The following is a 264,504-nucleotide window of genomic DNA, read 5'->3' as shown; positions in this document are numbered from 1 at the left end:
TGTAGTAATGATCCCACTCAATGAATACATGAGGAAATTAAGGCCCAGAGAAGTAATTCATCCAAGGCCAAATACGGAGATAGCAATATACCTCACATAGCTACCTTATAGAGTTGTGTGGGGAATAAGTGAATTGCTGTATATATAAAGTGCTTAGAAGAGTGCCCGACATGGAGGGAGTAATAAATAAGGGTTTGACTTATGGATGGTATTACTCTGCCACACTGCCATGCCCTGCAGAGGGTGGGGGACTAGCCTGAACTTTGTAAAAATAAATAAATAAATCATTTGATTATTTGCATTGCAAAATAATTCACTCTAGGGTTCCTCTGCAAGCCAGGTCACTTGGTGTTACAAACTGATTTGAGTATAAAGTCAGAGGCACCTAAGCAAAGCAACTCACATCCTCAAAAACCTTCAACGTCGAGTTTCCCTGGACACTCAAGGCAGGCCTCTCACTGCTCATTGCCCTGAGCAGAGATGCTCATCTTCGCAGAGGACAGAGGGCGTACTCAGCCTGATCTCTCAGAGCAGCACAGGGGACAGGCTCAGGTTAGTGTGGACCAGGGCAGGAGCCAGCGTGCCTTCCAGAATCGTAGGCAATTTTGCTGACCTCAGTGTATGCATCAGCATCTTGAGAACTGGCTACTCAACATCTCACACCCAGCTTCCCCAAGCACAGTCCGGTAAAGGTTTATAGAGGTGAAAACCTTTTCACCCTCCTTGCACTGATATTCATCATTCTCTTCGCATCACGGTGGCAGCAGGCATCGCATAAAGAGCAACAGGGCATCACGAGGAATGATTGGAGGAGTGATGGGGAACAAGCTCTTTTGCCTCTGTTTGAGATGTCGGGCCCGGGATGGGGGTAAGTCCTGTTGTGGACTCCTGGCATTTTGTAACATAGGGTGCGCACCCATAGGCATTGGAAAGTTCCAAGGAGTGTCCCTGCCATCTTGCAACCAAGGGTGTTTTCTAAGTCTGCATGTGCCCCCTCCAATATCGAGAACACAGAGAGTTGCCAGATCGAATTACTAAGGCCTGCACTGAACAGAGCCAGTGTAGCGTGAGTCAGCCAGAGGGTCTGATCCAGTCTTTGGCAACCCATCCCCACCACCGTGGCACCGCCACACACCTCCACCAACCCAGAAACTCCAGGTCCTCTGATTTCTGAGCCTGGGTCAGGAGAAGCTGCCCTGCCCCGGCATCAACGGAACGCATGCCTCCATGAAACTTGAAGACAGACTGCAGAGAAACATCATGAATTTTTCACAAGATTCATCTCATCGTGGCTGAGCGCAGCTGAGAAAGCCACATTCCGAGGACCCGTGCCAACAGCTCACAAAGAGTTAACCCATTAGGCCATCGCCTGGTGAGCTCATCCATCCCTGCTGGAGCCTGCTCAGTTGCTGGGATTCACAGCACACCGACTTCTGGATGTGGTCAGGGTGGCTTTCTCTGGCTGGTATGGACTTGAGCAGAAACTCATTGCCGGCTTCCTCCTTGCACGAGCACCAAGTGATTCCCAGGTCCCCCATCCTCCCCTGGGACATCGAGGACAGTAAGTAAGGAGGGAACGTTTCCCTCTGCCCTTCCTTCCACCTCGCTGGAGGAAAGAGCTGGTTTTAACTTTGTTTTGGAGCGTGCTGTCTTTGAACTGGGGTTGGAAGGCAAGTAGGAACAACAAGCAGAGGAGAGGGGGCAATGCCCCGGGAGGGGGTGAAGCCAGCCTGGAGGCACTGCCTGCTGAGGGTCTTGGCAGACAGGGGTGGCCGGAGGAAGGGGGCCGCCCCTTGCTGGGTACTGGGAAGAAGGGAATTTGTGGACAGAGGGCTGCTTCAGTCCTGCGTGTATAGCATCCAGCCTTCACCGTTAGCAGCCATTATGGGAAGGGCTGGGCAGGGACTATCCTATCAAATCTAGGTGGGAGAAGGAGCAAAAAAAGCCAGACCATAAAATGCAAGGCCACCCCCAGACCCCAGAGGACATGGGCGGAATCTCCGTCCCAGGCCATCCTCCTGGGCATCCCGTATCAGACCTCAGCAGCTGCCAATGTCTTCCTCCTACAGCTGTGGCAGGTGCCTGGGGCAGGTGCCAGAAAAACAAGGTAGGGTGCGCTGGCTGCCTCGGGAGTTTTATCTCAGAAAGGGGGAACAAGGCAGGCACATGCAAACACAGACAAAGACGTGGCTCAGTCAGGCAACTGTGTGCCGTGGGGACCCTATATCAGGGTAAAGCCAGACGTGATCACACACATGATCGCCCAAGTTATTTTTCTACCCTGTCACTGGCCAGGGTCTGGGCACCAGCTGGGTGGCCTGACAAGGGAGGTGAGTGGCACCCTCCAGGTTGACTGTGACCTTTGGGAAACTTCCCTTCCTAGAAGCGCTATGAGCAGCTGACAGATGGGTGGCCATGGCCATGGTGACAGCAGCAGCTTACTCAGAAACTCTCTAGCTTCTACTTTATCAGCCCAGACACTTGGCTCCCACTCACCTTCTCAGAGGGGTGGACAGTCACCAACAGAATGTCCTGGTGAGGGGAAGACAGCACTGCCAGAGAAGACAAGGGACTCTGAGGATGACCACTGGCAAGCTGGAGATGGGTGGGGCATTAATGGGGACTCCGTGAGGGAAACAGAAGGACCCTCCACTTCTCACCACTCTGGGTCTTCCACAGGAATAATACATGGTGTTACTCCCACCACTTCCATCCTGCCTTCCCCACTTCTCCCCCAGACTCCCCTCACTGGGCCCAGCCTCCCAGCAGTGAGGTAATGTGTGCCTCTCTCCTCTGCTTTCAGCTCTTGCAACTCCCAGAATAGCCCAGGTGCTATCGGAGCTCTCTAGATGGAGGGGCCTGAGGGGCAGAAACTCGGGAAGGGCCAGATAACTCCAGGTCCAAGCACAGCAGCACAGCGGAACCTCTTACAATATTAAGGTCACCAGATGTACTGCCAGGTGCCCAATTCAATTTGAATTTGATGATGAATAAATTTTTTGCATACATTGCTCCCATGCAATATTGAAACATTCTTATACGAAAAAGGTATCCATTGTTGATCTGAGGCTGAAATGTAACTGGACACCTTGTAGTTTTATTCTCTAAATCTGACAACCCTATTAATGCCAATCGTATTTCAGCACGTTCAAAGGAGGACAGCACCAGGGAAAGGCTGGGGAGTGAGTTCGGAGGTGGAGATGTACAGGTACGGGGTAGTGGAATGCAAGTGAAGAAAACAAGAAGAATAAAAAAGCAGGGCCCTTTCCTTGAGAAAGCATAAATAAAAGAGCAGGGCTGGTCGGGCACAGTAGCTCACGCCGGTAATCCTAACAGTTTGGGAGGCTGAGGGAGGTGGATCACCTGAGGTCAGGAGTTCAAGGCCAGCCTGGCCAACATGGCAAAACCCCGTCTCTACTAAAAATACAAAAATTAGCCAGGCATGGTGGCAGCACCTGTAATCTCAGCTACTTGAGAGGCTGAGGCAGGAGAATCGCTTGAACCTGGGAGGTGGAGGTTGCAGTGAGCTAAGATCATACCAGTTCACTCTAGCCTGGGCAAAAGAGCAAAACATCATAAAATAAAATAAAATAAAATAAAATAAAATAAAATAAAATAAAATAAAATAAAATAATAAAATAAAAGCAGGATTTGGAGGCCGGCAGCTCTGAGCCTGTGTTCCTAGCTGCAAAATGGGAATGCTAATAGTATTACCCTCTTAGAGCGAAGGATTAAAAGAGACTCCCCAGGCAAAGAAAGTGGCACACGCCAGGCATCTTATGCTGGATTTGTGGCATGGTGACAGGGGTGACTTTGAGGCCGCTGTGCCACAGGCCCCTTACTGGCCTCTTGCTGCTTGCTGGCCCCAGCTCGGGGACCCTGGCATCCTTGGCAGCTCCACCCCACAGTCCTGGGCCTATCTCCTCAGCCAAGGCTGCAGTTCCGTTTACTATGTTCCACCTCGGGTGTCCTCCCCACTTGCTTTTCCCATAATTTTGAAAAGAAACATTAAAACTGCCCCAAAGAGGGGCAGGATAGACTTGAACACAGAGTCTGGAGCCAGGCAGGCTGCAAAACTCACATTCCAATCCAGATGCTCTCCTCACCTGTGAGTCATCTTGAGCCAGTCACTTATACCTCTCTGATCCTCAGTTTCCTCACCGGCAAAGTGGGGCAAGAATATAGCTTCCCCAGCCGGGCGCGGTGGCTCAAGCCTGTAATCCCAGCACTTTGGGAGGCCGAGACGGGCAGATCACGAGGTCAGGAGATGGAGACCATCCTGGCTAACATGGTGAAACCCCGTTTCTACTAAAAAATACAAAAAAAAACTAGCCAGGCGAGGTGGCGGGTGCCTGTAGTCCCAGCTACTTGGGAGGCTGAGGCAGGAGAATGTTGTGAACCCGGGAGGCGGAGCTTGCAGTGAGCCAAGATCCGGCCACTGCACTCCAGCCTGGACGACAGAGTGAGACTCTGTCTCAAAAAAAAAAAAAAGAATATAGCTTCCCCAGAGGAGTGACTAGGTGGGAGGATGAAATGAGGCAATGCAGACAAAGCATTTAGCGTGGTTCCCGCCACACACTAAGCATTTGATAAATGGTCGTTATTATTATTGTAGAAAAAGCACCTGCCTTCCCCAGCCACATGGCTTCTTTGGCCTTGTGGAAGCAGCTGAGGTACATTGGAGATTTTTTTAGGAACTTCGGCCAGCAGAAGGAAGCCTGCCTTGGCGAGGTGAGCGGTCACTCAGGCCAAGGAAGGGAGGCAGGGAGGATTTGGTCAGTGTGTCCTGCCTTTGCCCCTTCACAGCTGCCTCCATGCCGCCTTGTGAGCTGCTTCCTTCCTAACACCTAGCTGTAAGATCAAAGGGAGTTTTTTACAACCACTGGGTGGGAAGGAACAGGACCAGTGACTTGGTAAAGCAGTACGAGTAAGGTTCTAACCTTCTGTAGTTAAAAAAAAAAAAAAAAAAAAAAAGGCCGGGCACGGTGGCTCACTCCCGTAATCTCAATACTTTGGGAGGCCAAGGCAGGCGGATCATGAGGTTAGGAGATCGAGACCATCCTGGCTAACCCGGTGAAACCTCGTCTCTACTAAAAATACAAAAAATTAGCCAGGCATGGTGGCGGGCACCTGTAGTCCCAGCTACTCGGGAGGCTGAGGCAGGTGAATGGCGTGAACCTGGGAGGTGGAGGTTGCAGTGAGCTGAGATCGTGCCACTGCACTGCAGCCTGGACAAGAGCGAAACGCCATCTCAAAAAAAAAAAAAGAAAAACCAGAATCAGAACATCGCCAGCACCTCAAAAGTCCCCATTCCAGTCACTACCACCACCAAAGGCAGCCACTATCCTAACCTCTCATAGCATAGACTGTTTTACATGTATTTGAAATTTACGGAAATGAGATCACATCGCATGCATTCTTTCTCCGTCTGGCTTCTCGTTGCTATATAGTCCCAGACCAGCACTGTTTCTTGGTGCCAGCCTGCAGCCTTCTCAGCCTGGTTGTGTACTATAATTAAGTCCCCACCCAGTTGAACACTTCCTGTTCCTGAGCTCCCTCACTCCCAGATGGCAGCTCCCAGGAGCAAGCCCTTCCCTGCCCAGCCCCAGCTATCTTCTCTGACACCACTGAGAATCCCTGCATTTTAATTCCTTCATCACAACCTTTCCAACCTCAGGAAACAGCAATCATATCTCCCCATGTCTTCACTGAAAAGGACTGGAAATGACTACTGAGAAAAAGAAATTCTGCTTAAGATGATCAAACACCCTCATATGAGACCAATTGCAATAACCAGCTGAAGGTCTCCTAACAGCTTTATGAACCCATCCCTGCCCCTCAGCCCACAGAGAAAAAAAAAAAAAAATTCACTTTTTAAATAGCTGCTTCGCTTATGCAAATATACCACAGGCTTCAAAGGGAAGTACACACTGAGTGTCTACGGTTACAAAAGCACCTTGTAATATTTTCGAGTCGTAGGAAGCAGAGATCCAAACTGTAACATCACCAAGGCCAAATTCTGAAGGCCTTGGTTACAACTCCTCTGTCTCCCTGTTAAAGGGGAGGGATCTGTAACTGCTTGTTCTAGAGAATGGAATCATTATTCTTGGGGTCGGGGGTGACACTAGTTCAGAAAAGTTCAGGCCTGAGCAGTGAGGGATGGAATGAGCAGGTTGGAGAGATTCAGCTGAAACTGACACCGTCAGAAGGACTGAAGGAGAACGCATTCAGTAAAGGACCCCTCTCTGTGTAGAAGTGCCTTGGTCAAGCGGAAGGGGCAGGTTGCAGATAAATGTAACAAGTATCAGGACTTGGGAGCCACCAGCTCCAGACACCAACTCCTTTATCCCAAGCTGTCTTTAAGTCCTGGCTAGTAATATGGTTTCCCAAAGTGCACCCCACCACAGATCTGAGTCTAATTCCAGCCTCCCTCGCAGGCATCCTATTTGAGCTGGGGAAGGTGGTTTCATTGTGACCGGGATGAACAGTCCACCTTCCCCGATACAATTTTCTGCTATGGAAAGAAATCTCTTGCATCCCACTCACAAACAGGGATATTTGTAAATGCTGATGTGAGTAGGCTGTGAGTAGCCAAACAGGAAACAGAAGAAGAAGACAGAGGAGGAAGCGCAGGATTCTTGGCCAGGAAAGAGGGTAGAAGCCAAGGTCCAGAGGCTTCGATCTGAAGAGGGAAAAAGAGCAGAAGCCTAGGAGAACTGCTTAAGGAAAGTCATCCCAAGCAGGCAGGGGACCCTCAGAGAACAGCCAGAGAGCTTGAGGACTCGGGGTACAGGAGGAGAGAGCCTGCGGACTCTGTCCCAGACAGCAGCAAATGCCTGAGCTTACTGCAGGGAAGGATCCAGGCTCCTGCTAGAAGACAAATAAGTGTGTAAGTGGTTTCTATGTAAGTGGAGAAGGTCCTGCGTTTGTCCTTAGCAACCAGTGGAAGGGAGAGGAGGGGAAACAAGGGAGACAGAGTTGTTCATTTACTTACTCATTCAGTTAAAGATAAGCTAAATCTCTGGGGTACAGAGCACTGTACAGACACCTGGGCTCTCTCAAACAGAACCTATCCTCAGGAAGTATCTAATGTCAATCGTTTACATCTTATGACCTTGTTGTAAATACATAGACCTTTGCCTTGAAGCCACATTTCTGATTATGAAATGTAAGGCTTTAATCGAGGCTGGGCGCGGTGGCTCACACCTATAATCCCAGCACTTTGGGAGGCTAAGGAGAGTGGATCACCTGAGGTCAGGAGTTCGAGACCAGCCTGACCAACATGGTGAAACCCTGTCTCTACTGAAAACACAAAAATTAGCTGGGTGTGGTGGCGAGTGCCTGTAATCTCAGCTACTCAGGAGGCTGAGGCAGGAGAATCGCTGGAACCCGGGAGGCGGAGGTTGCAGTGAGCCAAGATTGCACCTTTGCACTCCAGCCTGGGCGACAAGAGCAAAACTACACATAAAAAAAAGAAAAGAAAAGAAAAGAAAAGAAAAGAAAAGAAAAGAAATCCTTTAATCTGACATTAAAAGAATTTGAGAAAGCATTGGTATGGTGAAGTATTTGGTGGGCAAGCAGTACTTCTCTACAGCCCAGCCCTGAAATTGCTCTACATGGATGACCATCTACCTTTCCTGAGTTGGGGTCAGAGATGAGGGAGTCCCAGTGGCTGAGAGCCATGCAGATGGGCTCTCGATGAGACACTGGAGTAGGCAGTTGAGTGAGACTCCATACCTTTCCAGGCCTAAGAATAGGAAGCTGGAAATTGGCCTCAATGTAATTAACATGGAGGGTGGGGAAGGGTAGCATTTAGATCTTAGAAGGTTGCACTGTGGGGGCTGGGCACGGTGACTCATGCCTGTAATCCCAGCACTTTGGGAGGCCGAGGTGGGCGGATCACCTGAGGTCGGGAATTTGAGACCAGCCTGACCAACATGGAGAAACCCTGCCTCTACTAAAAATACAAAATTAGCTGGGTATGGTGGTGTATGCCTGTAATCCCCACTACTCAGGAGGCTGAGACAGGAGGATTGCTTGAACCTGGGAGGCAGAGGTTGCGGTGAGCTGAGATCACTCCATTGCACTCCAGCCTGGGCAACAAGAGTGAAACTCCATCTCAAAAACAGGAAAAAAGGTTGCACTGTGAACCTGAGATCTCACTGTCCTCTGCTGACAGAGCACATGAAAGCCCAGGCTGCACGAAACGGTGTTCTCCAACCTGTGCATAGCCCGGTAGGAGTAACGGGTTCACATCTGAGCTTGGGCAGTTCCTTATCGTGTGATCTTCAAGACGTTGCTTCACCTCTCTGAAGCTTCACTATCTCATCTGTAAAACAGAACTAATGCCTAATTCACAGGTTTATTGTGAGTTTCAGTTTAATAAAGGAAGTGTTTGATGCAGTGTCTGGCACAGGACACGCATGCAGAATTTATCTATAAAGCATCACTCTTCTAATAGACAAACGATATCATTTATGGAGTACTTGCCATATGCTAGGCATTATTTCAGTGCATTACACCACTTAACTCACATGACCTTTGTGAAAATTCTATGAAAGAAGTAATGTTATCCTCATCTTATAGGTAAGAAAACTGAGACAAAGAGAGGTTGAGTAGTTCCATCAAGATCAGACAGCTAGAAAGTGGTTGGGTCTGAAAATAAAATGCCATTCAATAAACTATAGCTGACCGGGCGCAGTGGCTCATGTCTGTAATCCCAGCACTTTGGGAGACCGAGGCGGGCGGATAACTTGAGGTCAGGAGTTCAAGACCAGCCTGGTCAACATGGTGAAAACCTGTCTCTACTAAAAATACAAAAATCAGCCAGGCTTCATGGTGGGAGCCTGTAATCCCAGCTACTCAGGAGGCTGAGGCAGAAGAATCACTTGAACCTGGGAGGTGGAGGTTGCAGTGAGTTGAGGTTACGCCACTACACTCCAGCCTGGGTGACAGAGGGAGACTCTGTCTCAAAAAATAAAGAAAAAAAAAAAACTATAGCTTTTGTTTGTTTCTAAAATGGCATCACTTGTTTTAAATATTAAAAGCTATTGAATAAATATTTAAATAGTGATCCTTGTTTTAAATAGTAAAAGCTATTGAATAAAATGTTATAATATTTATCTCTCACAAGAAAAAAAATTATACCAGCTTGGGTGGTTTCTTATTTATGTGAATTTCATTTCACTTTCTTTTTTGGCTTCAGCTCAAAGACCTTGTTCACCCTCCACTGAGAGCGGGGCTAGAGATGGATGCTGAGTACAGGAAGGGTGTGTGAGGATTCCTTTGGCTCCACTCTTGTTTCCAACTTTTGCCGGTCCTAGGTGCCCAGTCCTGAGCAATCATGACGATGGAGACTCTCCCCAAGGTTCTAGAGGTCGATGAGAAGTCTCCGGAAGCCAAGGACCTGCTGCCCAGCCAGACCGCCAGCTCCCTGTGCATCAGCTCCAGGAGCGAGTCTGTCTGGACCACCACCCCCAGGAGTAACTGGGAAATCTACCGCAAGCCCATCGTCATCATGTCGGTGGGCGGTGCCATCCTGCTTTTTGGCGTGGTCATCACCTGCTTGGCCTACACCTTGAAGCTGAGTAAGAATAATCTCTCCATCCTCAAAATGGTAGGGCCCGGCTTCCTGTCCCTGGGACTCATGATGCTGGTGTGCGGGCTGGTGTGGGTGCCCATCATCAAAAAGAAACAGAAGCACAGACAGAAGTCGAATTTCTTACGCAGCCTCAAGTCCTTCTTCCTGACTCGCTGATGGTGGTTTCCACATCTCCCTGCCACCTTGACTGGGAGAAGATCTGACGACCATATCCGACATCCCCTTCTCCTCTGTGGGGTGCCATAAAACTGATCCAGGAAAATGCTCTTCCTGACCCAGTGGGGAAGACAGAGCTCAGGGCTCCATCCTCCATGCAGCCGGGAATGTTGCCAGATATATCCACTTTATCTCTGTTCTGACTGATGCTTCCTTGGATCTTGGCTGTGGCCTTCCCTTTCGTCACTCTAACCCTCTGCCTCTACGTCCAGACATCATTCATCCAACGCTCTCTACCAAGTGCAATGCATGCTGGGAAATTCTTCGGGGGTGGGCTATGCCCCAGGGAGAACTTCTTGTTCACATACCTGAGTGCCAGAGCTGGATTCTTCATTTGCATCCTTCTGGAACCAAAACTGACCCACGGAGGTCCTTTACAGAGGAGGGAGGGACGGCTGAGTTCTGACCCATTGGGTTTGACAGCCCCAGCTCCCTCAGCAGACTTTCAAGATCACAAGTATCAAACATTCCAAAGACTGAACAATGAAGGGAGGCCTGGGAAAAACACTCTCCAAGATGACACGTGCCCCTGGACATGGCAACATGACTCTGGGGGTTTGTCAGCTGAAGAAGTTTAACTCCTAATTATATAATATTTACATCAGAGGGGTAGGCCAGGGGATGTCACGGTTTCTGCTTGACCTTCTAAGTTCTTCTCATTGACCACTTTCTTTGAACTTGGTCGTTAGCCGAGGACGAATGCACGTTGCCCTAATTTCTTTCCTACCCCTGCCTCTACCTCTGCGCCTAGAACAGCAAAATGGAAAGATACGGAGGGATCCTGTAAGATTGTTTTCCCCTTCACGTCTATCAAGATCAAAATGGAGAGGATCAAGTTCCATATCCGAATGATCTGTAGGTTTCTAGAGATGGAATTCACGCTAGAAAATTCCAACTTCTGTTATCCCTGCCCCCGCCCAACAAAAAAGTCAATACTTATTCAGTGTCCCGCTCTGGGATAAGCCCTGGCTGGGAGCAAGACACGATCCCTGCTGTCTTCTTGCTTCCCAAGGTGAGAGAGGCAGCCAAGCCAACCAGCAAAATGCAGGTGGTTGTGGGAACACAGGAGGCGTCTACCCTAAACTTGAGAGAGGACGGAGAAATTCCTGGAGGCCATGTCCTCCAACCCAAAAACGAAAGGAAGGATAAGAGTTGCCAAAGAGAGGAAAGAACAGCATTGGGAGCAGCAGGCGCTGCCATGTGTGTGCAGGAGCAGCTTGGGGAAGGAGAAGCACGATGGAATTAGGAAACTGCACGGCCCCTTGTCTGACTCCCAGGTGTTTTCACTTCATCCCTCTCTTGCCCGACTTCCCACCTCTTCCCCAAGTGCCTAGTGTAGCTTCTCCTGGAGGCACATTGAGAGCCTCCTGGGGTCTATGGTAGAGACAGGAAGTGGGTTTCCAGAGGGCCTGCCAAGCAGAGAGTCCCTGAGAGGTAAGTGCTTCTGTAACTCCCTGTGGCAATCAAGAGGCCCATAGGTGAAGGAACAGAAGTGGTACCTGTGAGGGGGCCAGTCACACTGCCCTAGGCCAAGCCAAAGACTCCTGGAGAGCATTTGGTAATGAGGTGTGAGAGGAGAGCATCCTGCACCAGAATCACCCTTGTCTTGAGGTAATTCTCTTCACTCCTCAGCCTTGTGGCCTCCCCAGTCACCATGGCCCTCCAGATATCCCCATCCTCCATGGCAGTTCCATATGCAGAGCCAGAATCCATCCTTATTCCCTCTGCACTGTGGGAAAATCCATGGATGCAAGCACTTTTGTCATGGGGACCACCCCTTATCTGACCCACCCACGGAGTCAGAGTTTGGGGAACTCATGACCGTTGAGGTTCACCCAGGATGGCCATAGCCTTCATGCAGACCCATGCCAGTGTGGCCAGGTCTCTAGCTCACCTCTAGCCCTGCACACAGGCGGTCAGGACCAATCTTGGGAGCATTGCAAGTGCTGTGTCATTAATCGTAGTTTTAGTGCCTCAGTGACAAACATTGCAGATCATTTTTCTTCTTCTGACATGAATGCAGATTTGAGATTGGCCCTATAATATCACCCTTGCATTTCTCGATGCGTTCTTAAATGGGAGCAAATGGGATGGGCCCCAACTCACTCACTGGAAACCCATACTCCGGGTGCCTCATTTCCTCTGCCCAGGAGCTTGTAGCCTGGGCACAGCTATATGAGGAGGGCCCATTTGGATGCCGCTATCACGGATGTCTTAGTGGAAGGAAGTTTGAGGACAACCACAACTCTAGAAGTCCAGGTTCTCGATTCACTTTGCAGACTCTAGCAGTACCTGCCTCCATTCCCTGCCCACTCAAGCTAGTTTCTCAGCAGAGAAAACATGAGGAAATATCCCCAAACATTGTCATCCCCACTGGGATCCTCCACATGAGTGTGGGCTGGAAATGTTCCAGGGTCACACTGAGGCAGGACATTGAGGTATTTGCCAATGCCTGTTGCCCCATGGAAGACTGAAGTATGGATGCACCTGATCTGGGAATGCAGCCCAGGTCAGACTCCACATTTCTGCAACAAAGCATCACCTGCAATGACTCTTTTCATGTCAATGGGTCAAAGGACAGAACCAGCTTCCATGTTTTCAGCTCACTAGATTGTATCATGCTCCCCATGGCTATTATGTTTGGGAGAGTTTGATCTAACCTGAAGCCTAAAGGAATCAATGTAATGTTGAATTGTATTCAATGTAACAGTGTCTGCTGTGTTTTCATTCCTCTCTTCAGGAATTTCAAGACTATGTCCACCAATTAATTCCTCTAAAATGCACCCCACCCTCCATTGCCACACATCCTTCTCCCCAGATTGCTACCTGGGAGAAAATGGACAGGATGGGTTTTGTGCATGGTTCCTCAGGCATCTTGTAGGAACTGATGACCCTACTCTGAGATGCTGACAGGGCAGAGACCAGCAGCTTCCAACTCTTTCCATCCCCAAAAGTCAAGTACTGAGACCAAAAAAAGAGAAACCGAGAAAGAACTGTCCAGAATGCATCAGTGTTCCAGGGCAAGGCAGGCAGCTGCTCCAAGATCAGCCTATCAATGTCCCCAGTAACTGACAAGTGCAGGCACAAGGAGCAGGTGCAGTTCAGCTCCCCGGTCTCCTTTCTTCTAAGCCCCTTCTCCCCATCTTCTGGGCCGACCTCCTCTGCCCCTTCAGCTTTTTAATCCTGACTCTCTTCCACTTGGCTTCCCACCAAACTCACTGTGGCCTTGACTTTCTGCTTACGCTAGCTGGCTCAATCCATAAAGGAAGAAAGAAAGCAACTGGTGGTGTGTCTGGGTAGAACAAAGAATATTTTATTCCTCCTTCAATTCCTGCAACATTTCCAGAGTCATGACCTGCCTCCCAACCCTTCTTGACCCTCATACCCATCTCCTCACTGTTTCCTGCCCTCAGAGATCAGAGGATACTGCAAAACAAAAACCCAGAGCTCCAAACATGTCTGATATTAAACACGTGCAAGGAAACTGCCCAGCGGGTGTACCTGGGGATGCTGCTGGGTGGCACCAACCCTGTGCCATGGGGGGTTTGGAGGGTGAAGTTGGGGAGGGGAGGACAGAAGAAGGAAGGGTGATCAGAGGTGGTTGGCAAGGAAGCATTCTGGGGTGGTGTCTGAAGAGCAGAAGAATGAAATGATGATTGTTTATTGGGTGCTCACTAAGTGCCTGAAGAAAAATCTAAGCCCTTTATTCACTGACTCATTCAATCCTTTCCAAAATCCTGTCCTGAAATACTGTTACCATCATCCTCACTTTACAGGTGAGATAAGTAAGGCAGAGGGACATCAAGCTAGGACAGTATGATTGAAACCCAGCTGGTGTAGCTGCAGAGGCCACGCCCACACCCTCCACCTCCACAGACTCTCTAAAGGCCTCTGAGGAGCAGCAGAAGGCACCAGCATCATCAAGATGGGGAAAGCGGAAAGGGAGCTGAGGTCACCAGACAGGCTGGGAGGGCACACCAGGCAAGGGCCCAGGACGGGGGTAAAATTCCTGGCCAGGAGCCCAGAAGGGAAGACAAAAGGAGCCACCAGCCAGGAAGAAACCCGCATTCTGAGTACCTCCTCTGTGCCAGACCCTGTGCTGGGGGCTTTCACACAGTTTAGTTTGTTCTTTTTCTTCCCTGTATTGAAACCTTTGTAACACCTTTTCCAGATAAGTAAATGAGGCTTAGAAAAGTCAGTTAGAAGTCCCGGGTCTCAGCCTGTAAGCACCAGATCAGAGGCGTAAGCCCACGGCTGCCTCCAGAGCTCATGTGCTCTCATACCCGGAGCTTCTGGCCATAGGCATGAGGTTCCGTGCTACGGGCATGGTCAGGGGCAGGAATGAGGCCTCCAATCACCACGCTGTCAAAGGAAGGTGGCCTTGGTACATCCAGCCTTTGTTCCAGGGGCCAGGCTCACTTACTGAGCAGCAGGAGGATTCAGGACCTTCTGACACAGGTTATGTGTCCACATTGCATCACATTATAGGCCAAGTTCATAACCCCTCAGAAGGCTAAAACCACCTCCCACAGGGAGTGCCTAGAAGAAAAGGGGCAATCAAGATCCAATACCATGCTGGGCGTGGGGGCTCACACCTGTAATCCCAGCACTGTGGGAGGCCGAGGCGGGCAGATCCCTTGAGGTCAGGCGTTCAAGACCAGCCTGGCTAACATGGTGTAACCCTGTCTCTACCAAAAATACAAAAATTAGCAGGGCGTGGTAGCAAGCACCTGTAATCCCAGCTACTTGGGAGGCTGAGGCAGGAGAATCGCTTGACCCCTGGAGGCAGAGTCTGCCGTGAGCCAAGATCATGCCAGTGCACTCCAGCCTGGGAAACAGATGGAGACTCCATCTCAAAAAAAAAACGTTTAAAAGACCCAATACCACTTCTTCAGAGAAGAGCTGCTGAGCATCAGGTCTTCCCACAGGCAGAGGTGCTTTAGGGGCCACTTACCCTGTTCCTTCATTCTCAGAAGACCCTCCCTCTATCTCTCACGACTAGAGAGGAGTCACTGAAGGACCTTGGGCTTGGTCACTGAAGGGCCTTGACTCTACTACACTAGGTCCTAGAAAGAAGCCCCCAGCAGAAACCAGGACAGACAATTGCCCTCCCAGGTCCTACCTCCATCCCCATCCCTGGAGCCCTGAGCCTGTGCTCCTGGCACCTGCAAGGAGGGCCAGTTCCTGTGGGCCATTTCCTCCTATCCAGACCTGCACAGAGCTCCAGGCACTTCACCAGCCCAGCTGTGGCCTGTGTGGTCAGCTTCCCCTGGTCTCCATAGGGAGGGTCCTCTATGGCTAAGGGACAGTGCTCACTTCTGTGGACTACAGGTGCAGGAAAGAGAGATTTCAGGCCTTCTCCAAGTCCAGGTCTCCTATTCCAAAAAGAAAGAAGTTTAGGTAAAGGTCACCTCCAAAATAAGACCATCTCCCACTGCACAGCAGGGCTCTCTGGCAAAACCACCAAAGTAACTGCAAAGAGGAGGGGGAGTGATGGCCAATGGCCCCTCTGACAATCATGTAGACTATATTGAGCTCTTTTTCAATCAATGTGGGGTTGCATGGGAGGAAGACCTGAAAGAGAAGGGAAGCAGATTCTATTGTGGCAGCCTTTGCCCAACTCATTCCCTGGGGGGCCTGGGGCCCTTCCCTTCCTCTGATGCCTTTCTCAGACATGGTCTCTGATCCCTCCCTCAGGAGTAGCTATTAGCCTGGCATTTCAAGGCCCCGAGTACCTGCCATGCACCAGACATCAAAACTGGGGATGCTGTGAGGAAGACAAGCTATCATCTCAGAAAGCAATCAGGAGAGTCCACAGAGGAGAGAAGCAAGGAGATCATCAGTTATGACACAGTAGGATGGAGACAGGGAGGACGGGATGCAGAGGGTGTGTGCCCATGTCAGTCTGACCCCAGGCTGCCTTTCCAGCTCTCTAGAATGGAGCTATGACAGGTGTTCACATCAGAGGTAGGATGCAAGAGGAAAGGAATGGGGAGATGGAGGGAGAGGGGGCCTGGGAGCTGCCTATGGGTTAGTAGGAGGACCCCAGCCTATAAAAAGCAATGCCATTTTGATTCTATTCACACCTCTATTTCACGGTCTTGCTTTTTGCTGTTTCCTTGGAAGCCTGTACATCATAGCCTTCAATTGTGTTGTACAGCTGTCATGTCTAAGGAAGGCACTTTGGGGGATCAATGTCCCCCCACGTGTCCCCATCTGGCTATACTTCTGTCCTGAGATCCAGCCATCAAAGAAACAGCAGTGCAGTTTTTTCCCTTTCCTGGAATGTTGGTCTCCTGGAAGATTCTTCCCTAGATTCCATCTCTTCCTCATTCTAAATACTTCTCTGAATGATTTTGTCCATGACAGTGGCTTCAGTTATTCTCTGTGTGTCGGTGACTTTGCAAAACATACATCTAAATGCCTACTGAATATGCAGTATTAGCTTCCTATTGTGGTTGTAAAATAAAAAGGAACACCATAACTTTAGTAGCTTAAACCAACACAAATTCATTAGCTCACAGTTCAGGAGGTCAGAAGTCCAACATGGATCTCACAGGATTAAAGCCCAGGTGCAGGCAGGGTTGCATCCTTCTGGATTCTCTAGGGGAGAATCTGTTCCTTGCTTTTCCCAGCTTCTGAAGGCCGCCTGCAGTCCCCAGCTTGAGGCCCCTTCCATCTTCATAGCCAACGTCCGCAGAAGACGGATGGTGTTCTTATGTCATCACAGCTCTTCTCTGACCCTCCTGCCTCCCTCTTTCATTTATAAGGACCCCTATGTGGTGCTGTATGTTGGGCACTTATATTAAGACCTTACATTGGGCCTCCCTGGATAGCCCAGGATAATCCCCCAATCTTAAAATCCTTTTATGAGTCTGCTTAGGCTGCCATAACAAAATGCCACAACTGGATGGCTTGAACACAAGAAATTTGTTTTCCCACAGTTCTTGGGGCCAGAAGTCTAACAGCAAGGTGTCAGCAGGTTTGGTTCTTCTGAGGGCTCTCTGTTTGGCTTGCAGATGGCCATAGTCTCCCTGTGTGTCCACGTGGTCCTTTCTCTTTGCGTGTCTGTTCCCTAATCTCATCTTCTTATAGGGACCCCCAGACACATTTCATCAGGGCCTCTTTAAACGCTCTGCCTCTAAATACAGTCCAATTCTGAGGTGCTGGGGATTCAAATCTTAATATATGAATGTGGAGACAATGCAGTTCAGCCCATAACACCCCTTAATCACAACTCAAAGTCCCTTTTGCCATGTATGGTAACCTACTCATAAATTCCAGGGACCTGGATGTGGACATCTTTAGGGGGCCATTGTTCTGCCTATGACAAAAACCTTCACCTTAATGCCTCCAGCAGTGTATACTCAACCTGCCTCAGACTGAATTCCTCCTCTTCTTTCTTCTCTGTCGCCTGCCTCAGGAAATGACACCACCACTCAGTTTAGCCAATTGCCCAAGCCAGAAATCTGGTTTTCTGGAAGAAATGTGAGAGACGACTACTTGCTTATTCAATATCCTTTTTCCCCATCTTCTTTGGTAATAAAACCTCTAGTTTTCTGAAGGCAGCAATATGCCCGGCTAAAGTATGATCCTTCTAGATCCCCAGCCTCCCTCATGACAACGGTTGACCAATGAGATGTGTCTGGAAATACTTAGGTGGAGGCCAAAAAATCTATCTGTAGGCCCGAAGCTCTTCACCTGCCGGATGCTGTTGTCCCTTCACTCTTGCTTCTTTGGATGCAGACCCAATGGCTGGAGCTGCAGCTGCCATCTTGGGACCACTGACTGACCTTGAGAATAAAAGCCATTGTCAAGGAGGGTAGAGCAGAAAGTTCTAAGATGCCTGTGACCTTCGTGAAATCCGGGGAGCAACTGGACTGCCCAACCCCAGGCTTCTCTTACAGAAGATAAACATAAAACTTTATCTTAATCTGTTACTTGCAGCCAGTTGCAATTCCTACTTAGGTAACATGACTGGGAGAAGTTATTTTCTTCTTCTGAGTTTTGAATATGATTTGATTAGGTCCTGAACTGATATACTTAGAGCAAAGACTCTCATAAGTAAGTTCTGAATCAATGAAATTTTATATTTGGCAGTCATTTCAAAACATTCTTCAAGTCTCTAAGGAAAGAGGAAATAGAGAAAAAAGTCAAAGCATCATGGCTTTGATGGTTCGAGTCCTCTTGCCCTCCCATCTCTGAAGCTGCAGGAACTGTCTCACACTAGACATCCAGGTGGTGGACAGGGAAGAGTGGGGTTCACACAGGGCACCCAGCTTTATCAATGGCCTGTCCGGTTCACTCACTCCTGCTAAGAGCTGAGGCAGGGATGGGTGAAATAGGGTGGTGGGGAGGAACTGTATTGGAGGAGACACTGCTCTCTCTCTCTCTCTCTCTCTCTGTCTCTCTCTCTCTTCCAGGTCTCAATCTCTGCAGTTGTCAAAATTAAGATTACCTAACCTTACCGAATATACAGCATCACGTATGTTCAAGAGTTGACTCTGGGCCAGGCACAGTGGCTCACGCCTGTAATCCCAGCACTTTGGGAGGCCAATGAAGATGGATCACAAGGTCAGGAGATTGAGACCATCCTGGCCAACATGGTGAAACCCTGTCTCTACTAAAAATACAAAAATTAGCTGGTTGTGGTGGTGTGCGCCTGTGATCCCAGCTACCTGGGAGGCTGAGGCAGGAAAATCTCGCCCGAACCACAGGGCGGGGTTGGTGAGCTGAGATGGCACCGCTTGCATCCAGCACAGGCAACAGAGACTTTGTCTCAAAAAGGTGACTCTTGGGGCGTACAGGTGCCACCAGCTCTGACTGCAGCTCTTTGACCAGTGGCTGCCTAACCTGGAAGGGCCCTCCACCGAAACCCCAGCCGGCTGGCTGCCTGATTTTGAACTTCCAGCCTCCAAGTGCTAAGGAAAATAAATGACTGGCCTATGACCTCAGTCCGCCGCACTTGTAAGCAGCCGGGCTGGCTCCAATAGTAGGTATTCAGTAAAATGCAGATATTGTTATTATCTTTGTCACAAGAAGAGGGAATTTCAGGCTACAACCATAATGCAAGAATTCCCAAATCATCAGTAAAAATAGCTTTACGTTTGAACATGTAAAACCATATATAGACTCTTTCGGGTAGGACATAGATATCTGATTTCAAACAAAGGGTATAACATTTTGGCAACAAAGTGCAGGGTCTTACCGGTAACATGACTGTAATTATTAGAGATCCTCTTAAGACCCAGACTCATTTGCACCTGCCCATTTTTACTTAGAATTTTGCTCAGAATCCGAGTAAGAACCTCACAAAAGTCAGGTAAGAACTTCCAGTAAATAATTCTGGGAGCAATTGCCAAACTCCCCTGGTGTCTAGGCGCCATCAAGAAGGAAGAAGAGGCCAGTGGAATGTGCCTGCAGGAATCGCCATTCCCCGGGAGAGAGGGCGTGGCTGCCTTTCTGGGACAGGCAGGGAAACCAGAATAGCAACTGGCACCAGGCCTGACCCATGGTCAAGGCCAGAGCAGCTGCTTTCAGGCTCACCCCAACAAACAGATGAAATGGAGTGGGGCTGGCCCCTGGGAGAGCCTTGTGTGTGTGAGAAGAGACAGGCCAAGGTGGGCGTGGGTGGAGGCCACGCAGGCTTCCGGAGAATGAGGAATGCCTGCTCAGTGTGCAGGAGAAGGGGGTGGCCAGGGCTTGAGGCCGACGCCGATGTGGGAAAGGCATGGGATGGCTTACAAAGCCTTCTCCTATAAGGCCTCTGAAAGACAACACTGTTCCATTCATCCACTCAGTGAGTATCTACGGAGCGCCGGAGCACACGGCCTCAGTGCTGAGCTGGGCCCTGGGGAGAAGAAGGGTGTGAACAAAATGGACAAAGGTTCCTGCATTCTAGAACTTCCCCCTGCCAAGAGCAGACAGGCCACAAACAAGGACAGCATCAAATGAGGAAGATGTCAGAGAGAGATGAGGGCTGTGCAGCCGAGAAACCGGGTGAAGGAGAGAGACAAGGGGGGGCTACTTAGGATTCTGGCTGCAGGAGGCCTCTCTAGAGAGGGAACGTTTGTGCTCAGACCTGAATGAAGAGGAGGCAGCCACGTGAAGATCTTGGATAGAACATTCCAGAAGAGGGAAGGGGGAAACAAGGGCAGAGGGGCTCCCTGCAGAGAGAAGGCAAGCAGTGTGAGTTGGAGACCACGTCTCACCTCTTTCTACCTCCCATCTCTCCTCTCCACGCTGCCCGATGAGCCTTGTCGGTCCACCATGTTGGTCTCACTCACAGCCCTGTTGGGTAACACCTCTCATTTGGCTGTTCTTCCCGATCTCTTTGGTTCACATGGCTGAAGGGTGTTCTGTTGTGTTTTTTTCTAATTTCTTATGATGTCTAGTAGCTTTTAAATCAAGTTTGTAAATCAAAATACAGTGAAGTTGTAGTTCTACAAAACCAATACATTCTAGAAATATGCTGTACAGCATGGTGTATTGTGCGCTTAAAACTGTTAAGAGGGTAGATCTGATGTTAAGTGTCTCGGGAGGTACCATTAGCATCCAGCTTTGCAAAACAGAAAGCTGGTAGTCCACAATGACCCCTTCCCTTTCCCTCATCCCACATTGCATCCACCACTGTGTTCTGTTGACTTCACTCCCCTGGCAGGCTCTCAAATTGATCCACCTCTGTGGAAAGAGAGGTGTCTTCACTGTCCTCACCTTCCTCCTACCGGCTCAGCTGCAACTGTGCTTGCTGCTTGCCACACTCCGCTCTGATCTCAGCCCCTTCCAATCTGTTCTCTGTACAGCAGCCTCCTTAGAAAAATATGGAATGTTTGCGTGGGTTCCAAGTCTTTGCAATTATAAATAGTGCTGCAATAAACATACGTGTGCATGCGTCTTTAGAGTAGAATGATTTATAATCCTTTAGGGATATACCCAGTAATGGGATTTCTGGGTCAAATGTATCCCGGAACTTAAAGTAAAATTTTTAAAAAAAAATTTTTTTTTTTTTTTGAGACGGAGTCTCGCTCTGTCACCCAGGCTGGAGTGCAGTGGTGCAATCTCAGCTCACCACAACCTCTGCCTCCCGGGTTCAAGCGGTTCTCCTGCCTCGGCCACCCAAGTAGCTGGGATTACAGGCATGCGCCTCGTTAGTTTTTTGTATTTTTAGTAGAGATGGGGTTTCACCATGTTGTTGTATTTTTAATAGAGACGGGGTTTCACCATGTTGGTCAGGCTGGTCTTGATCTTCTGACCTTGTGATCTGCCCGCCTCAGCCTCCCAAAGTGCTGGGATTACAGACATGAGCCCCTGCGCCTGGCCAAATAAAAAAAAATTTTTTTTTAATTTAAAAAATAAAAAATAAAATGTGGATCACATCCCCTACTGATTAAAACTGTCCAACAGCTTCCCAGCACTCCTAGGAGAAAGATGTTAGCATGACTCTTTGTCCCTTTCTCCTCTCTGTCCCAGCCACATGGCAAGGCCATCTACCACCATCAGTGCTTTCATACACTCCTGCCTTACCTGGGAGCTTCTTCACACCCCTTTCCCTGGCCTCGCTTGCTCATCCTTTGAATGTCAGTTCCAACCGCAGAGCCTCAGGGAAGCCTTGGTCAGCGCCCTCTTTATCACATTCTCATAGATCATGGTCCTTCACCTCGGACTGCTGATCTCTGATCTCTGTCATATTTACGTGTTAATTTACATGATTAGTTCATGTCTGCTTTTCCACTGTCTTTTCTCTTCCTCCCTCTCCCCACTTTAAGCTCCCTGAAGGCAGGCACCATATTCCTCTTGCTCACTTATACCTGGCTTTGCACGTCTTTAAAGACATCTCGGCAGCTCAGGAGTGCTAGACCCCAGCTCCAGGAGGAGGTCATGGCCAGAGAGGCAGTTAGGCCTGAAGCTCTGGCTCTGAAGCTGTGGGTGGAGCTGCCTGGGCAGGGCCTCTGGAACTTGGCGCTGGGCCTGGCTGCAGGAGGATGGGGGTGACTGCCAAGACCTCTGGCAGCTGAACCCTGGAACTTTGCAAGCAGGCTTTGCACCTCATTGCTCCTGGGGCAATCCAGTGATGCCAGAAAATGGTGACAGAAAGATCGACTTTAGCACCTAACCCAGCTGCTCTCGTGGTGGTGATGCCTCAGGATTTCCATCTCAACACCTTGTACAACGTGCCCAGCAATGAAACTTGGAGCTGAGTGTCAGCAGAAACAGGCAGCAAAAATACACAGGTGTGGAAGGGATCCACAATCGCAGTAGATCCCTGAAGCACTGGATTTCCCTGCGTGATAGGACTTCAAGGTATTATCGTGGAAGCAATTTGCTTTGATAGGGGGTAGCTGGGAGACTCCTTCCCCAGACGTGGGGGGAAGGAAGAGAAGAACAACACAGAGGGACTTTGGGTAGAGCTGAGTAGAGTTGGGGAAGATTTGGTGAAGCAACCTCAGCGTTTCCAATAAACTGGGAATATCCCAGGAATTATAAAGAATGAATCTACTCGATGAACATCAGGTGCTGGATGTCCAGCCTCATGACGGAGGCAGAGAACTAAACAAACTACTTGAATCAATGTAACGGGGACTATTATAAAAGTAAATAGGAATCCAGTTTTCACTTTAGGGTAAGATAACTATTATCAAGAAAACCGAAAACAACCAATTTGGGTGAGGATGTAAAGAGACTAGAACTCTCCTAGACCACTGATGGGATTGTAAGATCCTGCAGCCACTGTGGAAAACGAATGGGATCCTCGAATGAGAATGGGTTCCTCCAAAAATTAAACGTAGGCCGGGCGTGATGGCTCATGCCTGGAATCCCAGCACTTTGGGAGGCCGAGGCAGGCAGATCACCTGAGGTCAGGAGTTCAAGACCAGCCTGGCCAACATGTGAATCCCTGTCTCTACTAAAAATACAAAAATTAGCTAGGCGTGGGGGCACGCACCTGTGATCCCACCTACTCAGGAGGCTGAGGCAGGAGAATCACTTAAACCCAGGTGGCAGAAGTTGCGGTGAGCCGAGATAGCGCCAGTGCACTCCAGCCCGGGCAACAGAACAAGAGTCCGTCTCAAAAAAAAAAAAAAAACTTAAACATAGAATTACCATATGATCCAGTAATTCTACTTCTGGGTATATACACTTGTACCCAAAGGAATCAAAAGTAGGGACTCAAATGGATATTTATAGACCCATGGTTATAGCAGCATCATTCACAATAGCCAAGAGATAGAAGCAACCCTAGTGTCCATCCACAGGTGAATGGATACATAAAATGTGGTAAATACACGCAATGGAGCGTTGTTTAGCCTTAAAAAGAAGAAAATTCTGACACATGCTACAACGTAGATGAACCTTGAGGACTATACTCAGCGAAAGAAGCAAATTACCAAAGGACAAGTATAGTATGATTTCATTTACATGTGGTAGGTAGAGTAGTCTAACTCATAAAGACAGAAAGCAGAATGGTGGTTGCAGGGGCTTATGGGAAGGGAGTCTGGGGGGTTGGTATGTAATGGGCACAGAGCTTCATTTCAGGACAATAAAAATGTTCTGGAGGTGGTTGGTGGCGATAGTGGCACAATGTGAATGCACTTAATGCCACTGAACTGTACACTTAAAAATGGTTAAGGCAGCAAATTGTTATGTCACATACATTTTCTACAATTAAAATAAATAATTTTAATTTAAAAATTAATTAAAGGCCAGGCACAGCGGCTCATGCCTGTAATCTCAGCACTTTAGGAGGCCAAGGCAGGCTGATCAACTGAAGTTGGGTGTTTGAGACCAGCCCGACCAACATGGTGAAATCCCGTCTCTACTAAAAATACAAAAATTAGCCAGGTGTGGTGGTATGTGCCTGTAATGCCAGCTACTCGGGAGGCTGAGGCAGAAGAATCTCTTGAACCCAAGAGGCAGAGGTTGCAGTGAGCCAAGATCATGCCACTGCACTCCAGCCTGGCCTGGGCAATAGAGTGAGACTCCATCTCAAAAAGAACCAAAATTCATTAAATGGGAATAAGAAAGAAAATAACTTGATTCTCTGAGGATTTGGGAGACAATTGGCACAAGGGTGGGGAACAGGAAAGGGAGAGGAGTGGTATTCGTAATTAATGCCCATTAGACAACAGGACCAGGTTCTAATTGCAGCTCTGTTGCCTACTTGCTGGTGAATCTAGGCAACTGTCTTAACAGCTTTCAACTCTGGAAGAGGAACAGGGCTGCAGGGAGGCAAGGAGATGCTGGATGTAGATTGATGTCCATTGTACATAAAGTGCAACACAAATGCATGGAAATATTATTGTCTGCTGAAAGGGGTAAGGTTACCAACCTGGAGAAAAGGAAGGTGATGAGCAACAAGGAGGTGGTAATGGGAGGATGCTTTTGAGATCTGGGCGGGAGTCATGAAGGTTTAGGTCAGCCCAGTGGGGAATAAGACAGGAAAACCAGAGAAGAGGGCTAGAGTTTCCTGAGCTGGAGGGAGGGTCCTCGAGCATGGATAACAGAGGTCCAGGCAGCACAATTGGGGGAATTCTTATAAGACCCTCTGGTAGCCTAACAGAGGAGGAATGAAGAGCTCTGAAAATTGTCAGGGGTCACTAAGTTAAGAAAGAATACATTTCCGAAAATACTGACCCTAAGTCCCACCCTGAGAAAAAGGAGGAGTAAATGAAGATTGATTGGAGAGCGTTGATCAGGGTCAACATTTTTCCAAATTCTGGCACTACATCCCTGGCAGTATGGGAAGTGATTTCAGCTGGCACACAGGCTCACATTAAAAGGCATAGCCATTTCAATTTTCATTCAGTCTTTCCTATGACTTCCAAGGCAAAGCCGCTGGTTGGTGATATTATCTACCTCTCTAAACTCTGTGAGTCTTCAGCCTTTATTTGAGAAAGAGAGCAATTTCAGTAGGCAACAATGTCTAATCTGGAAATCAGCGAATCTGGCCTACTGCCTGGTTTTGTTAGTAAAGGTGTTTTGTTTTGTTTTGTTGGAGTTGGAGTCTCACTCTGTCATCCAGGCTGGAGTGCAGTGGTGCGATCTCGGCTCACTGCAACCTCCACCTCCCTAGTTCAAGCGATTATCCTGCCTCAGCCTCTTGAGTAGCTGGGACTACAGGCATGGGCAAACACATCCAGTTATTTTTTGTATTTTTAGTAGACAAGTTTTCACCATTTGGACAGGCTGCTTTCAAACTCCTAACCCTCAGGTGATCTGCCCATCTCAGCCTCCCAAAGTGCTGGGATTACAGTAAAGTTTTATTGGAACGCAGCCACAGTTATTCATTTACATCTCATCTCTGGTTCTTTCACCATGCAGTAGTCTGTTTTCATACTGCTATAAAGACATACCCAAGCCTGGGTAGTTTATAAAGGAAAGAGGTTTAATTGACTCACAGCTCAGCAAGGCTGGGGAGACCTCAGGGAACTTACAATCATGGTGGAAGGGGAAGGGGGAGCAAGGCACCTTCTTCACAAGGAGGCAGGAAGGAGAAGTGCCCAGCAAAGGGGGACGAGCCCCTTAGATCTTGTGAGAACTCACTATCACAACAACAGCATGGAGGAAACCACCCCAATGATCCAATTACCTCTACCTGGTCTCTTCCTTGACAGGTGGGGATAATGAGAATTATGTGGAATATAATTTGAGATGAGATTTGGGTGGGGACACAAAGTCAAACCATATCACACTATAATGACAGTGTTGAATGGTTGTAACAGAGACCAACAGGATTGCCTGCAAAACCCAAAACGTTTACTATCTGGCCCAATACAGAAAAAGTTTGAGTACCCCTGGTCTGATTTAATTACAATTGTTTTGTGTTCAGTGTATTTATTCCCGGGTACTTTCTGTCTAAGTCACACCAGTGTTTCACTGATGGTGACAATAACTGATTGCAGTTTTAACAAATCCATTTTTTTTTTTTTGAGATGGAGCCTTGCTCTGTCACCCAGGCTGGAGTGCGGTGGCACAGTCTCAGCTCACTGCAAGCTCTGCCTCCGAGTTCACGCCATTCTCCTGCCTCAGCCTCCCGAGTAGCTGGGACTACAGGCACCAGCCACCATGCCCGGCTAATTTGTTTGTATTTTTTTAGTAGAGACAACAAATCCATTTCTAAAAATTAACAAAATAATATAGTATTAACAAACGAATATAATATTCTATAATAAGTAAGAGACGTAGATTGCAGGGATGGTACACTTAGACAACAAGTGAGGCTTGATAAACACTGGATTACGAGAGTAGGGAGCGTTGAGGGATTTGAGGATGGTGAAGATAAAGAGCCACTTTGGTAGAGGTAAGGGATCTGAAGGATAAAATGGGTCTGGGAAAGGGATTTCATGAAAATAAAGGATTTGTACCTAAGAATGGTGAGATGGCACTGCATGTCCTAATAGATTTAGTGAGGGTAGTATGGGGAGGCCAAGGGATGGGCAGCTGCAACCAAGTGAAGCCGAGGTTGGTAAAGGGGAGAAAAGGATGGTGCCAGAGAGTCACGGATGGATGCCTTCCAACCTGGGGTTCTCCTTATGGAAGCATCATGGCAGAAATGTAAAGATCCCAGTGGCAACCACAACAATAACACTTGTCCCTGTTTACAGAGGGCGGGTTCTGAGCACTTCACACCCATGAACTCACTTAAGCCTCACAGTAACCCTGTGAGGAAATTGAGGCACAGAGAGGGTAAGTGACTGGCCTGGCTCAAGGTCACACAGCAGGTGAGTGGTACAGCCAGGCACTCTACTAAGCTCTGTAGGCCTTATGAAAAGGCAGGCAGGCCTAATGAACGGACTAGTACGGCTAGACCCGCCCACCTTCTATGCCTGCCACCCAGGAGGGGATAGGGCTTTTGTCATTCATACAGTCAGGTCTGGGATCTGTGACGCTGGGTCAGCTGAGCACCTGGCTAGTTCATCCTGGTCTCAGTCACCTGCCCTTTAGGATCCAGGTCATGGAGAGGCTGTCATCTGGTGACATCACAGATGACAAATCATGATGACTTTGCCATGGGAGTGACAAAGTCTCAATTGCCGAGAAGAGGCAGAGCTGTGAGGCAGCAGCAGAAAGACAGACCTCTTAGAGGCACAGGGGTGGCTGCAGTCCCAAAAGCCCAGCAAAAATCTCAGAAGGAAAGAGGCAGAGGGGCCCTCGGTGACCAAACTGGAAGTTATAGGCCAGGGGCTAGGCGTCCGCCTGTGTCTTCCACGCTGTGTTATGGTTCAGAAAGCAAACGTCCAGAGGAATGCAACAGATGTCTACTGTCTTATACTTCCCTGTTTTTGCAATTTTTTCTGAAATTATTAAATTGCAATATAATCTGAAATTATATCATTCATGTGTTAATTATCGCCTCCACTCTTAGTGTGTTATCTCGGTGATGTTAGGCCAAGATCAAGATCATACTCGATCTTGATCCCACTGCCTGACCCATAGTAGGTGCTAATAATATTGGTTTAATTTAAATCCCACTTCAGCTCAAACTTCAAAATGTGTAGGGGTCACTTAGGGTTATCCACTCTTGGAGAATGAGCACTTTGGCCTGGTGAACAGAAGGAACTGCAGCCAGAACCCAAGCAGGGCAAGAAGACCCCCCACCTTCTCAGCCTCTCACCCACGGACGCAGAGATAGCCAACAGCATCTCCGTGTCCCCAGGGGAGACGGGAAGGGGTTGAAGCCTCTGTCTTCGTGCCTGGTGGCATGGTGGGGCACCATCAATGGGGTGCTGACTTTGCAATTATGTTTTTTTCCGAAAACTTGGTTTGAGAGTCTAAATATTCTATCTATACGGGCTAGAAATCAAAGGATGTCCAAATAAACAAACAAAACTTTTAACTATTGCTATGAGCTGTGGCTTGAATTCTGTCCTCCCAATTCATATGCTGAAATCCTAATCCCCTGTAACTCAGAGTGGGATTTTATTTGGAAGTGGGATCTTTGCAGATCTAATTAGTTAGGATGAGTTCATACTGGAGCAGGATGATGCTTCTTATAACGGGGGGAAAGGTGGACACAGACATACGCACAGGGAGAACGCCATGTGAAGATAAAGGTGGAGATCAAAGTGGTGCATCTACAAGGCCAGGAATGTCACAGATGGCCAGCAAACCACCCAGAGCTAGGGCCGAGGCCTGGACCCCATTCTGCCTCACAGCCCTCAAGGGAACCAACCCTGGAGACATGCTGGTCTCAGGACTTCCAGGCTCCAGAACTGGGAGATGATACATTTCTGTTGTTCGAGCCACCTTGGCTGTGGTGCTTTGCTACGGTGGCCCTGGCAAACCATGCAGCTATTTCCAGCTGTGGATCTAGCCTTGGGAAGTGAGCAAGTCATGAAGGATCTCCGTGGGAAGAAGAGGGTGGTGGTGTTCTTTTTGCTAACGGGGCTGGAGCAAACTGCTCTCTGATCACCTGCCCCTCATCCACACCTGCCTCCACCCAGGCAGTTTCTGGTTCCCACACTTGGAGTCACCCTCCCTACTCACTTTCATCTCCCTTGTTTTCTTTCTAGCCTGCCCCCCTCCAGGGCTCCAGACTCACCTGGCTTTGCATCAAACATCCCAGTGGGTCTCTCTCAGCTGTGCAAATACCGAGGCTGCCTCAACACACAGGAGTGGTAACTTTGGGAAACGAGAGTAAGAAAGATACACAGGGGCAGAGGTGGAGGGGGCACCTCACAGCCTGGCCAGTCACCTGGAGCGGGGCCATGGTTAGCGATTTTCTATAATGGCCAGGTATTATGAGAGGGAACGCAGACTATGGAACTTAGAGTATGATGCGGCCCATTTCTGTAAAGAAGAAGGATGTTTACGGTTCTGCAGGATGCATCCCAAGGAGTTTGTGCTAATTAGCTCTGGATACTGAAATAGCAAGTGGTTTCAATTTGCTTCCTTTTGCTCGTAAATATGGCATAGTATTTTAGCAGGAAACATGTATGTGAGTGTGCTTGTGTGTGTAAAAATAGTAATACAGTCAGCCCTCTGTATCTGGGGGTTCCATGTCTGCAGATTCAACCAACCATGAACCTACAATATTCAGAAAAACCGCAAATATAAATAATGATACAACAATCAAAAACATGAATAGAAAATATAGTAGAACAACTATTTGCGTAGCATTTACTTTGTATTAGGTATTATAAGTTATCTAGAGATGATTTAAAGCCTAGGGGAGGATGTACATAGGTAGTTTTTTGGTTTTTGTTTGGGATTTTTTTTTTTTTTTTTTTTTTTTTTGAGACAGGATCTCACTCACTACGTCTCCCAGGCTGGAGTGCAGTGGAATAATCACGGCTTACTGCTACAGCCTTGACCTCCTGTGGTCAAGCAATCCTCTTGCCTCAGCCTCCTGAGTAGCTAGGACTACAGGCATACACCACCACACCTGGCCAATTTTTGTGTTTTTTTGTGGAGACGGGATATCCCTATGTTGCCCAGGCTGGTATCAAACTCCTGAGCTCAAGCAATCCACCCGCCTCGGCCTCTCAAAGCCCTGGGATTACAGGCTTGAGTCACTGCACCCAGCTGCGCAAAGGTTCTATATAAGGAATTTGAGCATCTGTGGATTCTGGGGTCCCCAGGGGTCCTGGAGCCCATCCCCCCACAGACAACAAGGGACAACTGTACTGAGAATCTTGAGTAGATCCAGAACCTGAGGAATCGGCATTTCCCTGGATGCTCAATGTCTGTGTCGAGTGAGGTTGACCTGAAGTGGGGTGGATGGAGAAGATGTCTTTTCCATCTCTGCCCCTTTCCTGCCCTTATCCTTACTGTCTATGATCCCAGGGAGCTCAGATCCTTCTGTCTGCAGAGCGAGGCCTCTACAAGAAGGCAAACTTTCTCTTGCTAATATGGACCAATTCTTACAGCAACACTTCAAAATCGATCGATGTTACAAACTCTTGTCTGTGTCCTCTACATAAAACCTTTCCCCGCAAGGGAGAGAGTAGGGCAGAGAGGTGAAGAGGAATGGAAACTCCGCCACACCACCCCCCTGTACTAGAAACAGCAGCTGTGTCTCAGAAACAGTGCACTCAGGCTCTCTGGCTCCCAGGTTAGAGAACAAGGCACAGAACGGCCCCTCCCCCAGAATCACGGGACCACCGACTTGGCAGATGCATCCAAGGGCACCCTGACTCCTCTGCCACGTGGATTGTTGACCTCAGCAATGACCAGCCCAATTAACAAGGATGTCAGGCTGTTTGGGTCCAGATCATTCCTGAGCCATGAAACAGTTAAGAAATATCCTGCCCCACTGGCTGCCGTGCTCATAAAGGTAAGACCCACGTGTACTTCCTTGTGGCTCCAAGACGCGCCGGCTGGCTCATTTGCTCACACCCAGCAGGCAGAGAAGGCAGCAGCAGGCAGGACCGCCACCCTCCCATGCAAATCACCCCCGGGAGTGCAGCTGGGCTCCTCCAGCTCCTCCTGGGCAATGCTCCTGGGGAGTCTGTGGCGAAGATGCCATCCAGGGCGCTGTGTGCTCTTCCTAGTCCTCGCCCTCCTGCTGGATGTGGTCGGCCTGGTCTTTTTGCTGCTGGGGATCTTGGCCTCCCTGAGTTACTGGGACTTCTTCGTCTACACAGGTGCCCTGATCCTGGCTTTCAGCCTACTGTTCTGGGTCATCTGGTATTCCCTCAACATCGAGGTGTCTCCTGAGAAACTGGACCTGTAGTTTGGTCATGGGAAGAGGAGGTGAGACGCAGGTGCCGTACGCAGACATGTCTGTGGACCTGGGGCTCTTGGGCAGCAACATGTTGCCGCTTCCACCTAGCAAGCCCCGCCGGGATGAGGTGAGTGCACGTAAGACCTACCTGGCAGGGTGGCCAGAGAGGCTTGGACAAGCAGGGGCAAGACCAGGCCTGCTGAGGCTGCATGAGCAAGTAGCCGGACACTGCGTCCCGACTGGGGATCCTGTGATCCCGGCCTCAGGTCCCGCTGGGGTGGCCAGCCAAGAGGACGTGGGGCAGGTGTTTTCTCCTCTGGGCCGTTTTCCTCACGGAGGCTGGGAAGAGAGTCTCAACAGCCCCTTCCACCCCTGATAGGCCACGAATGATCCTGCCTACCAGGCAGAATGGGAAATTATCCCTTTAGCTTGGAACCTGGGGAGACAAAGACCCCATCTGGGTTCTCTGTTGGGAAGAATCTCTGCTGGGGAGAAAAGTCTTTAGCACGGGAGAGGATGGAAAGTTCCCCAATGACTCTTGTGCCCTTGCATGCATGAAGGGGTGTGAACCGGGCTATGGTAAAAGCAAACAGAGCAGAACCACCCAGAACGGCCCCTCGTATTCACTTCCTCTTCCACCTGCCCAGATGGGATACATGAGGGGGGGTAGGGACTACTTTGCCTCCATGCTCACTCAGTGCACACAACTCCTGTCTCTGCAGTGTTCCCACCCCACCCTCACTCACACACACACGCAGCCAATACATGTGCCCAGCCAGTCTCCAAGACCCAGAAGTCAGGGGACTTTGGCTTCGTGGATTTCATCAGCCGAGTTGCGCGTCACACCTCAGTCTATTGCGTGCAACCAAAGAGGCAGATAGTTGTAAGATTTTTTCACATCAAGACAGAGTCCCAGGGATAGAGTGATCTGGTCCTGACAATGCTGAATTAGAGATGGACAGCTCTCTCCAGGGGACTGAAGTCAGAGCCCTAGTTCTTTGGGCAGCCGTACCCTCCTCCCCAGGTGGGCCCAACCTGCACGCAGGTGTTTCCAGGCACTCCCATTTCTTACTCCGTGACCAGAAGTAAGAGCAAAGGCCGTTGCTGAGTTGAAAGAAGGAAACAATGATTGTGTGTTTTGTGGGGGATTACACCTGACTCTCAGAACTCAGAGAAAAGAGCAGCAAACTTAGGAGATCTCAGTAGCGTAAGGTAAGCCCATACCTAGTAAATGAGGTAGAAGGAGATGAGCAGTCAGTCCCACTCTGATCTTCAACACTTGTTAGCTGGGTGATGTTGGCCAGGTTGCACTCTCTGAGCCATGGGATTGTCATCTATAAGATGAAGAGAATAGTTTCAGCCCTTATTGCTGCAAGGATCAAAAAGAGATAAGGCAAGGAAAGGCTGTACAATTGATGTGGTTCTTACACCAGATGTCAAGCATACAAAATGCATAATCTGGGATGAGTTAACTGACCCAGAGTCCGAATGTGAAGTACCTTGGTGTCTCTCAAATTGGTAGTGGTGGGGGTCAACTCACACTTTGCATCATGAAACTTCAGAGCAAAAAGGGGCCCTGATTTGTGTGCTGGTACACTGGAATGTGTCAGGCACTGTGCAAGACACTGGGGATAAGAAATCAGACGCATGGACCAGGCACAGTGGCTCACGCCTGTAATCCCAGCACTTCAGGAGGACGAGGTGGGTAGATTACTTGAAGTCAGGAGTTCAAGACCGGCCTGGGCAACATGGTGAAACCCCATCTCCACCAAAAATACAAAAAAATTAGCCATGCATGGTGATGCACACCTGTAAACCTGGCTATTCAGGAGGTTGAGGCAGAAGGATTGCTGGAGCCCGGGAGGTACAGGCTGCTGGGAGCAGAGATTGCACCACTGCACTCCAGCCTGGGTGGCAGAGTGAGACCTGTCTCAATTAAAAAAAAAAAAAAAAAAAAAAAGACACGACACGGGGGCTTTACCATCTGGTGAGAAAGACAGACACTCACCAAAGATTCACACTTACAGAAGTATAATAACAAAGTCAGGTCTGCACTAGGAAGGAGAGGAGCATCCTCCCACAAGAATATTCAATAGAGAAACTGACCCAGAAGATGGAGTCAGGGAAGGCTTCCTGGAGGAGGTGATGTTAGGCTGAATGCCAAAGGAAGGGTGGGAGGTGAATGGAAAGTCTTTCAGGGAGAGGCAATGGCTTGGGCAAAGGCCCTGGGATAACAGGAAATAAAAGACGACAGGGAGATTGAAGGGCAGAGAGCAAATGTCGGAGAGAGTTGGAGCTCTGTGGTAGACAAAGGCCAGGTCTCGCAGGGCCTCGAGGGCCTTCTGAAGGATTTTGGTCATTACTTGAAGAACAATAAGAATCCATTGAAGAGATATAAGCAGAGGTAGGGGCTTAACGTAATTGCACCTATGTTTCCAAAAGACCACCCCAGCCACAGTATAGATTATTATGGTTACGATTATTACCAGCTGAAACCCATTTTGGGAGCCAAGACAAGTGCCCAAACAACACAGAGCCCCCAGTGTGAGTCTCCGGGCCCTGAACAGCCTTCCCTCATTGAACAGAAGTTCAGTAGCCCAGCGTTGAAGAGCATGGGCCATACCTAGACTGCCTGGCTTGAATCCAGTCTTATTCCTTTCTAGCAACGTGACTTGGGGCAAGTTACTTCACCTCTCCACACCCCATTACTCCAAATATGTAAAATGGAGATGGTGCTAATAATAGCCACTACATCATAAGGATGTTGCACAGATTAGGCGGATTAATATTTGTTCAGCACCATGCAAGTGATGACTAAATAAAGCGTCAGTCACGACGCAGGTAGCCAGCACATTACGGAGGGTGAGGCCCTGAAGCATTATGATCAATTCTAATGGCAATGTACCTTAGGATTTTTCAGTAGATATGAGAATGGATGCTGCCACAGAATGCCAGGGTTTTGTCCTGGTTCAAAGAAACTTTGGAAGTTTTAATAAGTTCTTTATTGTATGCTTTACCGAACCGCCATCCCCTGACACATTTCAGGGATGGCCCAGAGGGACAGATTCGTGTGTGCTGAGACCTGCTGTTCAGGACGTTGCCCACTTACGGGGCTGCCCAACCCTCCTCCACCCCATGGCCTTGGGCGAGTCATTTTACTTCCCTTTAGAGTTAAAGATGTGGTTTCTGGCCGGGCATGGTGGCTCATGCCTGTAATCCCAGCACTTTGGGAGGCTGAGGCGGGCGGATCACGAGGTCAGGAGATCGAGACCATCCTGACTAACATGGTGAAACCCCGTCTCTACTAAAAATACAAAAAATTAGCCAGGCGTAGTGGCAGGCACCTGTAGTCCCAGCTACTCCGGAGGCTGAGGCAGGAGAATGGCGTGGACCTGGGAGGCGGAGTTTGCAGTGAGCCGAGATCGTGCCACTGCACTCCAGCCTGGGCGACAGAGCAAGACTCCATCTCAAAAAAAAAAAAAAAAAGATGTAGTTTCTAAGGGAGGTTTCAAACTGTGCTCTGCCAATGTCCCTGGAAGGGAATTGGTCCTGGGGTAAGGGGGAGAGTGAGGGGACAGGAATCCAGCAGCCCTACCCACCCCACAACACACATTTCACCCAGAACAGTGGAGCTCTCAGCAGCTTTGCACATTAAACTGTCACATAAGACTTTACATGAACACAAGCTTCTGATGCCAAAAAATATTTGAAAAGCAGCTCATCTCAGTTCCCCTACAGCCTACAACCTTTGGTCTGCATGTCAACGCCAGACATATTCATGATTTACGGGCAGATTGTAACTGGCTTTGCTAGTTCTCTCATTCTCAGAACGGGGTAAAAGGGAAGAATGTGGGCTCCCTGCATTCAGAGCTGACGCCCACATTCCTAGCTCAGCCTTCAGAGGCTCTGTCGGATGAGGCTGAGGCCGGGCACAATGGCTCATGACTATAATCCCAGCACTTTTGGAGGCCAAGGCCAGAGGATCACTTAAGGCCAGAAGTTGGAGACCAGCCTGGCCAACATAGTGAAACCGGGTCTTTACTGAAAATACAAAAAATAGCCAGGCATTGTGGCGTGTGCCTGTAATCCCAGCCACTTGGGAGGCTGAGGCAGGAGAATAGCTTGAACCCGGGAAGCAGAGATTGCAGTGAGCCAAGATCGTGGCACTGCACTCCAGCCTGGGCGGCAGAGCAAGACTCCATCCCAAAGAAAACAAAAAAAACAATGAGGTTGATAGGACCTGCCCCCACCCTGCCCCAGAGATGAGGAGGTCCCATGACAGGTCAGGACAAGGCAGGGGCCTGGCTGCCCCGCAAGCCCTCCACCCACAGCCTCTGCGGTTCTCCAGAGACAAGGGGGCAGGGTGCCCGCTAAACTTCAGAGGCTCCTCCCAGGAAGTTTCAGGGCTGAAACCCACTTTTATAGTGGCTCACCTTGTTTTTTTTTTTGAGACGGAGTCTCGCTCTGGCGCCCAGGCTGGAGTGCAGTGGCCGGATCTCAGCTCACTGCAAGCCCCGCCTCCCAGGTTTACGCCATTCTCCTGCCTCAGCCTCCCGAGTAGCTGGGACTACAGGAACCCGCCACCTCGCCCAGCTAGTTTTTTTGTACTTTTTAGTAGAGACGGGGTTTCACCATGTTCGCCAGGATGGTCTCGATCTCCTGACCTCGTGATCCGCCTGTATCGGCCTCCCAAAGTGCTGGGATTACGGGCTTGAGCCACCGCGCCCGGCCGTGGCTCACTTTTATAGACCAACTGTGCTCTGAGAGAGACAGAATGCCATTTCATTTTATCACTTGGTTGCTATATTTTCAGATTTTTTCTTTCTCCATTTTCCACTTCTTGGTCATTTCCTGCAGATAAAGGGAAGTCCCCAGGCTAAGTCAGATGAAGACTCTTGTCCTTTTTTAATAGGGTGTCCAAGATGACACACCCGAAGGATACACACACACACCAACACCCCACACACATACACACACACATACACACACCCTCTTCTACTACACATATGTTCATGCACACACAAACACGTTCCCCACACACTCACACCTCCTACACACACACCCAGAAACACACACAGAAACAAACACACCTGCTCCCACACCAACCAAAGCCAAAAGGCATGAAAGGCTCACAGCCTTGAGCCTTGGAAATTGAAACTTGTTCCTCCACTTAGACTTTTTCCAACAGGCAGCCTCTCCCCTCTGCCCACAGAGGAGGCCAGTGGAGCTGCCAAGTCAGCTCAAAGGTGAGCCTGGTAAAAAGCCCTCCTCTCCTGAACGAGTCATGCCCCATGTAGACACGGTGCCAGGGCTGTGTGGAGGAGCAAATGTTTCTCTAATCTCTCCAGGGATTTTTAATTTAAGGCAAGAGATAAAGCATGTGCATGATACTTCACCAAGTTTCCATGGGAAAATGCATTGTGGGAGATAAGCACAGTCTTGCCAGGGCTCTGGACGCTGAGAGGAGGCACAGAAACCTCCTGGCTGGGGGAAGCGTGCTGTGTGTGGTTCTGGCCAGGCTCCTGAGGAACAGGTAAGAACGTGACAAGCAGAGATGGCACAGGGACAAGCAGTGGTGAGTGGTGGGGAGAGGGGCAGTCCAGGCAAAAGGAAGGACTGCAGAAACGAAACAATTAGGGTGTCCAGGAAAAGCTGAGCAGGCACATTTGACTGGGGGTCGGGGTCTTCAGCGCTGGCTGTGCAGGACTTTGATCACCAGATGAGGATTCTGACACTAGGCAAGGAGGGAGGAGCCTTCAATGGCGTTACATACCAGAGAGCAGCATGATCAAACTTTGTAGAAGAGTGACTCAGCATCATGTGCAGAATGGATGAGAGAGAAGCAGCTGAAAGACATCGAGGTCATTCAGCAAGCTCAGATGGCAGGTAATAAAAGGGCTCAAGCTGAAATGATGGCCATGGAGGGGAGAGGAGAAGAGCAGAGACTGCATGAGTGGAGAACAGCCTGTCCTGTTCCACAGTGGGTCAGGGGTGGCATTGTCAAAGACTTCAGAAAGTGCCCCCGGGGCATGGAATGAGGGGGGTCAGAAGAAGGCATGAGTTTGTTTACGATGATTCATATTCTTTTGAACATGCAGAGTTTGATATGCAAATGGTGTATGAGCAGAACTACCTAACTGGCATTGAATGTGCAGATTTTAAACTCAGAAGAAAGATCAGATGTGGAGGGAGAGGTTAGGGGTGAGAAACATGTGGATGAGATTACAGAGGGTGAGGAGGTAGAGAGAAAAGGGATTGGGAGAGTTAGGAAGGAAGGAAGGAAGGAAGGAAGGAAGGAAGGAAGGAAGGAAGGAAGGAAGGAAAGGAGGGAAGGAGGGAGGGAGGGAGGGAAGGGAGGGAGCGGGGGAAGGAAGGGAGGGAGATTCACTGAACCAGGCCCTAGGGTTGCACATTATCCCATTTCACCCTGTCAACAAGGCCATGAGGAAAGTATTATTATCATCATCATTATTATTATTCCCCTCTCTTACAGGTAAGGATAATAAGGTGTATGGAGGTTAAGTAACTTGCCCGACATAATGGAACTAGGCAGTGATGGAGCCAGACTGTAAAACCAGCTATATCTGATTGTAAAACCAGGTTTATGCTCTTTCCATAAGACCAGGGGTAGGCAACTACAAGCTATGGGCCAAGTCTGACCCACCTCCTCTTCTTGTAGATAGTGTTTTATTGGAACACAGCCTGACTCATTCACTTGCATATTATCTATGGCTGTTTCATGCTAGAGTGGCAGGTAACACAGACCATGTGGCCTGCAGAGCCTATGACATTCACTACCTGGCTCTTTACAGAAAACATTTGACATAGCCCCTGGCCTAGCCATGCATGTTTCCTATAGGAGCCTGGTCAGAACCTTGAGCCATGCCTGCATGTGGGGAACGGGAAAATGAAGGCAGATGGAAGAGCCCAAATGGAAGTTCCCAGTAACAATAAGGAAGAGACGTTATGCCAGTGGCAAAGAGGACAAAGGACATCTTATCAAGAGTGAGGGGAACTGACCATCAAACGCTTCCAAGCCACCAAAAAAAAGGCTGAAGCCTAAGGAAAGGCAGCTAGGCAGACCTGGCAATGTGCCTTTCTCAGTAAATGATGGGGACAGAAATCAGATGATGCTACTTATCGGGTGGCTGAAGATGGGTGAGGAGCGAGTGCAGATTCATCTTCAAAGTATTTGGTGAAGAGATTAAGAGGGTAGAGCAGTCACCTGCTGGCATAACAGTGCTAAGGTGGGAATTTTTAGGGAAAGGATATAGAACATTGAGCAAGACAGTAAGTGGAGAAGAGGAAGGCAGCAGAGAGGAAAAGAAGATGCTGAAGTGATAGATGAAGATGAACCTGTGATCACATCCAAGGCAGAGGTTGAGGCAGAAGCCAGAGAACAGAGAGAGGTAGGCATCAGCTTTGCCTGCAAGGAAGGGCAAGGAGAGGAAACTAAGATTTGATGAGAATTTTGATATTTATTAAGCCAATCACTTATTTTCATGATCTCATTCATTGCTTACAACTCTATGAGGGAGGGATTCACATTTCCATTTTGCAAGCAAAGGAAGCTGAGTCTCGTGTGGTTTCAGGGTACCAGTGCCATGGAGAGGCTTCTCTAGGATTCAAACCTACGTCTGGCAACTCTAACGACTGTGCTGGTTTCACACACACACACAGGCTTGAAATTGATGGATTTGGGTTGGGGGCTGATCCATTTTATCTTCCTTTGTTCAACACAGGTCCCATCTGATGGAGGAGAATCAATTCAAGGAGATGCCCTCCCTTTACAGTACACCCTTTAACAGCATCCAGGAGGAACGAGAGGCTGCAATGCTGAGGCTTTCAAAGTATTTACCAGGATGCCCAAGAACGGCCGTGATGCCAGGCTTCTGGCAGGTTCCAGGCTCCATCACAAGCCCAGCATCTCTGCACCAGATCTGACATGGCTGCTGCTGTCCCAGCTCTTTATGAAGGGCCTGAGTAGCTATCAAGTTTTTATGGCAGGAGCCCTGCCGGGGGCTTAGACACCAAAAGAGAAGTCTCATCCTTTGCAGTTCTTCTTGTGAAGAAGAACTTTCTTCCTTTTAGAAAAACAATGAGAACCAAGCACAAGCACCAAAGTCCAAATGGGATCTCCTGCAAGCACATGTCAAGCAGGATTGTTGCTATTTCTCCTCATTGGCTCTTTGGACAGACTGTGTGAGCTCCTGGAGGGTTCCACTGTATCTCCCCTTTGATACTGACCAGTTGGCACATGCTGACATATTCCAACGTGTTGATTGCAAACGTGAACGTGCAGTCAGTGCTGTGGGCAGGAGGATTCTCTCCTCCTCAGTGGGGCCACACTTTGCACTATTAGTGCAGCTCCACTTGTTTGCACAGCCTGGCCATGCAATGGCTCATATTGAGCTTTTAGCCAACTGAAACCCCCTGCGTGTTTTTCTGACAAGCCAGCTAGGCCTCTGCTATGCTGTCCTTGTGTCTTTCATTTGAGACCTGAAGGGCAGGACTGTTCTTATCTTAAGTTACAGCTGGTGGAGTCCAGCCCAAGGACAGCAACTCTGAGAGTCAGGCCTCATAGGCTAACCACATAGACGTGCTCTGCTTCGTGACCCACCAGAGCCCGACCTGCCCCACTAATTTATATTTCCCCTGGTCTAATTTTGTACTTTTTATTTATATTTCGCCCTTAAAGTGTATGTGTCTCTTACAAGCTGCCTCCGATCTTTCATGGTACGAGGTGGTTACCTAAATAAAGAAGCAGATTTGGCCTTTGTTTTCATGTAGCAGGACATATTTGCGAGTCTTCGTGATCTCATAACTGTTCTCCTAGTTTTAGGATATCCTCTTCCCATTTGTTTACTGCCTTGGTGCAAGTCTTGTAATCCTGCACTCAGTACAGTGCCTCCAGGGAAGGAACACGTAGAACACAGTATGATGAAGACAGAGCAAGGCCGGGCGCGGTGGCTCACGCTTGTAATCCCAGCACTTTGGGAGGTCGAGGTGGGTGGATCACGAGGTCAAGAGATGGAGATGGTCCTGACCGACATGATGAAACCCCGTCTCTACTAAAAATACAAAAATTAGCTGGGCATGGTGGTGCACGCCTGTAGTCCCAGCTACTTGGGAGGCTGAGGCAGGAGAATCGCTTGAACCCAGGAGGCAGAGGTTGCAGTGAGCCGAGATCGTGCCACTGCACTCCAGCCTGGTGACAGAGTGAGACTCTGCCTCAAAAAAAAAAAAAAAGACAAAGCACGGGTTATCCTGACACCATGAAATCTTCTGGCATCTCTGTGCTCTGCCACCAGCCTAGTATCTCTGAATTGAGCTGGACTCAGAAACCCAAAGAGCTATCACAAAAGAACATTTGGAATTAAGAAGAAAAATTTCCTTCCTACTCAGAATCTCCCCCAACCACCTTCACTTGTAATCCTCTCCATCTTCCCAGTTCGAAGTTTCTTGCTGTGTCTGAGCTGACTGTACACCGTGAGGGGCCAGAGCCTCTTACTTGGGGTTCTGAAGTTCACAGGGAAGGAAAAGTCACATATAATCAAAATCACTCTGAAAAATTCCTTGGGAAGACATTCTGTTAGAGGCCACATGACTTCTCTTAATGAGACCAGCATAGTTGTTTTGTTTTGTTTTAATTCTAGAAGTGGAACCGTTTTCTGTTTTCTTTGGGTACCAAATGCAATCATTGGCTTTCACTGAGTAGAAGCCACATTGTTCAAAATACGCAAATCTTAAAAAACCAGGATCACACTTAGGCCACAGCGCATGTTTACATCTAAGAGAGACTGAAGGAGCTGAGAGTGGCTGAGCAGCAGATTCCTTACATGTCACACTCACTCTAGGGAATTTCCCGCACTGTTTACGTCATCCTCTCTCCACACTTGGGCTGTCAGTCTGCAAGTTAAATGCATATATGATGGTTCTCCATATAGAGCCTTTGTTCGACCCAATTAGAGGCCATTCTGTTTGGCAGGATGACAATAGAATACATCTGTGATCATAGGAGTAAGAGGTGAATTAAACGCAGTCCCCACGGATTACTTACTACTCATTAGATTAGCCTGCAGGAAGAAAAGGGAGGCCCACAGAGGAGGATTTCCTGGAATTTATCGTTGACCACCCAGCAACCACATTTAAGAAGTGAAACTGACAGGGCCACCTAGACAGTGCATGTGGAAACTGCAGGGCAATCCCTCCAGGGCAAGGCTTGCTCCGTACCTAAGCATCTATGAGGACACCACTCAGAGACTCCTTACAGTATAGAATTAGAGGACATGAGCCCTGAAACCATCTTGTTTTTGTTTTTGTGTTTTTGAGAAGGAGTTTCATTCTTTCACCCAGGCTGGAGGCCAGTGGCACAATCCTGGCTCTCTGCAACCTCCGCCTTCTGGTTTCAAATGATTATCCTGCCTCGGTTTCCTGAGTAGCTGGGATTACAGGCGCCCGCCACCACGCCCAGCTTATTTTTGTATTTTTAGTAGAGACAGGGTTTCACCATGTTGGCCAGACTGGTCTCGAACTCCTGACCTCGTGATCCGCCCGCCTCGGCCTCCCAAAGTGCTGGGATTACATCTTAAAAACCACAGAGCCATGCTCCTCCAACTGTATGCAAATCACTTGAGGATCTTGATAAATGCACATTCACTGTGGCTCAAGCTTGTCATCCCAGCCAGCACTTTGGGAGGCCAGTGTGGGTGGATCACTTGAGTCCAGGAGTTTGAAACCAGCATGGGCAACATGATGAAACTCAGTCTCTACAAAAAATACAAGAGTTAACTGGGTATGGTGGCACATGCCTGTAATCCCAGCTACTTGGGAGGCTGAGGCAGAAGGATCACCGGAGCCTGGGGTAGTTGAGGCTGCGGTGAGCCATGATTGCACCACTGCACTCCACCCAGGTGACAGAGTGAGATCCTGTCTCAAAAAAAAAAAAAAAATTACAGATTCAGATTCAGTAGGTCTGGGGAAGGGCCTGAGACTCCACATTTCTAATAAGCTCCCAGGCCATGCTGCTGCTACTGGTTCCCGAGACACTTTGAAGAGAAAGGCTCTCAAGCAACCCCATAATTTCAGGGGTAGGAAAACTGAAACCACAGGTAAAGCAGCTTCACCAAGTTCAAGCAACTGAAAAGTGACAGATCCAGGTCTGGAGCCCAGGTCTCCAGGCTGCCAGTCAAGGCCTCTTTCCTCTCCATAAATGGCTGACCCGCTTCTCCCAAGCACTGCTGAGCCTCAGGCAGAACAAGCAAGTGAGCAGGTCAGTAGCTATGGAACTGAGGCACACTCATACTGCAGGTGAGCCATGCACCTTCCCCCGTCGGGCCTCACCCCGACTGTGCCGAATGAGCAGGCCTCCACGCTGCTCTGTGTCACTTCAGATGCCACAGCACTGAGCCCATGGGTGCCCCTCACGCAGGGCAGGGAGGGAGGAGGAAATAGGTGGGTGCACAATGCCACCAGGCAGGGCCACATTGAGCCGGACTATGTCTGATCTGGACTCATCCTCCCAGAAAGCTCTCCACCAAAGGGCTGGGCATGGGGAGCCTCCTACTGTTCCCCAGGCCCACCTCATGTTCATTCCCTCTGGAGGCAATTGGGCCTTTTCAGTGACCTGAACTCTGTCCATCCTGCCACTTACAGGCTGAGTGACTATAGGTAGCCCTCTCCTATTAGGAGGTAATAATAATGACATTACAATCACAAGTGATCCAGCGCTGGTCTTCAGGACTTCTGCAGTCTCCTGAATTGGCAAATACCTTAGAAGGTATCATGCCTCACACCTGCAATCCCAGCACCTTGAGAGGCCTAGGCAGGTGGATCACCTGAGGTCAGGAGTTCGAGACCAGCCTGACCAACATGGCGAAACCCCTTCTCTACTAAAAATACAAAATTAGCCAGGTATAGTGGCTCATGCCTGTAATCCCAGCTACTCAGGAGGTTGAGGCATGAGAATCGCTTGAACCCAGGAGGTGGAGGTTGCGGTGAGCCGAGATCGTGCCATTGCACTCCAACAGCAAAACTCCATCTCAAAAAAAAAAGAGAGAAAAGAAATCAAAATGTAGAGCTGTACATCTTAGGCCATCTCCTCCTGATTCTAGGGCTATAAACCTGTTATTTTCAAAGCTATCTAAAGTAAGTTCTGCCATAATGATCAAGTCCACATTTCTCACAACCTCATCTCCATGGCTTATTGCAGGACCACAGGGCCCACGAAACCAGGGGAAGGCGGTCACAATAGGTGGAAGGGCAGCCCACCCCCAATCAGTAGCCTCGAAGTCCCTCAGACTGAAATTACTCATCTCTCAGTGAAATTACAGTACGGTGGAGGAAGGGGAGCTTATCCTGGCTGGATCACAAGCTGACCATCACCGTTGAGGCAGGCTCAGAAATGTATTTGCATAAAGGATCGAAGAGCCTCCTGGGTAAAAACAAACCCTAAGGGTACAGGGAGTCTGGCCTAGTAGCAGAAACCTCACACAGGTATGTTCAGCTTCCTTTACCTTCCAGCTATGTTTGTTCTCAGGGAAAAAGGGCTGCAAGAAGGAATAGACTGAACTGGGGTGGGCGAAACATACTCTATACGATACTGGGATATCATCTCAGCACTTGAAGGCATCCAACATACACTTGTGTTTGTTCCTGGTAGACACAGTAATAATCTGGCAGAAAAATAAAATAGGCACCAACTAATAGCTGACTGAACTTGCTTAAGAGCTGAATCAGTTCTTCCGAGACTCCCAGAAGTTACTTGGTAGGGCAGGCACACAAGGGGAATAGGTGCCAGCCAGGAAAACAAGGATGACGAAAAAACCCATCCCTTGTCAGGGGTATTGGGAAGAAAGGCTCAGAATACCAGAAGCTGAATATGAACCTGGGAATGCCCAAAGCTTTGCTGTGTGAGCCAGTGCTGTGCACAGATCCAAGGACTAAACAAAGGGAATGGCCAGGAGCAGGTGCCTCTGACTTTACAGCAGCCACATGGTCGCAGGCTTCCACGCATTCCTTTATTCAACAAATGGTCACCTCAGACCTCATTCCAGCCTGGGTCCCAAAGACTGACTCAACCGGAACGTGGAAGGTTCCTTAGCATTTGACAATGGTAACTTTTAGAAAAGGAAGAGAGAAGTAAGGTACAGATTCCCACCGGGGCCACCCTGCCATCAGACATCTCTGCCATACCCCTTACTGCACTGGTCTGTGTGTACCCAAATCCCCCAAGCCATTATTTGCATGCCATTTCTACACACTATTTGATAAGTTAACACCTTAAATGCCAAATTTGGCCCAGCTCTGCTTTCCAAGTTTAGGCACCCAGTTTACTATTATCTCTTTCTTTCCTTTCCGTTCTTGTTTCTCTTTCTTCAAACTGGCTGCTCCTGTACCAGCCCCAGCCCTCGAGAACAACTCCTACCAATTTCACCTACTTCACTTCCGGCCAAAGCCACAGGCTTATCCCACGGTGAAAAGGACAGAGACCCTCCACCAAAGCTTTTTTTGTGTGTTGGGCATATACCCAACATGCACAGCCTCAGGTTGGATGTCCTCTCACCCCTGACTCCATCTTTCTGACTAATCCCCTCCACCCTGCATCAATCTGGGACTCTGTGGCCCTCCTTTCCCAAGTTCACATCTACCTCCCTAGCTACAGCTATTCAGAATCTGAACTCTGACCCCTGCCCAGAACCTCTCACTCTAAAGAAGAGTCCAAGGCTACAACCTAATGCTAGGCCTCTGTAGCTCCCTGCGAACAACAGAGCTGTGATTCTCAAAGTGCTGTCCCTGGACCAGCAGCCTCAGCCTCCCTTAGGAGCTTGTTAGAAATGCAAAGACTTTAGCACTCCGTAGGGTAACCAACTCATCCCAGTCTCCCCAGGGCTTTCTTGGTATCAGTACTGAAAATTCCACATCCTGAGAACCCTGATCAGTCCTGGGCAAACCAGGCTGGCGGGTCATCCTAACTTTATCCTGGACCTGCTAAAGGAGCAGCTCCGGGGGTGGGGGTCAGCCATGGGTATTCAACAAGCCCTCCAGGGAATTCTGATGTCTGCTCAAGTCTTAGAACTTCACCTTACAGGGTTTTTGATGCTGAACTTGTGCCTGCCTGAGGGCTGCCCTCTGGGTAAACCCCTCTTGTCCATCTTCCTTTTGGGCACAGGAAAACAAACCTTGTCACTTGGAGTCCTCCCAGACTGCACTAGCCCCAAGCAGCTCTATCAGCTGTGAAGAATCTCAAGTCCTGTCCAGCTCATACCGTCTTAAGTCACCTGCCACGGGTGTCCTCACCAGCTGGGGGGGGGCGGGTGAACTCATTTCTCCTCCCATCTCTTTCACATTTCAATTTTCAAGAAAATCAAGTTTCCCTTTGTTTGGGGAAAAAGTCACGTGGGATGGGGGAGCTTACTGGGCCTGGTGTACAAAAAAGGAGGGAAGAGGAAGGAGAGGGGTCTGGGTCGGGTGGGGGAAGTGTGAAAGGTATTGAGGGAATGACATTGATGAAGGGAGGATTGAAAGAAGGCTGGGATGGAGAACAGTGGTGGCAAAGCCATGGAAGAGAGAAAGTGAGATGGGAGTAAATGGGAAAAGGTGTGTTTCCAGTGGACCAGCCACGGCAGCAGCCCCTGGGACCTTGTGAGACATACACACTTTCAGTCTCACCTCAGACCTACTTAATCACAAACTCTGGGATGGGTCCCTGTGTCTGCATTTTAAAAAGTCTTCCCGGCCAGGCGTGGTGGTTCATGCCTGTAATCCCAGCACTTTGGGAGGCTGACATGGGCGGATCACGAGGTCAGGAGATTGAGACCATCCTGGCTAACATGGTTAAACCCCACCTCTACTAAAAATACAAAAAATTAGCTGGGAGTGGTGGTGCATGCCTGTAATCCCAGTTACTCGGGAGGCTGAGGCAGGAGAATCGCTTGAACCCGGGAGACAGAGGTTGCAGTGAGCCGAGATCGCACCACTGCACTCCAGCCTGGCGACAGAGTGAGACACCTTCTCAAAAAAAAAAAAAAAAAAAAAAAGGCCGGGCGCGGTGGCTCAAGCCTGTAATCCCAGCACTTTGGGAGGCCGAGACGGGCGGATCACGAGGTCAGAAGATCAAGACCATCCTAGCTAACACGGTGAAACTCCGTCTCTACTAACAAATACAAAAAACTAGCCGGGCGAGGTGGCGGGCGCCTGTAGTCCCAGCTACTCAGGAGGCTGAGGCGGGAGAATGGCGTGAACCCGGGAGGCGGAGCTTGCAATGAGCTGAGATCGCGCCACTGCACTCCAGCCTGAGCGACAGAGCAAGACTCCGTCTCAAAAAAAAAGAAAAAAAAAAAGGCTTCCCAGTGATTCTGATGCCAGCTACAGTTTGAGGACCACTGGGCAGAACAACTGTGTTTCTTTAAGCAAGCATCCTGCTCCCCCGGAGGCTACGTTTTCTCCTTGTTTTCAAATTTCTGCCTGGTCATAGTGGCTCAGGAGAGAGAGACGGATTCTCGTAATGTGGGCTCTCTCAAATAACACCTCTTGTCACTGGCCTAAAGACTTCCTGAGTCACACATGGGGACAAATGGCTGTGACATCTGCTTTTCCCTCCATGGCTCTCGCTGTGCCATTGGTCCCACCAGCCTAGGGCAGCTCTAGATTGGGGTGGCTCTGGTGCTGTGTCATTTCCAAATCTAGTCAATATCAAAACCCTCCTTTATAGTTTTATCTCCTGTCTCCCTTGTCTTGACATAAGTTGTCTGCCAACTGTAATCATTAAGGAATAATTAATTCATTTCCCCATGATTTATTAATCAAACATATCCATAACCCCATACCTGGGTATACAAAAAGCATCAAACTGATGTATTATGATTTCCATTAGCGTTTTTGAAACATTTAAAACTATCCATTGCAATTTCCATAAACCCTGGGGATCTGGGAAGAACCAACGAAACCAGAGATCTAGATCTCAAAGGCCTGTGTGAACAGAGGTAGCAAAAGAGGCAATCACTTAAACGCTGATTGGCTCTTGTCACTCTCCCCAACCCTCAGCTACTCAGGACTTTGTCCCCTTTCATAAACCCCACCCCTTCCCTTCTCTGGGAATCTCCAAATGGCATCTCATGTGGGCTCACAAACACAGCCAGTACTAACTCAGTGCGGTCTGTGGGCTGGCTGCTGCTTTGCCTGTTCCCGGCTGCTCAGTCTTTCTCAACCTGGCAGCCCCTACTAGACCCCACCTCCACCTCCTGCAAAACAGGGCTTCACTCTTCACCATTACATCCACCAGAAAATGCCAGACTGCATGGCAGTGTGGCAGAGTAGGGAGGCACCTTACCTTTTACCTTTTACTCCATTATACGCTTGTGCTTGCTCACTGTGTTTTAAATGTCCTCAGATCTTCAAGTATAATGGCATCGTTCTACCTGTGCCCAAGTGGTCCCCTCTGTCACAGCAATCTCAGAGTCATGCTGCTTGGGCCGCAGTATAATGCAAGTGCTAAAAAATTATATTTCCCATGTCCACCCCCAGGGCCCAGCTCACACAGGAATTCATGGCAGAGTGGAGCTGGGAGGCAGATGGAGCGATGGAGACCACACGCTCAGGATGGAGCGATGGAGACCACATGCTCAGGATCCCTCTTCCCCTCCCATGACGAAGGCTTTGCCCCTGCTTCCAGCGGGAGGGGCCTGCCTTCTCCTTGCTTGGGATACTTGTCAACCAACATATGTTAACGACAGAGGAGAGAAGAATCAAGACCTAGGGATGGAGCTGGGAGAGGCCGGCCTCGAACAAGGAATATCTTGAAAGCTTATTTTTATCATTAAAGTGTGTATGAATGTCACCTTTTACTCCATTATACACTTGTGCTTGTTCACTGTGTTTTAAACATCCTCAGATCTTCAAGTATAATGACATCGTTCTACCTGTGGGTTTAACTTTCCTCCAGCCCAAAGACGTGGACCCCCAGACAACCACACAGCATAGCTAAGAAGGAATTCTCATGGCTGGCAGCAATTCTGTGTCATAGGCTGGGAGGCTCTTGATGAATAAGTTTCAAATTAATCAGGGCTCCAGATCAAGAGGCACTACTCTTTATTTTGTTTTGTTTTGTTTTGTTTTTGAGACGGAGTCTCGCTCTGTCACCCAGGCTGGAGTGCAGTGGCGTGATCTCGGCTCACCGTAACCTCCACCTCCCGGATTCAAGCAATTCTCCTGCCTCAGCCTCTCGACTAGCTGGGATTACAGGCACCTGCCACCACGCCCAGCTAATTTTTGTAATTTTGGTAGAGGAGGGGTTTCATCATGCTGGTCAGGCTGGTCTTGAACTCCTGACCTCAGGTGATCCACCCACTTCGGCCTCCCAAAGTGCTGGGATTACAAGCGTGAGCCACAGCGCCGAGCCAAGGCACCACTCTTATGCAAGCTTCATGTGAGAAAGCTGAGATGTACAATGACTCTGGGGTGTAAAATGACTCACCCGAGGCCACAGGGCCTGGACCGGAACCCACACTTTCTGGCTCCTGACCTACTGCTCTTTCTGCCATTCCATTCTGTCTCTCTGAGCGAAAGCAAAAGTTTGGTGGTGAAACAAGGACCCCCTCTACCACTAAGCCAGAGCACCTGGTCAGCACAAGAGGGGAATGAGGCTGTGTGCCTGGGCAGCCTCTGTGTACCTCTTCTATGGAATGGGAACATTGATGCCAGAACTATAGACTCCAGAGGATGGCTGTGAGATGTCTGCTGGGTAGTAACAGTCATACAAAGCTTTGGAAACATATAAGTATGGAACAACATGGGTTGTGGCTCTTGATTGCCCTGCTGAGAAGGCTTGGGTGAAGCTTTGCTCATTTCAGACTTCTCCTTCCTCTTGCCCTGTTTACTGCATTTCAGCAAACACACAGGGTGGAGCATGGGGAGCTCAGGGAAACCAACTCTGTAACAAGGAGGGCAAACACCTGGTCCATGAACCAGAGCCACCTCCACACACTCCAATGCCAACGTAAGGCGTCAACATAGGATCTTATAACTGTACTTCTGGGCACCGGCATGGTCTCCATCCATGACTGCAGAAGCCACCACCAGGCCATTGAAATTGGCTCCCGAGGCCAGGCGTGGTGGCTTACGCCTGTAATCCCAGCACTGGGAGGCCGAGGCAGGTGGATCACCTGAGGTCAGGAGTTCGAGACCAGCTGGACCAACATGGAGAAACTCCGTCTCTACTAAAAATACAAACTTAGCCAGGTGTGGTGGCCCATGTCTGTAATCCCAGCTACTCAGGAAAGCTGAGGCAGGAGAATCGCTTGAACCCAGGAGGCGAAGGTTGCCGTGAGCTGGTCATCATTTATTGTGCTCCAGCCCGAGACAGCAAAGGCAAAACTCTGTTTCCAAAAGAAGAAATTGGCTCCAGGAATGCGTCATTTGTCATGCTGGCTGCTGAGCAGTCTCGTGCTCCTGCCCCCTTCCAGTAGCTGGGACTGGCGCCCGCCACCTCGCCCGACTGGATTTTTGTATTTTTAGTAGAGGCGGGGTTTCAGTAATGTTAACCAGGATGGTCTCGATCTCCTGAACCGCAAATGATCGCCAGTCACCATTTACTCCCAAAGATCTTCGGGATTACCGAGCAAAGAACCAGCGCCGATATCGCTATTTCTTAGAGTTCATAAAAGCCAATTCTCAGGGGTCAATTATGCAGGTGAACTTAGACCAGCTGCCATAGCGAGGGAACACGTACCTACAAATCACTCCTTCCACGTCCTGTATTGCAAGTGATTCAAACTGGAAAGAGCCCTGATTAGTTCGAAACTTATTAATTAATGTAGTCCTACATTCCAGGCATAAGGCTGGTATTTGTACTGTCCTTCATTCCAACTTCTTGATCTACCTTACATGGTGAAAGTCTTTATGCTTTTTATGCATAACTTTTGAAATGGGCTTGGTAGACCCTGTATTAAAGGAAAAAAAAAAAAACAAACCATTTTCCCCATAAGCCAAAGAGGCTTAAAAAGAGAACTCAACTCAGAGAAGGTCTAGAGATGGAATTAAAGGGTAAAAGCACGAAAGGGTAATTAAAGAGGTGGATTGTTTGAAATGGGAAGTTAAATGCTTCAAACCTGAACCAAACAGGTAAGTTGAGTGGCTCCGGGTTGTGTGACTGTAACTTACCTTATCTATAAATAGATCCTACTCTGTATTATAAATAGCTTTACACTTGAAGAGCTTCTGAATGTGCCGTACTAGAGCAGATAGGACTGGGGGTCAAACGGAGGGACGTGGCAAAGGAACCAGATCATAAATCCAGAGTCCTACCCTCCCTCCATACATAGACATACTTCCAATTTCCTAAATGTTGAAGGCAGAATAAGAGGCATGCAAGAGGCATCAGTGGGACTCCAGCAACAGGGGATTTAATTTGGAGTGTAGTGAGGACTTAGCATAACATAAAACCCCATAGTTTGGAGGAGATCTCCACAAAGTTAAAAGATAATAACTGATTTGTCCCTCTTGCAAAGTGTAATGCAGTTTCCCCCCATTAATGCAAACACACACACATACATACACACACACACACCCCCCTGTGGTTCCTCTCCCCTTGCTGGTAACCCTCCACCTTGATATCAGAGTCAACTGAGGAAAGAGAATGCTTTGTTCTAGAAGTCAGACCCGGGTTTCTGTTTCAGTTCTGTAACCTGCTGGCCAAATGAGCTTGTCACTATACCTTCCTCCAAGACTCCAATTTCATCTGTAAAATGGGCTCTTATAACTATCAAGTGATATAATACATATGATAATAACTAACCTCTACTGAGGGCTTACCATGTGCCAACGTAATTTCTTCTTTATCGTAACCTTACTTGTCACCAACTGTAATCTCAGATAAATTTCTTAACTTCTCTGGGTTATCTTTTTATGATAGATGAGAGATTACAGTAGTGACAAGTAGAGATGGAACTGGAACCACTCAATCCGACTCCAGAGCACTTTGAAATCTATAAAGAAGACTACAGTTGGAGGTCAAAGATGGAAGGATGTCTGAAGTCAGCACTTCTGAAATTGTGGTCAGAGTACCTCACTGAAATGCAGATTATTTTCTCCCTCTCCAGATACCATATTTCTGTGTGGGAGCATCTGCATTTTAATAAGCTTCATCAAATGATTCTTATATAGAGCAACTCCAGAACTTCTGAATTATCATCAGACCCTAAAGATCCACTTCTGGCTAAGATGGAATAACAAGGACTGGATTTATGCTCCTGTCTGAAATAACAAAAAGTAAATTAACAAACAAGACATATAAAATGATAGTTTACAAGAGTGTGGAGGCCGGGCGCAGTGGCTCAAGCCTGTAATCCCAGCACTTTGGGAGGCCAAGGCAGGTAGATCACCTGAGGTTGGGAGTTTAAGACCAGCCTGACCAACATGGAGAAACCCCATCTCTACTAAAAATACAAAATTAGCTGGGTATGGTGGCACATGCCTGTTATTCCAGCTACTCGGGAGGCTGAGGCAGGAGAATCACTTGAACCTAGGAGGTGGAGGTTGCAGTGAGCCGAGATCACGCCATTGCACTCCAGCCTGGGCAACAAGAGTGAAACTCTGTCTCAAAAAAAAAAAAAAAAAAGGAAAAAAATGTGGACATCAGGCAATGAAATAGAATGATAAATGAAAGATGGGGAAAAAAGAGATAGCCCAACCATTGCCCCAGCTTACAGCATTAGAGAATTTCCAGACTATGGTACAAGGAAGGGGAACATAAATGGAGGCTGGAAGACTCCTCGAGTGAAGAAGGAAGTGATAGTCCAGAGAGAAAAAGTCAGCTATGGTCTGAAGGGCAAAGTATCAGATAGGAGGAGACAGCTGCACAGACAGAAATCTGCAGAGAATCCCAAAAGACTATTCAGCAGAGTCATGATTGGCATGTGTGTGTGAGGAAACTATCCAAGGCTGGGAAAAGAACCATGGAAATGATTGGAGGGCAGAGTGGAAGGTGTTCAGCAGGAGTAGGAAGGATGCCTGGTCCAACAAAACACTATAAAAACCTGTGTGATTCCTACATTAAGTGAAGTACTCAGTACTTAGTAGTGCAGAATAATTACCCCTACACTAAATGCTACTCTAGTCTTGCATAACAAGTCTAAAAACAACTCCCCACCCAAAGGATTAAACTATTTCCAAGTAATTTAACTGTGTCCCAGGACAAAGCTCCAAGATGTTTATAGAAACACAAAAATACCTAGCATGACCAAACAAGGTAAATTCACAATGTCTGGCACCCAAAAAAAGATTACCAGGCATGCAAAGAAGCAAGAACATGTGACCCATAATGAGAAGGAAAATCAACCACAAGAACTTGAAGCAAACTATACTAAGGTACATCATAATGAAATTGTCCAAAACAAATAAAGGGAGAAACTTGAAAGCATCCGAGAAAGAGAGAAAGACATGCTACAGAGGAACACAGATAAGAATGGCAATGTATTTCTCATCAAAAACAATGTAAACAAGAAGACAATGTAGCAGTATCTTTAAAGTACTGGGGAAAAAATGACAACCAAAATTTCTTTACCCAGCAAAAATATTTTCCAAAACCAAAGGCAAAATAAAGATTTCTCAGATATTCAGAAACTAGAACAATTCATCACCAGCGGCCCCACACTACAGAAAATAATAAAGGAATTTCCTCTGGCAGAAGTAAAATTACAGATAGAGATACAGATGAACACAAAGGAATGAAGAATAGCCAAAGGGTAACTTCTTGGGTAAATATATAAGATTTTTCCTTATTATTTAAATCCTTTTAAAAGATAAGTAGATGTTTAAACAAAAATAAGAATAGTATATTGTGGTACTTATAATATATGCATAAACCCTTCTATATCTAAGTGAAAACTAAATAACACACTTTTATGAATTCATGAGTCAAAGAAGAAATAAATAAGAAATTAGAGAAATTGGAAAGTATTTTGAATTAAATAAAAATGATACATAGCTTATCAAAAGTTGTGGGATGCAGCTAAAGCAATACTTAGAGGGAATTTATAGTTTGAAATGCATATTTAGAAAACAATTTCTTGAAGCAACAACCTAGAATTCCATCTTTTAAAAAATCAGCAAAATTAGTGCAAAAGAAACTCAAATGAAACAGAAGCATGGAAATCGGATCAGAGTAAAGACCAATAAAACAGTCAATTAAGAAAAAAAGAAGAAATCAATGAAACCCAAAGCTGATTCTTTGATAAGTAAAATTTGTAAACCACTAGCCAAACTGATTAGAAAGAAAAGGAGACACAAATTACCAATATTAAAAATGAGAAAGGTGACATACTGAAGATTCTGCAAATAGTAAAGGATACTAAATGAATATTACGAATAATTTCATGCCAATACATTAGACAAATTAAATGAAATAGACAAATTATCTGGAAAACACAAACTATAAATGCTTATTCAGGAAGAAATAGGTAACTATAGATAGCAACTATCAATAATAGTAACTATTGATAGTTATCTATTGACAATAGTAACTATCGATAATTGATACCAGAATAGCTCTCTATGTATTAAATAAATTGAATTTGCAGTTTAAAGACTTCTGAAAAAGAAAAGTTCTTTACACTGAAAACTATAAAACAGTGCTGAGAGAAGTTAAAGAAAATCTAAATAAATGCAGAGATATAGGATATTCATGTGTCAGAAGATTTAATATTTTTGAGATGTAATTCTCTCCAAATTGATATATAGATTCAAACAATTCCAATAAAAATCTCAGCAGGGTTTTTAAAAGAAATTGACAAGTTCATTCTAAAATTCACATGGAAATACAAAAACTAGTACTACCTGATTTCATGACTCATTATAAAGCTGTATTAAACAGGATCATATGATATTGGCATTAAGAAAGAAAATTAGATTAATTCAACAGAATAAACAGTCCAACAATAGATCTACACATATTTGGAAAACTGATTTTTTACAAAGATGCAAAAGTAATTCAGTCCAAAAAGATAGTCCTTTCAGTAATTGATATTGAAATAAGTAGATATCTACAATTTTTTTTTTTTTTTTGAGACGGAGTCTCACTCTGTTGCCCAGGCTGGAGTGCGGTGGCGCGATCTCAGCTCACTGCAAGCTCCGCCTCCCGGGTTCACTCCATTCTCCTGCCTCAGCCTCCCGAGTAGCTGGGACTACAGGCGCCCGCCACCACACCCGGCTAATTTTTTGTAATTTTAGTAGAGATGGGGTTTCACCGTGTTAGCTAGGATGGTCTTGATCTCCTGACCTCATGATCCACCCGCCTCGGCCTCCCAAAGTGCTGGGATTACAGGCGTAAGCCACCGCGCCCGGCCAATATCTACATTTTTAAAAGCAAACTTTGATTTATACCTAACACCAAATACAAAAATCAACTCAAAATGAATCACACACCTAAATGTAAAACCAAAAATACGAAACTTCTAAAAGAATAGCAGAAAATCTTTGTGAACTGGGGTTAGGCAAAAAGTGGTTGAATATGACATCCAAAGCATAATTCATAAGAGAAAAAAATGATGAATTTGACTTCATCAAAATTAAAATTGCATTTAAAGTGTCTCTGTTAAGAGAATTAAAAAGACAAGGTTCAGAGAGAAAATTGTGCAAATTACATGTCTGATAAAGGACTTGTGTCTAGAATATATACAATATTCTCAAAGTGTAACAAGAAAAAAGTAAGCAACTGAAAATAAGTAAAAGACAGACACTTAACCAAAAAGAAAATATGCAAGAGAAATAAGCACACTGAAAGATGTCCAAGGATGTGGAATGACTAGTGCTTTCATGCATTACTGAGGGGGCTATACCATGGTACAATTACTTTGGAAAGGGGTTCGGCAGTTCCTTAAGTTATACAAGTACGTACCATGTAATCCAGCCATTTCAGTCCTACATGTTAATATTTACCCAAGGGAAAGAAATATACAAGGGAAAAGAAAGTATACATCCATACAAAAACTTGTTCACCATATTTAGAGCAGATTTATTTGTAATAGCTAAAAATTGAAAACAACTCAAATGTCCATCAATCCATCAACAAGTGAATAGATATAAAGATTGTTTTATATCTGTACAATGGAATGCAACGCAGCAATAAAAAGAAATGAAGTATGGCTACAGGCACCAACAAGTAATAACGCTGAGCAAAAGGCATCAGATGCAAAAGAATACATACTGTGTGATTCCCTCTATATAAAACTCTAGCTGGGCACGGTGGCTCACGCCTGTAATCCCAGCAATTTGGGAGGCCAAGGTGGGTGGATCACCTGAGGCCAGGAGTTCGAGACCAGCCTAGCTAACATAGTGAAACATGTCATTATTAAAAATAGAAAAAATTTGCTGGGCATGGTGGTGGGTGCCTGCAAACCCAGCTACTCTGGAGGCTGAGGTAGAAGATTTATTTGAACCTCAGAGGCAGAGGTTGTAGTGAGCCGAGATCGTGCCACTGTACTCCAGTCCAACCTGTGTGACAGAGTGAGACTCCATCTCAAAAAAAAAAAAAGAAAAGAAAAAGAAAAGAAAAGAAAGAGAAGACTGGGCACAGTGGTGGCTCACACCTGTAATTCCAGCACTTTGGGAGGCTGAAGTGGGTAGAATACTGGAGCTCAGGAGTTTCAGCCCAACGTGGGCAACATGGTAAAAACCCATCTCCACAAAAAAATACACAAATTAGCCAGGCCTGGTTGCATGCACCTGTAGTCTCAGCTGCTTGGGTGGCTGAGGTGGGAGAAGGATCACTTGAGCCGAGGAGGCCTAGGCTTCAGTGGATTATAATCACGCCACTGCACTGGAGCTTGGGTGGCAGGGCAACACCCTGTCTCAAAAAAAAACAACAAAAAAGGAATGAAAGAGGAGATATCACTACAGATTCTGCAGACCTGAAAAAGTAGTAAGATAATATGAAATACTGTGAAGAACTCTAGGGACATCAATTTGATAATTTAGAGGAAATGAACTAACTCCTTAAAAGCCAAAAGTGACCACAACTCATCCAAGTTTAAATAGATGACGTGAATCATCTTTTTTTTTTTTTTTTTAACTAAATTTGTGGCTAAAAACTGCTTTAAAAGGAAATCCTGAGTCAGCTGCGGTGGCTCACGCCTGTAATCCCAGCACTTTGGGAGGCCGAGGTGGGAGGATCAGGAAGTCAAGAGATCGAGACTATCCTGGCCAAGATGGTGAAGCCCCGTCCCTACTACAAATAAAAACAATTAGCTGGGCATGGTGGCAGGTGCCTGTAATCCCAGCTACTTGGGAGGCTGAAGCAAGAGAATTGCTTGAACCCAGGAGGTGGAGGTTGCAGTGAGCTGAGATTGTGCCACTGACTACACTCAAGCCTGGGAGACAGAGCAAGACTCAGTCTAAAAAAAAAAGAAAAAAAAAAGAAATCCTTACGCCTAGATTTTTACAGGCAAATTCTATCAAACATTTAAAGAATACTACAAATTTTACACCCCTTCCAGAAAATGACAAAGGAAAAAACATTCCCAAATCTTTTTATGAGACCAACATAAAAAGATACCAATGCCATACCTTATACAAATACCAGACAAAAACAGCATAATAAAAGCCACAGACCAATAACATTCATGAGCACAGACGCAAAAACGATCACTAAAATATTAACAAATTGAATCCAACATACATAAGAATAATCCATATCTGGATAAAAATGCCAGACAAAAACAGCATAAAAAAGTAACAAAACCACAGATCAATAGCATTCATGAACACAGGTGCAAACATCCTCAAGATAAATATTAACTAATTGAATCCAACATTCATAAGAATAATCCACTATGACCAGGTGCAGTTTGTCATAGGAATGGAAAGCTGCGTTAGAACAAAATTCTTAGACATGGCACTGAAAGAATGACCCATTTTTAAAATTTGATAGATTGGGCTTCATCAAAATTAAAAACGTTTTCTTTGCAAGAGATACTGTAAAGAGATGAAAAAACAAGTTATAGACAGGGAGAAGAAGATTTTTAAATCACATATCTCAACAAAAGAATTACATCCAGCATATATAAAGAACTCTCAAGTTTGAGACCAGCCCGGCCAACATGGAGAAATCCCGTCTCTACTAAAAATACAAAAAATTAGCCAGACGTGGTGGTGGACGCCTGTAATCCCAGCTACTCAGGAGGGTGAAGCAGGAGAATTGCTTGAACCCAGGAGGCAAAGTCTGCAGTGAGCTAAGATTGCACCATTGCACTCCAGCCTGGGCAACAAGAGTGAAACTCCGTCTCAAAAAAATAAAAGCAAAAAAATAAAGAAAGAACTCTCAGCATTCATTAATAAGAAAACAATGACGACAACAACAAAACAAGTTTAAAATGGGCAAAAGAGTTGAACAGACCTTTTAACAAAATGCACCATACGGAAGGTGAATATGTTTAACATCATTTGCCATTAGAGAAATGCAAATAAAAGCCACTCTGAGATACCACTCCATGCTTGTTAGAATAACTAAAATAGAAAATACTAGCAAGACGTGTGATCCAGTGTTGAGCAACCAGAATCCTTATTCACTACTGGTGGAAACAGAAAATGGTACAGCCACTCTGGAAACCAGTTTGACAACTTTTTATAAAGTTAAACAGACATATTCCTTACCAGATGATCCAGGACTTCCAGTCCTGCACATACACCCCAGACAAATGAAAAGTTATGTCCACACAAAAACACCAATGTTTATAGCAGTTCTGCTCACAATTGCCGCAAACTGAAAACAATCCAATGTCCTTCAGTTGTGAATCAATAAATACACCGTGGTACATCCATACCATGAAATACTACTCAGCAAGGAAAATCAATGAGTTCTTGATACTTGCAACAACCTGGATGAATCTCAAAGGCGCTAAGATGAGCGAAAGAAGTCAGTTTCATACCGTACGATTACAGAACATGTTTGAAAAGACAGGTCTATGATGATGCAGAACCTCTCCGTGCTTGCTGGGGCTGAGGGTTGGGGTGTGGATATGATCACAAAGGAATAGCAGGGGAGAGGTTTTTGGGGTGATGGAACTTCTCCGCATGCTGATTATAGTGGTGTTTAAACATATCTATGCATGGATTACAAGTCATAGAACTATACATCCTCTGAAAGAATGTCAACTTTATTCGACGTTCATTTTTAAAATAAAATAAATTAAAAATTCAAGTTGTTTAGATTTTGTATTTCCTGAACTCTGCAAAAGGGTCTCTACACGTGGGCCACAGCGAACTGTCTTTGAAATATGCTTTGTCTCCCATCTATTTACACAGTCTGTTTGTAAACCTGTCTCACACTTCATTTTCAAATCCCTCTATCGGGTGCTAAGGGGGATTAGAGGACTAGGAGCCTCCCACAATCTCATCCCTTCATTCATTCTTTAATATTGACAACAGGTATGCCCAATGTCAAATGCAGTTTCCAGTTCCTCACTGTCAACTTTTCCAGCCTCCAGTGCTTTCCATATGGAGATCTGGAGCAGGTTACTGTCCCCAGCCTCCCCTTCTCTCCTGTATCCTCAGTCTGCACACGTTCAAAAAAATTCTTCTGTGAAGCAGGACCTGCAGTGAGTGTGGTGGGACAGTGGGCTAAGTCAGCATCCTCTTCAAACAGCATAAGGATAGCAGGATTTAGAAATCCACCTGAATGTGGAATGCGTGCATCCAAATGAGTTCTTCAAACAGCCAAGCTGAGGCTGGGCGCAGTGGTTCACACCTGTAATCCTAGCACTTTGGAAGGCCAAGCGGGTGGATCACCTGAGATCAGGAGTTCAAGACCAGCCTGGCCAACATGGTGAAACCCTATCTCTACTAAAAATACAAAAATTAGCCAGGCATGGTGGTGGGTGCCTATAATCCCAGCTACTTGGGAGGCTGAGAGAGGAGAATCGCTTGAACCTGGGAGGCGGAGGTTGCAGTGAGCTGAGGTCGCACCACTGCACTCCAGCCTGGATGACAGAGCGAGACTCCGTCTCAAAAAAAAAAAAAAAAAAAAGCTCTCCAGGGTGATTTTACTAGGCAGTCAGATTTAAGCAGCTTCCCTAGGTCAGGGGTCAGCAAAACTTTTCCATAAAAAGCTGCATATTAAACATTTTAAGCTGTGCAGGCCACATACAGTCTCTATCACTACTTCCTTTTTCTCCTTGTCCTCTTCCTCATCCTCTTCTTCTCCTCCTCCACCCCATCTTTCTTCTCCTTGTTCTTTTCTCTTTCTCCTTCTTCCTCTTTCACAATCTTTTTAAAAATGTTAAAATCTATTCTTATCTCATGGGCAGTACAAAAGCAGGCATAGTTTGCCGACCTCACCCTCAGTCAACAATTCTCTGCCATTAGTCTTTGGACCAGAGATGAGCAGACTTGGTGGCGAGCAAGTTAACAGGCTCTCAAAAACGAAAGCCCATGCCGGGCGCGGTGGCTCACGCCTGTAATCCCAGCACTTTGGGAGGCCAAGGTGGGCAGATCACCTGAGGTCAGGAGTTCCAGACGAGCCTGGCCAACATAGTGAAAGCTGTCTCTACTAAAAATACAAAAAAATTCACTGGGCATGGTGGCATGGGCCTGTAGTCCCAGCTACTCGGGAGACTGAGGCAGGAGAATCGCTTGAACCTGGGAGGTGGAGGTTGTGCTGAGCCGAAATCGCACCACTATACTCCAGCCTGGGCAACAATGCCAGACTCCATTTAAAAAAAAAAAAAAAAAAGTCCCTGATTTGTAACATCTGCTGATACCATGGTGTAAATACTCCCACCGTGCTCGATTTCAAACTACCAATGTGTTCTTATTGGACACAGAGTTGGCAGAAAATGCTCAGAAACAGCTCTCACCAGCCAGTGCCAGCCGCCTCCAGCACGTCACTGTTTTGGAGTCACCTGGGAAGCTGATTAACAAGAAACCCCTGGAAATTCTGGTGCTGCCAAGTAGGGGAAATACTGTCCTTGGTGGTATGTGGAAAAAATAAATTGATATAATCATTCAACAAATGTTTGTACAAGGCACTCTGCTAAACTTTGGGGATCCAAAGGCATACATCGCCAACCTCAAGGAGGGCATTGTCTGAAGGAGGAGACTTCACAAACAAACAGGCATCCACAGGATTAAAAGAGATTGTGACAAATAAGCTCAGACGCTGTGGCAGCCAAAAGGAGTGGCACTTACCTTGGGCTTGTGATCAGGGAAAGATTTGTTTAGGGAAATGGTCCACAACTTAGAAATAAGAAAAAAAAAAAAAGATTGTGTGACCAACAATCCATGCTAGAGCATTCTATTTTATTTTTTATTTATTTATTTATTTTGAGACAGAGTTTCGATCTTGTTACTCAAGCTAGAGTGCAATGGTACGATCTCGGCTCACTGCAACCTCCACCTCCCAGGTTCAAGCGACTCTCCTGCCTCAGCCTCCCACGTAGCTGGGATTACAGGCACCCACCACCATGCCAGGCTAATTTTCATATTTTTAGTGGAGACGGAGTTTCACCATGTTGGCCAGGCTGGTCTGGAACTCCTGACCTCAGGTGATCCGCCCGCCTCGGCCTCCCAGAGTGCTGGGATTACAGGCGTGAGCCACTATGCCTGGCGAGCAGTTTCTAAAAATCCCACCTGAGGGTCATCTCACTATCTTTTATGCAATGTACCTTTATGTGATACATTCTTGGTAAGGGCCTAGACAAAAAGTAAAAAGTTAACTTGTATAAAATTGATAAAGGCCTTTTTTTTTTTTTCTGCCCAAGAAAGAATTGTAAAGATAAAAACTGACGCTGAGACTTTCTAATTCCAGTATCATTGCATTCTCCCTTTTTTTTTGAGGCAGAGTCTCGCTCTGTCACCCAGGCTGGAGGGCAGTGGCACGATCTCAGCTCACTGCTATCATTGCATTCTTCATCTACTCCAGCTAGAAAAAAAAATTAAGCAAAAATAACGAGATCTCCCTGCCTGGCTCGGGTCACCTGCATCACAAAACCTTGACTGTTTCCCACAAACCTAGATTCTTTAACAAAATCATCTTTTCCTTGAATTTTGCGATGCTGATATCTGAAGATTTGCTGTGACCTTTGGGATTATGAGGATGATATCAGAAATATGTTTTTCACCATGAAAAGGTTAATGTAAACTTTATACGTTGGTCATTTTGCAGTTTTTTTTTTTTTCTTTAAATGCTCATTGTGTTTTGTGTTTGGCAAGCCAGCCCTTCTGAAAAGCCTGATTCCTTGATGCTCATTAAAGATAAAAGTTTTCTTTCATTTCCTAAATGCCACCATCTCTGAGTCTTTGAGATAACTCCAAAGGTTACTTTTTATTGCCTGGTTAGGTATTAACCAGTTTAACACTGAATTTTGCCATCTTATTTCAGCATTCTTTTTTCCTTTCACTGTATAAATCCCAGTTCCTCATATCTTCAATGAACTAGTTTGTTGTTTTTCTTTTTTTTTTTTTCTGCTGATTCTCTCATGTATCAGTCAGCCGCAGCTGTGTAACAAAGTATTCCAAAACTGAGTGGCTTAAAACAAGAAGCCTCTCTTTATTGATGATTTTGTGTGCTGGGAAGTTCTTCTGGTTGAGGTGGTTAATGTCTGCTGGGCTGTTTACACATCTATACTTAGCTGGCAGGACACTTAGAAACTTGGTGGTCTAAAATGCTCTCGCTCATATAAGGGACAATGAGTCCCTGTGTCTCTCACCATCTGGCAGGCAGGCCTGTGGTTTTCATGTGCTACTTGCTGGGTTCCAAGAACAAGAGCAAGAGTAAGCAACAACATGCAAGTACTTTTTGAGTGTCGGCCCATATTTTATTTGTCATGTCCCATGGGTCAAGGTAAGCCATGTGGGCAAGCAGGGTGGGAAGTTGTAGACACAGGGAGGTGTGGATAAACTGAGGACCATGACTGTAACAGCTCACCACACCTCACTCATGAGTTGAATAAAATTCTGGCATGTGCTAACAAAATACTTTGAGAATTATGCAATTACAGGATGAAGCAATGACCAAAAGGAACCCTATAAAAAGGAAAGAGTGGGGAAAATGAAGGGACAGTGACGGGAAGGGTGCTCCCAGCAGCAGGAATAGCAAGTGCAAAGTCCTAGAAATGGGGTGGGCCACGCCTGCTCCAGAAAGCTGCTCACTATGGCTGGAACAAAAAGAAGAGCAAATACGCCTTGATTTAAAACTTGAGGTTTTTTGTTTGTTTGTTTTTTGTTTTGTTTTGTTTTGGTTTGGTTTGGTTGTTGTTGTTGTTGTTGATACGGAGTTTCACTCTTGTCACCCAGGCTGGAGTGCAGTGGTGCAATCTTGGCTCACTGCAACCTCCACATCTTGGGTTCAAGCGATTCTCCTGACTCAGCCTTCCGAGTAGCTGGGATTACAGGCACCTGCCACCACACCCAGCTAAGTTTTTTGTATTTTTTAGTAGAGACAGGGTTTCACCATGTTGGCCAGGCTGGTCTCGAACTCCTGACCTCAGATGATCCACCTGCCTCGGCCTCCCAAAGTGCTGGGATTACAGGCATGAGCCACCGCACCTGGCCAAAACTTGGGTTTTATTCAGATTTGCTTTTATTTAAACACATAGAAGTAGACTATCAGTGGCCAGACCATTGCAATCTGAAACTTAAACGGTTGTGAGATTAAGACCTGCCTGCCTTAAAGAAGAAAGATCTGGTCTTTGGTGTTTTCAGATCAGGTCTAAGGGGCCACCATAGTCTACAATGAAAGAACAAAGCCAGGCGTGACCATGTGCACCTGTATTCTCAGCTACTTGGGAGGCTGAAGCAGGAGAAGTTCTTGAGCCCAGGAGTTCTAGGTTGCAGTGAACAGTGATTGCACCACTGCATTCCAGCCTGGGTGACAGAGCGAGACCCTGTCTCAAGAAAAAGAAAGAGGCTGGGCGCGGTGGCTTATGCCTGTAATCCCAGCACCTTGGGAGGCCGAGGCTGGTGGATCACGAGGTCAGGAGATCAAGACCATCCTGGCTAACACGGTGAAACTCTGTCTCTACTAAAAACACACACACAAAAAAACTTAGTTGGGCATGATGGTATGTGCCTGTAGTCCCAGCTACTCGGGAGGCTGAGGCAGGAGAATCACTTGAATCCAGGGGGCGGAGGTTGCCATGAGCCGATATTGTGTCACTGCACTCCAGCCTGGGCGACAGAGCAAGACTCCGTCTCAAAAAAAAAAAAAAAAAAAAAAAGAGAGAGCGGTAGAAAGACTTGCCTCTGCAGAAAGGAGGAATTTCTCAGAAATGGAAAAGGAGACTCCAGAAAGAAGGAAAGAGAGAAAGGCAGGCGTTATGAGAATGGATTGACAGGGAGCTGGGTGAAGATCCCGCAGAATTTGCTCAACAAGGGGAAGGGTATGCAGCTGGGAAGAAATGAGGGAAAAGGGAAAGGGCGAAGAGGACCTGACAAAAGACGGCAGTCAAGGGTCTTGTTCTAGAGTCCAGAAGCTTCATGGGTTCCTGTCTACACTGGGTCACTACACAAGCTCTTCCTCCCACTGGGGCCCATGAGGACTTCGCTTTGATAGCATCTGGCATCCAGCAATTTGCCCAGGGGCCTCCTTCCTTGGTTTCTGAACAAGTCACCTGGAAAACCCACTCTCTATATTTCCATAAAGTTACAAGAAACAATAGCTGGGGACCCGGTCTGCTTGCGTGACCACAGGGTGAGCGAAGTCCCCTGCTTCTAATTCTTTTCTCTAAGGCCTGAGGGAGTGAAGATAAGATGGTATTGAGTCAGCTAAGGTGCCCCAAGCTCCCTGCTTTTAGAAGATTTTATAGGAGAACATCAACCGGCTCAAACATCCAGTCTCGTCCCCAGAGGCATTCATTGTTCATCGTTTCATGTGCATTGTTCCAAAAAGTTTGTTTGTATTTATACCAACTGACCCATAACATTGGCAACTGTGTATTTCAGATGTGTTTCCAAACATTTAGAAAAAGAGAAGAAAAAAGCAAACAAACGACCTAGACTCTTAGAATAAAACTGGGTAGCAGTCCCTGGGTTGGTGCTACGAAAATATTGAGTAATTTTATGCAAAATAACTTGTACCCAAGGGTGAGTTTCAAAGGCAGGGGAATGAATGATTTGGCTTAGTTGCCAAAGTCACGCTTCCCTAATTGCACAAAGAAAAAGCGTCAGTCAGCTTTTACAATTACCCTCCTTGACATCTACATCCCGCTTTCCTGATCACAGAGAGGAAAGAAAGCTAAAGTGGCTTGCAAAGAATGGGCCCCTGGGAGCAGAAAATGAGATTCTCTCCTTAAAAGCAAGGGGGAGGGAGGAGCAGAGAAGGCCAGATTGACAGAAAGAGCAGCTCAAGAGCTAATTAAGTCTGCAGAGGAGCCAGATAGGCCTCCTCCCTGGTTCACTGCCAGCAACCAAAGCTTTTTGATGTTGCTCAGAAATCTGTGTGGGCAGGCCCAACTTCATGCCCAAGAAGGATTTTTACTACAAAGGCCAGAAAAATCAAGAGAGAAGGAACATAGGAAGGGACCTTGGGCAGAATGAAAACCACCATCTGGCTGCACAAAGATAGTGTGAGAAGGGCATTTACACTCTCACCTTAATATCGAAATGGTTATTTTAGTAAATTATTTTGCTTTTATTTGTTTAAATACCATGTCTCACTCTGCTGCTCAAGCTGGAATGCAGTGGCATGATCATAGCTCACTGCAGCTTCAAACTCCAGGGCTCAAGAGATCCTCCTTGTATACAGCTGGGGACAAACAAGAGCGAGCCACTGAGCCCCGCCAAACTATTTTAACCAAAGGGAACAGGAAATTGTCGTCAAATGAGATCTTTGCCATCCATGCCGTGAATCGGGCACCACCTAGTGTCAGCTTCTGGAATTACAAGCATAGGCGTTTCCGGCTTCTGCTGGTCTTGGGAAAACTAAATCAGAGTAGCAGGATGTGCCCCTCGGCTTTTCTTTCACTAGGATCTTGCTGTAATTGTACACCCACCTCTGGCCCCATTTTTTGGGTCTCTACAAAGGGCTAACACAAATAATGCTAATAATATTTTATTGCATTCTTGTATCCTTTCAGAATGCACAAAGCCCTTTCACACATTTAACCTCACAGCCATGGCCAGGAGGCAGGCAGAAAGGTGCAATTATCCGCATCTTACCAAAGAAAAAAAAAATTGAGGGACCAGAAAGACAAACTGACCTGTTCAAGGTCAAAGGCAACTTAATGATGGAGCCAGTACCAAAATCTCCAGGCCTCAAGTTTAGTGTGGTTCTCCCTAATCCTCACTCAAGGGTCTCAGAACACACCTTACAGTGGTTACAATTAGAGGCACCTCTCAAGCTTCAGAAACACACCAGCGCCCTGGTCCCACATCCAGTGACTGATTTAACTGGTGTGCTGTGATACCTACACACCAGTATTTTATAAAACTCTCCAGATGGGGCTGATGTGCAGCTAGCGTTGAAAACCACTATTAGAGAAATAAAACAGAAGAACAGAAAGCAATTATGCTGACATCTCAGAAAGCTATATTGCCACTAAAACACCATGCACACCAGAGATCATCTCGAACGCCATGGACAAAGAGCCCAGAACCGCCCCTCAGATCCCCATTTCTTCAACACACAGAGACACGAAGATATGCACACAAAGACACACACACGGACATACATACACACAAACACACAGAGACACACAGAGAAATATACACAGCCATAGATACACACAGCTGACAACTTCATAATACACTAGGGACACAGCCTGCTTTCCTGGACTAGGACTACCCTCCCTCCTATAATCCACACTCAAACCTAAATGGGAGTGCCCCAGGTTCCTACTCTCCCACTCCACGATAAAGGATCTCCTTCGTGTTTGTTGAACACTATTCATCACACTTGTCAGATATCAGAATTCAGGAAAATCTCCCAAACCTCAGTCTATTCCCTGCTACATCTGATCAGAGGAATGAAACACCCAGAATAATTTCAGGTCAACCAGCACATGCTGCCCAGGAAAATGCTCCCCCGAGTTGTCCACATAGAAAACTGGAGCAACTGGATTTACAGACCTCCAAGTTTCACCTGTGCAAGTCACACAATGTTTTCTGTATTTGGCGAAGTCTGGGTTAAATTCAGTCAGACACCTGCCTTCCTCCCTAGACCTGTCTGGCCAGACCCCTGGCCAAGCTGGAGCAGGCTCTGGCTATACCTGCATTGAAGCCAGTGATGCTGGGGTTAAGGAAGGTAGCCGTATGTCCATATTCAGGCTTACCTCCACACTTGGGCCTAGGATGGCATCAGCATCAAGGCTGCAGGTCCCCTGGGCATGAATGTCGGGCATCCATGCATCCATTCAATAAATATTCATCAAGCACTCACTATGTGTCAAGCTCTGGGTGCATAGTAGCAGACCAAACAGACTCAATTATGGGAGTTCCATTCTGGTTGAATGGAAAGACAGAAAATAAGATAAATAACAGTACACACACACACACACACACACACACACACACACCCCAGCTAGTGATTAATGCTAAGAAAAAAAGCAAGAAAAAGCAAGATGAAGAGTTGGAATTCAAGGCCGAGTGGCAGAGGAGGTGTTGTCTAAGTAAAGGTGGTTAGGAGGCGGTATGCCAACATCTGGGCAAAGAATGGGGACAGGAGAGGCAAAGATCCTGCGGTGGCAGCTGGCCTGCAGTGTTCAAGAAACAGTAAGAAGATGAAGTCAGCGAGAAGACGGAGAGGAAGCAGACCAGTCGAGCTTTTTCAGCTTTGCAAGCCCTTTGGCTTTTACTTTGAGTGAGATGGGGCCACTTGGGGGAGACAAGCAGAGACAAAGGGAGAAATGAGAAGGAGAGAAAAACAAAGGGTGGAAAAAAACTCTGCAGAGGTCCATGTCTGAGAGGAAGGCAAAGGGGTGACAGCCAGTGGTGCCCGCTTTTCTCTCCTGCTTCCCACTCTCCCTCCCTCTGTGTCCTCTCTGATCACCCAGAGACTGCAGAAAGCCTGAGCAGGCTCCAGCCATCTCCTTCCTGCGAAGCCCTCAGCACTGCCCAGGAGGGTCCCAGCCACCTCCAGAGCTGGCTGCAGCCCCCGGGCCCCTGATTCCTTTTCTGATGGGTCAGTTCGTCTTGGATGTTGGAAAGCAAGGAAGCGTGTGGGGAGTAGAGGGGCGAGGGGCCTTTGCTGTCCCAGCTGGAGTACCCAAGGTTGGGTTCCACCTGCTGGGAGGTTGAGTCGTAAGGCCAGGGAGGGCTTCACCCCATATCACTCTCTTAGAGGGCCTCACCTATACCCCAGCTCTGAGTGACCAAGGGTTGAAGAAAGAACCCAAGCTCAGAAAATCCCTCCCCATCCATCTTCCTCAACCAGAATGGAAAGATGGATTCAGGGCCTGGTTCTCCTGGCCATGATCCACATTTGCTGAACCCCAACATCCAGACCCAGTGACAATTTTTAAGGTCACCCTGGCCAGAACGTAGAGGAAGGGACCAACTGCTGGCCAGGACCAGCATGACTAACTAGGCCTGGGGAAGAAACAGATGCTTTGAGGTAGATGAACCTCGTAGTGATAGAAACCAGACACAAAAGGTCACGTAGTGTGTGAAATGTCCAGAATAGGCAAATCCATAGAGACAGAACACAGATTCATGGTTGCAGGGATTGGGGGATGGGGAGAATGGAGAGGAATTGCCTAAGGGGTGTAGAGTCTACATTAGAGGTGATGAAATTGTCTTGAAACCAGAGAGAGTTGATGGTTGCTGCCGCTGCTGCAGAGCTGTGGCCTTGTGGGAAAATACAGGTCTAGCTCCGCACTCTTGGACAGAGAGCAGTGGGCAGGGGTGGCCGAGAGCAGCAGTGGTGACTAGTTGGCCTGGCCTCCCAGGCACTGTGTGTTTTGGGCAGCAGGGAGTCTCCAGCCACAGGCCCCAGGAGCAAAGACTATTCCTCTCCTGTTCCAATGCCTGATTAAACTGACCTTTCAGGACAGCTAGGAAAACACCAGCCTGCTGAGTACTGGTTTCTAATGCAGGCCAGATTCTGTCTAGGGACAGGGCCCACTTGGGAGCCAGGCTTTGCCAGAGATCAAAGGAAGTTATTGAAGGTACCGAAGGAGGAAGGGAGGCCAGGATGGTGGCGAGCCTAAGAAGCTTTCTTTCTAAGAGGAAAGGCCAGAAGAACAGCGAGATCTTAGCCAGACAAGGTGAAAGTTCAGGGAGATCATGAGTGACATCTTCGACCATCCAGACACCAGAAAGAAACCAGATTAATTCTTGACCCCCAGACAATAGAATTAGGACAAGTGAATGGAAATTAAAGAGTGGAGGTTTTACTTAACACTAAGAAAAACACTCTGGGTGGGTGCAGTGACTCACACCTGTAATCCCAACACTTTGGGAGGCCGAGGTGGGAGGATCACTTGAGGCCAGGAGTTCAAAACCAGCCTGGGCAACACAGCAAGACCCCATATCTACAAAAAATAAAAAGTAAATTAGCCAGGTGTGGAGGCACATCCCTGTAGTCCCAGCTACTCGAGAGACTGGGGCAGGAGGATCACTTGAAACCAGGAGTGTGAGGTGACAGTGGGCTATGATGGCACCACCACACTCCAGCCTGGGCAACAAAGCAAGATCCTGGCTCTAAAAACAAAAACAGAAACAAAACAAAAACAACAACCACCATGTTCTAGAAACTTAATATCTGTGAGTAGGGAGGCAGGAAGGCAGCTAGCCCATGCCCTGCCCCTGCAGGAAAAAGGAAATGGTGCTCTCTGGGCAAGACCACTTACAAAAAGGCACCCCTTCAGGCTAACACAGCCCTTAGCTCTGGACCAGGTGAGCCCAGAGCCTGTGCTGAGCCACAACCTGGGTAGGCAGCCCTGTGTGAGAGCATAATGGGCTGTCTTGGAAGCAGTGAGTTCAGCATGCTCCAGTTACTATGGCTGCATAACAAACTATGCCAAAACTCAGTGGCTTTAAACAATAACATCATTTATTTTGCTCAGAAATCTGCAGATTGGACAGGGCTCAGCAGGGATAGGCTGTCTGTGCTCACTCAGCATCAGCTGGGACAGCTTGCAGGCTGAGGCCTGAAGTCATCTGAAGGCTCTCTCTCTCACCCATCTGGTGGTTGATACTGGCTGAGGGCTGAGATTCAAGCTGCCGTGCCTGTCAGAGCACTCACAGATGCTTCTCCATGTCACCTGGGCTTCCTTACAACATGGCGGCTGGTGTTCCAAAGGTAAGTGGCTCAAAATAGAAAGAGCCACGTGGAAACTGTGTTGCCTTTTAGGATGTGTCTTGGAAGTCACATGATCTCTTTCTTGCCATAGTCTATCCATTGAGGAAGTCTAAAGGGGAAGGGAAATAAACTCCACCTTTAAACTGAGAGAGTGACTAGGCTCTAGAAGCACATGTGGGACGGGAACTATTGTTGCAGATACTTTCTGGAAAATATAATCTGCCACAAGGAGTGGGCGATGTGATCACCTGTCTGGCAGGGGCCTGGGTGCACACGTGAAGGGGCAGCTACTGCCTCAAACCACCCCACAAATCCAGGTTCCCGAGAGACCAATATTCGGATACTCCATTTTTTCCTATAGGCTATCACTGCGGGGTGCCAGAGTCCCACCAAAGCAATCAGTACTAAGGGGTCTCTCCTTTCCTATGGATAGGAAGGGAGGGCTTTGAGCCTCTAGCTTCCCTGACATATAACAGAAGCATCCTGATACCTCCACAGTTATTCCAAAAGTGTGGGGCTTGGAGATAGCCCAAATTGGGTTCCAATCCCGTTCTGCTGCTGTGTGCCTTTGGGAAAGCTACTTGACTACTCTGAGCCTATTTCCTCAGCCTATAAAATGTGGAAGATACAGAACTGCTGTGAGGATGAAACAATATATTCTGCATGTACAGTGCCTTGCATCAGAGCCCTGATGAGGCCAGGTATGGTATTGAGAAAGGTGCTGTTGTGGGGGACTTCTGCAGAGAGGGAAACTGGTACCAGCTGAGTATACAGCTGTCACACTGGTCCGTCCAGATTCAGTCCTGAAAACTTCTGCTCCATTCCCACCACGCCCTGGCCACACTTGCACCATATCCAAGGAGCAGCTCACCCAGATGCAGCGTCCCTGGACAAGGAGCTTTCTGTTCCAGAAGTTTCCCCTCTGCAGTAACCCCACAGGAGCTGAGGAGACTAACAGGATTAGGTTAATGAGCTCCCGGCCAGGGTGGCCTTCCTGTTTCTTAGGTGCTTGCTTTTTCCAGCTGCTGATTAAGAGGCAGGCCCTGCAGGGTGCAGGTTCATTCCTTCCCACGTAATTGAATCTCCTCCCAACGCCAGCTAAGGCATGGAGAGGTTCAATACATTTCCCAAGATCATGAAGCCAGCCAGGCTGCCGTCTGAGCTCCTTGGGGACAGTTCCCAGATACAGGGAAGTATCAGACCCTTTGAAAGTGTGCTCGATTAGAAAGCTACTTTTGCATACTGGTGGCCCACACAGCAGCTGTTTTCAGCATAAACCACAGATGAAACCTCAGCCCCTTCTCCCCAGCATCCACCCAGTGCTGCCCATAGCAGAGGCCTCAAGCTCAAAGTGCAGGACTTGGTGTCCTCACTGACAGGGGCTATGGGAACAAACTTGGAGGTGGGAGTGGCCTTGCGGGGGAGCCCTTCAGCTGAGCTGCTGGGGAGCAGGGGCAAGAAGCATGGGGAGGCAGCATGACTAGGTGGTAAAGCGCCGGATTCTAGAATCCAAACTCTGCCACGTACTAGCTCAGTGACACTGGGCATGTGGTAACTGCTGTGCCTCAGCTCCCTCACCTGTAAAACGAGGATAATAAAATTACTTATCTCATAGGTTTGTGGTAAACGTTTAAAAAGTAATTGACACAAAGCTCTGGCCAGGTGTTTGCTGCTGGACCCCTCTCTTGGTTCCTGGATTCCCAGAAGCTTTGCCATTGCAATGATCCACAAGAATCCAGGTTGCACTTCATCCCTTTCTCAGAACTGAGCGGACAGCAGCGGCATTAGTTGCTCGTGTCTGGGACTCCACGGAACGTGTGAACCCGGGAGGCGGAGGTTGTGGTGAGCTGAGATCGCGCCATTGTACTCCAGCCTGGGCAACAAGAGCGAAACTCCATCTCCAAAAAATAGGTAAATCCTACACAGTCTGTTAAAGGGATGTGTAGACAGTGTTTTGCAAACTGGCCTTTTCGGAGTCCAGGTGGCTCCCTGAGGTGTTTCAGTGGCTGTGTCTGGTGGGAGGGTGCCAGGGCACAAGAGCACTTGAGACTGGCAGCTTTGCACTCGCATTTCAACCAATCCAGCTCAACTTTTGTCTATTTCACCTATCAGGCTTCTGGAAAAGCTCCCTTGATGCATTCCAGAGCCAAAAAGGGCTTGCAAAACTCTGCTATAGCATAGCGTAATTGCGGGAAGAGCATGAGTTTGGAGTCAAACAGATCCAGCTATCATGCTACTTCTGCCACTAAATTGGCTGTGTGACCCTAAGCAGTATACTCTGTCCGTCTGTGAAATAGGAATAGCAACGGTTCCTATCTTACTGTTACTGTCGTGAGAATTGAGATAATATGCGAAGTGCACAGAGTTTTTGGCATAAAAAGCAACAGTGAAGTTATTTGTGATGATTATTTGCAATACAATGAGATGCAGAAATGTTCACAGAGACACTTAACATGGATTCTACACAGCACAATAATATGTGTGGAAAGGTACACACAGATCACACGTGAGAGAGAATGTATATATAAAAGCTAGCATTCATTTTTGCTGGGAGGTTGACTTGTCGGTGGTTCAGAGATAACTTTTTGCTTCCTCTTGGGGTTTGGGGTTAAAATGGGCATATATTTTAACAAAAACATTTCGCTTCTATAAATTTATCAGAAAAAAATCATGAACATGTTCAAAATGTATCATCAAGACTGCTTAGCACAGCAGGAGGCCACCTGGTGCATTAATAATGCTACATCCATAAAGGTAAATCCTGGCCAGACACGGTTGCTCACACCTGTAATTCCAGCACTTTGGGAGGCTGAGGTGGGCAGATCACCTGAGGTCGGGAGTTCAAGACCAGCCTGACCAACATGGAAAAACCCCGTCTCTACTAAAAATACAAAATTAGCACTTACTTCCATAAAGTGATTTTATAGATTGCTAAGACAGACCCTGCATCTCTGTATCTGCAGGGAAGGTCATCCGATATTAACCCATGTTCCTTTTCGCTATGTCCCCACAGTCCGACAGAGGCAGATTTTATCTCTAGCCTACATGAGAGGTAGGATTTATATCATCTTCAGCATTCATCTTGTCCGCTAATGTTGGACATTGAGGAGATGATATATTCATGTCAATGTGATATATTTGGGATTGCTTAAACCCAACAGAGAATTTCTCATGGGAGCAGATGGAAGGATGCCAGCATTCCCTAAGCCCTAAGGACAAATATCTCCAAAATGGGGTGGGGACGAGATGGCCAAATGTGCCAGTCACTTTTTCTGTCTCCTTCGATAGAAATGCTTTTGCTTATTATGGGATGTCCTTGATATTGTGATAGGAAAGGACAGAATAGGAAAGGAATTTTAGAGTGTGAGAAAGGTCATGGCCCATATAAAACTATCTCAGTCCTGGGCGCTGTGGCTCACGCCTGTAATCTCAGCATTTTGGGAGGCCGAGGCAGGCGGATCACTTGAGGCCAGTAGTTCAAGATCAGCCTGGCTGACAAGGTAAAACCCCATCTCTACTAAAAATACACACACACACACACACACAAAAATAGATGGTGTAGTGGCAGGCGCCTGTAATCCCAGCTACTCAGGAGGCTGAGGCAGGAGAATCGCTTGAACCTGGGAGGCGGAGGTTGTAGTGAGCAGAGATCACACCCCTGCACTCCAGCCTGGACGAATGAGGGAGACTCCGTCCCAAACAAAAACAAAAACAGAAAACGATCTCAGTTTTATATGAGGCTACATTATCTGGCAGCCATCAGGAGGCCAATGAAATGTCTTGAAAATCTTCCAATCAGACTGACCCCTGTCCTTTCCACTCTAAGAACACCACAACTACTGATAGGAGTGTGGGTGAGTGCGTTTTACAGAGAATTCAAGGGTTGACAGGATCCAGGTCAGGTGTCCAGGCCTGGTGCAGAACTGTCCAACTTCTGAACTCTCTGGGAGGGTGGACATGTTCTACGTCTGTGCTATCCCACAGGGCAGCCACTAACCACATGCAGCCAGTGAGTACTTGAATATAGCTCATGGAACTTGGTGAATATTTTGCTGTTTTTCATGTTAATGATATATATTTAAGCACCTGTATGTGTAGCTCGTGACTACCTTATTGGGCAGCTGAACACAGTGATTAAGAACACTGTCTGGATCCAGACTGCCTGGGTCTGAATGGCAGCTATGCTCACACTTACTTTGGGTAACTTATTTAACCTCTCTGTGCCTCACTTTTCCCAATCCTTAAAATGGGAATAATACTAGTCTTCAGGCTTCTTCCCAGAATCACATGAATTTCCATACACACTGTGCTCGTAACAGCTCATAGGAAGCTTTCTCTATGCTGTTGTGTGGATTTTCTCTATTTGCCCCTCCTGATCCACTCTCCACTCCTCTCTGCTCCATGCTCCAGTCGGTTAGCCTTTATGGACCACATCGATGGTGCCCATTCCTTTGGACTTGCAGCTGGCCGGAACCAGCCAGTAAGAAGCACTGACAGGAAACTGAAGGCAGGAGGGAGGAGAAAGAGGTCAGGGTATTTACTCCCCATTCCCTCCTTGCCTGGTTCCAGTGGTGTCCCTCTCCACTCAAGGCCACAGCCCCTGCCAGGCAGCCCTCTCCTCCAACAATCCTTTCCAGATTCCAGTTCCAGCTCCAGCTCCTCGCCCCTGGAGCCTGGAAGTGGTAGGGATTGGCTCCTGGTAACTGTCAGCCCCGGTGCTTCCTCAAAGCCCTTGATTGGCTTCTCTTCATTCTGTCCACACCCTGGTAAAGAGTTCCTTGACTGGACTCTCCACAATGGCTGCACCTGAGGGTGCTTTTTCACCTTCTGCCGGACCTGATATGGAGTTATTGTTCTGCCACTGTTATCATTTCACCACCCCTCAAACAGCGAGGCAGCCAGTGAGTGTGCAGGGGCCTTAGAGGCGTCCCCAGCACTGGTTGGCTTCTCTTTCTGATGCACCTCCAAGTCTTATTCACTGATCTCAGCTGGTTGGCTGGGGACCGTTAGACGTGGGAGATGATCATTAGTGAGAAGAAAATGTGTTTTCTCCACAAGAATCCCTATCCCCAGAGGACAGTTGGATGCACTTAGTTAGCCAGTCAAAGCCACAGAACGTTCTAATTGCTGCATTTCTGAGTTTCACATGGGGATACTGAAAGCTTAAATCCATTTATCCATTTTCTCTGCTCCAGTGGGAGCAGGTCCCTACCCCCTCCACAAACCTGCCTACCTGTCACACCCTTACTCACAGCCATCCTGAGGACAGACAGGATTAACTAGGTCTCTCCTTAAAGAAGATACACAAGCTGTGACTCTGCCATTAGGTGTCATTGGCTGGAATGACAAAGCCAACAGCCAAGGTTAAGAGTTGGGTTGCCAGGTGCTTAGGGTGGGACCAAAGGTGGACTTAAATGAGACTGAGATGAAAGCTGGAATGGCATCGTTGAGCCTTGGGGTGATTTGCTCCTGTATCAGCAAATATTTACCATTTGTAGGTGCTGGTGTGTCTGTGGGGTTTTCATACTTGTAAATGTCAAAGAAAGTCCACTCTGGTAAATTTAAGGAGAAAGATAGTAAATTGAAAGGATATCAAGTGGGTCCCCAAATGGCCACAAACACCGGAGAGCCAGATTCTGAGAATGGGAAGCTGATACGGAGGCTAAGCCAAGCTCATGCCAAAGAACCAGCCACCCTTCCCCGCCATGTGAGTGTTGGGCTTCCCGGCTCACCGCACCACAGTTGCTTCTGGGAACTGGACCCTTACAGATGCCACCACCGAAGCATTCTCCACCCTCTCTGCTGCTTTGGGTCACCAGCTCCTGATTCAAAGTCTCAGGTTGGTGAGACTGCTTGACTGAGACAAGGCCACATGCCCATGTCCCCTGTGCCAGGAAACTGGGCAAGCAGAATTTTGCAGGTTCTATGGAGAAATGGGTTTTGTCTCTCATCAAGATGCTATGGCAGGGTTAGATGCACATCACCATGTGGCACACACATGTGGTCCCAGCTACTCAGAAGGCTGAGGCAGGAGGATCACTTGGGCTCAAGAGTGCAAGGCTGCAGTGAGCTATGACCGTACCACTGCACGGTGGGTGGCACAGTGAGACTCTGTCTCTAAAAAAACATAAATAGGCCTGGTAGGGTGGCTCATGCCTATAATCCCAGCACTTTGGGAGGCCGAGGCAGGTGGATCACCTGAGGTCAGGAGTTTGAGACCAGCCTAGCTAACATGGTGAAATCCCGTCTCTACTAAAACTCCAAAAACTAGCCAGGCATGGTGGTGGGCACCTGTAATCCCAGCTACTCAGGAGGCTGAGGCAGGAGAATTGCTTGAACCCAGGAGGCAGAGGTTGCAGTGAGCTGAGATCTTGCCACTTCACTGCAGCCTGGGTGACAGAGCAAGACTATGTCAAAAAACAAACAAACAAACAAAAAACAATAACAACAACAACAAACACAAATAAGTAATAATTTTAAAATTAAAAAGTGAAAAAAAAAAGATGACATGGCAGGGGATTCCTCTAAAATAGGACGGGGTGAGGTGCTGAAGAGCCATTACAAGAGCATATACGTGGATAAATAGCACAGCCAGTGGCGTGAAGGAACGGACACTCTGGACCGGTAAGTCTCCAATGTTAATGTGCATGTGGATAAGATCACCTGAACTGCCGAGAGAGGTGGCTCACACCTGTAATCCTAGCACTTTGGGAGGCCAAGGCAGGCAGATCACAAGATCAGGAGTTTGAGACCAGCCTGACCAACACGGTGAAACCATGTCTCTACAAAAAATACAAAAATTAGCCGGGTGTCGTGGCAGGCACCTATAATCCCAGCAACTCGGGAGGCTGAGGCAGGAGAATTGCCTGAGCCTGGGAGGCGGAGGCTGCAGTGAGCCTAGACTGTGCCACTGTACTCCAGCCTGGGTGACAGAGCAAGACTCTATCTCAAAAAAAAAAAAGAGATCGCCTGGGCTAGTTCAGTAGATGTCCAGATTCACCACCCACCTCAACAGGCCTATGGCAGGGTCTAGGAATATCAATGACTTTGAGACAGGTGGTTCCCGACTCAGAGTCCTCTGAGAGTACAGAAAAGGTTCTGACCTGTTCCAAGGAGATAAGCCGAGTCTTGAAGAAGAAAGTGGGGAGGGGAGGTGAAGAGGAAGATGGCAATTTGGGCAGATGGAATGGGGTGAGCAAAGGCACCAGCATGAGATCCAGCATAGGGTACGTAAAGGAATTCAAAGAAACAGAAACTTACAAGAAACTAAAATGGCAAGAATGGGTAAAGTCTGGGAGGCGGGTAGGGGCCTGGGTTACCAAGGAACCTTTGATATCATTCCAAACTACTTTGGCTTTATCCTTTAAACCAATATTTTACACAGAGATTGTGACCCTCTGTGGATCATGAAATCAGTGTACTGGGTCCTTGGCCATCAGTTTTTAAAAGTGATACAGAATATACACTCAAACTCAGGTCATTTTTGTGTGTATTTGTTTGTTTTGAGACAGTCTCACTCCGTCACGCAGGCAGAGGGATGTCACCATCACAGCTCACTGTAGCCTCGACCTCCCAAGCCCAAGCGATCCTCCCTCCTCAGCCTCCCCAGTAGCTGGTATTACAGGTACACACCATCACACCCAGTTAATTTTTGTATTTTTTGTAGAGATGGGGTTTCACCATATTGCCCAGGCTGGTCTTGAACTCCTAGGCTCAAGCAATCCTCCCGCCTCAGCCTCCCAAAGTGCTTAGATTACAGGCATGAGCCATCGGACTTGGCCTCAGGTCAGTATTGATTCTTCTAAATTTTACTTCTGTTATATAAATAAGTGTATTGTAAAATCAGTTGCAAAATGTAAAATAAATTTCTTTCAGTGGTCAAGGTCACAAATCTGTGAGCTTCTCCGTGCCCTTCCCATACCTGTCCCTTTTGATTAATTTAGCCAAAGCCATTTTCTTACCACCCAAAAAAAAAAAAAAAAAAAAGACAGAAAGCCATTTGCTTACTGCCCGGACTAGTGAAAAACCCTAATTGATAAGCAACGCCCACTCTGTTGACCTTGTGCCTCTGGGTGATGATTAATGAGCTCAAGTTTCAAAGTGTCCTGCAACTATTTAGTGCTGGACAGATGTAAAGAATTAGAACCAGACAACACTGCCATCTCCCTTAAGTCCTTAGGATGCCATTTATTCATTCGCTCAGTCAGTGAACTTCCAGCGAGGCACCGTGGTGCTAAATTTGGCTATAAAGAGTACAGAGATGAATACTGCATGGTTCTGAGGCCACGCAGATGCACAACTGTGATCCATAGTCAACTATAATCTATGATCCCCCTTCACAGACGAGGGAGCATTTGTGTGGATGTGAAAAAGCCAAGGTGGGATTTGGATTGAGATGGGCCAGGAGACAGGAGGAGGACAGTGACCAGGCAGAGGGGACAGGCATGAGCAATGCCCCACAAGGGGCACCCCTGCTAGACTACTCAGTGGCTGCAAACAGCCTGCCATGCATTCCTCGTGCTCTGGACAAGAGAAACGGGGTGGGGAGGGGCCAGCTGAGGCCTTCTTGATGGGGGCAGAGGGCTTAGCTCAAGGAGGTATGAAAATCAGGGCACAGGCTTGAGCTGATACATAGCTGGAGCACTTAGGAAGGAATCTGGGGGGCTTAAAAGTTGTCCCATTAAAGGGAGGGGAACAGAGTAGACTCGTGGCTCAAAAATAGGTATTGAGTGCCTTGTCTTCAAAGCCCTCTCCAACTGCACCAGCAGAACTGGTTAGTGCCTCCTCTGTGTCATCCCTCTGCTTCCCCAAGGGTAATCATCCCTTCCTTGCTTGTTTCCCCCGAACTCTGAAAATCCAAGAGGACAAGAACAGTATCTTGTTCACTGTGCCTGTTATACGGTGCCTTGGATTCAGCAGATGCTCCATAAACGTCGAATGAATGAACGGACCGGCCCAGCGTCCCTCTTCCCCAGTCTTCCCCTTGACATATCAGACCCAAATGCCATACACACTTCCAGTCTGCCTCAGAATCTACCCCCTTGGTTCCTTCTCCTTGGGGCTGTGTGCAGAGCTCTTGTTTACCCTGTAGATAAGCAGAGCCCAGGTCTGGTCAAAGGGAGGTGACCACATGGCCGTGAACCGGGCAGTGGTGGAAAATCCCAGCCTGGCCCCAGGCTGCCGGGCCCAATGCCACCCGCAAGCGCCTTCCCAACACACATAGGAAACTCCTGGGGATAGAAGACTCCCATTTATTTAGCTTCAGCCTGAAGGACTACCCTTCCTTTGGATGGAAGACAGTGGGTGGGCGTGCCTGCCCGGGTCCTTCTACCACATCACATTCTACCAGACCCCTTCAGGGTCTGAAAAGGGGTCAGCAGACATTTTCTGAAAAGAGCCAGAGAATGAATATCTCAGACTTTGCAGACCAGATGGCCTCTATCGCAACTACTCAGTTCCACCCTTGTAGCAAGAAAGCAGTAGAAAGATGACAATGAATGGGCGGGGCTGTGCGTTCCAGTGAGCCCTTATTTATAAAAACAGGTGGCTGGCCTGATTGGGCTTGAGGACAGTAATTTAGAACTTGGCCCTGCCAAGTCCCCACAGAGTCCACTCCACCCCCGGGACAAAGAGTTCTAGAGCAGCAGTTCTCAATGTCGGAGTGATTTAGCCCCCGGTAGGGGACATCTGGCCAGGTTTGGTGACATTTCTGGTTGTCGCATCTGGAGGAGGGTTACTACTGGCATCTGGTGGGTACAGGCCAGGGATGCTGCCCAGCATCCTACAGTGCACAGGGCACACAATGAGGAATTACCCAGCCCAGCATGTCCATAGTGCCCAGGTTAAAACACCCTGCTCTAAAGCAGTGGCTCTCAGAGTAGGGTCATTATCATCTGGGAAATTAGTAGAATGGCAAATCATCTACCTGTCCCCTGCACTGAATAGGAAACCCTGAGGGTGGGGCCCAGCAATGTGTGTTTTGACAGGGCTTCCAGGTGACTCTGATGCTTGCTAAAACTTGAGAACGCTGCTGAAAGAGACCAAGGGGGCTGAAGGAGAGGGAGGGAAGGAAGGCAGGACGGGCAAACTCAGAACTCCCACCATATGCCAGGCTCTGAGCCAGGTAGGGGCCTCCAGGGCAGTGAGACATTGACAATTAGGAGACACAGAGAGAAGCCTCAAGGTGGCAGCAGGTGGAATGGAGGAGCGGGGAGGGGGCCAACCCCAGACACAGGGTCCAGGCGAGGCTCCCAGGATGAGAGGGCTCAGCTAAGTCTAGAGGAGATGGAGGAGATCCTAGACCAAGGCGGGTGAGGACAGCAGTCTGGGCGGGGAGAACAGGGTGACATAGAAAGGCAGGGAAACCAGAGAGAGAGAGAGAGAGAGAGAGAAAGAAAGGGAAAGAGGGGGAGGAAAGGAAAAAGAGCAGGGAGGGGGACAGAGAAAGGGGGAGAGAGAGAGAAGAGGGGTAGAGAGGAAGAGAGAAAGGGAGAGAGAGAGCGAGGGAGAAAGGGGAGAGGGAGAGAGAGAGGAGGAGGAGGAAGGGTAAGAGACAGGGAGGGAGAAAGGGAAAGAGAGACGGAGGGAGAAAGAAAAAAAGAGAGAGGGAGAGGAGGAGAAAGAGAGAGGGAGGGAGAAAGAGAGGGAGAGGGGAAGGATAGAGAGGAAGAGAGAAAGGGAGAGAGAGAGGGAAAGGAAGGGGGGAAAGAGAGAGCAAGGAAGGGAAAGAGATCCCTCTGGGAAACTGCAAGATGTTTAGCAGCCTCTAAGAGGCAGGGTTTTGGGGTGGGAGTTGGAGTGAAGCCAGACAGAGTGGCAACAGCCAGGACAGAGGGGCCCTGTTGTTGGCCAAGCAGCTCACAGTGGTTCTTAGCCCCTACTCAACCCACGAATCACCTGGGGAGCCTTAAAAAAAAGTAGCCAATGCCCCAGTCTCATTCAAGATCCACTGAGTCAGAAAGCGACTAGAAGACCCGCAGGGCGACATTAAAATGTTCTTAAAACTCCCAGGTAATTCTTCTGGGCCCCCAGGGTGGAGAGCACCTGAGCTGTAGCTAAGGAAAGAGGGAAGACATTCCCTCTATTTCCTTTGATTCTCGAGGCACTCCATTTTAAAAATAAGAAAATCAAGGCTCAGAGAAACTAAACGACTTTTGCAAAGTCACAGAGCAAGTTGGTGACGGGACTGAGATCTCAGAGACACAGGACACAAAGATCCCGGGGCAGGCAGGAAGAGCCCAGCAGAGCTCCTTTGTCCAGCTCTTTGGGGTGGGGTGGGGGGCTTAGTGACACTGCAGTGGTGGACTGCAGAAAGATGATGGAGGAAGGCTCAGAGGATCTTGACTTATATCCAACCACGGAGCGAACAGCCTGGGCTTGCAGAGGCCTGGGTTCCCCAGTCAGTGGCCTTTCGCGACTCCTCTCCCAAGTGGCACAAAATGGGCCCTGCATCCACTCCTTCCCCCAAGCCTCTCTCTACAGGTTGGACCCAGGCATGCTTCACTTTTTGGTGAGGTTGGTTCCGTTTTGCAATGACAAATGCTTCCCTGGGCGACGACAGCTAAGGGGCTGTTGGAAGCTCTTTGCGGTTTGCAAAGCAATTTCACTCAGCGTTAAGAGGCCTCCCGTGTGCTGGCTCTGTGTTCAAATGTGGATTATACAGGTGGTCAGCTTTCCAGTGTAAGAGATGGGAATGTAATGAGATAATAATGCGACCAAGGGTAGCCCCAGGTGTTCCAAAGGGTACAGGCAGATGAGGAGGATGAGCCCCCAGGAGTGCACGCAGACTCAGAAAGCTGCTGGGAGGAGGGACAGCTTGAGAAAGGAACAGCAGGGCCCCCAGGTGGAAGAGGAGGAAGGGGAAGAAAGGCCTTCTGCATAGTCTTATTTACTTCTCACCACAATCCTGAAAGGTAGAGCTATTGTCTCTGCTTTATGGCTGAGAAAACTGAGGCTCAGAGACGTTATATAACTTACCCAAGGTCACACAGCAAGGACCTGGCAAAGCTGAGACTCAGGCTCCTCAGGAAGAATCGCATGCCCTCTGCTGGCAGCATGGAAGTGACTAGAAGTCAGGAGGGGACTTGGAGCACGGCTTTTACATTAAGGGCCTGCAGAAAAGCAGATAGCCATCCAGTTACCGCAGTAGCCAGAATATTTCCAGCATCCCTCCCCATCTTAATTTTTATAATTTCTCCTTCAGGGGAAGATCAGCCAACTGAGGCAATTATTCCAAGTTTCAAATAGACATAACCCTGGGAGGTGAGAATTCTTTTTTTGTTGCTATGTGTTTGTTTTGAGACAGAGTCTCGCTCTCTCGCCCAGGCTGGAGTGCAGTGGCGCGATCTCAGGCTCACTGCAAGCTCCGCCTCCCGGGTTCACACCATTCTCCTGCCTCAGCCTCCCTGTGCTGCCAGAAATGCAGCGACCAGGGCCCCCAACTGCCTGAATGATGCCAGTACAGGACTCCCTAGTTGGGACCCACATTAAACAGAAAGGAGGACATGCCAGGTGCATTAGATGAGCAAATAGTACAAATGTCATTCACTCTCTACACAGAAGGAAATTGCCCAAGGAGCGGATGGTTCCCTTGATGAGTGGCTTTGAGATCACAGGACAGAAAAATGGAAAGAGTGAGCAGCCACTGTCTCCCAGGCAGCCCTTCCCGGCCAGCCCCTTGGGGAAAAAAAGCACAGACTCCTGGAAACAGCGGAAGTGTGGGATCTGCACAGCCTCCTGGAACAAAGAGGGTCAGAAAAGAGGTCAGCAGTCCGTGTCCCAAAGCACATCCTTCCTGGATGATTTTCTTTATCCAAGCTGACTCACACACCCTCACCCAACCCCACCCAACCCCACCCAGGACTCCCAAACCAGCGGGTCCTTTATGTGTTTTCTTAGAGTGCAGGAGGTAGGGAGATAGAGCACCTTGAGCGGCCTGAGTGGTCCAGCCAGCCCCAAGTTCAAGGATGGCCTTCACTTCAGACTTGGTTCTTAAAAGAGCATATTTTCTAGAAAAGTGGAGGAGGAGGAAATGTGAGGCCAGCAACTAGGAGGCAAGTCAGAGAGTGGAGGCAGCCAGGCGGGTCCTAACAGAAAAGGGGGGGCAAATCCTCACATCATCAAGCCCTGTTTGTCTTCAGCACAGGCAATGTATTGGGGCATGTTCTTCACTTCTCAGAGCTCCACATGCCTCGTCTGTGGAATCGGTCAGTTACAGTTCCTCCCAAGCCGTACGGGTGCTAAGGGGCTCCCACACCTGAGCACACAACAAAGGCTGCTCCTCCCTTGCTCCATCCTCCTCCATCACAGGCGCCTGGTAATTTCTCCCGCGTGCTTCTGCTTTGCAGAAAATTCCTATTAGTCCTTAGCTTTCCTGGGAGTGGATGGCTCTCCCAACCCAATGAAAAACTACTGAAGGCCGGGCGCAGTGGCTCACACCTGTAATCCCAGCACTCTGGGAGGCCGAGGTGGGCGGATCACCTGAGGTCAGGAGTTCAAGACCAGCCTAGCCCACATGGTGAAACCCCAGCTCTATAAAAATCTAAAAATTAGCCGGGTTTGCTGGCAGACGCCCGTAATCCCAGCTACTCCGGAGGCTGAGGCAGGAGAATTGCTTGAACCCAGAGGCGGAGGTTGCAATGAGCCGAGATTGTGCCACTGCACTCCAGCCTGGGCAACAGAGCGAGACTCTGTCTCAAAACAAAACAAAATTAAAAAACTACGGGAGGTCAAGGACTGTTTTAAATTCCCCACTGTTGCACAGTGTATTCAACCCATATCTCAACCAACTTAATATTCCCAGAGATATACACATATTAGTGGCTCAATAGATAGATACAGTGGAGATACCAAAGTATACCTATTGAATGAATCAGTGAGTGAATGAATGAATGAATGTAGCCTCCGTGTAGCCTCCTCCCCAGGGTCCTTTCTCTGGGCCTTTGTAGCCCAGAGCTCTGAGTAATGGCTCCAGTGGGGTGGGCCGGGGCCAGGCTGCTGTCCTCCAGAGAGAAGGGGCAACAGCACGTCCAGAAGCTCCCCAGGGTAAACGCTGACACAATGCCCACAACAGCACTGGGAGACTCTTTTGTCTCATCTGCCCTTTGTCCCCGGTTCATGTGCCCTGGGGCTGCTAGGAGCCTGTGCTGTTGCTAGGGAACCACCTCACTGATCATTCAGGAAAGGAGGACCTACAGCCACCAGGGGTCAGAGGCCCAGTTCTGCTCCCTGCTGCTGAGAGGACCCTGCGGCGATTTGTGATGAGACCAAATGAGCCCTCACCTGGGCCATCCCTTGTACTAACTGAGAGCTTTGTCCTGTGCCCAATACAATTTACCCACGGGATGAAATTAGAAGCCCAGGTTCTCCTGGAAAGGAACAATGGCTTCCAGTCCCTCCCCTCCAGGGAGAGAGAGCAGTGGCTGCTCAGTCCTGTCTAATGAAGGAAGTGATGGCCAGGCCGCAGCCTCAGATGGAGTGGTGTTTGTGCCCTGATGTGTAATCCCCAAGGGAAATGGATAAATGAGTTTTCCCACTCCCTTTTCTTCTTTAAATATTTTCTTAAGAGACAGAGTCTTGTTCTGTCACCCAGGCTGGAGTGCAGTGGCGTGATGATCATGATTCGCTGCAGCCTTAACCTCCTGGGTTCAAGCAGTCCTCCCACCTCAGCCTCCCTAGTAGCTGGGACTATAGGCACGAGCCACCACATCCAGCTAATTTTTTAATTTTTTGTAGAGATGGGGTCTCACTGTGTTGCCCAGGTTGGTGGTCTTGAACTCCTGGCCTCAAGTGATCCTCCTGCCTCTGCCTCACAAAACGTTAGGACTATAGAAGTAAGCCACTATGCCTACCCCCTCTCCCTTTTTAAAACCACTAATTCTCCACCAGGGGTGATTCTGACTCCTCGTCCTCCCCAGGGTCATGTGGTCACATCTGGAAACATTTTTGATTGTCACTCAATGCTGGTAAGATTCTCCAAGTCATGACGAAACACAGATATCCTTATAAATGATCCCATCACCAGGAATTTGTTTTCTAAATCCTTACAACAGCCTAAAGTGTGGTCATTATTATCCCCGTGTTACAAATGAGGAAACTGAGGCACAAAAGGGCTTGTTGAAGAGCACGGTTGCAGGTGAGGTTCCCGGAGAAGCAGAACCTGAGACAAAGCTCCGTGTGCAGGACTGCCAGGAAAAGACGGGAAACACTGAGCTGCGACGCCGTCTTAAAGAAGGTCTCAGTTGACCCTGAGGAGTTTTGGAGCTGAGCTGACCCTTTGGAGTTGTCTCAGGTTGGATAGAGGGAACCAGGCCTTTATACCCTGGCTTGGATCAGTCCCCGATCACAGGCTGCCCCCGGAAAGAGGCATGACTTTGGGACAGGCCATTTTTTTTTTTCAGATGAGGCAATCCAAGGCTGACGGCTGAAAGCCACCTCTGGCGGCACTTCCAGGACCTGGGCAAATAAGTCCTTCATTCCTGAAGAGGAGTCTGGTGCATTTCACAGCATCTACCAGTCACTTCACTAATAAGGCCAGAGGTGGAATTGTGTCCAGATCCTCTGCTCACCCCCTTCCCTTTGCCATCAAGTCTCTGTCCTCAGCCTCTGATTTACAAGGGGACCAAGAGGCCCCAGGAAAAGAACTCAAGTAACCTCCATGACTGGAGTTTCTAGCTGGACTAGAATTCAGCTGCAGGAGTGAGGACTGGACAAGAGAAGCCCAATTGTAGGGCTTGGGACAGTGCAGCTGCAAGGCCCAGAAAGGAAGAGAACTTGCTCCTGGTCACAGGATGAACCACCTTTTACACCCTCAGACCCCATAGTCTGACTTGGCCCCCTGCACTCTCTCCCCTTCCAACCCCTACAGACCCTTACAGGATGGTTCCATCTCATTGCTGCAGGACTCAGAACCTAGAATTTACGTAATCATGGGATTTTTCGCACTGGAAGTTAGTAATCTCCAGTGTTTTCTCCTGAGGAGTTGAAACCCAGGTGTGCACCGTGCGTTCCCAACAACACAGGAGTAACTCCTCTGGGGACACAAAGCTGGAGGTGCCACTGGAACCCAGGTCTCCCAACTCCAAGGTCCTGGAACCACGACACGCTGCTGCAGGCAGCAAGACAGACAGACAGTGCTGCTTTACCAGGCACCACCCTGCCCTTTCCTCTCTGTGCCCAGCCTCCCGTACTCCTCAAACAGTGCGGAGGTGAACAGCTCCTCTTCGCCCCTGTGCTCTGCTCATTCCTGCTCATTCTCAGGTCTCCTGTTCCCTACCAGGCTTTTTCAGACCGCCCCCTTCCCGCCCCCACCACCATCACCACCACCCAGGCTAGGTCAGCTTCCACCCCACTCCTCGCTTTATTTTCCCATGACATCCTGTAATGATCCATCATGCATATTACTGTTATGTGGTTAATCAACCACTGTGCAATTGGTTAATATGTTAGTGGTTAATCAACCACTGTGCAATTGCTTAGTCAACGTCTATCTCATTAGAATATAAGCTCCCATGACTGTGAGACCAGAGCTGTGTTATCCACCAGTGTGCCCTCTACCACCAAGAATGACTGAACTAATGAAGAGTTCATGCTGTCTTATATGTTCTCCAATTCTTAGCCACAGTTGTCCTGACTTCTTAGACAAATGTCAAATGCCTCAAAGGCACAGAATGAGATTTCATGAGTGTCCCCACCTCCTGAACACCTAGTCCAATGTCAAGCACAGAGTGGCCAATCGCTGATTGATTGATTGATTACTTGCTGCCTGAACCTCTGGAACACCCCCGTCAGGAAAGGGAGTGAGGGATTCTTGTGCTTCTCCAAAGACGGAAGGGCAGAGGCCTCGGAAATTTCTGGACTGAGCCTCGGCGGAGGGGAGGAGGTAATTAGCTCAAATCACATTAACGTGGTTCTCAGGAAATGGCTGCTGAATTAGACATTCCAGCCACAGCAGCTGCCTCTTTTTAATAGGACATTAATGCTCATTGTGAGCAATTACTGTATTTGCAATGGTTTCTTAATGTTCAGCTTCTGGAGCCCTGAAAGGAAAGGGCTTTGTGTTTCCAGTAACCAGCTCTCCACTTTAAGGCAGAGGAATGAGCTGGGGAGATGCTCCTGGCCAGATCAGGGAGCCAACGCCCCAGTCAGTCTGGAGAAGGAGCCAGGGACTCCAGGCTCCTGTGCCTGGCTTCTCTGACCAGCTGATACCTCCAGGACCTTGTTAAGAGTGGGTCTCCACAGGAATGTCTCCATGCACAAGGGAGCCTCACTGAATCTTCTCTACTGCTCTCTACAGTAAGGCAGCTGCCTAAAGCCAGTCCCTGCTAAGTGCTCCTAACAGCATCCGGTACCTCTCCCAGCACAATGCTTACCATACTTATCACTTTGATTCTAATAGCATTTCCCCTCTTGATTTTAGAGTAATTAAGGTTCACTGCAAAAATAAAGCAAAGTGTAAAATAAGCCAACAGATCACATCTCTGACGTTTTCGTATGCATAGGCACACATAAAGATATGTAAAGTCTGGCTTTAAAAAATGGAGCCGGCCGGGCGCGCTGGCTCACGCCTGTAATCCCAGCACTTTGGGAGGCCGAGGCGGGCGGATCACGAGGTCAGGAGATCGAGACCATCCTGGCTAACACGGTGAAACCCCGTCTCTACTAAAATTACAAAAAAAATTAGCCGGGCATGGTGGCGGGCGCCTGTAGTCCCAGCTACTCAGGAGGCTGAGGCAGGAGAATGGTGTGAACCTGGGAGGTGGAGCTTGCAGTGAGCCAAGATCGCGCCACTGCACTCCAGCCTGGGTGACACAGTGAGACTCTGCCTCAAAAAAAAGAAAAAAGAAAAAAAAATGGAGCCAATCCAACCATCCACCTTGCTATGGGACAATGGGGTGACCACTTTGTTTTAATTGCTTATGTAATTATCTGCCTTTCCCTATGAGATGTAGCCTCAGCTTGGGCAGCACCCAGCCAGGCTTGTTGGCAGAGTACCTAGCACATGGCAGTCACCCCACACATGATAGCTGACTAGATGGCGTGTCAGGTAGGATCCTTTGCGTTGCAAGCAACCCAGTTAAAGCACCCAATTAAAACTGACTAAAGGAATGTAATAGCTAAAAAATCTTGGATGTTCAGAAATAGTTCTAGCTTCAAATGAGACTTGATCCAGTAACTCAAACCATGTCATCCACTACCTAATCAACCTTTCCCTCTGTCTCTGTACCTGTCTCCCACTCCATCCTATCTTGTGTGGCTCCTTGGGTTGGCCCAGAACACCTAGGCAGACAAGACCTTGTTCTTACACCACATGGTCCAGATAAGAACCAGCTGTTCTCTCCTTAGCCTAAATTGGGGCACACGACTTTCTCTGAAGCCATCCCAGTGGCCAATGCAATGGCTAGATCTGGGGTGGGGTCCATCCCACCAAAGTCCCATGAGAAGAACTGGAGAAGCGAAAGGAAAACAGATACTCAGTAGCAACGAAAGATGAAGAGATGAGTGGACACATAAGCAGGTGGATGGAAGAATGAATCAGTGACTGAGGAGAGCAGCAAGAGGAGCTAGTTCAGTGTAATGTTCTCTCTCTTGAGAATCTGGCCATGACTAGCAGTGTGGGAGTGCGGCAGAAGAGGCAGAGAGGCTGCGGGCAGGAGATGGGCAGAAGGGTACAGAAGAGAAGCAGCAGCAGGGGGAGCAAGGAAGCATCCCCTTGTCCTACCTGATACACCATCTAGCCAGCTACCATTTGTGGGGTGACTGCCATGTGCTAGGTGCTCTGCCAACAAGCAGTAGCGAGCCTGGCTGGGTGCTGCCCACGCTGAGACTGCATTTCATAGGGAAAGGCAAACAATTACGTAAGCAATTGAAACAAAGTGGTCACCCCATCATCCCAAAACAGGGGCATGAGAATGAGTGGACAATGGGCTGTTCCAGCAAGAAGCCAACAGCTCCTGCTTCTGAAGACTGAAGGGGACGTGGCTGCTCCACCTGCAGGAGCCACACCGCAGCGGATCCTGCATTCAAGAACCCATTCTCATCCCGTTCTGAGATTTCTGTCTCCTCTTTTTGCCCATTATTATGCTTATAATAATCACTATTATATAAGCATATACTATATGCTTATATATTTATATTATATTATAATTACTATTATATAAGCATATATTATATGCTTATATAATTATATATTATATTATAATAATTACTATTATATAAGCACATATATGCTTATATAATTATATTATAATAATTACTGTTATATAAGCACATGTTATATGCTTATATATATTATAATAATTACTATTATATTATAATAATTACTATTATATTATATTTTAATAATTACTATTATATAAGCAGTTCCCTATCCCACTTAACTTGTTTCTTGCGCTATCCAGAGTGATTTTTTCTTTGTTCCAACCAAAGGGGCGAAACAAGTAAAATGTCTTTACTAATTTGACCAAGCATCAGTATTAAAGAATGAAGTGAATGGAGTGATAGAACTAGTTATTGAAGGGAATTTGACTTCTCCCTTGATTAGTAATTAGCAACAGCTGCTTAATCGAACCTGGGTTTCCCATCCCCGAGTTAAAAGCTAACAAGGCAGTTACTGAGTGCATTTTCTAAGTGCGTCACGTATATCCACTCATGTAACACTCTGAACCCTAGGAGGTACAACTGCTTCCATCTATCCATTTTACAGATAAAGAAATGCAAATCGGATGAGGCATAGCTGGGATTTGAACCCATGGAGTCCAGTTCTAGAATCTGTGTTCTTAGTTACTAGGTTTTCCCAGTCTTTCAGTGTGGACTACCCTTTCTAATGTACCCTACCTTTGTTGTATTTTCAAACCTCTTTTTTCTGTCAATCTATTACAAGATCCTGAATGCAGAAAAAAAATTCTGGCTTTTCAATCTGCCATCTGCAGTGGAACTGCCACCGAAATACAGATTTATTTTTTATAAAAATCTTTATGGGGAAGACCATCATCCTCAAGGCTGAATCCTTGGATATGACAGAAAATGTAAAGGCCAAGACCCAGAATAAGAAAGGAATTCCTCTTAATCAGCAAAGGCGGATCTTTGCTGGAAAGCAACTGGAAGAAGAAGATGGATATACTTTGACTCCTTCCCTCCCTCCCTCCCTCCCTCCTTCCCTCCCTCCCTTCCTTCCTTCCTTCCTTCCTTCCTAGAGAGTCTTGCTGTGTCACCCAGGCTGGAATGCAGTGGCGCAATCTTGGTTCACTGAAACCTCCACCTTCTAGGCTCAAGTGATCCTTCCATCTCAGCCTCCCGAGTAGCTGGGACTACAGGCACACACCACCATGCCTGGCTGATTTTTGTATTTTTACTAGAGACAGGGTTTCACCATGTTGCCCAGGCTCGTCTTGAATTCCTGAGCTCAAGCAATCCCCCATCTCGGCCTCCCAAAGTGCTGAGATTACGGGTGTGAGCCACAGCACCTGGCTAATTTTTTTTTTTACTTTTAGTAGAGACTGGGTTTCACCATCTTGGCCAGGCTGGTCTCAAACTCCTCACCTCGTGATCCACCCGCCTCGACCTCCCAAAGTGCTGGGATTACAGGCATGAGCCACCGCGCCCGGCTGATTACAACTTTCAAAAAGAGTCTACTCTTCATCTTGTGGGAAGACTTCGTGGTGGTGCTGAGAAAAGGAAGAAATCTTACACCACCCCCAAGAAGAATAAGCATGAGAGAAAGAAGGTTAACCGGCTGACTTGAAATACTAGAAAATGGATGAGAATGGCCAAATTAGTTTGCCTTCTTTGGAAACGCCCTTCAGATGATTGTAGCACTGGAGTGTTTATGGCCAGCCACTTGGAGCGAAATTACTGTGGCAAATTGTTGCTTGATGATTGCTTCAACAAACCAGAAGACAAGTAGTGGTGTATGAGTTAATAAAAGACATGAGCTGGCCGGGTGTGGTGGCTCAAGCCTGTAATCCCAGCACTTTGGGAGGCCGAGACGGGCGGATCACGAGGTCAGGAGATCGAGACCATCCTGGCTAACACGGTGAAACTCCGTCTCTACTAAAAAATACAATAAACTAGCCGGGTGAGGTGGTGGGCGCCTGTAGTCCCAGCTACTCGGGAGGCTGAGGCAGGAGAATGGCGTAAACCCAGAAGGCAGAGCTTGCAGTGAGCTGAGATCCGGCCACTGCACTCCAGCCTGGGCGACAGAGCGAGACTCCGTCTCAAAAGAAAAAAAAAAAAAAAAAAAAAGACATGAGCTAACTTTTTTTAAAAAGTCCGAGCGGAGCTGCTCCGATTAAAGATGGGTGCGAGAGTCACAGCTGCCTCGGCACCTCCCTCCTCCCGCGCAGGGAGCGTGGTTTGAAAATCTCCTGTGTATGTGTGGACGGAAGCAGGGGGGCTGAGAGTCTGACCTGTAAGATTCCAGGGGGGATTCCCACTGCACTTGCTCTGGGATCCTGGCAAGTCATGTCACCTCTCAGATTTCAGGGTAACCTCCTACAACTCACAAGGGACCAAACTCACAATGGGCTCCCTGCCCATCCCAGGGTTCTGCTTGCTGGTTGGGCCAGCCTGGTAACAGATTATTTTCTGCCTAGAGAGGCTAGAAGCTAAAAAGAGAAAAATGAAATGAAGGAAATAGCAACTCTTACTCTGCCCCTAGCTCCTAGCTCACCAACTAGGTGCAGAAGTGAAATATAGTAACACCCGTAGCTGTCATCAGCTGGAACACTTTCCATCTCTCTCAAATTTAAAGAGTTGCTTTGTCCCTCTCCCTCTCCCTCCCACCCTTTTCCTCGCCTTCTCCCCCTCTTTCCCTCTCTCCCCTCCTCCCCATCTCTCTCCCTTTCTCTCTTCCCCTCTCCCCACAGTCTATGCCTGTGTGTGTGCGCGTGTGTGCGCGTGTGTGTGCGTGTGTATGAATATCCTCTGTTTTGCTCCTTTCCATCAAGCATTTGAACTTCATCAGTCACCGTACGATCAGCGGAGCAGGCACCGTATATTTGTTCTGTGATTGTAGAACCTACAATCTCCTTTCTGATAAAGGAATCCTACTTGTTTCCATAGAGTATGACGTCCTCAAAATAAACTTACACAGAACATAATTCGATTTTTTAAAGAGCTATAAAGCAGGTCTCCCCACAGAGATCAAAAGCCCACTTCCTGCCCACAGTACATGGGGCTGTATCTATTTGTCTGCAGAGATAAGAAGGTCCAATATCTGAGCAGAACTAATTTCAAAGCCTGCTCAGCAGACTTCTGATAAATGTCTTTTAACTGGCTCTGTTGAAATGTGTAACAGAGCTGTCTTTTTTTTTTTCTTTTTAGACAGGGTCTTGCAGTCACTGGAAAGCTTTATGCTCTGGGGGTGGAATCACTGGGTGGTAGCAGGCTTAGGGTCATTTTAAAGAAATGCACGCCAGCCCCATAGCAAGAACTCGTCTCTACAAAAAATTTAAAAATTAGCTGGGCATGGTGGTGTGTGCCTGTAGTCCCAGCTGCTTGTGAGGCTGAGGCAGGAGGATCATTTGAGCCCAGGAGGTCAAGGCTGCAGTGAGTTATAATAGAAGCACTGCACTCAAACCTGAATGACATTGTGGGACCCCAATTCCAAAAAAGAAAGAGAGAGAGAGAGAGAGAGAGAGAGAGAGAGAGAGAAAGGAAGGAAGGAAGGAAGGAAGGAAGGAAGGAAGGAAGGAAGGAAGGAAGGAAGGAAGGAAGGAAGGAAGGAGAGGGAGGGAGGGAGGGAGGGAGGGAAAGAAAGAGGAAGGAAGGAAGGAAGAAAAAGAAAGAGAGAGGAAGGAAGGAAGGGAGGGAGGGAGGGAAAGAAAGAGGAAGGAAGGAAGGAAGAAAAAGAAAGAAAGAAAGAAAGAGAGAGATGAAGGGAAGGAAGGAAGGAAAGAAGGGAGGGAGGAAGGGAAAGAAGGGAGGGAGGGAAGGAGAAATGAATGCACCCTAGGCAGAAACAGGGAATCTGTACTCAGATGAAGAAGGAATTTAAGCAGGAGAACAGAACTAATGGCCAGGATACTTCGGGGCAGTAATTTCTGGATCATATGACAACCTATCTTCCACGCCAGAAAAGGAACCTCTGATTCCCACTAATGGTGAAACTGCCCAAGGGATTAAGTATTTTTCCATTCAGGATCTAACTTTAAGATCAGAACCAAGTCCTTCCCCTCTAATTTGGCCCATTTTCTCCATAAAGGACGCTTATTATGATACAATAATCATTTTGTGGGTGCATTTTCTAGGCTAGGCACTAAGCGAGCCATTTTTTTTCACTCACTCATCCATCCTACAAACCTTTATTGGCAAACCACCGGGCGCCAGGCTCTGTCCTGCATGTTGGGGATACGGCGATAAGGAATGTATTTGAAGTCCCTTTTGTCATATGGCTCACATTCAAGTAGGAAGACACATAATCTTTTTAATGAGCAATAAATACACCTTGCCAAGCAACAAGGAAAGCTAAAAAGCAAACAAACAAACAAAAAAAGAATGAGGAGATTGAAACAGCATCCGATTTCAGATAGAGGAGTCGAGAGAGACTCTAAGATGAGGTGCAATTTGAGCAGGAATCGAAAAGCAGTGGGAGATTCAGCCTACTAAATATCAAGGGAAGGGCAATCCAGTGGAGGGCACGGCGCAGGGAGAGGCCGTGAGGTGGGGGCGCATTGGTGTGTTGGAGGGGCATCTGGGAAGTGAGCGGTGATGGACAGAATGAGCAGAAGGAGGGCATGAGTCCAGAGGGGTCACAGGCCCTGGAAGCATCCTGGGGACATGGATTTTATTCTGAAGCTGTTAGAGAGCTTTGAGATGAAGGAGAGTCATGATATCTATGTGTTAAGGACAATTCTAGTTACTGTGAGGAAAACAGGGTTTAGACAGGCAAGAGTGGAAGCTGAAAGACTGGTTAGGCAGCAGATGCCACAGTCCAGGTGTGAGGTGTTTGGGTTTGGGTTGGGCTCCTAACTGTGAGGGTGGACAGGAGTCGCCCGATTGCAGTTATGTTTCCAAAGTGGAAGCACCGAGATTTGTTGCTGAATTAAGCATGGAAGAGAAAAAACAGGTCAAAGATGATTCCAAGATTTTGGCTGGAGCAACCAGGAGAATTGACGGTGCCATTTAGAACAAGAAGAAGACTTACAAAGAACGCAGCTGATTGTGGGGAGGGTATCCGGGATTTGGCTTTGGACCTGTTTGAACAGAAATCACATAGGAGCTGGGGCACGGTATAAGGAGAGCCCAAAAGAGGGCTGAGGACTGGGCCCCGGGGTTAGCCCAACTTGTGATTTGGGCGAAGAGGAGGATTCCTCAGAGAAGGATTCAGCAAAGGAGGCTGAGGAAGAGTAGCCTGGGAGGTTAAGAGAGACCTAAGAGAGAGTGATGTCCCCCGGCAGAGAGCACCAGGCGTTTCAAGGCAGAGGGCCTGATCCACTGTGTCACAAGCCACTGACGAAGGGAGCAACAGGGGACTGAGGCTTGACCTCAGATTTGGCAACACACAGCTGACCTTGATAATGTCATCATATGTAATTCTGATACCAGCCCTGCAAGCTAAATATTACTGTCTTCATTTTACAGATAAGGCAACGGAGGCCAGAGGAGGTTCAGTGACGCACCCAGGGCCACATAACCAGTGAATGTTGGGGATCAGATTAGAGTGCCCATGTCTCCAGCCTCCTTCTACCATTGACACCATCACACTGACTATCCGGGCAGGACCCTCCCACCGCGTCTGAGAGCTCAGGCTCGATTTCACTGCCAAGCCGATAATGTCGGCAACAGCACTTACGGTGCTGGCCCATAATTGAAACAAGCTGTGAGAGTTAACTGCCACCCCAGAGGCCTCAGGGAGGAGGTGGCTGCCCTCAAAGGCTCAGTCTTGTATTCTGTAACCTCTCTACCCTGAAGAGGATCCCACCAGCTGCCTCTTCTTCCAGATCCTGCCAAGAATTAGACATCTCCCAACCCCACTCCCAGGCCCCTTCTCCATATCCTCCCTGTCGATCATCCCCTTTAAACTAATAGAAAACAGTGAATAATTTTCTATCATGCATCTTTGGATTGTTTACTGATTACCATAAACAGTAGCTGTATTTTAAATGCATTTTTTCAGCTTACTGTATTTTTATTTTACTATTTTTTGTTTTTGTTTTTGTTTTGAGATGAAGTCTCACTCTGTCACCCAGGCTGGAGTGCAGTGGCTTAATGTTGGCTCACTGCAACCTCTGCCTCCTGGATTCAAGCGATCCTCCTGCCTCAGCCTCCCAAGTAGCTGGGATTATAGGTACCTGCCACCACGCCCAGCTAATTTTTGTATGTTTAGTAGAGATGGGATTTCACCACGTTGGCCAGGCTGGTCATGAGCTTTTTTTGACCTTTTTTAATGAAAATTTTCAAACATACAGCAAAGTTGGAAAGTTTTGAGCAGTGAACACCCATACACCACCCCCCAACTAGACTCTACATGTAACATTTTACTCTCTTTGCTTTACCCCACGTCTGTCCATGCATTCCTCCCCCTGTCCACCAGCAACCATCTTATTTTCTAAGCAAGCTGCAGACGTCAGTACGCTTCACCCCTCGACACTTCAGCAAGCACGTCACGAACTAGAGTTCAATATTGGTTTAAGGGTTTGTTTGGTTTTCTAGATACACTTTGCAAACAGAAAAATTAACATATCTCATGAGTATGGATGCTGAGTTTGGACAAATACATACACAAATAAGTTACTGAAACCTCCATCAAGATACAGAACATTATCATCACCCCAGAAAATTCCCTCATGCTCTTTCCCAGACACTCCCTGTCTCACCCCAGAGGCCGAGGCGGGCTGATTATGAGGTCAGGAGATCGAGACCACCCTGGCTAACACAGTGAAAACTCGTCTCTACTAAAAAATACAAAAAAAAAAATTAGCTGGGCGTGGTGGCGGGTGCCTGTAGTCCCAGCTACTCAGGAGACTGAGGAAGGAGAATGGCGTGAACCTGGGAGGTGGAGCTTGCAGTGAGAAGAGATCATGCCATTGCACTCCAGCCTGGGCGACAGAGCGAGACTCTCAAAAAAACAAAACAAAAAAAAAGAATTCTCTCATCATCATCTAAAGCAAACTGGGCTTGAGTCATGGCTGTTTAGAGCCTGCTCTTGGAAATCAGAAAGCTCTGGATTTCTACTTCAGTCTCCACTGTTACTAACTGGGTGACCTTGGACCAGTTATCTAACCACCCTGCACCTGCACCTTACTTTTACATCTATAAACTGGGCACAAAAGTATCTAAAGGATAGGAGAGGCTTATTAGGATTTAAATAGTTCATTTATTCATTGGCTCTTTCCTGTGGCAATAGTTAATAAGAACGCACTGCGTTCAACCCCGCTAAGCCTGGGAAGGTAGCAGGAACCAAAAGCAGAAAGAGAGACATTGTTCTCATCGGCCTGTCATTCTGTGGGCTACACAGACACTAAACAACTAATTGTACAGTTAATTATTTAATGGCCATTGTGATCAGTGCTGCAAGGGAGGTGTGACAGCTGCTAAGAGTGTGTGACGGGCTTACATAAGGCGGCTAAGAGTGGAAAGAGGACAAAGAAGGCAAAGAGGGACCCTTCCTGACAGAAGGAAATGCAGTGTCTGAAAGCTCTCTGGAGGGAAGGAGCACTGCCCTTTGGAAGGACTGAAGAGGCTGGGTAACCATAGGACAAGGTGTGAGTGTGTGTGTGTGTGTGTGTGTGTGTGTGTGTGTGTGTGTGTGTGTGAAGTGGTGGAGAAGGAAGGCAACCTGGAACAAGTGGAGGCTGATCAGGCTGGGCAGTGCTCTGAGTATGCCGGGCTTTGCAGAACAGGTTCAAATGTTGGTTTTTTAACCCCAGAGCCATAGGCAGTGAGGGGTGCTGGACTGTAAGCTTCACACAAGAACAGCAGGTGGGAGTTGTCTGTTTCGTTCACTGCTGGATCCCTAGTGCTTAGATGAGTGCCTTGGATCCATTTGTGGGAGGAAGGAAGGAAGGAAGGAAGGAAGGAAGGAAGGAAGGAAGGAAGGAAGGAGGGAGGGAGGGAGGGAGGGAGGGAGGGAGGGAGGGGAGGGGAGGGGAGGGGAGAGAAACAGAGGAAAGGAGGAAGGGGGGAGGAAGAGAGGAGAGGAGAGGAAGGGAGGGAGGGAGGAGAGGAAGGAAGGGAGGGAAGAGAGGAAGGGAGGGAGAAGAGGAAGGGAGGGAAAGAGGAAGGGAGGGAGGGAGAGAGGAAGGGAGGAAGAGAGGCAGGGAGGGGAGAGAGGAAAGGAGGGAGGAAGGAAGGGAGGGAGAGAGGGAGGGAAGGGAGGGGGGGAGGGAGAGTAGAAGGGAGAAGAGGAAGGGAGGGAAGGAGGGAAGGAGGGAGTTAGGAGAGGAAGGGAGGGAGGGAGGAGAGGCAGGGAGGAGAGGGAGGGAGGCTCTTAAGCAGAAGTTGGAGATTTGTGTCTCATACAGTCACTGGCTGCAGTGTGGAGACTGGGTGGGAGGGAGCACAGAGTAAGTATTCTTCTGCTCGGGCTGCCAGAGCACTACAGACTAGGATGATACTTAAACATTGATTTCCTCACAGCTCTGCTGGCTGTAAGTCCAAGATCAAGGTTCCACTGGGGTTGGTGTCTGGTGAGGCCTCTTTTCCCAGCTTGTAGATGCCCTCTTCTCACTGTGTCCTCACATGGCCTTTCCTCTGTGTGGGCCAGGAGAGAGCCAGCTGTGGAGCCTCTTCCTCTTCTTGTAAGGATACCAACCCTGTGGGATTAGAGCCCCATCCTTACTACCTCGTTAGCCTGCATTATCTCCTTAAAGGTCCTATCTCCAAATACTCAACATACGAACTGGAGGATGCAGGGGAGCACAATTCAGTCCATAATAGGGTGGATGCCGTCCATGATAGGGTGGGAAGCCAGTTAGGAGGTTAATGTGTTCAAAGGGAGGAAATGCTGATTGCTGGGATCAGGTGTCAGGAATAAAAATGGGGGATTACTGAGCAGAAAAGTTCACCTGAATCAGTGGTGGACTGAGAGAGGAGGAAGGACGAGATGTCAGGAATAACTTCCAGGTTTCTACAATGATCATGGTGGCTCCCACAAAGATATGTCTACATTCTAACTCCTGGGACCTGTGAATGGGACCTTATTTGGCAAAAGGGTCTTTGCAGACATTACATTGAGGATCTCAAGATGAGACATCCTGGATTGTCCAGGTGGGTCCTGAATCTGATGATACCTCATCTTATAAAAGAAGAGCAGGGCTGGGCGCGGCCCTGCCTTTTTCCTGTATCCAGCACCTTGGGAGGCCGAGATCATGACCACAGGTCAGGGAGATCGAGGCCATCCTGGCTAACATGGTGAAACCACGTCTCTACTAAAAATAATAAAAAAAAAAAAAACTAGCTAGCAGGGTGGCGGCGCCTATAGTCCCAGCTACTCTGGAGGCTGAGTAGAGACCATGGAACGTGAGGCTGGAGCTTGCAGTGAGCTGAGACCCGCCACTGCGCCTGCAGCCTGGGCGACAGGAGCCAGACCATCCTAAAAAAAGAAGAGCAGGGACAGACAGGAGAAGGTAATGCAGATTAAGAGCCCAAGTGTGGCCACAAGGAGCCACAGGAAGCTGTCATAGGAAGCTGTCAAAGCAAGAAAGGACTTTACCCCAGAGCCCTCAGCGGGAGTGCAGTCCTGCTGACACTTTGACTTTGGGTGACTGGCCTCCAGAACTGTGAAAGAATAAATTCCCCTACTTTTAAGGCAAGTTGGTGATAATTTGCTAAAGCAGCCCTAGGCAACCGATACAAGGAGCACTTGAATGGGTGATGGTGCCATTCACGGAGAGAGGGAAACTGGAGGGGCTCAAGGCTTGTGGGATAGGAGGGTGAGTATCAGTTTACATGTAGAAATTCAGAAACTGTGGTGACTTTCAGATGTCAGGAGACGAAAGGGCAGTAGCCGGGCTTACCGTAAATACTCATTAATTCATAGTTGTTATCATCATTTACTTTTAGAGTACGCCTACATTAGAAGTGATTGCTCCTCTCAAGCATATCTGAATTTCCTGGCGTACTGGGGTGGCAAACAGTTTCAAGCTCTGCCAGCACCACAGCAAGGCTTAGCTCTTTTCTTGCAACACCCTTGTGTAGGCATAAATATTTCCTGGTACAAAGTTCTATTTGAATCGCTTCTCCGCCTGTTGACTAAGATCAAGTGTAAAGTCCTGTTTGCACTTCTTCACCTCCAACTGATACCAACCTCGGACCCACCCAGACTTCTACATCACAAGCTTCCTGGGAGAGCCAAGGGGAGGCACAGCCCACTCTTCCCTCCTCCTCTCCTAGTTCCCCACCCGCTCGACTCCATTCCCAGCAGAAGTCCGCCATCTTGTGGACACATACAATTCCAACCGCCCAGGCCAAACTCAGAAAGTCAAGATCAGAGAGAAGATGACTTCAAAGTCACTCAACTTCTCTTCCTACCTCCAAATACAGCTTCATCTAATTGGCTCTAAAGGTCAAGGGCATGAGTGGAGAATCTTTCTGGTCTTTAAAATAGCTAAGATGTAAGAAAAATGGCATCAAAGGAGGCCCTCAAAGATCACCCCTTCAGCCTTTAGAGAATTGAGTCCCTTGGTCTACAGATGACCCCTTCCACCGTTTCCAGTTCATGGAAACAGAGCCACTGTTGAGTGAAATGCTCCACTCTCATGGGAGAGAGAGCCCACTTCACTCATTGCCTTCATAAACCTGCAGGAGGCCTCATGCTCTCATGAGCTTGCAGAAGTCTAATTTCTGACTCACTTATTTCTTAACCAGGGTACTTAAAAGCTAGTGTGTGCCCTTGTTTCTCTATCCATAAAATAGGGATGATAGTATTATCTACCTAATTGATCTGTTGTCGGCACAAGATGAGTTAATATATATGAATTGATTAGAATACTGCCTAACTCAGTAAACTCAAGATGCTACCTACTACATCCCCACTACCAAACCCAACATTCCTACATTTCAATGTGTCCCCATTCACCTTGGATATTGTTGATATCCAAGTATGTCAGGTGCTACTGCAGAGAAGAAAAAATTAATAGGTTATAGTCCTTACCTTCTGAAATTTGTGGCATAGTCTAGGAGCATGAACAACACACATACACACAGAACAATTATTGAGAGATTAAAACTTAAGAATTTCCAGCTGGGCGTGGTGGCTCACGCCTGTAATCCCAGCACTTTGGGAGGCCGAGGTAGGTGGATCACCTGAGGTTGGGAATTCAAGACCATCCTGACCAACATGGGGAAACCCCATCTCTACTAAAAATGCAAAAAATTAGCTGGGCGTGATGGCGGGCGTCTGTAATCCCAGCTTCTCGGGAGGCTGAGGCATGAGAATCGCTTGACTCTGGGAGGCGGAGGTTACAGTGAGCCGAGAGCCTACCATTGCACTCCAGCCTGGACAGCAAGAGTGAAATTCCGTCTCAAAAAACAAAACAAAACGAAACAAACAAACAAAAAAACCTAAGAATTTCCACAAAAGAAAAAAAAAGTGAAAGTATAAGGAGAAGAGCATTCACATTCCTACCTAAGGAGATCAGGTGACTCTAATCGAGGCCAGGTAGCTGCTAGCAAAGGCTGACAGTCACCAATTCTGGATGGAGCAAAGGCAATACTGGGAAGGGCTTTGCCATTCCCTTGAAGAGCTCACCTACCTTCTGCAGTCTGTTCTCAGCCATGCAGAATCAAAAACTTGTTTTTTTAAGTTATTTTCTATCAATTATTTTTATTTATTATGTAATCTGCCATGTATGATTTTGAAAATCCTTTTTTTTTTTTTTTTTTTTTTTAACGGGGTCTTGCTCTGTCACCCAGGCTGGAATGCAGTGGTGCAAATCACAGCTCACTGCAGCCTCGAGCTTCTGGGCTCAAGCAATCCTCCTGCCTCAGCCTCCCAAGAAGGTAGGACCACAGGCACATGCCACCACACCCAGCTAATTTTTAAAAAATTGTTTGTAGAGATAGAGTCTTGCTCTGTTGCCCAGGAGGTCTTGAACTCCTGGGCTCAAGTGATCCTCTCACTTTGGCCTCCCAAAGCACTGGGATTACAGGTGTGAGCCACCATGCCCAGCCTCGAAAACTTAATTTTGTCATCAAATGAGGAGTGGAAGTGTTTTTTTGTTCCCTGCATACAGCCCGATTGACTTTATCTCCCCAACATCACTCATTCGTGCTTCTTTCCCTCCACGGCCACTGCTACCCTGTTAGCCCTGGCCAGCATTCTCTTTCTCCCGGCCTGCTGCAAGCACCTCATGGCCAGTCTCTGCTTCTTCTCTGGGCTCTCCCAGTGCATCCTCCTCCACGGGGTAGCCCAAGCACACCTCCCATCATGCACTCCCTGCTCAGTGATCCAGGGGATCTTCAGCACACTTGGGATAAAACCAAACTTTTTTTTTTTTTTGAGATGGAGTTTCACTCTGTTGCCCAGGCTGGAGTGCAATAGTGTGATCTCAGCTCAATGCAACCTCCGCCTCTCGGGCTCAGGCGATTCTCCTGCCTCGGCCTCCTGAGGAGCTGGGACTACAGGCATGCGCCACCATGCCTGGCTAATTTTGTATTTTTAGTAGAGATGGGGTTTCACCATGTTGGTCACGCTGGTCTTGAACTCCTGACCTCACATGATCCACCCGCCTCGGCCTTCCAAAGTGCTGGGATTACAAGCATGAGCCACCACACCCAGCTGGAATAAAATCAAACTCCTTAGCTGCACCGTGCCAGCCTCATCTATGTCTACTTGTACTCTCATTCCCTGCCAACCTCTGAAGACCTTAAGGATTTGGGGTCTTCTCATAAGCACTTCTCTCTTGGCCTTACGCACCGGTCCATAAAGTCTTCACCTGTCCTCACCCATTCATCTTTCAGGGCACACCTGAAAATCACCTCCTCAGGAGGTCTCTGGAACCCCTGGGAAGAGGTCAGATTCTCTGGTTTCACACATTCCCATAGCAGCCTCACTTCTCCTTCGTAGCATCACCACCATTGCTGGCCGGAACCCTTACCTATTCATGTAATTATTGTTTGGTCTGTAAGCTCTACAAGGGCAAACACCATGTCTCTCAAGGTCACAGTCACATCCTCACTTCATTCACATGGAATCAGCAGAGCCTGGAGACAGTATGGCCTGGCCTTTGCTGATCTAGTGTCTGGTGTGCTGGACAGAGGAAGGTAGATGGCACAGGCAGTGGTTTCCGATCCTTGTAATCCTTGCTCCCAGTATGTCACCTTGGGAGCATCACCAGCACACGCACACTCTGGACATCCAGCAAGGCAGGAGCCACTCACTGGTGATGACCCTGTTTCGGACTTTGTCCGGCCTCCACCCCCACCACATTCCAGAGTAGCTGACCACACCTCGAAGGATAGATAATGGAGACTGCTACAAGGAAAACAAGTCTATAAAAGAGAATGGCATGGGCATTCCATCGATACACACTTTGAAATCCACCTGGCTCGAAGAACCACATATTCTCCACTCTGTAGGCCAGCTAGGCAGGAAGCCAAAGTCTCCAAAATTGGCCTTCTGGAATCACAGCAAGGGGAGGGTTGAGCTTGTGAAATTTTCAACCCACATCAGCCCCCAAGAGGTTGGCCCGACCAAGAAATGTGAGTGTCCACATCTGGTGGAGCAAAGCACTCTCTTCAGTCTGCGTGAGGATGGACTTGGTCTCTGCTTGCCTTCCAGGTGACCTAACTTGGAGCCTCTGAGCCCATCAATCCTCCTTTGCTGACATTCTTCTTTTACACACTTTCATGCTTTCATTTTCTCTCTCTCAATCCTGTGACCCTGGGAGGCCATTTGTGTCTTTATATGAGCTTCCTCTCTCTGCTCCATCTCTTAGCATTGGATTAATAACCCTACTCTCAGGGAACAAGCAAGCATCTCTATCTCCAAGTTCTCAGAGGACAGATGTCCAGCCATTCTCGGATTCCAGCAGGGAAGTCAGTCCAGCTCGCCTCACTCCTGTGGCTCCAAATGCTTTTATGATGCTGTCACTGACTGGGCAGCCAGGGAGAGTCCAGCAGGATGAAGGGTCTTTTGTGCTGCCCTTTCTGCAGAGGGAAGCCTGCTTTGACAAGACCCCACTCCCTTTAAAACTTCATCTTCTCTGCAGTGTTATATCACAGCCTTTTGTTAAAAAGGAAAACGAAATTACTCTTCAAGCAGAGCTGTCTGAGGTATTGGACTCATTTAAACGTATTTTTCATTACTTTTCAGACTAAGCCTTCTCTTCCGTGTCTCTGCAAATGCCGGACAAACCTATAGCAGAAGGTTTGAGAGGATTTCACACATTGCCTTAACTATTGGATGGTGACTTTACAAGTCATCATTCTTTGTTGCAAATTACAAAAACCCAGTTCACACGGGCTTATGTAAAGAAGAGACTCTGTTGGTTTTCAGATTGTTCCAGCTTCAGGCATGGCTGGATCCAGGCCTTTATCTCAGGTCCACTTCCTCTACAGTGACTTTACCCGTGGAAAGCCTTTCTCCCTGTGAGGCTTTCTCCCGACAGCTCCAGGCTCACATTCTACCAGCTCTACACATTCATCACAAAGAAAGCTTCTCTTTAATAGTCTGAGTAGGGTTGCCAGATTTAGCAAATATTTGGAACACATCATTGATGATCCAAAATTCAGTTCATCTGAGGTTGTCCTTTACTGACAACCCTAAGTCCCATACAGGTCCTAGTATTGCATCTGGGCAATTTGGACCCTATATCCATTCTAGACCCAATCACAGTGGTCGGCAGAAGGGGATATATCAGCTGGCAGGCCAAAGTCACCTGCCTATCCCCAGAAGGAGGGGAGCATGGTCAGCCCTGTAGTCCACATCCACCCATAGTGCGTGTGGTAACCTACAGTACTAAAGACACTGATCCTAGAAGAAAGGGGACTGAACCCTGCAAAGGCAAAACCAACAGACGCTCACTAAGGTGACTTTGAAAGTCCTGGCCAGGTGCAGTGGCTCACACCTGTAATCCCAGCACTATGGGAGGCCGAGGCACGCACATCATGAGGTCAGGAATTCAAGACCAGCCTGGCCAATACAGTAAAACCCTATCTCTACTAAAAAAATAATAATAATAATACAAAGAGTAGCCCTACATGGTGGTGGGCACCTGTAGTCCCAACTACTCTGGAGGTTGAGGCAGAAGAATCACTTGAACCCAGGAGGCAGAGGTTGCAGTGAGCTGAGATCGTGCCACTGCACTCCAGCCTGGGCAACAGAGCAAGACTTAGTCTCAAAAAAAAAAGAAAAAAGAAAAAGAAAAAGAAAGTCCCAGACAACAGTGAAAACTGTACAACTTCATGGTGGTTGTATGGCATTCAAGAGCTTAAAAGCACTTCCATGCCATTGTTTCCTTGTGGATATTATAATCATTCCCTGTATTAATTTGCTAGGACTGCCCCAAAAAAGTACCATAGACTAGGTGGCTTAAACAACGGAAATTTATTTTCTTACAGTTCTGGAGCTGGAAGTCCAAATTCAGGATGTTGGTAGGGTTGGTTTCTCATGAGGCCTCTCCCCTTGGCTTGCAGCCAGCCATTTTCTCCCTGTGTGCCCATGTGGTCTTCCCTCTGTAACTGTCCCCTCTTCATATCAGGACACTAGTTATACTGGATTAGGGCCCACCCTAATAACCTCATTTTAACTTAATCATCTCTATCAAGTCCCTGTCTCCAAATACAGTCCCATTTTGAGGCATTGGGGGTTAGGGCTTCAGCATACGAATTGGGGGTGCAGGGGGAATGCAGCTTTCATTTTTTTCTTTTATGTAAGGAAAAGGACAGTGAGAGTAGTCTTGGTTTGTTTCCAATCCCAGGGCTGATTTAGTGGTGGTACTCCACCCAGTGCTGGTCCCCGCTGTCCCCACCCCACCTCTGCAAACACGGGTGCCCACTCCCCGCCAGCCACCAGGCTCCCTGCCTGGTCCCAGCACCTGACCTTCATGGTCCCAGCACCAGGCACAGAGCAGACAACATTCCTGAAATAAGTGTTTCGTGAAAAGAATGAAATTCAGAGGGAAAGAAAAAAAAAAAAAACAAAAAACTAGACAGTTTGAGGAGATTTAGCTCAAAGGAAAGGCGGACAGGCACAGAAGCTCCTGATTTGAAGCGATAAAGACTCTTTAAAACAGCAGAAATGAGGCCTATGGATGTGTAAATGAGCCCGGGGAGGAACTAAGCAGAAGGGCGAATTACAAAACAGAAAAAGACAAGACAGACTAGGGGAGAACAGTGAATATTTCAGTGTCTTTGGTTCATAAGAAATTCATGAGCAATTTTGGAAATGTTGTTGGTTTTCGTGGCGGGAGAGAATTGTAAATATGTATAATATGTAAATATCTTTTATAATAAAAGCCCATGAAGATAAATGAGCTTGTCTGCGGAAAAGCTGTGAGCCGTATAAGATGTTAATATAACTGTCGTCACTCTAGAAATTACCATAACGCTTACAGGGATTTGAAAGTTCCTGAGCTTTGGAAGGAAATGCATAAATACTAAACAGAACACACACACACACACACACACACCCCTCTTTTTCTTTCTCTTTCTTATTTTTGTAAAAACCTTTTTTTTTTTTTTTTTTTTGAGGAGTCTCGCTCTGTCGCCCAGGCTAGAGTGCAGTGGCACACAATCTGGGCTAGCTGCAACCTCCGCCTCCCGGGTTCAAGCAATTCTCCCGCCTCAGCCTCCTGAGTAGCTGGAATTACAGGCTCCCGCCACCACGCCCGACTAATTTTTTTGTATTTTTAGTAGAAACGGGGTTTCACCATGTTGGCCAGGCTGGTCTCGAACTCCTGACCTCAGGTGATCCGCCCACCTCGGCCTCCCACAGTGCTGGGATTACAGGTGTGAGCCACTGCGCCCGACCCTTTCTTTCTTTCGCGTGGGTCACTGCGCCCGGCCCTTTCTTTCCTTCTTTCTTTCTTTCTTTCTCTTTCTACCTCTCTCCCCTCCCTCCCGCCTGCCTGCCTTCCTTTTTTCCTCCTTCTTTTTTTTTTTTTTTTTTTTTAAATATGAGGAAGGTAGCTTTAGTGAAAACAGGCTTTGGAGTTGAACCTACTTGGGTTCAAATTCGAGTTCTGTCCACCACCGAGACCTGCGCTCCGGGTGGGACTCGCTTTCCCATCCGCGAAACGGGGACGGCGCCGCCTCCACCCCGCGGCGTTCGGGGCGGGCTGAATGGGACGCCGAGTACTGGCTCCAGCCACGCCCTTCCCTCCCCGCCCCCGGCGCCGAGCGACTGCCAAGGCAGTGTCCCCAGGGGACCGAAACCGGGGCGGGGTCTCGGTCCCTCCACGGAAGGAGGGAGCCGGTCCGTACCAGGCAGGAGTCGCCGCCCCGCGCCGCTGCGCTCCCCGAGCCATGGCGCCTTCCCTGTGGCGGGCCTGCAACGGGCTCATGGCCGCCTTCTTCGCAATGGCGGCCTTCGTGCAGGTCAGGCGGCCGCGGTGGGAGGGGGACCCGCCCGGCTCCCAGCTCCGCCCCCTGGCGTGGCGGGTCGTGTAACTGACTAGCCCGCAGAGTCGCAGGGGCGCACAGTTCATGGGGAGGACGGCACTTGGGGTTTCTGCTAAGGAAGCCCCCACTTTCTCCCCCGTCTAAGAGACGTGGATGTGTTCATGGAAGCGAGTCCTACAGCCGGGCTCACACCCTGGAAGGGGCTGGTTCCGCGCGTGGAACTTCCCAGGGGACTTCAGCAAAAGCGACCCTGGCCCCTGCCTTAACGTCCAGCCCGCGGACGACACTGGACACATCTCAGGGCCTAGGAGATGAAGCAGAACAAAACCCTTTATAGCATCATTAAACTTTCTAGTCGGCTTGGGGACCCCCTTCATAGTAATTTCCCTCATTTCTTGAGACTGGTGGGGGGTGGGGGTGGAGGGCCCTTAAAATACCCATTCTGGGTTTGGTGAGTCCTCTCCAGAGCCCCTGTGAAGGCTTTTCAAAAATGTATGGATGCCTGTGAAAAACATCTGTTGTGTCAGTCACAAATACCTTCACCCATCCTCATCTGCTGGATTATATCCTGTTCAGATTTTGTATCCTCGACGCCTATTGCAGTGTCTGGCACTTAACACATTAATTTTAAAAAGTACTTAACAAATGAATTTAAAAGGAATGGAACAGCACAGGATGTCTGCTAACACTTCCATATTCTGATGTTCCAGGTAAATGATCCAGATGCAGAGCTGTGGGTGGTGAGTATGAGCCGCTTCCAGGATTTCCTCCGTTTGGAAGAGTTAGGGAATGGCACAAAACACACGGTTTTGTCTTTACCCCTCCTCCCTGCTTAATTTTCTTAGAAACTTAAAAATCAAACCCTTGGTAAGCTCTTTTTCCTAAAATATTAGTAGACAGGATCAGAGTTCTAATGTGATCTGTGCGTGAATTTCGAACTTTCTGGAAACAGGTCTTCCTGCAGTATTCCCTTTGGTTAGATGGCCCAACTGAGGACCATCTGAGGACCTAGAGTAGGCCTCTCAAGACCAGTTGAACCATCCCTTTCGGTTTCTAGCCAGACACTCAATGCAAACCTTTGACTGGGAAATAGCAGGCTTAAGTTCTGTGGTTCTGCTAATTCAGTGACTTAACATTTCTAGAAAGTATTAACTCCTGGCTGGGCAAGGTGGCTCACGCTTGTAATCTCAGCACTCTGGGAGGCCGAGGCGGGTGGATCACTTGAGATCAGGAGTTCGAGACCAGCCTGGGCAACATGGTGAAACCCCATCTCCACCAAAAAATACAAAAATTAGCCAGGCGTGGTGGCATGCTCCTGTAGTCCCCAGCTACTTGGGAGGCTGAAGCAGGAGAATCGCTTGAACCCAGGAGGCAGAGGTTGCGGTGTGCTGAGATCGTGCCACTGTACTCCAGCCTGGGCGACAGAGTGAGACTCCATCTCAAAAAAAAAAAAAAAAAAAAAAAGAAAGTATTAAATCCTGTAAAACCTACAGTCTTCATATAAGCAATGCTCTGATTTGAACCATTTGGAGGAGGGGGACATTGTCCCATACATCTTCTAAATGTCTTTTGTTTGTTTGTTTGTTTGTTTTTTGAGATGGAGTTTCGCTCTTGTTGCCCAGGCTGGAGTGCAATGGCGCAATCTCGGCTCACCACAACCTCCACCTCCCGGTTCAAGCGATTCTCCTGCCTCAGCCTCCTGAGTAACTGGGATTACGGGCACCTGCCACCATGCCCGGCTAATTTTGTATTTTTAGTAGAGACGGGGTTTCTCCATGGTGATCAGGCTGGTCTTGAACTCTCAACCTCAGGTGATCCACCTGCCTCAGCTTCCCAAAGTGCTGGGATTACAGGCATGAGCCACTGTGCCCGGTTCTATCTTTTATCTTCTAAAATATCTGAATTTTGCCCAGTTTCTCTCAATATAGATACACAAGACTGTACAGTATCACCAAGGGGATGATTCTTAGACGTTAGAATAATACTGACAGAGGAGCAACAAGGATGATGGTATTTGGAATTATAACACAAAATTCTATCCAGGTTTTGTTTTTTTAGTGCAGTAAAACCACATTCTGATATTTACTATCCAGATCACTATGCCTCTGAATCAAATCAAACTGCCTTTGCTTTGGCACCCTGGTCCATATCTTGAATTCCAAATATTATTTCCCTGAAGACAAGTCTCAGGCATCCAGCTGAATGGTGAATTTCCAAAAGACTGCTGCATGTCACACTGCTCCTCAGATATGCCCAAGGACCTACCTAGCATCTTTCCCTCCAAAATCTACTTCTCCTGACTCACCCATTTCTGTTATCAGCAGAATCATTCTCTGAGTCGTCCTTGTTTAGAATCTCAGTCATCTTTAACATCCCTCTGTTCCTTACCACTGCCTTGGAGAGCCCCTTGAAACACAAAATAAATTTGAGCCGGGCATGGTGGCATGCACCTGTAGTCCCAGTTACTCAGGAGGCTGAGGCAGGAGGATCGCTCGAGCCCAGGACTCGAGGCCAGCCTGTGCAACATAGCGAGACCCTCATCTCTAAAAACTTAATTAGGCCGGGCACGGTGGCTCATGCCTGTAATCCCAGCACTTTGGTAGGCTGAGGTGGATGGATCACCTGAGGTCGGGAGTTCGAGACCAGCCTGAGCAACATGGAGAAACCCCGACTCTACTTAAAAAAATACAAAATTAGGTGGGGGTGGTGGCACATGCCTGTAATCCAGGCCACTCGGGAGGCTAAGGCAGGAGAATTGCTTGAACCCGAGAGGCAGAGGTTGCCATGAGCTGAGATCGCGCCATTGCACTCCAGCCTGGGCAACAAGAGCGAAACTCTGTCTCAAAAAAATAAATAAATAAAATAATTAAACAATCTAGGTCTAATTGCTTATCTACATAGTACCTGCACATTTTACCTTTCACTCATGCTCAGATGATATAATAGGAAGAATAGACCCCACGTTCCCATAGACATCCTCCCTCATTCACAGTTCAGCCCTCCACTGCCTCCCGCATGGACCCCTGGCACCTGCCTTAACGTCTTCTTCTGACATAAGCACAGAAATTGATGTGATTAAATGGCTACATTGCTCAGAAAGTCACCATCCTTCTTAGAAACCCACCCATCCTACTTGCTCCCCGCCAACAACACATGCACACCCAATAGTAAGTTTGGCTAGAGCTTGCTTGCTATGAACGAGGCTTAGCAATAGGGCCTCCTTAGGGCCAGACTTCTCATTTCCAAACAACTTACCAGCAGTTTCCAAAATGAAGACCCTGACCTTATTACTGGGCACAGTTGATTGTGGATGCATTATTAGAAAACTTTCTGTGGTCTCAAAGAGATGCAGCACTGGCCTGGATGGTCCATTGGGTCCAAACCAGCAGGGCCATCTAGCATCGTGGCTGCTCCTGCCCTACTTTTCAAAGAACATTTTCTTTTATGCAAGTGGGGAAAGGCCATTTGGGCATGAAAGTTGCTTGGGAGAGACTGGAAAGTTAGTGTATCTTAAGACCCAAACCCTATGCTCAGTGCTAGAGCTCGAAGGTAAATGAGCTTCTGGAATAGCCTATAGTCTAGGAGTAAGGTAGATAAAATTGCAGGCAGGCATGGTAAGTGCCACAAAAGCAGAGTCTACCACTTTGTCAATCTCCACTGAAACCTAGAGGCAAATCGTGGAGAACAACAGCTACTGATCTCATCTTTCTTTACTTCCTACATATCTCTGAACATCTCATATATTGGGCATACATCTTCACTCACTTAATTTCCTCCCTTTTTTGCTAACAGGTGGTGTACACAATCCCTGCAGTACTGACCCTGCTTGTTGGACTTAACCCTCAAGTCACAGGTATAAACCTTGCATTCTAAATGGAGAGACAGCAAATCAGATTTCCTCATAATAACGAGGGTCTATCTGCCCAACTCCCAGAAGTAAAACGGGGCTCTCTAGACCTTTCTTCTCGTTTCTGATAATAAGAGGGGCTAATTCTAATCATCCTTACCCATCTTCAGGAAAACGTCAGAAGGACATTTTCTACTAAAAATACAAAAAATTAGCTGGGCGTGGTGGCGGGTGCCTGTAGTCCCAGCTACTAGTGAGGCTGAGGCAGGAGAATGGCGTAAACCCGGGAGGCGGAGCTTGCAGTGAGCCGAGATCACACCACTGCACTCCAGCCTGGGCGACAGAGCGAGACTCCGTCTCAGAAAAAAAAAAAAAAATGTAAAAGTATTGACTGATCAAATCTGGATTTTCTTAGTTGCACTGTTTCTTCCAGTGACCTGAGAAAAGTGATATATCTGTGGATTTTTAAAAATATTCATTTCATTTTGGGGGATCCACTTATAAATTAGGGCATAGTCAGGGATCTCATATCTGCCTTTTAAGATAAAATGTATTTTCATACAAGGCTTTAAATTATCTGAAAAAAGTAATGTATGAATCTGCTATAAAACAGCGTCTTCTGTTTTACCGAAGTGACAGGACAGATTCTTCTTCACTTTCTTTAAAATCGTTTCTCCTAGTGGGACTCAAATGTTCTCAGGGGCCTTAGAATAAAGACTAATGAGTCTCACCTTGGTGGGGAAAATTCTAATTCCCTAGATGCCTGGGCTCCCTGTATGGAGATGTACGGAGCTAGAATTCCATCTGCATCTTTAAGGTAGATCAGGTAGGGCCTCTTTAGATACAAGCTAGAAAAAGAACTCAAATGTGCTATGAGCTAAGAAGAAAAGGCATTGGTCCAGTTTACTGAAAAAGGTGAGGGGTGGTGCTGGCTTTAGGCTGGTGGCCTCGGAACTTTTAACTTCTCTCCACCTCTCAGTTCCACCGTCTGTCATGGTAATTTCACTCTTGGGCTCCACACAGTGGCCCTGCAGCCCCTGTTCACATCTTCACGATACCACGTCCAGTGGAATATGGACTGTGTGTCTTCACTCTACCAAAGTCTCAGAATGCAGTTGCTGGCTCTGATTGCTTGTCCGTTTGTGCTGATCCAAATCACTGTGGCTGAGGAGATAACATGCATTGATTGACCTAGCCAAAGTCCAGTTTGCTGGGAAACATGGACTGGGAGTGTGGACATGGTGGATCCCCAAAGAAAATAAGGGTAATCATCTTAGGAAGGGGAGCTGCTGAGCAACCCAAACAAGAAATGGCCACTGAAGTTTATAATTAGTGCTATGACCTCTGTGTTGTCCTAGAAAAAAAAAAGGGCAATGGGGTTGAGGGGGTCTGAATGTCTTTTTTGAAAGCAGACTATGGCAAAACATACAAAAAGATCGTATTTTTTCTGTGGGCTGTGGTTCCACGATTAACAACATCAGGATGTCTATTTTTAGGTAATGTTATTTGGAAAAGTATCTCTGCAATACACATACTCTTTTGTATGGTGTGGGCTGTTGGCTTGGCGTACTACCTCTTGCATCATACACAACAGAACATCTTACATGAGGAAGAAGGCAGGTGAGCGGTGATGTTTGCCCTGTGGAGGGATAGAACTGTGGGCTGGAACTGAGGAATCCTGTTTGTAACACCCCATCTGAGCACAATGGTAACTCAATTGCCCCAATGTACCCTGCAGAGCAGGGAAGATATTATCTTCTTTATAAGCTGATGAAACTGAGGAAATAATGGAGCCAGGATTCAAACCCAGCCCCATCTATCAGACTTCATTATCACTGCTACTGGCAGTCATTACATATTATATTATATTACTGTCAGGCCATTGGACTTTGGCCCCCTTGTAACTAGCAAGGGTATTATACAGTAATACTCAGTCCGATCTAATATGGTGATAACTCTGTCAGCCTCTGATTCAGTTCTGGTTTAAGGCAGAATCTTATCTACAAGTATGATCAGCCATCTCAGAGGTCAGTACTTTTTTTTTCGAAACGGAGACTTGCTCTGTCGCCAAGGCTGGAGTGCAGTGGCATGATCTCTGCTCACTGCAACCTCTGTCTCCCAGGTTCAAGCTATTCTTCTGCCTTAGCCTCCTGAGTAGCTGGGATTACAGGTGTGTGCCACCACGGCCAGCTAATTTTTGTGTTTTTTTTGTTTTTTGGTTTTTTTTGTTTTTTTTTTTTGTTTTTTTTGAGACGGAGTCTCGCTCTGTCTCCTAGGCTGGAATGCAGTGGCTGGATCTCAGCTCACTGCAAGCTCCGCCTCCTGGGTCCACGCCATTCTCCTGCCTCAGCCTCCCGAGTAGTTGGGACTACAGGCGCCCGCCACCTCACCCAGCTAGTTTTTTTTGTATTTTTTAGTAGAGACGGGGTTTCACCGTGTTAGCCAGGATGGTTTCGATCTCCTGACCTCATGATCCACCCGTCTCGGCCTCCCAAAGTACTGGGATTACAGGCTTGAGCCACTGCGCCCGGCCTAATTTTTGTATCTTTAGTAGATACAGGGTTTCATCATGTTGGTCAGGTTGATCTTGAACTTCTGACCTCATGATCCACCCTCCTTGGCCTCCCAAAGTGCTGGGATTACAGGCATGAGCCACCGTGCCCAGCCTAGAGATCAAAACTTTAAGTCAACCTGTTAGGCTTGCCCTGGTATGTCTTGTATCATTTCCTTGTCATGACCACTTGCTCCTGTGTTATCACTTCATCCTTTGCTTCCTCCCACCCTTGTCTCCGAGGACTTATTAATAGAGCCTTTCCTTTCTTTTCTTTTTTTTTTTTTTTATGTTTTTTACATTTTTGCTTGTGAGACGGAGTCTCGCTCTGTCGCCCAGGCTGGAGTGCAGTGGCCGGATCTCAGCTCACTGCAAGCTCCGCCTCCCGGGTTCACGCCATTCTCCTGCCTCAGCCTCCCGAGTAGCTGGGACTACAGGCGCCCGCCACCTCGCCCGGCTAGTTTTTTGTATTTTTTTAGTAGAGACGGGGTTTCACCGTGTTAGCCAGGATGGTCTCGATCTCCCGACCTCGTGATCCGCCCGTCTCGGCCTCCCAAAGTGCTGGGATTACAGGCTTGAGCCACCGCGCCCGGCCACTTTCCTTTCTTTTCTACTCCTGCTGACATCTGCCAACAACAAAATTCATAGACCTGTAAGTTAAACATCACTGAAAAGGTGCTTCTTTGTTATAACCCCCAATCTTCAGAACACTGGAGGGCCAATCTATAGGTTGGGTCTGTAGAGGAGAATGTAGACCAAATGGGTTAAATCACTTCCAGCATGAAGCCCATGGGTTATAGTGAACTCAGGGTGCAGCTTCTAGTGTACTATGGCTGAAGTGATTGTTTTTTATTCTATATAAAAGATATGTGTGTATAATACATATATAGAGAAGCATATACCCACCCCCAAATTATTAGTCTGATTTGTACTACAAATCATTCCTCTCCCCTAAGAAGTGACCCGATCTCTTGTAGTATATACACAGATTACGTATTGGTTTGGGCTCATTCTGCCTCACACTGAAGCCTCTTTAAAAATGTAAAAGTATTGGCCGGGTGCGGTGGCTCACGCCTGTAATCCCAGCACTTTGGGAGGCCGAGGCTGGCGGATCACGAGGTCAGGAGATCCAGACCATCCTGGCTAACACGGTGAAACCCCGTCTCTACTAAAAATACAAAAAATTAGCTGGGCCTGGTGGCAGGGGCCTGGAGTCCCAGCTACTCAGGAGGCTGAGGCAGGAGAATGGCGTGAACCCGCGAGGCGGAGCTTGCAGTGAGCGGAGATTGCGCCACTGCACTCCAGCCTGGGCGTCAGAGCGAGACTCCGGCTCAGAAAAAAAAAAAAAGTAAAAGTATTGACTGATCAAATCTGGATTTTCTTAGTTGCACTGTTTCTTCCAGCGACCTGAAAAAAGTGATATATCTGTGGATTTTTAAAAATATTCATTTCATTTTGGGGGGATCCACTTATAAATCAGGGCACAGTCAGGGATCTCATATCTGCCTTTTAAGATGAAATGTATTGCCGGGCGCGGTGGCTCAAGCCTGTAATCCCAGTACTTTGGGAGGCCGAGACGGGCGGATCACGAGGTCGGGAGATCAAGACCAGCCTGGCTAACATGGTGAAACCCCGTCTCTACTAAAAAATACAAAAAACTAGCCGGGCGAGGTGGCGGGCGCCTGTAGTCCCAACTACTCAGGAGGCTGAGGCAGGAGAATGGCGTAGACCCGGGAGGCGGAGCTTGCAGTGAGCTGAGATCCGGCCACTGCACTCCAGCCTGGGCGACAGAGCGAGACTCCGTCTCAAAAAAAAAAAAAAAAAAAAAGGTGAAATGTATTTTCATACAAGGCTTTAAGTTATCTAAAAAAAGTAATGTATGAATCATGGTCAGACTTGAAAATATTCCATCGATGCCATAGATCTTGAGGGAGAGTCATTTGATCAGAATGCGCTATCAGGTGGTCCTGGAGAGAATGTGATGATATCCATCTCACTTGTAGCCACTTCCAAAATCTGAAATGTACGCCCTTTTATAGGGAGCTGTGTGGTCTGGTGATTATTACAGCATGGATTATCCTGTGCCGCAGTTCCTCAAAGTAAGTATTGAACTCATTAGTTAAAATCACATCTTCACTTTGGGAGGCTGAAGTGGACAAATGATGAGGTCAGGAGATCCAGACCATCCTGACCAACGTGGTGAAACCCCGTCTCTACTAAAATATAAAAAATTAGCCCGGCGTGGTGGCGGGCGCCTATAGTCCCAGCTACTCAGGAGGCTGAGGCAGGAGATTCACTTGAACCCGGGAGACAGAGGTTGCAGTGAGCCTTAATCACGCCACTGTACTCCAGCCTGGGTGACAGAGCAAGACTGTGTCTCAAAGGAAAAAAAAAAAGGAATCATATCTTCAAGGCTGATAAAATCAGGTAGTAAGTGAAAATACTGCCATACAAGTAAAAACAGGAATCTTTTGAAAGAAATCTTCTCTTTTCTTAATAGAAGTTAATAATAGTTGATTTAAAGTGTCATGGTCACTCTTGTCCACAAAAACCGTAGTTTTCTACAAGGCCCAGTGTAGTCATGGGCAGTTGTCAGTCTAGGGTGTTCTTCAGGGTGAAGGAAAATGATCTCAGGAGGAAACTTAGAGATTCAGGAAAGAATGAAGAGCAAAGACAATATAAATGCATGTGTACATATCAATGAATATTAACTAATTAAACATATACAGGATAGAAATACACGACAACAGTGGCATAAAAGCTGGAAAAGAGTAAATGGAGTTTAAGCCTTCTAAGGTCCTTTAATTGTGTGAGATGAGGTAAAAGTATCCATTTATATTAGATTTTGATAAGTCAAGGATTCATGTTGTAATTGTTAGGGTAACCACTGAGCATTAAAATGAGTACAGAAGGCAGGAGAAGGGGAAGGGGAAACAGAAACAATGGGACAAATAGGAAGTGTGTGTTAAGATACAGATTTAAATGCAAAGATATCAGAAATTACATTAAATGTAAAGGTAAAGATTTCAGTTAAGAGTCAAAGAATTTCAAAGTGTATAAAAAGATTAAAAACCCAACTCTAGGCCGGGCAAGGTGGCTCACACCTGTAATCTCAGCACTTTGGGAGGCTGAGGCAGGCAGATCACCTGAGGTCAGGAGTTCGAGACCAGCCTGGCCAACATGGCGAAACCCCGTCTCTACTAAAAATACAAAAAATTAGCCAGGTGTGGTGGCGGTCACCTGTAATCCCAGCTACTCGGGAGGCTGAGGCAAGAGAATCGCTTGAACCCGGGACTCGGAGGTTGCAGTGAGCTGAGATAGCACTATTGCACTCCAGTCTGCGCGATTCCATCTCAAAAAAAAAAAAAAAAAAAAAAGACCCAGCTCTACACTGCTTACAAAAGAAAACCCTTAACTATACTGATATAGAAAGATTTAAAGTCAAAAGATGAAAAAAATTACAAACACCAGCCAAATGAAATACAGTATTGCAATTTTAACAACAAAGTAGAATTTAAGGCAATTATTGGCGAAAAACAACTTTTTGTGAATATTTTTCATTTTTTTCATTTTAACTTTTTACTGGGAATTTTCAAACACATATAAAAGCAGAGAGACTAATATAGTGAATCAGATGCACTCATCACCCATCTTCAATGATTATTGGTATATCCAATCTTGTTTTATCTAAACCTTATCCACGCCACACTGCCAAACTTTTTTTTTTTCTTTTTTTTTGAGACGGTCTCGCTCTGTTGCCCAGACTGGAGTGCAGTGGCGCAATCTCGGCTCACTGCTACCTCTGCCTCCCAGGTTCAAGTGATTCTCCTGCCTGAGCCTCCCAAGTAGTTGGGATTACAGGTACATGCCACCACACCCAGCTGATTTTTGTGTTTTAAGTAGAGACGGGGTTTCACCATGTTGGCCAGGCTGGTCTTGAACTCCTGACCTCAAGTGATCCGCCTGCCTCAGCCTCCCAAAATGCTGGGATTACAGGTGTGAGCCACTGTGCCTGGTTTGCTAAAGTATTTTGAAATAAATCCCAGACATCACATTGTTTCCTTTGTATGTCAGAATGTATCTCTAAAAGATAAGCACTTAAAAACTAACCACTCTACCATGATGATACAAAAAATGAAGAAATAACTTCGGTATTGTGAGTTTTAAATGTCTGTCCTTCTGCACCTTATAAATTGGTGGTTAGATCTAGAGGCTTGACCAGATTCTGGTATTATTGACTACTTCATGTTAAGTATTCACTACTTCATGTTAAGTAATGGCATTATGTACTCCCATCATAATATACCTAACACCTAGCTGCTTATCTGTGATGTTAATAGTCTTTGATGAGTATTGCCTAAATCCATTAGTTCATTTTGGTTGCAAAACTGTGATATTCTAATGATAATATATCACTAGTTGTTTATTAGCTGGAAAACTTCCATAAAGAAAAATGTCCACTTATTTATCTTTTGGCCATGCTAGAGTACAGATCATCAGAAGAAAGTGAAATGAAAAGCAGCTGATTCTCTCCCTTAGTTACCAGTTTTCTTTTTATTTGAGACAAAGTCTCATTCTGTCGCCCAGGCTGGAGTGCAGTGGCAAGATCTTGGCTCACTGCAACTGCAAACTCCGCCTCCCGGGTTCAAGCGATTCTCCTGCCTCAGCCTCCCAAGTAGCTGGGACGACAGGTGTGTGCCGCCATGCCTGGCTAATTTTTGTATTTTTAGCAGAGGCAGGGTTTGGCAATGTTGGCCAGGCTGGTATCGAACTCCTGACCTCAGGTGATCCACCCACCTCAGCCTCCTGAAGTGCTGGGATTACAAGTATGAGCCACCGTGCCCAGCCTAGTTACCAGTTTTTAAAATGTATTGTTTCTTACCTGGGCATCCTCCAAAGGTGACCAGTGAGTTTTGTTGCTTTATTTCTTTGTTTAGTACCATTAAAAAGTTATGAATGTAAACATATTTTTCTTTTTCTTTTCTTTTTTTTTTTTTTTTTTTTTTTTTTTGAGACAGAGTCTCCCTCTGTCACCCAGGCTGGAGTGCAGTGGCACGATCTCGACTCACTGCAACCGCTGCTTCCTGAGTTCAAGCGATTCTCCTGCCTCAGCCTCCCGAGTGGCTGGGATTACAGGCATGCACCACCATGCCCAGCTAATTTTTGTATTTTTAGTAGACACGGGGTTTCATCATGTTGGCCAGCCTGATCTCGAACTCCTGACCTCAGGCGATCTGCCTACCTTGGTCTCCCAAAGTTCTGGGATTACAGGCATAAGCCACCGCGCCCGGCTGATTTAAACATATGTGATGTGTTTCAGTCCATGACAGTTATTGTCTTTATTGATGCTCAGACTGTCCCATTTTTGAGCAGTGGCACTTATTCAGGTTTGCTCCTGAATTCTGACATGACCCTAGTAAACGTTTGATAGCTTCCTTGCTTTCTGGTATGACAAGATATTCCAGGCACATGTTATACCCAGGATCATGTTTTGGGCCACAGACCTGGAATCAACAGTGTTTGCAATGTTTATGAATTTATATATATGTCATAAATGTATATGCATACATAGATATATATATACATGTACACATATACACTTAAAATATGAGTTTATCCTAACTACTAAAATTCAGAAATACCAGTTCTCATTAACCTTATTGGATATTTTATATCTGTATCTCCTTTTAATCATGGCAAAACCTCTAGTCTCAGTGACCTCAATATAATCACCCATTTGATTTCTACAATACAAACGCAAACTCAAAATAATAATATGACTACCAAAAACAGGTTCTTTTCTTTGTTTTTGTTATTAAGGTATAACCTACTAAAGGAATGTATACTCAAATTACTGGGTGTAGTTGTTTTCTATGCTAATGCCACTAAGTGAATACACAGTTAGGTTCATTTATTTCTAGGGCTAATTGTATTGAAAATATATGGATACTATTTTATAGTTATGTAAAATATCTACATGGCTCAAAAGTTGAATCTATAAAATAAGATATATTAAAAGAAATCTAGCTTCTCCATCCCCTTGACCCTGTCTTCCCTTTCCCTATGGGGAAACTTTTTTCAGTTTTATAGTTTATCCTTCCACGATTTCTCAGTGGAGTACATGTGTGACTTAGTTGTATTCCTGCTTATCTTAGGTAAGTGGCAGTGTATTGTACACAGTTGTATTCCACTTGCTTTACCAGTTCCTACATCCTGGAGATCATTCTATAGTATAGAAAAACTTTTTTACTCTGCTGATGGCTCCATAGCTTAATCAACCAGTCCTCTACTATTTAGATAGTACCCAGGCTTTTGCTATGAAAAATAGTGCTGCAATTAATAGCCATATGCATATATCTAACATATTTTTGCCAGCGTGTCTTTGAGATGAATTCCTGGAAGTGAGAGGTGCTGGGTCAAAGTGTAATTGCATAGTTAATATTTCTATGTACTCCCAAATTCCCCTCCAGATGGCTCTTCCATTTTACATCCCCACCAGCCATGGCTAACAGTGTCTGTTTCCCCATAGCCTTGCCAACAGAGTACGTTATCAAAATCTTGAATTTTTGCTAATTGGATAGTTGAGAAAGGGGTAGTTTTACCTTGCATTTCTCTTATTAAGAGCAAAAGTGAACACATTTTCATATGATTAAGAGCCATTTATATTTCTTTGTCTGTAAAAATCTTGGTATATCTCTGAGCAATGTAGGTTTAACCTGATTCTAAGGTTGCTGGTCTTCTCTATTTTTAGAAGCTCTATCTGTGATGTAAGCTGAAAATATTTCTTTGCAGTTTGTTATTTTCCTTTAACTTTGCTTATGCAAAGTGTACTTTGCCATGAAAAAGTCTTTTGTTGTTGTTGTTTTCATGTAATTGTATTTATCGGTCCTTTTCCTTATTGCTTCTGGATTTGGAGTCATAGTTAGGAAAACCTTCTCTCTCTCGGGTTGTAAAGTAACTTACCTAAGTTTTCTTCTAATACCTGCATGGTTTCATTTACACATTTAAATATTTGATCTGTTTAGAATTTATCCTGGTGTAATGGTATGAAGAACAGGTCTAATTTTATATTTTTCTATGTGGCTATGTGGTTATCTCAACACCACTTGTTAGAAAGTAGATTTAAGATGCCGAAGGAAGACACTTTTCAATGACAAAAGGTTCAGTTCATCAAGAAGATATAACAGTGCTAAATTTCTATGGACCTAATAACATAGCCACCAAATAAATACAACAAAAAATGACAGAACTAAGAGGAAAAATGGAAAAAGCCACAATCATCTTGGGAGACTAACACACTTCTCTCAGTTACTAACAAACACAAAAAAGAAAAATAACGACATAAAAGATTTTAACCACACAATAAACCAAGAATGGCAGGATACACATTCTTTTCAAGTGCACATTCAGTATTTTACAAAAAGACTGTATGTTTGGCCATGAAATAAGTACCAACAAATTTCAAAGGACTGAAATCCTACAGAGTATGTTATTTGACCACAGTGCAATTAAACTAGAAATCATTAACAAAAAGATAATTAGGCAATTCCTGTATATTTGGAAGTTAGAAAATACACTTTCAAATAACACTTGGGTCAAAGAAGAAATCACAATGGAAATTAGAAAATATTTTGAACTGAATAAGGTAAATACTACGTATCAAAATGTGTGAGATGCAGCTAAAAATCTTGCTTAGAGGGAAACATATAGCCATAAGTACATTTTTTTTTAAGCTTCCAGCAAGTTAGAAATTTTTCATTTCAAGAAGTTAGGAAAAGAACAGCAAGTTAAACCCCAAAGAAACAAGAAGAAAATAAACATAAAAGCAGAAGTCAGTGAAATAAGAAAATCAACATAAAAATAGAGAATTAACAACATCAAATATTGATTCTCTAAAATGATTTATAACATTGATAAGCCTTGACAAGACAAAAAGGAAAAAAGAGCGTGAGGAAGTACAAATAACAAATATCAGGAATAAAAAAGAGAATACTACTATATATCTAATAAGTATTGTAAAAATCATAAGTGGATATTATGAAGAACTTTACACCAATAAATTTGAAAATATAGACAAATTTCTTGAAAAAATACAGTTTACCAACATTTACACAAGAAGAAATACTCAGAACAGTCTCATAACTATTAAAGAAATTGAGTTCATAGGGCTGGGTGCGGTGGCTCACGCCTGTAATCCCAGCACTTTGGGAGGAGGCTGAGGTGGGCTGATCACCTGAGGTCAGGAGTTTGAGACCATCCTGGCTAACACGGTGAAACCCCATCTCTACTAAAAATACAAAAAATGAGTTGGGCGTGGTGGCAGGCGCCTGTAATCCTAGCTACTCGGGAGGCTGAAGCAGGAGAATCGCTTGAACCCAGGAGGTGGAGGTTGCAGTGAGCCAACATCACGCCATTGCACTCCAGCCTGGGTGACAAGAACGAAACTCCGTCTCAAAAAAAAAAAAAAAAATTCATAATTTAAATTTTTCCTAAAGGAAAACACTAGACCTAGATGGCATAACTGGAGAAGTCTACCTAATATTTAAGGAAAAAAATAATACCAACTTTCAGTAAATACTTCCAGAGAACAGAAAAAGAAGAAACACTTTCCAACTAATTTTATGAGGACAGGTAACCTAAACTTGACAAGAACATGACAAAAAAATGAAATTACATGGCAGTCTCACTCATGAGCACAGATGGAAAACTAAACAACACATTAGCAAATCATATCCTGCAATATATAACCCAACCACCAAGTTGGGTTTATTCTAGGAATGCAAAGTTAGTTTCACATTTAAAAAAACCAACCAATGTTTTCCACCACATTAATGGAATGAAAGAAGAAAATAAACTATCTTGTAGATTCATACAGAAATAGCATTTCATAAAATTCAGCATCCATTCATGTTAAAAGCTCTCAGAAAATGGGCGTAGGAGGGAACTTAGCCTGATAGAAGAGATCCACACTGAAGCCTGAGACTTAATGGTGAACAGTTGAAAACTTTCCCTCTGAGATCAGGAATGAGATGAGGTTGGCCATATGGCCACTTGTACTCAATGCCATGCTAGCTATCGTCCCAGCCGGTAAAATAAGGCAAGAGAAAGAAATAAAATGCCCGAGGATTGGACAAGAAGAAATAAAATTTTCATGATTTGTAGGTGATATGAATACGTGTGTAGAAAATAAAAAAGAATCTAAGAAATCACTAGAATAAGTGAGTTTTATATGATCACTGGATCAGGATACAAGAATTAACTGCATTTCTTTCAGCAAGTAACAGAAAGTGATAAAACAAAAAGTTAACATGTATAAAAACATTCAGAAAATCAACTCCCTAGGAATAAATCTAGCAGAGATATGCAAAATCTCTACACATAAAATTATAACACATTATGGGAGAAATTGAAGAAGACCTAAATAATTGGAGGGCTAAACATATAATGACAAAAGGATGAATAAATAAAATGATAGAACAGTAGAATTTAGAAACGGATCTATACATATGTAGAGTTTAGACTTATGACAAAGATGATACTTCACGGTATCTAAGAAGGCAGTCTTTTCAATAAATAGGCTTGGATAAATTCAATATCCGTTTGGAAAAAAGTGAAACAACCCCTACTTCACAACTTTCATAAAAATCAATTCCAAGGGGATCACAGATCTATTATAAAAAAGCAAAACAGAGTGTCGGGTACAGACCGCGGAGGTGCGGCTTTCTCTTAGAAGTTCGGTCTCGGTTGTCTTTTGCAAGCCATCCAGAGTGACTTTTATCTACATTACTACGTGGCGCACAAGGGCAAGTTCAGCCACGAGTTTCTGGAGTTTGAGTTCTGACCAGACGGGAAATTAAGATAAGCCAACAACAGCAATTGTAAGAATGATGTCATGATCAGAAAAGAGGCTTATGTACATAAAAGCGTGATGGAGGAACTGAAGAGTATAATTTATGACAGGGAAATTATCAAAGAGGATGATGCGTTATGGCCTCCTCCCAACCAACTGGGCTGGCAGGAGCTTGAAATCATTATTGGAGATGAACACATTTCTTTTACAACATCAAAAATTGGTTCCCTTATTGACGTCAATCAATCCAAGGATCTGGACGGCTTACGCGTATTTTATTGTCTTGCCCAGGACCTGAAGTGTTTGGTCTTCAGTCTTACTGGATTACACTTCAAGATTAAACCAATCTACATTGAATATTGGTGTGAACATGGCGGGGTGGGGGTAGTTTTTAATTACCATTATCAAGAAAATGTTGTGTATATCAGGGCAGTATTTTTTAACAAACTATAAATGTCTTTAATAAATATGTGATAAAAAAACAATAAAACTTCTAGAGAATATAATACCTTCAACATTTTAGTGAGGGAAATTCTTAAACAGAACACAAAAATCATTAGGAAAAGATCAACTTTAACACTGTCAAATTAATCATTGACTTCCTCAAAAGACATCAAGTGGGACGAGGTATTTGTAACACATATAAACAAGGATTTATATTTAGCATATATATAATTAATTTCTATAAATCAGTGAGTTATATTTCAATAAAACACCTGAGAACATACTAAAATGTAATTATGTGTTTTATCAATTCAGTCTTTATACTTGTTTCCAAAGCAATCCATACTTTTTTTGGACTTTTATTTATAATAATTTTTGTGTCTTTATAGGACTCCAGTTGGTGGAAGAATTCAGTTGGCTATTGCCATTATAATCACACTTTTCCCATTTATTTCATGGGTCTACATATATATTAACAAGGAAATGCGGTCCTCCTGGCCAACTCATTGCAAGACAGTAATTTAAATAAATTCAAGAACTTTGTTTTTAAAATGAATATTTTCAATCAATTTTTTATAAACATTAGAGGAACAAGCCAGGAGTTTATTTCAGGTAATTTGGGCTAATAGAGTTTTTTAAAACTCCAAATAACTTTTTAAGGATGCGTATAATTTGATATAAGATTGGATGGGACAAGTCAGAGACGGTCTGATATTTTCGGAAGACTTTCTGCAGGGTCTTGTGTCATAATGTAGTGGAAAAGGCTAGAGAATAGAAGTGTAAAAATACGAGTTCTAACTCAACTTTGTAACTATGTAATTTGGGCAAATATATAAACCTCCTAGTGGATATTTCTTTATAACATAGGATTAATGCCACATCTACTTATACAGTAGCAAGGATCAATCTAGATAATGTAAGAACACTCTGAAGCTATAAAGTATTCGGAAAAATTACAGAGGGCTGTCCATGATTAAAATAGAGGGGAGCAGGGATTGGGTAATATACTGAAATAGAGGTTCAAGAGAGGGCTATACCCCGATCTTTCTTTCTTTTTTTTAAGACAGTCTCACTGTGTTGCCCAGGCTGGAGTGCAGTGGTGTGATCATGGCTCACTGCAGTCTGGACCTCCCGGGGCTCAGGTGATCTCCTACCTCAGCCTCCCAAAGAGCTAGGACTACAAGTGTGCACCACCACGCCTGGCTGATTTTTTTTAAATTCTTCGTAGAGACAGGGTTTTGCCAAGTTGCCCAGGCTGGTCTTGAACTCCTGAGTTCAAGCGACCTGTCCACCTCGGCCTCCCAAAGTGCTGGGATTACAGGTGTGAGCCACCATGCCTAGCCCAGCCCTAAACTAATCTTATCCAGATCTGGCACAGTGCAGTGAACTCAAGGAGAACTCTAGATGAACCAAATGAGCAGGCATGTCTTGGAAAGAAAGGGAAGCTAGATAGAATAAAGGAATTAGGGACCAATCGGGAAGAAAATAGGGAATATAAGTACCTTCTAAATGAGAAATAAGGTCAAAATCTATACACATGCTTTATAAATGGATGTCCAAAGTAACCCTAGGGAGGAGAGGTTTTTTTTTTTTTTCATTTCCATTTTAAAATGGGTACTTGATTATTAGAAAACTTACCGTGTTTGGAACAACTTGGGTATTTGAATCTAACTTTCCAATTGCAAATTTTATGATACCTAAATACAGATAAAGTATTTTCAGTGAAATTTTATTGTCCGAATGAGTGGGGCTTTAAATGTAAAATACACTGGATTTTAAAGACATGGGTAGAAAAAGAATGTAAAATATTTTTTGTATTGATTACATGTTGAAACAATATTTTGGCTATATTGGGTTAAATATACTGTTAAGTTGATTTTATCTGTTTCTGTTTACTTTTATTTACGTGGCTTACATTGCATTTCTGTTGGACAGTCCTATATTTAAGCATCTGGATGGCAACTGTTTTTTAAATTTTGAGACGGAGTCTCACTCTGTCGCCCAGGTTGGAGTGCCGTGGCCGGATCTCAGCTCACTGCCAGCTCCGCCTCCCAGGTTTACACCATTCTCCTGCCTCAGCCTCCCGAGTAGCTGGGACTACAGGCGCCCGCCACCACGCCCGGCTAGTTTTTTGTATTTTTTTAGTAGAGACGGGATTTCACCGTGTTAGCCAGGATGGTCTCGATCTCCTGACCTCGTGATCCACCCATCTCGGCCTCCCAAAGTGCTGGGATTACAGGCTTGAGCCACCGCGCCCGGCCGATGGCAACTTTTTACATACACAAGCATCAAACTCTGTGGTCAGATACTGTTTTGTCTGATCTAGGAAAGAGAGATCTGGGAAATACTTCACTCAAAAAGAATGAGTAGTACCGTCCACAGGTTAGGAGAGTGTAAATGAGTCTGGTAGTTTGTCTATTTTTATTGTCTTTATTACTGTAGTAAATATTCTATAAATATTTGTTAAAGGAGGTATGTGTATTTCATTTTTGCTATTGGCACAGTGGCCACCGAATGGTGAGAAATTGTCTAAGATCAAGACTTGAATGAGTAAAAAGGGAGAAAACAAATCTAGTTGATATTAAAACAAAGTGAAACTTAAGGGTCAGTAAAATACACATCAAGGATTTGAGTTCTCCAGTGTACATTTTGCTTACATATTTGTGGCTTTTATAACTCCTTTAGTATTAATTAACTATTGAAGTCACATGCAAAGAAAGACTCATCTGCAAATTCCCTATGGTCTCTACCCATTGACCAAGTCATGTTTACTTCTGTGCTTAAAGACAGTCATGTTCAAGATGTGCTTTCATCATGTCTGCCTCTCCCATAGCAGACTATGAAATTATATGAATATTCATAGTCTCTTTTACATTTCGAGTTAAGCATATAAAAGGCACTAACTTTTGGTGGAAAAGTCTTTTGAAGTCTTTTTTTTTAGTAGAGACGGGGTTTCACCGTGTTAGCCAGGATGGTCTCAATCTCCTGACCTCGTGATCCGCCCGTCTCGGCCTCCCAAAGTGCTGGGATTACAGGCTTGAGCCACCGCGCCCGGCCTGAAGTCTTTATTAATGAAATTGAATTTAAGTATTATTAAATTTAATATTTCTATTAAAATCTTTTTTTTTGAGATGGAGTCTTGCTCTGTCTCCCCGGCCTCGAGTGCAGTGGCGCGATCTCAGCTCACTGCAATCTCCACCTCCTGGGTTCAAGTGATTCTCCTGCCTCAGCCTCCCAAGTAGCTGGGACTACAGGCATTTGCCACCATGCCCAGGTAATTTTTGTGTTTTTAGTAGAGACGAGGTTTCACCATGTTGGCCAGGCTGGTCCGGAACTCCTGACCTCAAGTGATCCACCCACCTCGGCCTCCCAAAGTGCTGGGATTATAGGCGTAAGCCACCATGCCCAGCCTCTATTATTAAAATCTTTCTCACCTTCACATTTTTCTTCCATTGTTCTCTATTTCACACACATCTAATCATGTATTTCCCCAGCTCAGAAAGCTCTAAGGGCTCCACACTATCTGGCAAGTTAAATTCTAACTCTTGGCTCATCATTCAAGGCTCTCCATAATACAGCCCCAGCCTGCCCTTTTCAGCCGTATTTCTTGCCATATCCCCCTGCCCCCAGCCCGGCACCTTTTTGGTGAATCGTCACAGCATGACTGGCCATGTCTAACTTTGGCATATCCTTCGATGCCTCTGCTTTTGCTATTATACTTGATATACTCTTCCCCACTTATTCAAGCCATTTTTCTTCATTTTGTATGTCGTCCCCAATCCCTTCAAACAAAATTAAATTCATCTTCCATGTTCCCTCAGTCCTTTCTTTGTGTAACAGCAAATTTCACACATTTGAATGATGGATGTCCAATTCATGGTAAGGTCTGTGAGTGCAAGAGTACATTATAGTCACCTCTGGTCAGCTGAACAATGGCCCTCAAAGAGATCCATGTCCTAATCCCTGGAACCTATGTTACCTTATAGCACAAAATAAATTTTGCAGCTGTGATTAAGCCATCCTGAGATGGAGTTTACCTGGATGGGCCCTAAATGTTACTGTAAGTGTCCTTGCAAGACAAAGGCTGAAGTAGATCTGACTGTGGACAGCAGAGAATATGATACGACAATAAAGAAAGATCTGAAGATGCTACGCTGCTGGCTTTGAAGATAGAAGAAGGGGCCATGATCCACAGAATGCAAGAAGTACAGCTCTGGAGGCTGGAGAGGATTCCTCCTAGACCCTCCTCAGGGAGCACGGCCCTGCCAACACCTTGGTTTCAGCCAAGTGGAAATGACTTCAGACTTCTGACCTCCAGAACTGCAAGAGAACAAGTATGTGTTGATTTAAGCCACCAGGTCTGTGGGAATTTGTTACATCAGCCATAGAAAGCTAATACTCCTTTATATCCCTATAGTGCCCATGTATTCAACAGGCATGCTTATTTCTTATAGTTGTTTAGGCCCTGAATCAAACTTACTCTACATCTGAATAGTCCCCATTTGCCATCTAGTGTTTCTGCACATAACCTTAGCATATATGAAAACGGTGTTAAACATGTCCCATTAGTGTTTAAAGGGAGTCAGTGTAAATTCATTTACCTGCTGTAGCTTCACACAGCAGTGGCTGGTGGCCCAAACAGACCAAGCTGGCTGGCACATGGCTGCACTGCCACTTGGTCCTACGAATCCCAAGAGGACTACATGACTTTTCTGGAGGCCCTTCTTACAGGGATGGGAGCGCCACACGCTTACCCGTGAAATAACTATTGGTAATTTTGTTTACAAAATGGGACTACAAGCCTATAAAAATCCAAGTATAGGTGTTCTGAACAAAAATTGTCCAAAGCTCGTTTACACAGCAGGGTGAATAGAAAAAGTTTACCTGAGCTTATATGGTGAACTTGAAGTTACATAGTTAATACATGTGAATACATTCTCCTTGTAAAAAGTTAAAAAAAATCAGGTAAGGCCAAATAAAATCCCTCATGAGGACTATATACCCCTTATAAAGACTATTCGCCCCTGCCTCAGTCTCCTCCCTGGTTTATTTTGTTTCTAACTTACAATGGATACATGAGCCAAAATAACATTTCTGAGTATTTTATCAACCAACACACACTGAAACTATAAATATATTTTGTTATGCAAGCTGAATACTAAACAATGAGACAGAGGATTTTTATTTTTTTGTTTAGGAGGGACAAACACATACAAAGCTCATTTTCTATCAAGTTAAACAAAATAAATTAGACTAACAATGGACGGCTCTTTCTTTCTTATAATTCATAATTCTGTCTGGAACTCTGCCTCTCCCTTTCAACGTCATTTTGTCAGGATAGACATGAACGGTGCCAAAAGCTTGGCTGTCTGGAGCTGTTTCAATAACTCCTTCTAGGCTGATGTGATATACACCAAAAGGATCCTCAGAGTAGCCACCATCATGGGTGTGACCAGCAAAGAAACACACCACGCACTCATGAGACCAAATGACTGCCAGGGCATCTCTGTAGTTCCAGGCCAGGCACACACTGTCAGAGGCGTCTGGGTAAATGGGAAGATGGCCTGTTAGTTAAAGAAAAGAAGAGTTATGAGCCAAGAAATATCTCTTCTATAAAAATAAATGGCTAAAGGCTAATACTCAGAAAAAGAAAAAAAAAAATTGCTATCTCATTATGCAAATAAACTGAGACCAGAGAGAATTCACACACATGAGAAAACTAGGCCATCTACAGCCACGTCTCTGGAGCACAGAAGGGTGAGACGGTTCACATGAGGTGCGACAGGCTGCTGTAGAGGCAAAACCCTGAATCTCTGAGGCCTATGTCGTCTCAAGCTGCCCAAACACTGAGGAAGATCGAGGGTGTCCTATGCAGGGCAGTCTGCAAAGGCAGCCCGAAATTGGGCAGGTGCTGTGCTGGAATCCAATCCCATTGATTTCCTTAAATATGAATGTTATAAACATAGAATGATTTAACACTAAATAATTAAAGAGCAGGCCGGGTGTGGTGGCTCACGCCTGTAATCCCAACACTTTGGGAGGCCAAGGCAGCTGGATCACCTGAGGTCAGGAGTTCAAGACCAGCCTGGACAACATGGTGAAACCTGTTTCTACTAAAAATATAAAAATCAGCCGGGCATGGTGGTGGGTGCCTGTAGTCCCAGCTACTCGGGAGGCTGAGGCAGAAGAATTGCTTGAACCCAGCAGGCGGAGGTTGCAGTGAGCCAAGATCACACTACCACACTTCAGCCTGGGTGACAAAGGGAGACTCCGTCTCAAAAAATGTAAATATAAATAAATAAACAAACAGTTTAGGGATGGGCCATGGATTATGTGTCACTGACATAAACAATGTCTCAGAACTGATCTGTGAGACTTTAAACACCCATGAGATCAAGGTAACCATACCCACTTTACAGATGAAAAACAGTTAAAACAGGGAAGATTTATACTGGCGTCCACAGGAGATATGTGGAAGCAGAGTGAGAAGAAGTTGGAATTTCTAACAGCAACACATCTATGATCAAGCCACGGTTCTCACTCTGAAGTACAGCTCACGTTGCATCTTCCCATTAAATCACTTTTTTCTATTGTTCGTTTTTATTCTAAAATTTAAACATGCTTCTATTTATTATCTGTAATACAAGTTGCTTTTTTTTTTTAAAGTGCATACACGCGCTGATTACCACCTAAGGGCTAAGCATCCAAAGGCGTGTGCAGCTTTCCAGCACCTCAAAGCCATACTGACTCATCTATCAAGTCCCTGCAGCATTTGACACAATTAGTTGTCCCGTCTCCCTGAAACGCTTGGATTCCAGGACCCCACTGTTTCCCCTAGTGGTGTCTTTCTAGTTTTTCCCCAACTTCGATGGCCACTAATTTCCAGTCTCCTTTGCCAGTTGCCCCTCATTTCCCCAACGTCTTACCAGGAGTACCTGAATGCTTGGTCCTCGGACTTCTCTATTTATACCTAATGCATTGGTGATCTCTTAGTGATTTATATGCCTTAAATGTCATCTATACTCTTTCAACTTCCACATTTATTATCTAGCCCAAATCTCTATTCTGAATTTCAGACTACTAATGTCTAAACTGCCCACTCAACATCTCCACTGATGTCTGGTGGGCATCTGAAACTTCTATTTCCAAACCTGAACCCCTGCCCTCTCCACTCACACCCCTCATCCTGCCATGTCTCCTATCTCAGCTAATGGCAATTCTATCCTTCCAACTGCATGGCCAAAATTCAAAAAGTAGGGTGACCTCGGAGTAGCCACCATGAAAGTTAAAAAGCAAAAGAAAATGTCTATTACACTTTAACTTTTAAATTTTACTAAAGAAAACTTCAATCATTCCGTTTTTAAAAGTTTGCCTTTCCAGTTTCTAGGCTTACATCAAATGGTAGAAGAAATTTAAGAGACTGCTAAGCTAGATAGGTGTACCGCCATGAGTAAAAAGCAAAGGGAAGAACACAGGATCACATGGGAAAGGGGATGGAGACATAAAGCATGGATTCTAGTCTCAGTGCTGTCAGCAGCTCCATGATTCTGCTATGCAATTCAGTCTCATTGGGCTTCAGTTTCCTTATCTTTACAATTCAAAGGCTTGCTATATGATCTCTAGCTTCCTTTCAGCTCCAGAACAGGCTGACAGTGGAAAACTTAAAAGCAGACACAAGTCAAGAAGTATCCTAGTTTCTGAGACCAGTTATTATAGAACCAAAAGGTGTCACATCATTCCAGCAACCCAAGGGCACTCACCTCTTCCAACCCTTGAATGACATTTGGTATTCGAGTGGTAGCAGAAACACTTCTGCTCCTTCTATGTGTTTTTACCACATCAGTGGAAGATTAATAAGTAAAAACTACCTTTACAGATAGAAATATAGTTTTATATAATCAACTATCTGAATAGCCTATCATTTTCGAAGAGGTTTCTTTTTTTTTTTTTTTTTTTTTTTTGAGACAGAGTCTCGCTCTGTCGCCCAGGCTGGACTGCAGTGGCCGGATCTCAGCTCACTGCAAGCTCTGCCTCCCGGGTCCACGCCATTCTCCTGCCTCAGCCTCCCGAGTAGCTGGGACTACAGGCGCCCACCACTTCACCCAGCTAGTTTTTTTTGTATTTTTTAGTAGAGACGGGGTTTCACCGTGTTAGCCAGGATGGTCTCGATCTCCTGACCTCATGATCCACCCGTCTCGGCCTCCCAAAGTGCTGGGATTACAGGCTTGAGCCACTGCGCCCGGCCGGCCAGGGGTTTCATATTTATAATTTCATTAGATACACTATTGAGAACACTGCAGTTTGTAGGTTTGCTATTTGCCCAGGCCCACAGAGTTCATATAAACCAGAGCCAGAATGGCATCCTGTCCTTCCGGCTCTCAGTCTAGCCTTCTCACCTATTACCCCACATCAATTCTAACTCTAAACCAAGGGCTCTAATCTCAACCTCCAAACCAAGTCTCCCCACCATGCTGCAAATCCAAATTCAGTTCCGTGTATGTGTGGCTTCACGTGTGCATGTGCACACAGACGCGTATGTTTTAAGCACCCCTGGATTCCTACAATCTCTGATGGCAGTGTATCCATCAAAAATGATTCTAAATGAAAATTATACAAATCTAACTTCCTTGTGACTGTGTGGGAGGCACAGCTAGAGAACTGCACAGTGCTCCCTGCCAGCCGAGCCTTTAGCCCGCATCCCCTGTGATACCAGGGGATGCATTTTGCTGCGTCTAGGCAGCAGTGGCCTCTGTTTGGTGGCCACTTTGCTGACAGGCAGGTCTCGAAGGCTGAGATTTGGTATGGTCCCCGAACGGAATTTCTCACTTAGAAATTACTTCATTAGAGCTTAAGAAACTCAGGGCTTCCTACCTTGAGGAAAAGATCTACGCCCTGGTACTGACTTCCACCAACAAATTGTTTAGTGTGGCGTCAAGCTCCTTTGTAAGCTGATTGCATCCTGGATTCCACACTTCAGAATTCAGCTCAGTGTTTTTTCTTTGTGCTTGGCTTTATTTATGTATTTATTTATTTATTTTTGAGATAAGATCTTTGTCACCTAGGCTGGAGTGCAGTGGCATGATCTCGGCTCACTGCAACCTCCACCTTCTGGTTCATGCAATTCTCCTGCCTCAGCCTCCCAAGTAGCTGGAGCTACAGGCGTGCGCCGCCACGCCCCGCTAACTTTTTTTTATATTTTTAGTAGAGATGGGCTTTCATCATGTTGGCCAGGCTGAATTCAGCTTGTTTTTAATTTTGAGTCAAGTTTCTTGGTAATTTTTATGTCTTCGTTATCATGGTGAAGTCATCTCACCTTTGGGTTCTTGCTTCTCTCATGGAGAGAAGGTTTAAAAAAAAAAAAAAAAAACCAACTTAGAAAAAGCCAAACTGGCCGGGCGCGGTGGCTCAAGCCTGTAATCCCAGCACTTTGGGAGGCCGAGACGGGCGGATCACGAGGTCAGGAGATCGAGACCATCCTGGCTAACACAGTGAAACCCCGTCTCTACTAAAAAAAATACAAAAAACTAGCCGGGCGAGGTGGCGGGCGCCTGTAGTCCCAGCTACTCGGCAGGCTGAGGCAGAAGAATGGCGTAAACCCAGGAGGCGGAGCTTGCAGTGAGCTGAGATCCGGCCACTGCACTCCAGCCTGGGCCACAGAGCGAGACTCCGTCTCAAAAAAAAAAAAAAAAAAAAAAGAAAAAGCCAAACTTCTGGAGGGTTTATTTTCGTATTAATGTCACTATTCTGCTAGTGATATTATACTGAAGTTTTACAAAATGTTAACGTTGGGGGAAACAGCAAAGCATAGGAGTGACTGCTCTGAATTATTTCTTACAAATGCATGCGAATCTAAAATGATTTCAATAATAATATTAATGTTTAAAAAAGAAATTACTTCATAAACTGATCTCATTTGAGGAAATTCGACTTTGAACCTAAAAGACCAACTCACAGGCTCCAATATATGGCAAGATGTTTCTGTTATTTACGTTTTCCTTGTTCATCCTTAAATGTTAATCTTATATTCAGGTGGTTTCTCAATAGAAATGTTTAAACTAAGTGTCCATTTTATAGAAAGAGGATAGCAAAACACAAATATTGTTAGTATGCTTTAACACCTAACTTTTCCCAATCTCTGAAATGTTAGTGTAATCAGATAATTTAAATACTTACTCACAATCACCACCTTTTCTTGGTTTGTGTCAGAGAATGTGAGCACTTCATTCAACCAGTTTAGCTGTTCTTGGCTGAATCCTCCATTAAACTGGACAAACTGGGGCTCAGAAAGTCCTGAAATGAATGCAGTAAGTTAGACCCATCAAAAGTCATTTTTTCCCCTCATTTGGACATTCAAATTTAGTTAATGTAGGGACACTTGTTTTTTCTTTACGAACATCTGATTAGCAATAATCAACTTAAAATAGGAAATCACAAGCATTTAGAGAAATATATAAATACATCACACTGCATCTCACTCTTGACAGTCCCCTGCTTACTTCGCTGGCTTTCCATTAGACTAAAAATGCAAACTTCTTATTAAATCCACTGAGCCACTACATAGTCTTGGCCCTGTTTACACTCCAAAATCATCATGTACCTCCCTGGCCCTTTCCTGTGCTCTTCAACAGTGCTCAAGTCTTATTCCATTTAGTGCCTGTGCATGTTTTTCCCTCAGTCTGCTAACTCCCTATGCCCATTCTTTCCCAGGGAGACTCCTCCTTGTCATTTAGGTCTCAGCTTAAATATCTTTCTCCTTGGAGAGGCTTTCCCTAATCACCTAATCTAAAATAGTAACCCTAATCCTTTTCCACAACACTCTATAACATGATATGCTATTTCCTTGGCAGCACTTATGACCATGGAAATAATCTTGTTTCTGTTTCATTTATCATGTCTTGCCCACTTACTGTGTTTGCTCCCTCCATTCCATCCATCAAAAAAGTTAATATTGTTAGTATTGTTTACAGCTCAGAATAGCTACCTCTGGAAAAAGTGCCCAGCCTAGAATAGGCATTTAAAATATCTGTTAATCAATCTTGAATAAGCTGTAACCAATCCATGTGAGAGCAGGCTTGTGAGAAATCCTGACCCTGAACAAGTGACAATATTCTTTTACCTTAATTGTCCATCTTCCTGCTGAATAAAAGGTAGTTGAAGAATTTAAAGACAATCTATTAGATTCTCAGCTCAAAGGAATAATTCACCTTGAGGACTATTCAGTTCCGTATTTGGATTGTGCTCCCTCAATATCTTCATACACTGCTCGTATTTTGGAGAAGACTGATCCATGCCCAAGACACTCAAGTCATACGCATCAAGTAAAACGAACCGGAATTTAGGGAATGGTACAAAATGATAAGCATAATAATCCTCTGAAGGCATGGTCTCGGGATGTTGTACGATCTGATCTTCTAGAAACTTAGTGTTAAGTTTAGAGTGTGTTAAATACTCTCTACTGAAGTTATAGAATTCGTGGTTTCCCCATGTATGATGAACTGGCACTTTAAGCCTCTTGAATGTGTCCATAACAAGTTCTAGGGACTTTTTGGATGCATTATACTGTGCATTATATCCATCGATGATATCTCCAAGCTGAAGGACACAACAGGGCGTGCTGCTTTCATTATTCCAGTCTTCAATGGCGCCCTGTAAGTGAAGAAGACTATGTCTGTAGTATCGCCGCCTGGTTCCTTGGAAATTAAAGCCATCTTCTAAGTCAGCATATTGAACATCTGCAATAACGCCAAAGGAGAAAAGACGCTCTGAACTCTCACTTAGGGCTTCAGGGCTGGGTTTATCATCCATAACCTCCAAACAGGTTTCTAAATAAACTAAAGTAAAAAAAGACAGCTAAATTATAAACGTTTTAATTCCTCAATTTCACTGCAGAAAATGATAAAGGGAATGTTAAAGGTTAATTCATTAGACAGCTTGGTACAGGAAAAAGTACATGGGCTTTAGAGTCCAACAGTCTTAGGTCTAAACTACTAACCATCTAAAACACTTGCTTTCTCTTCTGGAAAACAGATAATCTCTTTCAGAAGAGTAACAATTTACAAAAGGTACTATCCTATCAATAAATAGACATTCTAATGCTAATAAAGTCCAATTTAAGTCTGGAACAATTGCTGATTTTTAAGAAATATTCACTTTAAACACACACACACCTGTCCCACAAACACCAAATAATTCTATCAAAAACTTCAAGATTATTATTTTTTTAAGAAAGCTGTATATTACATTCATTCACTGTATGTACTTTGCAAGATTCCTATTATGGGTTATTTTGTGTCAGGCTGAATCTTTGCTCTTCCTTGGTGGGTAGGTCACCCAAAGTAAGTTTCTCATATTTTATATCTGAAGTAATAGGTGAGGGGGAGGCAATGCAGATATGAAAGGAGAGGAATAATTTGAAACAACAATAACAAAAACATCCAGCACAAAAACCAACTGACGTGACTATTATCATTTCTGTGAGCAGTGGTTCCTGGTTCTTCAATAGTTGGGATTAAAATTTGCTTTTTTTGTTTGTGTTTTTTTTTTTTTTTTTTTGCATGGTCTCACTATGCTGCCCAGGCTGGTCTTGGACCCAAGCAGTCCTTCCACCTCAGCCTCCCAAGTAGCTGGGATTACAGGTAGGAGACACCACACCAGCCCTGGATCCTAATTTGAACCAGGGTTTTTTTTTCTTTTAAACTTGAATATTAACCTACCCCACATCAAAACAGAAAAGATGAAATCTTTTCTTCTTATAAATGATCTCTGCCCTGCCTCAGTGGCCAAAAAGAGCAAGATTTAACCTTGAAAAAACTATTATTCGATTGTTTAAACTGTAAATTATAATCTCTTAAATGAGCCCAGAACGCTAATGATTCAAACAAAAATCAAAGGCCAAGATCCTAAATTGTCAACAATTTTTGTCATAAAGACTATAGTAATAAACTGTTGCTGTGGTGTCTGAATTATTTAAAACCTAAAAATTCATTTGTCTTTCCAAAATTACTTTCAGACTCCTCATCTCTAGTCATTTGACAAATGTATCTACAGAGTTCCTACTGAAACCTCTACGGACATGTAAAATCCCAACTCTAAGAGTACTCCTACAACAACTCTAAGAGTACTCCTATAACAACTCTAAGAGTACTCCTATAACAACTCTAAGAGTACTCCTATAAGAGATGAAAACAACTCCACAATTGGAATAAGGATAAGACTTCAGTTTGACTTATCTGAGAATTAGGGGCCTCTTTTCATCCTAAAACTGTTGTTACTAATGATACACTCTTTAATCCACCTAATTATGAGTTTCAGCTACTTTCTTCCTTAATCTGGTTGGGCATATCTAGCCCTAAAATAGGTAACAGCACCAGAAAGAGATGGAAATCCTTACACATGGTGTTCTCATACTTTTTTTAATTTGCCCACTTCTTCCTGCAGCCCCCATCTGAAAATCTCATTAGATATCAAGTCAGTAAGTATGTATGAGGGTGTGTAAATTAGAGGTAATCTGATTGGAAAAGCGGGTAACTTCAATAAATTACAGGAAATACAAAAATCCATCTAAGTCAGTTTAAAAATCTCTAGCCTTATGTTAGGTTTCAAATATTTGCGATTCCAAGTTCAGATTAATAGAAGAATCAAATCAGAAGATAACTTAGCAAGTATATAACATGAATATTATCACCAAGGTTAAGAGAAAACTATTTCTGGGGGGTGATCTTATCCCCTGCCAAGTGAGCTTGTTTTTGTCTTTAAATTCAGAGCTTTTATGGTGACAATATGTGTTGTGGATCTCCTCGAGGGGATTTAGTCCCAATGAATTGGATCTTCTCTCCAGAAGACAGCTGTTATTTTTGCCTACCCAGCATTCATTTCCTGTTCTTAAGGTGACAGCACCCCAATTTTTCTCTAGGCATTTTTCCAATTTCCCACTCTCAGTTCTTGTGGTCTGACCTCCATCCCCATTCACCAGCTGGGGAAGTGAAATCGCAGACACATGGCCCAGACCTGGCCAATAAAAGCCCAGTTTCCTCTGGCCAGTTAGGGGTAGGCATGCAACTCAAGCTAGGTCACAATAAGCATCAGCCCTGGGACAGGCGCTGGCACTACTAGCAAAATTTGTCACTGTCTCCTATGCTGATAAACTAAGGCTTCAATTTTTGGAGAAAAATGAACGGACAAGAAATCCAACACAGAAGGAAACAATTCTGAATGATGGAAAGACAGAGATTTCTGAAAACATTAGTTGAATACCTAAATTCACCTGTCCCTGCTAGAACAATCTCTGGTCATTTAGTTACACATATCAGCACATAAATTCTCCTGGGCTTAAAGCTAAATCAAATGTATTTTCTGTCATTTGATACCAAAATCCTCTCAAATACACCTTCCACTGGAACACAGTTTAGTTTAGAAAAACTCAAGGCTATCCTAAGAACTGGCAATTTTTAAGGAAAGTTAATGTGGAGAGAAGCACCAAGGGGCACACTTCAAAATAGCAATGTGTTCTGGGGGAAAAAGAGAGATCCAAAGTGTTGAATATACACGGCTTTTAAAAATAAGGTTAGTATCCCTTTATCCAAAATGCTTGGGACCAGAAGTGTTTTAGATTTCGAACTTTTTCAGATTTTGGAATATACTTAACAGTTGAGCATTCCTGATCTGAAAATCCAAAATCCAAAATGCTCCAATGAACATTTCCTTTGAGCTTTATGTTGGTGCTCAAGTTTCTGATTTGGGGGCATTTCAGATTTCAGAAACACATTCAGGGAAGACAGTCAGGATCAGAAGTGAGTATGTCAGGGCAAAAAGAACCAGGTGGTTAGGGCACTGACTCTCCTAGCGAGTTTAGCCTTTCCTTTCTTGGTTCAGGGAGATGTTGGGGGAGCTCAGAAAGATTGGTCCTGGTGAACAGAGAGATCAAAAACTCAAAGCCACCTCCAGTGAGGAAATTTAGGATTAATAAGCATTCTAATGTCAGAAAGTTTTTCAAAATAGCTCCCTCCCTCCACCAAATACAGACACACACAAAAAATCATGAGTAGAGGATAATTGTTGAAGCTAGGAATGGGTGCAAGAGGTTTATTCTAACTACTTTTATGTGTGTTTAAAAATGTATATATAGGCCGGGCACGGTGGCTCACACCTGTAATCCCAGCACTTTGGGAGGCCGAGGCGGGCGGATCACGAGGTCAGGAGATCGAGACCATCCTGGCTAACATGGTGAAACCCCATCTCTACTAAAAAATACAAAAATTAGCTGGGTGTGGGGGCAGGCATCTGTAGTCCCAGCTACTCAGGACGCTGAGGTAGGAGAATGGCATGAATCCGGGAGGCGGAGCTGGCAGTGAACAGAGATGGTGCTACTGCACTCCAGCCTGGGCAACAGAGCGAGACTCTATCTCAAAAAAAAAAAAAAAAAATTATAAAGTTAAAAAAAAAATTCAAAAATTTAGAGAAAATCAAACCTGGAAAAATTAGAAGACCTAAGGAAATATTTCGCTTTTGAATAGAAAGGAGAATGGCAAGTTATTAGTGAACTTTGTTTTCAAAGTCTGCCTGCACCATTTATTATATGCTACATTATCTAAGTTTTAAAGAGGTATTATAAAGTGCTGAAAGCTGCTTTGAAAGGAAAGACCCAGAACTGAATTATAGTCCTTGTGTTTCCTGGAGCAAAATAACCTTCAACACGTTATTGTGAGCTTCAACTGAGTTCTGATCACAGTAAACTATTACTTTGTAAATCTCTGTAAACCATAAAGTACTATATGCATGTTAAGAAAATAATTTTAAAATTATATATCTGAAAATCTGTCTAATGAGCCTCAGATAATTGAAACTACTGCAACATTTTAATAGAAGAGAATAATGTAGAAAAGTTTGTAAGAGTTGCTCTCAAAATTCCCATCAAGTCATGGTACAGGGTAAGTAGCCAGCATTTTGAGAAAACCACCTTAGGCATAAGAGAATTTTTTTTTTTTTTTCTTCTCTGAGACAGGGTCTGGCTCTGTTGCCTGTTGCCCAGGCTGGAGTGCAGTGGTACAATCACGGCTCACTGTAGCCTCGACTTCCTGGGCTCAAGTGATCCTCCCAATTCAGCCTCCCTGGTAGCTAGGACTACAGGCATGTACCACCACACTTGGCTTTTTTGGGGGGCTTTTTTCTTTTGTTTTTGTAGAGATAGGGTTTTGCCATGTTGTCCAGGCTGGTCTCAAGCTCCTGAGCTCAAGTGATCCACCTGCCTCAGGCCTCCCATATCCAAGGATGCTTAATTACTGAAAAGTTGCTACAAGATCATACTAATAAAACTTCTCCAATACTTAAGATCCGCAGAAGGCTGAAGTTCCTTGTGGAAAGCCTTCAAGCATCAATAATGAACTTGTAAAAGAAGTAGCTCTATCCTGAAAAAAGTATGTTTCCTTCACTCTATTGTCAAAGGTAAAGGGGGCAGCAGGGGAAGTCTAGAGATTAATAAAGCAGACTCTGTTAAGAGAAACTACTGTTAACAGAGGCTCCTAGCCTAAGGGTGCAGCAGACGTTTTCTATGCAGAGAGCATACCAAAAGGAAACTTAAGTCGGGGCAGGAAATGTTTGTGGTTAGGAGTTAGGCCCAAGGGGCAGGGGTCTGGAACAAAAATGCAGTAAACACATTAGGGTGCTGGGAAGTTCACAAAAAGTTAGGGCCTAGCTGTCCCAGTCAAACCAGCCTAAAGTTATGTCAAGAACAAAATCTGATCACTATTGATAGAACCAATATCAGATGATACTAATCCATGCCCTGCTTCTCTCAAGAAAAATATCTAAATTGGGGCCGGGTACAGTGGCTCACGCCTGTAATCTAGCACTTTGGGAGGCTGAGGCGGGCGGATCACATCAGGAAACTGAGACTGTCCTGGCTAACACGATGAAACACTGTCTCTACCAAAAATACATTAAAAAAAAAAAAATTAGCCAGGCTGGTGGCACGCGCCTGTAGTCCCAGCTACTTGGGAGGATGAAGGAGGAGAATCACTTGAACCCAGGAGGCAGAGGTTGCAGTGAGCTGAGATCGCACCACTGCACACTCCAGCCTGGGCGACAGAGGGAGACTACGTCTCAAAAAACAAAAAGAAAAGAAAAAAGAAAAATATCTAACTTGGAAAACAAAACATAAACCTCATTTGTTAACTTTGGTGGTTTCACAGCAGTAATAAAAGTGATAAGGATATACACGATAACACTGTAGGCACCTTCTGACACTAAGGTTTCATGGGTCCTTGCCATCAGGCTCAGGTGTTACTAGCAATTCATCCAAAATGCAGTTATAAAACACCTACTTTGAGTCAGGAACTATTTTATTTTTATTTTATTTATTTTTTAGAGGCATAGTCTTGCTTTGTTGCCTAGACTGGAATGCAGTGGCCTGATCACAGCTCACTGCAGTTTCAAACTCCTAGGCTCCAGCGATCCACTCACCTCCGCCTCCCAAAATGATGGCATTACAGGCGGGAGCCACCACATCTGGCCCCAAGAACTGTTTTCAATGATAGTATTTTATTTAATATTATAAAATTAATATGAAGAAGTTGCTACTAAAAGAAGCACTTTAGCAAATAAAATTTAATAGATGAGCTAGAAACACTGACTTCAATCTTAATTTGGGTGTCTGATCAGGTAACCTACAATTGGGCAATTAGAGATGAACAATACTTTTTGTATGCTATTTGCCTGACTACACAAGGTACTTTTATGTCTTTTTGTCAATTACAGGAAAAAATTATCCCTGGGCAAACAAATACACAAAGATAAAAGAGTAAAAATCTTACCCACGGGCAACTTTAAGATAGAAAAAAAATAGTTTGATTAACGACTTGAAGTGCTGAACAAACATTTAAGAACTCTGGCAGAAATTTCTGAAAATCCTAGTCCAACCAACAATCAAAAAACACAGGTAACAGGATGCTCCGTTACTGGGTTAGGGAGCAGCACAGTTGGCTAGTATGGCCAACTCATAGAAAACAAGCAAACCAACCATGCTCTGGTCCAACACTCACCAGAGCACGAGTTTCTCCTACTCCGTGTCGGTCCCTTGGGGGGTAAAAAAAAGCCACACAGGAGCGAGATCTGTAGTTAAGTCATTAGAGGTTTTTGCAAAGCAACCACCGAGGTAGGGGCGGGGAGGAAGTGGTTAATATTGCGGATCTTAAAGATTATAAGGCAGATGGAATGAAGTTAGACTTGCACAAGGAACGAAAAACATACGGATACTCTTGGCCTCATTGGTAAGGAACATAAGCAGTTCCAGACGAGGAACCCGTAACAAACTTCAAATCACGAAACTTTAGGAAGCAAGGGAGTCCGTGAGAGTATTTTAAGAAACTGGGGCCCAGAAAGACTAAGTTAAGGGACGGGATATCATGCCATCTACACTTCTTTATACACTGCTATGCTTTATTAATTAGGGTACAATATAATATTAAATAAGTAGAAGCGCTGGGCATTTAAAGTTCTTCCAGACCACCCAAACCACTCAAATTATCCTAATTAGCAATTTTTTTTTTTTAAGTTACAGATTATTTCAATTGCAATGGGTCGGTTTCTATTTCAAAGATGTAAAAGAGTCAACAATCTTGCACTTCCTCTTGGCCGGCAAGACGACGTTGACAAAGTCGGCCAGACAAGGAAGGGTTACGGGGGCTGCCTAGTCCTGTGGGTTTCTAGGCAGTGTGTTCTCTCTTCCGAGGTTGGGGTGTCCCCGGGGCGAGGAGCTGGCTGTGGTCACCTAAGCCCCCGACCAAGGCGGCGCGCCCCCAGCGCTTGGGGCCGCCTTGCCTCGGCCCAGCCGCCCACCTGGACCCCTAAGGCATCCCCCTTCCGTGGCTCCGCGGTCCCGTGGCACCGCGGTCCCGTGGCACCGCCCAGCCCGCGCCGGACCCGCCTCCAGCCGCAAGGAACTACCTACCGTGCGCCGGCCCCTGAGCTGAAAGGATCCTGACTACGGGATAAGCAACCGCGCCACCAACGAGCGGGACGGACAGAGCGGCTCCTTCCGACTTCCGGAGGAAGCGAAACGTTACCGGAAATCGCGGGGAGGGTCAAAGGATACCGGGTCTCCGAAGTTCATGGCGATGCTGGTCCTAGTACCCGGACGAGTTATGCGGCCTCTGGGTGGCCAACTTTGGCGCTTCTTGCCTCGCGGACTCGAGCTTTGGGGCCCAGCCGAGGGGACTGCGAGAGTCTTGCTGAGGCAGTTCTGCGCGCAGCAAGGGGATGTGTGGCGTGCCTCGGGGCTCCTTGGCTACTGCTTAGGAACCCGGCCCCTCAGCACGGCGAGGCCGCCACCCCCACCCCCGTGGTCGGAGAAGGGCCCCAGAGACTCCACGCGCCCCTCGAAGCCCGGGGTGAGTGCACATCTGGAACCCTTCCGGTGCTCGTCGCTGCTGTCGGCCAGCCCAGCCGCCACATCCCACTTGATCGTAACTAAACTCAAACACTAACTACTCCGCCTCCCTTAAAGTTGTCCTCAGCTTGGGCGCCTTACCTGCGTCATGGAATTTCATCCTGCATTTCCCGTGCTTTGCCGGTAGTCCCAGTTCTCCAGAGAGAACTTGAGACCTTACTTACACCCTCTCCACGTGGCTGGATGCCCGGACTTGGATTTTATGTTAGCGTTTCCACCAAAAAAAAAAAAAAAATAAGTTTCAGATTTTCTTCTTTTTCTTTCTTTTTTTTTTTTTTTGAGACGGAGTCTCGCTCTGTCACCCGGGCTGGAGTGCAGTGGCCGGATCTCAGCTCACTGCAAGCTCCGCCTCCCGGGTTCACGCCATTCTCCTGCCTCAGCCTCCCGAGTAGCTGGGACTACAGGCGCCGCCACCACGCCCGGCTAGTTTTTTGTATTTTTTAAGTAGAGACGGGGTTTCACCGTGTTAGCCAGGATGGTCTCGATCTCCTGACCTCGTGATGCGCCCGCCTCGGCCTCCCAAAGTGCTGGGATTACAGGCTTGAGCCACCGCGCCCGGCCAGTTTCCGATTTTCTTAAGGGTGTGAACCTAAAGTTGACTGTGATTGAGGAGTCAGAGGACTTTTATAATTTGTCGCTTGAGCCTCATCGAGAGTTCCATGTATACGTTGAAATTGAAACAAAAAATGGAACTTAGTTATGTGTGGATGTGCTTTTTTCTTGGGGTTCTCTCGAGTTCCGGTTCTGACCCAGAAAGAACTTGAGAGCCACTATTCTGTGGTAAAAGAAGTGGGTTTTCGGAGCTGCGGGAAGGTTAATGAGTTAGGCCTAGTTGGCCAGCTTCTTCCTCATTTGGGGAGTTGAATAAGGGTACAAAGAAATAATGGCAGTAATTTGCAGGAAGCTCCACTTTTAGATGCCTCTTGTACTTTGGCTTTGTTACTTCTGGAAGCTAGAGTTAGGTTAACCTCCCAAATTTCGTTTGGTTTGTTTATTCTCAGTATCAGCATAAACAGATAATGGTTTTTTGTGTGTGTGTGTTTGGATTTTTGGTTTTTATTTTGTTTTGAGACGGAGTTTTGCTCTGTTGCCCAGGCTGGAGTGCAGTGGCCCGATCTCGGCCCACTGCAACCTCCGCCTCCCCGGTTCAAGCGATTCTCCTGCCTCAGCCTCCCACGTAGCTGGGTTTAGAGGGACCCGCTACCACGCCCGGCTAATTTTTGTATTTTTAGCGGAGATGGGATTTCACCATGTTGGCCATGCTGGTCTCAAACTCCAGACCTCAGGTGATCCACCCGCCTCGGCCTCCCAAAGTGCTGGGATTACAGGTGTGACCCACGACGCCGGGCCATAATTGGTTTTTAAGTCAGGATTGGAGCCAGGGTCACACATAGTAACAATCGTGGTACTTGAGGTTGTATTTTTGTTTGTTTGGTTTTTAAACATGAAGAGAAACTGACTTAGGGAACTTTCCCTTGGAGATGACTGTCTTTGTAATTCAGATCCCAGACCTAACTGCATCCACAGAAACTTTGAGCATTTTCTCATCCCTGAAACATTTTGCACATTTAACAACATCATGGCCTGTGTGTATATTTATTAAAAACTACTGTCATAAGTTTATATGGTTAAATGTTTGCATCTTACTAGAATTTTTATGTTTGAAATCCCTGCCCTAGTAGCCTGTTTCCTGGAAGTCTTTAGCAATCACATTTGCTATTGGAGGAGCTTTACTGGCTGGAATGAGGTACATGAAGAAAGAAAAGGCAGAGAGTAAGTAGCTGTCATCTGCTCAGCCCTAAATAAAGTTCTTCCTGGCTATGGACTAACACCTTTTTCGTTGTTTTTAAGCTTTTTGTTCTGAAACAACTTTAGATTTACCAAAAAAATTGCAAAGATATCATAGGTTCTATATACCTTTCACCCAGCTTCCCCTAATATTAACATCTTATATAACCATGGCACATTTTTCATAACTAAGAAATTTAAAATGGCACAGAACTATTAAATTATAGCTTCTATTTGGATTTCACTTGTTTTTCTATCAGTGTCTTTTATCTGTTCCAGGACCCAAGCTAGGATACCACTGCATAAGAGTGTTAAAAGATATACTGTGGATAGATTTGACTGGGCAAGATGAAATCTGGAGGGTACAAAGATGACTAAGATGCACACCAGCCTTTGAGGTGCACACGGCAGGGAAACTGACACAGAAGTAAAGGATTTTACTAGATGCGGTTCTGCCAGGCCAGAAGGAAGCTTAGCATGTTCTGAGAGTAAAAGCGAGGCCCAGCCTTGGGATTTGAGAAGGCTTCCCAGGGATCAGGCAAGGAGCATGGTGCGAGTAGATATTGCATGCCCTCTGTGGATGAGGGAGTGGTGAAGAGAGCCTGGTCAGGAAATGCCAGGAACTACTCTGGATTAGCATCTTGAAATATTTAGAAATTGTTTATAAGAACTTTGTATTTTAGTGAATATCCTAGGACTTCTCTAAGATTTGGTTTAGAGGTTTTAGGTAAATCTTTAAAGTATTGCTTAAATCTTTCCCATTCTTTGGAGTCTCTTTTGATAACATTATAGACAAAGGCCAATGATTAAATCTGGGAATTCATAGGCTTTGGGAACTTAGCAGTGTAAGTTTTGTACTGATATACGTATATATATATCTCTCTCTCTCAGACTTTTTGGCATAATAAGTAGTATTGGTAAGATTTTCATAGTCTAATAAGCAGTAAGTTCCTTTAGTTTCACAAAGAAAAGCTAGGAAAGTTGTGGCAGGAAAATTCTAGAATATGGAGGCTTTTTTTGACTTTAGTTTGGAATTTCAAGTGCAATTCTAACGTTTGTTTTATTTTAAAAAATGTGTTATGAAATAATCTTAAAACTCTTCCTAAATAATTTGAGAGTATTTATTTGCCGACATGTTGCCTCATCAGCTCCAAACACTTTTTGGTGTATTTCCTACAAACAAGGACCTTCTCGAACGTAACCACGATACAACCATCAAAATTAGAAAATTAACACTGATATTTTGCTACTGTTCAGTCTTCAGACAGGGTTTTGTTTGTTTGGTTGGTTTTTGAGACAGAGTTTTGCTCCTGTTGCCCAGGCTGGATTACAGTTCAGTCTTCCAAGTTTTGCGACTTGACGTCTTTCATAGCAAAAGACATCCGTTTCATCCGTTTCAGAACCACACCACCTTGTACCTAGTTGTTCACCTTAGCCTCCTTCATCTGTAACAATTTCCCAGACTTCAACTGACCCCCACGATCTTGACAGCTTTGACAGTTACAGGAGAGTTATTTTGCAGAATGCCTCTGAGCTTGGATTTGTCTGATGTTTCCTCATTCAGGTCATTCGGGTTGTTCAACTTTGGCAGGAATATCACAAAAGTGATGCTGTGTTCTCCTTGCATCTGGTCAGATACCACATAGTACCAGTTGTCCCATTACTGATAGTGTCCAGTTTGATCACTTCATTAATGTGTGTCTAACAGGTTTTCTACTGAAAAGTTACTCATGTAATTAATGGTCTTTCGTGATTTGTATTGGCATATGTATACTTAAATATTCTGTTCCATCACACTATCAATGCATTCGTTTCTTTATCTCTGTGGACTTGTTTGCTGTATATTCATTCAGTTTCAATCCATAATCTCTTTATTTTGATGCCCAAGTTGTCCCAGATTGATCAGCCGTGGCCCCCTTGCAGCAGGCTTCTGTGGCTTTGACATGTTCTCTGAGTTCCGCTTTCCTTCTGCCACAACAAGAGGTTCCAGCCTCATTTTCCACTTTCTTTGCCGCAACCCTGGTATCAGCCATTTCTCCAAAAAGCTGTTTCCTTTTAGTCAGGAATGATATTTAGAAGTCAGGTTCTGGGCTCATCGTTCTTGGAGTGTGTCTGCTCCCTGGTCCTCTCAGTGGACATGGTGAGAAAATAGATGTATTTATGTACATCTATATTTATTTTTTATCTATATAGATAGAAGCTCACACTAGTACCTCCAGTGTGTTTCCAGTACTACAGGGTTCAGCCTAGCTTTCTTCCTCTCCATAGTTGACTCCATTTCCTATTGTAACTCTCTTGTCTTTAATATATTCATTTATTTCATCAATTTCCTGTGTGTAACTAAGGTCCCATCGCCACTCTCACCTCCCCACGCAGGATCAGACTCCATATGCCAGGCCACCCACCGTACCCCACTTGGGTTCAGACATGCAGCTGTAGGCCACTGCGGCCCCTCCCTGCCCCCAGCATGGACACACCTAATGGCTTAGGACTGAATTGTTCCTGAAAAAGAAGAAATATTGTTTCCTTTTTTATAACATACCATAGTATTTTATTTGATTTTGTTTTAATGTTTTGTGCTTATCTTTCTCAAAAGATTTTTTTAGCTTCTTGAAAACAAACTATTTTTTCCACATTTTGTGCCCCCACCGGGAGTAAAATAGTACTGGCCATATGTCAGGTATTTGAGTACCTCTGATTAAGCTGACTTTTTTTCGGTGTGTATGTTTGTGTCTCCTTAAGAGTTAGAGAAGGAACGGCAGCGACAGATCGGCAAGCCTTTACTTGGGGGACCCTTTTCCCTCACAACTCATACTGGGGAGCATAAAACTGACAAGGACTACTTGGGTCAGTGGTTATTGATTTATTTTGGCTTCACTCATTGCCCTGATGTCTGTCCAGAAGAACTAGAGAAGATGATTCAAGTCGTGGATGAAATAGGTAAGAAAGCCGTCACTAACTATACAAAGTATATGTTTACTTAATGTTACTAGGTTTTTCACATTCTTGTATTATTGTTAGGTGGGGTTTTGCAATTATGTGATTTGTAAGAACATAAAATCTCAGCATTTGGCTTGTTTGTTGCTTTGAGTCTTGTGACCTTATTCTCCACTGAAGGAAGCTTGTTTTGATGTGAAATGTTAGATCACTTAAAAATGTCAGTGTGTCTCCCTTAACTCGGCTTTTATATCCCTTCTTTTATTGCATCACTGAGGCCACCATTGCCTCCTCCCCACTGATTGTGACAATTAAATTAGGAAATCTTTGCAATGGTTTGCAGTCTGTGGCATTTTACTGATACCAGTAAGAAGGAAGGGTGCCTCCATAAAGTGTATCATTTCAGGATATTCAGTTCTTATTAACAGTTTACCTTCTTGCCCTTGAGACATGGTGGGAGTGAAAAAAACTACAGATACTGGAGTGGATTAAGAGATAAGATAGCCACATGACATTATCCAGGGGAAGAACACTTACGTGCTGGCGCAGGCAGTTGACAGGATATGTAACCTTGTATTATCCACCACAGACAATACTACTGTGTATGAGTCTGCTCCTCCTAAAGGCCATCCCATCCCCATACCCTTCCCCGTCGTCTTCCTCTTCACCTGAATGTTAAGATGTCCATCTGTTTTCGAAACACCTAGCTGTCCAGCACGTCCTCTACTCTACTGTTATTGCTGGTTTTCTTTGTCTTTCCCCTTAGGGTGTGAATACGGACTAATTGGAACTCTCTTTCAGATAGCATTACAACTCTGCCAGATCTAACTCCGCTTTTCATCAGCATTGACCCAGAGAGGGACACAAAAGAAGCCATCGCAAAGTATGTGAAAGGTATGTTTTTTAAATCATACTTTACATTTATTTAGCTTTAAAGTTTTTGGAATATCAGTTCATTTGAACCTTACAGTGCCTTGTGAAATAGGACAAATGGTATTATCACCAATTTTATGGGCAAATAATATGGGCAAATAAAAAGATGAAGCTAGGAATTATTACTGTGGATAGTCAGGGCATAAGTAAGAAACGGGTTTCTCAATTCCTGATGCAGTGCTCTTTATGTTTTGTCACAGAGAAAGGATTTGAACTTGGCCTTCATGTATCAACTAAGTTAATCGAGCCTTGAGTTGAGAGTAAGGACACATTGCTTCTAATTCCAGCGCTGTAACTCATTCTCTCCTTGGTAAAATTAGGACAAACATATATTCCGGAAGTATGTTCATTGGGAGATTAAAGATGAATAATTAAATATAAACATATTTTGAACTCAGCACATGTTTTATAAATTTAAAACATTTGCTGTGACAGGCCAGGCATGGTGGCTTATGCCTGTAATCCCAGCACTTTGGGAGACCAAGGTGGGCAGATCACCTTAAGTCAGGAGTTTGAGACCAGCCTGGCCAACATGGTGAAACCCCGTCTCTAGAAAATACAAAAATTAGCCAGGCGTGGTGCTGCGCGCCTGTAATCCCAGCTACTTGGGAGGCTGAGGCAGGAGAATTGTGTGAACCCAGGAGGCGGAGGTCGCAGTGAGCAGACATAACGCCACCGAACTCCAGCCTGGGCAACAGAACTAGACTCCGTCTTAAAAATAAATAAAACATTTACTATGACAAACACATAACTGTTGTTTCATTGACGCATAACAGTTGTACGTATTTATGGAGTACAGAGTCCCTCTCCTCCCCTATCCTTTCCAGCCTCTAGTGTCCACAGTTATTCTCTCTACTTCTATGAGATCAACATTTTTAGCCTCTGCATATGAATATGAACATGCAGTATTTATCTTTCTGTGCCTGACTTTTTTCATTTAACATATTAATAGCATCCTCCAGGCTCATCTCCATTGCCACGAATGACAGGATTTCATTCTTTCATATGGCGGGTAGTATTCCATGATGTGTGTATACCGCATTTTCTTTATCCATTCACCTGTTGATGAGTACTGTTGGATTTCATATCTTGGCTATTGTGATTAGTGCTGTAGTAAACATGGGAATGCAGACGTTTCTTCAATATACTGTTTTCATCTCCTTTGGATATATACCCAGTAGTGAGATTCCTGGATTGTATTGCAGTCCTGTTTTTAGTTTTTTGAGGAACCTCCATACTGCTATCCACAATGGTTATACTAATTTACATTTCCATCAACAGTGTGTATGAGGTATCTTTGTTCTGAATCATTGTCAGCATTGGTTATTTTTTTGTATTTTTGGTGATAGTCATTCAAATTGGGATGAGATACCTAATTGTGGTTTTGATTTGCATTTCCCTGGTGATTGGTGATGTTGAACGTTTTTTCGTATACTTGTTGGCCATTTGTATGCCTTCTTTTGAGAAATGCCTATTTAGATCATTTGCCCTTTTAAAAAATGTTATTTTTGTTTTTGCTGTTGAGTTGATTGAGGTCCTTGTACATTCTGGATATTACTCCCTAGTCAGATGAATAGTGTGCACATATTTTCTCCCATTCTTCAGGTTGTCTCTTCCTTCTGTTTATTGTTTCCTTTGCTGTGCAGAAGCTTTTTGTTTTGATATAATCCCATTTGCCTATTTTTGCTTTTGTTGCCTGTGCTCTTGAGGCCTTGTCTATAAAATTTTTTCCCAGATTAATGTCCTGAAGTGTTTCCCCTATGTTTTCTTCTACTAATTTTATAGTTTCAGGTCTTACGTTTGTCTTTCCTACATTTATATTTGATTTTTGTATATGATAAAAATAGAGATCTAGTTTCAGCACCATTTCTTGAAGAGACTGTCCTTTCCCAGCGTATGTTTTTGGTGTCTGTGTCAGAAATCAGTTGGCTTAATTTCTCGGTTCTCTATTCTGTTCCCATCGGTCTGTGTGTCTGTTTTTATGCCAGTACCATGCTGTTTTGTTTACTATGGCTTTGTACTATGTTTTGAAGTCAGGTAGTGTGATCCTGCCAGCTTTGTTCTTTTTGATTAAGATTGCCTTGGCTATTAGGGGTCTGTTGTGGTTTTATAGGAATTTTAGGATTGTTTTTTCTGCTTCTAAGGAAGGCATTACTTTCAATGGAGGAATTTCAATCAAACATCTCTGTATGCTGTTTAAAAGCTGTTAGGCACTTTCAAAGACTACAAATTATAGTAGAATTGAGAGTGGATGCTTAGGGTCTAATTCAGCTGTGAGAGTGGGCAAGTTTAATTTCTCAAGACTCAAGTTCAGCATATGTGCTTAAAAATCAGGAATCTGAATTTTAATTATGTTAACATTGATTTAATAAGTGGTTAAAAGCACTAAAGAATAGTTTTATATTTATATTATATGACACATTCAAATACATGTCTTCTAAAACTTTGAGGTTATTTAAAAATATGTTTTATGAAGGATCTGCTGTATGTATAATTACTTCTAACACATTTATTAAAGTATAATTGACATGCAATAAAGTATAGGTATTTGAAGTATATAATTTGTTGCCTTTTGTAACTGAAACCATCCCACAGTCAAGAAAATGAACATACCTGTTACCCTCAAAAGTTTCCTTTGCCCTTTTTAACCCCTGTCAGTTTCACTGTCTGTCTCATTTTTTATTTAGAATTTTCTCCCAAACTGGTTGGCTTGACTGGCACTAGAGAAGAAGTCGATCAAGTGGCCAGAGCATACAGAGTGTATTACAGCCCTGGCCCCAAGGATGAAGATGAAGACTACATAGTGAGTAAATGCTCCAGTTTTAACCCATGGACCAGCTCCCAGATCCCAAAGAGTCATAAGACTTTCAATGACTGACTGGCTTCTGAGAAGAGAGAAAACCTAAGATTATTGCAGAGTCCTTAGGAATTTTTTTTTTTTTTTTTTTGAGACAGAGTCTCACTCTGTTGTCCAGGCTGGAGTGCAGTGGCACGATCTTGGCTCACTGCAACCTCGCCTCCCAGATTCAAACAATTCTCCTACCTCAGCCTCCCGAGTAGCTGGGATTACAGGTGCGTGCCACCACACCTGGCTACTTTTTTATATTTTTTGGGAGAGACGAGGTTTCACCATGTTGGCCAGGCTGATCTCGAACTCCTGGCCTTTCCCACCTCAGCCTCCCAAAGTGCTGGGATTACAGGCGGGAGCCACTGCACCCAGCCTCCTTAGGAATTTTGAATATTTGAAAGGATAATATAAGCATGTTTTTTACTTTTTATTTGTTTTTGAGATGGAGTCTCACTCCACCACCCAGGCTGGAGTGCAGTGGTATGATCTCGGCTCACTTCGACCTCCGCCTCCCGGATTCAAGCAGTTCTCCTCCCTCAGTCTCTCGCGTAGCTGAGATTACCGGCGTGCGCCCACCCATGCCCGGCTAATTTTTGTATTTTTAGTAGGGAAGGAGTTTTGTCATGTTGGCCAGGCGAGGCCAAGAGGTCTGGAATTCCTGACCTCAGGTGATCTGTGCTGCTCACCTCAGCTTCCCAAAGTGCTGAGATGACAGGCCTGAGCCGCTGCACCCAGCCAGAAGCATGCTTTTTAAAAGATGATTGTTTGATTTGTATTCACTATTCTCATAATTCAGTTGCCTGTTTTTCTCTTATAGTGACATATAGAATTTTAGGGCAATTTAAAACCAGATACTTGGGTGCCATGTTGTAAATAAAGAGAAGCCGTCATTTGGAACAACACTTATTTTGAAGAGATTGTATTGGTGCTCACTGTGTCCCCAGTATAGAGGCATCAGAAATTGTTCTTTTGGAGAACCAGTTTTAGGCCATGGAGAACTGCATTTTTAGGTTGAATGAGAATTCTGAAAAGCAAAAGATAAAAGGTTTATTTGCCCATTGACTATATGCGTTGAACAGCTAGGCGTTAAATGTGTGCTTTTTAATGACAAGGAACAGAAATTCTGTTGTACTGGTGTCGCTCTTATATGAACTATCCTCATACTCATCAGCACTGCCCCAGAAGCCTTAGGGTCATGCCCGAGTTACTGTGTTTCTTTTCTTGTCAGTGGTTTCACAGGGAAGCACCAAAAACGGGCATTAGCGCCACCACGATCCACCAATTTTCTTCTCAATTTGGACATTTTTCTCCTATCACATTAAGAGTCGGCATTGTATTTTAGCATTATTTCAGTTGTTTTCTTAGTTGTCACACTCTGGTTTTTCTATAATGTTGTTTGGGCAGGGTAATCGTAAGATCTTTCTAGCTGTGAAGCTGTGTCTCTAGAAAGAAAGATGGCCAAGACCCTGAATCACTGATCCCGCAGCTCCCCACGGCCCGTCCGAAGAGTGAGATGCAGAGGGGTGGGATGTCTCAGTGCAGTGCTTTGTCTCAGCAGCCAACCATGGTTTCTCTGTCCCTTTGAACCTGGAACACGTGCCCCTGGAGCCTACAGCCTAAACTAAAAGCAAGCTTCTGGCCCGTTTGCCTTAATTCAGCCTACACAGTAATCTTGTCTTCCAGTTGTGCTGCCTTGTAGAATTAGGGAAACTTGGATTCCTTGGAGCAAAAGATGAGAAAAATGAGCATTTTTCCTTAAGCCTTAATTGTAAGGAAAGTAGAGGGACCCTCCTCTGTTTTCCTCTTGCTGCTCTAGCAGAATGAGAGAAGCGCAGAGAGCCACAGTGGCCGAGAGAGGAAACCATAGGAAAAGGACTTTCCAGACTTCTTTTTTACAGAGAGTTGTGTTAACTGGTTTGGAGTTTATCTGATGATGACAGCAGGAATACATGAGCTCATCAGTCTGATTTCCAGCATTAAATGAGTTATATTAAATTGTTTAAATGTATACAGTCCTAAACTAGGTAACAGTCCATAGTCTTACGCTTAGAACTCATAACTCAGAGTCAGAAAGTCATAAATCAGAAAGAAGTTGTACAAGTAAACCCAAACAGCCTGCAAAACTTAAACTGAAAACATTCAGTTACAGTGACAAGAGATTTTGCTGAAACCAAAGTGCTGCTCACGGCAGGAAGGGGGTTACGGTCAGACTGCTGTCACATACCCAGCGCTACTCAACTGCCCCTCTGCATTTTCTACTTAAAATACTTTGAAACCTTTCATTGTGTAGCCTGCCTTGCCTGGTTAGTATTGATGTGGCAAGAATGTATCATATTCATGTCTGCCTGTAACAGCAGTGGACAGCTAGGTGCCAGTGAGATCATAAAGCAAACACAAGCCTGGGCACTGAAATTTATACTCACAACACAGATAATCCAGAATATGGATATTAATTTTTTAAATTACAAATGAAAATGAAAATATGTAAGTCTTATGGAGACTTCTTGGACCTTGTAGAATGTATCTTTGGCCCCATTTTTAGAAATACTGGCCTACTGCTATAAGAATTTGACTTTTGATGAAATTCGATGGGGAATTCATTGCTGTACATTTGCTAAACATCCAATAGGGGGAGACACTCTCCAGCTTCTTAGGCTTTTCATTAGTGTGACTTCAGTCCCTTGAGGTCACAGATTTTCATCCATAAGACAGTTTGGGAAACTTCTATTAACATTTAAGGACCTGCAGAAAGTAAGGGGGTACCTTTAAGGTTAACGTTGAGATGTAATGGAATGAAACTTTCTTAATCTGAAACAACAGCAACAAAAGGTAAGCTTCTGGCTTTTGAGTGCACTCTTCAGACTGATCGAACTGGGTATACCAAATATTTGGGATTCCATAGAAAGCTGGATCTGCACATTATTGTATTTTTTATATATAATAATTATTATATAGGTATTAGTTAGAAAGTACTGTTGAAAAAAGAATACAAATGGCTTTCAAACCTAAATGTTAAGTTTCCTAATAATAAAAATGTGAATTGTATAATGAGGTAACATTTTTCTTTTAGCTCAGCAGTGGTCAGGAAATTTGAAAACATATTGTCAACATTGGAGAAACAGGAAATACACTGGAGGAGTGAATTTGGAACAGCAGGCTCTCCCATGCATTGTTGATAGGAATGAAACTCATACACCCTCTTAGAGGGCAATTTAACAGTGTCTCTCACATTTAAAGGGATACACTTTTTAGCCCAGAGATTCTGCCTTTTGGACTTTATCCTACAAATATACCCTATGGCATTGTAAAGAGAAAAGACTGAAAATCCAGTAACCATTTTTTAACCACTGTGTATAATCTGATATAGAACAATGTCCAATATATTGTTAAATGAGAAAGCAGGTACTCTATAATATATTGTTACTTGTGTATTAAAAAAATAAGTGGAAGTGGATATATACACATAGTAGATGCAGAGAATTTCTCTGGAAGGATACAGAAGGAACTGGTGACATTGGTTCCCTCTAAAGGGAACTGAGGCACTCTGGGTGTGAGGATGGGGAGGGACATTTTCATTGTATAAATTTACTAGATATTCCTTTTCTATGTGCATATATTACCTTTTCAAAACGTAACTCACACTAAAACGTAACTTGCACGCTAAAAAAACTGAGTTACTGCCCTCCACTAGAATTGGAGCTAGAGGCAACACGGTGATAAAAGTTGGTGGACTTTAAAACTGGACAGATTCTAGCTTTTAAAGTTAGGCCTGGCACTTAGCAATTATATAATTTACTCTCTCCAGCCTGTGATGCCATTTGTAGAGGAGGAGAATACCTGTTTCATGGCTTAAGATGACATGTGAAAGAATCTGTCAGTTAATGCTAGTGTCCTTTTTCTATACAAGGAAGTACTAGAACTTGGAAGACCTCTATATTAGAATAAATGTCAATTTGCTCTGTCACAACCCAAAGGAATATTGAGGAGTGACCTGACAAGTTGAACAGATACAGATAAAACGATGTTTTTGTTGTGTATTACAAGGTAATTTATATTGAGAACACTCAGAAAATAAGTCCCACATACTGTAATTTGTTTTTTTAACAGAGAATAGAGGAAAGGAAGAAATAGGGAGAAAGAGTGATGTAAGCTACAGAGTAAGGCTTGACGAGAGAACTGGAGACTGACTTCTGATTTCTGTGTCAATTGTGTGGAGAAATAGAGCTCCCCGTGTTGCTCCGACAGTGAACTGCCCCGCAGCACTTGAGATCCAGTTGTTGGCGCTCTTTTGGTGCACATTCTTTCCTTATGCGGGGAGACAGGTGCTCTTTCCATTTGCTGTCTGAAGAATGCGTGTATAAAAGATAATACCCTCACAGACATATGATGCATGCTGGGGTATATTTGGGCAGTGTCTCCAGTTCGGTATTTGTAATCACATTCCTGTCTTTCTTTGTCTTGCCAAATAGCAATCAAGCCTGCAATAAATTCCAAGGACTCTTAAGTGCCAAATCTCACTTGAAATTGGGTTTTATGGAAGTGTCTAACTAAAAAAACTGGTGACTAATCTCAGTTAAAGTTAGAGCTGGGACCGTTTGAGGACTTTGCTGGGAAAATGGATGCTGAGTTTCAGATGACTCTGTGGTTGGGGGGAGCAGCATTTACGCTCCCGAGGATTTGCTTTCCAGGTGATTTTTAAGATGACTCCGTGAGTTGGCGGCGGGGGCTGGGGGGCTGGGGAAGGGCAGCATTTATGGCTTCTGAAGGTTTGCTTTCCAGGTGATGGATTGATTTCAGACAGGATTATTCAGTGGAGGAGACAAAAATTGCCTTGGGGAGAAAAATGTTTCTTTTCCTGTTTCTGTTTGAATTACTGATATCAAAACTAAATATTGTTCAACTTTATAGATGATTTAAACTCGTGATTAGTTTTCTGATTTCTTCTCATAAAGCATGGTAAGCAGAATTTTGGTGGTAATGAATGACAACCAGTTCTTTCTAAAACATAAAGGAATAAACCCAATAACTTACGAAAGAAAGCAGTTTTGCACCAACACTTAATTCCATATGATGTCTCTGTGACATGTTTAGGGTCTGAGGAGATACCTTACTCAAAAATGAAGGTATTTTTCAACAGCATTGCTATTCCACAAATATTGACTGCTTTATGAAAGCCTGCAGCAGCTATTTCTTAGAAGCTGAATTCTTTTCTCAGAGAGTGTGTGGGTAAATGTGTTAAGGATTAAACCAAAAGAATTTCAGGTTCTAGCTGTGACAGGCAATAACCAGTGCAGATGTTTAGGACACAAAAGATTTTAGACAATTTTTGTTAGGAATTTGCTATAATAGGCTTAAGTCTATTCCATGAATAATAGATGCTACAAAGGTTATTTAAGCATGAATGTAAAGTTCTCTTATCTTGCAGGATACATTCAGTAAAATAAGCAGCTTATTTTGGTAATCTTTGTCACACTCTCCCCCCCTTTCTCTGCAGGTGGATCACACAATAATAATGTACTTGGTTGGACCAGATGGTGAGTTCCTAGATTATTTTGGCCAGAACAAGAGGAAGGGAGAAATAGCTGCTTCAATTGTCGCACACATGAGGCCATACAGGAAAAAGAGCTAGCCAAAGCAGTGTTGCTGGATGCAGTATTCTCTTGCTAAGAGGAAGGAAACTTTGTCTCGCATAGGAGCTTATATAAATATAAACATATATACATGCAGTCTACAGAAAGGCCTTCATATCATGAGAACACTTCTGTTTTGGATGGGGATGTTACTCTTGCGTTCAACCAAAATTGATTTCTTGGAACTGTAAAGTTTACAACCCAAAGTCAGAGGACCAAGTTAAAGTGAAGCCAGTAAAGAACCCACCTGCGGAAAGGACACGGCGGGGCGAGGCACAGCCAGTGCATTTCTGCCTGCAAACAGGCCCTTCCAGCAGCTTTCCTGCCTCTCCATTGTCTTGGACCCTTGCTCAGAGAGCTGTGGGACTGAATTTCATGGAAAAGAATATAATTTTCGTAGTGCTCTTGCTTGCCTCTTCTTGAGTTCTCTGCTCTTCTGAGCTCTTGGTGGCTAATAACAGATTATGGTCTCTGCCATTCAGAGTTGATACTTGAAAACTTTAGTTTTCCTTATTAACGAATATCACTATCGGATTTGACTAATGAAGAGGAAATCTATCGTTTGGGGGAAAAAACATCAGTTTGATGTCTCTAGGGGGTCTTTTGTGTGATTTTTAGCTAAGTGGTGTGCCAGGGTTTCAGTGACATACCCAATGAAAATAAAGAGGATATTGATCACGGGGGTGATGCTGAGTACCTCTCTGCATATACTGAATTGTACTTTGTGTAAAATAAACATATTCGATTCTGCTGTTCAGACAAGCGTGATCTTTTTCATGGGTGATGAGATGGCTGCACACAGCTCTCAGGGAAGAGACCCACAGGCCCCAGCGGGCAGGTGAGTGGGATGCTTGCTGAAGTGCAGGTTCCCAGACCCAGAGCTGAATTCACTGAATCCGCAGTATGATGCAGAGACCGGCTTCCGTAACAGATATCCCAGGTGACTCAGATGCTGGCGGACCAGGACCATCCCTTAAGAAAGTGTTTTTTTGGGGAAATAACTTGCCTGGCACAATGGCTAATGCCTATAATCCCAACACTTTGGGAGGCCAGGGCCTGAGGATTGCTTGAGGTTAGGTGTTCAAGACAAGCCTGGGCAACATAGTGAGACCCCTCCCCATCGCTACAAAAAATTTTTTGGCATGGTGGCACATGCCTGTAGTCCCAGCTACTCAGGAGACTGAAATGGAGGATCAGTTGAGTCCAGGAATTCAAGGCTTCAGTGAGCTATAATCATGCCACTGCATTCCAGCCTGGGCGACAGAGTGAGGCCCTCTCTATATATATCTATGTAAAGATACATAAATTAATTAAAATGAATTTACAAATAAACAAATTTGACCCTTCTTTTGGTGTGACAGCCATTGAAGAAAATGATTATTGAATGATAGAGTGAATCTTGGCTTTTGTTTCTAAATTTAACTGCCCTAGATGCCCAGGTTTGGTCTTTTTCTGCCAGAAGCTGCTGCCCTAGGGGCAAAGTTCTCCGAAAGTTTTTCAGTAAATCCTAAGATGCAACAAATACAGACAACAGATTCTTTTTACATGATATATTTCTACATGCACATGGTAGAGGCCTTTTGGTTTTTAAGTTCTCAATACTGAAACCTAAGTATTTTTATCAAAGTAAAAGTATATGAAGAAAAAAAAAACTATGCTAGTTATAGGTTTAATAATGTCCCCCGAATTTTATACATTGAAGCCCTAATCTCAGTACTTATGAATGTGACTGTAATTGGAGATAGAGTCTTTAAAGAGATAGTTAAAATGAGGCTGCTAGGTTGGCCCTAGTTCTAAATGGTGTTCTTAAAATAATAGATTAGTCGGGCACAGTGGCTCACGCCTGTAATCCCAGCACTTTGGGAGGCCGAGGCGGGCAGATCACCTAAGGCCAGGAGTTTGAGACCAGCCTGACCAACATGGTGAAACCTTGTCTCCTAAAAATACAAAAATTAGCTGGGCATGGTAGCGGGTGCCTGTAATCCCAGTTACTCGGGAGGCTGAGACGGGAGAATCGCTTGAACCTGGGAGGCAGAGGTTGCTGTGAGCCGAGATTGTGTCCTTGCACTCCAGCCTGGGCAACAAGAGTGAGTCTCCATCTCAAAAAAACATGAAAAAAAGGGCCGGGTGCGGTGGCTGATGCCTGTAATCTCAGCACTTTGGGAGGCCGAGGCGGGCGGAGCACCTGAGGTCAGGAGTTTGAGACCAGCCTGACCAACATGGTGAAACCCCGTCTCTACTAAAAAATGCAAAAATTAGCCGGGTATGGTGGCATACGCCTGTAATCCCAGCTACTCGGGAGGCTGAGGCAGGAGAATCGCTTGAACCCAGGAGGCGGAGGTTGCAGTGAGCCAAGATTGCGCCATTGTACTCTAGCCGGGGCGACAGAGCAACACGCTGTCTCAAAAAGAGTAGGAGACACAGTGAGATGACCATGAGAAGCCAGAGAAAACAGCCGTCTTACAAGCCAAGAGAGAGGTTGCGAGGAAGAAAAAAAAAAAAAAAGCAAAACAAACCCTGCTGACTCCTTGATTTTTGCCTTCCAAGCTCCAGAACTGTGAGGAGATAAATGTCTTTGTTTTAGCCACCAAACCTGGTAAGGCAGCCCTAGCAAGCTAATATAATAGCCTGTTCCTTAATAAACAACTGCAAGATTGGAATGACTTTCCTAGGAATTTGGTCAAGAAAGGAACTTACTAAAAGACTATTCTCATTTAACAAGAGAGATATTAAATATTTCAAAGGCCAAATCTTTAAAAAGATTAACGGTTTTAAGCCAGAAAACAGTTGTGTGGCTCCGTTTGCTCTTAGATAAAATTCCGTCTTCATTCTCAGCTGTTGCACGTTAAGGCTTGTGCAATGATCCAGAAAGGGAACAGCAGCTTTTGGAGAAAACTTTTATTTGTTCTTCATTCTAATAAGTTTAAAGGCTTGAAGTCAGAATGTTAGAAGTGGGGAAGGGGACCTTAGAGGTGATGTCTTCCAGATGTTCCTGTTTATGCACAATCTCAGAGAATTAGGGTGCAAAACTCAGGTCCCAATTTCTAGGGTAGGTTCCTGTTTCTTCTGCTGCTATCGTGCACTTATGGTGACTATGTGAATCCAACCAAAACAAAGGTGCCATGCCAGTGGGGAAACCTTTTTCAACTGCGAATCTTGGGAAATCAAAAGGCTGTCTTTTTTTTTTTTTCTTTTCTTTTCTTTTTTGAGATGGAGTTTCACTCTTGTTGCCCAGGCTGGAGTGCAATGGCGGAATCTCAGCTCACTGCAACCTCCACCTCCCAGGTTCAAGCCATTCTCCTGCCTCAGCCTCCCAAGTAGCTAGAATTACAGGCATGTGCAACTACGCCCGGCTAATTTTGCATTTTTAATAGAGACTGGGTTTCTTTATGTTGGTCAGGCTGGTCTTGAACCCCCAACCTCAGATGATCCGCCACCTTGGCCTCCTAAAGTGCTGGGATTACAGGCGTGAGCCCCCACACCTGGCTGCAAGGCTGTCTTTCAATGAAGTATCACTTGCAAATCTTTACCTGGGTGGGTTACAGTGTTTTCACTAGACTCTTCAATCGAATTCATATTTTAAGAAATGCCACTTGTTTATTTGAAAATTACAAGAATCCTATCAATGCAGTAGGCATGAATGTACTTCATGTGTCCGGCTGTTCATGAAGCAGCTGATATCTTAAGTGTAAGAGGTGAGATTTACTGACTACCAGTAAAACATGCAAGTTGGGAGGCTAATGTGTACCCAGTAAAATGATTTTAAATTGTACATGCATCTGCATAAGATCCTTTCAAATAGCTTTTATTGTTATTAAATTTATGCTTAAAAGAAATTAACATTAATATTTTCAAATCATCCATAATCTCCCAGACCTTTCTTGGTTTTATATTTAGCACAATTTAAATATTTGTGTATGTGTATATGAGCTACCTTTAAAAGAGCAGTCACCCATACAAGCATTTTTTACCCATTTAGTTTGTACTTTTTTTTTTTTTTTTTTTGAGATGGAGTCTCGCTCTTCTCACCCAGGCTGGAATGCAATAATGGCATAATCTTGGCTCACTGCAACCTCTGCCTCCTAGGTTCAAGCGATTCTCCAGCCTCAGTCTCCCGAGTAGCTGGGACTACAGGCGTGTGCCACCACGCCCGGCTTGTATTTTTAGTAGAGACAGGGTTTCTCCATGTTGGTCAGGCTGGTTTCGAACTCCCAATCTCAGGTGTTCTGCCCGCCTTGGCCTCCCAAAGTGCTGGGATTACAGGCGTGAGCCACCGCGCCCAGCCTAGTTTGTGCTTTTTACTTACCAGTTAGGGGTTATATTACTCTGTAACAAAATGGATGGTTATTTCTATTCATTAATAAGATGCAAGTAATAGCCTCTTTAGCCACATACTCCTTAGTAACACCTTTAGACCTTATGGGGGTAATTATTTTCTATACACTTTTCCAATGTATTTGAAAGTTTGTTAGCTCTTCTTCCATAATTATACTATATCCTCAGTAAAGAAAGTTTGGTATACAGAAAAGTTGAAGGAAGAAATTTTTAAATCACTTTTGTTCCACTACCAAGAAATAATACTTGGAGGTATTTCTTTTCAATCTTCAACATGAGGATGCTAATGTCCCCCTTCATAAGGGGCTTAAAGTCACTCACTCTGTGTACTATTTCATGAGAACATTTATGTGGGTGTTTAACTGAAAGAAAACTTGAGTTTTCTTTTTTTTCCTTTTTATTGTGGAAAATTTGAAACTTATTCAAAAAGAAGAAGAGTTAACTAATTAACTTGATGTACCCATCAGCAAGCTTCAGTAATTACCAACATTTAACTTTGTCTGCACCCCCACCCATTGCCACCCCAGCCCATTCCCAGCATGTGCCTCTGAAAGAGACCAACTTTGTCTTTTTGAAACAACCACAGTTGGCTGGGCACGGTGGCTCATGCCTGTAATCCCAGTACTTTGGGAGGCCAAGGCGGGCGGATCACCTGAGGTTGGGAGTTCGAAACCAGCCTGACCAACATGGAGAAACCCCATCTCTACTAAAAACACAAGAATTAGCCGGGCATGGTGGCAGACGCCTGTAATCCCAGCTACTCAGGAGGCTGAGGCAGGAGAATCACTTGGATCCGGGAGGTTGCAGTGAGGCGAGATCACGTGAACTCCAGCCTGGGCAACAAGAGCAAAACTCTTGTCTCAAAAGAAAAGAGAGGGAGGGAGGGAGAGAGAGAGAGAAAGGAAAGAAAGAAAAAGAGAAAGAAAGAAAAAGGAAGGAAAGAAAAGAAAGAGGAAAGAAAAGAAAGGAAAGAGAAAGAAAAGAAGGAAGGAAAGAAAGAGAAAGAGAAAAAGAAAGAAAGAGAAAGAAAAAGAAAAGAAAAGAAAGAGGAAGGGGAAGGGAAAGAACGACAGTTTCACCAGCGCAGCAAAAAGGTTTTTGATTTTGCTCTTGGATTGTGTTGTTGTTTGGTTTTTGCTTAATATCATCAAATATCCAGTCAGTGTAAACTCGTTTATAATTTGGTCCTTTGATTTCAAGGAGCTACGACACGGTTCGTTGTGGAGATGTGTTGTCTCCATGTGATACATGTGACTTTGCCCACGTTTGCACCTAGTGCAAGGAAGACACAACCCTAGGGGAAGACAGCCCTCCCCGCCAAGCCTCTCTTCCCATTCTCAAACATAGGGTGGCGGTATTCAGGTTGGACCGGATTGGAAAGACTGACCCACTTATCCTCGTTGTTGGGGGTTTTTTTTCTTTAAATTTATAAAACAGGTATAATTGGTTATGATGAAGTATGATGCTATGAGAACAGGGAACACTAACCCATGGTGGATAGAAGTCAAAATAGGGCTTACCCCCGGCAGGAGCTGGGATGGTTAGTAATTCAGAGGGCGGTGCCAGGAAAGCTTCCAGAGCGATTGAAATGTTCAGTAGCTTGAGCTGGGTGATGACTTACATACATAAAAACGTATTAAACTTTGAACTCAAGATGTATGCCTTTTACTGTTTGCACCCTATAACTCCAAAAGAAAAGTGGAGGGGAAAAAGAATCCCTGCAAAAGGCAGCCTTGAAAGAAAGCAAGTCTGTGATGTGGAGAATGCATTGGACAGCTCTCAGCAACTTGCTGTCGCTTGGGCAGTGATAAAAGCTAATGCCAACATCAGGTTGCCCAGGAGAGAGAAGGCCTGAAAGAAGACAGCGTGGAGGAAGTGTCAGCAAGCTTCAGCAAAACCAGGGGGCAGATAGGAGGAGAGTGGACCTGGGGTGTGGTGTGGACGGAGCAGGGTAGCCACACTTAAGCCCCAGAGACAGCGTCTTCTCATCCTCGCTTGAAGGGACAGGAAATCAATAACTCTAGTGACCCCCAAGCTGGAGGACGGGACCTAAAGTTGTCACTGCTTTGAGAGGCAAAGAAGTTTGCTCAGAGGCTTTTAGAGGCTTCTAGGGCCCTGGGACTCCGACACTGAGGAGGAGCAAATTGAAGGAGAGAGTGGGCACATTCCTTGTTGGCTGCCGTGGTGAGCAGCAGCTGGTCCCTGTCAGTCAAGCTCTGGACTGCTCCAATGATATTCGCTGCATTTTGATGGAGTAAGCCAGGGACATTACCACTGTGCTTGAGCCATCTGAAGTATTCCTGGGTGGGTCTGCAGTTGGCAACCCATGATCCTTTTTCCATTCAAGGATGACGTAAAGGTAAGGGGCCAAGACTGAGCTCTGTAGATGCCTGTGAGAGCCTCCTGGTCTCAAGAGGTCATACCGAGAGCCTTGGCCACCAAGGTTTCGTGGGGACCTTGAGGTGGTTTGGCCATCACAATGTCAGACGTGTCACACACCATCTGGGATGTCCTCACTGGACAGAGGAAGAAGGGCCCAAGTGGTGACTTACCTACAAGTTTGTAGCAAAGCTAATACTTGGACTCCCTCTACAGCCTTGCTACTCAGTGTAGTCCATGGTCCGGCAGTGTCACACCACTGGGGAACTTACCAGAAATGCAGCGTCTCAGGCTCCACTCCAGCTCTCCTCAATCACAGTCTCTTTTTTCTTTTCTTTTTCTTTTTTTTTTTTTTTTTTTTTTTTGTGATGGAGTTTTGCTCTTGTTGCCTAGGCTAGAGTACAGTGGTGCAATCTTGGCTCACTGCAACCTCCGCCTCCCTGGTTCAAGCGATTCTCCTGCCTCAGCCTCCCGAGTAGCTGGGATTATAGGTGCCTGCCACCACGCCCAGCTAATTTTTGTATTTTTAGTAGAGACAGGATCTCACCATGTTGGCCAGGCTTGTCTTGAACTCCTGACCTCAGGTGATCCACCCGCCTCGGCCTCCCAAAGTGCTGGGGATTACAGGCGTGAGCCACCGCGCCTGGCCCACAGTCTGTATTTTAACAAGATCCCCACCTCGGTGTTACGCACATGGGTTCTCCCCAGCCCCCAATACCACAGAGTCTATTAATTTTTACCCAATAGGGAAGGGGAAAAAAGTCAAGAAAGAATAACGAATTAAGTAATCTTTCCCCCTCCGGGAAGCTCTTTATTTAATTTTGCTCCCATGAAACGCAATATGAAGAGTCTCTCAAGTCAACAAATTCCATTTTCTGATAATTATTTAATTGCCCCACTTCTTAAATTTTCATCCAAGACGACTCACTCCCTGTCAGAACTTCTATTCAGCACAGCACACCACGTGTTTCTCCACTGAGTTGATGTAATATATCAAAAAGCAGCAGCGATGCTGCTTGGTTACCCGGTGGGACCTTATCGGGGCTCAATGCAGTCTTTCCACATAGGCATTCTCAAATACTCAACTGAAACCTGATTGAGGATCATTTGATCTCTGTGGGCCTTAGTGCAGCAGGCTGCTGAGAACCGCCCATGTAACAGACTGAAAGAGACTAACTGCTTGTCTCCCTGTCAGCCCAGGTTCTGCTAAGGCGATCTTAGTTACAGACGAAGGTGGGGCCAGAGAGCCCTGCAAGAATTAAATTCCACTCCTAATGGAGACAGGTAAGCGTTCAGTGCCCGAAGCAGGGCGGGCCTTTGGATGGCTCACTTTTCCCTCTACCAGCCTCAGCCCTGTACATTCAGAAAACCCTTTAGGGAACGTGCGGGATCACAGCACAAAACAGTCATTCACCGATTGACTGATGACGTCAACATTGCCGAGTACCTATGTGAGGCTGAGTACGAGGGATACAAAAATTAGACCCTGGAGAGTGCCTCTGGGATGCAAATCACCAGACAAGATAAAGAAAAGGCGGATCGCGAGATCAAGAGATGGAGATCATCCTGGCCAACATGGTGAAACCCTGTCTCTACTAAAAATACAAAAATTAGCTGGGCGTGGTGGCACGCGACTGTAGTCCCAGCTACTCAGGAGGCTGAGGCAGTAGAGTCGCTTGTACCTGGGAGGTGGAGATTGCAGTGAGCTGAAATCGTGCCACTCTACTCCAGCCTGGTGACAGAGCGAGACTCTGTCTCAAAAAAAAAAAAAGAGTAGGGCAGCTTTTAGACACGACGCCCCAAGCAAAGTGTCAACGAGTGCACCTAAACTTCAACTGTCTTTTGAGTGTTTTATGTATCTACTCAGCATCCAGTTGTAAATATGCAAAAATCAATGCCTACTGTATTTAAACAGTATTAAAGTCACAATAGCCACATAGAATCTATAATAAATAGAATCAATGTAATAATGACTCAGATCCAGGGGAAGAAAATTATAAAAATTTTGAAAAAAATGTTGAGATGTTAATTAAGAAAATAGTTTGTTCCTTGGTGAGAAGACTCAACGTAAATATGTCAGTTTTCTCATAACTTCAGTCTTCAACACAGGCTTAATAATATTGCGATGGCAAATGATTGCCAGGGTCAGGAGGGGATTTTGGGAAGTGGTGGAAATGATCTGTGTTTTGGTAGTGGTGGCTGCAAAACTGTGTGCATTTGTGAAAACTCACTCAACTGTGCACTTTAAAAGGGTGAATTGTAATATATATACCTCAATAAACCTTACTGAAAAATTGCAGTCTTTTTTTTTTTGTAGCTCAACAAAAAGATTCTGAGATCTGGAAAATAAATATGAAAAATAAGAGCAAAGAGAAGGTCCTGCCTTATCAATAGTAATCTGTATTGCTGAGTCATAATACTTTTATTAAAGTGTAGTACTTACTTAGCATTTAACAGAAAGATCCAGTTGGAAATAAAAGTATGGGAATAGATCCATGTTATGTAAAACGTTACTACCTAACAAAGATAGTATACTGATCAAGATTATTAAAAATATTGGAACAATGATTAATGAAGTGAAACAGGTTAGATTAGCCTGGGTCCTCCTTTAAAATGAACATGAGTTTTACAATACCCACTCCCTCCTTCCCTTCTTTCTCTGGAGGTTCAGAATGAGCCTGTTTTAGTAACCGCCAAAGTCAGACTAAAATAGTAGGGATGGCTTTTGTAAGCATTACAGCAAAGACAGAACGCATAAAGTAAACATTACTAGGCTTGATCAAAAATATATAACAAAGAGTTACTATTACCAATATATAAGCAATGTTTACAAATCCATAAGGAAATAAAAGATGAAGACCTTGAGAAAAAGCAGGGCAAAGGACACGAACAGCTTCAGAAAAGAGGAATACGAATAGTTAATAATTTAATTCAAACAGTGGAATTTTTGTCTCAGTTTGACAAGACACTAAAAGAATGATGTTATCCATTGAGGATGGGAGTGAAATGGACTCTCACATGGAAAGCGGTGGAATATGAAGTGTGGCAGTCTTTCTGGATAGCAATTTGTTGATATACAGCAAGCCAGCTATTCCATCTTTATGCATTTATTAACAGAAAGAACCACAGATATGCACAAGAATTTGTTCACTGCAGTATTTTTGTAATAATCGTGGAAATAGTAAATAATGGAAAACAACCTAGATGCCCAACTCTAGGGCATCCTAAGATACAGCAGAGGCCGGGCGCAGTGGCTCATGCCTGTAATCCCAGCACTTTGGGAGCCGAGGCGGGCGGATCACCTGAGGTCAGGAGTTTGAGACCAGTTTGGCCAACATGGTGAAACTCCGTCTCTACTAAATATACAAAAAAAAATTGGGGGTGGTGGTGCGTGCCTGTAGTCCCAGCTACTCAGGGAGGCTGAGGCAGGAGAATCACTTGAATCCAGGAGGTGGAGGTTGCAGTGAGCCAAGACTGCGCCACTGCACTCCAGCCTGGGTGACAGAGGGAGACTCCGTCTCGAAAAACAAGCAAACAAAAACAACTACAGCAGAAAAAAACAGTGGTACATTCATAAGTGGAGTACCATAGAACCATTAAAATAGAGCTATTGATTAATATTTAATGATCTGAAAAGATATCCAATATGTTCTTTGAGCAAGCAAGTAAGCTGTAAAAGTTTGATCTCATTTCTTGCATAAGCACAAAAAAATACCCAAACCTTAACAGGTGTTAATAATAGTGGTGTGTTTGTGGATGATTTTTACTTTCCAAACCTTCCTAAATGAACATATATTAACTTTGCAGTAAGAAAGAGTCGTTATTAACTGGGCACTGTGGCATATGTGCTTGTAATCCCAGCTACTCGGGAAGCTGAACTAGGAGGACTGCTTAAGCCCAGGAGTTCAAAACAAGCCTGGGCAACACAGTGAGACCCCCATCTCAAACCAACAAACAAACAAAAACATGTAAATTTCACTTGGAGAAATTGAAAGTGAAAAAAAGATCACTAAGAAAAATAGTCTAGTGCCTGTAAGAGAGTTTATTCCTGGGTCAATTTCAATCAAGTCATTTGCTTCCTACAATACAGCACTAAGTAGGATTATGAAGCCGTGGCCAGGTTCAAATATTGTGTGCTGTGATCCACTGATGATGCCTGCAGGGGTTGTAGGAAAAAGTAGTATCTCCCTTAATCTACTACTCTTTGACCATGAAACAGAAATGCTGGAGTTTATTGTTGCAGTGTGTGCTTGATTGCTTTCGGTTGGAGAGAGGCATGTTGGGACTCAAGCCGTTGAAGGAAACGCTCTTGGTAACGTACTGTCATGGACATTCCCCCTGGAGAATGTCATACACGGGACTGATAACCCAGCTGCCTCCCCCTCCCCACCTTCAACATACATACACAGTTTGAGATAAAGACCGTGTGTTGCTCCAAGTAAATCTCTCTTGTGCCTTAAATCACAGAATCAGAAGATAGCAGAGCTGAAGATGACTTTTTATTTTATTTTCTTTATTCCTTTTGAGACAGGGTCTCACTCTGTCACCCGGGCTGGAGTGCAGTGGTGCAACCACAGCTCACTGCAGCCTCAAATTCCCAGACTCAAGCAATCCTCTCACCTCAGCATCTGGAGTAGCTGGGACTATAGGCACACAGCACCACACCCAGCTGATTTTTTTGTTTTTTATTTTTTGTAGAGATGGGGTCTGGCTGTGTTGCCAGGGCTGGTCTCAAATTCTTGGGCTCAAGAGATCCTCCCATCTCGGCCTCCCAAAGTGTTGGGATTACAGGTGTGAGCCACCATGCCCAACCTGAAGATGACTTAAGAGGTCATTTAGTTCAACTCCTCTTTTTTTTTTTTGAGACAGAGTCTCCCTTTGTCACCCAGACTGGAGTGTAATGGCATGATCTCAGCTCACTACAAAGTCCACCTCCTGGGTTCAAGCGATTCTTCTGCCTCAGCCTTCCTGCCTCAGCCTCCTGAGTAGCTGGGATTACAGGCGCCAGCCACCATGCCTGGCTAATTTTAGTACTTTTAGAAGAGACGGAGTTTCACCATGTTGGCCAGGCTGGTCTCGAACTCCTGACCTCCAGTGATCCGCCTTGTCCTCCCAAAGTTCTGGGACTACAGGTGTGAGCCACAGCGCCCGGCCTCAACTCTTCTATTTTGGCAAGAGAGGAGGAAATTGAGGTCCAAATATTTAAGAAATTGTAATTTGTACAGGCAAAATTATTTGTCCCATAATCCTAAAAGATGCCATTAGGGCTCACATCCCTGCAGGGCGGTAGGACATCCTGGGGCATGAGGTCTTCCCACAGCCCTGTTTCCCTGGGCAAACATTCCGCACTGAGTCATAGTTTCCCCAGCAATCAAGTGGGGATAATTCCACCTGCTCCGCCTAACCCCTGGGATTGTTGAGAGGTTCAGAGGAGATAAGAAATAAATGGGGAAAATGTTTGCAATATACACAGTGATTACTAAAATCTTTGCTATGTGAAAGTTCTTAAAATAGAAAAATGTTAACATCTTAAGAGAAAAAGGGCAAAGGATATGAAGACTATTCACAGAACTACAAATGACCAGCCAGTGTGTAAGCTGAGGTTCAACCTCACTTGCGATAAAAGAGAAGCAAACTAAAGCATCAGAAAATTACTGATATAAACTCCTTTATTTTCATTTTGTTTGAAGTGTGTTGTGTTAGTTATCTTTCTCCAGATATTTCAGTCTAAAACTCCTATACGTAAGCACAGTTTCCTACGTAACTGTACTGCTATTTACGCGCCTAAGAAAATTCACAAATTCCATGCGTATCATTTCATATCCAGTTTATGTTCAAATTTCCTCAATGTGTCCCCCAAATGCCTCACAGATTGTTCTTTTTTTCTGTTCCTTTTTTTCTTCTTTCTTTTCAATCTAGGACCTCACCAAGATTCATATAGTATTGCATTTTGTTCTATCTCTTTGATGTCTTTCAGCCTAAAACAGCCTCTAGATTTGAACAGATAGAAAGATAGGTAGGGAGACAGATAGAAGAGTCTCCCTCTGTCGCCCAGGCTGGAGTACAGTGGTGTGATCTTGGCCCACTGCAACCTCCCCCTCCCATGTTCAAGCGATTCTCCTGCCTCAGCTTCCTGAGTAGCTGGGACTATACGCACGCGCCACCACACCCAGCTAATTTTTGTATTTTTAGTAGAGACAGGGTTTCACCATGTTGGCCAGGTTGGTCTCAAACTCCTGACCTCAAGTGATCCACCCGCCTTGGCCTCCCAAAGTGCTGGGATTATAGGCGTGAGCCACCACACCCAGCCACTGCAGTTCTTTTTATGCTTTGAATATATCTCACAAAGAATGTACAGAGTACTTTTCAAATTTTATAGGAATTAAGTCTTTTCTAAGTGTAGTTATGTTATTAGTTTGATATAAGTTAGATTTATTAATGTTCTGTTTATATTCAATTTCAGGATTTGCTTTTTCCTTCCTTCATATTTACATTTATTTTGGAATCTATAAACCATTTTACATGGTTCAAAAGTCAAAACCATGTAAGAAGGCGCTCCTCTCCTGGGTCCCATTCACTCTCTATAAGTAACCATTTTCAGTAGTGTCTGGTGTATCCTTCCTGTGTTAGATGTTCTTTTTTTTTTTTTTTTTGAGACGGAGTCTCGCTGTGTCGCCCAGGCTGGGGTGCAGTGGCCAGATCTCAGCTCACTGCAAGCTCCGCCTCCTGGGTTTACACCATTCTCCTGCCTCAGCCTCCCGAGTAGCTGGGACTACGGGCGCCCGCCACCTCGCCCGGCTAGTTTTTTGTATTTTTTAGTAGAGATGGGGTTTCACCGTGTTAGCCAGGATGGTCTTGATCTCCTGACCTCATGATCCGCCCGTCTCAGCCTCCCAAAGTGCTGGGATTACAGTAGATGTTCTTGTCTTCTTGCTTACACAAAAGATTACACTCCAGAATGCTGTTTTTTTTTTTTTTTTAACACTATATCATGGAAATTAATCCATTTCAGCTCATAGAGACCTTTCTAATTCTTTTTTCTTTTTTTTTTTTTTTTAGATGGAGTCTTGCTCTGTCATCACCCAGGCTAGAGTACGGTGGCACGATCTTGGCTCACGGCAACATCTCCCCCCTGGGTTCAAGCGATTCCCCTGCCTCAGCCTCCCGAGTTGCTGGGGCTACAGGCGCCTGTCACCACACCCGGCTAATTTTTGTGTTTCAGTATAGACGAGGTTTTACCACGTTGGCCAGGCTGATCTCAAACTCCTGTCCTCAAGTGATCCATCCGCCTTGGCCTCCCAAAGTGCTAGGATTACAGGTATGAGCCATTGCACCCGGCCTCTAATTCTTTTTTAAGGGTGCATAACATTGTATCATGTGGATATAACATAATTTATTCAATCAGCCTCCTGTCAATAAACATAGGCTACTTCCAGTCTTTTACTATTATAAACAGTGCCACAATAAATAACATTATGCTCACAGTATTTTAGTATTTGTGAAAATACCTCTTACGGTAGGTTCCTAGAAGTGGTTTTCCCAGTAGAAGGGAAATTGCACATATCATTTTGCTAGTTTGTTTTTCTAAATTCTCCTCCATAGCGGTTGTAAAATTTTCCACCACCAGAAAAGTGTGAGTGTCTGTGTTATTACAGGTTTGCCAACAGAATATGTTGCCCAGCATTTGGATTTTCTCCAATGTGATTGGTTAGAAAGTGTGTTTTCAATATGCATTTTTTTTTTAAATAAGGAAAGGTAAGCATGTTTCATATGTTTAAAGCCCTTCTGTGTATCATTTTCTATAAACTGTCTGCTTGTCTATTTGCCATTTGTTGCCATCTGCGGGATTTTGTTGTTTGGTTTGTCTTTTTCTTCGTAACTTCCAAGAATTATTGATGCACTAAGAAAGTTGGCCCTTTGTGATGTAAATTACAAATATTTTCTTCCATTGTATCATGTCTTTTTGTTTTGTTTTGTTTTGTTTTTGTCTTGCTCTGTTGCCAGGCTAGACTGCAGTGGCATGATTGTAGCTCACTGTAGCCTCAGCCTCAGAGCCTCAAGCAATCCTCCCACCTCAGCCTCCCAAGTAGCTGAGACTGCAGGCGTGCACTACCAGGCCTGGCTAATTTTTTAAGTTTTTTTTTTTTTTTTTTTTTTTTTTTTGTAGAGACAAGGTCTCACTCTGTTGCCCACGCTGGTCCAGAGCTCCTGGGCTTAAGCAATTCTCCCAGCTCAGCTGGCCAAAGTGTTGGGATTACAGGCATGAGCCACTCCCAAGTAGCTGAGACTGCAGGCATGCACCACCATGCCTGCTAGTTTTTTAAGTTTTTCTGTAGAGACAAGGTCTCACTCTGTTGCCCACGCTAGCCCAGAACTCCTGGGCTCAAGCAGTTTTCCCACCTCAGCTGGCCAAAGTGTTGGGATTACGGGCATGAGCCACTGTGCCTAGCCTGTCCTGTCTTTTGGCTCTATTTTAATTTTCCTATAAAGATGTTTCATTGTTATGATGTTGGATTTATCTATTTTTTTTTTATTTTACTGCTTTTGAGTCATAGTTGGCCTTCCCCGTTTCCAGATTGTAAAATAATCTACCTTGATCTACTTTAGTGCCTGTGTCCTTGCTTTGCATTTTGATCTGATCTATTTGTTATTTAATCTGGTGTATGTGTGAGGTATGGATCCAGATTCATTTTTTTTCCAAATGGCCATCTGGGTGTCTCACCACCACTTATTAAAGAGTCCATCTTGGGCTGGGCGCGATGGCTTATGCCTGTAATCTCAGCACTTTGGGAGGCCGAGGTGGGCGGATCACGAGGTCAGGAGATCGAGACCATCCTGGTGAACACGGTGAAAACCCATCTCTACTAAAAATACAAAAAAAATTAGCCGGGCACAGTGGTGGGCGCCTGTAGTCCCAGCTACTCAGGAGACTGAGGTGGGAGAATGGCGAGAACCTGGGAGGTAGAGGTTGCAGTGAGCCGAGATTGTGCCGCTGCACTCCAGCCTGGGTGACAGAGCGAGACTCCGTCTAAAAAAAAAAAAAGAGTCCGTCTTTGCCCCACTGACTGGAGATGCTATTTCAGGGATCACATTTCCACAAGTATCCGGGCCTCTTCTGGACTGTCTATACTGTTCCACTGGTCTGTCTGTCTCTCCACGTACAGCACGGCCCTCTTCATTATGTAGACTTCATAGTGTATGTTTTAGTATCTGGCAGAATGTCCTCCTGTGACTTTTCTTTTTTCAGTATTTTCTTTACCATACATCCACGAAATGTAAAATAAAGTGTCTAGCTCCAGAAAAAGGAAGTGTTGGTATTTTCATTGGGACTGCATTAAATGTATATATTAGCGTGGGGATAATCGACATCTTTATGACAGTGAATTACCCTGTGCAAAGCAAGAAACATCTACTTTTGTGTCCTCCAGCAGTTTAAAGTTTTACACATCCCCTGTTAAGTTTATTCTTAAGTATTTTATCCTATCTGTTGCTGTAGAGTCTTTTCTTCCAGATCCAATTGATTGTACAAACAGCTCTTCAGGTGATTCTAAGGGATAGTCAGGTTTGAAATCACTGCTTTAAACGAAAATTCAGTGTTAAAGGTTATGGGCTGGGCGCTGTGGCTCACACCTGTAATCTCAGCACTTTGAGAGGCTGAGGCAGGCGGATTACTGGACGTCAGGAGTTCAAGACCAGCCTGACCAATATGGTGAAACCTCATCTCTACTAAAAATACAAAAACTAGCTGGGCGTGGTGGTGGGTGTCTGTAATCCCAGCTACTCGGGAGGCTGAGGCAGGAGAATAGCTTGAACCCAGGAGGCAGAGGTTCCAGTGAACCAAGATGGTGCCACTCTACTCTGGCCTGGGCGACACAGAGAGACTCTGTCTAAAAATAAAAAAATAAAAAATAAAAGTAAATGATACTCTACCCCCCACATTGGCCACCTTTCTTCCAGATTCTGTATTATCACGGTGCCATTTGCTCCCAATTTCACCGCTTTGGTAACTTCATAGTGATCTTTGAGTTTTCCCTTCCATGCCTGATATATAGCTGGCAGACTAATTTATTGGCTTCCTTGTCTATGTCATTGTTCAGGCCCATCCATTACTTTTAATTCCTTTCTCTAAATCCCCTGGCAAGGTCCTGGTCCATGCCTGCCTCCTTTTTTTTTCCCTTGGAATCTGTCTTCACCTGTTCTGCTCAAATCATTCTTCTTAACTTAAATCACGTTGCTCTGTTCTCCCTACCACAAGGGTCCCGTCAATCATCTGAGTTCAATGAATCCTGCGACGGTAGCCGCCACCTGCCCCACCAGAGATATGGGGTCGTCTCCTTTTTGCCAGCCAAGTGTCTTGGACCTGACTTTCGTCTTGAGTCCTCTCCTTAGGTTTCCCTGTGGCTTAGGTTTCCCTGTCAGCTCCTTATTTGTTCATCTTTCAGCACTAGCTCTCCCTTTCGCTTCCAGATTGAGATTTGACATTTTCAGGAAATTTACTCTGATTAACTTTGCAAACCTTCCAGCTTATGTCATAATTCCTGAATCGTCCATCCCCTAATCTCTTCTCATATATTAATAGTTAGGGAGGTGGTTCACTCCAGGGCTCTGACATCAAACTGGACTCCATTATAATCCTGGCCGGTCACTCACTAGCTACCTACCCTAAGCAAGTTTCTCTATGTGTCTTGTGCCTTGGTTTCCTCTTCTGGGATTCGTAGCTAATCATAGTGCCTCCCTTGCAGAGATTACACGAGCATTAGACAAACCAATGCAATGCTCACAATATCTTTTTTTTTTTTTCTTTTGAGACGGAGTCTCGCTCTGTCGCCCAGGCTAGAGTGCAGTGGTGCAATCTCGGCTCACTGCAAGCTCGGCCTCCTGGGTTCATGCCATTCTCCTGCCTCAGCCTCCCAAGTAGCTGGGACTACAGGCGCCTGCCACCATGCCTGGCTAATTTATTTATTTTTATTTTTATTTTTTGTATTTTTAGTAGAGACGTTGTTTTACCATGTTAGCCAGGATGATCTCAATCTCCTGACCTCGTGATCCGCCCACCTCAGCCTCCCAAAGTGCTGGGATTACAGGTGCGAGCCACCGCGCCTGGCCCAATGCTCACAATATCTTTAGCAGAGCAGAGATGAAAATGTGCCAGCAATTTTTACTCCTGCATTAACAGTGAGTACTTATAAGACACTACATAACTTGAAAGCAGGCATAATATTCATTTTTATTGTATTTGCAAGGTGGGAAGCATTTTTCATATTAGACCTTCTTTTTTAGACAGAGTCTTACTCTGTCACCCAGGCTGGAGTGCAATGGCACGATCTTGGCTCACTGCAACCTCTGCCTCCCAGGTTCAAGCGATTCTCCTGCCTCAGCCTCCTGAGTAGCTGGGATTAAAGGTGCACACCACCACGCCCAGCTAATTTTTGTATTTTTAGTAGAGACGGGGTTTCACCATGTTGGTCACGCTGGTCTCAAACTCCTGACCTCAGGTGATCCACCTGCCTTGGCCTCCCAAAGTGCTGGGATTACAGGCATGAGCCACCACGCCCGGCCATACTAGACCTTTTTTAAAGTGTTAGTTCATTTTTGGAATAGGTAACACATATACCAAGCACATAATTCAAAAATTGCAGAAAGGTAAATAGTAAAAAGCCAAAAGAAAGTCCCCCTCCTGCCCTGTGTCCCCTCAGCCACCCATTTCTCCTCCCAGAGGAAAGGCCCCTTCTGAGAAATCCATCAATGTCTGATGTCTGTCGACTTGGTTTTTGCTGTCCCACGACTTTCCAGGAGCCTTCGTTTCCCGGGCCCCTTGTGAGCTTTCCCAGTTCTGCCTTTGGCCCTCCTGTGCCCTTGCTAAGGATGTCTTCCTGCAGCATTGACTTCTCACTCTTCCTGCTCCGCAGGGCTCCACACAAATGCCTCTTCACAGAGTGCCCTTGCATTCCCTCCCTGGGGCCACCTTGTCCCACGAGATGTTCTTTCTCCCTCATTTGAATGCCATCAGCATGTGTGCCTGTTTGATCCCCTCAACACCTTTGATCATGTACCACACAGTTCATTTGGAGGAATGCGTCCTCCTCTTCTCACCCTTAGAGACGAACGCCTTCTTGAAGACAAGAGACCAGGCCATCTCCAGCTGTACCTCCCTGGAAGTGCTGGGTTCTGCGTTTGGCACGTAAAACGCACAATAATGTTTATTTTTTTATTTTATTTTTTTATTTTATTTTATTTTATTTGAGACAGAGTCTCGCTCTATCGCCCACGCTGGAGTGCAATGGCATGATCTCGGCTCACTGCAACCTCTGCCTCCCAGGTTCAAGCAATTCTCCTGCCTCAGCCTCCTGAGTAGCTGGGATTACAGGTACCCACCACCACACCAGGCTAATTTTTGTATTTTTAGTAGAGACGGGATTTCACCATGTTATCCAGGCTGGTCTTGAACTCCTGACCTCTGGTGATCCACCTGCCTTGGCCTCCCAAAGTGCTGGGATTACAGGCATGAGCCACCGCGCCTGAGCCCAATAATGTTTGTATTACTGAAAAATAAATAAATAAATAAATAAATAACATAGGAGGAATGATCCAGACTAAAAGAAACTAAAGAGACATAACCACCGAGTATAATGCCTACAAAAAGGTTCCATCTTTACTTGGCGGGTAGGGAGTACCCAGTTATTCCATTGTTGGAAGAACTGGAAAAATTTACATGCAAACTGCATAAGAGATGATATAGAATTATTGTTAATTTTATTAGGTAAACAATGGCATTTTGGAGATTATCCTAGGAGATACATACTGCATATTTAAGGGTGAATTTGCATAATGTCTCCTACTTACTTTCAAATGTCCCAGCAAAGTAAGACTTAGCTACAGAGAAAGAAGGAGAAGTGAGAGAGGGAGGAAGCAAACCGGCAAAGTGTTAACAGTGATCACATTTAGATATGGCTGTTCATTTATTATGCTTTGTACTTACCTATATGCTTGACATTTTTCGTGACAGAAAGTTGGGGGCCAGGCGCGTGGCTCCTGCCTGTAATCCCAGCACTTTGGGAGGCCAAGGCGGGTGGATCACTTGAGGACAGGAGTTTGAGACCAGCCTGACCAACATAGCAAAACCCTGTCTCTACTAAAAATACAAAAATTAGCCTGGCATGGTGGCGTCTGCCTGTAATCCCAGCTACGTAGGAGGCTGAGGCACAAGAATCACTTGACCCTGGGAGGCTGAGGTTGTAGTGAGCCAAGATCGCGCCACTGCACTCCAGCCTGGGTGACAGAGTGAGACCCTGTCTAAAAAAAAAACGAAAGAAAAAAAGAAAATTGGGGAAGGTGCATATAGTTGAATTGAACTAAAAGGAGAGTTATGGCCTCTCTCTGCTTGAATTTCTTCTTGGGACTCTGGGCATTTTGGCTTAGGACCCCCACTTGTCACCCTCAGTGCCGGGGAATGGTCTTGGCTCAGGATAACCAAGTTCCTCATTTCTAGTGACACCTAATCCCCATCGCAGTGGGGCATGGAGAAGGCACTTGATCCAGGAGCCATGTGCTCTCCAAGGCTGACTTCATGCTCTGGCAGAGAGCAGGCCTGGGAATGCCGCTGAGAGGCTGGGAGCCCCAGTGTCCGTTCTCAGGACTGAACATCAAACGGCGGCGGCGGAGAAAGTAGCTGGGCAGGAAGTGACTGAGCATCGTGAAGGAGAGGGCAGCCCCCTGATTCATTGCCTGCCGAGCCGGCCTGCATTCTTGAGACCCCATACGTATATTTTCCAGTCCATCAAGGGATAAATGCAGCTCTCTGCCCTGGCTGTGGGGATTATCCCTGGCTGTGTGATGGCTGAAAGAAGAAGGGCTCCTTCTGTTCCCAAAAGCCAGCTAATAATATACCACTAAGTAATCTGCCCCCTGTTCATCAGAGGAAGAATTCCAAGACAGGGTCCAGGTCACCCCTGAAGCTGCCTCTTGAAGAAGCAAGAGGCTCTCTTCTTTAAGTTTTTTCTCTTTGGATGGAATTTTTTTTTTTTTTTTTGATGGAGTCTCAGGCCGGGCGTGGTGGCTCACACCTGTAATCCCAGCACTTTGGGAGGCTGAGGCAGGTGGATCACCTGAGGTCAGGAGTTCAAGACCAGCCTAATCAACATGGTGAAACCTCGTCTTCACTAAAAATACAAAAATCAGCCAGGCGTGGTGGCACATGCCTGTAGTCCCAGCTACTCAGGAGGCTGAGGCAGGAGAATCGCTTGAACCTGGGAGGTGGAGGTTGTGGTGAGCCAAGATAGCACCATTGCACTCCAGCCTGGGCAACAAGAGCGAAACTCAAAAAAAGAAAAAAAAAAAAAAAAAAGAGTCTCACTCTGTCACCCAGGCTGGAGTGTAGTAGCACAATATCATAGGCTTACTGCAACCTCTGCCTTCCGGTTTCAAGCAATTCTCCTGCCTCAGCCTCTCAAATAGCTGGGACTACAGGCACCCACCATCACATTCAGCTAAGTTTTGTATTTTTTTTTTCAGTAGAGACAGGGTTCCACCATGTTAGCTAGGCTGGTCTCAAACTCCTGACCTCAAGGTATCCACCTGCCTTGGCCTCCTAAAGTGCTGGGATTACAGGCGTGAGCCACCATGCCCAGCTGGATAGAAATTTTTTTTTTTTTTTGAGACAGAATCTCGCTCTGTCACCCAGGCTGGAGTGCAGTGGCGCAATCTTGGCTCACTGCAAGCTCCACCTCCCGGGTTCACCCCATTCTCCTGCCTCAGCCCCCTAAGTAGCTGTGACTACAGGTGCCCGCCACCACGCCCAGCTAATTTTTTTTTTTTTTTGTATTTTTAGTAGAGACATGGTTTCACCATGTTAGCCAGGATGGTCTCGATCTCCTGACCTCGTGATCTGCCCACCTCAGCCTCCCAAAGTGCTGGGATTACAGGCGTGAGCCACCACACTAGGCCAGAAATTTTTTTTTAATATTACATATATCTCTTTCCTCCTCTCCATCTCAATAAGACATATATTCAGTGTAATTTACTCAAGGTTCTCATTAAGAAAACCAGTCATACTGTGCTGTAATCTTCAGGTAGAGAAGAAAACTTACACCTGGCAAACACCTGCAACGTACCAAACAGCGCAAGGCATGGTGTGTGCAATGCTGGGATAGGCTGCTGAATGCACATAACCAGTCTGGGAGGCAGGTATGTCACCCCCATTTTACAGAGGAGAAGACGAAGGCGCAAAGAAGCACACCGCCTGCCATCACGTGGTGTGCGAGCAGGCAAGGCGGGACCCACACCCAGGCCTGTTGGACTCTCAGCTCCATGCTCCTCCTGCTCCGACCTGCTGCTGCGGAAGTACATGCCGTTCTCACCTCTCCTAAAGATACGTTTCCAAATGACTAGACTTTGTGATTCCTGATATCCAGCTTTTCAACTGCTGTCCAGACTACGGTGGGTGCTATCCCTTCCAGCCACTGTGCGATTTCTCCTGGAGAGCTGACCTCCATCCCTGACGCTGGCCCTCTTCTCACGGCCTCCAGCAAGCGTCCTGCAGCTCCTGCCTTCAGTTTCCTCATCTGAAAAGGAGACAGTTCCGCCAAGGAGATGGTTCAGCGGGATGTTCTTTCTCCCTTATTCGAACGCCATCAGCATGGGTGCCTTTTTGGTCCACTCAACACCTTTGATCTTGTACCACATAGTTCATCTGGGGGAACGCATCCTCCTCTTCTTACCCCTAGAGACGAACGCCTCTTTGAAGGCAGGGACCAGCCTGTCTCCATGTGGATCTCCCTGGAAGTTGTGGGTTCTGTGCCTGACACACATAAAAAGTGTCCAGGGATGTTTATATGACTGAAACATGAATACATAAGATAGGAGGAATGATCCAGACTCAAAGAAACTGCCAAGATCTCACAGCTGAACACTCCGGGAGTGTACGACATTTTCTCCTAGATTCACTTATATTTGTTTGCTGCAGATGAAGAATTCTGATGAAGAGAAGGAAGGAAGGACAGTGTGGAAAGCCAGGCATGAAACTGTCAGCATTTTAGAGCTTGTGTTAGGTCCTGATGTAATATGGGCTCTCTCTTAAGGGAACTGAAAGAAATGTTGAATGGAATGTTTCTTTTCTGTCTCCTGGAGGTGAGTATAGATGTAGTTATATAGATAGACGAGTACATTGGTCACCGCAAAAGGGAAAAAGCAAAATTGCCCAGTTTCATTTCCACATAGTTCCTCCTGACAACACGTCTGAGAGTTGACGTAGAAACTGTAAGCATCCACGCCCATCCCCACCCCACCCACAGCCTGCCCTGCATACACCACTGCTGGAGATGTAGCCAGGACCGCTCGCCCTGTCCCCTGACCCCTCAGAGCTTGTTAACACCGCCGCTCCCCTCAGTGATATTTACCTGTCCGTGGCTGTCCTGACCAGGTTTCCCAAGGAGACAGCCCACCAATCACCCAGCAGCCTCAGCCAGTGCATCACTGGGCCAACAGGGCAGAGCCCCAGGGGACCACTCCCTTCACGACATGGATGGACACTTTAGGAGTGACAGTTACCCTCTCCTTGGATAAGGAGGGGCTCCAAGGATGGACATGTCAGTCTCACCTGGAGAGAGAGGGGCAGCGGGCGGGGGCAACGCTCAGTGGCTGGTGGGCAGGCAAGGGGGAAGTGAGCCCTGCCCAACTGGCTCCCTTGGCGGCCACTGGCCTTGCCTGGCATTCACTGAACAGGCGCTTCACAAACATGTGCTGCTTCGATGTGAAATCGCCTCAATTTTGTAAATGAGTCTGTAGTGTCCACAGGATTCATCATCTAGAATACAAACCATTAAGGATAAAGGCTGCATCTTCTGTTTCCTCTGTGTCTTCTTGAAGCACTGCGTGTAGGCGCCAGAACACACTGGGTGTTTTCAATACCTGCCTTCGCCCTGAGACCGCAGCCTTGCCTCCCCGGTCCCACACATACCTCATGGAGTGGCCTCCACATCGGGGCTTGGTACCGCTGTGTACGGAAGGGGCGGTTTCTATGGGAAACATGGACAAACAGTTCTATTAGAACAAGCAATCACAGGATGCCCACCCAGCCATCTTTCCAAAGATTTGTCGAGAAAAAAAAAAAGTAGGACGAGAATGGGCAAAAGCGTCCGACATACTTTATTCTTCTCTTGAGGCTTTATTTTTCCACTCCTGATTTAGAAATGACCACATTTGTTAGACAGTCCCCCCCGTCCGCCCTTTCTCTGCAGGCCACCGCCGTTCCCCCTACCCCATCCCGGCCAGCAGCTGATCTTTCCTAATTGGTCATCTATCTTAATAGCCACAGGTCCTCAGGCAGCTGTCGCTGGGAATGTGAGCTGGCGGCAGGGCCCCACGTCACTAATTCACTTGCTGGTCTTATTAGAGCTTCAGAAAGAATTAAGTTAATAATGACACTAATGAGCCAGAATGTACTTAGGAGAATAGAAAGAAGGAGAGGAGTAGAAGGAGGAGAAGGGAGAAGAGGGCAAGGCGGGGAGGGGAATTATTACTATTATTATTATTGTTATTAATTATTCCTGGCACAGATTTTGCAATCACAACCCAAGCTTGTGACACAATCTTGCTCGAAATTCCAAAAGGATTTCAACTTTTCATCCTCAGTCTTATTCATTTTTCCATGTGATGAGATTTTTAAGCAAGCCCCCGACTTCAGTCCTCGGTCCCCATGAGCTAGGGGCTGGCGCTGTGTTCAGGGTGTGATGAGCGCCTGAGAATGGAGGCGGCTGCCCCCCACCCCCCCTCGAAGTGAGGCCATCCCATCCCATCAGGTGAGGGAGCACCGGCCCCAAGTTCAGAGAATGGCATTCCAAGCTCCTGACATTCTGCTGTCGGAAAATGGTGATGGATCCTGCTCATTTCTAATTATACCTTTCCCTTGGCAACAACCAAAATACGTGTGGAAGAAGCTGGTTCTCGGCTTGGGGGGCCGCTCATCCTCTTTCCAAATATAGAGAAGGAATGAGCCGTGGGGGTTACCAATGGCCTATAAAAGCCTCGGGGAACAGCCAGCCCTCTGTGGCTCGCTTGTGGGTGGAGGTAAGTCACAGGCTCCTCTTCTAGGTCTCAGCTGCTTGGAGCACACCCACCCGGTGGGTACATCCACACCTTGTGCGTGGCGCCCTGGCCCTGCCAGGCTTTGGTGAGGAGCCCTGTGTGTGGTGTCCTGTCCCCGCCTGACTTTGGTGAGGTGGCACCTCATGCCTGTCTGAGTTTTCTTAGAATAAGCTAGGTGTAGAGAGCGAGGTTTCCCTGGGCCCAAACACCCAGCACCCTCTGGCTCCAGCACCTCCCCCAAGCAGGAGCCCTGCAGGTTCTCTTTCCTCTACCCCCTCTCCCCTGTCCTCCTCTCCAAGTGTCCTCTTAGGCAAGATCCTTTTGCATGTCCCATGGGCCCAGCTGCCATGGCCTGACCTTCTCCCATTGCCTTGGTGACCCATGAAGGGTCAACGGGACTGGGGGCCTCACCCTGCCCTCACCTTCCCCACCTGAGCTGTACATTTGCCAGGTGTCTTGTCCCCTCAAGACCACACTGGCTGTGACCATTGTGTGTAAATTAATCTCAGAGATATCACCAGTTCACAGACAAAGAGACCACCCCTTACCCTGGAACCATAGGCTTTTAGCAGGGATGCAGTCCCTGCCGTCCGATTCTAAACAGGAGTCAGGAAGACTGAAGAAGGCGCCGGTGCAGGCTGGGAGAAACCAGATTTCTACACAGCTGAGGGTTTTTCCTCCCTGCCTGGCTTCCTGTGGGTCACGTGCCATCTGCTCTTCTGGCCTGCCTCTTTAAAGTATTAGTCCTTTGTCTTTTTTTTCTTTTTTTTTTTTGAGATGGAGTTTTGCTCTCGTCGCCCAGGCTGGAGTGCAATGGCACAATCTCGGCCCACTGCAACCTCAGCCTCCCAGGTTCAAGCAATTCTCCTGCCTAAACCTCCAGAGTAGTTGGGATTACAGGCACCTGCCACCACGCCCAGCTTTTTAAAATTTAATTTAATTTAATTATTTTTAGTAGAGATGGGGTTTCACCATGTTGGCCAGGCTGGTCTCAAACTCCTGACCTCAGGCCATCCGCCTGCCTCGGCGTCCCAAAGTGCTGGGACTACAGGCGTGAGCCATGGTGCCCGGCCCCTTTATACTTTTTAGTTAACTCACCAGAAGCCGATTCTACATGGACGCAGCCACCCCAAGTACCGCTAAGTTGTGTATGTGCGTATTATTCCAGGTCCGGGATCTCCTGGCTGCTGCTGTCTTCTGTTCTCATCGTGCAGGTGGGACTCTCAGGTGAGAAGTTGGGCCCTGTCCCTCGGCTGTTGGAGGTCTCCAGGCAATCCAAGCTTGCCAGTTCCTCCTTCCTCCCATCGGCTATAAGGGCACAGAGGGACTGAGGAACTAGCATGTTTAGACAAGGACAGGTCGTGGCCGGGAGCAGTGGCTCACGCCTGTAATCCCAGCACTTCGGGAGGCCGAGACGGGCGGATCAGGAAGTCAGGAGGTCGAAACCAGCCTGACCAACATAGTGAAACCCCGTCTTTACTAAAAATACAAAAATTAGCAGGACGTGGTGGCAGGTGCTTGTAATCCCAGCTCAGGAGGCTGAGGCAGGAGAATCGCTTGAACCCGGGAGGCGGAAGTTGCAGTGAGCCGAGATCTTGCCATTGCACTCCAGCCTGTGACACAGCAAGACTCCGTCTCAAAAAAAAAAAAAAAAAAAAAGACAAGGACAGGTCAGGCAGGAGAGGAGGTGGCATTTGGGGGACTGTCAAACAGATGCTGATGTCAGATGCTTGCTTTTGTTCTTAGCAACCCAAGGAAGCAAAAGGCAGGTTCCCTCATGTGAGCATGTAGCCACCTTGATTGAAATGGTTCAAAAATATCTTTGCTCTTTGCCATTAGCACACTCTCTTTGAAGAAGGCGTTTATTTTTTTTAATGGTGTTTATTCTGAAACGTTCCCTCAGCAACACCTGGGTGTCACAGAAGCAGAAAAGGTGGTCCCAAGAGTGGCGCTCACTTCCAAGGCCCCTTATCGCCAATTCAAGCTTCAGATGCTTGAGGAGCTTGGGTTAAATAGGCTGTAAGCCTGTCGCACAGAGTAGCCCCTCAATAAACATAAACCCGTGTGATTTCCCAGCACTGAAGCCCTTGGGGTGGAGCTCCTCGAGGCATGAGGACAGCCTGGTTCCTGGGGCCCTGACGCTGAGGGCTCCTGTGGCTGAAGGAGGACAGGGTGGAGGCTGAGACAGGCCTGGAGCTGCCGGGTGCCCAGCAAGGGGGCAGCTGAGCTCACCGGATGGGTTTGCCTTCCAGCTGACACCATGAGCAGTGACACTGAAATGGAAGTGTTCGGCATAGCCGCTCCTTTCCTCCGGAAGTCAGAAAAGGAGCGGATCGAGGCTCAGAACCAGCCCTTTGATGCCAAGACGTATTGCTTTGTGGTGGACTCAAAGGAAGAATACGCCAAGGGGAAAATCAAGAGTTCTCAGGATGGGAAGGTCACCGTGGAAACTGAGGACAACAGGGTAAGACTCTGCACCTCCGCAGGCTGCTGGCCCTCCACCTGGTCATACCTCCTTGCCTGAGGTATGCATCTGCTCAACCCCAACCACTTCCAGATGTGGCTCCAGCACCGGAATGCCACATACCACGTAGCCTGGGGCTTCCCAGGTGTCCTCGGAGAAAGCAGAGTGAATACTGGCCTCGGGTTCCAGGGTGGGAATAGTCTGGCTGTGGCTGATTAAAACAATTAGTTTTCAGGTATTTTTGTCCATGTTCACTGTAGGCCAGAGGGGCCCAGCTCCACACGTCCAAGGGTGTGGAGTTGGGAGTTCAACATGAATGACAGCTGTTTTAGGACACCCTCCTTTGGTAGCCTAGATTTGTCCCAAATTCTTCTAGCAATGGCCGTCTAACTAAGGAAATAAGGAAAATGTATTAGGGGTCCTAGGGGACCACAAGATCAATGAAATAGCAGCTTCCTTGTATCATGAAGGTGATGAGCGCTGCAGCCCACTACATTCTGGTCCAAGCCATTGTGGGGGTGCTGCAAGGAATTCTGGACCTCACTAGTTTCTAAAATCTAGATCAGGAAAATCTGGAAATGGAAGGAAGGAAGGAAGGAGGGAAGGAGGGAGGGAGGGAAGGAAGGGGAGGGAGGGAGAGAAAGAGAGAGAAAGAAAGAGAAAGAAAGAAAGAAAGAAAGAAAGAAAGAAAGAAAGAAAGAAAGATAAAAGAGACAAGTAAAGGAAATAGTATCATTGGGTTGGGCATGAAGGAAAAAGGCATTAAAAACCGCCCTGCAGATCTACCAGCATTGGAGCTCCCAGAAGGTGGCTCTCTGTGTATTTCAGATAAGGAGCTAAGAATGGGCTCCTAACACATCAGGGAAGCTAGATACAGTGAATGATAATCTAAGACAAACCTAAGAGACCATCATAGACAGTGAGGGCCCATTGGCTGGGATGGTTTGAATGAATCCCTGCTTGAAGGCAGAGAAAAAGGCGGGTTTCCCATCCACACTGTCCAGAGACGAAACCAGGAAAACTGACCATTTCAGAGGAGGTCACAGAGAAAAAGGAGTGAGGACAGAGCAGGGGAGAGGAAGACAAGTTCCCCACCCCCTGTGCCTGAGGTCCTCCAGCCCTGGGAAGCCCCAGGGTGTGGGGGTTTCTCCTTTTGAGAGAAGGGCAGGTGCTGGGAACCACCGCTCTGCCTCATGGTGCCGTTTGCCTGACTTCTAACACTCTGACCCCAGAAAGGGCAGGAAAGGGGTGGGGAGGGCAGCTGAGGGGCCATTTCCTAAGCATGCTGGGGCTGGGTGGTGAAGGGGGAAGACGTGAGCCAGAGCCAGGGGCTGGACAGCTGCTTTCAGAGAGCTCAGAATGTTGGCGTTCTGTGGGCACCAGCCTGGCGATCCAGTGGCCCTCCCTCATTCTCTTTGGTTCCTGCCTCACGACTGCAGGGGACATGCAGGTCATTTTCTCTCTGTAGACAGGAAAGAGCCAGCTGCTGGAGTCAGCTGCTGGAGCTGGAGTTTGGTCCAGGCAGTGTTACGGACTGAGCTGAAGGGTTCCCGGGAGCTGGCCCCGTTCCCAGCCACCGTCGCCCACATCACCCACAGAGATCCTCTTTTCTCATTTCTGACATCCGTTTCTCACCTCAGGCCCACTGGGGAGGAAAAAGACAGCTCCGAGTAACAGAAACAAACCCCATTCCATCAGCACTACCACAAGCCGCCCCATGGCCTTTCCTCCCCTCACTGTGAGCTGGGCTTGCTCTAGGGCTGGGCCCTTCCATCTCGGCTCCAGAGTCTCTTGGTCTCTTGGTGGGGGCAGCAGACAAGACGTGCAGACAATCTTAGTGAAGTACTGTGCCTCTTCCCTTTTAGACCCTGGTGGTCAAACCAGAGGATGTGTACGCCATGAACCCCCCCAAGTTCGACAGGATCGAGGACATGGCCATGCTGACGCACCTGAACGAGCCAGCCGTGCTGTACAACCTGAAGGACCGTTACACATCCTGGATGATCTATGTCAGCGAGGGCTTTTGCCGTGGTTTCCCTGGGGCATTAGATATGTGGGCGGGGGAGGGAGGCAGAGGTATGTGTGTGGGCTGCGGGATTCTGGAAGATGACTGCTTGCCTAGCTGATGAACAAAAGACAAAGAGGGAGGAGAAAGAAGGCAAGAAAGCAAGAGGTGGATGGGGCAGGAAGAAGGAAGGTGGGGAGGAGGACTAGGAGCCGGAGAACGGGGAAGCGGGGGCCAAGCTTGGTCACGGGGCGCTGTGACTTACCAACTGTGGGAGGGTCCCCTACTCCCCTTTTTGAGTCTCAGTGCCTCACTATAAATAGGAATGGTAGCCTCCCCCCTTTATAAGTTTATCCCAAAGAAACATAAGATAATAATAAAGGCGGCCAGGCGTGGTGGCTCACGCCTATAATCCCAGCACTTTGGGAGGGTGAGGCGGGCGGATCATGAGGTCAAGAGATCGAGATCATCCTGACCAACATGGTGAAGCTCTATCCCTACTAAAATACAAAAATTAGTCGGGCGTGATGGCACATACTTGTAGTCCCAGCTACTCTGGAGGCTGAGGCAGGAGAATCACTTGAACCCGGGAGGTGGAGGTTGCAGTGAGTCGAGATTGTGCCACTGCACACCAGCCTGTGACAGAGCGACACTCCATCTCAAAATAATAATAATAATAATAGCAAGGGATTTTCCATATGCACATACACACATATACACACATATATGTCTTTCCTCCCACAGACCTACTCGGGCCTCTTCTGTGTCACTGTCAACCCCTACAAGTGGCTGCCAGTGTACAACCCTGAGGTGGTGGAAGGCTACCGAGGCAAAAAGCGCCAGGAGGCCCCACCCCACATCTTCTCCATCTCTGACAACGCCTATCAGTTCATGCTGACTGGTGAGTCTCCCAGGAGGAAGCACGGGGTGCTGGAGCAGGCATTGCATGAGGCTTGTGGCAGCTGCCCCTTGGTCTCAGGCCGGACCCCATCTGATGTTTAGCACAGGGAAAGGAGGAGGAAGGAGCCAAAAGAGGCAGAAAGGGGGCCGCATCATGCATGCCAAGGTGACAAGTTTGGATTTAATGCAAGTTAGAACATACAAAACGGAAATGGATGTTTTCATGGGTCAGAACTAAAAACTGACCATTTTATATAGTTTACCCTAATATATATTTTTATATACATATTTTTATATATTATATATAGTTTATTTTATATATTTTTTTATATATAGGTATATATAAATATATATATATATTTTTTATAGTTTACCCTAATATGACAAGAACAATGAGAAGCCACTGGCTGGGTTTTTTTTTGAGATGGAGTCTTGCTATGTTGCCCAGGCTGGAGTGCAGTGGTACGATCTCGGCTCACCACAACGTCCGCCTCCTGGGTTCAAGTGATTCTCCTGCCTCAGCCTCCCGAGTAGCTTAGATTACAGGTGTGCATCATCATATCTGGCTATTTTTTATATTTTTAGTAGAGACGGGGTCACTATGTTGGCCAGGCTGGTCTCAAACTCCTGACCTCGTGATCCGCCTGCCTTGGCCTCCCAAAGTGCTGGGATTACAGGCGTGAGCCACCGCACCCAGCCGCCACTGGCTGATTCTGAGTAGAGACTTGACCTCTCTGAGTCTCAGTCTCAAGAAGGAGGCTTTTGATATTGACCAAAGGATACAGCCAGACGGGAGAAATCAGTGCTGGTGATCTGTCCCACAGAATGGTGACTCTGATAAGTAATAATGCATTGTATATTTCAAAATGGCTAAAATCGTATATTTTAAGTGTTTTCTCCACCAAAAAAATAAGTATGTGAGGTGATAGATTTGTTAGTTAGCTTGATTTAATCATTCTGCCATATAAACATATATCAAATCATCACATTGAACCCTATAAATATATACAATTATTATTTGTCAATTAAAAATAAAATAAAATAAAAAGCAGACGGAGGCTCTTCAGCTTCCCACCTGAGGCGAAACAAAAAATGTAAAGGAAGAGGAATTGTGCAATTTAACTCTGACTGCTTCAGAGCTGGGTCGAATCAGGAAGCTCTTCTTATATCGCCATCAACTCTATTTTATTTTCTCCTCTGGCAGATCGTGAAAACCAGTCCATTCTGATCACGTAAGTATCCATGGCATAGAATGGTTTCATAGCTGTGACCAAATGTGCCACTGGCTCTATTCTGTTCGTTAGAAAGTGTTTGGAGCAGAGTCTGTAATAAAAAGATCAGGCTGGGCGTGGTGGCTTACGCCTGTAATCCCAGCACTTTGGGAGGCCGAGGCGGGCGGATCTCAAGGTGAGGAGATGGAGACCATCCTGGTTAACACGGTGAAACCCTGTCTCTACTAAAAAAAAATACAAAAAAAAAAAATTAGCCGGGTGTGGTGGTGGGCGTCTGTAGTCACAGCTACTCAGGAGGCTGAGGCGGGAGAATGGCATGAACCCGGGAGCCGAAGCTTGCAGTGAGCCGAGATTGTGCCACTGCACTCCAGCCTGGGTGACAGAGCGAGACTCCATCTCAAAAAAAAAAAAAAAAAAAAGAAATAAAAATGAAAAGATGGATTTGGGGATGGGCAGGAAGGTCTGCATAAGGCCTCAGAAAAATGGAATTACCCATACTTGGGTCAACTGAGCAAGTGGCTGTGGCACCTATGTCCTGGGCCTCTGCCTTCTCAAGTGGTCTGTCACATTAGTGTGGTGGGTGTGTGTCAGAGGTGGCTCAGACCATGCCCAGGCCTCAGTACGACATCCTGGAAAGCCTGTTTATACTAACAAACTTGTATCTTTCTCTCTCTTTTGATCACTCTGCACAGCGGAGAATCCGGGGCAGGAAAGACCGTGAACACCAAGCGGGTCATCCAGTACTTTGCAACAATTGCAGCTACTGGGGACCTGGCCAAGAAGAAGGACTCCAAAATGAAGGTATGGATGGGAGAGCAGGGCTTGCTTTGCTTCCACTTTTAACCGTGGTCTTAACCTCAGGATGAGGGGGGCCAGATGCCCTCACATTCCCCGCTCTTCGGGGAATGGAGAGCAGGCTAGGATTTACTATCTTGAAGGACAGCCAGTCAGCTTAGACAACACAGTGTGGAGTTGATCTTGCAGGACTAGATCCCGGGATTTCTTAGAAGACAAGGCTCTAGGGCTAAACTTTAAAGGTCAATCTGCAGACAGCTCAGAGAGCTTGTTCTTTTATGGCAGAAACACATATACCAATGTGAGTGACTCACAGTCTATCCTGGCCTTTTGAAACAAATATATTACAGCAGCATGAAGTGAATACGGACAACTGGCTGGAGAATCAAGGGATTGAAGTGTTAAAGGAATGTTCAGTCAAGAGACCCCCAACTGTAGCGCCAAATATAACAAAATGGCAAAAGTGTTTTGAGTAAGACGTACTGCTGATTTGGTTGGTCCTTGGATTGGAAAAGTCAAGGAGGGTGGGGATTTATCAGGGCAAGCCAGAGTGGCAGAGCGAGTGAGCATTTTTTACTGTCATTTTGTCATTTTGTGGCTTAAAAACATGTTACCTCAGGTCGGGCTTGGTGGCTCATGCCTGTAATCCCAGCACTTTGGGAGGCCAAGGCAGGCGGATCACCTGAGGTCGAGAGTTCGAGACCAGCCTGACCAACATGGAGAAACCCCGTCTCTACTAAAAGTACAAAATTAGCTGGTCATAGTAGCACATGCCTGTAATCCCAGCTACTCGGGAGGCTGAGGCAGGAGAATCACTTGAACCCGGGAGGCAGAGGTTGCAATGAGCCAAGATCGTACCATTGCACTCCAGCCTGGGCAACAAGAGCGAAACTCTGTCTCAGAAAATAAATAAATAAATAAATACATAAAAAAATAAAAACTGTTTCCTCAGGCCGGGCATGGTGGCTTACACCTGTAATCCCAGCACTTTGCGAGGCCGAGGCAGGCAGATCACCTGAGGTCAGGAGCTTGAGACCAGCCTGACCAACATGGAGAAACCCCAAAGTACAAAATTAGCCGGGCGTGGTGGGGCATGCCTGGAGTCCCAGCTACTTGGGAGGCTGAGGCAGGAAAATTGCTTGAACCCGGGAGGCAGAGGTTGCGGTGAGCCAACATCGTGCCATGGCACTGTAGCCTGGGCAACAAGAGCGAAACTCCGTCTTTAAAAAAAAAAAAAAAAAAGTTTCCTCTTCTTCCCTCAATTTCTTGCATTAGGGGACACTGGAAGATCAAATCATCAGTGCCAACCCCCTGCTGGAGGCCTTTGGGAACGCCAAGACCGTGAGGAATGACAACTCCTCCCGTTTTGTGAGTCTGAGTTTGGTTAAGATGGAATTTGCTTTGTGTCTCACAAAATAGGCAAGAGCCCTGTCCTCAAAGAGTGTAGAGACCAGAGGTGACAGATGATGAAAACCAAAACAACCCAATGGGACCATTTCAGATAAAGATAAATTCAGGCTAAGTTCAATGAACAGCGTGTGTGAGAGAGGAACTGCGGGCCAGGCTTGCTTTAGGCAGAGTGGGCAGGGAAGGCCTCTCTGCAGGGCTGGCACAGCAGCTGAGGGTTACAGCATGAGAAGGAGCCCAACTTAAAATGACAGGAAGGAGCGGGGACGAAGGAAGGGCAAGGGCAGTCCCTGACGTGGGGAAGGGCCTGGTGCAGTCAGGGCACCTACAGAGGGTCTGTGTGGTTGTAGGGAGGAGGGCAGGGGGGCCAGTTCCATGAGATGAGGTGGAAGAGAGAGAGAGAACTGGTCATTTGGGAGCCATAGGCCATGAGAAGGAGCTTGGATTCCTTTCTAAGTGTAAGAGGAAGCTACTGAGGGATTCTATAAGCCAGGGAGTGATATGGTTTGATTTACACCTTGAAACAATCACTCTAGTTACTTTGTTGACTAGATATGTTGAGGTGGGGGAGGAGCATAGAATAAAAGAGATAAGTAAAAAGAAATAAGGAGAAACCCCAAACTGGACGGAGAAGAAGGGAGAAGAGGAAGGACATATCTAATTTCAAACTGTAGGTGGGGCCGGGTACGGTGGCTCACGCCTGTAATCCCAGCACTTTGGGAGGCCGAGGCGGGCAGATCAGGAGGTCAAGAGACCGAGACCATCCTGGCCAACATGGTGAAACCCCATCTCTACTACAAATCCAAAAATTAGTCAGGTGTGGTGGCACGTGCCTGTAGTCCCAGCTACTCGGGAGGCTGAGGCAGCAGAATCGCTTGAACCCGAAAGGCAGAGGTTGCAGTGAGCTGAGATCATGCCACTGCACTCCAGTCTGGCGACAGAGCGAGACTCCGTCTCAAAGACATAACATAACAAAACAAAACAGAAATGTTAGGGGAAATAGGCTCTTATTCACATTGCCCATGAGATGAATAGGAACTATTGGGCCACGGTGGAATCTGGTCTTCTCTTGAATCCCGCCCCATACAGGGCAAGTTCATCCGAATCCATTTTGGAACCACTGGGAAGCTGGCCTCTGCAGATATTGAAACTTGTAAGTAGATCCATGGGGATTCAATGGCGTCTCAGAGTAACTGGGAACAGTTTGAAAGAGAGTCCTGTGTTTGTGTTCCAGATCTGCTGGAAAAATCAAGAGTCACTTTCCAGCTGAAGGCTGAAAGAAGCTACCACATCTTCTACCAGATACTTTCTAATAAGAAGCCTGAACTCATAGGTGAGGAAGTCACCAGTGGGGCTGGTGTTTTAGGCAGTTTGACTGTGATCGCTAGACTGAGGAGAGTTGTATCTACGTATGGTTACTCTACAGTCAACAGGGAAAGTTTATTTTATTTTATTTATTTATTTTGAAATGGGGTCTCCCTCTGTTGCCCAGGCTAGAATGCAGTGGCATGTTCACAGCTCACTTGCAACCTTGACCTTCCGGGTTCAAGCAGTCCTCCAGCCCCAGCCTTCCGAGTGACTGGGATTACAGGCACATGCCCCCACACCCGGCTACTTTTTGTATTTTTTGTAGAGATGAGGTTTCACCATGTTGCCCAGGCTGGTCTTCAACTCCTGGGCTCAAGCAATTTGCCCGACTTGGTCTCCCAAAGTGCTGGGATTACAGGCGTGAGCCACTGCACCTGGCCAGGAAAAGTTTATTTTAGAAATGGGATGTGACTATCTGGGCAGTCACATGCCAATTTGAAAAACCTAATCAAACAGAGGGTAACAAGAACAGACCCCTCCTGACCAGCTCTGGTTTATAAAAACCTTCTGAGCAACTGAACATCTAACTGTCCTTTGGCGCCCCCTTGTGTTCTGGCACAGAAACAATCTATGGCCAAATGCGCCACCGAAGCAGAATAAGGAAGCCCATGGAGGTACTACGCACTTCCCTTGTCCACCCTTCACAGTGGTCTCCGTGCACACTGCTTTCTTTGCTCTTTGGCTGTGTTTGCTCAGCCTTCTGGTCTCCAGCTTGGAAACAGGCTGCAGCATTTCAACAGATTTTTAGAAAAGGCTATGATTATACCAAATGACCTGGGTGGGCTCTTGTCCTGACCCCCACTCAGCCAGTTTTCCCTATTAACTTCTCCCAGCCGACACTGATATGCACCATTAGTGTGCAAGGCAAGGGAATTTAAAGGTTCTCCCTAGGGTCCTTCCTCTCCATTGTGTGGGAGACTGAAAAGTCTTCCCTGGCAGCCTGCCTATTGTGGAGCTGCCTAAAAGATTTTTAATGTTAACCGGGTGCGGTGGCTCACGCCTGTAATCTCAGCACTTTGGGAGGCCAAGGCGGGCGGATCACGAGGTCAGGAGATCAAGACCATCCTGGCTAACACGGTGAAACCCCGTCTCTACTAAAAAAATGCAAAAAAATTAGCCGGGCATGGTGGGCGGGCGCCTCTAGTCCCAGCTACTCAGGAGGCTGAGGCAGGAGAATGGTGTGAACCTGGGAGGCGGAGCTTGCAGTGAGCTGAGATCATACCACTGCACTCCAGCCTGGGCGACAGAGCGAGACTCTGTCTCAAAAAAAAAAAGATTTTTAATGTTAAGTTCAATTTGGGATCCAGCGGTAAAAGTTCCAGCCCAGGGTGCAGGAGCTCAAAACACCCACTGGGTGGGTTTTTTCTTTGCATCCGCATGACCTCCTGGAACGATTCGTCATTTCAGAGCTGCTGCTTATTACGACCAACCCTTACGACTACCCGTTCATCAGCCAGGGGGAGATCCTCGTGGCCAGCATAGACGATGCGGAGGAGCTGCTGGCTACAGATGTAAGTGGAACCAACAGAAGGGGTGGGTGTTCCCCCTCCATCACCAGGGCCAACTGGCTGACATGCTGCCCTTTCCATGCCAGAGCGCCATTGACATCCTGGGTTTCACCCCGGAAGAGAAATCTGGGCTCTACAAGCTGACGGGAGCCGTGATGCACTATGGGAACATGAAGTTCAAGCAGAAGCAGCGAGAGGAGCAGGCTGAACCGGACGGCACAGAAGGTACAAAATCAGTGTGACAGGCCGCAAACCAGAGTGGGTGGCTGATCCGCTGAGGTCACTTGGTGCTGCTTTTGAAAGCAATTAATCTAGTCAGGCACGGTGGCTCGCACCTGTAATCCCAGCACTTTGGGAGGCTGAGGGGGCCAGATCACCTGGGTTGGGAGGTCGGGAGTTGGAGACCAGCATAGCCAACATGGTGAAACCCCATCTCTACTAAAAGAAAATTAGACCGGGCGTGGTGGCTGGTGCCTGTAATCCCAGCACTTTGGGAAGCCGAGGCTGGTGGATCATGAGGTCAGTAGATTGAGACCATCCTGGCTAACACGGTGAAACCCCATCTCACTAAAAACACAAAAAATTAGCCGGGTGAGGTGGCAGGCGCCTGTAGTCCCAGCTACTTGGGAGGCTGAGGAAGGAGAATGGCATGAACCTGGGAGGTGGAACTTGCAGTGAGCCGAGATTGCACCACTGCACTCCAGCCTGGGCAACAGAGTGAGACTCAATCTCAAAAAAAAAGAAAAGAAAAGAAATTAGCTGAGCATGGTGGAGCACACCTGTACCAGCTACTCAGGAGACTGAGGCACAAGAGTCAGACAGAGTTTTGCTCTGTCGCCCAGGCTAAAGTGCAGTGGCGTGATCTCGGCTCGCTGCAGCCTCTCCACTCGAGTTCAAGTGATTCTCCTGCCTCAGCCTTCCGAGTAGCTGGGATCATAGGCACACACCAACGTGTCTGGCTAACTTCTTTGTATTTTTGGTAGAGACAGGGTTTCACCATGTTGGCCAGGCTAGTCTCAAACTCCTGACCTCAAATGATTCGCCTGCCTTGGCCTCCTAAAGTGCTGGGATTACGGGCGTGAGCCACCGTGCCCGGCTGGCACGAGAGTTTCTTGAACCCAGGAGGCAGAGGTTGCAGTGCGCTGAGATCACTCCACTGCACTCCAGCCTGGGCGACACAGTGAGACTGTCTCAAAAACGGAAACAAAAACTATTGAAAGCGATTAATCCTTCCATCCGGAGAAGTGAATGACCCTTTCTGGGCCTCAGATGCCCATAGCTGTTGTTGCCACTTGCTTTTGCAGAATCACTCGAATAGTCTTGTTTCAGATGCAGTGAGGGATGACCAGGGCTTTCTGAAACCCAGCCCTGCCTTTTCATAAAGTCCATCACATTCTCTGAGTGACTTAGCTTCCATTGGCCACGTACATGCAGTTTAGCCACAGGCAATGCACAAAATGTACCAAGATGAACTCAGCCAACCTTTGAAACTTCTGGATGATTTTCAAAGCAGCTCCTCTGTTTTTCTAAGTATTGTCCTTGTTTTCTTGCCAGTGGCTGACAAAACAGCCTATCTGATGGGCCTGAACTCTTCGGACCTCCTGAAAGCTTTGTGCTTTCCTAGAGTGAAAGTTGGGAATGAGTACGTTACCAAAGGTCAAACTGTGGATCAGGTAACTGTTTCGAGGCCGGGGAAGGGGGCAGGACCCTGCTGGCCACTGCCTTCATACCCATTAGCTGGTCTTTCCCGACAGGTTCACCATGCTGTTAATGCTCTTTCGAAATCAGTTTATGAAAAGTTGTTCTTGTGGATGGTCACTCGCATTAACCAGCAACTGGATACGAAGCTTCCAAGACAACACTTCATTGGCGTTTTGGACATTGCAGGCTTTGAAATCTTTGAGGTTTGTGTTAGTTACATTCATATTTTCATATGGCTTCATGTGAGGGAAATTGGTTTCATGATCCTAAAGGGAAGAGAGCAAGGTGGCTGTCTTGTGGTTTCCTGTAAGAAACTAGATGGAGAGTGGATGGAATAGAGGAGCGGTACTTACTGGAAAGGTTTGTATTAGGTTTTTTGTTTGTTTGTTTGTTTTTTGAGACTGAGTTTCACCCTGTCACTCAGGCTGGAGTGCAGTGGTGCAATCTCGGCTCACTGCACCCTCCGCCTCCTGAGTTCAAGGGATCCTCCTGCCTCAGCCTTCTGAGTAGCTGGGATTACAGGCGTGTGCCACCATGCCTGGCTAATTTTTGTATTTTTAGTAGAGATGGGGTTTCACCATGTTGGTTAGGCTGGTCTCGAACTTGTGACCTCAAGTGATCCATCCGCCTCGGCCTCCCAAAGTGTTGGGATTATAGGCGTGAGCCACTGCACCCAGCTGGGTTTGTATTATTTTAAAGGAGGGGAAGATGTCTATCAAGTGGAATTTTAAAGGACATTTTGAAATGGATAAAAGAAAAAAAAATTAAATGTAATCACTGATTTAGGGACTGCCATAAAAGAGATACAGAGAGTTTGATAAGTTAATCATGCATTATTTTCTATAAATATACCACTGGTTCTGTGGTAGACATGCATAGCCACAGCCAGGCGTGGTGGCTCATGCCTGTAATCCCAGCACTTTGGGAGGCCGAGGCGGGTGTGTCACGAGGTCAAGAGATCAAGACCATTCCAGCCAACATGGTGAAACCCCGTCTCTACTAAAAATACAAAAATTGGATGGGCTTGGTGGCCCGCGCCTGTAGTCCCAGCTATTCTGGAGGCTGAGGCGGGAGGATCGTTTGAACCCAGGAGGCAGAGGTTGTAGTGAGCCGAGATGGTGCCACTGCACTCCAGCCTGGTGACACAGCAAGACTCCGTCTCAAAAAAAAAAAAAAAAGTGCATAGTCACTCATCAAAGTGTGTATTTAGTGTTTCCCAGGTACAGGGCATGCAGGTGAAAAAAATAAATGAGCTTCTAGTCTAGTAGAGAAGAAATGGAAGTCTATATGGCACATGGAAGAGTAACTACAAAATAAAGTACATAAGAGATGCCCAGACCTTGGGAACTCAGGAGAGGGAGAAATACCTTCTAATTGGAAGTTTACAGAAGACTCCAAGGAGGAGATGAGGCAGGCCTTGAAGACTGTGACTGTATCTGAAAGTATTAATGTGTTTGACAAGAACCTGGGGCAATGAGGAGGAATGTTGATGGTCTTTGATTTTGAAAGAAGTCTAACTTTTCACATGAACATTATATTTTGTTGTTAGTATAACAGCCTGGAGCAGCTGTGCATCAACTTCACCAATGAGAAACTGCAACAGTTTTTCAACCACCACATGTTCGTGCTGGAGCAGGAGGAGTACAAGAAGGAAGGTATCGAGTGGACGTTCATCGACTTCGGGATGGACCTGGCTGCCTGCATCGAGCTCATCGAGAAGGTATCCAGTACCATCCCCACCATCAGCTCTTCTCATAGACTCTTCTGCTCGTTACGGCAGCTCACATTTACCCCTCTGCACTTTGCCTTCAATCCAGCCTATGGGCATCTTCTCCATCCTGGAAGAGGAGTGCATGTTCCCCAAGGCAACAGACACCTCCTTCAAGAACAAGCTGTATGACCAGCATCTTGGAAAGTCCAACAACTTCCAGAAGCCCAAGGTGGTCAAAGGCAGGGCCGAGGCCCACTTCTCATTGATCCACTATGCGGGCACCGTGGACTACAGTGTCTCAGGCTGGCTGGAGAAGAACAAGGACCCTCTGAATGAGACCGTGGTCGGGCTGTACCAGAAGTCCTCCAACAGGCTCCTGGCACACCTCTATGCCACGTTTGCCACAGCGGATGGTAACAGGAGTGCTATGTGTTCATGTGATCTCCCTCCATTTGTTCCGTAGTAACAAAAAACCTTTTAGATGCACCTATAACACGTGCCCTCCTTTATTGCTTTCAGCTGACAGTGGAAAGAAGAAAGTGGCCAAGAAGAAGGGTTCTTCCTTCCAAACTGTCTCTGCCCTTTTCAGGGTAAGAAAAATACAAGTTTATTTGCTTCTGATTGGTTTAAGTCATATCAAAACGAGCAATGTTGAGATTCTAAACTTGATTTGTTCGAGAGTAGTAGTGTTGTCTTAATCTGATTACTGTCACTTACTGAGGTGAAGTGACAGACGATGAAATATAATAAATATGGTCTAACCAATGTGGGATGACAATATCACTATTATCTTATACCAAAGATAGCTGAGTTGGCTGGTCTGAGTTTCCAGCACAAACTCTCCAATTTTCCTAAAGGACACCAGCAACAGACCTCACGCTCCCAGTGGATCCATCCCCTGAGTTGATTTCAGAAAGCATTTTGTACTTGGCGAGCTTCTGGCTCACTGGGAGACAAAAGACAATTGTATCAGTTACTAGCCTACACCTCCAGCCATAGGACCTTTAAAAGACTGAGTTAGGCCGGGCGCAGTGGCTCACGCCTGTAATCCCAGCACTTTCGGAGGCCAAGGAGGGCAGATCATGAGGTCAGGAGATCGAGACCATCCTGGCTAACACAGTGAAACCCCCGTGTTCATTAAAAATACAAAAAATTAGCCGGGCGTGGTGGCATGTGCTTGTAGTCCCAGCTACTGAGGAGGCTGAGGCAGGAAAATTGCTTGAATCTGAGAGGTAGAGGTTGCAGTGCGCCAAGATCAAGCCACTGCACTCCACCAGCCTGGGCAACAGGGTGAGACTCCATCTCAAAAAAAAAAAAAAAGACAGAGTTAAATCATTTCACTATCCTTTAGAATTTATGATAAATTTTAAACATAGATCTTATTTTCATTATGATGGATCTCTGTCTTCATAAAAACCTACAGAGGCTGGCAAATGTCTTTTTTTTTTTTCTTCTTTTAGGAAAACCTGAACAAGCTGATGTCAAATTTAAGAACTACTCACCCTCACTTTGTGCGTTGTATAATTCCCAATGAAACCAAAACTCCAGGTGAGACACCTGCTGGCTTGCTAGGTGGTGCTCAGTTTTTAAGAAATTCTATGTCAGGCTGATATCTCGCTTCTGTTCCCAGGGGCTATGGAACACAGCCTTGTCCTGCACCAGCTGCGGTGTAATGGTGTCCTGGAGGGTATCCGCATCTGCAGGAAAGGATTCCCAAACAGGATTCTCTACGGGGATTTTAAACAAAGGTCTGTAATAAACATGTTCTCTGTGCTTGGGGATGAGATGTATGAACACTGGAATTTGAGAGGGAGAAAGATTGGTATGAAAAGAGCAGTTATGGACCTCCATGCGAACTGAACAACCTACCATTTGGCCAAGTCATATATATTTGTTTCTTCCGTGGTTTTCTCTGGAATTTATCCGATATACAAAATGGCAGGAAAAGCTCCAGCCGAAGAGTCAAGAGACCTAGATTCTAGACTGCTGTCGAGCAATGTGACTCCAAGCTAGTTCCTTCATCTCCTGGGACCTTGGCCTTCTGCCTATAGGAAGAGAGGCCTGAACTGCATGTTCTCCAAGGTTTGTGTCTTTGCCAACAGTCTGTGATGATTTCCGTGTCTACAATGCAGATACCGAGTGCTCAATGCCAGCGCAATCCCTGAGGGACAATTCATTGACAGCAAGAAAGCCTGTGAGAAGCTTCTGGCATCCATCGATATTGACCACACTCAGTACAAATTTGGACATACCAAGGTAATGCATCAGTCCTGACAGATGCTGGCCTGTTTGTCCTCTTGACAGAGCTCCTCCAGGAAACTGACTCGTGTCACCTTCTGCCCCACAAGGTATTCTTCAAGGCTGGCTTGCTGGGAACCCTGGAAGAGATGCGGGATGACCGCCTGGCCAAACTGATCACCCGGACACAGGCTGTGTGCAGAGGGTTCCTCATGCGTGTGGAATTCCAGAAGATGGTGCAGAGGAGGTCCAGCAGGGTCTCTGTTCAAACGTGAGCTCTTTGGGGAAGGGGAGTCTCTCTCAGAAATAAGCAATGTCTTGTTTTTAGGGAGTCCATCTTCTGTATCCAGTACAACATTCGCTCATTCATGAACGTCAAGCACTGGCCCTGGATGAAACTGTTCTTCAAGATTAAGCCCCTCCTCAAGAGTGCGGAGACCGAGAAAGAGATGGCCACCATGAAGGAAGAATTCCAGAAAACTAAGGATGAACTCGCCAAGTCGGAGGCAAAAAGGAAGGAGCTAGAGGAAAAACTGGTGACTCTGGTCCAAGAGAAGAATGACCTGCAGCTCCAAGTCCAAGCTGTATGTGTTTAGCAACCTTTTTTTTTTTTTTTTAAACTCTTCTAGATTTGATTATTTGTTTAGAAAAATTGGGTTATTGGTGGGGATTTTTGCTTTTTAGTTGAAATGTTTCATAAAGAACTTCATATATAGGAAAATACTGGAATGTTGCAAACCTTATATCATTAAAGGAAATTATTATTCTTTCTGTTTTAAGGAAAGTGAAAATTTGTTGGATGCCGAGGAAAGATGCGATCAGCTGATCAAAGCCAAATTCCAGCTCGAGGCCAAGATCAAAGAGGTGACGGAGAGAGCTGAGGATGAGGAAGAGATCAATGCTGAGCTGACAGCCAAGAAGAGGAAACTGGAGGATGAATGTTCAGAACTCAAGAAAGACATTGATGACCTTGAGTTGACCCTGGCCAAGGTTGAGAAGGAGAAACATGCCACAGAGAACAAGGTATTCTTTTTGTAGGTGTGTCTAGCTTGATATAGTCATTGCAAACTAAACTCTAAGCTTATAATTGCTTGTGGATTCTTCTTAGGTTAAAAACCTTACTGAGGAACTCTCCGGATTAGATGAAACAATTGCAAAGTTAACCAGGGAGAAGAAGGCCCTCCAAGAGGCCCACCAGCAGGCTTTGGATGACCTCCAAGCTGAAGAAGACAAAGTCAATTCTTTGAACAAAACCAAGAGCAAACTGGAACAGCAAGTGGAAGACGTAAGTAAATAATACTCATCAGGAGTCCTAGAACTCCAGGGTTGGAAGAGCCCTCAAGGGTCCTCTTGCAAAGCATTTGTTCCAAAAGGAAATGGTGACTTTTTCAGCTGGAAAGTTCCCTAGAACAAGAAAAGAAGCTCCGCGTAGACCTGGAAAGGAACAAAAGGAAATTAGAAGGAGACTTGAAGCTTGCCCAGGAGTCCATATTAGATCTGGAGAATGACAAGCAACAGCTGGACGAAAGGCTCAAGAAGTATGCCCCTCAACCACTGGCTTCCATTTTGCAAGTTACTGTGTATTTTATCTTCATGCATTCTCCATTTCTCTTCACAGGAAAGATTTTGAATATTGTCAACTTCAAAGCAAAGTGGAAGATGAGCAGACACTGGGCCTCCAGTTTCAGAAGAAAATCAAAGAGTTGCAGGTAGGAGCCCTCTGCATTTCTCTCTTCCATGTGAGGCCACTTACAGTGAGCTGGGTGCTGTCTGCTATAAGTCATTCAGAGCAAGTAGGTAAGACTGTGGGGCCACCTGCCTCATGGTTCCCTTTCTGCTGGGCTGGCCTGGCCATGATGAACCGTTTCCCATAACATCTGACAAAATCCATAATTAAAGTATTTAAGTTAACAACTAAAAGTTAACATTTAGTTGAGTGGAAAATGTTCAGGTTTGGTCACTGCAGGAGTAATTACCACGTTCAGGTAGAAAAAATTCATGTGAAAGGAAATTTGCAATATTCATTGGGGGGGAGTCTAAGACTCAGTTTGTCTAATGGGAAGGGAAACCAGCCTGTTTTTGACAATCAGAGTCCCCGTGGGGAACCGACTGCCCACGGGGTGAACTGCTGCCCTCTACAGGCTCGAATTGAGGAGCTGGAAGAGGAGATAGAGGCAGAGAGGGCGACCCGCGCGAAGACAGAGAAACAGCGCAGTGACTATGCCCGCGAGCTGGAGGAGCTGAGCGAGCGGCTGGAGGAGGCGGGAGGAGTCACCTCCACGCAGATAGAGCTCAATAAGAAGCGGGAGGCAGAGTTCCTGAAGCTGCGCAGGGACCTGGAGGAGGCCACCCTGCAGCACGAAGCCATGGTGGCCACGCTGAGGAAGAAGCATGCGGACAGTGTGGCAGAGCTTGGGGAGCAGATTGACAACCTGCAGCGGGTCAAGCAGAAGTTGGAGAAGGAGAAGAGCGAGTTCAAGCTGGAGATTGATGACCTCTCCAGCAGCATGGAGAGTGTGTCGAAATCTAAGGTGCTGTGGGGGGTGGGGGTGGGGCGGCTCAAGGCTTTCCATCAGAGAGACTCCGTGGTCATTCAAACCTGACTTTGCCAACTGACTTTGCTCCCCTTTCTGAATCCTTCAGGCAAATCTGGAAAAAATCTGCCGAATGCTGGAGGATCAGTTAAGTGAGGCCAGGGGCAAGAATGAGGAAATTCAGAGGAGCCTGAGTGAGCTGACCACACAGAAGTCTCGTTTGCAGACCGAGGCTGGTGAGCAGAAAACCGGTGGGGCCCAAACCTCCTGGCACCCAATGGGCGCAGCTGGCCAAAACCAAGGGCAGGGTGTGTTAGGGGGAGAATCTCTAGGGAAGCATCTTTTCAGGAGAGAAGAACTTGAAATAACTCACAGAAAGAGCCATTTGAAATAGCCTGAAGGGAGAGAACATGAAGAGTTCAGTAAGAACAAGAGAGAAAGAGGAGTAGACCAGAAAGAGAAGGGGCTCAAAATATCATCTCATTCAAACTCTTTCAAAATTAATATAAACTTGCATCAAACAGACTCTGATGAGCAGAAATGAGACTAGAAATTAAGAGCCAGGGCCTGCTACTTCTTTCTGCACATTAACTCCGATATTCATTGTCTGCATCCAAGTTTTTGAGAATAAAGAGAGAAACACGGCCACTGTTTAAAGGTCCTGGTGTATAATAAAAATATAAGGGAGGTCAGGTGTGGTGGCTCACGCCTGTCAACCCAGCACTTTGGGAGGCTGAGGCGGGCGGATCACCAGAGGTCAGGAGTTCGAGACCAGCCTGGCCGACATGGTTAAACCCCGTCTCTACTAAAAATACAAAAATTGCCAGATGCAGTGGCTCACACCTGTAATCCCAGCACTTTGGGAGGCCGAGGCAGGCGGATCAAGAGGCCAGGAGATGGAGACCATCCTGACTAACACGGTGAAACCCCGTCTCTACTAAAGATACAAAAAATTAGCCGGGCGTGGTGGCGGGTGCCTGTAGTCCCAGCTACTTGGAAGGCTGAGGCAGGAGAATGGCATGAACCCAGGAGGCGGAGCTTGCAGTGAGCCGAGATTGCATCACTGCACTCCAGCCTGGGCGACAGAGCGAGACTCCGTCTCAAAAAAAAAGAGAAAAGAAAAATACAAAAATTAGCAAGGCGTGGTGGTGGGCGCCTATAATCCCAGCTACTTGGGAGGCTGAGGCAGGAGAATCGCTTGAACCTAGGAGGCGGAGGTTGCAGTGAGCCAAGACTGTACCATTACACTCCTGCCTGGGCAACAAGAGTGAAACTCCATCTCAAAAAAAAAAAAGTAAGGGAAGTTTGTTTGGGGTTTTTGCCTAGAAAATGTGGCTCCACCCAGCCCTGGTGCATCCTCACAGGTGACTCCATCCTTGGCTGGCAGTCACAGCCAAGACAATGAAGAAAAGAAGTTTGGTAGCCCCTTTTTTTTTTTTTTTTTTTTTTTTGGGACAGAGTCTCACTCTGTCACCCAGGCTGGAGTGCAATGGCATGGTCTCAGCTCACTGCAAACTCGGCCTCCCAGGTTCAAGCGACTCTCCTGCCTCAGCCTCCTGAGTAGCTGGGACTACAGACACATGCCACCACACACGGCTAATTTTTATATTTTTAGTAGAGACGGGGTTTCACTGTGTTGGCCAGGCTGGTCTCGAACTCCTGACCTCGTGATCCACCTGCCTCGGCCTCCCAAAGTGCTGGGATTACAGGCGTGAGCCACCGCACCCGGCCTATGGTAGCCACTTTTACAGTCATGTTGGAGGATTCACCTCTGAAATCATAAAGCCCCATTCCATGTTTTTCTCTTACCTCTTTATAAGCATATAAACTTGAACTTACCCTATTCACCCAAGAGTCTAACCATAGATATAAAGCTCTAAGTATTTCTCTATATATTTATTGATAACAAATCAACAAACAGCTGGAAACACCTGCCACTGGGAAAGTCTGATGTGAGTTATTAGGTGCTCCTGGTAATATTTACATTTACAGTTCTTCTCAATGGATTTTTTTTTTTTTGACAGAACGTCAGTCCCACCTTCCAGTAGTTTACAACAATATCTTATCAGTTCTGCTGTCAGTTTCCTTTTCATGAACGATATACCTTCTCCCTCAAGAAGAAACTATACCTTATCCTTTTCTCTCTCCCCAGATCTTAGCACAGTACCTTACACGTAATAGAAACTTGATGAGTGAATGAGTGAATGAATGAAATGAAAGTGTTTCCTTCTGGACACAGGTGAGCTGAGTCGTCAGCTGGAAGAAAAGGAAAGCATAGTATCCCAACTTTCCAGGAGCAAGCAAGCATTCACCCAGCAAATAGAAGAGCTCAAGAGGCAGCTGGAGGAAGAGAACAAGGTACATCATTGAAGGGAGGCTTCTTTGCTCAGATTTTTAAATATCACCTGCGGGAGGAAAAAAAATAGGCAACTTCATTCAGTAGGTGGTGACAGAAGGGACACACTTGGATTGCATCATGCACTTGGCACTGAATATATCAGGTGCTCTTCTCTTTTTAACTTCTGCAGGCCAAGAATGCCCTGGCGCACGCCCTGCAGTCCTCCCGCCACGACTGCGACCTGCTGCGGGAACAGTATGAGGAGGAGCAGGAAGGCAAAGCCGAGCTGCAGAGGGCGCTGTCCAAGGCCAACAGTGAGGTTGCTCAGTGGAGGACCAAATACGAGACGGACGCCATCCAGCGCACAGAGGAGCTGGAGGAGGCCAAGTGCGTAGCTCTGTTTGCTTTTAGAAGAACTGCTTGGGAATGAATTCGATGAATTTATTTTTATTACTAGACGTTTCCCCATCTCATGTGTCTTTAAATGCGGTGCTGGGCCATTAGAGGGACCTGGCGTTAGCACGTTTTATTAAAACAAACAACTTTGATCTTGGTTAGACAGAAGGCAAGTTATTAATCCCGGATTTTAAGTAGACAGGAAATTCTCCTGGGCGTATAGAAACACATGCGTGTCTGAATCACATAGATTAGTGATTCCAACGTGATGAATAGTGATGTTCAAGTGGATGGAAACTTAAATATCAGTTGCTTCTCTTTCATATTCTTTAAGGAAAAAACTTGCTCAGCGCCTTCAAGATTCTGAGGAACAGGTTGAGGCAGTGAATGCTAAATGTGCTTCACTGGAGAAGACCAAGCAGAGGCTGCAAGGAGAGGTGGAGGATCTGATGGTTGATGTTGAAAGAGCCAATTCCCTGGCCGCCGCTCTGGATAAGAAGCAGAGGAACTTTGACAAGGTGTGGGGTCCGCTCTGTGCTGGGTGAATGCCATGATGCAGGGGATTTCTAGCAGCCATGGAAGGAGGACAATGCATCCCAGACCTGACTCTGCCCTCACCAGCAGTGTGGCCTTGGGCAAGTCCTTGATCTTCCCCGGTCTGTAATTTCCTCATCTGCAAAACAGAATGGGAATGGGCTGGGGGTAGAGGTCCCTTTCAAATGTTGTCCATGGAAACAAACCAGTTTCTACAATGTCCGTGCAGCCCTAAGCATTTTTCCTTTCTGAACTGCTGGTCTGTCTAAGCTGAGGTCCCATTGGGAGGCTTTCTGGAAGCCTTTCTTTCAAGATGGCAGATAAAGCTGATTGAAACCAATGCTTTAATGAAATATTCCGAAGTACGGGGCCATTTTTGTGTTAGGAAAAGGGCAATTATGCCCAGCTAACTCCTTCTCGAAGGGTCTATTTGCTTTTCCAAGATGGCAGTTGTTCCCGACTCATTACCTTGAGTACATTTATGGAACAAAATCTTGATTAGCCCAATAATCAATAACAAGGAGCCAGGTAAGTGATGCCAAGGGTAGCTGTAACTCTGCATTTAATTTAGTTATTTAGTGTTTAGTTAGAAACCTAGAGGAGAGGTCAGAAATGGAGAGACCTTCTGTCCCGGTGTTCCAGGTGTTGGCAGAATGGAAGACAAAGTGTGAGGAGAGCCAAGCAGAGCTGGAGGCATCCCTGAAGGAGTCCCGCTCCTTGAGCACTGAGCTCTTCAAACTGAAAAATGCCTACGAGGAAGCCTTAGATCAACTTGAAACTGTGAAACGGGAAAATAAGAATTTAGAGCGTAAGTCACTCGAAATCCTCTGAAACTTCCTCCTTTCATGCTGTATTGCTCAAGAGCATGCTGGCGTGTGCGGCTTCATCATTCAGTTTCCTACATACATGTGTGTTAATGCACACACAGAAAGTGTTCACCATCTGACGGGTTACTTTTAGCCTCTCTCTATATGATATCTTATCTCTGGGAAACAGGAAAGCTTAGGATTATAATAAACCAGGTAAAAAGCACCGAGTCAATGCTTTGCATGTCTGGAAACACATGCAGAAGCGCTCATATGCAATTGAAACTTACTTCTTTACAGAGGAGATAGCGGATCTCACAGAACAAATTGCTGAAAATGGTAAAACCATCCATGAACTGGAGAAATCAAGAAAGCAGATTGAGCTGGAAAAGGCTGATATCCAGCTGGCTCTCGAGGAAGCAGAGGTGAGCGCTGGGAGGCAGGCGCAGGTGCAGACGCAGTCATGGTGAGCGGCGGCCGGGGAGTCTAGCTACTCCACACTGTGTGTTCATTTTAGCCTTTGTCAAATCACAGTCCTAATGCCTGCTCCTTTCCTGTCATACAGCAAAACTGTGAGGCTGAATGAGAATTTTCTTAAATTTATTGGAGAAGACTGTCATATTAAAATAGGCCTAAAGACGAGATTTTACAAAATATTAGATGAATTAAAAATATCTACAAAGGGCTTTACGCTCCTAAGAAATATGATTTAAACATTATTATTGGTTGATAGTATAATCAAAACCAAGAAACAATGAAACATGGTTTTATTTCTGCACTGAAGATAAATTTGGGACTTTTTTTTTTTTTTTTTTTGAGATGGAGTTTCGCTCTTGTTGCCCCGGCTGGAGTGCAATGGTGCTATCTCGGCTCACTGCAACCTCCGCCTCCCAGGTTCAAGTGATTCTCCTGCCTCAGTCTCCTAAGTAGCTGGGATTACAGGCAGGCACCACCATGCCCAGCTAATTTTTGTATTTTTAATAGAGACAGGGTTTCACTATGTTGGTCAGGCTGGTCTCGAACTCCTGACCTCACGTGATCCGCCCGCCGTGGCCTGCCAAAGTGCTGGGATTACAGGCGTGAGCCACCACGCCCGGCTAAATTTGGGACGTTTAAAAAGTGAGTTGTGAATATTGTAGGATTAGATTTAGGGCTATTCCCCTGAAGCTTTGTTACCTTGCAGGGTAGTGGAGCTGGCTTCATACCATCATGGACAGTACTTGATTTGTTTTTGTTTCTTAAAGGCTGCTCTTGAGCATGAAGAAGCCAAGATCCTCCGAATCCAGCTTGAATTGACACAAGTGAAATCAGAAATTGATAGAAAGATCGCCGAGAAGGATGAAGAGATCGAGCAGCTGAAGAGAAACTACCAGAGAACAGTGGAAACCATGCAGAGCGCCCTGGACGCCGAGGTGCGGAGCAGGAATGAAGCCATCCGGCTCAAGAAGAAGATGGAGGGGGACCTGAATGAAATTGAGATCCAGCTGAGCCACGCCAACCGCCAGGCAGCAGAGACCCTCAAACACCTCAGGAGTGTCCAGGGACAGCTGAAGGTTTGAGAGAACCCCTCGGGGAAAAGCCTCTCCCGTCCTCACATACTCAGAAATGTAGGCTGGGCACAGTGGTGCAAGCCTGTAGTCCCAGCATTCTGGGAGACTGAGGCAAGAGGCTCACTCGGGCTCAGGAGTTCGAGACCAGCCTGGGCAATATAGCAAAACCTCATCTCTACAAAAAATTTAAAAATTAGCTAGGCATGGTGGCACAGCCTATGATCTCAGCTACTTGGGAGGCTGAGATGGGAGGATTGCTTGAGCCCAGGAGGCAGAGGTTACAGTAAGTTGAGATCACACCACTGCACACCAGCTTGGGTGACAGAACAAGACCCTGTCTCAAAACACAAACAAAAACAACAACAGCAACGACAACTTAGAGATGTAGATGAGGCTCGTGGTCCTAATGCCTCAACTTCAAATGGAATGTTCGTTTTTCTCTGGCTAGGATACGCAGCTCCACCTGGATGATGCCCTCCGGGGCCAGGAAGACCTGAAGGAGCAGCTGGCGATCGTGGAGCGCAGAGCCAACCTGCTGCAGGCCGAGGTGGAGGAGCTGCGGGCCACCCTGGAGCAGACGGAGAGGGCCCGGAAACTGGCGGAACAGGAGCTCCTGGACTCCAACGAGAGGGTGCAGCTGCTGCACACCCAGGTGAGGGGAGGGAGAGGAAGAGAGGCGAGGTTCCAGCCTCAGACGCACCTGGGTAACAGCCCTCCTCTTGCCCTAGAACACCAGCCTCATCCACACCAAGAAGAAGCTGGAGACGGACCTCATGCAGCTCCAGAGTGAGGTAGAAGATGCCAGCAGGGATGCAAGGAACGCTGAGGAGAAGGCCAAGAAGGCCATCACGGACGTAAGGCATCTCCTTCCCGTTGCCCTCGGGCTGCCAGGATTGCATTGCATTAAAGCCCTCTCATAGTTAGACAGGTGCGGTCTCCTCCAGACACACCTGGTGCACATTCTGCTCCCCAATCGCTCCCATCTCTGCTCAAACTCTCCTGTTCCCTCCTGCACTTTAGAAGAAGGGCATAAGAAAAAAAGGCAGAAAGGGATTATATCCTAGTAGGTCTGCCTGTGGAGAGGTGTGCACGTCTTTCCTTCAACATCTGACTTATTCCAAATATGAAAACAAGAACCTGAGGTGTCAGTATCCCACACATTTCTCCCTTCCTGGGTCTCCGGGGCTTTCTCCCGGCGGCCCACAGCGCTCATGGCGCCACCTGCTGCCCGGCGGGAGAACTTTACCTTGAAACCATTTTGCTGTTCCTGTATAGCTTTCATTCTGCAGAGGCCTTCCCTTAATCTCACTATTTCCAAAACTGTGAGGCTGGGTATCAGATCAGACTAAGTCTCAGGCTCCTTTGAAAATATATATTGGTGATAATGAAAACAAAAATTTCCCTGGGACAGGGGAGGGTTTCAAAGGAGGCCAGCTTAAGAAAGGGAAGAAACTGTTTCCCAGCCTGTCCCTGACGTTCTCATTGCCTCATTGCTTAGGTTATTTTATCTACTGGGTGTAGCTCTGGCCCTCTTCCAGGGTGGCAGAGTGTGCTTCATCACAGTCTCACCTATTGTCCTTTTTCTTTCTTTCTTCCCCCGCCCACCACCCACCACCGAGACGGAGTTTCACTCTTATTGACCAGGCTGGAGTGCAATGGCGAGATCTCGGCTCACTGCAACCTCCTTTTCCTGGGTTCAAGCAACTCTCCTGCCTTAGCCTCCTGAGTAACTGGGATTGCGGGCACCCACCACCATGCCCAGCTAATTTTTTGTATTTTTAGTAGAGATGGGGTTTCACCATGTTGAGCAGGCTGGTCTTGAACTCCTGACCTCAGGTGATCCACCCGCCTCAGCCTCCCAAAGTGCTGGGATTACAGGCATGAGTCACCACGCCTGGTCTGTCCTTTTTCTTTAGCATGGTCTCTGGTCCTCTGAGGTCCAGGTTTTGACAGTTCCAAGGCACTGGAGCTTCCTCTGCATCCTAGCGAGTCCCATGTGCTTTTCAGGCTGCCATGATGGCTGAGGAACTAAAGAAGGAACAGGACACCAGCGCCCACCTTGAGCGGATGAAGAAGAACCTGGAACAGACGGTGAAGGACCTGCAGCACCGTCTAGATGAGGCTGAGCAGCTGGCCCTGAAAGGCGGGAAGAAGCAGATCCAGAAACTGGAGACCAGGGTGTGTGCAGGAGGAACCCCGCCCGCACCAAGCTTTTTAACCTCCCGATCATGCTCCAGCCCCTGACTAATATCCCCACCCTCTCCCCCAGATCCGAGAGCTGGAGTTTGAGCTTGAGGGGGAGCAGAAGAAGAACACAGAGTCTGTTAAGGGCCTGAGGAAGTATGAGCGGAGGGTCAAGGAGCTGACGTACCAGGTAAGTGGAAAGTAAATGTCATGATCGTGTCCTCTATGATGTGCAAATGCCACTCCGGATTCTCCACCAAACTACGGGAAGAAACGCTTTAGCGCAGAAAGCTGCCCACGCCATGTGCAAATCTGCTGCCTCTTCTCCAGTGACAGTCCCATTTTCTCATTCTTAGAGTGAAGAGGACAGGAAGAATGTGCTGAGATTGCAGGATCTGGTGGATAAACTACAAGTGAAAGTCAAGTCCTACAAGAGGCAGGCAGAGGAGGCTGTAAGTGAGATAGGTGCTGACTGCTGCATGCAGACTGGGCTGTTTCCCATGGTGAGTTCTGAGAGGGGTGCGTGCTGATCTAACCTGCCTTGGCTCTTTGGTTTTAGGATGAACAAGCCAATGCTCATCTCACCAAATTCCGAAAGGCTCAGCATGAGCTGGAGGAGGCCGAGGAACGTGCGGATATCGCAGAATCTCAAGTCAACAAGCTCCGCGCTAAGACTCGAGACTTCACCTCCAGCAGAGTGAGTCGCTAACCTGGGAGGAGCCCCCTAGGGACTGTAGAAGCTTCTGAGCTGGAAGGAACCTCAGAGAACCCTTTACTTTAGAGGTGGGGAGTCTCAAGCTCAGGAAGAGAAAGTGCTTAAAGTCACTTAGCTGACTGGACCCTCGCTAGAATCCAGGTCTGTGAGTCACAGTAAAAACCGCCATCCTGCACATGTACACCATGGACTACTATGCAGCCATAAAAAAGAATGAGTTCATGTCCTTTGCAGGGACATGGATCAAGCTGGAAGCCATCATTCTCAGCAAACTAACACAGGAACAGAAAAACAAACACCGCTTGTTCTCACTCGTAAGTGGGAGTTGAACAATGAGAACACATGGACACAGGGAAGGGAACATCATACACTGGGGCCTGTCAGAGGGTGGGAGCCAAGGGGAGGGAGAGCATTAGGACAAATGCCTAATGCATGCAGGGCTTAAAACCTAGATGACGGGTTGACAGGTGCAGCAAACCACCATGGCACATGTAAACCTATATAACAAACCTGCACGTTCTGCACATGTATCCCAGCAAAACAAACTGCCATCCTGAAAACGAGTGAGCGGGTCCCACTGAGCTCTCTCACGCGCCCCCTGCTGGTAATAAAAGGCTGCTGCAGGAGGCTCCTCCAGAGTCCGCTGAACACAGGGCATTAGACAGTAGGTCGCTGGCTGTCCAGCATTCGGGGCTTGCTCTTTCGGAGGGCCAGTTTCTCAGGCTATGGGGTGACTTCATGTGTGCAATCGTGCATTTTCCCAAGGTCCAAAAAATATCCTGTGTCCCATTGAAGTAGGCAAGCAATTCTCTGATGCCAGCCGGCGAAGCGGTGGGGTGGGAATGTGTCTCTGCCACCCGACTTAACTCCAGGTGCCTACTTTCTTCCCAGATGGTGGTCCATGAGAGTGAAGAGTGAGCCAGCTGTTCCGGAGCAGGACAGAAGATATGCAAAATGTATATTTTCTTGGTTCCTGACCATTGATACTTAATGTCCATGTGACTCCTTTTCACATGCAATAAACTTTGCTTTATTTCAATCTGGGGCTGTTTCACCATGTTTGTTTTCCTCTTTCCCATGCAGAAATGGTTCCTAGTTTGATGGTTTGTATGGTCAGAGGTGAAATCCTTGTAAGCAGACGGCTCGGTAAATTCAACCGGTGTGTGCATGTGCGGAGGGAGAGATGGCTTTTGGCTTAAATCAAAAAGGAAAAAAAAAAAAAGCCTTCTGGATTAACCTTTGCTTTGGTGGGGAGTGGGAGGCACAGCTTTTCAAAAGAGTCATCTCTTAATATGACATGAAGGGAACACAAAGGTAGGCTCATGAAAAGCCCTTGTCTCGAGTTGAATAGGGTTATAAAGCAAAGGCCCACATTCCCCTTCTTTACATTCTACTGGGGAAATACATCTGAAATCTAGTAAATATTTGTTGTTCATACAAGCACCGTGCTATCAGGAATACACAAATGAATAAAAAAGAGGCTGGCCCCTTCAATGTCTCAGTCTACATCTACTACTGTTATCTTAGCTCAGTGTGCACTATTTCAAAGCTGCACAACAGAAAATCCCACCCCTTACCCAAGATAATCTTGTCCTTACCTTAAGAGGGAAGGAAGGCAGGAAGTCAGATAACCATCTGGTTGACTTGCTACTAGAAAGAGCATCTTCTAGCCTGGGATCCTTTGTTTATTGTCATCATTTAATTTATTAGCAATAGTTGCCAAGTTCCCTTCTTTGTCTGATTCCAGAAGATTAGGGGACCTAGTTTGACTCACGTGAGAATGAAAGGCCAAGGGGTGCTCTCTCCAGATGTGGGGGAACTCAACAAATCATTTAGCTTTTTCAATAAATAAATTGCAAAGAAAAAAAAATAAAACAAATAGAAAGGGGACCTGTAGATTAAAAGACACTTAGTGGACCTATCCACCAATTGCACTGTGTGGACCTTGTTAGGATACTGCTTTGTACAAACATGCTGTTAAAAAATACACACACACACACACACACACATACACACAGTCCAACTGGTAAATTTGAAAATTGACTGGATATTGTTGGTGATATGAGATTATTGTTCATTTTAAGGTATAATGTCATATTGTGATTATGCTTTCTAAGATAGTCCTTATATCTTAAAAATACGTGGTAAAGGTCAGACGTGGTGGCTCACGCCTATAATCCCAGCACTTTGGGAGGCTGAGGTGGGCGGATCACGAGGTCAAGAGATCGAGACCATCCTGGCCAACATGGTGAAACCCCGTCTCTACCAAAAATACAAAAATTAGGAGTGGTGGTGCTCACCTGTAGTCCCCGCTACTTGGGAGGCTGAGGCAGGAGAATCGCTTGAACCTGGGAGGCGGAGGTTGCAGTGAACTGAGATCACGCCACTGCACTCCAGCCTGGCGACAGAGTGAGACACTGTCAAAAAAAAAAAAAAAAAGTGGTAAAATACATACACACCAGAAAGGAAGAGTAAGCGAGAGATATTTGAAGTAAACTTATTTTACAGAATTTAAGACTTAAAGAATTAATAAAAGAGGCCCCTGATGCATTTTATGCAGAACTGGGGTGCCTCTGAACTTGAAAATATCTGGCATCGTGGGACCCCTTGTGTCCACTTATTGTCAAAGTGTGGAAATTGTCATTTCCCACAAAGGAGAAGGTGTGGAGTTTGGTGCTGGAAGCGACGTATGACGATCTCTTCTAGGCTTTCATTTTGTGAAGGATATAAATGAAAAGATTCCTTTTCTAAGAGTGAATATTATGACCAAAGTCACCAGTGGTCATTTATTCCATCAAAAAAGGATGCCCACGACTATAGAAAATGTAAGCTGTGTTACTAAGAAGAGAAAAATGAAAGCACCAATTTCATTCCAAATCAGGAACCGCTGTGCCGCACGAGCCGGGGAGGGGTCTCCTCCGACCAAGGAGAGGAGGAGGATGAGATCAGCCACTATTTACTGACTGAACTCTATCTGTGTGCACTTGGCATGCACTCCCTCGTGCCCTCAGCACCCAGACTCAGCCATGAGGAGATGGACCTTATCAACCCTGCGTTACAGATGAAGACACGAACCACTGAGTGATTTGTTTCAGGTCAAAATGGCAGAGCTGGGATTCTCTCTGGATCCTAAGACTCCTTTACCCTACAAGGTACTAACCTTTTATCAGGGCAGCTGGCCACATAGACAGGTGAAATCCCTCAAAGAGCTGGAGCACGGGGTACAGCTGTGTTGAAACTGGGCTGATAGAACCCAAAGCGTACTTCGTGTTTTGTTTTCGATGATGGACTGTTTCTGTTAGCGTCCGCCAGGTGTTTCTCTATAACCCTCCTCTTGTCCACCACCTCAGCCCACCCCATCCTCAGGGAGACTCTCTTAGGACAGGACCTTCGGCCATTCAGTAGGAACTTAGGTGACTTTAGCTCATTTGCAACATCCACCGGCTCTTTCGTACATGGGCTCCAGGGCAGGGTGGCAAAAGAACGAAGGGCGCCTTGAATCTCACTTTTTTTGGGTGAGCCTCTCCAAATTAAGGGCCATTTCTTATCACATTTTTTATTTTCATTGAGAAGGAGTCTCGCTCTGTCACCCAGGCTTGAGCGCAGTGGCGCGATCTCGGCTCGCTGCAACTTCCGCCGCCCGGTTTCAAGCAATTCTTGTGCTTCAGCCTCCAGGGTAGCAGGGACCACAGGCACACACCACCATGTCTGGCTAATTTTTTTGTATTTTTAGTAGAGACGGGGTTTTGCCATGTTGGCCAGAATGGTCTCGAACTTCTGACCTCAGGTGATCCACCCGCCTCAGCCTCCCAAGGTGCTGGGATTACAGGTATGAGCCACCGCACCCAGCCATTAAGGGCCATTTCTAATTACTTTTCCCTTTCATAAACAGCTTGCTTTTTCTTTTTTATTCTTTCTTTCTGGTGTTGGGGTATGGAATATATTAACCTTCTCCCTGTAATCCTCATGCTATCTGGAAACCTCTGGCTTTCTGAATTTTTTATTGAGTCTTAAATCTCTTAGCAGTGGATTTGTATTTTTTTATTACTTTTATAATTTTTTAATTACACAAGAAATACACGGCCAAGCACAAGATTAAAAAAAAAAAAATCTGTCAACTATAAAAGGACCGCCAGCAAGGAGGGTAGACTCTTTCTTTATTTGGAACAGCTGAAGTCTTGATTTATGGTTGGCAGATGGCCCCCTTCTTAAGGACATGTGAGGGACACAGTTTCTAATAGCAGTAACATGTCCTTATGGGGGAAAACTAGTTGCAGTTTGCAGCCCGCCACCAGCTGGTGAGGGCGGCCTTTCATTTCTCCACGCCTGGATCACCCGACAGCTGAGAGCTTTAATAAAACAAGTGTGCCTAGGAATGTGGGGTGAGCGAGCCACTCAGAACACAGATGTCTTTTTACACCCCTATCAATAATCCCAGTGCTAAAAACAACAGCGGCTGGGAGGTTCTGAGGCTGCTTGCTGGATCTGAGCGGCGATCCGGTTACCCTCAGCCATGCCAAGACATTCTGGAGGCGCTCATGCCCCAACTGCAGGCCATCCGGAGCCAGGGGATGGCACAGATTGTTTTTATCTAAGATGTTTCATGCTTGCCAAGGTAGTGAGGAGCAAGAACTCCCAACTCCTGGGCTTTGATGAGTCTTCTTCGGGTGACGTTAAACGGGACATGGTCCTTGTTCAAAGTCCTGGGGAGATTTAGGAAGGGGATGATAGACACCCTTAGGTGGCCTTCATGGGGAAGCCTGCAGTGAGCTTGCTGAGAGAAGGGGCAGCTTAGGTAAAGCATATGGAGAGGTGTCATTGACAAAGGACTCCTCAGTGACTCAGGGATAATGGAGACAAGGTAAGGTGAAGCCTCACACCTCAAGGAAGGTAAAGGAAATAAAACTTCCCCAATAATAGTGATGAAAGAACACAACCAAACCAAGCCCATAGGGATCCTGCATGATAGAGGACGGTGACAGGGTGGCACGCTTTTACAGTCAGAGAACCAAAGAAAGCCCATCTTTTAGATTGAGTTCCTAGCAGGAAAAGCCAAGTGTTGGGGCAATCTGTGTGGCCTTGGGGAAAACAAATTCTTTCTCTGTTGACTTTCTGCCTCCACAATTTGGTAATAAAGAGAGAATAATAAGGCAGAAGTGATTCCTGACAAAACTGTGAGCAATCCTTGGTTTTCTTGGCCTGGGGAGTGGGGGTAGCTGTTTGCAATTTACACTGCTCAGAAGCCTGAAGAGAGGATCCAGCGTCCTGGCAAAGGCCTGGTGGGGAGGGATGCTGCCGGGCGAAGCCAGGACACCGTTAGCAAAAAGCCCAGGGCCAGCCAGAGCTTCCTGCTCCAAACTTTACTCCTAGAAATTTCAGATCTGTGTTTCCTTATACATGTATTCATGCATCTGTCATTTACCAACTGCCTATGACATGCCCAGGAACAGGGGATGGGAGAAGCAGAGATACCCAAGAAAGACTGGGGAGAGGGAACGAGGAAAGAGCTCTTAAAGCCCTAAGGCTCCGAATGAGGATGGGAGGAGGGGATGGAGGGAGATGTATTTCCAAACATGACCCAGCCTCGGCTCCAGAAGGGTGAGAAGATCATCCATAGCAGCTGTGCCTATTTTGGGCCTGGGGTCTCTGTCCCAAGAGCAACAGGTGTTGAGACCTGAAAGACAGGTGCATGTTTATTTTGAGGGCCTCACGGCATCATTTCCAGAAACGAAGACTAGCTTTTCAATTCATTATCTCCAGCTAGAATCATCCAACGTCTTCCTTTTCTGCTTCCCTAGTGGCCCACCAGCCTGTGGCTATCGGAGCCTGCCTCTCATCACACGGGCGCACCGAGGGGGACTTGCAGGTTTCTGGGAAGGGGAGAGGTTTGGGCTATGTGACCGTCTCTGGACTGGTGAGGGGTAAAGTACACATTCTCCTCTCAACCACATCCCCCTCCTGAGGAGGCCACACAGGAGAAAGTCAAGTCAGGAAGGAAGGAAGACAACGAGGTGGATATAAGCTGGCCTTCTCTTGCCACCCCACCCCAAGGTGGGTACCCCAGCACCTGTCTGTGCTGACAGAAAGACAACAGCAGCCACTCACAGAGAATTCTATCTAAACATGAGTATAATTTCCAGCACTGTCCCACGAGGTAGGCAGAGGCCATGAGCTTTCAGACGTGATGTTCCCTGTTGAAAAGCAGATTAAAAGGACATGAGGCCGGGCGCGGTGGCTCAAGCCTGTAATCCCAGCACTTTGGGAGGCTGAGATGGGTGGATCGCAAGGTGAGGAGATCAAGACCATCCTGGCTAACCCGGTGAAACCCTGTCTCTACTAAAAATACAAAAAACTAGCCGGGCAAGGTGGCGGGCGCCTGTAATCCCAGCTACTCGGAGGCTGAGGCAGGAGAATGGCGTAAACCCGGGAGGCGGAGCTTGCAGTGAGCTGAGATCCGGCCACTGCATTCCAGCCTGGGCGACACAGCGAGACTCCGTCTCAAAAAAAAAAAAAAGGACATGAATTTTTACGTTTTTAAGTGACTTGCTTTTAGCCCCACAGTAAATCCCGGCTGTGTCCCGGTCTTGCATGTAGTGAGTGATCCATAAACACACACTGATTACACTGGATGTGGCCACAGTTGATCTCCCATGGCCAAGAGCACACAGCCCCGTGGGGCTCCCTCTTACCCTTTGAGAATGAGGGGTCATTTTCTCTGGGAAGACCAGCACTTCAATGCAACCTCCGCAGGTCCTGTTGCAAGCAGAGGGAGCCCTCCACGGGGTGTCTTCCGGCCACCTGTTTCTTCTCCCCGCTCCTTCTCCTGTGCCCACCTTAGGGAGGGGTCAGATCAGATACCAGCCCCAAACCTGGAATGGGTGCAGCAACGAGGGACCCCAAACTTCTCACCCCCAGAACAGCTCTACAAGCTGGGATTTGAATTCCTGGCTCACAGCCCAGGGGCCTTTCCACTGCTTGCCCGCTCAGAGCTGAGCACAGAGTCAGTGTTCATTCAACCCTGGTTTCCTCCCAGCCTTCTTCTTCAAGTTCTGTCTTGCGTTGTAATGCTGAGAATCCACTGCCTTCGTGTCACTGTCTGAAATACGGGGGTGGAGATGAACATGAGCTTTTCTGTTTGTTTTGGTGGTTCTTGCCACCTCTGTAAGGAAATATTAATACTAGGTCTGTAGTTTAAGTCATCCTGTGTTGCTGAGTTAAAAAGACAGTGTGAATATTAAGTGTTACAGAAAAAGGAAGAAGCAGTTTTGGGCAGTCTCTTCCTGCATGTCATGGCTCAATTGAAACCACTTTTTGGCTTGTAAAGGCTGGCGATATGAAGATCTGGCGAGCTGGGGTACACATGGTTCAGCAGCCATTTGGCCCCAAAGTGTGTAGTGTTCAAGAAAGACAATGTCACAGCTGAGTCCATTCAAGTTAGTTAATACTGCTTCGTCATCCTTAATCAAGCCTTTTGAAACACAACTCTGACTGGTCACTGCTCTCCCCAGACACTGTCAGTGCCCCGCCCGGCCCACCAACAGTTTGGTACACTTGCCTCACATGGATATTGGCTTTTTTTTTTTTTTTTTTTTGAGACAGAGTCTCGCTCCGCTGGAGTGCAGTGCAGTGGCGCTATCTCCACTCACTGCAACCTCTGCCTCCTGGGTTCAAGCGATTCTCCTGCCTCAGCCTCCCAAGTAGCTGGGACTACAGTAGGTGCCCACCACCACACCCAGCTAATTTTCGTATTTTTAATAGAGACAGGGTTTCACCATATTAGACAGGCTGGTCTCAACCCCCGACCTTGTGATCCGCCCGCCTCAGCCTCCCAAAGTGCTGGGATTACAGGCGTGAGCCACCACGCCCAGCCTCCTCAGATGGATACTCAACCTGGCCTTCCACCTGTGCCCGCAGACATGGCTCCCCTTCGCTACTCCTGCCCAGCCACCTCCCCTCGAAATCTTAACACACCTCAGGCTGTCTTGGTCCTCCCCACCCACCAGTGGTTACGCCCCTATCCTTTGTGCACCTTTTTAGGGGCATTTTTAAAAACTCCCTCTACTCTCCCTGAGTAGCAGTCACGACTTACGCTGTCTTACTTACCTTTGTTTGTATCACAGTTCCTATTCCCAATGCTTTGTATTTTCAAAGCTACACACACACAGTCGTTGGAGGAACACTCAAGTAGGAATGAGAAAATCTGGGTTTCAGTCTTAACTCCCTTCAGTTTCTTTCACAATCTTCGTCATCTCAGTCTCCAGGTTTCTGGTTACTTACTTGAACAAGGAGAGGTCTGAACTATTTTAAGGGTTTCTAAACCTAGCTGGGCATCAGCATTGCTTGGTTTACTTTTTTTTCTTTGAGATGGAGTCTCACCCTGTTGCCCAGGCTGGAGTGCAGTGGTGTAATCTTGGCTCACGGCAACCTCCACCTCCGGGGTTCAAGCGATTCTCCTGCCTCAGCCTCCTAAGTAGCTGGGACTACAGGCGCCCACCACCACACCTGGCTAGTTTTTATATTTTTAGTAGAGACGGGGTTTCACCATATTAGCCAGGCTGGTCTCAAACTCCTGCCCTTGTGATCCACCTGCTTTGGCCTCCCAAAGTGCTGGGATTATAGGCGTGAGTCACCATGCCTGGCTGCCTGGTTTACTTTTTAAAAAAATATTCAGAATTTAGGGCTGCACCATTAGAGATTCTGATTCAATAGGTTGGGTTGGAGCTTGGGAATCTGCATTTATTTTTTTATTTTTTCTTTTTCTTTTTTTTTTTTTTTTTTATGCGGTGGCTTCTTGCTCTCCCCCCCCGGGTGGAGTGCGGGGGGCTTTTTTGGCTCACTGCAAGCTCCGCCTCCCAGGTTCATGCCATTCTCCTGCCTCAGCCTCCAGAGTAGCTGGGACTACAGGCGCCCGCCACCATGCCCGGCTAATTTTTTGTATTTTTAGTAGAGACGGGGTTTCACTGTGTTAGCCAGGATGCTCTCGATCTCCTGACCTCGTGATCCGCCCGCCTCTCCCTGGTGATTCTAATGACCAGCCTAAAGGTAAACTTTTAGAGCAGTTGTTTTAAAAAGCGGATTCCTGGGCCCGAAGCCAGATCCACAAAACAGGAATTTCCACAGGAGAGACTTGGTAACCTGCATAGTTAATAAGCACCCAGGTGACTTTCATTGCAAAGCTTGTCTGGGAAATGCAGACCTAGATCCCTGCTACACAAAGTTTTCCAAAGACCAGCAGTATTGTGTCACCTGGCAGCTTGTCAGAACTGCAGAGTCTCAGACCCCTTTCTAGGCCACTGGATCAGAATCTGCATTCTTAACGAGATCCCTGGGTGACCGGCTGGTACAGCGGGGTTTGAGAAGCATGGTTCAAAATCAGTGATTCTCAAACCTGAACATGCCTCGGAATGCTCTGCAGGGCATGTTGACTGAAACTCACCTCACCAGACCACACCTTCCAGGTTCTGATTCTCAGGTCTGGAGTGGGGCTCAAGGTTTTACAGTTCTAGCAAGTTCCCTGATGATACTGATGCTGCTGGTCCAGGGACCACCCTTTGAGAACCAGACCCTGGAGGATTTCTCAAAACTCCATGTCCAAGAGTGAAATCTCTCCATTCTGTTTTTATTTGTTTGTTTGTTTGTTTGTTTTCTCTTGCTAATCTACTCTGGCACTCAGGCACTCATAAAATCCTATTCGCCACCCTAGTGTCTAAGATTCTGGGAATTAATTAACAGTATCACCAAGTGCTAAGCTGTTGGCACAGACAGCACTTGTTATAAAAGTTTCCAGAAAATCACAGTCTCGAGGCTGGGTGAGGACATCCACATGGAGAAGTCCTTTCCTCCTTCCTCTCCCTTGGATTGGATATGTGGTGGCTGGTGATGCTACTCCTGGGACTGTTATGTCCAAAGTGGCTGGGAGGCCAGGCGCGGTGGCTCACGCCTGTAATCCCAGCACTTTGGGAGGCCGAGGTGGGTGGATCACCTGAGGTCAGGAGTTCAAGACCAGCCTGGTGAAACCCCAACTCTACTAAAAATACAACAATCAGCTGGGCATGGTGGTGGATGCCTATAATCCCAGCTACTCGGGAGACTGAGGTGGGAGAATTACTTGAACCCTGGAGGCGGAGGTTGCAGTGAGCCAAGATCATGCCATTGCACTCTGGCCTGGATGACAGAGTGAGACTCTGTCTGAGAAAGGAAAGAAAGAAGAAAGAAGAAAGAAAAGAAGGGAGGGAGGGAGGAAGGAAGGAAGAAGAGCGGGAGGGAGGGAGGGAAGGAAGGGGAGAGAAAGAGAGAGAGAGAGAATGAAAGAAGGAAAGTGAGCCACAACACCCTGTATAGCTTTAAGACTTTAAAACCCAGTCTTGGCAGGGGTCGGTGGCTCATGCCTGTAATCCCAGCACTTTGGGAGGTCAAGGTGGGCGGGTCATGAGGTCAAGAGATTGGGACCATGTTGACCAACATGATGAAACCCCATCTCTACTAAAAATACAAAAATTAGCCAGGCGTGGTGGTACGAGCCTGTAGTCCCAGCTACTCAGGAGGCTGAGGCAGGAGAATAGCTTGAACCTGGGAGGCGGAGCTTGCGGTGAGCCGAGATCGCGCCACTGCACTCCAGCCTGGCAACAGAGCAAGACTCCGCCTCAAAAAAAAAAAAAAAAAAAAAACTTCTCCCCACCACTTTCCGTTTCCAAAAAAAAAAGTGGCCTGGAGCTGCCAACAGGAGGCTGTTCTGTTGCTCGGAAGCTGATTTCTCACACCCGTCCCTGGAACTGGAAACTTGGGCACAAGTTCTGAAGAGTATGCAAGCCACAGAGACAGAGGGTCTGTGCTGACCTTCCTGTTTCATAGATGAGGACAAGGAGGGGCGACTGCTTCCAGGTCACCCCATCTGCCTGTGGCTGTGCCAAGACTGTGCATGGGAATTTCCTGCCTGCCGGAAAAATCAGTCTCAGCAACACTGACTCTCACTTTCCTGCTCCTGCCTCATCTGTTCACGCAGCCTCCCTGCTGCCCCACCTCAGCGGACACCCGTGCAGCTGCCCAGGCAGAGGCTCGCGTGCTCCTGTGCTCTGGAAAACCCTCTCTCCCAGACCACTCCTGGCCCTCTCTGTTGCTCTGTCTGGCATCACCCTTCATGCCTTGGCACCAGAGCCTGCCACTAGGTGGCACTGCTGCTCTGCCAGGCATCCGGGTCTCCAGCCTGGCCTCACCCTGAGTGCTAAAGTTCTTGAGGTGCCAAAGCTGACCTGTGGCTCCTGCAAGGTGTGGATGAAAAATAGAAGATTCCCTTACAGAAGTCCAGAGCCGTGCCATGCCGCACCAGAGTAAAGGCAAGAGAAGTCATTTAGGCTCATAAAGGCAAGAACACCCATCCTGTCTTCATTGAAAACTTTGTTCATCATGGGTGTTTTTTACACTAACTTCAATTTTAAAAAATATTGCAATACAATAGGATTAATTTTGATTACTGAGGGGTTTTTTGTTTGTTTGTTTTTGAGAGAGAGAGAGAGTCTCACTCTGTCACCCAGGCTGAAATGCAGTGGTGTCATCTTGGCTCACTGCAACTTCCACCTCTCAGGTTCAAGCAATTCTCCTACCTCGGCCTCCCTAGTAGCTAGGATTACAGGTGCACGGCACCACACCCGGCTGATTTTTGTATTTTTAGTAGAGACCGGGTTTCAGCATGTTGGCCAGGCTCGTCTTGAACTCCTGACCTCAGCTGATCCACCCACCTTGGCCTTGCAAAGTGCTGGGATTAAAGGCATGAGACACTGTGCCTGGCCTTGATTACTGAGGGTTTTTTGCAGTCCCCTTAGATTTGAGCCTGAAGAGGGTGCCTCACTTGCCTCCCTCTAGTCCTGGCACAGGCCGCAGCAATGTGGTTTGTGGTCCAGCATCTTGAAGAGTTATGACAATAGCTATTTTCTCTGTGAGATCCCAGTGCTGGGCTGGGACAGATATGAGGGCAGCCACCATGCCTAGGGACAGAGGCGTTGGGCTGGGTCAGTTCACTGTCACTGGCTGGAGCCAATTCCCCGCAGGCCCCTTATTCGCCCTGTGAATCCCCTTCTGCCAGCCCATACCCTCAGGTCCCTAGAGAGTCCTGAATTCCAGAACTGCCCCTGCCTGGCCGCATACTAAAGCCACTGCTATTGAAAGAGAGAGGTCTCTGGCCCCCACCCAGCGTGTCGCCCTGCTTTCTGGAGCACTCCCCTGCCCTCTGTGTGGCTGGAGTAAATTCACTTCCTGGGTGAGTTAAAGGCCTGTAACTCCTTCACGGGCACTGTTTAAGCTCCTGTTTCTTCTCTCTCTCTTGTTTGTAGAGGGACCTATTTTATTTTATTTTATTTTGTCTCTATCTTAATGAGCTGGTATGTTTTGTAGCTTCTGGTGACATCTCTTTTAATGCTCCTACTTTCTCTCCGTGCGTTCAGTCTCCCCCTCCAGAGTACAGTGAAAAAAGATAAAGTGATACAATCTGCCCACCGAATCCACAGAAATGTCAGGGTCTAAGCACTCGGTCACTCCGAATCTTGGCTTACAGCCACCTGAGGAGCTTTCAAAAATCCCAATGCTCAGGTCCCACCCAAGACCGATTAAATCAGAATATCCGGAAGTGCAGCCCCAGGCCTCGGTAGATTGCAATACCCTAACTCTCCAGATGAAAACAATACCCGGCCAAGGGTGGGAACCAGCGCACCAAAAACAGGCCTGGGTTTTACAGAGCCAAGGCTGTCACCTGCAGGCAGGAGTGGGTACTGCAGCCCACTGGTAGGATCACAGACTGGGAGAGCTGAACATCAAAGGCTTTCCTGGAGGGTGGGGTGCAATCACGACCCGCAGCAGCTTCAACCTCCCAGGCTCAAGCGATCCTCCTGCCTCAGCCTCTGGGACTACAGGTGCACACCACCATGCTTTTTGTTTTGTTTTGTTTGGTTTTTTTTTCTTTGTTTGAGACGGAGTCTCACTCTGTCGCCCAGGCTGGAGTGCAGTGGCACGATCTCGGCTCACTGCGAGTTCCACCTCCCAGGTTCCCGCCATTCTCCTGCCTCAGCCTCCCGAGTAGCTGGGACTACAGGCGCCCGCCACCACGCCCGGCTAATTTTTTTTTTTTTTTAATTTTTAGTAGAGATAGGGTTACACCGTGTTAGCCAGGATGGTCTCGATCTCCTGACCTCGTGATCCGCTCACCTCAGCCTCCCAAAGTGCTGGGATTACAGGCGTGAGCCACCCCACTTGGCCGCACGCCACCATGCTTTAAATTTTTTTTTTTTTTTTTGGTAGAGACAGAGTCTCACTATGTTGCCCAGGCTGGTCTTGAACTCCTGGGCCCAAATGATCCTCCAGCCTCAAGCCTCTCAAAGTGCTAGAATTACAGGCATGAGCCACAGCACCCTTCTGTAGCTTTAAGACTTTAAAACCGAATCTTCTCCCCACCACTGACTCTCCTGTATAAACATCCCAGTAACTTCCAACCCAAGCTCTTTCAAAGTTATCCCACTTTTTCCAGCAGAGGGCAGCCCCTCCTGGCTAGCAATATGCTTTGTCACACAGCTGAACTCCCTTTTGAGAACTCCACCTCCTGGCCCTGGGTCTGGGCGCTGGAGATACACATGGAATAAACCTGCTCTCTTGGATCTTCCAGGGTGGTTAGACAGCCACCATACTCCTATGAACCCCTGTTCTCTCAAGGTGAAGGAGCTCCAGTTCCTATACCCTGCCCCCTCCTTCCTAGACTGGCAAGATCCCTTCATCAGGGATGACACCCAGAATTTAGTCTACAATTTAAAAAAGAATTATAGAGACAATATATGCTCATATTAAAAATATATTTGTAAAACATAAAATAGAAAGTGTCCCTCCCTGTCCATTCTCCTCAATCCCACTATCTGAGAGATGGGGTGGGGTAAGGTGGGGAGGTCCCATCGTTAACAGATTGGTGGCACTCAGAACTGAATGTCATATTCTATCTATCTATCTATCTATCTATCTATCTATCTATCTATCTATCTATCTATCAATCATCTATTTTTTGAGATAGGATCTTATTCTCTCACCCAGGCTGGAGTGCAATGGCGCCATCTCAGCTCACAGCAGCCTGGACCTCCCTGGCTCAGGCGTTCCTCCTGCTTCAGCCTCCCCAGTAGCTGGGACCACAAGCACGCGGCACTACGTCTGGATACTTTTAAAAAATTTTTTGTACAGACAGGGTCTCACTATGATGCCCAGGCTCGTCTCAAACTCCTGGGCTCAAGAAATCCTGCCCTGTCATCTTCCCAAAGTGCTGGAATTACAGGTGTGAGCCATCACACCCAGCTGAATGTCATATTCTTGCAGCAAGAGTGAGTTCCTCTCTGAGCCTCATTCTCCTCCTCTGTAACATGTGAATAATTATAGTACCTGCCCTAAAGGATTTCTGCTACGAAGCAAATACAAGGCCCTGCATGATGCCTATCACATGTTATAACCATAACTGAATTGTCTCAGACAATGGGTGGAACCAGATGGAGTCTTGAAGTACATTGACTTTTCCTGCTTATTACACTCACATCACAGCAGAACTGGGTTCATGTGGGTTAGTAAAATTAGTCCTAAAGCCCCAATGCTGAGGACATCCACTAAGTGGTGAGGAAAAGGAGCTCCCACACCAATCCTTTTAAACCGAGGTGCAGTTGATGGAAATGACCACCAGAGGGCAGGGCTGGGTCACTTATGAGGGGAATCACTTTACGGTCCGTCAAATGCAGGCCCACCAGGGTAGCTGCTGTGGAGGCTGCCTCAATTCTAACCACCTTGGGTTGAGTCTGGGGGTGTCCTGTCTGCTAATCTGCCCAGGTCTGAGCTCAGCAGAGTCCCTTGGTGTCAGGTTATCCAAAAGTGGATGTGCCCAGACTCTTCTCTGGTTCCCATCTGCAATGGAGGGTCACTGCAACATCTTCAGACTCCAGTTCTGATGTCCCACCACAGGTCCTGCACCTGCATCGCGCCCCTTCCACTCACTCACCTGCACCTGTGGCAAAGCAATCGTAAATGACAGCATTTCCCGCCAAGCCTGGCCTGAGAATCTTTCTGGGCGTCTCACGCCAGACCATGGCTACCGACGGCTCAGTGACATCAGCGGCACCGTCATTCAGCAGATATTTCTGGTACCTCTATGTGCCAAGCACTGTTCTACTTGACATCCCTTCCCTGGCCCAAGTCAGGCCCAAACCAAGGGTCGGTTTCTCTGACACAGACTGAAATTTCTTGGTCTCTCCAAATTCAGAATGAACCTGGGCTGCTCTCTGCAAGGGTGCCCCCCGCACTTAGGGGCTTACCCTGACAACAGGCATAAGATGAGAAACCCCCAAAGCTGAAATTCCCATACTATACTCGTAGTTGGACCCTGCCATGCTCGCTTAGCCAAATTCAGAACAGTAACCACTCTCTCCCTGCCAAAGTTGACTCATCTAACCTCAAATAACCCTCATAAGAGTCTGACCCAGAGCTGAGACAATGCCCTAAATCAGACTCTTCTTCCTTCACCCTATTCCTACCAAGAAGTGAAGAAATACTCACAGAGACTCTACTTCCCACGACGGGTTAGATGTCAAACATCCTCTCCCTTCGAACACCCAAATGCTGCTGGAGTTGGCAGACACGTGCTGTGCCTGCGGGTTTGCATTTAAGAATGTTTTGAGAATGTTTGCTCCTCAGGGAAAAGAAGGGAAAATGTTCTTGTAGGATTATGCAATTTTAGAGAAAGGGAAGCTGAGCAGGTCCTTGATATGAGCACTGCAGACTATTTTAAGAAAGGGGAGAGGAAGGATACAAGGAATCAAAGGGTTTAACGCTGCTTAGATCAGACAGATCACAAAATATTTGTGGGGGATTTATCACTAAGATGGAATTTAGCTGACTGCATGGTATAAGATGCTGAAGATAGCCATGCAAGAAGAAAAGATTTCAGCCTGTTTAATCACTCCAGGAGAAAGGCAGAGACACACCAGAGAGGCTCACAGTGGAGTGACCTTATGAGGCTGAGTCAAGCGAAGGCGTGAGGGCTGAGGCCTCATCTCATTTATGTACCTATGAGCCAACTTTGCAGAAATGGGGGGACCAGAAAGGAAATGATGGTTAACATGAGAGTTCAGGGATCAGAAGACAAAGTGTTCAGCAGTCACCTGGTGGCCCAGCCACAGAGCCCAGAGGGAGCCACGTGCACATTAATGGGCCATGGAACCTACAAGAGGCAAACAGGGGCCCTATCTAAATATTTCTTGAGGTTGCCATGAGCTTGGCACAATGCCAATCATAATAATCCTAAATCGTAAAGAAAAAGTAACATGCTACTAACTGCACTCTGTTTAAGAGGATAGGAAACACAAAAGACCATGCATTGTATGAGTCTATGTTTGTGAAATGCTCAGAATAGGCAAATCCACAGAGAAAGAGATGATTGGTTTCTAGAAGGTAAGAGAAGGGAAGAATGGAGAGTGAGTGCTTAATGAGTACGGAGTTTCTTTTGGGGGTGTTGAAATGCCCTAAAATTAGCTTGTGGTGATGGCTGCACATCTCAGATAATATACTGTACTAAAAACCACTGAACTTTTAATAGGTGAGTGTTATGGCATGTGAAATGTGTCTCCTCAAGCTGTAAAATAAGGAGGAGAGGGAGGTATGTAATACGTCTTCTAAATATCCCATTAGAAATTACTTCAAACCTCAACAGCATAAGGGGATTAGATTCATTTACCTGGAGAATTCAGCGTGGGAAATTTCATTCTCAGGTAATGCTAGAAAAATGAGGTGTTTCTGTATAATCGTCAGAGTTGAATTCAGTAAAGTAGAAAGATTAGAGAAAGAAAATGTAAAATGTACCCCCGATTCCGCGGAAATGCAGATTTTTACAGATGGGACTCAGAAGATCACATGGCCATTCAGATCTAATCTCTTATTTAATGGAAGAAAGAACAGTCTAAAACAGCACAAAAGATCTGAAAATAAAAATAGTCTCTTTTGTATCCCAGTTCATCCATGCCTCTCCCTAAAGTAAGCAGTGTTTGCAGTTTCTTGTACGTCCTTCCATGAATGTTCTGTTCATATACAGGTACCTACACACACACACACACACACACACACACACACACACACACTCTTCCCCTACAGTCTAGTCAGACTGAAGGTGTAGGAGAAAAAATAAATTAATTTCAAAGAAGAGCTTCCTGAATACATGAGCAAGTCCTCAGAGTTACTCTCTTTTTTTTTGAGACGGAGTCTCACTCTGTTGCCCAGGCTAGAGTGCAGTGGTGTGATCTCGGCTCACTGCCAGTGCCACCTCCTGGGTTCACGTCATTCTCCTGCCTCAGCCTCCCGAGTAGCTGGGACTACAGGCGCCCACCACCACGCCCGGCTAATGTTTTGTATTTTTTGTAGAGATGGGGTTTCACCGTGTTAGCCAGGATGGTCTCGATCTCTTGACCTCGTGATCTGCCCACCTCAGCCTCCCAATACTCTAACCTGTTTACATGGTAGAAGCACTTCCTTTATTTAAACACACTCAGAAACGAGCAGGGAGTGGCGGAGCCTCACACATTTATGCCTGCAGTCAGAGGTTGGCAACCTATTCGCACGTGAGTGACCCTGAGTGACACATCACTGCTCAAGTCAGTGACCTAAAAAGATGTGCGAAGCGCACAGCTCCGTTTGAACCTGCAGCGGCACCTTCCACACTTTTCTCCAGACAAACACCGCCTCCTAGGCCGCAAAATACATCTCTGTTTCTCCTATCCTAGGTTTATATGGAAGCCCTCAAGTTATACTATGTGGGGGTGGAAGACAGAGATGGTATGTGGAGGATTACGGCTGACATGCACGGATGGAAGCCTCCATTTCCACGGGGGAGAATGCAGCCCTGGCAAGATGCACAGGGAAGGGGGTTAAATCTGTGCACGGTGGTTAAGCAGTCAAGGCGCTGTCAAGAAAATCACTGTTGGGTACATTCGAGGGGGCAAGGGTGACATAATCACAAGGTTCCGCTTCAAGATTGGCTTCAAGATCAACTATAAAGTGAAATATTCGTCTGGCAGGTAATGTGTAGTTCAACACAAGAACAAGGCTATTGCCTTGAAATATGGTACCGAAATAGAAGGAATACGGTCTCCAGCTTGCAAAGTCCCCTTGAAGATTCTTCACCCTCCGAAGTATTTTTAGTCACGGTAATTGTAGATGGTGGGCAAAGTGCTACAGCCCTCAAAATAAGATGGCTCTTGAAAATGTAAGGTCAGCAAATGCCATCTCCGTAAGTCAAGCCTGCAAGAAGGATGGGATTAGCTGTCTACAGGGCAGCTTTCCAGAAGTAACCCGTCTTGCAGAGTGATTTGGAGTGACCTTGCAGAGGAGATTAAAGTGTTTCTCTTGAGTATGTCATTAGCAAGGGGCAAAACAATCCAATACTTAGGAAACTGTGTGTTGTGGTAACAACAGTGCAAACGGCAAGGTGGTGGTCGTATGAGTATTTGCAAAGGGGAAGTTGGAAAATGAAAATCTATCAGTGTGTCACCAGGAGGTCCAACACCCACTTGGATTCTGGATGACTGATCCTGACACTTTACATAAAAACAGGCTTACGGAAAAGGAGGTCCAGCCATCAGACCTTCAGAGTTTGATGGAAACTGCACATAAGGAGCTTCAACTTTTGGCCAGGTGCAGTGGTTCATGACTGTAATCCCAGCACTTTCGGAGGCTGAGGTGGGAGGATTACCTGAGGTCAGGAGTTCGAGACCAGCCTAGCCAACATGGTGAAACCCCGTCTGTACAAAAATACAAAAATTAGCTGGGTGTGATGGTGGGTGCCTGTAATCCCAGCTACTGGGGTGGCTAAGGCGGGAGAATTGCTTGAACCCAGGAGGCAGAGGTTGCAGTGAGCCGAGATCTCACCATTGCACTCCAACCTGGGTGACAGAGTGAGACTCTGGTCTCCAAAAAAAAAAGATCCAACTTTTATTCTGTGCTCACCAAGTGACCTTCTGATATTGTTTACCACAAAGAGAATGCTCTGGAACAGAGTTTGGTTTCACTTCCTAGACCCAGAAGAGTTCCCTTAATAAGCTAATCATCAACTAGAATTCTGGTAGAACACTCAGTGCCTTGTGAGTTTGGTTAGCATGAACCAATTTCTGACCATTTGATTAATTCCAGATGCCCTAATAAATCACATTCCTGAACTCCAACCTATCATTCTCTCATCTAACATTTATTGAGCAGCTACTGTCTACCAAGCTCTATGGTAGGGACTGGTAAAACCCAGATAAAGGACACAGCCTCTGCCCTCAGGGAGCTTCCAGACCGCTGTTGACCCAATCCTGGAGTGTGAGTAAACATCACGCTTGTTAGGGCTGAGCCTGAAAGGGATAATGAGCCTCCTCCACTGTTACGGAATCAGAACTTCCTTTGCATTTACAGTCTACCCATGGGATCAGAAAATCAGTCAACCTTAGATCTGAAAGGAATCTCAGACATCACCTTATTTAGTGACTCTCAGTGCTAACTACACATGACAATCACTGGAGGAGCTTTTAAAAAATACTGATGCTGGCCAGACGCGGTGGCTCACACCTGTAATTCCAGCACTTTGGGAGGCAGAGGAGGGTGGATCACCTAAGGTCAGGAGTTCGAGACCAGCCTGGCCAACATGGTGAAACCCCGTCTCTACTCAAAATACAAAATTAGCCGGGCGTGGTGGTGCATGCCTGTAGTCCCAGCTACTCGAGAGGCTGAGGCAGGAGAATTGCTTGAACCTGGGAGGTGGAGGTTGCAGTGAGCCAAGACTGCACCATTGCACTTCAGCCTGGGCAACAAGAGTGAAATTCCTTCTCAAAAAAAAAAAAAAAAATACTGATGCCTGGTCTAACCCTGTCCCTACCCCAAGTTGTTAATGAAATTGATTTGAAGAGGGCCCCAGATGCCAGCATTTTTCATATTTGTCCAGGTGACTCAAAGGTGAAGGCAGGGCTGAGAATCCCTGATCTAGTCCAACGCCTGGATTTTCCAGGGGCTAAACTGAGACCCAAGGAACTGAAAGAATGTGCCCAAACAAAGTTCACTCACATAAATTCAGGGGCTTATCTGGGACCCTAAGTCAGAGTGTGCTTTGCTTCAGTCAATGTCTCCTAGATCTAGTCATTTAAACACAATCCTCACAACACAGTCACAGCCACATGCATCTCTATGTACTTTTTAATTAATTAATTTATTTACTTATTTTGAGACAGAGTCTCACTCTGTCACCTAGGCTAGAGTGCAGTGGCGTGATCTCGGCTCCCTGCAACCTCCGCCTCTGGGGTTCAAGTGAGTCTCCTGCCTCAGCCTCCTGAGTAGCTGGGAATACAGGCATGTGCCACCACACCCGGCCGCCCGGCTGATTTTTGTATTTTAGTGGAGATGGGGTTTCACCATGTTGGCCAGCCTGTTCTTGAACTCCTGACCTCAAGTGATCTACCTACCTCGGCCTCCCAAAGTGCTGGGATTACAAGTGTGAGCCACTGCGCCCGGCCTCTATGTACTTTTTTTAAAAAATGATTTTTAAAACATAATGCTGTTTAACCTTGTCTTCAGCAATAAAATCTGTAAAATACACCTTAAAATTAAGAACAATTAAGATGCGATGGACTTCGCAGTTGACCACCTTAGCTCCTGCTGTACATCACGCCTTGTGCATGTATCACACTTTGAAACACAGAAGACTGAGGTACTGGGAGTGCTGGGAAGACTTGGGAAGGTCTAGGGCGGGTGTTGTAGACCTTTGTCCTGAGTCACTCACACGTGGGGCTGAAGAAGCTGCAGGTGACCACAGGTACCGGGGAGCGGCTTGACCCTCATGGAGTCTGTCAGTCCTTGGCAGCACTCAAATCCTCACACGGGGGTTAATGATGGGATTGGAGCGAGGAAGGAGGGGGTGACAGCCGGAGGATTCATTTTACCTCTCCTGGAAAGGCTACAGGTCACCCTGTACCAACAGACTATTAAAATGAAGCTGCCTCTCCATCACCTGGAATCTGCTGATACAAACACGCTGAAATTGATCTAGTAGGAGGGGAAAATACCATTACAGAAGGCTCATAAAGTCACAGCGCAGGGATGCAGCTTACGCTGGAGGCCATCTTTCAGCCTGGGTTTAAAGATTCAGAATTTTAAATGTATTATTCTACTTATCAGGACTTATTTTCTTTTTTGAATAAGCGCATTAATCTTGATAGGTTGTTTAATATATTCTAAAGCGATATGCAATATTCTGAGAGAAAGGAGAGAAAAATCAACGTATTCACCCATCTCCCTCTCAGTTCAGCTTCAAGATAAGTTAGTTCTCTGAGTTTGAACAAATTCTCCATTATCAGGGCTTTAATTAAGAGGTTTCCCAGTTTTTAAATTTGGGAGAAGAGCGATGAAAGGAATTGGAAAATTTATACTCAGGTAAAATGAGACGACCTGGAATCCTTATCTAAACCAACCAATCTAAAGAAAACCTAAGACTTTGTTCATGTCTCTTTTTCTCTCTCACTTTTATATTTAAAAAGACTGTTCAACCAACCAATTTCCTAGCAATTCCACTCCTCGGAAAGTCCCTTGGATGGATTCGGATTCAAGTGCGCAAGAAGACATAAAGAAAGATGTTCAATGCTTAATTTTTTATAATAGAGAAAAATTAGAAGTATGTTGAATGTTCATCAACTGGAAACAGGATAGATAAACTGTGGTAGAATCATATATGAAATGCTATACAGCCATGAAAATGAATGAATAAGAGTTACATATGTCTCAAAAATTGATGAAAAACAGCAAATCTCTCTCTATATATATATGCAGTGCCATACTATTTTGGTGTAGTTTTAAAATATAAAACAATAGTGCATAGTGCTTATGGATATAAACACATATCATAAAAGCGTAAAGCATTGGACAGGAAGATACACACCAACTTTAGGGAAACAGTTGCCCCTGGGATGAAGGCAGGAGATAAGTACAATATTTTACTATTGCAATTATTTTAAAGATCTGAAGCAAATATGAAAAATGACATTGGTTAAATCTAGATGGTGGGTCATGGAGACTTGCTAATTTATGTTTTCAAACTTCTCTGTCAGTTTGAAACTTTATAGTTGAAAAATAAAGTTATTTAAGCCATTGAAGCCTCTGAGTCAAAAATACATACATGAATTCCTTGGGTAGAAATATCTGATTATGACAGAAAAGCCTACCTTGTCCTATTGAGAGACAAATGCAAAACTCAATGTTTCTTAGGGATGCGGACACAAAGAAAATTGGCAGAAGGAATTTGCTAAGGGGTTAATAGAATAAAGCCCAAGAGCCAAACACGATGGCTCATGCCTGTAATCCCAGCACTTTGGGATGCCAAGCTGGGAGGACCGCTTGAGCCCAGGAGTTCGAGGCTGCAGTGAGCTATGATTGCACCATGGCACTCCAGCCTGGGTGACAGAACGAGACCTTGTCTTTTTTTTTTTTAAAGTTAAACCAAAAATTCTATATAATTTAAAAAATAGTAAGATAAAAGTATTTCACTTAATGAAACAGCCTTGCTTTTTAAAAACACATGGCAAAATAATTCTTTTAACTTTCTTTCTTGAATTTGCTTAAAAAGTTAAAAAGGTAATAGGGGCCGGGCGCGGTGGCTCAAGACTGTAATCCCAGCACTTTGGGAGGCCGAGACGGGCGGATCACGAGGTCAGGAGATCGAGACCATCCTGGCTGACACGGTGAAACCCCGTCTCTACTAAAAAATACAAAAAAACTAGCCGGGCGAGGTGGCGGGCGCCTGTAGTCCCAGCTACTCGGGAGGCTGAGGCAGGAGAATGGCATGAACCCGGGAGGCGGAGCTTGCAGTGAGCCAAGATCACGCCACTGCACTCCCGAGTGGGAGGGGAAGAGAGACTTTCTCTCAAAAAAAAAAAAAAAAAAAAAAAAGGTAATAGGTATTCATTTCACAAGTCAAGCAGTACAGAGACAGTTAAAGAAGACTATATCTCATCTCTCATTTTAATTCCAACCCCACACCACAAGTTAACCTAGGTTAACAATTGGATAGGTATCCTTTCGTCCCTTTCTCTATAAAAATGTTTAAAATAGTTTTGCAAAATTTTTCAAACCGATGTTGTTGTTATTATTATTATTATTATTATTATTATTATTATTAGACAGAGACTCTCTCACCCAGGCTGGAGTGCAATGGTGCATTCGGGATTCACTGCAGTCTCAACCTCCTGGGATCACGTGATCCTCCTGCCTCGGCCTCCTGAGTAGTTGGGGTTAAAGGCACGAGGCACCATGCCTGGCTAATTTTTTTTCTGCTTTTTATAGAGATAGAGTCTTGGTATGTTGCCCAGGCTGGCCTCCAACTGCTGGCCTCAAGTGATCTTCCCATCTTGACCTCCCAAAGTGCTGAGATTACAGGCGTGAACCACCACACCTGGCCAATTCAGTTTTTATAATTAAAAATCGTTATTTTTTTCATGACCAAAGCAATCCATAGTTGTTATAGAAATATACAGAAAATCCAAGTGAGTAAAACCAAGGTAAAATAAAAATATGTAAATTGGCATGCATTTTAATTCATGGCTTGGGTAAAATACGTATTTAAATCCTGAATCAAAGACTTAGGACAAATGCCACTTGCTAGCACACAGGTGGCTAGCTTCATTTACAGCAGTCGCTTAATGATACCCAGGGGAGTCAGGCAGAATGGCGCCACTTTAGAGGGGGTGTAATTTGTGTTGGTAAATCACTACTCATATCCTGAGGTTTAAAGTAGGGTGCCACCCTGGTGCCCTAGAGTACAGCAGAGGGTGCAGGCCGAGAAAGGATTTTCCACTCCCTTCTGCCAGTCTGTGGGACAGCCGTGACTCTTCATGTTCCCCTTCGGTTTTCCTTACTCCCCCCAACCCTCCTGTCACTGTCCTCCTGTTCTTCTCTTCACCACCTCCCTCCCCCTCCTCCTTCTCTTTCTCCAGCTGGCAAAGGAAGTGTCCGTGTCACTCCCCTCTAGGGTAACTGGAGCCCTTCAGCTGTTTGGGTCCCTGTTTGGAAGGACATCTCAGCATCACCCAGGGCTCCCAGGACAGCGAACCTCCCAGAAGGCTTCATCTGTCAGAGCAGGAGCTTACTTAGAATTCCTTACAAGAACACCGCAAGAGCAATTAAAATAAGTTATCTTAGGTGATGAAAACAAAATTTCTTCAGAGGAGCCTCAGTCCCTTCCTGAGACTTCCATCTCAAAATAAAACTGTGCCCTATACCAGTTTGGGGGTGGGGGTGGGCACTCACCATGCAGCCCTGGAGGGTGTGCAGGGAGAAAGCTGCAAGGAAAAGATGAAAAGGCAGCACTATTACTCCAGAAAGAGGGTGGTAAAGGAGATGTAGGGAACAGGAGAAGAGTGTGAACATCTTAGGCAAGAACGGCATCAGCCTTCACCTGCCAAGAGCTTCAGAGACTGGGGGTGGGACTGGCCTGTGTGAGTGGATGGTGTTTTCTCTTCTCTCTCTTTCCTTCTTTCCTCTGTGCCTTTCTTTCTTTCTTTTGCACTTCTACTCAATCTTAAACCCCTTTTCCAAAACAGGTTATTTGGAAATAAATTAGCATCACCAGCCTAGCCCTGAGCTCTTTGGAGAGGCTTCCCCAGAACAACTACTGGTGTAAAAGGTCAACTCCCATAGAAAGTGCAACGCTAAGATGAACCCTAGTGTACACTGTGGACGAAGGGCGATAACGATGCGTCAGTGGACTATAACAAATGTACCACGTGGTGTGGGATGTTGACAATCAGGGAGGCTATGCTGTGTATGAAGGAGGGAGTATCTGGGAAATCTCTGTACTTTCCACTAAGTTTTGCTATAAACCTAAAATTGCTCTAAAAATTAAAGTACATTAAAATATTTTTAAATTTCAAAAAAAATTTTTTGTAGAGATAGGATCTAGCTATGTTGCCTAGGTTGCTCTCAGACTCCTGGCCTCAAGCAATCCTCGCACCTTGGCCTCCCAAAGTGCTGGGATTAAAACATTTTTTAAAAGTCAGCAACCACTGCCAGGAGACACAAATACACACCACACCCACTTGTACAATGCAGTTATTAAATAAACAAATATATTACGGGGAAAGAAACAAGGACTTTCAAGACAGTCTCCAGGGTCTAATATCAGTAGGCAGCTAGTAATTGATGTGGGGACAAGGAGCCTTGGCTGGGGGCCACACACCCTTGCCTAGTGCCAGGATCCTTTGGCATTATCATTTTACACAGGGAGATGCAAGAATGTCTTTATAATCCAAGGCTTGGGCTCCCCCTCCTTGATCCCCATGGGGTAAGAAATCTAAGGACAGAATGAGCCTGCCAGTCATGTCCTCCTGACATTGCAAATCTGGCTGAGGGATGGGGCTGAACTTGCAAATCCCTCCGGGGCTATTCTCAGAAACGAAGTGATGAGGAAACCTGACCTCAGCTGAACTACCTGACAGGCTGGGTTTCTCTACTGACCCTGACCAAAGTAATGTTATTATCAATCGCACGTTGTTCATCAGATATTACCAATCACGTATTATTACAAACTCAGCATCTGTTGATTACTTACCGTGGGCCAGTCACAATACTGAGTCCTTCACATACATTCTTTTGCTTGCTCCTTTTGTTCCTACTTAAGAAATAGGTGCCATACTTATCCCTATTTAACAGATAATGAGCCTGAGTGAGGACTGAGGTTTGGGGAGAGTAAATAATTTGCTAAAACCACACATATTAAGGTTCGGAGCTCAGAAAGCCACTCAAATCTTCCAAGCACCAAGGTCCACACTCTTCCTTCCTATATCCCATTCTCGGGGTTTCACTGGTATTATAGCCGTAACAATGAGTGGGAGAGAGAGCCCTTTGGATTTTACCAGTCAGTTGCATCTGTTTCATAGTGTCCACAACTGGATTAGCTGAAGACCCTTTGACTCCCACCTCCACCTATCTTTCCAGATGCTTCTGGGCTCACTCTCCCTGCCATACTCTATACAGCACCCACCCTGGACCATTGACTTTTCTCCAGACTTATCAGGCTTTCCTACCACTCCACAGGGAATCTGTGCTCGTGTGGTTCTACCTTCTGTGAATGCTCTTCCTCCATTCCCTGTCCACCAATCCCTCTTTCAAGAATAAATTGCAATGTTGTCTCCTCTTCAGGGAAGCCTTTCCTACCCTTGCAAGAATTACTTTCCGTGTCCCCACTGTGTTCCTGCCACACTGTGAGAAGACACTCTCAAATCTAGCTCCTAACATATTGCTGTTTGCTATTTTTTTTTTTTTTTATTATTCATGAGTCCTTCCCACTAGACTCTGTGGAGGCAACAGTTGTCTACTTTATCTTACTCACTCTCATAGTGGCTAAGTACCAGTCCCATCATACTAAATGCATCTTGGAGACTGAAAATATCTATTGTCCTATCTATTGTATGAGCGAATGTGTAAAATGAGCTTTAATTAGGAAATATAATTAGGACTTTAGAGATGAATGGTAGCATAGGATTTAGTTTGCATTTGCAGACTCTATGGCTCACAGCAATTGGCTGAGTCACACTACCCAAAGCATGAAAGAATAAAGGGGGAAAGCTAAATTAAAACCGGTGTCAGTCCGTTGAGCAAACCTTTAGCCTTAGGTTGGAACCTCCTAATTGTGAATTTTTATGTGGTCCAAGATGGAAGGTTTGTCGACAAAACAGGCTGTGATGACACATAGGATTTAATAGAAAGATTTTTATTCAGAAGGATTTAAGGAGACTTTCCCCATCTATTGACTTCCAATAGTCAAATATTTCTTTTTGGGAACCACGTGAAAAAGACAGGATATTGCTTATACGGGAAATTAGTAGAAACCAAATAGCAATGAGTTCTATTTTAACTGCTTGGCAAATAATACCCCTTCCTAATGTGCCCCCATGTGGCTATGAGAGACTTTCTAGTTCATTCCAGACTGGGTTCTACACCAGCCAGAGAAACCACAGACCATGTTTGCATGACTGTGGTTGCCTGGCGTAGGAGCCATCTGGACCATGGGTCCTGGGATGTAGGAGACCCTCTGATGTTACCGACTGGCCAGTGCTTTGGGGGTGTGACTTGTGAAGCAGGAAATATTTGGGGAATTTAGCCACCAAACTGGACTCCAATTCAATTGGCAAACAGGTGTGTCAAATGATGAGGTCCATCACTAACGTGTCTGTCTAAGCTCAAACTTTGTCTCAAGCACTGCCCGCTCAGATAGTAATTGTGAGGCGGTAACAGGTGATAAGCCAGACGGTGTGGACCCTACCATTTCATCCCAACTCTCCTTCCCACCTTAGTCAGCTACATATTATTGTACACACAATATGAAACTCTGGCCACCACCAGGTCATGGATGGACCTGACACTTAGAGTCGATTGGTTAAAAACAACAAGGTTGTGTTAATAAATGCTGTTGGGCAAAACAATGAAGCTTAGCTCTGAAGTTAGGGTGGCTCCTGAGTTCTCCAACTGGTTGTTAACAAATGGAAGTTCTCCGCACATGTATTCAGCTCCGGACTGCCATCAGCAGTGCTAACAGCAGCAGAATGCTGAGAATGAGGATCCTTTTTAGGAACTATCGCTTGTAAAGCATCTACTTTTTGCTGTTTAGGAAAAATCTGGCCTCGTCGTAGGGTGAACTGGTTTATCTTGGTTTCATTGGAAGGAGAGTATCACAGTGCTTTATCCATATGGGCCTCAGTTTCCCTATTTGAACAAAGTGGTCCCTATCTTTACCATTTTGTAATTCCATATTCTAATCCACTGCCACACTGAGAGAAGAAATTAAACATTTCAAAAATGTATACCGTAGCTTTTTTGTTTTTTGTTTTGAGATGGAGTTTTGCTTTTGTCGCCCAGGCTGGAGTGCAATGGCAGATCTCGGCTCACTGCAACCTCCACCTCTTGGGTTCAAGCGATTCTCCCGCCTCAACCTCCCCAGTAGCTGGGAATTACAGGCACCTGCCACCACGCCCAGCTAATTTTTGAATTTTTAGTAGAGGTGGGGTTTCCCCATGTTGGCCAGGCTGGCCTGGGACTCCTGACCTCAAGTGATCGACCTGCCGTGGCCTCCCAAAGTGCTGGGATTATAGGCATGAGCCACCACGCTTGGCCTGCAGTAGTTTTAAGCTTCCTTCATTGCCATTGAAAACCAAAGTAGGCCTGCAGTTTCGACTATCGTTTTGAGGGGGTGGGGAAGTTTTGTGGAGGTTCCTGACTTTAAGAAACCTTTTGATTCTATTCTTTATTAAACCTGATGCTCTTGAAAAGTGATCTTACCACATTACTGTTTCTATGAATGGACAGTATCTTCCATACGCTAAAAAACACGGTGCCAGTAGGGATTACTCTGAATGAGTGTAACACAGGCTTCTCCATGGGAGAATGCAAGAGAAGAGCCAGATGGGAGCCCTGGAATTAGTACAACAATAAACCCGGCAGCAGGGGAGGTAAAAGAGGGCCCGCTAACATGATGGAATGCTTTATCTACATTCCAAAAGCTTAAAAGAGGTGCCAGCCTTGGAAATCCCACAGTGGCGAGGACAGGGACTGATCACACTGCATTCCCACTGTTGCGTGGGTAAAGTTTAATATACAATGACTTCTGGCTTCCTGCCTGCTGAGCCATGCCGTAGGAATTGTTTGAATTTACTGAGCTGCTTCCAAAAGTTCCAAACATTTCCTATATGCGATGGCACTTAACTGTACAACGTTCCTCCAGAAAGGAAGTGCCCTGTTCTTACTTCATTCAATGAATGGTGACACCAAACTATGGAGACAGAGATTTGAGAGAAGCTGGCTCACCACAGACTAGCCTCTAGGAGATGATGGAGTTATTTTGTCTTTTCTGGTTCTGCTGCAAAACAGATGTTGGATCAGAGATAAGGCATTCAGTTACTCAATGAAAACCCATCCACACATTCGTTAATTTGAGTGCCTACATGTGCCATTACTGGGCTGGTCATGAAAGGAAGACAGGCATGAAATCTACCCTTATGGAGCTAAGGGTCTTGCAGCTGATTGCTTTATTATGTGCTAGATGATGTAGGAGAAATACAGATACCTTTAAAAAAAATCCTTTGCCATCTAGGATTTTTGATCACCCACACGCCGAGCTCCTTCCTACCGCAGGGCCTTTGCACTTGCTGTTCCCTCTGCCTGGAAGGCTCTTTCCCCTCATTTTGGCATGACTGTCACCTTCTATCATACACATTTCGAGTCAAATGTGTTCTTCTCAAAAGATCTTCACTGAGCAGCCTCTCTCCTCGTTAGTCACTTTATCATATCACCTTGCTTCATTTTCTTCACTCTTTGGAATCATTGAATTTATTTGTGTATAGTACTTATCTATCCTGCCTCACATATTTGAAGATAAGCTCCATGAGAACAAAACTTGTTCATATCTCCAGAAACTGAAGAATGCCTGAAATATAGTAAGTGCTCAACATACATTTACTGAGGGCAGGTACAATACCACCTTTCGCAGTGAAGTACCTTATGAGCAGAAGAGACAAAGTTTTGCAAACATACAAAGGAGACTCAGCACTGTTGATGGGGTTGACTGGCGAATGAAAATCTAGATTTTACAGAAATTTCTAGATTTTCTAGAAATTTTTGGATGGTCATTTGGAATGACCATCCAAATTTCTTAGATAATATCATATAATATTTAGATCTGTCTTTTCCTACTTAGAATGTAAGAGCATCCATGGGAGGCTAGAGAAAGGAGAAATAAATCCACCTGTAGTCAGCTTGTCCAGAGCTCTCTCAAATTTCTGAAAAATCTAGATTTGCATCTGGATGATAATGAATAAAATAAATGAACATGGTAGCGGCCATATGAGGGCAAGTTAGCAGAGCATGAGTAAAGACTCAGGAGAACAAAAAGGATTTTCATCAGGGAAAGGATGCCAATGTGGCTGGGAGCAATAGTTCATGGAGAAAGCAATGAGAGATGAACCTGCAAAGAGAGGTTGGACCAGCTCATGAAGGGGCAGGCTTCAATGCCAGCTGCAGAAATTATTATTCCAAGTGGGAAAGGACTCAAGAATATCCAGTTGCATCCCTACTGAATAAAATCCATAGTTTATTTTTTTAAAGGAATGACCATCCAAATTTCTTAAATAACATCATATAATATTTAGATCTGTCTTTTCCTACTTAGAATGTAAGAGCATCCATGGGAGGCTAGAGAAAGGAGAAATAAATCCACCTGTGGTCAACTTGTCCAGAGCTCTCTCAAACCTGCTACAGGGTGAGCAGCAATGAGGACCTGGGTGGGCACAGAGAGACGAGGTCGACAGTGTGTGCAAGGCATCTATGGAGAAGGCAGGCACATCACATTTAATCAGACTTACTACCTAAGAATCATAAATCTATTGGCAGCTCTGGGACTTAATCAAAAGTAGGTTACCAAGGAGCTTCATTTTTATGAGAACCAGCTTTGCCCTTTAAGACAGTTTAAGGTAGATGAAAATAAGGCAAATAACAACCTTTGTTCTGCCACCATTTTGGAATAACAGAATATCGATTGAAAATATAGCAGTGGAAAGATAATCTTTTCCTGTCATTTTCTTCTTTTCATATATAAGCCAAGTGGAAAACACTGAAAAGGGTCTGTGTGCTTGGGGAGAGTGACACTGCAGAACTTAAAAACAGAACCTGATGATGCCGAAGAGCACATGTGTAACACTTGAAACTTCCTTGACATAGATCAGCTTCTGTTTGCAGCTCAGCAAACCATATGCTGTGTTCACTCACTCCTCAAGGATCATCTGCTCCTTTCCAAGTATTAAGATGTCAGCGAAAATCTACCTTCTGGTGAAATTGAATCTGCAGGAGAAGGGCTGCTGATGCTCATAAAAATAGCTGTCAGACATTATGACTCCTCTGAGACGCATACGACGAAGAAGGGGTCATGGAGCCCAGGACAGAAGAGTAAAACTACTTAGAACCCTTAAAGGCTGAGCAGCCCAGCAGCTCTCAACTTGGGGTCAGGAAGCCCTAAGGGGTCTATGAGTGGGCTTCAGGGTATCTATGAATTCCCTCAAATTGAATGAACATGTTCTTGCCTTTGTGGGGGATGGGAAACTTTTGTCAGATTATCAGGGGTTTGTGACCAAAAATGGTTAAGTATACCATAACATACCATCAATCTAGTATATTTATTTCCACAGATTTTTTTTTCACTCCCCAAAGCCATTTTTTATTGCTCAAAAAATACTTGGATACATAATCTTAGAAATTCTACAATTATAGATAAGGCTGAAGTCTGTCTACACTTCCATTCCAGATGTTGTCTCCACTCCAGATATTTTACATAGACCATACACCGTATTTGATCTGTGTGTGTGCAACTTGCCTTTGCATTTCACAGTGTCTTGGGGGCAGTTCTACACGTGCACATGTAGAGCCACCTCATCCTTGTCACTTGCTGCCTAGACTCCATACTAAGGCTGGGCTTAGTGTACTCAGGCATTCCTCTAGTGATGGACACTTGGGCTGTTTTCCATTACAAAAACAGCATGATGCATATGAATATCTTTTATTCATCATTTTATGCACTACTATTAAAAATGTGTGTGTGTGTACATGTGTTTTTTTTGTTTGTTTTGTTGTTGTTGTTGTTTTTGAGATAGCATCTCACTCTGTAGTCTAGGCTGGAGTGCAGTGGCACAATCTTGGCTCACTGCAACCTCTGCCTGCCGAGTTCAAGCAATTCTCCCACCTCAGCCTCCCGAGCAGCTGGGACTACAGGTGCGCACCACCACACTAGGCTAATTTTTGTATTTTTTGGTAGAGATGGGGTTTCACCATGTTGGGGTTTCACCATGTTGGCCAGGCTGGTCTGGAACTCCTGACATCAGGTGATCTGCCTGCCTCGACCTCCCAAAGTCCTGGGATTATGGGGGGTACAAGTGTTTCTTTAGCAGGGAGGCCAAGGAGGGAACTGCCTGGCCCTGGGATACACGTATGTGTGATCTGTAATTCAACTGACAAACTCTCTCTAAGGTTGTTATACTGGTGGTGGTTTACCTCTCCACTAGTTGTATATACAATGTTTTCCTGGCCTGGCGCGGTGGCTCACGCCTGTAATCCCAGCACTGTGGGAGGCTGAGGTGGGCGGATCACGAGGTCAGGAGATGGAGACATTCCTGGCTAACATGGTGAAACCCCATCTCTACTAAAAATACAAAAAGAAATTAGCCAGGTGTGGTGGTGGGAGCCTGTAGTCCCAGCTACTTGGGAGGCTGAGGCAGGAGAATGGCATGAACCCGGGAGGCAGAGCTTGCAGTGAGCCAAGATCGCACCATTGCACTCCAGCCTGGGTGACACAACGAGACACCGTCTCAAAAAAAAAAAAAAAAAGTTTTCCTGTCTCCTGCTGTCACACTGGATATTATTGATCATTTTAATTTTTGCCAGTCTGAAAGATTAAAAAGTCTATCTCATTGTTATTTATTTATTTTTTTTGAGATGGAGTCTCACTCTGTCACCCAAGATGGAGTGCAGTGGCATGACCTCAGCTCACTGCAACCTCCGCCTCCCAGGTTCAAGCGATTCTCTTGCCTCAGCCTCCCGAGTAGCTGGGATTACAGGCATGCACCACCATGTCTGGCTAATTTTTGTATTTTTAGTAGAGATGGGGTTTTGCCATGTTGGTCAGGCTGGCCTCGAACTCCCAACCTCAGGTGATCCTCCTGCCTTGGCCTCCCAAAGTGCTGGGATTACAGGGATGAGCCACTGCACTGGTCCTCATTGTTACTTTCCATTGTATTTCCCTAAAAGTGGTTTAACATCTTTGCATATGTTTATTGGCTATTTGTATTTCCTTTTCAGTGAATTGCCTGTTCTGAGAGCAGTGGTTCTCAAACCTCACCATACATCAAAATCATCCAGAGAGTTTAAGACAGAGTTTCTGGGACCCACCCTCAGGGTTTCTGATTCAGTGAGTCTTGGGTGAGGTGCATGAGCTTTCATTTCTATAATGTTCCCAAGTACTACCAATGGTGGTGGTCCAATAACCAGACTTAAAAACCACCGAACTAAAGAAATCACCTGATCCGTGTACCTCTCTGTGGTTTTAGCTCAGTGGTTCTCAACCTTGGTTGCACATTACAATCACCTGGAAAGCTTTATAATGGTACTGGTGCCTGAGTCCCACCCAAAACTAATTATGTCCAATGCCCTTCCCGTCCATAGTTTGTTTGTTTGGTTTTGTTTTTCGAGATGGAGTCTCTGTCACCCAGGCTGGAGTGCAATGGCATAATATCAGCTCACTGCAACCTCCACCTCCTGGGTCCAACCGATTGTCCTGCCTCAGCCTCCCAAGTAGCTAAGATTATAGGTGTCCACCACCAAGTCCGGCTAATTTTGTATTTTTAGTAGAGATGGGGTTTCACCATGTTAGCTAGGCTGGTCTCGAACTCCTGACCTCAAGTAATCCCCCTGCCTCAGCCTCCCAAAGCCGTCCATAGTTTTTAAAGCTCCCCAGGTGGAATCAATGTTCAGCCAGGGCTAAGAACCATCAGCAGCTGATACCAGTTGCCTTGAAGGAGGGCAAAGTTGGTCGTTCTGTTACCTCCTCCCTTGCAGCATATCATAGTTATACAATGCTTGGCTGGGGCCATCTGAAAACATTCTTGCCCTGTATTTTACCCAGAGGTGTAATCCTGTGAATTTACAGCAAATAACTTATATTTGTTCAAAACGTTTATTGTGTATTCTGTTTGGGGACAACCCAATATGGTAGACCTTTAGACCTGGCCTCTTATCCCGATTCTGCAATTACCAGCTGCATAACACGTATGCTAGTGACTAAGCTTTCATTTGTTCACCTATAAAATGGAATTCATTAAAGCTACCTGATAGGCTCATGTAAATAAAATGAGGTATATTAGGTGCCACAGCCCAGCAGGAATTCAACAAATCTACACTTGGATCCCTTCCCACTTTGTGACTCGTTTGAGATAAAAATCTTGTTTCTGGATCACCTTCTCTCAAATGGCACAATTTTGCTTTCACCCATTTTGAAGAGCAATTGCAAATCTTTTTCAGGTCTCCAACCAACATCTTCATACTACTCTTAAAACAGCCTAGGCAGCTTCACTTTTACCTAACTGGACAGGAATACACTTAGAAAGACAGGCTGCAGGCTGGGCGTGGGCTTATGCCTGTAATCCCAGCACTTTGGGAAGCCAAGGTGGGCAGATCACGAGGTCAGGAGTTCGAGACCAGCCTGACCAACGTGGTGAAACCCCGTCTCTACTAAAAATACAAAAATTAGCTGGGTGTGGTGGCGCGTTCCTGTAATCCCAGCTACTTGGGAGGACTAGCTGAGGCAGGAGAATCGTTTGAACTGGGACCCGGGAGACAGAGGTTGCAGTGAGTGAGATCACGCCACTGCACTCCAGCCTGGGCGACAGAGAGAGACTCTCTCAAAAAAAAAAAAAAACAACAAAAAAAGGCTACAACAAAAATATTTTTGGCATGGAATGATAAACAATAATCAATGTTATTGAGTTTCTATTACATGTAAGGCTCTGAAGGAGTTCCAAGAAGGATACCAATCCCATCCTCAATAACTTGTAATTAATTTAGGGACACTCGAAACTTAAACACAACCGACAAAATCAGGCTACAATAGTAAGTTATAACAAACTCTGATGAGTTCCAGCAAGCCAAAGAGAAAGGTCCCTTAGAGTGGGATGGTCAGGAAAATATTTAAAGATTTTGAAGCAAAAGCAGAATGTTGCTAGGTAGAGAGAAGAAAGGTGTTTCTGTTGAGAAATGTGGAGTAATCAACAGCAAAGTAACTGAATTACTGAGTACTTTGCAGGGCAAGGGGTAATCCGGAGGGATAACCAGATACACTCATGGAGCGGGTGGTGAGAAGCAGAGCTGAGAAGACAGAGCATAAAGACAGCTTGTGGAAGGTCTGGAAGACCAAGGAATGCATTTGGGTGTCATTCGATACATTGGATTTTTGATAGGAGTTACTTTGCTTTCCTGAGATTAAATACAAACATGATTAAATTTTTTTTTTCATTTTATTATTTGCATTTAGTTTTTAAGTTTAATTTTTTGATGGCTACACTTGAGTAGCCCAAAACAAAAAAGGAATTATAGTAAAGAGTCCCCTCCCACCCCTGTCCCTCAGCCACCTAATTTTGTTCTTTGGAGTCACTGGTGTTAGCAGCTTTTTATACATCCTTCAAGTGGGGCTTCCCATATGAATACAGTCAATTCTCATTATTTGCAGTAGTTCTATAATTAGTCAATAAGTGAATACAGAACCATTGCTCCTAGGGGAAATACAGGGTTCGGTTCCTGTGAGCCTCTGGTCACATTTTTATCACCTGACCAATACATAACTTCGTTTCATGTGTGTTTCTATTTAAAGACACCTGATTATTTAGACAGTTATATATTGTTTATTTATTAACATTGAACTCGTGGCCAATAGCACTGTAACACATGCCTGAATGAAGCTTGCCTAACATATATATTTTCTCCACAAGACACATCACAGCCTTCTTACACTTAGGGACACTGGGCAGAGCTTCAGCCCTACACTTGGGAGCCATTTGTAAGTCACCAACAAATGCACAAAAATGCAGAAAAAAAAGTAGTTTTAAATAGACCACAAAAAGGATACTTGTTTATACCATGAGAGCAAAAACAAGAAGGCCAAATGCCACCTTGTTTGACCTAAGTTGAGAACATGCAGATTTGTTCACTCAAATTCTTCTCCATCTTGCACATGTCTTAACCAGACTTAAAAAACCACTGTACTAACGAAACCACCTGATCCGTGTACCTCTCTGTGGTTTTAGCTCAGTGGTTCTCAACCCTGCTTGCACATTGGAATCACCTGGAAAGCTTTATAATGGTAGTGGTGCCTGAGTCCCACCCAAAACTAATTATGTCCAATGCCCTTCCCATCCATAGTTTTTGTTTGTTGGTTTGTTTGTTTTGTTTTGTTTTTGGAGATGGAGTCTCACTCTTTCACCCAGGCTGGAGTGCAATGGCACGATCTCGGTTCACTGCAACCTCCGCCTCCCGGGTCCATCTTGCACATGTCCTCCGATGATCACAGAAGTGTGTGAGTATTGATTTCGAGGTTGTGAATACATTCTGGCAACTAGATGAATTCACAGATATGAAATCCTCAAATGATGACGATCAACTCTATATGCTAGTCATTCGAAAGAGATCATTTGTCCCCACTTTCACATAAATGATGAAGGTTACGATTAAGAAAGGTAGATGATAAGCATGATGAGGGTGAAGGGACATGGGTAGGAGCACAACCCACCCTTGAAGCACAGAGCTCTGGAAAGGAGGACTATGACATCGATTCTGCCGTTGGGTCACCAGGAAGAGTGACTGTACTGCCAGGATGGGAGGCAGGGGCCATGATAGGCACTGCATAGGGCAGAAATTCTCAACTTGGGGGCAATTCCATCCCCCTGCCCCTCCAGGGGACATTCTGCAATGTCTGGAGATATTTTTGATTGTCACATCTCAGGGGAGGGGGCTGCCACTGAGAGGAAAGGCCAGGGATGCTACCAACATCCTACAACACACAGGTCCACCCCCTACAACAACTTGTCAATAGTACCAGGTTGAGAAGCCCTGGAAGAAGAAGATCAAAGCTGCTTTGTCTTCTCTGCTATAGCATCTTGTTCAAAATGTTTTTAAAATATACTGAAATATATTTCAATTCTTACTTCTAGTCAATCTGCTGACAGGTCATTATTCAGGTGACTCACGACTTCTAGTTCAGGGTTTGACATATGAATGGCAATCAAAAAACACGTACATAGGAATTAACTTTCCAGATTCATCCTTTCTGTTACACTTGCTGCATTTCACTTTTCAGGCTTGCACTGCTGACTCAGTAGATTTCCTTATTTTATCACCATGTCCTCAAAACTGTCACTAACAATGATACTGAATGAAGTTGACATGAGCTCATTTAATGCAATCTGAAACTTCACACGCTACTGATCCCACCTTTAGACCAGCAGAAGTAAGAGATAAGACTGTTGTTGTTTTTTTCCCACACAGGTATTTACCTTAGGACATCATCAAATGTCTAAGTGATAAAGATACATGACTGACTACTCATTCAAAGGAATGTATTAATAATGTGTACATAATAAATAATATGTTAGGAGATAAAACCATTGTAGAAAACACTATTCTTATTTTCTTACGAGAAATTCCTAGAGTTTTGAAAATGATTTTCTCTGCCTTAAATGTGAATCAAGTGAACATTTAACTATGTATCTTGGACATCGGACTAGGAAGCATGCTATATCGTGATATGAATCACCTGGGGATCTTGTTAAATGCAGATTTTGATTCAGCAGCCTGTGGTATGGCCAAAAATTCTGCATTTCTAATAAGCTCCCAGGTGGTGCTGATGCTGCTGGCCCATGGACCTCTGAGTACCACCAGAGCGTAGAGGATTCTAAGTCGCACTTTGTCAGAATTTGTCACTGTTTTACAGCCACAGGGTCATAGTCTCTAGTATTTATAAATCATGTCTATTCCCTCACTTTCTTCATTATGCAATGAGATAGAAATCTTGAGTTTTTGCTACATTGAGGATCTAGGAAAAAGAAACATTTATATGAGCTGAAAAGGAACAGAAGATGTTTATAAATAATAATCATTAAGTACCTTCTTTTTTCTTTTTTTTTTTTTTTTGAGACAGAGTCTCACTCTGTCATTTGGGCTGGAGTGCAGCGGCACGATCTCAGCTCACTGTAACCTCCACCTCCCAGGTTCAAGCGATTCTCCTGCCTCAGCCTCCCAAGTAGCTGGGATCACAGGTGCCCACCACCACTCCCGGCTAATTTTTGTATTTTAAGTAGAGACAAGGTTTCACCATGTTGGCCAGGCTGGTCTCGAACCCCTGACCTCAGGTGAGCTGCTCACCTCAACCTCCCAAAGTGTGAGATTACAGATGTGAGCCACTGCGCCGGGCCCATTAGGTACTTATTTTGACTTGAAAAATGTTCCTTCTTCAAAATAAATTCAAAACTTCGATGTAGTGAAAAACTCACTGGAGCAGGAATTAGTAGAACCACGTACCATTCTGTGTCTCTAGGTCACTTGGAGAGTGAGGTAGCCTCTGTAGGTCCCAGGGTGAAGCGTATGAGGTCCCTCTACATTCTGAAAGACCTCAGCTCTAAGGGGAGAAAAACTTAGAAGGCATAGCAGGAAGGGGCACACAGGACTCTCTGAGGGCAAATACCTTTGCTGGGTGTTTCTTAAACTAGTTGGAGGGTACCACGTGTTTATGCTATTATGATTTAAACAACACATATATTCTATATATGTTCTTTGGAATGTATGAATAGTTCATAATACCAACAGTTATTTCAAAAGTCAATTGGTGGGCTGGGCGTGGTGGCTCACGCCTGTAATCTCAGCACTTTGGGAGGCCGAGGCAGGTGGATCACCTGAGGTCAGTTCGAGACCAGCCTGGGCAACATGGCAAAACGCCATCTCTACTGAAAATACAAAAATTAGCCAGGCATGGTGGCGGGCACCTATAATCCCAGCTGCTTGGGAGGCTGAGACAGAAGAATTGCTTAAACCCGGGAGGTGGATATTACAGTGAGCTGAGATCGTGCCACTGCACTCCAGCCTGGGGGCAGCAAGAGCGAAACTCCATCTCAAAAAAAATAAAGAAAAAGAAAAAAGACAAAAAAGGTCAATTGGTGACATGGTCAGCAATTAGAGATTGTTATTCTGTTTTTAGGTTAATGTCTTATTTAATCTGTAAATAGATCCAGTTGAAATTTTCTGTAGAATGTTGATATTTGCCAAACATGTACCTCAGGGCCTAAGCCTCCGAAGGGGCACTGAAATATCTGTATAAATGTATCTGTGGAAGATATTGCAATCTGGCTAATTATCTGCCTATAAATGTAGAATGCAAATCACAATTAAGAGAGATTTGGAATGGAGGACTTCGTAGACCTGCAAGGCACTCCAGCCACGCCTTAGGGGGTGTGGCTTCAGTGGGGTCCCGATGTAGGCAGAGATTGTATACATGAGTCTGATGCACAGAATTTTGGGGAGCTTTTCTTACAATACGACATCTGTTGGCATCCTGGAAACAGGAAATGAGTGTCTCAAGTACTCATTTAAGAAGTAAACTTTGACACCGGTTTATATAGGTTATGACCTAGTTCTTATTTCATGTTCCATTCTCAGTTACATCCTTTCCCATCACCATAGCCACCAGCAAAACAAACAGTAGGGATATTAGAAAAGAAAAGGGCAGTGAGTTTGTAAAACAACCTATACTCCCTGGTTTGGAAGTGCTCGTTTTTGGATTCTTTTGTTGTTTTTGTTTGAGACAGGGTCTCACTCTGTCACCCAGGCTGGAGTGCAGTGGCGCAACCACAGCTCACTGCAGCTTTAACCTCCTCAGCTCGAGCAATCCTCTCGCCTCAGCATCCCAAGGAACTGGGATCACAGGTGCGTGCCACCACACCTTGCTACTATTTTTTTGTATTTTTCATAGAGACAGGGTTTCACCATGTTGCTCAAGCTGGTCTCAAACTTCTGGGTTCAAGCAGTGCACCTGCCTTGGCCTCCCAGAGTGCTGCCATTACAGGCGTGAGCCACTGCACCCAGCCCCTCATCTTATATGATGATTCTCTCTTCTTCTTGAATTCTTAGCATCTTGTTATATTTGGCTCCTGCCTTTGGGCAAAGAAAAATTCTCCAGTTGAACCTGATGGCCCTAGATCTCACTTCTCCAGTAGACAGCATTAAACAAACACCATAATTCAACTAATGTGAAGAATTTCAACTCTCCCCAGTGACAATGGGAGCCCACTATCAGAGAGAGCCCCAAGTGTTGGCATGATGAAAGCACTATCTAAGGGACTAGCAGGAAGGGAAGTAGAGAGAACACTGACAAAGTCGAGCTTGAAATGTTAGCAGAACTCCAACCTCCATCCCTTAAACTGGGAATCTGGAATAGTTCATTGCAATTCTGCTGGAGAATTCCCCATTGATGCTGCTTGCAATGGCAGATTTTGCTCAGTGAGTAGCTAGAAAAGGCCCACTTTGTACATCATGCTTAAGTTACTCATGCTCATATAGATATTACTGAAAACTAGTTGGATCCTAAACAGGTGCTGAATGTCTTAGTACAGCTGCTTATAGTTAAAACTAAGGCTGGTAGTGGCAGAAGAAGAGGATAAATGTTGATAACATGACAACTTTAAGAAGTTAGATAGAGGCTGGGCACGGTGGCTCATGCCTGTAATCCCAGCACTTTGGGAGGCTGAGGCGGGTGGATCACAAGGTCAGGAGATGGTGACCATCCTGTCTAACACGGTGAAACCCCGTCTCTACTAAAAATACAAAAAATTAGCCGGGCATGGTGGTGGGCACCTGTAGTCCCAGCTACTCAGGAGGCTGAGGTAGGAGAATGGCTTGAACCCGAGAGGCGTAGGTTGCAGTGAACCGAGATCGCGCCACTGCACTCCAACCTGGCAACGGAGCAAGACTCCGTCTCAGAAGAAAAAAAAAAAAAAAAGACGTTCGATAGAAATGAAAAGAATTAATTTTAGATAATTATAAAGGAATCATAAACCACTGGAAAGTGATTTATCCTCCCCTACCATGCTTAGATGAAAAAGATCCACTTTTCCCTTTGAGTTTCACATCATAAAAGAATTGACTAATCCAATTGATTTGAAAACTTATGTCCACACAAAAACCTGCATGTGAATGTTGATAACAGCTTTATGAAATCACTAAAAACTGAAAGCAGTCAAGATATCCCTCAGTAAGGCCGGGCGTGGTGGCTCAAGCCTGTAATCCCAGCACTTTGGGAGGCCGAGATGGGCGGATCATGAGGTCAGGAGATCGAGACCATCCTGGCTAACACGGTGAAACCCAGTCTCTACTAAAAATACAAAAGAAATTAGCCGGGAATTGAGAGGCGGGGCCTGTAGTCCAATACCTCTGGAGGCTGAGGGCAGGAGGAATAAATGAACCAATGAAGTAGACTTACAGTGAGCGAGATGGCGCTACTGCGCAGCCACTGGGGCACAGAGCAAGACTCAAATCTCAAAAAAAAAAAAAAAAAAAAAAGATATCCCTCAGTAATTAAATGGATAAACAAACTGTGACATATGCATACAACAGAGCATTACCGAGTGATAAAAATAAATGAGCTATCGAGTCATGGAAAAGACATGGAGGAACATTAAATGCATATTGTAAGTGAAAGAAACCAGTCTAAAAAGGCTACATACCATATGATTTGAATTATATGACATTCTATAAGAAGCAAAAGTATGGAAAGAGTAAAAAAATTGGTGGCTGCCAAGGGCTCAGGAAGAAGGGGTAGAATATATAAGCGAATCAGGGGATTTTTAGACCAGTGAAACTGTCTGATACTGTAATGGTAAATAAATGAAATTATGTATTTGTCACGACCCATAGAACTTATAGCACAAAGAATGAACCTTAATATATGCAGACTTTAAGAATGATTTAGGAGGTCAGGGGATCCCAGTAAGGAATGCAGACTATGATAAGAGAATGTAACTATGTGACAAATTTATGAAACAACCTCACTGAAGGAGATGGGGAGAAAAGGTGCTGACCTCAGTAGCTTCGGACATAAATGGCATCTGTAAACCTAAAAGCAAAAGGAACTGCATATGAGCACTGTACTCTACTTGATTAAGTTGTTTCCCAGGGAGGTCCACGGTAGTAATTCCGATACTGCTATGCGTGTCTATTGGGATTTGAACAACTAAGTAAGTGGAAGGCCAATTATGGAGCCAGGTTTGTCACCCTCGAAGTGGAAGTTTATAGACAAGCGAGGGGAGGAGGCTAGAATGGTCCATGTGGTAACGGATTATAAAGCCCACCGCTATGCACTCATGTTGAGCTTAATATAGAGATTGTTACATATAGACAAGTGTACATAGACAGGTCAGTATGCACACTTTTATTTCTTTGCTCCGTCAGCTGAAAAGGCCTAAAAGAAATGACACTCCAGTAGCAATGAGTATACGTAGAGCCCAGGTATTACTTTCTAAAGCCATTATCCAATAAGGGGCTCCATGGTCCCTAGGAGAAACAGCTGAACTAAGGACTGGGAAGGGAAATATACAAGATGAGCTTGGAGCATCTTTTAGTACTAGAAAGTAAGAAAGTACTCAAACAAACGAATAAACAAAGAACCTACACACACAATAATGGGGATATGTCAAAGGAGCACAGGAGCTAAACGAAAGAGCCTCTAGGCCGGACGCGGTGGCTCATGCCTGTAATCCCGGCACTTTGGGAGGCCAAGGTGGGTGGATCACCTGAGGTCAGGCATTCAAGACCAGCATGGGTGATAGAGATAAACTAGATGCAGGGTCTATGGGAATTCTCTGTACTATCTTCCGTTTTTCCTATAATCTAAAACTTTTAAGAATACATTCTATTAAAAAATAAAATGTGTTAGATTTGAAAGTCTTGAGCTGGGTGCTCACGCCTATAATCCCAGCACTTTGGGAGGCTGAGGCGGGCAGATCTCTTGAGGTCAGGAGTTCGAGACCAGCCTGGCCAACATGGTGAAACACCGTCTCTACTAAAAAATACAAAAATTAGTCAGGCATGGTGGTGGATACCTGTAATCCCAGCTACATGGGAGACTGAGGCAGGAGAAATGCTTAAACCAGGAGGCGGAGGTTGCAGTGAGCTGAGGTTGTGCCATTGCCCTCCAGCCTGGGCAACACAGCAACTCCGTCTCAAAAAAAAAAAGTCTTAAAAAGTGGGGGTGGGGGTGTTGAGGGGTAGAGAAAACAATTGTTTCCATAGAATAATTGACAAATAAGGCTTTGGCCCCATTTATATGAGAAAGTCCAAATTTCCAATACATTTCTTCATATTCTTCCTTTAGTGTATTATGAAGGCATAAAGATGGAAGCAGGTTCTAGCTAATGGTAAGCAGTGATGTGGCTAATCCCCTCCAATGCCGTTCCCCCCAAACAAGAAGGCTGGAGAGTACCAAGACCATGGTCCCTACAGACCTATAGCTGTCAATCAGCAGCTGCATACTCTTCTAAGTTTATACGTCAGACTGTAGCAGAGTCAGACGAGTTTCTGTGGCTACAACAGTCTGCCAAGTGTTGGCTTATCTACCGCAACGAGGGTGCTGAGGGCGTGTTCTTGTAAATCAGCACGAGCATCTCAGCAAGTTTCGTGACGATGTCAAGTTTCCATATTTTCAGCAGTTCTTTTGAAACAAATCCTTAAATGCTCTCACGAACATGCACAGGAAAATGAGCAGCAGTTTTATTTTCCGTAATGTGTATCTTTAACCAGCAGGTGTAGTTATATTTACTAGGCCTTATAATTTCTTCTGTAAAGAACTTGGGAGTGTGAGGCTATAGAATTTCAAAATCCTGTAAGAGTATATCCCCCCGTTGGTGCTTTATTTCAACATACAGAATAAAAAATAAAAATAAGCATGAAGGCAAAGAAAACAGCAAAGGGGAATAAAATTGGGGTTTCCAATTTATGGAAACACAAGTAACAATTAGGGTAATTTTAGGAATTTTAAATATCTTACATTATTAATTCAGGAAAAGGACATTTTAAGCATTACCCTCTTTTCGCTGTTTATATCTTTTCACTCCATGACATGAAGAAGTACAAATCCATCATGTTCATTGTAAATATATATGCTTTGGAAACATTTCACCTCATTTAAAGAGTGAACTTTGCTGAGCTAAAGAGTTTGTGTTAAAATTAACAAGAAATCAACCAAAATGGTTTCAAATGGAACAGCTGGCAATTTCTCTCATATTCACTTTTCAAGCACAGTCAAAGCGTCCTGCAACCATGAGCATCATTCGTGAAATGCTCTGAACAGTGACTGGGATTTGCAGATGGCTATTTAGTGTCTCCTTCCCCATCTCCACCTGTACAGCCCTAGAGAATGCTATCAAGATTTTGGATTAAGCCTTCTCACTACTAACCAAAATAATCTACTCTCCAAAGGCAGAGTGGTGTAAAATATTCATGCCCCCTGCTATCACAACTGGGAAAGACCAAGATCCATTTAAGAAATGCCTTGGGAAATACACAGTACCTTTTGGGCATTTATAGTAGACATCTTTAAACTCACTTTTAAAACTCATTCATTATTCCTTTCTTCACTTAAAAAGATGATTAGCACCTACATGTGCTAGGTACTGTTTTAAATGCAGGAGGGGAATAAAAACTAAAAATATAGGCCCTCCCACATATGGATGAACATATATAGCTCTATCTCAAGCTTTTAAATATTGATTATTAGTTCATTGCATGGGTATACGTAATGTTTTCAATCAGTCTCCCATTGATGGGTATACAGGATTTTTTTTCACTTTTTTTTCTCTTATTACAAACATTGCTACAATAAATCTTGTGTTTATAGATTGGTATACCTATGCAACTAAGTGTACAAGCTAAATGTCTAGAAGTAGAACTCTTGCCCAAATGATTTGTGCATTTTGAGCGTTGATAGATATTCCCAAGGTTGCCTTCTTAAAGATGTTGCCTCAGTCTATCCCTCCACCAAAATTATTTGAGAATCCCTTGCCAGAGATATTTTTAAAAGGTGGACAAATGGGCCACAGAGGACTAGAGCTGTACCCGGGCAGGAAGATAATCTAATCCAACCCCCTCAGCAAATGAAAATCCTATTTCTGGGGGAGCAATCACCCTGTTTACTTCAAGGTTGCTATGTGACAAATGTGTCCCCAGCTCAAATTTACAAGTTCCAGATGAAGGTGGCCTGTCTGTCAACACAAGCCATCTTTCACCGGGCTGATCGTGAACCTCCCGAGGGCAATACTCTACTTATCTCTCTGTGCTCAGGACGTCCCTGGGTAGGAGAAGGAACATTGTGAAGCCCCGAAGAATAAGTACAATTTTCTTTCATTATTAGCAGATGCTTTTCATTTCTTAAACTGAGGTATTTCATTTCCATCCAAACCTACTTCATTCTTTCAGGAAGACAACATTAGGGACATTACACCTGGGATATTTTAAATCTTTGGCCAAGACCCTTATATTTGGATAAACTGATTGATAAAGAAGAAATCTACACAAGGCATGTTTATAATTATTACCAGTTGATAGCAAAAATACACAATATCAATATCTTATGTACTCTTTCTGGAACACTTGACAAATGAAAATATCCCTTTAAGCTGATCAAACGAGTGGACTCACTTTGGTTTGATGCAGGGCCATCCCTTCGGTTCTCTGACTTAGACTTAAGTGGATGAGACAGAATTCCTTAATTTTTCTTAGGAGAGTAAATGTTTTTTCACAAGTCAGGAAACCAAGCTCTTGCCTTTCCCGAGGGTCAGTACACTGACAGATGATGCTTTGTATCCAATTACCTTTCGAGACATGCTAGCTTTCCTTGGGAACTACTTGATGGCCAGTACTCTACAGACAGGTAGGGCACTGGTGGGTTTACAGGAAACTAATTTCGCTGTTCTTTTCTCCCTTTTCTATCTACCCTGCTGCCCTTGGCCTTGCTTTCCTTCCACCCCTGCATACGACAGTATCATAAGATCCTCTCTCATATTGCAAGAGCCACTTCTCATCTTATTTCACTCGAATTTCCTCCTGCCTGCCTCTTCTCCCTTCACTTTTCACTCTCCAAGCCTTCCAGGCCCACCACCAGTGTCCTCACGTCTAAATTCTGCCCTGGTCCTCTCTTGCCATTGGCCTCCTCTAGCTTCTCCGGCCTGCAGCCTTAACTCCTCCCTCTATAATTTACTTGGCCTCCAATCACCATTCACTCTCATAGTTTTCCACTAACAGAAGCACATTTGTAACTTCTCTGGACCTGGGCATGGCAGATAACTTACCACTCTGAACTTTCAAATGACTGTCTTTCTATTTCATAGACTGTAGATACAATCCCACCTTTCCTGTGGGTACAAACTTCCCCTTGAAATGCTGCATTTCCACTAATGCTTTTTGACAGAGAGTGTCAAAGTGTCAAGGATCATCTGTTAGATTTCAATTACCCTGAATGGACATTTAAATGAAAGCAAAAAGTAATAAATCTAAAGTGTTGAAAATAAACCACATTTGGAAGGGAAAAAATGCTATATCTAAACCATCTTTGATAGAAAAACATAATTTTTTGAAAACCAAAGAGCAAGGTCCTCTCAATATTCAAGTTTCTCTATTATATACTATTCCAGTCCATTCTTATCAAAAGTTAAAAGCTTAGGATGGCACAGGTATTTCTGCTGGCATAGGTATTTCTTGGGAAGTATAAATTGTACCCGCATTGATCACATCGCAATCAGAGAGTTACTTAAATGCTGACATTCACAAAGGGGTAGCCACTACGGAAAACAGTATGAAGGTTTCTCAAAAAATTAACAAGAGAACTATTACATGATCTAGCAATCCCATTTCTGGGTATTTACCCAAAAGAACTGAAATCAAGATCTCAAGGAGACAATTGTACTCCAGTGTTCACCACAGCATTATTCATAATAACAAGGAAGTGGAAACAACGTAAATGTCCATGAATGGACAAAGAAAATGTGGTAAATACATAAAATGGAATATTATTCAGCCTTAAAGAAGAAAATCAGTCATAGGTAACAACATAGATAAACCTGCAGGACATTATGCTAAGCGAAAGAAGCCGGTTACAGACGGACAAATACTACATGATCTCACTTCTACACAGAATCAAATTAGTCAAACACATAGAAGCAGAGAGTAGAACGGTGGCTGCCAGGGGCTAAAGGGAAGGGGCAATGGGGAGTTGCTATTCAATGGGTATAAAGATTTAGTTACACAAAATGAGTAAGTTCTAGAGATCTGTTACACAACAGCTTGCCTATAGTTAACGATACTGTATTTTACACTTAAAAATGTAAGAGGGCAGGCCGAGCATGGTGACTCACCTCTGTAATCCTAGCACTTTGGGAGGCCGAGGTGGGCAGATCATTTGAGGTCAGGAGTTCCGGACCAGCCTGACCAACATGGTAAAACTCTGTCTCTACTAAAAATACAAAAAAAAAAAAAAATTAGCTGGGCATAGTGGCATGTACCTGTAATCCCAGCTACTTGGGAGGCTGAGACATGAGAATCGCTTGAACCTGGGAGGCAGAGGTTGCAGTGAGCTGAGATTGCGCCACTGCACTCCAGCCTGGATGACAGAGTGAGACTCTGTCTCAAAAATAAAGAAAAAATAATTTAAGAGGGCAGATTTCATGTTAAATGCTCTTACCACAATTTTTTTTAAAGTTGACATTCACCAGACTTTTTTGGCTACTGGTGATATTCAACCGAACAAACGTCAAAGTTGGCTCCACTTCTGATAAATATGTGTGGGCTGAATCGATGGTGTGCAGTTATGACTGAATGCATATACACACAAACACACAGCCTGGTCCTGGGAGCCAATGTATGGTTGGAGGAAAGGGAACAGGAAAGTGTTGAATCGCTTGGGAGCAGGCAAGCCAATGGCAGCCACTCTCCCAGTGCTCAGTCCCAGCAGAGGCCAAGCACAGGCAAGGGAGTCAGGAGAATTGGAGGCGAGTCCCCTCCACATCAGCCTGGCCAACTGGTCCCTTGGTTTGATGAACAACCTCAGCAAAAGCAGCTCCCATGACCTCTCAGCTTCCTATCCTTTTTCTACAACATTCCCTCCCCAGTCTTTTCCTTTCCATTCCAATTCTCAACTGCTTCTTCTATCCTACCCTAGAAAAACAAGTAACTATAAAACTAATAGCTACCCACTGATGTTTTAAAATACTTACTATTTCCAAATTCATATGCCCTACTCCCATCTCAAGATCCATTTACATAAATATACATGTTTATTGGGTTGAACTATATATATATATATTTATGTAGATTGATAGATGTCAGATCTGCATTGATATTCTAATAAAACAGAAACAAATTAGAATAATAAAAACAAATACATAAATGTTCTATAAAAATATAGGGCCACTTGGTCGGGCGCAGTGGCTCACGCCTGTCATCCCAGCACTTTGGGAGGCCGAGGTGGGCGGATTACCTGAGGTTAGGAGTTCGAGACCAGCCTGGCCAACACAGTGAAACTCTGTCTCTACTAAAAATACAATAAATTAGCCGGGCATGGTGGCACATGCCTGTAGTCCCAGCTACTCGTGAGGCTGAGGCAGGAGAATTGCTTGAGCCCAGGAGGCAGAGGTTGCAGTGAGCCGAGATTGTGCCACTGCACTCCAGCCTGGCTGACAGAGCGAGACTCTGTCTCAAAAAAAAAAAAAAAAAAAATAGGGTCACTGACTAAATACTACTGACATTATTATTTATATAAAATGAAGTAAAAAGAACAGTTTCTTCTATAATAATCTTTACAAAGTAAAACACCTTAAAAAGCTATTAACAAATAACCATCACTTGCAAAGTATGTATTTAGTATCCTGAATCAAATACTAAGGTACAGTCTCTTTTTTTTTTTTTTTTTGCTATTTAATATTCTGCTTCTTTGCTCACTCATTGCTGCTTAATAAAGATCCATATCCTCTGCAGCTCATCTGTTCACCCTTTCATTTGACAGATTCGGCTGATGTACCAAAAGGAGAAAATTATTCTTATGGGCAATTCGGATTTTTGCTTAAAGATGTGTTTTTTGGGGAGCAAAGTATTTCTGAAATCAGTCTTCCAGCAGTGAAATACTGACATAACCAAGTTAACAGTTGACTCTAAAATTACCATCATATTATTTCAAAGGCAGACTACATGCTTTTGATAGCCTTATCCCTAAACTGGATTAAGCATAAACATGGTCAGAATAACATGAAAGCTACTGGAGTGGCAGCGATGTGCTGGTTTTCAACCTGGATGCTCATTAGCTGGTTGTATTCAGTTGGTGAATATTCATCAGATTGTCGTCTTATGATATGTTTACTTGTTTGCATTTTATATCATACTCAATAAAGAGTTTTTCTTTAAAAAAATGCTACCTTCACTGGCAATCACTGTGGATATGTTTTACTAAGTCTATCTGGTTAAAGTTCTATAGCGGTTGCTGCTTGAAACCAAGAAAGGGTAATAAGTTCAGGGACCCAAATCTTATAACCTCAAAGTTCATTTTTATATGCCTGGGCACAGTGAACAATAAAATCCTTTTAGCAATAATTAAACAGATAGGTTTAGCTCTCAAGTAGCTTGAGGCTATAGCTGCGGCTTGACCTCACAGAAAAAAACTGCTCTATGACCACAGCAAACCCCAAGAGACTCTGCCCTGAGTAACCAGCTGTGCCCGTCCATCTATCAGGCAGTTCAAGTTCAGGATACCAGAGCCAGTTGCTACAATCTGGTTACCAAGTCACACACCCACTGTCTCTGTCTAAATCCTTTCTCTTCCCCTCCTCCTCCAGGATGCCTCTAATGAGTTCTAGACTTCAACTCACCTCCTCCCGTCTTTTCTGCCCTCACACACACACACATACTCTCTATCTAAAACAAACACTAAGAGTTTACCTCCTTTCAATGGCTTCTCCCCTTGTCTTTGTCAAATGCTTGCCTCTGCACCAGCCAATCTCTCTTCCCCCTTCCCAACACCCTCAGATTTCTGTTTGGGCATCTATAGAGTCCCAAGGAAGGTGACTTTCCTCTTGTTAGCTCCAGGGATGGATGGGGCATGTGGCCTAAGCCACGGTCTTCAATTTTGTTTTTCCTGCTTATGTGCACCTAAAAGTGTAAGTTACAGGGCAGAGCTGAGAGGCCAAAAGGATCTGAGTTCTTGGTAGTATGACTGAGCTTCCAGATCAAGCCTTGCCTTATGCTAGTCTTCCCTCTGATCCTTCCAGATATATTAGCTGACACATTTACTGGTTTAGCTTCTTTGAGGTGGAATTCCTGGTGCTTCTAACAAAAACATAGCAATTGAAACTTTTTTTTTTTTTTTTTGAGACGGAGTTTCACTCTTGTTGCCCAGGCTGGAGTGCAATGGCGCGATCTCTGCTCACTGCAACCTCCACTTCCCGGGTTCAAGTGATTCTCCTGCCTCACCCTCCCAAGTAGGTAGGATTACAGGCATGTACCACCACGCCCAGCTAATTTTGTATTTTTAGTAGAGACGGGGTTTCTTCATGTTGGTCAGGCTGGTCTCGAACTCCTGACCTCAGGTGATCTGCCTGCCTCGGCCTCCCAAACTGCTGGGATTACAGGAGTGAGCCATCACGCCTTGCCATAAATTTCTCATACAAATAGTCCATGCCCACTGGCTCCATTCCCTTATCACTTCCTCTTGACCTACCTAAAATCAGCTTGGCTAAGGGGTAAAGATACGAACCAATTGCCTATCTATGGGTCCACAGCCTTTTATTTATTTATTTATTTTTATATTATTTTATTTTATTTTATTTTTGAGATGGAGTCTGGCGCTGTCGCCCAGGCTGGAGTGCAGTGGCCGGATCTCAGCTCACTGCAAGCTCCGCCTCCCGGGTTTACGCCATTCTCCTGCCTCAGCCTCCGGAGTAGCTGGGACTATAGGCACGCGCCACCACACCCGGCTAGTTTTTTGTATTTTTTTAGTAGAGACGGGGTTTCACCATGTTAGCCAGGATGGTCTCAATCTCCTGACCTCGTGATCTGCCCATCTCGGCCTCCTAAAGTGCTGGTATTACAGGCTTGAGCCACCACGCCCGGCCTATTTTTTATTTTTTTGAGATGGAGTTTCACTCTGTCACCCAGGCTGGAGTGCAGTGGTGCGATTTCAGCTCACTGCAACCTCTGCCTCCCAGGTTCAAGTGATTTTCCTGCCTCAGCCTCCTGAGTAGCTGGGATTATAGGCATGCACCACCACACCCAGCTAATTTTTGTATTTTTAGTGGAGACGGAGTTTCACCATGTTGGTCAGGTTGGTCTTGAACTCCTGACATCATGTGAGCTGATATGTATCTCTCTTTATCCCACTTAGTGTGAGTATTTATGTGCAGAGATTATTTCACTGCAGAAATATTAAGTTGTTTGATTCTGAGGTGCTCTCTCACATCCTGCTGGGGATGTTATAGAGTATAGATACACAATTCTTAATCCACAACCTTTGGGGCCTGGTGCATTTGGAACTCAGTATTTCAATAACTTTTGGAAAGTTTTACAGTGCATATCACATACATTACCCTGCTGGGAGTATGACATAATATTCAGTAGTTCTTTAGGGAGAAACTGCCTGCAAAGCAGGAAGAACATTCAAAGCTTCTGGCAGAACAGTGGGAATCCACTGATAACATTACAGTGACAGACACCTGGTAGTCAAAGAAAATTCCTTCATTGATACAGCATTAGTCTACACTGTCTCTGAAAAAGAAATTAATGTCTATGTGATACTGTAATGGTGGATGTATGACATTAGTCAAAATCCACAGAGTCTACAACACAGAGTGAACTCTAATGTAAACTATGGACTGTCAAATGCAGACATACTGTATTGGGTAGTATATTGGATCAGATAACTTCAAAGATACCATCTAGCCTGTCCACAATTCCTCTCTGTAAGCCTCCCACTCTTTTAGAATATCTCAGAGTCATCTCATATCTGTAAGCCCTGCCCACACATTCTGTGGAAACTCACATATGCCTCTAATCTCCAACTTGAACTCTTCTCTCATAGTCTACACTATACTTCCAGATTTGCTTCTCTAACCTACTGCATGCTTCTCCCTCCTTTTTCCCCAAGACCTTCAGTGACTTCTATTGCTTACTGAGCCAAAGCCAGAGAGTTCCCCTGGGCATTTAAGGTCTTACTGAATTCAATAGGTATTCCTTTACCCATACAAACTTTTAGATCACTCTTCCTCCACAAGGGCCCTCTATTAAGAGAAAATACCTAAGAGAATATTTGTCAAAGGGGCCCTGACCCCTATTCCTCTCACACCTCTTCACCATTTACCATTGACCGATTTGAAATGTGTCCCTTTAGGTTCTTTTTGTCATTAGCACAGTCACTCAATTCTTATGCATTAATCTTCTCTTAGCTCCTCCGAATTGCTCTACCCTTTCAAAAACTGTTTGGTTGTTCTAATCTAACATTTCTCTCATGATCACTGTACTTACTTAAGTAGTGCTCTCTGAGCTTTTAAACATCATTTTCCAAAGGGGAATCCTTGGTGAATTATACTCCCTCTGAGTATCTGATCTGTATAAGAAACTCTAAATTTGCATTCCACCACATTTAACAGTGTGTATTATCAGATTCATCAGTAGGAAAAATTAATTATCCCACTGTTTTTAATAGAAGATCAGGGAGAGAAGGGACCATTTTCTTGACATATAAAAGCACCATTCAATCATGAACAATTTAGCTAAAAGAAAAGAATTAACTTGTAGTTGAAATATGTCATTTTCTGTCATTCCTGGAACATAGAGAGGGGACTTATTGCCTGAGCTCAAAACTCAGAATGCCATTTTTCTTGATTTTGGTCTATTTTATTTTTCATCTTTGTCACCTACATGTTTTACTGGTTTGCTTTTTGTTGAAGCACATGCCAATAAACTAATACGAAGCTTTAGGCTTCTGTAGTGTCTCATCTAAACATAAATCTAAGATTTCAAAGAGTGAATCAATGTCTCTCTAGTCTTTAGTTGTTGTTGTTGTTGTTGTTTTTTCGCTTGCTTGCTTGAAGACAGGGTCTTGCTCTATCAACCAGTCTGGAGTGCAGTGGTGTAATCATGGCGCTCACTGCAGCCTTGAACTGCTAGGCTCAAGCAATACTCCTGCCTCAGCCTCCTGAGTAGCTAGGACTTCAGATATGAGCCACCATGTCTGACTCTTTTTTTTTTTTTTTGTAGAAATAGGGTCTTGCTTTGTTGCTCAGGTTGGTCTCAAGTTCTTAGCCTCCAGTGATCCTCCTGCCCTGACTTGCCAAAGCGCGCTAGGATTACAGGTGTGAGCCACCGTGTCCAGTCCCCAGTCCTTGATTTTATTTACTTTAATTGCCAAAAATAAGCCAGAGGAAAATTATTGTGAAATTTCTTTTAAATGTCAACCCATTTCTTGACTGACTTGCTATAGAAGAAGACTTGAGGACTATTCACATCCAATAGCCTCAAGAGAAAAGAACTTTTCTATAAAATAGCCTGGTCCTTCAGCAATTATCACCCAAACTTTTCCAAGCAAACAAAACCAATGTATCAAGAATTCTGACAATATTGAAGGAAGATCTGCTAATGATATACATTGACACAATTAGAATAAAGTAATGACTTCCTAGATGGGATGGTTAATTTTATGGGTCAACTTGGCCAGGCCCCAGTACCCAGTTTTGGGTCAAACACCAGTCTAGACATTGTTGTGAAGGGATTTTTATTTTTATTTTTTGAGACAGGGTCTTGCTCTGTCACCCAGTCTGGAGTGCACTGGTGTGATCATAGTTCACTGCAACCTCAACTTCTTAGGCTCAAGTGATCCTCCTGCCTCAGCCTCCCAAGTAACTGGGACCACAGGCATGTGCACCATGTCTGGGGCTAAAATTTTTTATTTTGTAGAGACAGGGTCTCACTATGTTGCCCAGGCTGGTCTCTAACTCATAGGCTCAAGCTATCCTCCCACCTTGGCCTCCCAAAGTGCTGGAATTACAGGCAGCAGCCCCCATGCCTGGCCAAAGAGATTTTTTAAAGATGTGATTAACATTTAAATGACCAGACTTCAAGTAAAGCAGATTACTCTCTATAATGTGGGAGGGCCTCATTCAATCAGTTGAAGGTCTGAAAAGACTGAAGTCACCAAAGGACTTAAGACTACAACATCAACTCTTTCCTGGCTCGTCAGCCTGCTAACCCTGCTCTGTTGATTTCAAATTGCCAGCCTCACAACAGTGTGAGCCAATTCCTTCAAATAAATCTCTCACTTTCTCTGTGTGTGTGTGTGTGTGCACGCATGTGTTTGACTCCTTGGAGAATCCTGACTAATAAAGCAGATATGCATACTTACAGTTGAGGCATACAAGTGAGAACATAGCAATGTGATACAGAACAAACAAATAGTAGTGCTTACAAGTAGGAAAATGTCTTGAAATCATCCCCTTCTCCTCCAGCTAAGGTCCACACTTTGCTATGATGACAGTACATTATTTCATAAAATAGTAAGTATTTGAAATTATTATAAAAACTGGAATGATCTCTTCAAATCAACAAGTGTGCCGCCCCTGAATTCGCAGGTTCATACTGCTTGCTCGGGTACTGCCCCAAGTCACCTTTGAGCCAGCACTACGCTGTCACTGAGTCGAATCTCGCAGCTTCTGGAATGTAGGAATTTACTTGGTGAGACACAAGTCTGGGTTTTCAAGTTGTGGATTAATGGACCAAAGGAAAATCAAAAATGAAAGAGCACCAAACTTGTAAATTCAATAATTAGAGGTGAGAGGAATAGAGACATCTGTTGTTAGTAATTGACAGTTTGTCAAAAAAAAAAAAAAAAGTGCATTTGGAAGTGAAGGTGATTATCTCAGTTTGTAACATGAGATAGACGTCCTGGAAAAGTCTACACAAAATTGGGAGTACAGGCAGAAACAGGGAATATAGTAGGCACAAGCTTTTTTTATCTGCCCAGAATTTCTTTAGGCAACTACCCTTCCCCCATTCCCAGTCCCCATCATTCTGAGACTGACTCAGTCTCCAGGATTCAGGAGTCCGTCATCCTTTTGGCCATAAGTGATTGGCATAGGATTGCCAAGTTCAGCAAATAAAAATACAGGATGTTCAGTTACATTTTAATTTTGGATAAATACAATTTTTTTAGTATAAACTTGTCTCATTGCATAAGGCATACTTACAGTAAAAAAAAATTTGTTTTTCTGAAATTCACGTATAACTGGGAGTTCTCTATTTTATCTGGGAATCCTACTTAGTGATGAAAATGTGACATTAACCAGGCCAATCAGAGCCCTTCCAGAATTGGTACTGGAACTCCTGGGAAAAGTCTTTCTCTTTTCCTTAGACTCTCTATCAGGACAGTGAAAACCTAGAGCTGCCACGGACTAGATTTCCCACCACAGAGAGCGAGCTTGTTGCAGGTATGAAGACAATACAGAGAAAAGCACAGTCAAGTAATGGAGAAAAAGAGCAGTTCCTGGAGGTGTCATTTTCATCCCACGATTGAAGCCAGAATATATTTTGTTTGTTTGTTTGCATCACATTGATCTGAGTTTCCATCACAACCAAAGTGTCCTAACTAAGTACCGGGGAAGCAGCCAGGGCTAGAAAATATTTTAAAATTCATTCATGTCGATGGAAGCTGCCAGGTATAGCAAGTTCTTGAATTCAGAGAATCCTTGGGTTTCTAGATCTGGGACTGGTTGCATTTGGGGATGGCTATTGTAGGTCTACACCAGGAAAAACAGAAATGCTTCCTGTCTTAGGGGGGCTTCTAAAGAACTCCATGGTCTTTTCACCTCTGAGTGTATATTTCTCCTTCCTGATTTTATAGCCCTGCTCTCTCTTGACTTTCAGCTTTTGGGGATTTGCTGGCTTCCAATTTTTGTCCTGGCTGTACACAAACCCTCTTCTCAGCTTGCTTTGGAATCCTGTTCCTACCTTTAAAAATTTTTTTTTGGTTCTCCTGTCCTGGATTATTGCCATTTTTATGAATCCACTGTAGGGGTGAAGGGAATTTTCCTTCTCTGTCCCCCACACCTTGAAGATTTGGTAATTTAAATCTACAAAACAAAATTGCAATAGATAAACGGGAGAAAAGGCATACAAATTTACTATAAGCACGT

General features: G+C 45.7%; 7 protein-coding genes, 2 long non-coding RNA genes and 1 pseudogene across 20 annotated transcripts; 6 read left to right on the top strand and 4 right to left on the bottom strand.

Moving 5' to 3' along the window:
• The first annotated feature begins 9,211 nt into the window (after positions 1-9,211).
• On the top strand, positions 9,212-9,956 carry PIRT (phosphoinositide interacting regulator of transient receptor potential channels). The gene has a single exon (XM_021928743.2). It carries the CDS (start codon positions 9,344-9,346, stop codon positions 9,755-9,757), a length of 414 nt encoding a protein of 137 aa, XP_021784435.2. The 5' UTR covers positions 9,212-9,343; the 3' UTR covers positions 9,758-9,956.
• A 20,017-nt stretch (positions 9,957-29,973) lies between these two features.
• Positions 29,974-47,048, top strand: LOC108580396. Of its 4 annotated transcripts, XR_004179341.1 has the most exons (3): positions 29,974-30,086; positions 30,397-30,603; positions 38,219-39,265. XR_004179341.1 is itself a non-coding variant. In XM_009189687.2 (2 exons), exons 1-2 carry the CDS (start codon positions 35,855-35,857, stop codon positions 38,418-38,420), a joined length of 357 nt encoding a protein of 118 aa, XP_009187951.1. In that variant the 5' UTR covers positions 35,502-35,854; the 3' UTR covers positions 38,421-39,265. The 4 variants fall into 4 exon arrangements, 1 of the variants encoding a protein (XP_009187951.1); XR_004179340.1 differs by lacking the exon at positions 29,974-30,086 and having other exon boundaries at positions 30,110-30,603; XR_004179342.1 differs by lacking the exons at positions 29,974-30,086; positions 38,219-39,265 and adding an exon at positions 47,001-47,048 and having other exon boundaries at positions 30,552-30,603.
• On the bottom strand, positions 30,603-105,150 carry LOC116271014. Its single transcript, XR_004179343.1, has 3 exons — positions 105,064-105,150; positions 80,677-80,810; positions 30,603-31,810 (listed from the first exon to the last, which is right to left on the bottom strand). It is a non-coding gene; the product is annotated as an uncharacterized LOC116271014 (long non-coding RNA).
• Positions 104,670-127,155, top strand: TMEM220 (transmembrane protein 220). Of its 3 annotated transcripts, XM_017950351.3 has the most exons (7): positions 104,670-105,177; positions 105,912-105,941; positions 108,994-109,054; positions 110,545-110,668; positions 113,639-113,698; positions 117,682-117,754; positions 122,283-122,366. In XM_017950351.3, exons 1-6 carry the CDS (start codon positions 104,923-104,925, stop codon positions 117,731-117,733), a joined length of 582 nt encoding a protein of 193 aa, XP_017805840.1. In that variant the 5' UTR covers positions 104,670-104,922; the 3' UTR covers positions 117,734-117,754; positions 122,283-122,366. The 3 variants fall into 3 exon arrangements, with proteins under 3 accessions (XP_017805840.1, XP_009187952.1, XP_003912400.2); XM_009189688.4 differs by lacking the exons at positions 117,682-117,754; positions 122,283-122,366 and adding an exon at positions 125,880-127,155; XM_003912351.4 differs by lacking the exon at positions 117,682-117,754 and having other exon boundaries at positions 122,283-123,774.
• LOC108582577 lies at positions 120,047-122,285 on the top strand (annotated as a pseudogene). Its single transcript, XR_001896199.3, has one exon. The product of XR_001896199.3 is annotated as a protein mago nashi homolog pseudogene (transcript).
• Positions 125,349-140,938, bottom strand: ADPRM (ADP-ribose/CDP-alcohol diphosphatase, manganese dependent). 4 transcript variants are annotated; one of them, XM_031657381.1, is made up of 5 exons: positions 140,837-140,937; positions 133,098-133,724; positions 132,067-132,183; positions 127,152-127,457; positions 125,349-126,213 (listed from the first exon to the last, which is right to left on the bottom strand). In XM_031657381.1, the coding sequence occupies exons 2-5, from the start codon at positions 133,696-133,698 to the stop codon at positions 126,173-126,175; spliced, it is 1,065 nt and encodes a 354-aa protein (XP_031513241.1). In that variant the 5' UTR covers positions 133,699-133,724; positions 140,837-140,937; the 3' UTR covers positions 125,349-126,172. The 4 variants fall into 4 exon arrangements, with proteins under 4 accessions (XP_031513241.1, XP_021784433.1, XP_009187947.1 ...); XM_021928741.2 differs by lacking the exon at positions 127,152-127,457 and having other exon boundaries at positions 140,837-140,938; XM_009189683.3 differs by lacking the exon at positions 125,349-126,213 and having other exon boundaries at positions 127,050-127,457.
• A 3-nt stretch (positions 140,939-140,941) lies between these two features.
• On the top strand, positions 140,942-156,227 carry LOC101010807 (protein SCO1 homolog, mitochondrial). 2 transcript variants are annotated; one of them, XM_003912350.3, is made up of 6 exons: positions 140,942-141,275; positions 143,017-143,107; positions 145,865-146,062; positions 146,861-146,953; positions 149,680-149,795; positions 155,335-156,227. In XM_003912350.3, the coding sequence occupies exons 1-6, from the start codon at positions 140,997-140,999 to the stop codon at positions 155,467-155,469; spliced, it is 912 nt and encodes a 303-aa protein (XP_003912399.1). In that variant the 5' UTR covers positions 140,942-140,996; the 3' UTR covers positions 155,470-156,227. The 2 variants fall into 2 exon arrangements, with proteins under 2 accessions (XP_003912399.1, XP_017805839.1); XM_017950350.2 differs by lacking the exon at positions 155,335-156,227 and adding an exon at positions 147,193-147,252 and having other exon boundaries at positions 140,943-141,275; positions 149,680-149,776.
• Positions 156,228-181,937: 25,710 nt separating this feature from the next.
• MYH3 (myosin heavy chain 3) lies at positions 181,938-209,695 on the top strand. The gene is made up of 39 exons (XM_031657380.1): positions 181,938-182,729; positions 184,595-184,738; positions 185,479-185,635; positions 186,839-186,866; positions 187,559-187,667; positions 188,937-189,029; positions 190,158-190,221; positions 190,303-190,401; positions 191,844-191,947; positions 192,031-192,169; positions 193,499-193,617; positions 193,699-193,848; positions 195,195-195,365; positions 195,463-195,769; positions 195,876-195,946; positions 196,817-196,904; positions 196,987-197,104; positions 197,489-197,612; positions 197,705-197,841; positions 197,923-198,178; positions 198,375-198,617; positions 198,703-198,879; positions 198,987-199,132; positions 199,213-199,303; positions 199,736-200,125; positions 200,238-200,364; positions 202,368-202,486; positions 202,657-202,853; positions 203,197-203,380; positions 204,039-204,204; positions 204,503-204,627; positions 205,447-205,755; positions 206,201-206,404; positions 206,481-206,606; positions 207,760-207,930; positions 208,022-208,126; positions 208,293-208,388; positions 208,496-208,633; positions 209,543-209,695. Exons 1-39 carry the CDS (start codon positions 182,526-182,528, stop codon positions 209,567-209,569), a joined length of 5,823 nt encoding a protein of 1,940 aa, XP_031513240.1. The 5' UTR covers positions 181,938-182,525; the 3' UTR covers positions 209,570-209,695.
• LOC103878643 lies at positions 209,112-210,887 on the bottom strand. Its single transcript, XM_021928739.2, has 2 exons — positions 210,250-210,887; positions 209,112-209,845 (listed from the first exon to the last, which is right to left on the bottom strand). Exons 1-2 carry the CDS (start codon positions 210,312-210,314, stop codon positions 209,239-209,241), a joined length of 672 nt encoding a protein of 223 aa, XP_021784431.2. The 5' UTR covers positions 210,315-210,887; the 3' UTR covers positions 209,112-209,238.
• Positions 210,888-212,677: 1,790 nt separating this feature from the next.
• LOC103878642 lies at positions 212,678-217,070 on the bottom strand. Of its 2 annotated transcripts, none has more exons than XR_004179339.1 (4): positions 216,755-217,070; positions 215,341-215,747; positions 214,757-214,842; positions 212,678-214,521 (listed from the first exon to the last, which is right to left on the bottom strand). It is a non-coding gene; the product is annotated as an uncharacterized LOC103878642 (long non-coding RNA). The 2 variants fall into 2 exon arrangements; XR_002517975.2 differs by having other exon boundaries at positions 212,678-214,325.
• Positions 217,071-264,504: the final 47,434 nt, after the last annotated feature.

The sequence above is a fragment of the Papio anubis genome, chromosome 17, assembly GCF_008728515.1.
Source record: "Papio anubis isolate 15944 chromosome 17, Panubis1.0, whole genome shotgun sequence".
NCBI lineage: Eukaryota > Metazoa > Chordata > Mammalia > Primates > Cercopithecidae > Papio > Papio anubis.
Note: the sequence above shows the minus strand (reverse complement) of the source record. Positions and strands in the feature narration are given on the sequence as shown.

Bases quoted from the DNA above. Each gene is read 5' to 3' on its own strand.
- PIRT (XM_021928743.2), top strand. From the start codon at position 9,344: ATGACGATGGAGACTCTCCCCAAGGTTCTAGAGGTCGATGAGAAGTCT.
- LOC103878643 (XM_021928739.2), bottom strand. From the start codon at position 210,314: ATGCTCTTTCTAGTAGCAAGTCAACCAGATGGTTATCTGACTTCCTGC. The intron at 209,846-210,249 runs GTAAGGACAAGA...TTTTGATTTAAG, and splicing joins TGCCTTCCTTCCCTCTTAAG to CCAAAAGCCATCTCTCCCTC.
- ADPRM (XM_031657381.1), bottom strand. From the start codon at position 133,698: ATGGATGATAAACCCAGCCCTGAAGCCCTAAGTGAGAGTTCAGAGCGT. The intron at 132,184-133,097 runs GTGAATTATTCC...CATTCATTTCAG, and splicing joins GGAACTGAATAGTCCTCAAG to GACTTTCTGAGCCCCAGTTT. The intron at 126,214-127,151 runs GTTAGTCTAATT...GTTCTCTTGCAG, and splicing joins GAAAGAAAGAGCCGTCCATT to TTCTGGAGGTCAGAAGTCTG.
- LOC101010807 (XM_003912350.3), top strand. From the start codon at position 140,997: ATGGCGATGCTGGTCCTAGTACCCGGACGAGTTATGCGGCCTCTGGGT. The intron at 141,276-143,016 runs GTGAGTGCACAT...CTGCCCTAGTAG, and splicing joins CGCGCCCCTCGAAGCCCGGG to CCTGTTTCCTGGAAGTCTTT. The intron at 149,796-155,334 runs GTGAGTAAATGC...CTTTCTCTGCAG, and splicing joins ATGAAGATGAAGACTACATA to GTGGATCACACAATAATAAT.
- MYH3 (XM_031657380.1), top strand. From the start codon at position 182,526: ATGAGCAGTGACACTGAAATGGAAGTGTTCGGCATAGCCGCTCCTTTC. The intron at 198,618-198,702 runs GTATTCTTTTTG...GATTCTTCTTAG, and splicing joins AACATGCCACAGAGAACAAG to GTTAAAAACCTTACTGAGGA. The intron at 200,126-200,237 runs GTGCTGTGGGGG...TGAATCCTTCAG, and splicing joins AGAGTGTGTCGAAATCTAAG to GCAAATCTGGAAAAAATCTG.
- TMEM220 (XM_003912351.4), top strand. From the start codon at position 104,923: ATGGGACGCCGAGTACTGGCTCCAGCCACGCCCTTCCCTCCCCGCCCC. The intron at 105,942-108,993 runs GTGAGTATGAGC...TTTTGCTAACAG, and splicing joins CAGATGCAGAGCTGTGGGTG to GTGGTGTACACAATCCCTGC. The intron at 110,669-113,638 runs GTGAGCGGTGAT...GCCCTTTTATAG, and splicing joins TTACATGAGGAAGAAGGCAG to GGAGCTGTGTGGTCTGGTGA.
- LOC108580396 (XM_009189687.2), top strand. From the start codon at position 35,855: ATGTGCATGATACTTCACCAAGTTTCCATGGGAAAATGCATTGTGGGA. The intron at 36,010-38,218 runs GTAAGAACGTGA...TGTTCAACACAG, and splicing joins GCCAGGCTCCTGAGGAACAG to GTCCCATCTGATGGAGGAGA.